Raw genomic sequence first — 245,821 nt, 5'->3', positions numbered from 1 at the left:
ACTATTCATCTCTACATTCATCTCTGCATACATCTCTATTCAATGCAGAGAAGATTGCTGCTTCAGTCCATCCCCATTTCTCTGTGAGTGAATGAATCCACTGACCTACCCTCTACAGAGTGATAGGGGGAGTGCTATCCAACATCATACAACTTTACTGCAGCATCAGCAGGTGCAGCTGAGGCTGGGATAGTCATATGCCTTTTTTATATAGTGGTGTGCTGTTGTTGCCTTGTTATTAGATAACAGTCATTAACTGGAAGGTTGTAGAACAGAGGTTATTTGGGAGATCTGATGTCTCCCACCAGGGACTCAAGAGAGAGAAGGTTTCCTGACAGCAAAAATCTCTGTCAAAGGCTTATACAGCCAACACCGTCTTATGGTTATAAATTTCTTTTAGAGAAAAATATATTCTAAGAAGCAGGTCTTAATCCTTCAACTACTGCTACAAAGAAGGCTTAGAATAAGAATTCCTACATTATAACACTTTGGAAATGTATGTGCTAGCAGTGATAAAAAAAAAAAAGATATGTGGAAAACAAATCTGTTTTAGTTGTGTGCATCAGACATTACTTCTGATTTGTTTAACATGCATCTTCTGTCCAGTCCATCTGAAAAATGACCAACTTAATGAAGCCCAAAGATGGCTTTTAGATATTTTCATTATATTGTGGATGAAGGAAGGACTGTGGAGCGGTGAGCATCAGACAATAGAAACATTGATATGTCTTGATTTATTGTAAAGCAGCCATATGGCAAAGTTTTTTGTTTCTGAATAGACAGCAGAATTCTTTCAGAAGTTGCCACACAAGAAATCCCTAAGGAATCCTTACAAAAAAGACAGGTGGCCATGAGCCATCCCACCACACATGTTGCTGTCAGAATGGAAATACAACCATAACAGAGCTACAGCTCTCTGTCCCACAGTAGCAATCAACTCCTGCCTGCCACATCTGGCATTGCTTTCTTCAGGAAGCAACTGCTCTTTCTGCTGTACATTCCATCTCTCTGGTTTGGCTTGGCTCCAGGGCAAAGAGGAATTTGTGGAAGTTGGCAGCACCTTCAGCTGTAATCACTGAGTACCTTCCTCATCTTTAGGCAATGGATTTTGTCATCTCCTCCTTTCCTGTTGTCATCATTTCTGGATAGTGAGAATTTCAGTCATCTTGTGGATAGAACATTTTCCTGTTTATGAAACAAGCTAAACCTGATTTAAATATTAACATTTATTTGGCTGCAAAAATAAGCTTGCCACACCCAATGACCTGTGCGCTATCCCACCCACAGACAGAAGCCTCACCCAAAATATAATTCATGTTCATTGTCCTTCACTGTCAGTGTAGACAGTCTTGTTCGATCAATAGAGAATTTGACAGTCAAAGGCAGGGCCCTCAGTAAAATTCTTTGGCTTCCAAATGGGCGGGTCTAGGGGAGACACTCTGCTTGATCTCTGTTATGATGACACACTGGCAGATAGGTGCTCTGTAAGGCACAATGGGTCTGGACCTAAATGTTTCTGAGATCAAAATCAGTGAGTAAATTGCTGGTGCATTTTACTGAGTCATGACAGGATACAGGAAAATTACATTAATTAGACCACAGATTGCCACCCACAGATTGCATGTCCCTGCTAAGGTCAGGCTTCATGTCAGAAAAGGAGTAGTGCAAAAGTGCATTGATAGACAGGCAGGGCCTGAAAGACCTTGAGGCCTGACAGATGCAGATGAGAGAAAGAAAGGGTTTTTGTCTCTATGCTATAAGCAGACAATGGAGGATCTCCAAAGTGTATCTTGCTACTCAGGGCCCTGAACCAGATGATAACACTTGGTGTTACTAAAAATCATCATTTGAACAGGCAGAGGCAGCACCCTTTGACATTACCTTGAGCTGGCACACCTTTCATCCCGCCTTCACAGAATCATGGAACAGTCTGGACTGGAAAGGACCTTAAAGGTTATCTAGCTCCAACCCTCCTGCCATGGGCAGGGACATCTTGCACTAGACCAGGTTGCTCAAAGCCCCATACAGATTGACCTTTAACACTTCCAGGAATGGGGAGTCCCCAACTTCTCTGAGCCTTACCACCTTCACAGTAAAGAGTTTCTTCCTAATATCTAATCTCAATTAACTCTCTGTCAGTTTGAATCCATTCCCCCTTGTTGTGTCACTACATGCTCTTGTAAAAAGTCTCTCTACATCTTTGTTGTAGATTCCCTTCAGGTACTGGAATGTCACAATTAGGTCACCTCTAAGCCTTCTCTTTTCCACATGAAGCAGACTTACTAGATCTGTACTCTGTGAGCACATTTCGATTGTTTACAGACTAGATTGGTGATTGCACAGCCACTCTGGCTGTCTGACCTCCAGGTTTTGTTATTTCTTGGTACTAGATTTAGTATGGCCAAGTCAACATCTGGAAGCACACTGGAACATCCACCCTTCTCTGTGCGAACAGGCTGCAAGGACCAGGATTTAACCATGGGTCTTCTGTCCTGTACCTATCTGCAGTACCTAAATGAAAAGAAACTTTCATGTTGGCCTTCAGTAAAGGGCCTTTACCTTCATGTATTTCAAAATTGAAGAGCTGGCAGAGGGCACTTAGATGCACGCATTTCACCCATTTCACCATCTATTTGTTTCAGCCTGAGGAAGATTCAGGGTACCTGTGGGCAATAGCTGGACAATGAAACTGTGGTATTTCTTTAGTAATAACTGCAGTGAGAATAGATAAATAGATTTTATTGTTCAGTGTCGTTCACCACCCCATAACTCAATCAAAGAATCCTGACATAGAGAGATGATGAAACAGATGATGAAACAACCTTGAAGAAAAAGTTAATTTTCTGTGAAGCTTAAAATCCTTTCAGAAATTTGAGGGAATTTCCTAATTAGCCTTTTATAAATTCCTTTTATATTCCTAAAGAGTGTTTTAGGTACCATCTTTTGTCCATATGTACCTCAGAGTATGTCTCTTCATGTTTCAGGAAGGGTTTGTGATTTGTGGTGTTCCTATTTGAGGATCCCACCTTGCTGTACCTGGAAACATTGAAAATATTAAGCTGTCTAAGATGCACTATCCATCACTTGCAGATGAGAATGACCACAAGGCCCCTGTTCAGCTTCTACTCAGCACCATTAACCTGAAAACCAGACAACTCTTAATTGATTAAGAGTTCATCAGAAAAAATTAAGATTTCATTTACATGACGACGCTTTCAGTTCTGCAATGTCAAAGGGCACCAGTTGGAGTATTCCACTTATCTTTGTACTTTCTACAGCTACAGTCTGAGGCAATTAAAGAGCATGACTCAAGATCTGTCTACACAGTGCAGTGCAATGCAGAGATTTTCAGCTACCACTGATTCATCCCATAGTGGAAGTTCCTCTGACTCACAGAAGTCATTAAAAACTATAAGATTATGTACACTTCCAGAGATTAAATTTCTGTTACAGGACTTCAGATCTTTCAGTGTCTTCAAAGTCCCAGAAACTATGTTAGTTAGCTGTGAAGTTAAAATATTTTTATGTATGGGCAAACATTTCAATTACATGCATTTGTAGCTCCTAGTAAAAGGCAGCCTAAAATACCTACATATAACTGGCAGAAGTTGACAATCTTCCATTTGACTGTGTTGAGTCTTCAGGATACTTCACTTCTCCTGACTATCTTAGAAATACTCTGAGGAAACTTGGTTTCCAGAGACCATCAGCAATTCAGCAGGTAAAAGTCTTGAAATGGAGGCAGTCAGAACAAACACTTACTTCTAAGAATTTGAACCATTAAAAGTAGAACACTTCTGCTGTCTTTATTTATGAATGATATAGCCAAACTGAACAGTTTGGGAGAATCTAAGCCTCAGGTCTGGCTTTTCTGGGGCACTCCAAGCAGAACACCTGTCATTTAAAAGTACCTCTCCCAAAATCAGTCAAAAATTCTACTTGGCTTGTGTTTTAAAATTCTAGTGACTCTTCCCTTATTAAAGGCTAGTATCTTCTCTCTTTAAAAAGTAATACTAATTTGTGGGTAGAGAAGTGCATTTAACCAGAACTGTGCTTTTTTAACACCACATCTGTTCAACTTCACTACAGTTTATTCAGATTTCTGCAATTTAATTTCCTCTTCTGGCTGCATTTAGTGCATTTAGCAAGCTCTGGACCAACTCTATGTGAGTAAAGCCTCATTTACCCAGCACCAAAGTGCTGCTAAGGATTAAACAGGTAAATTATTAGGAACCAGATCTAGTATCCTGCTTCCTCTTCACTGTCAAGCTGCTGCCTCAATTCCACTGGACACAGATACATAGGAGAATACCCACAGCCTGGGCAAAGTGACAGGAACAGCAGGGCAGCTCAGGCATGTGGAAGGTGGAACAAAATTCTATGCTCTGCTCCTAGAAAGCAGAGGCCAAAACAGTGGCAGATCAAATAAATCATCTGCATGTACTGAGACAGCTGAACTGTGAGAGATTAATAAAAGCTACTGGTAATGCCATGAGGCAGCAGAGTCAGTGAGTCTCACAGTGTTGGTAACTTCAATGTATAATTACAAAGCTGATGAAATACTTCTCTTCTTAGCATGTTTTAACAAGAAAGGAACTTACTACACACAAGAAAATCATTTCACCACAAGCAAAACAGGGTTAAAAAAAGTCAAACCAAGGAAACCTCATGCCTTTATACAGCTTGTAGAATCCAAGATTAAGTAATTTCATAGTGACATAATTTAAAGTACCCAGGTTGCTTCCTTCACTGTACTGTCATTCTCTGTGTGACATTTAAGAATATTTTTGAATATTGTTTATCCAACAATATGTTTTTCAATATTCTTACCTTCTTCTACCTGCTCTCTTCCAAATTATTTCAATGTTTTCAGCAGGTTTCTTGAACCTTTACTCCAGACTAAAATAGCATGCTTCAAATGAGCAAAAATGTTTAGTTAATTATAGCTGCCACAGGTGACTCAGTATTCCCAGCCCCAAATCAAATCAGCCCTTCTGTTTATGATATTGAATTCTGCTGATTTTACATTGTGAACATCCAGTCTGTTGGAAATCTTCTTTAGCCCTGTCACCTTCCTTGAATTACAGACTGTACATTGGTAACACGAGTAGAACTGTGTGTTTCCCTTAAATGAGCATCCATGTATATTACAAGCACTACAAATCTCTGTACCACCATTCTCTAGGTTGCCTTATCTAACATATCCATAAATGTCTCATCTGAACACCCCATCAGTCATGATTTTATGGTTTCTTCTACATCATTGCTCAGACTATGAAACAGCATACACCCAGGAAATCAGCCTGAAATCCACACCCAGACTGCGATAATCCCTTGTTTATAGCTACCCACTGGGGTTTAGCAAATAATGCAGCTGGGAAAGGAACTCCTCAAGAATTAAACCATTCTCACAAAACCATTTAGCAAAGTGCATGGAATGTGGCGTTTATAGAGAATTGCATTGACTTCCAACTGTATGAGCTGCCAGGTAGAGACCACATAAAAATATTTTTACTTACAAGGTTTACTCAGGTATTCAAAGCATGTGAATGGCCACACACAAGTATCTCAGATGTCAATTCTACAGAACCAGAGCATCTCTTTGAAAACATCCTCAGACATCGCTACAGACTAAGGCATCAGCAAGTCTTTAATTAAAACACCACAGCACAATTCAACCACAGCCATCATGTGCAGCACTGGGATTATTCAAGCATTATTGTGGACAGCCCTAATGGTTGCCCCTCCTCACGCTTTTAACCTTGCTTCATTTTAGGCAGCCTTCTCAGTGTCTGATGGTCTCTGGAGTTAGTAGAGTTGACAACAATTAGCAGGAATAGCATCAAACAAGATTAGAGAAATTACTGTCTTCTGTTATTGCCCACAATTTTGGTGCCAGGGTGTCTAACTCCATGAGTTTTGCTTCAATCTAGTGCAGAGAGAGAATTATTTGTGAAATTCAGCCCTAAAGTTTGGAGGAATATGAAGAAAGGATGATGCCTAAAGATACATGCAAGTGCAGAAAAAATTTGTTTTCCAAACATTGAGGAGGTTTATCCTGAGTTTCATAGAATTCCAAGTCTGGAGTCTGCAAAATGTTCAAGAAAGCTCAAAAGTATCTGTGGCCTTGGCTACGCTTACTGAGATCAACAGGGCAAAACACACACCTGCCAGAAGATGTTCTTAAAACTCTTACTAAACTGGTCTGAAAGATGAATATGATCTTATCCAATTTCAGGAAAGGAATACAAAGCCAAAGGCTATGGTAGCTGGATATTTGACTTAACAAAAAAGCCCAAGATTTTCAGGCCTGTGCAAATCTAAATACCAACATTATAATCTAGAGGGATAACTGAAAGAATTATTTTCTCATTTTTCTCATTTTTGTCTGAAGATAATAAATCAGTTGACAGCTTTGTACAGGCATCAAGAAACGGCTTCCAATGAAGAAGTAATTCCACAGGTTCACAAACAGCAACATTTGTTGGACCCCAGCCAGTTACGTGCCAGGCCTTGCTGTCACAGTGCCCATCAAAGCTTGTTCTTTTAACACCTGGTATTCTGAAAATGAAGTTTGGACTCAAGGAAGAAATCAATGCCATCAGCTTACTCAACAACTGAATTTTCCACTTATCACCTGACAGGAGAAACGAAGCTAGAGTGACTCTGGCACAAACAGAAAATTGCTATGGCATTACTGCAGGATGCGCTGAATGTGTAATCCCCACAGGGGACTGTGTAGAAGTCCCTGTGACTGTGTAAAAGGTAAAACCTAGAGAATCTCTCCCTGTGAGGAGACAGAGGTGTAACACGCTGGACACCTGCCCACCATGGCTTCCACCCATGTACCAGCCTCTTCCTTTTCCCTGTCAGTGGGGGCACCACACCACAGCACCAGCTGGCTGCAGCACTGGCCCCTCATGCAGCAGCTCTGACCCCCGGGCACGGGGACAGGAGCCAGGCCAGGGACAGTGAAGCCCTATGTGGAATAAATAAACAGACTTTATAACTCGGGGTAGTTATGAAGTGGGTATGTACTGTCAGCGCCCGGCACAAGTGAGATAGCTCTATAAGACTTGTGCCCCGAGCTCTGATCTGAGCTACATCTTTATTTACAAAGGTGTTCTATATTCAATACATTGCACAACTTTTCTATGTGTATTCAACCCCAGCCCTGCCTGCCCTCACCTCCTGTGCTAGTTAGGTCCACGCCCCTCTGAGCATGCGTGGTTTTGCTGTGGTGGTCATGCAGGGGTCTCTTGGTGGTCTTGGGCTGAATCTCATAGTCTCCCTCATGGCTGAACCTTTGAACTCTTCCTCTCTGTGCATGTGCTTTCAGTCTCTTGGTGCTTATTTGTGTATCACTGACAGCTGGGGAGACATACGAGTGTTATTTTCCGGATTTCCTGCATCCCTGGGTACTGTTTATTTATGTAAGAAGCTTCAGAAATTTACATTTCCTTTAGCCTTGGATCCATGGTAGAGATTTCTTACTTAAAAGGTTAAAATTCAACACATAATTTTACAAGCTAAAATATAAATGTTTAATTCATTTTGTTAACTTAAGTGAATTCTAAAAACCTCTGTTTCAACAGAGCCGGGCCCAGGTTCAGGAGCCCAGCCAGGTTCAGGAGCCCAGCCAGGTTCAGGAGCCCAGCCAGGTTCAGGAGCGCAGCCCAGGTTCAGGAGCCCAGCCCAGGTTCAGGAGCCGGGCCCAGGTTCAGGAGCCGGGCCCAGGACAGGAGCCCAGCCCAGGACAGGAGCCCAGCCCAGGACAGGAGCCCAGCCCGGGCCCAGAGAGGGGAGCCTGGCCTGGGCGCAGCAGAGGCTCTGTGGGCAGCCAGGACCCAGCCTACAGCCAGGCAGGGCTCGGCTGCTGCAAGGCCAGAGAGTGGTCCCAGGCTGGGCTGCTTTCAGTTCATGTTTGGAGTCCCAAAACCAAGTCCTTGCTTCTGTTACCACCTGTAAACACCAGCTTCTCTTTCTGCATCTCTGGCACATGCCTCAGCCCTCTGGCAGGCAGAGGGAATGTCCTGAGCAAGGCCAGTTGTCCCCAGGGCTTACAGTGGTGGCTCTCAGAGTGATTGACCATCCTGTCTCCCAAAGCACATCATCTCCTACCAGAACCAGGGAAGCCTGGAAGTGCCTCAGCCACTGGGCTTAAGGAGAGAAGCCTTAGCCTTCACCACACTTTCTAATGCACAGGTTTTCATTTCCTCCATGGCTACCACAATGCAATTTGGTCACCTTGATGCCTTAAGGGCTGTAATCTGCTCGTGTGCCCACAGGCCCCATCACTGCTGATGTTTCACTTTGGTAAAACCTAGATGCTTTACAAATTGTGTGAATGCTCCAATCCCCGAGCTAACCAGGTAATTTCACTCACATTTTTCCTCTACAGACTTTCTCATTTTCTGTGAAGAGCTAAATATCCCCAGTCCCAAAATCTAGGCTGACTCACATGGGATGCAGGAGACCAAGGTACAAGAACTCACCCTGCAGAACAGACATTTGAGATAAAAGAAAGGTCAGGTTTCCTTTCCAGTCTGTGACATCTGACAAGCCCTAATCTCTTACTGTTCCACCCTGAAAACCAGGAACAAAGCAGCAGCTCTGAAATCTCAGCTTGAGGAAAAAGAAAAATCAGAAATAAGGGGAAATTCTGTGTGGTTTCACTGAGTGAAACTAACTGCAGTAATTTATTGCACCTAGTCCCTTAAGTACAGTGGTTTAGAGACCTATTTCTGTACATTAGCATGCACTGTGGGATAAAATGAAAGCTATTTTCCATAGTAAAATCTTAACTGATTTGTATGCATAATTTTGTTGTTGTTGTTGTTGTTGTTGTTGTTGTTGTTGTTGTTGTTGTTGTTGTTGTTGTTTTTTAATAAAGCTTTTCTCACAGATTATCCTCTGCTATGCTTCAATAGCAGGCCTGAAATAAAAATAACTTGCCAGGACTTGGGGGTGTCATGCACTCCATCTCTAAAAGGCTTATTAAAAACTACAAGGAAGATTTATGGGTTTGCTTTTCTTTGAAGCAGTGTATTACCAACATTACCAGTAAGCGGGGAATTACCTCTGCTTCTGTTTCCGTGCTTTACTTGGATATTTCTCTAAACTAATTCTCCCATTTAATCCTAGGCTTAAGAAATTATTTTCATAAAGTGAAAATCATGGAATGAAGTATTTTTTTTTTACAGGCAGTGTTTTGCTTAAAAACAAACAAACAAAAAAAACTCAAACAAAAAAAAAAGGCGGGGGAGAGAATAATTCTACTTTGAAAATCTGATAATATAACCCAATGGTGACTTGGAAACTCAGAGAATAGGGCACTGAAGAAAAAGCATAGTTGTGAGCTTTGTGATTATTAAGCCATCACACAATTACTTCTGAAGCCCACCACAAAATCTGGGCGCTTACAGTTTTAGCACTATGTGCTATCCAGGTAAATCTTATGTCCTCTCTTGTCTGGTTCAGCTACCAGAGAAAGGCTTGTCTGCTCTGTAATTTGTTATTCCTGACTAGAGCGCATTTATAGATACTTCTGCATGCACTGCTGAATGCAAATGTGAAGAGAAGCTCATTTCAAGATGGGTATCTACTCCTAATTATATTTTTAAATCTTCATAATGGGAATGGTCAAATACAGGAATCACAAAACAACCCAGATATGTTGTGGTCTCTCCTTCTTGACTGGGCAAGGGCCAGACCAACCTATTATAATCCTGGAGTTACTTATACTTTAAGCAGGGTGTGAACCAGGTAACTTTCAGAGCTTCCTTCTACTTTTGATAATTCTGCAATTTGTATGCATTTCCATTAGCCTTCCCAACTAGGGAACCTTGACTGATATAATTCCAGATGAATCAAGACATTGCCGTAATTTTACTCATACAATTACACACATGGGCATACTATCCTGAAATAAGGATAGACTATTCTGATACTATTGATCTGGTTTGTAAACTGTTGTATTCAATTTTGTTATGTACAACAAAAGAAAGAAGGAATATTGTGTGTGGTAGATATACCTGCTCTCAATGAGGCATTTCTGCAGGTGTCTCATAAAGAGTTGTCCAGCTCTGCATTTTAAAGCATGTAGAATTTGCTTACTTCCATAGAAGCTTCTAGATTGCTGAGATCATATATGATTTTGTTGTAAGGACATTTTATTTTATCTTCCTGAATCATGTTAATAGCTACTTATGTCTTTGCTCTTATCATAGTGATGCTTTTAAATAAATAGGTATGTAATAAATCACTGACTTGATTGCCATGGCTTTGGCATCCTTGAATTCCCATAACTATTTGTTTCCTTGGTTTGATGTTCATTTCCCAGTTCACGTCCTCCATTCAGGCTTTCTTTCAGCAGTGAGATCTATTTTGCCGACGCCTTCTATCTACTAATGCTGAAAAAACATATCTAGTGGCTTTTCTCTTGGGTCCATATCCACTGCTGTAGACACTCTTTCTCCACAGAACATTTAAAAGTTGAAAGATAATTTCTTAATCTAGATTTTAAAAGTAATTTATATGCATGTGTTCTTTTTGATAATTAACAATTCAATTTACAGGATCATGGTAGTTGATATTCTTCATCATTTATCTATATGTCTTTGATATTAAGATTCAATGGCAAACAGATGCTTAGAAGAAATGTGTAAAATTTGAATTTTGACCAGCAGAACACAAATTGAAACATTTTCTCTTGATCAAAATACAGTTACATTATCTCAAATGTCACACTTGAAGTGGACTCAATATGTTAGGAAATGCTATCCAACTGTCTTTGGTTTCTGAAAATGGAAATCACAGTCATTCACTTAAAAAAAAAAATCATTTTCTGAGGTCAACTATATGTCCTAAACTTTGTTCACACAGGTTTTTATGTGTATATGAGTCTGCAAACACACCCAGGTGTCACCTGGAGTACTAAATGCCTTGCTGATAAGGAACCTGTGTACCTCAAGAGACACAAGCTTTGTTTTCCTGCATAGCTCAAAACTCAAGTACTCTAGTGTAAATACACTCCAAAGCAAACAACAGAACCACTCTGCTCTGAACCTATTAATGACACAAGTGAGTTCCATTTCAGTTTTGTTCATTTGAAATGTTCATTTCATTTCAAGTGCAGAACAAAGTACAAGTCGCAATGCATTCCACAACCTTCATACTTTGCTAGGGTCCAGAGTGGATTTGATTTATGATCTGTGGACGGACTGTGCAACAGGTTAACTTTCCTTTTTCTCTGATTGTAGAAGTGGAAGGAGCTGCTGGATTTAAACTTTTCTTAGCTGAACTCAGTCATCTCTCAGTGTGTTTTTCTGTAGAGTGGACAGGGATCTGTGGTCTAGGTAATGGAGAGTACTGCATAACTCCAGTAGTCATAGGAAGTATAGGATTTAGATAAGAAAAGGCCATATGAATAGATTTTGATAAGTTTCTTAATGTTTAAGTAAATTATAATTTTACATCTCTAAATATTTACATAAAATCAAAATTGTATTAGACTTTTTTTTGTGAAGCAACTGTAGTAACAAGTTATAATAGCTTAATTGCACAAACTATTTTCTATTCAGAGGGCAGTCTTACAGAAGGGGCTGTAAGAAGTAACCATACCTCAGGACTGTAACTTGAGAGGCAGCAGATTTATCCAGAAGACAGGGGACCGGAGAAGTCACCCTTTGTGAAATGACAAAAAAGAGTTAAGAGGCTTGCAGGATTACTCAGTTCATGAGGAGCTGGGTTGGAAGGCAAAGGTCCCAATTCATCTGGGCTCTGTAGCAAAAATAATCAAATAGACACAGAGAGCTGTTTAGAATTATGTTCAAGTAAGTGAAAGCTTGCTGAAGCCAGAGTGCTGATGGCAGGAGAGACAATGCTCCTTCATCAGCACCAAAGGAGTCTGCAGTGGTGAGCTGAAAATCCAGACCTCAGCATTCATTAAGCCAAGGCTGAGATTGCTAATTTTAGACACAGCTGCTGTTGTAATACACCTTATATTTAAAGAATGAGCCAGGAGCCCCATTTGTTTAGATCACAATGAACTATGACCAGCACCACCAGCTTTAAAAGTAGAATACTGGAAATGAAAGTGCAATAGTGGAATCAGACCTCCATCTCTGTAGGTAACTTGGATTTACAAACCCATGGACAGAAATAAAGAGAAACACTCTGCCTCTGAAAGAAAGTGTTATTAGGGTATGGTCCCTGCTTACCACAGGTTTGTTGTGCACTTTAGATGCAATAATAAATGTAAAATGTATAAAGGTGCAGACATAAAATTACTGAACTTCAGTGAACCAGAGTTCACCAGTTGCTTAGATTATCATTGAACCAAAAAATCCCCAATCCTATATAAAGAAGGTAGTTAAAGAGATAAATATCATCTATTTCCTCCTGCCAGAGATCTACTCCCAAAACACACATTCAAAGTTGTCTTTTATATCTTACCTATTATTAAGAGACAGAATAGGAAAATTTCTGGGCTTTTATGAACTGATTTAGTAATCTTATGATTGTAAGTGTAGCCCCCCCAAAATTCAGAAGAGTTTTACCTATTACAGTCTTTCCTTTCTTCAAATATCCACTGGAATACCAGCAAATCCTCTTTTTTGTATTAATTGGGAGGAATTTTATGGTCTTTACCTCAGTATGCTAGAAATAAAATATATTGTATTTCTAAAATATAAATTATATATATTTATAAAATATAAAATACAAATAATATATGTATATATATATATAAATAAATGTAAAAGATATAATATATAAAACCCAATAAATAAATATCAATATAAAATAATTAAATATAAATTATAAATAATATCTATGCATTTCAGCTGAAAGATAAGGAAGGCCATACCAGTTACACGTTTAATTATACATTATCCATATAGTACACATTTGTAAGCACTGAATAAACTCATGAATGTTACCTTGAAAATGCATTTATTTTAGATCACAGTATTAGAACAAAATTCTCTCAGGAATTTTGGCCCTAGGCAATTGACTACAGAAAATACTGGCCAAAAAGCTGCTATCTTTTTATTTCAATTATCTCTGCATTCTTCAAACCAAAAAAAAGACAATGAAATTTGAATCTGGCACCTGTATTCTAGTAAGAATGGTACATTTCATTTCCAAAATTATTATATATTTCAGACTAGGAAAGAGATAGCTTGAATTTCAAACCAAAGTTTCAGTTTGGAGAGCCAGTAGTTAAAAAAAACCTCCGTTTGTGCTCAACAGAACGCAAACACTTTACTCATCAAGCAAACATTCAGTTATAACATTTTCTGTGACCTATCAGCCTATCACCATATATTACTCAACAGTACAAAAGCGATATTAATTACACTCCTGTATAATATGAATTTATCTGTTTATAGCTTTATGGGTGCTGATTGCTTGATTTATAACTTCTTGGTGAATGTTTCTCAGAGCAGTATCTTGAGTGTAGCTCAAACAGGAGGAGAGAGATCTCTGAAGGAATGGGACTTCTATCAGTGCCTTCCACCCACAACGTCAGGAAAGGCAGAATGGAGCCATAGGTCAGTGAGAATTCCAGAAACAGTGACAGAGGTAATACAGGCTCCAAGAACTGGCTCAGTCATTTTGAGGACAGGGAAGAAATTATTAGCTGAACAGAAACAACAGAAGGATCCTTTTACTTACACAAATTGTATCAATTAAACTGAAATTGATGCAAAAAAACCCAGTGCAGTTAAATCTGCGCAAAGCCCAATGAGATACAATTACACTGTCTGAAAACCAGATAAAGATCTTAGTTTCTATGTGTAAATTTACAGAACTTAATGTATTTTAAATTAAGGGAATCTGCACAGAATTCTGCTATTTGAGAGCAGCCATTTCATTAATTAATTTAAATTTTTTCTAGATATAGGCTCAGACAGAATAAGCCTTGAGATAGACATGCTTCAAATGCATCCCAACAAGACAATAGCATTTCATATCAGGCAGTCACCTCTCTGCTTTGTGCTGGGTAGCAGTGTAAGCAGCTTCCTGTAGGGTCACTGTGAGGCTCAACTGGCCTCAAAGTGATGCCTTAGGAGAAAGAGGTTTTCCATAATTTTCCCCATTCTTTAAGCTTTTCAAGCTGCCTAGCTTTCAACTGATTACAACACCTCAGACTGAGCATTAGGTATTCAGTGAATTGCAATTGCTATTCATCAGAGAACTCTTGCATTCAGGAAAGTGGGAGGAACCAGATTTAGGTACTTGAGGACAATTACATCTATTGGAGTAACTGTGCAGCAAAATCTGCTCTAGACAGCACTCACTAGAATGGTTGAACTGCTGAGTTTGCTTCTTTTATTATTTGATTTATCCTGCTTGGGCTTTTTTGGGGGGTGTTTTGGACTTTTTTTATTTGGTTGTTTGGGGTTTTGTTGTTGTTGTTTTCTTCATTGCACTGTCCCCTGTGTGCATATCAAGCTGTTTCTGTCTCTTGGGAAGCATAAATTCATCCTGCAAAAATTAAGAGAGTGTCTTGAAGAGACCCTTTCTGACCACCAGCCAGAAATAAAGTTGTATGCAGTATTATCTGTCATTTTGAGGGTATTGCATGTCACACCGATCATTGACAAGCCCTATTATTGGCATCTTCTGCTGCAGATTTAATGTGGGAAATGTATGAATATAAATATATAAATAGTCCCTATGATCAGCCCCAGTGTGCCTTGTCAACAGGCAGCAGGTGAGGTATTTAATGCTGTCTGCAGATGGAGTGAAATCTGCTCTCAGAATGAAACACAGCAGCACAGAGCACTAACAAGCCAGTCACAGGCAGTACCAACCAGGTGTGCATCACTCGTACCCTGAATTTAAGGCAGAAGTAAAACAAGCTATTGGTGAGATTGCCTGCAAATGCCCTTAGAAAGAATTTTAGCTTCCCTGTATTAGCAATTAAGAACAGATGTTGCTTTTCTTCCTCAGGCAGTCCAGCCCAGTATTTTTATACAAAGGGCAGTGTCTACCAGGCACTTTTCAGAGATACAAAGCATGCAATTAGAGGAGAGAAATAGTGGGCTTGCAAAGTGATCAGTTTGACTCTCAGGAATATGGGATACTGTCACATCCCACTGGAATAAAATGACAAGTAATTTCCTTGTCATCCTTTCCATATGGAGAAGAGGTTATTAATATTTGTCCCTCACTGAAAAGCCTTAATCCGTACTTCATTTCACCTTTCACAGAGTACCTGAGATGGCAGTATGTTGAAGTTATAGAAAAGTCACAGGAAAAGTCACATAGCAAGGCTGAGAGGATGTTCATGGTGCTGCAGGGCCTCACACTTGCTGTGGGTAAGGAGAGGTCAAAGAATGTGTGAATGAATGGATGGTTTTATCAGAGGGCTGCTTTCTTTCCAAGACAGACTCACATTTTGTCAGAATTATACAGAGAAGCACCAGATTCAGAGCAAACCCCTTGTCTGCAGAAGGAAAGCATGTGAGTACATGGAGGGCCCCCTGCTTAAAAATAAGAGATAATTTTCTAGGCTTCCATGAAGTCTCTGTTAGTTGCTGCCAGTCCAGAAAAAGCAGGGGGATCATTCCCACTGACACTTGGACCTTTACCGTTCTGTTCTTTTGCAGCATTTCTTGCACTGGGGTCTGCAACAAATAGCTCAAAGGCAGAGAAATTCCTACTCCACTTGGGTTTTGTGAGTGATGAGAGTCAAAGGAGTATCATAAAGTGTACAGTGCTTCCTTGCACTGCCAGGAAAGCTCACACCATGGCTCTTTTTTTTTTTTTTTAATCTAAAAGGAGGATGTTTTATCAAAAAAGAGGATTAAGCAAGACCAATATGGTATCAGTAATATTTCAGCAAGTTCCTGAATTATGCCCATGACAACTTGACTGTTGTGAGTAAATTGAAATGTTATCTGTTCTGCTGACTGCTAGTTTCAGAAAGAGAGAAAATTCAGTCAGAGTGAGAAATCTCACATAGATTAGCAGTAAAAGCTGGGCAGGAGTTTTAAAATGGAAAAAGTTGTCTTGCTATCTAGGTCAGAAAAAAAATCCCTTTAAATTTCCAGATTTAATTAATATAAAAGAGCAGCAAGAAAAAATTCCAAAATCACATCAGTTTATCTAGCAAACAGCAAAGGGTGTCAAAGAAAGTGACACAGAGGATGAGTCTTCAGTTCATAGGTGCTTTTCACAAGGCAGACAGCCCAGGGAACACGCTACGTGGTTGGACAGATTTTTATAATCGCCTCCACCCTCTTGTCAATATATTCACATGATTCACCATAGGTCATCCCATTTTTCTCCTAGCTCAGTACAGCTGGTGGATTACTATGAAAACTGAACTACACAGAAGATTTAACTTTGTCTTCTAGCATGGGAACCCCCTGGCACTTAAAATACATTTTAATTTTACTCTGTACTTCAGTGCTGAATACCACAGGGTAAGTAGCACAATACTGAATGTAGCTTAATTCAGGAAGATCAGCTGTTAATGATTAATATCTTTTCTTCACTTTTAAAATGTGGAATGTTTCTTCTCTTTTTAAATTATGAATATACAATTGAACCTTGTCATTTTTAAAAAGAAATCATATAAATTTGTGGTTACCTAATTCTGCTCTGGCTTCTGCCTGAGAGAGAAACCTTTAACACCTGGATTTCTAATGGAACATCTGAAAAGAAAAGATCTGGACAAATAGCCACAATACTTACAAAACTCTCTTGACTCTGAATACACCTACAGTAACCTTTGCTTTAGGATTTTCCTGATGTGTAACAGTTTTAAGACAGCACTGAATAGAGACTGAGTGGCTTCCCTTTCATGGCTTTCCCTTTCCCATGGAAGAAGAAGTCCAAGAAGAACAATGAAGAAAACTTTCTTACTTTGTCTGTCTTTACATATTCTTTTTCCTCCTTAGCCTAAGATCAATATCTGTTTTCCAGTTGTTTGCTGCATTTCATTGCATCATTTCACAACAAATTAATTATGATATTTTCTCCTAATCTCCCTAATTTTCTGAATGTCATTGCTTGGATTTTGAGCAGTGCAGACATTCCTTGTGCTGCATTCACTTAAGGACAGATTCTCTATACTGTGTCAAGTACAATAAGGATAATTAAGGAGGGAGCACCACAGAGTTTGGAACAGAACCCTGCCTAAAAAAATTGGGGATCATCCCTTCCCTATGCAAAACACCCAAAGAGCAGAGCCATTTACGTTCTGATCTGCGGTGGGATTTTGGTCTTGCATCAACTCATCTCTGCAAGACTTCGTAGCACACAAGGACTGTACATTGGTAACTGCTTTTGTTTTGCAGCATTTTCAGGGCAGATTAGAAGAACTGCATGAAATAAAACCTTTGTGTCATGAGAGATTTTCAGGGGCTAAAGGAAATATGTAGCCTTTCAGCAAGTAACCAAGTTACACAGAGCACTGGCTTACTGGCATTGACATGCTTTGCTTAGCAACAGTGGGGACAATAATGCCATGAACAAGTTTCTAGAAAGTCTTTGCTATTATCCTGGTGCTGTCTGAGCTGAGATATATCCATGCAACCCCTGCAGATCTCTGTGCCCAGGAGAACTCTCTTCATCTTAGTTCAGTGGGATACAGAGCAAAGGATCCTTTTTACCTTTGACTCATTCTCAGAGCTTTGCCATGAACAAGTTACAAGTAACTTCCAATATGGGAAGAGAAATTCAGACATGGGTGAAACACTGGGTCTATTCAGTTATTCAGTGAAATGCTCAGAGGTGTAAGTTGAGGCCCCAGTATTCTTACTTAAACAGTTTTTGAGTCACCAATTCCACAGGAGCTTCACTCCGTTTTTTTCTTGACAGGATCAAGCAAAGACCAAGAGGTGGCTTGAGGATATGGGATCCTGAAACAGGTAACTGCATGGCATTGGTGCTGATAAGCATCCAAGGTACACTTTGGACATGCTGGCTCCTCTTCCTCATTTTTATGTACTGTATTTCAGCTTACCTCACCAGATGTGATTTTAACAATAACTCAAGGCCATTCTGTGACTGGACTCAGCCGTGCAATGTCAACCAGGGAATGTGGATACGAACCAAGCATGACACTCCAACTGAAGGAACAGGTCCTGAGGGAGACTATCCTGATGGAAGTAAGTGCTCATTTGTGGCCTTGTTGATTCTCCTTTTCTGAAGACAGCTTGACTATCTTTATTCTTCTTTTCTTGAAAGAGAAGAGATTCATGAAGCCCTTAGAAATGTGTCTTGTTCCTTTCATACTGACACCTGTCTTCGACTTTTCATCAGATCAGACAGGAATTTATTAAACTGACTTGCACATCATAGATTGGATATCTTTATCAGTGCACAGAAGTAAAGGAAAGCAAATTGTATCACGCTTAAGGCCTCACGGAGAATATAGTAACATGGAACAGATAATTTTTCAAGAGAGGGCTTCTCGGCAAATTCCACTGATACCAGTTTATGGCAACAAATGTAATAATTACTGCACTGGCACAGGATAAAGTTCCCACCAGCTAGTTACAAAATCAAGTCTGAAATTGAAGAATATTTTTCAAAACCTTATCCTCTGATATCTGTGATTTAAAAACTGGAGTCTAACATGGTCACAGTATCAAAAAAATACTCCACAATTCCGTCTTTGTGTGTTTGAACCGCTATCCTTGCCCCAGCAGATCCATTTAGAGAGATCAGTCTGCAGTCATACAGCTTTCTGTAATTAGCCCAAGACTGAAAGGTCAGCTACTGTCAGAGTCAGTAAGCAGATTAGAACAGTATTAGTTGGGATTGTTGCTAAATAATTTTCTGCATTTTTTCTATTTTGATAACAATTAAAATTGCCTGTTGGAAGAAAAAATGAAGCCTTTTTAATTTGTATTAACATAAATAATAATGTTTTGCTTTTTGAATTGACATAGACCATATCACTTTAAATGTGATTTAGATTTTCTTGCCAACTTAAATCTATGACTGAATGTTAGATGCATTGTGTGAAGCCATACTTTACCAGACAGAAATGGTCATTAATTTATTCTTGATTCTTTTCCATAGTCAAATTGGAGAGACTAGAATTTAGCTGCACTGGGGAAAGGTAACTTTGATCTTAGCCCATGTGAAGCAAAAGATTTCAGCCCTCATAAAGCAAGATCTGATTTCATATTGAACCAATCAGACTAGAGTATTTCAAATCCTAAAGAAACACTTCAAGTTCCTGAATTTTGAAAAATTTCCTTCCTTTTCACAATGTCAAATTTAAATATTTTGAAGGAAATATCAGCATTGCTTTCTATTTCTTCTATTTAGAGACAAACCAAAATGCTGATAGTTTAGAATTTTCCTTGTGGCGAGGATTTACTCATCTCAAGACCAAAATATTTATTAAAAAAAATGTATCCCACAAAAGAACATGTGTAGAAGATTGCCTTATTTTCCTTTGGGGAAAGTAGAAACTGAATACAGATCAGCGTAGCAGTGTCTGGAAGTGCTGTCTCTTGAAAGAGTCCCACATCTTTAACTGTGATCCCAGAATAACTGTTCTTGTGAGATGAAATATATTTGCTTTGCTCTCAGGCTCACACTCTACTTTGTATAACTGCACGAGTTAACCATTGCAATGTGAAGTCCAAACACCCTTTGCTTTGCTTTTTTACACTGATAATGATGACTTAATTTCTTCCAGATTTGGAAAAAATTAAGAAGATTTGGATTGTACTTCAGTTTTAAATCATACCTAATAAGTTATCAGAAGCTTAACTATATTTTCATTTTTGTTTCACTCTGCAGAAGGTTATTTCATCTACCAAGAAGCGAGTAACCTGATCCCCTTCGACACTAACAGGCTGGAGAGCCCAGATACTGTTGTTTCTGGAAAAATATGCATAGACTTCTGGTATTACATGTTTGGATCAGAAGAGATGAATGAGCTGAGAGTGATTGTCCAAGATGGCACAGGGGAGTCTGTGGTGTGGCATCGGAAGGGAAACCAGAGTTCCTTGTGGAAATATGGTGCCATCACTCACAGTTTTCCAACACAGAGGAAGATAAAGGTAATAGATTTGCAAAATATATTTCTTTGTACAGTGTCAGCATTTGTTCTCACCTTGCAGGCTGCAAAATATTGTGCACGTAAGCTAGAAAATATAACCAAGATTTGCTTAGATTATATTTTGTAAATAGAATGGCCTCATGATTTCTGTCAACCAGAAATAAGAGGTTTCTTCTGTAAGAGAAGAAACCACCAGTCTCCTAGTTTCACCAGTGCTGTTAGTTACGGGGTAAAATTCAGTTTACTTTTCTCTCTTTTTCCTTCCTTCCTCCTTAATTTTATCATGAAGTGAAGGACTTTAGATATCGTAATTAAATTAAGGTTTGTCTGCTGTGAATTTCAAGGTTTGAACTTTGGGATGCCACCTGTGTTGGACTCCTCTGTAGAATCCAGACCACTAATTCTCATTAATAATTTATAAGTCGGTGAAATAGAGGACAAGGTTTCTTGTAGTCCTCACCTTATTACAGGGTATATATTCCTTTAGCTGTTGTAACCTCATTTTGCTGGTTGCAATTTTTAGCAAAAAAAGCAGACAGGTTAGTTTGGAAACATGCTAAGAGAAATGATTTTGTGTTTGCCAAAACGTCTCTGATGCAGAGATCACTTTGTGTCCTGCCTAGGTAATTTTTGAGGCTGTCCGAGGACTGACAGAGTATGGGGATACAGCACTGGACAATGTGAGAGTAAGGGATGGACCCTGTGGTAAGTCTGTGTTTGCATCCAAGTCTGTGCTATTTCCTCCTCTCTGTTTAGAGCTGAACACAAATTTCCATTACTCTACTCCATATACAATATAGCAACCCCTCAGAACTTCAAAACACAAAAGAGAAATGGCAAAAACTTTACAGCTCACTTCATTTCAATGTTATGTGCTTTGCTGTAATTTCTTCCTAAATCTTCCCTCATCACCACCAACATTAAAGACAAGCTATCCTTTTCTCTGCAAATGTGACCTTTTTCACCAGGTCCAGCAAAATTTACCTTCACTTCTAAGGCTGAAGTGCATCTCTAAACCTAGACAAGGCTTTGCACATTGATCTTGGCTCCCAGATTAAATGGTCTAATTGGCATTTTATAGCAAATATCAGTTCATGCAAGCTCATTAAATACACAGTACAACCATATGTCACAAAAAGAAATAACAACGAGTCAATAACACTGAGTGGCACTACCAGCTTTGACTATGAATCAGCAGTTTGAGCTAGATCTCTGACCCTGTAACAGATCAGCCAAGACTAGTACAAGCTGTGCATGGCTAGGATCCATTTTTACTGACAAGCATGAAATACCTACAGAATGTGAATTGACCAAGAAATTTGCTGAAAAACTTACAGAAAGTTTCATTAGGTCTCAATAGGTGTTGTTCTCTGTGAAATACTACTAAGGTAATGACCTAACGTGTTTCAAATTTACAATACCTGTGACAAAGATTTCCTTTCAGGTCCACATTCTCTGATCATATGATTTTATTTAAAATTCCATGAAAAATACTTGGGGCCTTTTTTGTTTGAGGGCTAGGGAGAGCCAGTTCTTCATTTTCCCAGTTGTATTAGCACGTAATTCAGCCACTGGATGGTGCACAAAGGTACAAGAACTTCTCTGTTCATCTCACTCGTACACGTGCCAGCACTCGCTGACAGTAGGTCCTTCATGTGTCTTAGCACACACCAGAGGGAGTCACACACCCAATTGTAATTACACTTCCAGCTCCCGAGAGGAATCCGAGATCAGTTACTGTGATCTAACAGTCAGATAAGCTTTCCTAAGAGCTAAAGCCACCCCCAACCCCCCACACATCCCCAATTTTAAACACAGGCCATTCTGTTTGCTCCACTGGAGAAATTCTAACTTCATGCTGGTGAGGTGTAAGTGAAAATTCCTGCATGATGGTGTGTAAACAGTGTTCACCCTGTAATGTCAAACTCATTGTATTGCTTTCTCTTTTCCACTAACAGAGGCTGTCCCTACACCTGTACCACCAACACCTACACCAACAGAACCTACACCACTTCCAGTGACAGGTAATTTTAGCCAATCACGTATACTACTGAATTAGTTGTAGGACACTTAGATTTTTTACTAGCAGTACTGCTTCTTTGCTTTAGTTAATTAATGGTTGCTTTATGCCATACAAATCAGCCTTTTCTGTTTCAGTTATTCCAGGTGTAATCTACAAAATGAGGGTGATTGTGCAATGGGAGGATACAAGAAGATGGGCTTTTGGGATGGGTCTGTATGTTAATGACAGCATATTCCTTTTTCCTGTCTCCAGAAGCTATTTGCAGTATACATGGGGATCCCCACTACAACACCTTTGACAAGCAGCGTCATGACTTCATGGGCACCTGCACCTACACCCTCTCCAAGCTGTGTGAGAGCAACAGCTCCCTGCCCTACTTCAATGTGGAAGCGGCCAACGAGCACAGGGGAGGCAACACCCGTGTGTCCTATGTCCAGTACGTGGATATTGATGTCTATGGCTACAGGATCAACCTTGGTCAAAAAAGAGCTGTTAAGGTAAGGTTGGAGCCCAGTCTATCCTTCATAACCCATAGCATGAATGAAGATGTTGTACAGTGACTACAAATTTCCAGCATCTATACAATAATTTTTAGAGGGCAGTCATATATTTAGGAGCAGGAGTACTGTGGAATTCCTAAACTTGGGAATTTCAAAACTGAAAGCATAGGCTAGAATTCTGTGCTGTGTTGTTGAAAGGTGAGCTAAGAGCTGGCAATCCAGGTGGGGTTGGTGGGCTAGACTACCTTTCTAACCTGCCTCCCCCCCATGCTCAAGTTTGTCATGTAACAGGGAGCAAAGAGGCTCTGAATTACCTAAATTCATGCTGGTAGTCATTTCCCAGTCCTGTGTGGTAGTTTATAATGCTGAACACTTCTCCCTGATTTCTACTTATTCCACTTCACTATTAACTTGACTTAACATCTGGCTTTTGCCATAAAGCAGGGTCAGGTGGCAGTCCTAGAGTGACAATCTCATGACTTTCCTTACACCAATTGTACACTTGGCCTGCTATTGCATCCTAGGACTTCTTTCTGGATCCTTTCCATAAAGGGCCAAGATAGTAGAAACGGTTGAGCCAAATCCCCTGCATATCAGCAGGTCACAATGCTTCATGATTACTCTGATAAGAAAATACAACAGAGGTTTAAAGGAAGCAAAGGATTAAATGTACACTGAAACCTTTCCCATGTGACCTTAGAGACATAGAGAAGTTATATGTCCTCATTTATCCAACAGCCTCTCTCTTTACCTTATCCCTCTATTTACTGGTTTTATTATAAAAAAGAATAGGTCTGTAGGCAGTTGCTGCAGACAGATCACACTTAGTCTTGGACTTTTGCCAGCTATATCTGGCTCACCAAGACCACACTAGTAAATTATGTTGTAGCCATGCTGTTATGCCCTCAAGCCTTAGATAATGCTGCCATATACACACATGTATCAGCACAGGGTGAGATCTTACTGCTCGCTGTGTCAGTATAGGGATCTAAGAGGGTCATCATTAAAAATGGTCAAGTGCTTACAATACTTGCCCTCCTCTGTGCCTGCAGGTCAATGGAGTCAGCCAGGTGGTCCCTGTCACTTTGGACCCAGGTGTCAGTATTTCCCTCAGTGGGCAGTATGTTGTGGTTACTACTGACTTCGGGCTGCAAGTCAAGTTTGATGGAAACCACAGAGCAGAAATCACTCTTCCCAGCACCTATATGTCTAAAGTCTGTGGAATATGTGGAAATTATAACGGGCAAAAAGCAGATGACTTTCTCAACCCAGATGGAGAGATGGAAGCAAACTCAACCAGCCTTGGCAACAGCTGGCAGGTTTACAACGACTCCAGGTAGGACTCCTGCCAGGATATCAGGTCTTACCTGTTGGCTATGCAATGACCAGTGTTTTAAGCAACTCTTCTTTGGAGACCAAAAATGTCTCACATGTGGGATAAAATCTGTCCTTGTCAGTGTTCTTACTTTATGCATCTGGGTAAGGCTTCACAGAAAATTTGACTGTGCTTAAAAAGAGAAAATTTCTAAGACTCTTAGAACTGTTTAGGCTGGAAAAGACCTATAATGTCATTGAGTCCAAAGGCTACCCAGCACTGCTGTATCCATCAAAAAACCATGTCCCCAGATGCCACACATAGGCATCTTCTCAGTTCCTCCTGGGATGGTGACTTCACCATTTCCCTGGGCAGCCTGTTCCAATGCTCAACAACCCTTTTGGAGAAGAAATTTTTCCTAATACTGAATCTAAACCTCCCCTGGTGCAGCTTGAGGCCACTTCCTCTCACCCTGTCACCTGGAAAAGAGATTGTCCCCCATTTCACTATAACCTCCTTTCAGGGAGCTGCAGAGTGATGAGGTGTCCCCTGAGTCTTTCCTCTCCCAAGGCCTAACAACCTCAATTTCCTCAGCCACTCCTCATAAAACTCGTGCTCCAAACCCTTCACCAGCTCCACTGCCCTTCTCTGGATACAGCCCAGCACCTCAAGGTCTTTCTGTTAGTGAGAGGCCCAGAAAGGATTGCAGGAATCAAGGTGTGGCCTCAACAGTGCCAAGGACAGGGGAGTGATCCCTCCTTCTTCCCCATTCAAATCTTACTCCACATATGGTTTGTGCCCAAAGAGATTCCAGCTGGGGTGGGGAGCAGAGGAGTGTTTTTCTTCCCTCACATCATGATGATTCCTCAGGAAAAGCTCAGGCTTTTGCTGGGCTCAGGCAGCCATGTAGCCTCACCATGAGGAAGGTCTTTGTCCCTATTGTTCAGGGCTGTATCCTGCCAGGTGCTGGGCACTGCTCACACAGCACGAATATCTTCACATCACATACCCCTAGAGGGACCCCTGGGCCTGAGTTTTAGGGTTACTTACACCCTAAAAAACCTTATGAGGTTTTCAGGAATAGCAGCCAATTAAATAAGAAAAATGTCTATTTTGTAATGTCTCCATAAATGGTCTCTTCAGGGACCCTGATGCAACCCAGGGCACAAAGCTGCAAACAAACAACAGTCCCATAAAATAGAGACTGCCTTTCTTGTTTGCTTTGCCTTGCTGATAGGAGAGAAAGGCCATGGGGCTTTTTTTGTCCCCTGGTGCTGTTTAACCAGACACAAAGAGTATGTTAAATACAAGCACAGGCCAGACAGGGAGAATGATCTGTGAGTTTTAGCATTGACTTGGCTAAATTCCTTTTGTAGATTTAAATGTACATTTTAGTATTTGAATAAAACTGAAGATGCCCACTAAGATTTCAATAATTATTTTAGTATATGAATGCTAATACTTGAAGACATTGTTTCAACTCTTCTGAGATACTTGACTTGTTATTAATTATTTCACGGTATTTTATTTAATGACAGTAGGATTTGAATTTTGAATGCTTTCACTTTCTAATTCCCCTTCCATGTAAACAGCCTGATTTACCAGAAAGCAAAAAATAAATACCTGGGTTTCATCCAGGCCTCAGGATGATAATCTTTAAGATTGAGGTTGAGATCCTATTAAAATCTGAATTCCTATCCTAAGAGGGATTGGAAATACATCATGTTTAGTCTGGGGAGAGACTGGTAGTTTTGGCAGATGTGATTTCAAAAGCATTTCAGGTGCTAGTGAATCCACAGTTGATCCATTAATTTTTCCACATCTTTTTACATTTTTTTTCTTCATTAGGTGCTCACCAGATGATGGCCATACTCCAAACTGCACTGATGGTGAAAAACACATGATCCAAAGCAATGCATACTGTGGTCTGATCACAGATCCAAGTGGTCCATTTCAGAACTGCCATGCAGTGGTCGATCCACGGAGCTATTTTGAAGATTGCCAGTATGATCTCTGTGAACTTCACTTGAGCAATGCAGCCCTCTGTGAAAACCTGCAGGCTTATGCAGATGTGTGCCAAACTGCCGGAGTCCAGCTGGCACCATGGAGAAATGCAAGCTTTTGCCGTATGTACCAAAGATTATTCAAGAAATTACCACTTGCAAGGAGGGTTTAATGAGGATTTCCTGATGACATAGCCTTACAACCCTCTTTTGAATTCATGTAACACTGAGAATCTTGAGTGATCAGGCTAAAGATTTCAAGGTTATATGTAGTTTGATTCCTTTGGGAAGATACTAGTGAAAATAGTTCAGTCACTTTGAATGAAAGGAAAAATTCCATCTAATCCATCTTAAAATTGAATTAGAGACCTTTCCTTTGAATTCCTCTCTGCAAAGAGAGCAAGATGAAGGAGGAATTCTTCTGACTATCTGAGCAGGAGATCTGGGATAAAGGGAGGACAGTGTTGTAAACACGGTCAGTGGCACAGACTCCTATATGTATAAGAGAGTAGGGAGTGCTGACCATTCTTCCCAATTGGATGTGGAGGAAATCATCGCATGTCCTGTACAGGCATAGTCATTCATGGTTTCAGATAGGAGAGAAGCCAGCACTGTCAGGCAGCCTGGAATTAAAGGCTAGGACTGAAGTCAAATGTCTGTGAAATGTATATTTTAACAATGCTACTGAATGCGGAGAACACAGGTAGAGTAGGGAAGAGATGGATGAGACAGAAACACACAGAGGTACAAGACAAAATGTGTCAAGTACTGAAGTAATAGATAGATGTCTGTGCTAGGGAGTAAATAGGAATAATGATTTTTCTTCTTTGAGTATTGGTAAAGAGTAAATAAAGAACATTTCCCAAGCATTCAGGTATATATTATTGGAAATAAAATCCATATTCTTTTTAGCACAGAATTTAAATAGAAATTTAATGTTTGAAATGCCTGAACAGATCTGTTCCCGCTAGAAACAATAAAAGGTACGGGAAATAGTAATTCAGTGACCCATGTGCCTTCTCCACTGAAGGAGATGGGGAGACTAAAAAGCTTGTCTGAAAATATTGGAATTACTGAAGCCTAATTTCTTTTCTGACTTTTGTTTCTCATTTAACTTCAATCTGCATCTGACACATTTTCTAGGCTGGGGACATTACTGAGGCTTTCTCTCCTAGAGGTTCCTAGAGGTTATAGGGTTTCTAAGCAGGAGTGAGCTGTCTCTGCATCTGCTGAAAAAGCTCACAGGATCCCTCCTCCTTGCCTTGTGCCTATTTCCTTCAATGAATCTGTATATATTTTTGTCCTCTGCCAACCTCACCAACTTATTTCCTGTAGAGCATCTGGGTCAACTTAAGTGGGAGGATGGGCAGAGAAATGTACAGGGTCATTGTATTATTTCTGTCTCCTTAGAAAAGTAGGCTAGAGTGAGAAAATATGCCATTAAAAATTTTCCTATATCACATAAACATCTGGAAGCTGAAAGAAGATTGCTCAGGAAGCTCCAGTTCTCAGATATTCTTATTAGTATATGACAGTGTTTAAACCATCTAATTGCAAAGGGTAGTGATATGTCATGCATATAAGAAAATATAAAAATAGAACACAGTGTGTCTACATCCTGATTATCTATCAAACCTTAAAGACCTCAGGAAAGAGAGAAAATAAGGCTTAAGACATTAAAACATGTCTGGAATTACATATCAGAACTACAGACTAAATATAGCATGTCTAGTACAAATACCTAACATGACATTGATATCCTCTGTCCAATGCAAGAATTCAAGAAATCATCCTCGTGTCGTAGGAAATGCTTTCCCTGAGTGAAAGTTTAGACAGACAAACCTCAAAATAAATTCAAGAGCAGTAAGAAAACAAAGGCATGCATGAAAAGCTGCTAAATCCAAGATGTTCACAATCATTTAAAAAGAAACCAGAATACGACATTAAACAAACCGCAATACTTGAGTAATTTAAAAATATTAATATATATCTGTATCTTTTCTTACACAGCACTGGCCTGTGCAGCCAACAGCCACTACGAGCCCTGTGCTGCAGCCTGCCCTGCCACCTGTGTTGACCCAAAAGCTCCCTACAACTGCAGCCTGCCGTGCGTGGAGGGCTGCGTGTGCGACAGCAGGTTCCTGCTCTACCATGACCGCTGCGTGCCCAGCCAGCAGTGCGGCTGCTGGCACAACGGGCAGCACTACCCCGTGGGCTCAGAGTTCTGGACAGACGACACCTGCTCCTCCAAGTGCACGTGTCCCGCACGGGGAAGCCAAGTGCAGTGCTTCAATGCCTCCTGCCCTGCGGGCCAGTACTGCGGGGTGCAGAACGGGAAACCCGTGTGCCTTGAACACTCCTACGGCATCTGCCATGTGCACGGGGACCCCCACTACAAAACCTTTGACAAGGTGACGCACAACTTCATGGGCAACTGCACCTACACCCTGGCCAAAGTGTGCTCCAACACCACCTCCCTGCCCTACTTCAACGTGGAGGCCAAGAACGAGCACCGTGGCAACACCCGAGTGTCCTACGTGCGCGAAGTGGTGGTTGAGGCGTATGGAGAGCGCGTTGTCATCCTCAAGCAGCAGAAGAGCCACGTGCTGGTAGGCAGTGGGGCTGGCTCAAGTGGGGTGAGGCTGCAAGGCAGGGCTGCCTGCTGCTGGCAGGGCCTGTCGTGTTAAAAGTTCCAGGATGGGTCGGTTCCCCTGAAGGCAGCAGGTGGCTTTTTTTCCCTTTTGGGAGGGGCTGGAGGAGGAAGAGTCAAATGGGGAACATGAGCCATGATGAACCCAGTGCAGAACCCAGCACACAGCTCTGCGAGCCCCAGGGCTGTTGGGGTGTGAAGACACATCCCAGGCAGCTGTTTGCCGTGCTCGGGCTGGCAGCTGCTTTCCCTGGGCAGGAGCAGCCAGGGAGGCTGGGGCAGGCCCAGGGCCCACGGCGGTGTGTGTGCCGTAGGTGAACAACGTGCGCCAGACATTGCCGGTGAGCGCAGCAGGAGGGGCCATCACGGTGAGCAAGAGTGGTCGCTACATCGTCCTGGAGACAGACTTCAGCCTCACAGTGTCCTACGACGCTGACCACTCGGTGGAGGTGAAGGTGCCCACCACCTACTTCAACCTGACCTGTGGCATGTGTGGCAACTTCAACAACCGCAGAGACGACGAATACATGATGCCCAACGGGCAGCAAGCCGCAGACTCCAATGCGCTGGGGGAGAGCTGGCAGGTCCCAGACAGTGACCCCTCCTGCGGTGTCCCCGGCCCCTCCCCACCCTGCAGTGCAGAAGAGGAGAAGCTCTACCGCTCCGACCAGTTCTGTGGCATCCTGACCACCAGGCCAAGCTCTTTTGAGAGCTGCCACGGCGTGATCAACCCCCAGGACTACTTTGACACCTGCTTGTATGACCTGTGTGCCCTGAATGGTGGCCAGGAGTTCCTGTGTGCTGCTCTGGAGGCCTATGCTGACGCGTGCCAGGCAGCGGGTGTGACTCTTCTTCCCTGGAGGAATGCTACCTTCTGCCGTGAGTACCTGCCTTGGCATTGCCAGAAAGGGAAACGGGCCACACCCTGTGCTCTGAACCTCTGGCCAAACTGTGTCTTAGGTCTTTCCCTTCCCACAAGGCTGTCCATGGCTGGAGTCTTGCTGGTCCTAATTTTCCCCTTCCCATTGCAGCCCTGCAGTGTCCTCCCAACAGCTACTATGACCCCTGTATGACCGGCTGTCCTGCAACCTGTGTTGACCAACAAGCCCCACAGAACTGCTCCAAGCCTTGTGTGGAGGGCTGTGCATGTAACTCTGGCTTCCTCCTGAGTGGAGACACCTGTGTGCCTGAGGCCAACTGCGGCTGCCTCTTTGAGGGCAACTACTATACTGTGAGTGAAAACCCCGCCCTGGTTTGCAGACCCCTGCCAGCCCACTCCTCTGCCTGTCCTTTCCTGCCTCATACACTGAGGTTTGCTGTTCCCCTGCCTGCAGGAAGGCGAATCCTCTGTGAATGAGGACTGCACTCGCCAGTGCCGGTGTGAAGCCAAAGGCCAGATGGTTTGCACTGCCTTGTCCTGCGGCGAGGACGAGGTCTGCAAGATCCAGGATGGCCAGAGGGGCTGTTACCCAGCCAGCACTGCCGTCTGCCACATCTACGGTGACCCACATTACAGCACCTTTGATGGGAAGCTCCACCACTTCCAGGGCTCCTGCAACTACACTGTGGTGACGGGCTGTGACAACTCCTCCCTCGGGTTCAGTGTCACCACCCGCAACAAACATCGTGGCAGCCAGAGCTGGACAGCTCTGGACTCTGTGGCACTGTCCCTCGAAGGCCTCCACATTGCACTGCGCAAGCACAAGGCAGTCTACGTAAGCCTCTCATTTTTGTACCTGGGAACAACAGACACACCTGACACTCTTAAAATACCCCTCTGTGCCCCGGGAGAGCTTGCTATTCCCTGAGCCTGCTGCATGCCCAGAGAACAGCATGGCAGAGCTCTGAGTGGGGCCATATATGGCTGCTCATGCAGACACGGATTCTTGGTGACTTTCCTGAGCTTTCAGTGTGCCATTGGTACAGTTGCTGCTGCCCTCGTTGGCCTGGGCAAGGTTTTCATGCCAGCAGTGCTTCTGGCTCACAGGCACTACCCCAGTGAGCAGCAGTGACCTCTCAGTGGAGGGCACCTCTTAGTGCTTCTGTCTCCCTCTGTTCCCCTTCTCCAGATCAACGGTGCCCTGGTCTCCCTGCCTGCTTCTCCTGCCCCCGGAGTGACCATTTCCCTGAGCGGCTCCTACGTGCAGGTTTCCACCAAGCTGGGCCTGCAGCTGCAGTTCAATGGGGACCATGAGCTCCTAGTGAAGGTGTCTGAGAAGTACAAGGGCAAACTCTGTGGGCTCTGTGGGACCTACACTGGGAGCCAGCAGGATGACTTCATGCGACCCGATGGGGTGGTTGTACCTGACTTCAATGACTTTGGAAGCAGCTGGATGGTGCCGGATGATGAGTGGCCGTGAGTCCCTGTTCCACTGTGCACATGAAGGACAGAAGGGAGTGTTGGAGAGGAGAACTATGCAGGACATCAGGAGGGAGGGCTGGTGATGGCAGGCATGGAGCAAGGGAGGAAAGGCAGGTTCCTGGCCCCTGGGAGAGCAGGCTGAGTTTGGGCAGGATGCTTTTCCTAAGCTGCTTGGATTGCAACTGCATCAGTCGGTTGTTTCTGCCCACCTGAAACCAGGCAGGGCAATGGTGCCTGTGGGCCATGTGTTGCACCCTTTCAAGTGACAGGCATGGTGCCTGTCTTAGTGAGGGATCTGGACTGCAGAAGCTGAGATTCTGGCTGGGGAGGAGGTCAGGAAATGCAGTGGCTGCTGTCAGCAGGCTGCAGGGAACTCAGGGCTGTTTGTCTGCTTTGTAGGTGTGACCCAGCCATCAGCCCACCTGCATCCTGCTCCCCTGCTGAAGAGGAGGCAGCTAACCAGCAGTGTTCAATCCTCACAAACCTCAGTGGCCCCTTCCAGCCATGCCATGCAGTTCTGCCACCCAAGACATACTTTGAGAGCTGTGTCTATGACCAGTGTGCCACGGGTGGCAGCACGGAGCAGCTCTGCAATGACCTGGGGGCCTATGCTACAGCCTGTGCTGAGGCAGGCGTTGCTCTGGGAGACTGGAGTGCTGGCACTGTCTGTGGTAAGCCTTCTATTAACCACCTTTGATTTCCTTGAATCTCAGAGACAAGGAATGGGGCAGTTCTGGGGGCAGTACACAGGGCAGAGATTTCCCCATTTATCACATAACTAGCCACTCTGGGAGACCAGCCCTTTCATGAAGAGACTCTTCCTTCACTTCATTTGCATTTGTGTGGAGATGTATTGGGAATTGTGCAACATCCCCATTTGCTAACAAATCTCCATTTTCTAGCATACCTCCCCCCCTTCTGTTTCACTCTTTTTCATTCACCAGCTCCCCCAACCTCGCCCCCCTTGCCAGGCACTACAACACTGCCTCCACACACAACAACATCACCGTCACCTGGGACAAGCACAGGTACTTTTGTTTCCCATCTGAGTTTTTTAGTGGCTGCGCTAAGCTCTTTCCCTTGGCTGGCCACCCTTGCTTGTCCATGGGCATGCCATGGATGTACCTGAGCCCTGCTGGACATGGGGAAAAGGAGGTCCCACCCTCACCTACATCCTCTGCTTTCCTTTCTGCACCATGTTCAGCTCCACCAACAGACTGCAATTTTGCCTGCACATTTGACAAGGACTTCTGTGGCTGGGTCCAGGAAGATTACAGCAGCATTGACTGGATAAGGAACAAAGGCCCAACGCCCACACCAAATACTGGCCCATCCTCTGACCACACAACTGGAGGTAAGAACAGCAGTCAGGACACAGGCAGAGGGGTGTCCCCACAAAGATGGCAACAAATTTCTAACAGTGAACGCAGACCACATCTTTGCTGGCCTTCCTCCAGAGCACTTTGTCCCGTGTCCCCGAGGGCTAGAGGATTGCTTTGGGAGGATTTCCAGCCCTGGCAATCACTTTGTGCTCCCGCCAGAGCAGGCAAGGACCTACCATGCAGGGGAGAATGTCATGCACAGCTTGACGACCTGTCGGTCTCTGGGGAAGACAAATGACTCTGTGACTCTGATACAAGATCCTGGCTTTTCCAGAAGGCAAAGATGAGGGCTCTCCAAATTTGCAGAGCCATGTGAAGACTGTGACAGTACTATGGAGGTGTTGCCATGTCCCAGTCCAAAGCATACATCTGCCATGGCCCTGAGAGCACATTCATAGAGGCACTCGGGCCTGGGGAGGGTTGTAGCTTGTGAAGGAACTGTGTTTGCTCTCCCCTCCTTTTGGCTGCCTGAAGCTGCAGTCCTGGGGTGCTGCCAGGCCTGTGCTTGGATTGTCCTTGGCTGCTTTGTGTAGCTCTGATGCATCTGTGACAATGTGGCTCATGCTTTGTTTCAGATGGCTACTACATCTTCCTGCAAGGGGGAAATGATACTCTCCCTGGTTTTGTGGCTCACCTGGTCAGTCCAGTGTGCAGCTGGGAAGGAACACTCTGCTTCCGCTTCTGGTACCACATGTATGGAACTGCTCAAACAATGGCCCTGCGGGTGTACGTGCTGAAGGATGATGAGCCAGTGATGGTCTGGAAAGAAGTTGGGAACCATGGAGACAGGTGGCACTTGGGAGAGGTCACAGTACACACCACTGGAAACATACAGGTAAAGCCACAGGCTATCACTGTAACCTTAAAGGGAACATGCTTTCTAGTGGCTCTTCACACATGCAGCTGGAGCTAATGCTGGATCCATTCCTTCCCTTAGATTTTGCTGGAGGGAGAATGGGGTGAAGATGTGCGGAGCAACATAGCATTGGATGATGTCTCCGTTGCAAAGGGATCCTGTGCAGGTACAAAGCTTGGCTTAGGGAAGGACAGCTTGAGACATGTCACTGACTGAGATGCAGGCTGTGCTAGCAGCAGGAGCACAGCTTGTCTTTTGTCCCTGATGCACCTTGTGCTCGAGTCTTCTCTCCTCTGGGAGACTGGGGCACTGGCATTGCCTGCAGTCACTGTTTTAGTTCACATGTTACAGGCCCACGGGCAAGACATTGACCACAGGTGCAAAGTGCCTTATCTGCTGCTGCCACCCAGCTAAGCTGGTGGCAGAGCCATGCAGTGGGACAGCTCTGCCTGAGATGACACTCTTCAATCCCTGTCCTGGCTATGCCTGGTCACTGTGTTGGGTACTTCAGAAGGGGAAGGGAACCAGCTGTCTGCAACAAAACTCCCCTGTTGGTGCACATCTCCTCTAACTCTCTCTTGTGCTAGGTCCATCGACACCAACACCCACGGTCCCCTTGCCAGGTACCACAACACAGCCTGTAATCACCACCTCACCAACAAGCCCCACTCCGAGCCCAGGTACTGCTATGTCTACTACTGCTCCTTAAAAGTGTTCGTTTTGTTTCCTGTATGTCCATCACCATGGGGCATGTTTGTCTCTTCCTTCATTTCACCTGTGCTTGTGGAAGAGTTTTTGGTATGGAGTCACTGTTCTGTCTCTGTCCTGGACATCTTAAGCCTTTTCTGATCATGGTTTTTTGGCGGTTTCTGATGAGTGGATGAGTTGCCTAGAAGAAAATTCCCCTGTTGGTGCACATCTCTTCTAGCTTGCTCTTGTGCAAGGTCCTTTGACACCAACACCCATGAGAGCTATGCCAGGTACCACAATGCAGCCTGTACTCACCACCTCACCAGCCAGATCCACACCCAGCTCAAGTAGTGCCACCTCCCATCCCCTTCTGGTTCTGCTTGTTGAAACTTTTTGATTTGTGTCCTCCAAGGCCCATTACATGGGAGGTAGTGTGCGTACTGAAGGGTGATGTGTCTCCTCCTATCTCCCAGCTCTGCTGCTGGAAGTGGCATTTTTGCAGAGCTATAACAAAGCCATCCCTGCCCTGGGTCTCTCAGGTCTGTGTGTCAGCTTTTACAGGAAGGCTGGATTAGCTGCTTACAATGGAGGCCCATGTTGACACTTACCCCTTCTTCCTCTGTGTCTCCATAGGTCCACTTCCTACTACACCCTCTACTCCGCTGCCGAACACTACAACTCAGGCAACACCAAGACCACCACCAACAGCACCTGGGATGACCTCAGGTACTGCTATTATTAGATTTCTGCATCCTCTTCAAAATCCATACTGGGAAGGATCATGGTGCATTTATGTTTAAGGACTGTTACTTGATTTATTTCAGTCTCCCTCAATAATAAGACATGCACTGAAACCTCTTCCATTTCTTAGGGTTTGTGTGGGATAACTGTGCTTCTAGCAATAGTTATGTTTGGGTAGCTTTGAAATGTATGTCTCTAAAAAGTCATACTATCGTGATATAGATTGTAATAATTGTTTGTCCTTAAAGCCAATAGACTAATCGTGGACTAGATACTGTTTGAACAATGTGAGCTGGGGAGAAGAGGCAGCAGGAGGTGCTCAACTGAAAGTTTCCTCTGGTCTTTCCACTGTCAGGCACCTGTGTGGTGGAAGGAGACCCTCACTACCACACATTTGACAAGCAGTTACACCATTTCATGGGCACCTGCACCTACACCCTCTCCAAGCTGTGTGAGAGCAACAGCTCCCTGCCCTACTTCAATGTGGAAGCGGCCAACGAGCACAGGGGAGGCAACACCCGTGTGTCCTATGTCCGATACGTGGATGTCGATGTGGCTGACCAGCGGATAAGGCTGGGACAGGGTGGAGCGGTGACGGTGAGCTTGAGGGGGAGATGCTGTGGGGCTGTGTGAGTGGAGAGAACTGTGCCAAATGGGCCGCTCCAATCCTGTCTGGGTTCCTGTCCTTCCAGGTCAATGGAGTGGAAGAGATCCTGCCTTGCAGTCCATCCGCAGGCGTGCAGGTCTTGTCCAGCGGGTTCTACACCATGGTCATGACGGACTTTGGCTTGAGAGTCAAGTTTGATGGGAAGCATCGGGTGGAGGTGACACTTCCAAGCACCTTTGGGCAGAAGGTGTGTGGCATGTGTGGGAACTACAACGGGATAGCAGCAGATGACTTCCAGAACCCAGAAGGAGCAATGGAGCCAGACTCTACCAGCCTGGGCAACAGTTGGGAAGTGTCCAACAACAGCAGGTGGGTATGGCCACCAGTAGCCCTAGGAACACACTGGGCAAGGGAAGGAGGAGGAGGAGGCACCAGGAGAAGTCCACAAATGACCATGGGGCCCTCCTGCCTGTGTTTCCACAGCTGCTCAGCCGGACCTCTGCCCACCCCAGCCTGCAATGAGAGTGACAAGCAACTCATCGGCAGCAGCCACTTCTGTGGGCTCCTCACTGACAGCAGTGGCCCGTTTCAGCTGTGCCACGCTGTGCTGAGCCCCAGCAGCTACTTTGACACCTGCTTCTATGACCTGTGTGAGCTGCGGCTGGACCGTGAGACCCTGTGCAAGAGCTTGCAGTCCTATGCAGATGCCTGCCAGTCACTCGGTGTCCAGATACCTGTGTGGAGGAATGCAACCTTCTGCCGTAAGTCCAGACATGGCACCTGGGGCCAGTACTCTCAGGAAAACACAGGACAGGATTGGAAGAGTGAGCTGGGTATGAATAGGAACTATTCTCCCTATTGGCTGTAGGGATATATAGGTAGATATCAGTATTAGAGGCAGCATTTTCTCTTCCATTTTGATTCAGTAGGAAAGAGAATACAAGTAGACCCAGAGACAGTAGAGGAAATAGAGATTGTACTAAAAAGGGGATATTCAGCAGAAAGGTGTATTCTGTTCTACAAGTAACTTGCTGGGTCCTCTGTCTTGGCAGCGATCACTTGTCCAGCCAACAGCCACTACGAGCCCTGTGCTGCAGCCTGCCCTGCCACCTGTGTTGACCCAAAAGCTCCCTACAACTGCAGCCTGCCGTGCGTGGAGGGCTGCGTGTGCGACAGCGGGTTCCTGCTCTACCATGACCGCTGCGTGCCCAGCCAGCAGTGCGGCTGCTGGCACAACGGGCAGCACTACCCCGTGGGCTCAGAGTTCTGGACAGACGACACCTGCTCCTCCAAGTGCACGTGTCCCGCACGGGGAAGCCAAGTGCAGTGCTTCAATGCCTCCTGCCCTGCGGGCCAGTACTGCGGGGTGCAGAACGGGAAACCCGTGTGCCTTGAACACTCCTACGGCATCTGCCACGTGCACGGGGACCCCCACTACAAAACCTTTGACAAGGTGACGCACAACTTCATGGGCAACTGCACCTACACCCTGGCCAAAGTGTGCTCCAACACCACCTCCCTGCCCTACTTCAACGTGGAGGCCAAGAACGAGCACCGTGGCAACACCCGAGTGTCCTACGTGCGCGAAGTGGTGGTTGAGGCGTATGGAGAGCGCGTTGTCATCCTCAAGCAGCAGAAGAGCCACGTGCTGGTAGGCAGTGGGGCTGGCTCAAGTGGGGTGAGGCTGCAAGGCAGGGCTGCCTGCTGCTGGCAGGGCCTGTCGTGTTAAAAGTTCCAGGATGGGTCGGTTCGCCTGAAGGCAGCAGGTGGCTTTTTTTCCCTTTTGGGAGGGGCTGGAGGAGGAAGAGTCAAATGGGGAACATGAGCCATGATGAACCCAGTGCAGAACCCAGCACACAGCTCTGCGAGCCCCAGGGCTGTTGGGGTGTGAAGACACATCCCAGGCAGCTGTTTGCCGTGCCCGGGCTGGCAGCTGCTTTCCCTGGGCAGGAGCAGCCAGGGAGGCTGGGGCAGGCCCAGGGCCCACGGCGGTGTGTGTGCCGTAGGTGAACAACGTGCGCCAGACATTGCCGGTGAGCGCAGCAGGAGGGGCCATCACGGTGAGCAAGAGTGGTCGCTACATCGTCCTGGAGACAGACTTCAGCCTCACAGTGTCCTACGACGCTGACCACTCGGTGGAGGTGAAGGTGCCCACCACCTACTTCAACCTGACCTGTGGCATGTGTGGCAACTTCAACAACCGCAGAGACGACGAATACATGATGCCCAATGGGCAGCAAGCCGCAGACTCCAATGCGCTGGGGGAGAGCTGGCAGGTCCCAGACAGTGACCCCTCCTGCGGTGTCCCCGGCCCCTCCCCACCCTGCAGTGCAGAAGAGGAGAAGCTCTACCGCTCCGACCAGTTCTGTGGCATCCTGACCACCAGGCTGAGCTCTTTTGAGAGCTGCCACGGCGTGATCAACCCCCAGGACTACTTTGACACCTGCTTGTATGACCTGTGTGCCCTGAATGGTGGCCAGGAGTTCCTGTGTGCTGCTCTGGAGGCCTATGCTGACGCGTGCCAGGCAGCGGGTGTGACTCTTCTTCCCTGGAGGAATGCTACCTTCTGCCGTGAGTACCTGCCTTGGCATTGCCAGAAGGGGAAACGGGCCACACCCTGTGCTCTGAACCTCTGGCCAAAGTGTGTCTTAGGTCTTTCCCTTCCCACAAGCTGTCCATGGCTGGAGTCTTGCTGGTCCTAATTTTCCCCTTCCCATTGCAGCCCTGCAGTGTCCTCCCAACAGCTACTATGACCCCTGTATGACCGGCTGTCCTGCAACCTGTGTTGACCAACAAGCCCCACAGAACTGCTCCAAGCCTTGTGTGGAGGGCTGTGCATGTAACTCTGGCTTCCTCCTGAGTGGAGACACCTGTGTGCCTGAGGCCAACTGCGGCTGCCTCTTTGAGGGCAACTACTATACTGTGAGTGAAAACCCCGCCCTGGTTTGCAGACCCCTGCCAGCCCACTCCTCTGCCTGTCCTTTCCTGCCTCATACACTGAGGTTTGCTGTTCCCCTGCCTGCAGGAAGGCGAATCCTCCGTGAATGAGGACTGCACTCGCCAGTGCCGGTGTGAAGCCAAAGGCCAGATGGTTTGCTCTGCCTTGTCCTGCGGCGAGGACGAGGTCTGCAAGATCCAGGATGGCCAGAGGGGCTGTTACCCAGCCAGCACTGCCGTCTGCCACATCTACGGTGACCCACATTACAGCACCTTTGATGGGAAGCTCCACCACTTCCAGGGCTCCTGCAACTACACTGTGGTGACGGGCTGTGACAACTCCTCCCTCGGGTTCAGTGTCACCACCCGCAACAAACATCGTGGCAGCCAGAGCTGGACAGCTCTGGACTCTGTGGCACTGTCCCTCGAAGGCCTCCACATTGCACTGCGCAAGCACAAGGCAGTCTACGTAAGCCTCTCATTTTTGTACCTGGGAACAACAGACACACCTGACACTCTTAAAATACCCCTCTGTGCCCCGGGAGAGCTTGCTATTCCCTGAGCCTGCTGCATGCCCAGAGAACAGCATGGCAGAGCTCTGAGTGGGGCCATATATGGCTGCTCATGCAGACACGGATTCTTGGTGACTTTCCTGAGCTTTCAGTGTGCCATTGGTACAGTTGCTGCTGCCCTCGTTGGCCTGGGCAAGGTTTTCATGCCAGCAGTGCTTCTGGCTCACAGGCACTACCCCAGTGAGCAGCAGTGACCTCTCAGTGGAGGGCACCTCTTAGTGCTTCTGTCTCCCTCTGTTCCCCTTCTCCAGATCAACGGTGCCCTGGTCTCCCTGCCTGCTTCTCCTGCCCCCGGAGTGACCATTTCCCTGAGCGGCTCCTACGTGCAGGTTTCCACCAAGCTGGGCCTGCAGCTGCAGTTCAATGGGGACCATGAGCTCCTAGTGAAGGTGTCTGAGAAGTACAAGGGCAAACTCTGTGGGCTCTGTGGGACCTACACTGGGAGCCAGCAGGATGACTTCATGCGACCCGATGGGGTGGTTGTACCCGACTTCAACGACTTTGGAAGCAGCTGGATGGTGCCGGATGATGAGTGGCCGTGAGTCCCTGTTCCACAGTGCACATGAAGGACAGAGGGGAGTGTTGGAAAGGAGAACCATGCAGGACATCAGGAGGGAGGGCTGGTGATGGCAGGCATGGAGCAAGGGAGGAAAGGCAGGTTCCTGGCCCCTGGGAGAGCAGGCTGAGTTTGGGCAGGATGCTTTTCCTAAGCTGCTTGGATTGCAACTGCATCAGTCGGTTGTTTCTGCCCACCTGAAACCAAGCAGGGCAATGGTGCCTGTGGGCCATGTGTTGCACCCTTTCAAGTGACAGGCATGGTGCCTGTCTTAGTGAGGGATCTGGACTGCAGAAGCTGAGATTCTGGCTGGGGAGGAGGTCAGGAAATGCAGTGGCTGCTGTCAGCAGGCTGCAGGGAACTCAGGGCTGTTTGTCTGCTTTGTAGGTGTGACCCAGCCATCAGCCCACCTGCATCCTGCTCCCCTGCTGAAGAGGAGGCAGCTAACCAGCAGTGTTCAATCCTCACAAACCTCAGTGGCCCCTTCCAGCCATGCCATGCAGTTCTGCCACCCAAGACATACTTTGAGAGCTGTGTCTATGACCAGTGTGCCACGGGTGGCAGCACGGAGCAGCTCTGCAATGACCTGGAGGCCTATGCTACAGCCTGTGCTGAGGCAGGCGTTGCTCTGGGAGACTGGAGTGCTGGCACTGTCTGTGGTAAGCCTTCTATTAACCACCTCTGATTTCCTTGAATCTCAGAGACAAGGAATGGGGCAGTTCTGGGGGCAGTACACGGGGCAGAGATTTCCCCATTTATCACATAACTAGCCACTCTGGGAGACCAGCCCTTTCATGAAGAGACTCTTCCTTCACTTCATTTGCAATTGTGTGGAGATGTATTGGGAATTGTGCAACATCCCCATTTGCTAACAAATCTCCATTTTCTAACATACCTCCCCCCCTTCTGTTTCACTCTTTTTCATTCACCAGCTCCCCCAACCTCGCCCCCCTTGCCAGGCACTACAACACTGCCTCCACACACAACAACATCACCGTCACCTGGGACAAGCACAGGTACTTTTGTTTCCCATCTGAGTTTTTTAGTGGCTGCGCTAAGCTCTTTCCCTTGGCTGGCCACCCTTGCTTGTCCATGGGCATGCCATGGATGTACCTGAGCCCTGCTGGACATGGGGAAAAGGAGGTCCCACCCTCACCTACATCCTCTGCTTTCCTTTCTGCACCATGTTCAGCTCCACCAACAGACTGCAATTTTGCCTGCACATTTGACAAGGACTTCTGTGGCTGGGTCCAGGAAGATTACAGCAGCATTGACTGGATAAGGAACAAAGGCCCAACGCCCACACCAAATACTGGCCCATCCTCTGACCACACAACTGGAGGTAAGAACAGCAGTCAGGACACAGGCAGAGGGGTGTCCCCACAAAGATGGCAACAAATTTCTAACAGTGAACGCAGACCACATCTTTGCTGGCCTTCCTCCAGGGCACTTTGTCCCATGTCCCCAAGGGCTAGAGGATTGCTTTGGGAGGATTTCCAGCCCTGGCAATCACTTTGTGCTCCCGCCAGAGCAGGCAAGGACCTACCATGCAGGGGAGAATGTCATGCACAGCTTGACGACCTGTCGGTCTCTGGGGAAGACAAATGACTCTGTGACTCTGTTACAAGATCCTGGCTTTTCCAGAAGGCAAAGATGAGGGCTCTCCAAATTTGCAGAGCCATGTGAAGACTGTGACAGTACTATGGAGGTGTTGCCATGTCCCAGTCCAAAGCATACATCTGCCATGGCCCTGAGAGCACATTCATAGAGGCACTCGGGCCTGGGGAGGGTTGTAGCTTGTGAAGGAACTGTGATTGCTCTCCCCTCCTTTTGGCTGCCTGAAGCTGCAGTCCTGGGGTGCTGCCAGGCCTGTGCTTGGGTTGTCCTTGGCTGCTTTGTGTAGCTCTGATGCATCTGTGACAATGTGGCTCATGCTTTGTTTCAGATGGCTACTACATCTTCCTGCAAGGGGGAAATGATACTCTCCCTGGTTTTGTGGCTCACCTGGTCAGTCCAGTGTGCAGCTGGGAAGGAACACTCTGCTTCCGCTTCTGGTACCACATGTATGGAACTGCTCAAACAATGGCCCTGCGGGTGTACGTGCTGAAGGATGATGAGCCAGTGATGGTCTGGAAAGAAGTTGGGAACCATGGAGACAGGTGGCACTTGGGAGAGGTCACAGTACACACCACTGGAAACATACAGGTAAAGCCACAGGCTATCACTGTAACCTTAAAGGGAACATGCTTTCTAGTGGCTCTTCACACATGCAGCTGGAGCTAATGCTGGATCCATTCCTTCCCTTAGATTTTGCTGGAGGGAGAATGGGGTGAAGATGTGCGGAGCAACATAGCATTGGATGATGTCTCCGTTGCAAAGGGATCCTGTGCAGGTACAAGGCTTGGCTTAGGGAAGGACAGCTTGAGACATGTCACTGACTGAGATGCAGGCTGTGCTAGCAGCAGGAGCACAGCTTGTCTTTTGTCCCTGATGCACCTTGTGCTCGAGTCTTCTCTCCTCTGGGAGACTGGGGCACTGGCATTGCCTGCAGTCACTGTTTTAGTTCACATGTTACAGGCCCACGGGCAAGACATTGACCACAGGTGCAAAGTGCCTTATCTGCTGCTGCCACCCAGCTAAGCTGGTGGCAGAGCCATGCAGTGGGACAGCTCTGCCTGAGATGACACTCTTCAATCCCTGTCCTGGCTATGCCTGGTCACTGTGCTGGGTACTTCAGAAGGGGAAGGGAACCAGCTGTCTGCAACAAAACTCCCCTGTTGGTGCACATCTCCTCTAACTCTCTCTTGTGCTAGGTCCATCGACACCAACACCCACGGTCCCCTTGCCAGGTACCACAACACAGCCTGTAATCACCACCTCACCAACAAGCCCCACTCCGAGCCCAGGTACTGCTATGTCTACTACTGCTCCTTAAAAGTGTTCCTTTTGTTTCCTGTATGTCCATCACCATGGGGCATGTTTGTCTCTTCCTTCATTTCACCTGTGCTTGTGGAAGAGTTTTTGGTATGGAGTCACTGTTCTGTCTCTGTCCTGGACATCTTAAGCCTTTTCTGATCATGGTTTTTTGGCGGTTTCTGATGAGTGGATGAGTTGCCTAGAAGAAAATTCCCCTGTTGGTGCACATCTCTTCTAGCTTGCTCTTGTGCAAGGTCCTTTGACACCAACACCCATGAGAGCTATGCCAGGTACCACAATGCAGCCTGTACTCACCACCTCACCAGCCAGATCCACACCCAGCTCAAGTAGTGCCACCTCCCATCCCCTTCTGGTTCTGCTTGTTGAAACTTTTTGGTTTGTGTCCTCCAAGGCCCATTACATGGGAGGTAGTGTGCGTACTGAAGGGTGATGTGTCTCCTCCTATCTCCCAGCTCTGCTGCTGGTAGTGGCATTTTTGCAGAGCTATAACAAAGCCATCCCTGCCCTGGGTCTCTCAGGTCTGTGTGTCAGCTTTTACAGGAAGGCTGGATTAGCTGCTTACAATGGAGGCCCATGTTGACACTTACCCCTTCTTCCTCTGTGTCTCCATAGGTCCACTTCCTACTGCACCCTCTACTCCGCTGCCGAACACTACAACTCAGGCAACACCAAGACCACCACCAACAGCACCTGGGATGACCTCAGGTACTGCTATTATTAGATTTCTGCATCCTCTTCAAAATCCATACTGGGAAGGATCATGGTGCATTTATGTTTAAGGACTGTTACTTGATTTATTTCAGTCTCCCTCAATAATAAGACATGCACTGAAACCTCTTCCATTTCTTAGGGTTTGTGTGGGATAACTGTGCTTCTAGCAATAGTTATGTTTGGGTAGCTTTGAAATGTATGTCTCTAAAAAGTCATACTATCGTGATATAGATTATAATAATTTTTTGTCCTTAAAGCCAATAGACTAATTGTGGACTAGATACTGTTTGAACAATGTGAGCTGGGGAGAAGAGGCAGCAGGAGGTGCTCAACTGAAAGTTTCCTCTGGTCTTTCCACTGTCAGGCACCTGTGTGGTGGAAGGAGACCCTCACTACCACACATTTGACAAGCAGTTACACCATTTCATGGGCACCTGCACCTACACCCTCTCCAAGCTGTGTGAGAGCAACAGCTCCCTGCCCTACTTCAATGTGGAAGCGGCCAACGAGCACAGGGGAGGCAACACCCGTGTGTCCTATGTCCGATACGTGGATGTCGATGTGGCTGACCAGCGGATAAGGCTGAGACAGGGTGGAGCGGTGACGGTGAGCTTGAGGGGGAGATGCTGTGGGGCTGTGTGAGTGGAGAGAACTGTGCCAAATGGGCCGCTCCAATCCTGTCTGGGTTCCTGTCCTTCCAGGTCAATGGAGTGGAAGAGATCCTGCCTTGCAGTCCATCCGCAGGCGTGCAGGTCTTGTCCAGCGGGTTCTACACCATGGTCATGACAGACTTCGGCTTGAGAGTCAAGTTTGATGGGAAGCATCGGGTGGAGGTGACACTTCCAAGCACCTTTGGGCAGAAGGTGTGTGGCATGTGTGGGAACTACAACGGGATAGCAGCAGATGACTTCCAGAACCCAGAAGGAGCAATGGAGCCAGACTCTACCACCCTGGGCAACAGTTGGGAAGTGTCCAACAACAGCAGGTGGGTATGGCCACCAGTAGCCCTAGGGACACACTGGGCAAGGGAAGGAGGAGGAGGAGGCACCAGGAGAAGTCCACAAATGACCATGGGGCCCTCCTGCCTGTGTTTCCACAGCTGCTCAGCCGGACCTCTGCCCACCCCAGCCTGCAATGAGAGTGACAAGCAACTCATCGGCAGCAGCCACTTCTGTGGGCTCCTCACTGACAGCAGTGGCCCGTTTCAGCTGTGCCACGCTGTGCTGAGCCCCAGCAGCTACTTTGACACCTGCTTCTATGACCTGTGTGAGCTGCGGCTGGACCGTGAGACCCTGTGCAAGAGCTTGCAGTCCTATGCAGATGCCTGCCAGTCACTCGGTGTCCAGATACCTGTGTGGAGGAATGCAACCTTCTGCCGTAAGTCCAGACATGGCACCTGGGGCCAGTACTCTCAGGAAAACACAGGACAGGATTGGAAGAGTGAGCTGGGTATGAATAGGAACTATTCTCCCTATTGGCTGTAGGGATATATAGGTAGATATCAGTATTAGAGGCAGCATTTTCTCTTCCATTTTGATTCAGTAGGAAAGAGAATACAAGTAGACCCAGAGACAGTAGAGGAAATAGAGATTGTACTAAAAAGGGGATATTCAGCAGAAAGGTGTATTCTGTTCTACAAGTAACTTGCTGGGTCCTCTGTCTTGGCAGCGATCACTTGTCCAGCCAACAGCCACTACGAGCCCTGTGCTGCAGCCTGCCCTGCCACCTGTGTTGACCCAAAAGCTCCCTACAACTGCAGCCTGCCGTGCGTGGAGGGCTGCGTGTGCGACAGCGGGTTCCTGCTCTACCATGACCGCTGCGTGCCCAGCCAGCAGTGCGGCTGCTGGCACAACGGGCAGCACTACCCCGTGGGCTCAGAGTTCTGGACAGACGACACCTGCTCCTCCAAGTGCACGTGTCCCGCACGGGGAAGCCAAGTGCAGTGCTTCAATGCCTCCTGCCCTGCGGGCCAGTACTGCGGGGTGCAGAACGGGAAACCCGTGTGCCTTGAACACTCCTACGGCATCTGCCACGTGCACGGGGACCCCCACTACAAAACCTTTGACAAGGTGACGCACAACTTCATGGGCAACTGCACCTACACCCTGGCCAAAGTGTGCTCCAACACCACCTCCCTGCCCTACTTCAACGTGGAGGCCAAGAACGAGCACCGTGGCAACACCCGAGTGTCCTACGTGCGCGAAGTGGTGGTTGAGGCGTATGGAGAGCGCGTTGTCATCCTCAAGCAGCAGAAGAGCCACGTGCTGGTAGGCAGTGGGGCTGGCTCAAGTGGGGTGAGGCTGCAAGGCAGGGCTGCCTGCTGCTGGCAGGGCCTGTCGTGTTAAAAGTTCCAGGATGGGTCGGTTCGCCTGAAGGCAGCAGGTGGCTTTTTTTCCCTTTTGGGAGGGGCTGGAGGAGGAAGAGTCAAATGGGGAACATGAGCCATGATGAACCCAGTGCAGAACCCAGCACACAGCTCTGCGAGCCCCAGGGCTGTTGGGGTGTGAAGACACATCCCAGGCAGCTGTTTGCCGTGCCCGGGCTGGCAGCTGCTTTCCCTGGGCAGGAGCAGCCAGGGAGGCTGGGGCAGGCCCAGGGCCCACGGCGGTGTGTGTGCCGTAGGTGAACAACGTGCGCCAGACATTGCCGGTGAGCGCAGCAGGAGGGGCCATCACGGTGAGCAAGAGTGGTCGCTACATCGTCCTGGAGACAGACTTCAGCCTCACAGTGTCCTACGACGCTGACCACTCGGTGGAGGTGAAGGTGCCCACCACCTACTTCAACCTGACCTGTGGCATGTGTGGCAACTTCAACAACCGCAGAGACGACGAATACATGATGCCCAATGGGCAGCAAGCCGCAGACTCCAATGCGCTGGGGGAGAGCTGGCAGGTCCCAGACAGTGACCCCTCCTGCGGTGTCCCCGGCCCCTCCCCACCCTGCAGTGCAGAAGAGGAGAAGCTCTACCGCTCCGACCAGTTCTGTGGCATCCTGACCACCAGGCTGAGCTCTTTTGAGAGCTGCCACGGCGTGATCAACCCCCAGGACTACTTTGACACCTGCTTGTATGACCTGTGTGCCCTGAATGGTGGCCAGGAGTTCCTGTGTGCTGCTCTGGAGGCCTATGCTGACGCGTGCCAGGCAGCGGGTGTGACTCTTCTTCCCTGGAGGAATGCTACCTTCTGCCGTGAGTACCTGCCTTGGCATTGCCAGAAGGGGAAACGGGCCACACCCTGTGCTCTGAACCTCTGGCCAAAGTGTGTCTTAGGTCTTTCCCTTCCCACAAGGCTGTCCATGGCTGGAGTCTTGCTGGTCCTAATTTTCCCCTTCCCATTGCAGCCCTGCAGTGTCCTCCCAACAGCTACTATGACCCCTGTATGACCGGCTGTCCTGCAACCTGTGTTGACCAACAAGCCCCACAGAACTGCTCCAAGCCTTGTGTGGAGGGCTGTGCATGTAACTCTGGCTTCCTCCTGAGTGGAGACACCTGTGTGCCTGAGGCCAACTGCGGCTGCCTCTTTGAGGGCAACTACTATACTGTGAGTGAAAACCCCGCCCTGGTTTGCAGACCCCTGCCAGCCCACTCCTCTGCCTGTCCTTTCCTGCCTCATACACTGAGGTTTGCTGTTCCCCTGCCTGCAGGAAGGCGAATCCTCCGTGAATGAGGACTGCACTCGCCAGTGCCGGTGTGAAGCCAAAGGCCAGATGGTTTGCTCTGCCTTGTCCTGCGGCGAGGATGAGGTCTGCAAGATCCAGGATGGCCAGAGGGGCTGTTACCCAGCCAGCACTGCCGTCTGCCACATCTACGGTGACCCACATTACAGCACCTTTGATGGGAAGCTCCACCACTTCCAGGGCTCCTGCAACTACACTGTGGTGACGGGCTGTGACAACTCCTCCCTCGGGTTCAGTGTCACCACCCGCAACAAACATCGTGGCAGCCAGAGCTGGACAGCTCTGGACTCTGTGGCACTGTCCCTCGAAGGCCTCCACATTGCACTACGCAAGCACAAGGCAGTCTACGTAAGCCTCTCATTTTTGTACCTGGGAACAACAGACACACCTGACACTCTTAAAATACCCCTCTGTGCCCCAGGAGAGCTTGCTATTCCCTGAGCCTGCTGCATGCCCAGAGAACAGCATGGCAGAGCTCTGAGTGGGGCCATATATGGCTGCTCATGCAGACACGGATTCTTGGTGACTTTCCTGAGCTTTCAGTGTGCCATTGGTACAGTTGCTGCTGCCCTCGTTGGCCTGGGCAAGGTTTTCATGCCAGCAGTGCTTCTGGCTCACAGGCACTACCCCAGTGAGCAGCAGTGACCTCTCAGTGGAGGGCACCTCTTAGTGCTTCTGTCTCCCTCTGTTCCCCTTCTCCAGATCAACGGTGCCCTGGTCTCCCTGCCTGCTTCTCCTGCCCCCGGAGTGACCATTTCCCTGAGCGGCTCCTACGTGCAGGTTTCCACCAAGCTGGGCCTGCAGCTGCAGTTCAATGGGGACCATGAGCTCCTAGTGAAGGTGTCTGAGAAGTACAAGGGCAAACTCTGTGGGCTCTGTGGGACCTACACTGGGAGCCAGCAGGATGACTTCATGCGACCCGATGGGGTGGTTGTACCCGACTTCAACGACTTTGGAAGCAGCTGGATGGTGCCGGATGATGAGTGGCCGTGAGTCCCTGTTCCACTGTGCACATGAAGGACAGAAGGGAGTGTTGGAGAGGAGAACCATGCAGGACATCAGGAGGGAGGGCTGGTGATGGCAGGCATGGAGCAAGGGAGGAAAGGCAGGTTCCTGGCCCCTGGGAGAGCAGGCTGAGTTTGGGCAGGATGCTTTTCCTAAGCTGCTTGGATTGCAACTGCATCAGTCAGTTGTTTCTGCCCACCTGAAACCAAGCAGGGCAATGGTGCCTGTGGGCCATGTGTTGCACCCTTTCAAGTGACAGGCATGGTGCCTGTCTTAGTGAGGGATCTGGACTGCAGAAGCTGAGATTCTGGCTGGGGAGAAGGTCAGGAAATGCAGTGGCTGCTGTCAGCAGGCTGCAGGGAACTCAGGGCTGTTTGTCTGCTTTGTAGGTGTGACCCAGCCATCAGCCCACCTGCATCCTGCTCCCCTGCTGAAGAGGAGGCAGCTAACCAGCAGTGTTCAATCCTCACAAACCTCAGTGGCCCCTTCCAGCCATGCCATGCAGTTCTGCCACCCAAGACATACTTTGAGAGCTGTGTCTATGACCAGTGTGCCACGGGTGGCAGCACGGAGCAGCTCTGCAATGACCTGGAGGCCTATGCTACAGCCTGTGCTGAGGCAGGCGTTGCTCTGGGAGACTGGAGTGCTGGCACTGTCTGTGGTAAGCCTTCTATTAACCACCTCTGATTTCCTTGAATCTCAGAGACAAGGAATGGGGCAGTTCTGGGGGCAGTACACGGGGCAGAGATTTCCCCATTTATCACGTAACTAGCCACTCTGGGAGACCAGCCCTTTCATGAAGAAACTCTTCCTTCACTTCATTTGCAATTGTGTGGAGATGTATTGGGAATTGTGCAGCTTCCTTATTTAGGAACAAATCTCCATTACCTTCCTTCACTTCTGATGATGTCTCCCTTGCAAAGGGATCCTGTGCAGGTACAAGGCTTGGCTTAGGGAAGGACAGCTTGAGACATGTCACTGACTGAGATGCAGGCTGTGCTAGCAGCAGGAGCACAGCTTGTCTTTTGTCCCTGATGCACCTTGTGCTCGAGTCTTCTCTCCTCTGGGAGACTGGGGCACTGGCATTGCCTGCAGTCACTGTTTTAGTTCACATGTTACAGGCCCACGGGCAAGACATTGACCACAGGTGCAAAGTGCCTTATCTGCTGCTGTCACCCAGCTAAGCTGGTGGCAGAGCCATGGAGTGGGACAGCTCTGCCTGAGATGACACTCTTCAATCCCTGTCCTGGCTATGCCTGGTCACTGTGTTGGGTACTTCAGAAGGGGAAGGGAACCAGCTGTCTGCAACAAAACTCCCCTGTTGGTGCACATCTCCTCTAACTCTCTCTTGTGCTAGGTCCATCGACACCAACACCCACGGTCCCCTTGCCAGGTACTACAACACAGCCTGTAATCACCACCTCACCAACAAGCCCCACTCCAAGCCCAGGTACTGCTATGTTTCATCCCTACCTCCTATTGCTCCTTAAAAGTCTTTGTTTTGTTTCCTGTATGTCCATCACCATGGGGCATGTTTGTCTCTTCCTTCATTTCACTTGTGCTTGTGGAAGAGTTTTTGGTATGGAGTCACTGTTCTGTCTCTGTCCTGGACATCTTAAGCCTTTTCTGATCATGCTTTTTGGCTGTTTCTGGTGAATTGCCTAGAAGAAAATTCCCCTGTTGGTGCACATCTCTTCTAGCTCTCTCTTGTGTTAGATCCATCGATACCATGACAGCTATGCCAGGTACCACAATTTAGACTCTGCTCACGAATCAGATTTTGTGAAAGCTATACCCAATTTAAGTTACAGAAATTACATGAGTACCAAACTCCAGACAGCTGATAATGCATCCGTCTATTCTGGCTAATCTGCCCTGTACATTTTCTGATTTAATTTTTCCTGTTTAGCCAGAAAATGTCTTTCAGATATAGCCACTAAAAACTCACTGCTCCAGTTTATGTAACCATGTCTTAATAATGCCTTTTACCCAACTTTTCTTCATCAACCTCTGGCATAGATTTCTGATACACCAGAGTAGATTCCTTGTGAGTCCAAAGATAGAAGTCTGGGTTGGCCTTTGGAGTCTATTGACTGATGTCATCACTGTTACATCTAATCCACAAATACAACATAAAACAAACAAACTGGGAACCAAGCCGTTGAAAAATCTGGTGAAGACTGAGAGAGACTTTTTCTTTCTTCTCAGGTCGTGCTTCCTGCAGTGCCTCTGGGGACCCACATTACAACACTTTTGATCACAAAGTCCATAATTTCATGGGAAATTGCACTTACACCCTGTCCAAAGTGTGCAATGCCTCTGAGAGTCTTCCATACTTTAATGTATCCACAACAAATGAGCACAGAGGAGCCAACACCAAAGTCTCTTATGTGAAGTCAGTGCACGTGGAAGTCTATGACAATCAGATTTCTCTGCTGAAAAACAAGAAAGTTAATGTAAGAAAAATACATATTTAAAAAACATATATATAAATTTTAACTGACATGTAGATAATTATCATCTCTGTAGAGTGTATAACAAAACTTTATCTTTTTATTCATTATATCTACCTCATTTAAAGAGCTCTCCAAAAAACTTGCTCAGATGTTCTTTAATCAGTTCCAGTTCCCCTATGCACAAGATCCTATCTTTCAGTAATCTGTATTAGCTGCTGGTAGTTGTAGGAGTCCTAACAGCCATACACTTACTTTCACAACTTGCTGTTCAGGTGAACGGTCACAGAATGAACTTGCCTGTATTTATTGAAAAGAAGATCAGTATTCAAAGCAGTGGTGGATATGTTCTCTTGGAAACTGACTTTGGACTGTGGGTGAGATATGATGGAAATCACTATGCAGAAGTCTCCGTGCCCTCTAATTACAGTGGTCTGCTCTGTGGCCTTTGTGGTAAGTGGTAGCTGGTGATTAGTTAAATTTTTTTTCTTAGCATGTAAAAATTACAAGAGTAATTTGTCTTGTGAGTTTCTCATTGTTCTTTGGTTTGGATCATCTAGAGTTTTCTAGTTCAATTATCTCTTCATGGGTTTTTTACACTTTCAATTCAGGAAACTTGCCTAAGAATATAATGGTGCAAATAGCACTGCTTAATTTTTAGTCCAATGTTCTATATATAGGATGCAAGAAAATGAGTAGGTTTTTTTTAGAGAAGTTTTTTTCTTGGATGTAATCTAGTTACAAAGCAACTTACAGACTTCCTGCTTGAAATGTCTGAGCAGCAGCTCTTATCAGTAATCAAAACACAATTCTGCTCTTATTTTGCTCAGTACAGATTGATGTTACATATATATTCTCCCTATCTTATTTAAATTTATTTTACAACCTGAAACCTAGGTTATTTCTACAGGTTTGAACTTCATGTGTCCCATAAATCTCTTTTTATCCTCACAGGTAATTATAATGGTGATCCAAATGATGACAATATCAAGTCAAATGGTAACATTGCAAGTGATTCCACTGATCTTGGAGAAAGCTGGCTGGTGCCTGAGAATAACACCATGTATGTAAAATCATTTCATCATGTGGCATTTGCTGAACAAACTCCACTCCTAAAATCAAATATCCATCTACTCACTGGCTTTTTACCCAGTACCATTCTACATCTTCCAGCTGCCCATTAGAAGTAGGGAGCTGGACTTTCACATAAACCAGTGAATGATAAGAGAGCTTGTGTTCCTTTAAGTCTCCTTTTCCAAAGCAGGAACTGTTTGTTGAGTGCGAGGGGGGATGGTACATCAGTCCAGTTCCCTGACTGGAAACCATAACTGTTTGGATTCCATAGCTCTTTTTTTTTCAGCTAAGAATAAGCCTTTGAATCCCACAGAAGGGATCAAAAAATGAGCCCATTCAGTGAGAGGGCTGACATCAGCTTTTCAAAGAAGCTGGATAAAGTCTTGTGACAGAAATAAAATGCACTCTTTTGTGTATGGTTGTCATTTATTAATTTTTCACTGAAAATCTGATAGTAAGAGATGTGAAACACGTGTTTGGCTTGCTTGCTTTCCCCAGATGCTCCAGTGGTGGGAAAGAAGAGCAATGTGATCCTGTGTTGGAGAGTGAAGCAAAGAAAGCATGTGGCATGATCACAGACCCAACAGGTAGAGCCATGTGATGGAGCATGGTCTAGCTTGTTTTGTCCCTTCTCTATAGTCTCTTTTTCTGAGCTTATGCTGGAAGCATATGAAGCCTCTGGTGTGAATGCCAATGTAAAACTCATAGGTGCCTGGCTAGAATATACCATCTGTTCAGACAATGCCAATGTGTCCGTGAATTTTATCTGAGAACCAGAGCTGCTCTTTGGGTTATAGTGACTTGCACTCTGCTTGCTAAAAGTTGTTCAGATGAACTGTCAGTGTGTGTATTACAGACAGCTTATCTGAAATTCTGTACATGCTCTTTGCAGTTGTCTAGAATTAGTGGTTTTCCTAGGCAGCAATGCTTAATTTATGTGTTATGTTGTATCAATTACGCAAAAAGAAGAAAACCTGATCCAGGGAGCCCATTCTCATACTGTGCATTGTGTATCCATTTCAAGTAGTAGATTAACTTACTTCACACAGCCTGGAACACCCACAATGCATTTGCTGTGACAGAAAATACATGGTGGTCAGTCTTAATAGTCCAGTGGGTTGTTTCTATCCTTCTATATGTCTTCCTTGATTTACACAGGAATCTTCAAGGACTGCCACAGCAAGGTGCCTCCACAGAATTTCTTTGAAAACTGTGTTTATGACCTGTGTTTCACTGGGGGACAGGCAACATCCTTATGCTATGGACTGCAGGCCTATGCTGAGTCGTGTGTCAATGCTGGGATATGCATAGAGTGGAGGAATTCAACTCTTTGCCGTGAGTGTTTTGATATAAATATCTATTCTGAATTTTAACTTCACTGTCCTCTATCTTCTCCATGCATGTTCTTTCCTTTTATGTAATGTTCTGAGTCTAGAGCCTACTTCAGATTCAGAACCATTCCAGGATTTGTATAAACCACTAATTTTGAGAACATTAGAATATGCGCAGGTTAAATTCTTAAAGTTTTGTAATATTTATAATTTGCTATTAATTTCTTGGAAAAGTCTGATTGCATTCAACTGTGTCTTTTGTGAGCTTCTACATTGGAGAAATAAGTTCCTTTCCTTCAGTGAAAATCTTCTATCCTCAGTGTAAGTGGAGCTGGTAGTCCTCCATAACACATGCTTATCAATGGCCTTTGGTTAAAGAAATGAGAGACCTTGAAAAGCAGGTGTTTCTAGGAAGTGCTTTATTTCTCTCTAAAGCAAAGAAACTGAGTACTGTCATGTCTTGATTAATTCCCTTCAGAATGATCTTATGGCAAATTTAGTATAATGAACTGCTATTTCTTAGAATAAAGCTTTCAAGGGAAACCACTGGTGCTGATTCTAAGCAACACTGGACAGCTTTCTGCTTGTCAAATATGCAATCATAGAATCATAAAAGGTTTGGGTTGGGAAGGACATTAAATATCACCTAGTTCCAACCCTCCTGCCATGGGCAGAGATGCCCTCCATTAAAAGAGCTTTCTCAAAGCCCCGTCCAACCTGGTCTTGAATAATTCCAGGAAGGGGGCATCCCCAACTTCTCTGGGCAGCATTTTCTAAAGGACATTCAAGTCCATAGACCACACACCTGGAGAGAAAAAAACAAATCCTCTAAAGGTCAGCCATACTTAAATAAACCGTAATTGTTCTGTATGATTTTTTGTCTTACACTGATTTTTATTATACCAGTTACCACTGGATTACCTTCTGCAGATCTGCACCTTTTTTATTTTTCTTCTTTTCTTTTTTTGATGTGATCAACAATTAACTCTGCATTTAAACTAAACCATTAAAAAATGGATAGTTTCTAGGAGCTGGTCAATTTGGAAAAAGAATTATTGTGATAAAGCACCCAGTAAGTCAGCCCTGAGAGGACAGAGCACAGAGAATTTTTATATAAAAAGAAGATAGAAGAAGAAATTAATGTTTAACCCTCCAAATCAGATTAAAGCTGCAAACATTCAGACTCCATAGTCTGAAGCTGTGGCCTAGGACCTAAATATCTATGGCTTCATTATAGTAATAGAGAAAACTCACTAACATTATAAAGATTGACTCTCAAGTGCTCTCTTCATCAGTGATTCAAATAAAAATGCAATTAAAGTCCTGACCAAGGGAAGGAAATCTGGCTAGATGACTGGAGATATCAGCTGTAATTCTCTGACAGGACTAAGAGATCCTGTTGTAGGGACAGAAATAAATGAGAATCATGTGTAGTGATTTATAACAGAATCCAGCCAAACCCATGTTTTTCTGTGGTTTTTTAGACAACAGAAATGGACAAATACTTCAGGATTTCTGTAAAATATAATGTTATCCCTTGGGAGCATGTTTTGAGCAATAGAAGCCCAGTTGTACCATGAGCAGGAGGGGTGTGAAAGTATATTGTTCTAAAGGAGTGTCAGCAAAAGACAGAATGTGATTTTTAGTTCTACTTTGGAATATATATCAGATGCTCAAATAGTAACTGCAGTAATGGGGACATATCAGCTGGTATGGCAAAAGATTCTTCTATTCCCATAACTGAGTCACTTTATGCCTTTAAATCAGCAGAAAAAGGTTTGTACACAGCACTCTCCTGTCAGACTTTCCAACAGCCATTTTGCATATTTTCAGGAGCAAACATTGAAATCTATTGGATTTCATCCTTTTGTATATAATTTTCAAATTAAATTTAGGGGATGTTTTCTGGAAACTACTTATTTACAAATAAATATTGGCATGAACCTGAGATGCCTCTCTGAAAGTTTGCCTATATAATAATGATCAGGATGAGGTTGCTATACTAATGCAACTGCTTTGGCCAACTGAGTCCATGGTGAAATCCATTATGAATCTATTATGATTTTGCCCTTTTGAGTGATATTTTTTTTCTCTTTATTTAGCAATGCCCTGTCCTGGAGGCAGCATCTACAAGAGCTGTGGTACTAGGTGTCCCTCTACCTGTTTGAACATCTCAGCAGTTGATTCCTGCAGTTCTTTGCCAGTAGAAGGTTGCTTTTGTAAGGAAGGCTATGTTTTGAGTGGAGACAAATGTGTGCCAGAAAGCAACTGTGGTTGTGTTGATGAAAAAAAACAGTATCACCAGGTAAGTTACATCAGGTATTTAAAGAAAAAAAGGAAAAAGCCAAAAACAGGAGGTCTCATTCTTTACCACTGTGAGGGAAAAACCATGTTAATAACACTACACAATTTACACCATTAATAATTTCAAAATAGACTTTGCCAGCTTTCTTGGTCCATAAGATGCATGGCTACAATTGCCCAAATGACTATATATAATGAACATTCAAATACTAATCATTTGATTGTCCTTTATGGTTTTATCTTCCTGTTTATCTTACAATATATACTTTGACACTCTTTTTTTCCCATGTAGCTGAATGAAAGCTGGTTCACCCATTACCCCTGCACTGAGCGCTGCACCTGCATGGCAAATAACACCATCGAGTGCAAATCCTGGGAGTGTGGAGTCCAAGAGGAGTGCAGGATTCAGGATGGTGTGCTGGGCTGTCATTCCAATGGTGAGTCCTGCCTGCAAACCTCCCCAATGTCAATTCCATCATTAGATCCTCTTCTTCTTCTAGCTTTATTATAAATATCTTTTCATAAGGGATAGTAAAGAAGTCCCAGCTGACTGCTGCCAGTGTTAATGATGTTCTGTCTTGCAAGCTCAGATGGCCTCTTGTTTTAGTGGATATCAGCAAAAACTGATGCTGCCCAAAAGTTTGCAGGGTTGCTTGGATTCTATTTGTCCTGATAATGAAAATTCAAATCCCACATCACCAGTGCTTCAAGCTTTAAATTTGGTTGCATTTCTGTGAAAATTGTATTTCTGTGGGCCTGTGTAATGACATGTGCATTATGTATTGATGTATACAGATGCAATTCCATTTACTTTATATTTAAAGCTATATTTATACAGTTAATTGTGTATTTTAATATAGACAAGTAGAAAAGCTTTGTATTACTCTCACCATACTATAAATCATAGCTACAACAGCATATAGAAGTGAACAGAAGTTCATTTGCTGCCAAGTCATCCTTTTGTATACAATTTGCAAATTAAATTTAGAGGATGTTTTCTGGAAACTTCTTATTTACAAATAAATATTGGCATGAACCTGAGATGCCTCTCTGAAAGTTTGCCTATATAATAATGATCAGGATGAGGTTGCTATACTAATGCAAACTGCTTTGGCCAACTGAGTCCATGGTGAAATCCAGCACAAAATTCTTACATAATTTTTTTTGCCTTCAGGTCAAGCAATATGTCAAGTGGTAGGAGATCCCCATTATTTCACTTTTGATGGAATGAAGTACACTTTTGTGGGAACCTGCACCTACACTTTGGTTGAGGTTGTCAACACTGCCACCAATGTCATTCCGATAACCATACTTGGCAAGAATGAAGACAGAGGACTAAGAGGGGCCACGTACCTGAAGGAAGTCTACATTGATGTGTATGGTGTACGGATCACCCTTCAGAAAAACCAAGGGATCATGGTAGGTGGTGGTGCTCCTTTTTCTGGCAAGAAGTATCTTAAAATTAGCTCACTTAGAGTAGCTGTAGGAAAAAGGATCTTAACGTTTCCTAAGGAACATTTATGAATATGCTTAACACTTGTGGGCACCCCCATTAAGTGGATGTCATGAGGAAATATAATTTTTCACTAGTTCCCAAGGCTTCTGGTTTAGGTTTCCTGATACATTGTCCTTATCTTAGAGTTTAAACCCAGGTCCTCCAGAGTGGGGAACTGTTGCCTGAATTAAAATATGAAGCTCCCCACTTCAACAGTTTTTATCAACCCAGTCACCTATAGAGAGCAAGGCATAATGTATCAGCCTAGAAAAACATGGGGAGCCGTGGCAGGGAGTCTGCCCCAAGGGTGAGAAAGAGTTTGCTCTCAACCAGGGATCTTTCCAGCTCCCTGTTAAAGGCACAGCATACAAGTTCTGCTCAGTCCTTCTCAGCTAAAAGGTTGATTCCTGCCACCCATAGTTGGAATGGTGGAAATGTAAAGAGCTAAAATTGTCACAGAGAAATCTTCAGCACTGCTAGGAATATAGACTGTGAGCTTTCATAGGATAATGTCCATACTGACAAATGACACATCTCTCCAGTTGAACAATGAGAGAGTCTACACTCCAGTGCAGAACCGACTGCAAGGCATGTCCATTGGAAATGTTGGCAGATTTATAGTAGTGGAAACTGACTTCGGTGTGATAGTGAAATATGATGGCGATCACCATCTGGAAATCACCCTCCCACGCTCTTATTTCTCACAGGTAAGATTTAATATAGAAACATCTGGAGCTGTTTCAAAACTGCTGGTTTGTGCATTTACTTCTAGTTCTTTTTATTCCTGTGCTTTGCTGTTGCATCTTTCTTTGTAGCTGTATTGTACCAAATGTAAATTTTTTCCTTTCTGTTTCTTTCTATTCACAACAGTTTCTTTGTGTTCCAAGGGGGTAGTTAAAGAAAATTAACTGTCTAGAGGAATACTTCCAACTTAGAGAAATAAACAGCTTGAAGCCCTAGGGAATCACAGATTTACTGTAATTTCTGTTTTGTTTCTCCATGGATGCAGTCAGAATGTCTAAAATGTCTGGTACAGGATTGGTTGGTGGTGGTGATTTACTCACATTATTTCACAGGCAATGCATAAGAAGTTATTGGGGAAGTTGATGCTAAGAAGTCATGCTTAGAATATGATTCTTTTCCATCTGCAGGTGCATGGCATGTGTGGCAATTTCAATGGTAATCGTGAAGATGATCTGTCCTTGACCAATGGTACAGTTGTCACTGCCCCAGAGTTTGGAAATAGCTGGGAAGTGGAGATAGACAGTGATAAGGGGTAAATATTAAATAATTTTCATACCTCCCACCTTGCTTTAGGACCACAGTGAATTGTTTTCAATTATTTTTAATGTCTGCTACTTTGTAACATATAAACACTATATACCAGATTGAATTTGTAGCTCAAAAAACAGCCATCTCCACAGGAAACCACTGCACAGGCCAGAGGAAAATCACAGCTGTTTTATCAATCTACATACACACTTGGAGAATGAGTCTTTGAGGTAGTCCTCAGTGTGGACTCTTTATTTCACTCTGGTAACACCCAGAGCAAGATGATGGTGATAGAAAATGGTGAGGGCCAGCTGCTCTCTGGCTGACAGGGAGCCATATGTGACAACACAGCTGAAAAAACTGTGGGTTCACTGGTGAGGCAGGGTCCATCCCACTCCACCTGAGCAAGACAAGTAGGGAAGGAAGCTTCCCCACAGATGGAAGCTAAAGTCAGCCTGGCTCAGTTCAGGTCACCACACAGAAATTTGCAGTGATGAGGCAGATCCAAGGTCAAGCTGTGAAGTCAATCCTTAGTCAGGGTCAAGTTCAATGGAAGTAACAGGTGTCAGACACAGCATGGTGGTTGTGTCTACTTCTGCTCATTCTCTCATCCATTGACAGAAGGAAGTCATAGTCTCCAGCCTCTTCTACTTTTCAGCAGAAAGAAACTTTTCCATTTCAGTCTGTCTTAGAGCAGCTTGTGTCTGTGCTTTCTTGCAGTTGTTTGCCAGACTTAAGAGAAGATGATGATCCTCCTTGTACTGCTGAGAATAAACAAATCATTGAAAGACAGTGCAATGTTCTAAAATCAGACAAATTCAAAGTGTGCCATAGTCTAGTCAACCCTGATGACTTCATAGAGATCTGCATCTATGATATGTGCCAGTATGATGGTATGAAGTCAGCTCTCTGCGACATAGTTCAAGTCTATGTGGACACCTGCAAGAATCATGGAATCACCATTAAATGGAGGAATAGCACATTCTGTCGTAAGTACACAAGCAAGTGAAAAAAAATGAAAACTGAATGACTGATAGCATGAAAAAAATAGCACAATTAATTGAACAAGTTAAAGAAAATGAAATCTAAATTATCACAAAATGCAATTCTACTATGACGATTCCATTGCTTCACTGAACTGTGTTCAGGTTCAGATAAACCCAGAGATAACTCAGAACTAGACAAGTTATGGATATTAATGTGGAGTTAAAATGGCATTGGTAGCCAGATGAGATATTGTAGTGAGCTTAAAATGGAGAAATAATATAACCAGGAGACTAAAAGAGGGATACTGTGTTAGGACACAGGACTCAATGCCACTTACTGTGATTTGAACAAAAACTGTCAATTTGCCCAATTATTTATTATGGACCCTGTTCTCAGATTAATTTTCAGGGTATAGACTTTACTCCACCCATTCAATAAAGCTACAAACACATTATATAAAAACTAGTAAAGATAATGTAGAGGGGTTTTATCTGTGGGACCTTTTTAACAATTTAGTATTGTGGGATTATCAAATGATGTTGTGGAGGAAAAAACAGCTAGTTAAAAAGCAAGTCAGATGAATGTTTAATAGATCCATCAGAAATTCCTGGTTACCTCCTTGCCATGAGTGTAGGAAAATACTGAACTAACAAACCTTTTCTCATGTTACACTTATTCTTGACCTGTCCCCTTATGCATGTCTAGTCATTGTCAGAAATAGGTTTGAAGCTAGATGAATCTGCAGTCTGACCAATGCATGTATGCTGCTCTTGCATCTCTGTAGTTAAGCCAAATTTACATCTGGTTTGTGTCAATGGAAGGTTGAAGATTTTAAGGAATTTGCTTTTAAGAGTCTCATTTCTCACAGTGCCCAAAGAGGCATTTGCAGCTGAACTGGAATACTGAATCTGGATAATCTAGTCCCAGGTGGTTCAGTCATACCCTGTAATAAAACTGAATAAGCAGTTCCAGAGAGCATTCTTTGTTCTATTTTCTGTTGTTTTGTTGCTGGTGGTTTTTTTTAATAAAATATAAAAATAAAAACCAGCTGATGGTCAAAATCAGCTACTAAAAGACAATTCTGTACTACCATTCCACAGGCCAAGGTGTAGCTTTCAGTGTTTGCAGTGCACTTTGTAAATGTATTTAATAACGCTGGCTCTGTTCTCCCACACAGCACTGCCCTGCCCACCCCGGAGCCACTACAAAGACTGTGTCTCTGCCTGCCCATCCACATGCAGTGACATTTTTGCCTCTTCCCTTTGTGAGAAGACAGATGAGTGCACAGAGGGCTGTGAATGTGATGATAATTATGTGCTCAGCAATGGCAACTGTGTGCCTCTCAGCAGTTGTGGCTGCAGGGATGATGACAACAATTACTACAGTGTAAGTAGATTAAGGAGCAAATCTCTGACTTCAAAACTTGTAGAAAATTGATCTCCTGCCCATCTTTGTATGAAAGAGAGAGAGAGATCAAAGACTTCAGGATCTACCTCTTAAATACCTTTCATCTGATTAGCAAAAGCTGCTACCTTGGGTATTAGGAGATACAGAAGCTTGTTTGGTACTTGGCACCTGAGGCCAAAACTGAGCCCTATTGTAAAACAGTTAGTTGATCAGAATTATTCAGGCAATCTGTCCTAGTCCAGTTTTGTGTTCAAATTCTTATGTTGAAGACAGTAAACAAATGGACTGAGATCCCCTGTCACAGGCTCTTGGCGAGACTACAATTAATCGAGGAGTTGTGGAATTGCCAACTGGACAAGGTTGCACCCATTGCTTTTGAACTTTCATTGCACTGCACAGCTGAGCACCTTGATAACATATTATTAACACAACTTGTGTCCAGGCTGGAGAGACATGGATAACTCCACACTGCACCAAAAGATGCCAGTGCCAGAAGAATGGTGTCATCAGTTGCAAGAGCTACAGCTGTGATTCTAGAGAAACCTGCGTGAACAAAGATGGAAAACACAAGTGCAATCCAACAGGTATGTGCAAGCAGGTCTTCACTTGGGTTCACTTGAGGGCTCCAGAAGGAGGGAGGATATTGGTGTACATACTTTGTTTCATGGCAATTCCATTAACTGGGAAAGAAGGAAATTCTGACTGTTTTGTTGACAACATGTTATTGAATACAAGGTTCCTATTCCATGAAGAGAATCTCTAGAGGGAAATGGATACCTGGATATAATTTACTTATATCTATAAATTTGACAGTTCAGTCTGACCTGTTGGACTAAAATTTCTTTTTAAAAAATTCCACTTCATCTACTGAACACAAAATTCAGCTTGTGAATCCCATCACAATGGCCCTGTTTTTTCCACTGCATGTTGATTTGAGAACAGAAAAAAAAAAATCAAATCAAAAACCAGTAAGCAAAACTAGAACAAAGATATGGACAGACATATGATAGGCCAGTCAGAGGACTTTGGTGCTTTTCATTCAACATTTGTGTTGGTTAGGCAAAATTAATCCCATATTTTCTAGGTAGGTTGGGTTGACTAGGAGAGAGGTTGTTGCATAGTGTCCCTACACTTTAGTTTTGAAGAATAGCATAGCATCAGTCCCACTGTAGTGAGAATCAATACAAAAGCATAAGGCAAATTCAGTGTCCCCCTGATATATTTTGGAAAAATGTCTGAACAGAGGCACCCCAGCAGTTTTAAGGATATGTAATGTAATAGGCCTTCCTATGCCTTGCTCCTGTCATAACACTTTACTCTGTGCTCAGCTTCAAAGAGAATACATAGATGATAGTCACTGTATCTGATTGTTAGGTCTGGTAAACCAAATGATCAGTTTAGTAACCTCAGCAGAAATCAGTGACAGCACTAAGTCAGCCAAATTTAAACACTGCTTTTCAATTTTGTAATACATGGCAGAGGTTATGAAAACAACATCTCTTATTAGGCCAGTTCAAGCTGTGCTTGTGTCAGAGTCATTCCTCTGCAGAGGGCCAATGTGCACAACTTAGTCTCAATAATAAACCCTAATGTTCTGCTTTAGCTCAGTTGGCTCACAGTAGTCCTCAGCAGAAGAATGAGTTTCTCTGTCCATCTCTCCATTTGAGTATCTATTCAGTAGAGTGAAGCCTGAGCACCCATTTTTACTTTCAGACCTGCATGCTAGCAGCAATCATTTTTATCTAACAGTTTGGACCAATCCAGGCATGGTGTCTGGCAGATGCACATTTAGACTGGAGAGTAATGAAGCTTTTCCCTTGCAGGTTTTGGGAAATGTCAGATCATGGGCGACCCACACTACATCACCTTTGATGGGTTGGTGCACCACTTCCAAGGGAAATACACATATATTCTGGCTCAGAGCATCCCTGACCTACCTGACACTCTGACACAGTTCAGCATTGAAGGCATGAACTATCCATTACGTGGAATTCGACGCATTACTTACCTGAAAGAGATGCTCATCAATGTTTACAACCACACAGTGCGATTCAGGCAGAACAAGCAGGTTCTGGTAAGTCCCTTCCACACTGCAGAGCACAAGGAAGGTGCTTACTCCCTTGGAAGTGTTTACTCCCTTGGAGTAAAACACTTTTGAATAATGGACTTTTCTTTTTTAAAAAATTAAAGTATTAAAGTGAACTGTATTATTACAACAATGCTGTGAGGTAACCACAAATGAGATTTTCAGTTGTGTGGAGTCTTTTTTCTCCATAGCTATAAAAGATACAATCCTACATCAAACAAAAAAATCAATAGATATAATTTTAGCAATGAAATACCAAATATCCCAAGGCTTACAATAAAGCCACACCAATTTTTATCAATGGTAAGGAAAGATTTGTTTTATGTTAGGATAATTTAATTTCCTTCCTCGTTATTAGTGTGTAAGAGCATACATAGCTGTTATATTGCATTTTTAGCTCAATAATAGAAATTTATTTGGATGATATGAAAGTACTGTGTTCAGATCACTTTCTTCAATACATGATTTTGTTAACTTAAAAAAAATAAATGCTGTTGAATTATCTGATGTGTTTATCATAAAACCAGAAAGTATTGTATTGTAGCATTGACCTGTACAGAAACCAGATTTTAATTTAGCCTATATATAAGGAAGTTTTTTTTCATTCCTTGTTAGTTGGATGGTGTGAGAGTGAGGCTCCCCATTCGACCTCATGAAGGTATTCATATATATCAGAGGACAACAAGAATTTACCTGGAGACGGATTTTGGCTTATATCTGAGCTTTGATGGCAATCAAAATGCAGGTAAGTGATGCTATAAAACTTTACAGAAATATTTTTGCACAGCCCCCAAAAATGTTCTCATTCCAGAGAAGGTCTAAACCCAAAGAAAAATTTGAAATCTTCACCCTTTGCTCTTATGGTCCTTTGTGATATAAAATATCAGAAATTATCCAGAAAATACCAGAAACAAGTGTTTCCCAGGAACCAGAAAAAAAAAAACCATAAAACTGGCATTTCTCTATCTGGATCCCACTGAAATTAGGAGAAATGAGATATAGTCAGACTGTTATATTCTTTTTAAATATTAAGAAAGGTCTGAGTGATAAAAGCAAATAACTTTAAATTGTTAATTGGGATGATGGGGCAAAATGAGGATCTGCCCCTTTGCCAGCTGAACCTAGTCACAGGAGCTGTAGGACTGAGATCAAGCTCTATGCTGTGAGTGTATCATTTTGCATGCTTCCTCTCAAGCCTACTCCAGATAATCCCATTCTTTAGTGTTTGTCAGGACAGTCACGTATACAGGAGTCACTCATGTCAGCTGGACACATGGTGCCTCCTCTGCTCAAAGCACAGCTACTCCTGATTTACAGCAGCATATAGTGTTGTATTTCTGAGTGTATGGTGAAAGTGCCAGGCTATGTATTTATATGGCCATCTTTCCAAACCCTGAAATTCCAAGTACAGAAAGCAAATGTCTGTCAAGAGAAATTCCATTTCTCTGTGATTAAGTGGATTGTAAGTGAAGAGCAAAAAGTGGGTGATGGGTTCTGTTTATTGTAAAGCAGTGTGCACTAAGAGCACCCAGGCAGTTATATCATGTTATATAAAAACTTGTGAAAAATCACTTTTTTCATAATCCACAATCCAGAGCACAGAAACTGTGAATACATGTATGAACAGGTATATTCAGAGCTGTCTCTTATGCTACATATTAAGCCTATGTCATATTACCACCTGCAATCTGAATCACGACATGTGGCACTTGACATTGATTTCTACCTGTTCCATACACTCAGTGGCAACAATTTCTGTGTAACAGCTTTTTTTCCCCTTCTGATTTTGCCTAGACATAAAGCTGGCTACCACCTACAGAAGCAGAGTGGAAGGCTTGTGTGGTGACTTTGATGGGAGATACAGAAATGACTTCAAAAATCCAGACGGTGTTTGGGTGAGAAATGTGAATGTATTTGGTGAAAGCTGGAAAGTTCCTCTGAAAAGAAGCTCTCGTCTCAGGTACTTGATTTTCTATTTAATATCCACAGCAAGCACAGCCACTAGAAGTGAGTGAATTAAGTCATAGTTAACCTCTGGGAATTACTACACTGTCTCATTTCTCTTATCTTTCTTCTTCCCTTTGCTTGTGTGTATGGACCTTTCCTGCTCATCACTAAAGGGAACTCTCCGTGCCTTTCTATCTGGCCAAAAAAGGCCTGAACTGTCAGTGCCATGACTCCAGTTCAGTATCCCTCTTTGGAGTCACAGCCATTACAACTGCTAGGGCACAGGGGTGAATAACGTCTTTGCCAAGCTCATTGTTCAAAGATAAATACATGTGCTAGATGGGCCTGAGTGAGCGCAAATCCTGATTCAGTGTCAGTCTTTCCTCTGGAACATGAAGGTAGCTTTGAAATCCATCAGCATAAATTCACAGTTCCTCCCATAAAAGGTTCTTGAAGGGTCTCATTTTTTTGCTTTCATGGCTATCTATTTTGTTTTTTGATGGTACACAAAAAGTAAAAATGTTCTTTTCACTGTACATGACCATAATATTTGTGGTCAGGAAAATTCTGTGCTAGTTAGTCCATACACAACATTGAAAAAGGCTTTTCTTGTTTCCTTGATGTTTCCTTCCTTCCTGCCTTCCTGCCTTCCTGTTACTTTGAAAGCCCTTTGGAAATTGCTTAGCCACTAACACATAGCTTTTTCAGAAAGTAAATGGAACTGTATTAGCTGTCTGGATATATTTTGGCTGCAAAACTTTGCCTGCCAGAATAGCAGAAAGCCATATACAGGGCAGTGTTGAGAATAAAGGGGCTCTGGAGTCTGTGTCCATCGGAATATTCTGGCATTTCAGGCATGCAGCGAGTTGTTCAGTGAAAGTGAACATATATCCAAGAAACAGAACTTTATTCCAGCTGCATCCCTCATTCAACTATTATTGAATAGATTGGATGGAGGAGGCAATGTATAAGGCATGTATCTTGCAGAATTTCCAAGGAGAAAACTACAGATATATCCTGTTTATTTTAAATATCCATAAATCTCTGAGATGGTAGGAAGTACTCCAGTACATCTTTGATTTGCTGAATCTCTTTCCCATTAAGGATAAAACATGAAAGATGAATAAGCTTACATTTACACCACAAGGCAGAAGTATTCTTGCAGTGTTGCTCAGAGCATAGTACCATGAATGCTGGATGTACACAGAACACTGATGATTTCATAATGACTTCATTTACAGACGAGATGTCAACTCAGAAAATGACTCTGAGGAGGAGCCAGATCCAGGGCTTTTCCAAGGTTGCAACGAAAATCAACTGGAGCAGCAAAACACAACTTCAAGGTGTCAAATCCTGACTGACTTGACTGGTCCTTTTGCCAAGTGTCATTCTGCAGTCAAACCAGATTTCTATTTCACGTAAGTGTCTACTGCAGACAGTTGTTCTCCCCATTTGCAAAATCATTTTGGCAATAGTTTCTGAAAAGAACTATCTTCAGTCATCTGGAGTCTCCAGGCTATTAATAGGAGCTGAAGATGGTAAGTGTCTTTGTAGAAGTGGACCCAGTGATTCCATTATTGATATATTTACATCCCTTTATTTATTTTAAAATAGTTGTGATTATCTTTCTTTCATCTATTCAGTGTTTTACTTCTCTACTAGTTCTACAAAGCAGCTTTCCTGTTTTCCCACACAGATAAAGCAGCAGAGTTAAGCATTATCCCTGTAGCCTGGAATTTCCAGTGTGCATACAGTTCTCATCCACATTCAGTGAGACTTTAGAACCTGGGTCTATTGGGTAGATCTAGCTTCATAAAATTTGTATCATGCCATATACAAAGGCTGAAGCTCTCAGTGACACTTCTTGAATTTTTCATGGAGAAGTACAAAAACCAGATTAGTGAAGATTAACTAAACTGTTATCTGCAAGAGAGTTCCCTCTTCTGGGTTTCACTGTTGCTCTGCCTCCTACATATACAATTCCAACATACCTAATTCTGAGCTATATTCATCCCCACGTTCATCTTCCATGCTTCATCCATCATCAGTCACAAATTTGCCAAGTAGCTGCCAGTTTTCTTTAGTTACAAGTTGTGCCTAATATTGAAAGACAGATAATGGCAATCCTGAATTCCCTCTTATCTGGGAGAAGAATGTTACAGTACTTTAAGCCAAATAAAGTGGACCACTATCCTGATTCTTAACATGAGCCTACTTTTCTCTTCACTCTAGAATTTGGTTGGGCAGCCTGCTCTACCTGCTTAGTGGTTGCCCTGAATTTTCTGAGGTGCTGCATATTTGCATATTCCATTAATCTTGGATCTCAATGCCTCTGAAAATCAGGCCATGAATACTCAAATGATGAGCAAAACTGAGAAGTAGCACTGGCAGACAAACACGGGATAAAACAGAATTCTGTGTCGACATTCAAGGCAGTTGGACATGGGGAGGGTACCCATGTATTGAAAGAGACATGTAATTCAAGCTGTAAGACTTAGCAGGACTAAAAAGTGCTACATAAGCAAGATGAATCCTCAAACAGAAGCAGAGGGCAAAGAAGACGTTACTGTGTTAAGTCAGGTAACTGTTTATTACTTGGTCCAAGGAAGACTTAGATTGTATATGAGGAAAACTTTCAGTTTAGGGCCATAGTTTAGTGGTGGGCCTGGTAGAGTTAGGTTAAAGTTTGGGCTTGATGATCTTGGAGGCCTTTTCCAGCTTTAATGATGCTATGATCCTATATGGACACCTCACACAGCACCAGCAACTGCATAACAAATGATCTGATCTTCCCAATCATGTCCTTGGGGTGTCTTGTACTCCTCTGTTTCCCATCAGCCAGATAGTTTTGCTGGAAAACAAAACTAACTCAGAGTCAGTCAGAAAAGCAGATGAAAACAACCAATAAAAAATGTACTGGGAATTAATGTGTTCTCATGTTGCACACAGGAGCTGCCTGTTTGATATGTGTGTGGAAGGAGATGAGATCTTGTGCCGCAGCCTGGAGGAATATGTGCTGGATTGTCAGCAGCTAGGAGTCAGCATGGATGGCTGGAGGCAACAGACAGACTGTGGTAAGCACAGGAAGAAACAGGAAATAGGGATTCTACCTACAGGACTCTTAAAATCTGAAGTTTAAGCCTTTTCCTATATCAAATCTTCTCAGGGAATAAAAACATGTTGATTCACACTTCATTCACTCTTCACAGTTAAGCACACTTTTTTTTCTGGCCTCTCTTCTGTGTCCTATGCTCACTTTTCCATTTAAACCCCAGCTTTGAGAGATACTTAGGAAATCAGAGCTGTCAACTTCATGTCATCAGAAGTTTTGTGAGGGAAACAATGTCCCCATTCCCAATGGGACAAAAAGTTTAAATTTTGAAGACCTTTACAAGCTACAAATCTGAAGGCAAAATATTTCATTTCAAACTCTCTTTTAATCTACAAAATATTCTAATTATCTTTTTTGCCTGTGAGATTTCAAGATTAAAAAAAATTCAACTGAAAACTCGAAACTTTTCAGACTAAAAAAAATGCTGGAGTAAGACTAATAATAATCTCAAACATATTTTTCCTCATTTTTTTTTTAAGTTTGGAGATTCATCAAACCGTGTTTTCCCTGTGTCTGCTATGGTTAGATGGCTTTGTATTTTTGGTGAAACACAGTTCTCAAAGTTGTGGAACAGCCCTGTCACTTGAAGGGATGGCAACCCTGAACATGTGAGAAGTTGTTTTGAGATCAATGTATACCAGGAACAAGAGCACAGTATACAAATAGCTCTGATGATGCATTTCCTGACTTTGGAGTGCTTTACTTACAACTTCAGAACTATTATATATGTATGCACATCTGTGTGTATATTTATTATATTGCCTCCTACACAATGGATCAGAAAGGGAATTCTGTAAGGAAGTAACACGCAGCAGCCTGCTATAACTGTACTCCTTATTTTTGCAGGTATATCATGTCCTGCCAACAGCAAGTACAGCTCATGCATGTCTGCATGCCCAGCATCCTGCAACGACCTGACCAGCCCTTCTGAGTGTGAATCACCCTGTGTGGAAGGCTGTGAATGTCTCCCTGGTTATGTTCTTAGTGGCTTTGACTGTGTGCCTTACAAACAGTGTGGCTGCACATACCTTAACAAATACTATGAGGTATGGTCTCTCTGTGGGTTAGACAGCTCCCACAGCACTAAACAGTATTTTCTCTTGTTAGTTATTTTGACCATCTCCTCATAATTCTCAGCATGTAATTTTGCAGTAGAAACATTAGAAACAAAGAGCAATTGTTTAATAAAATTCTGGTTTCTGGAGAAAGGGAAGAGAGGTCAAGATATCTTGGTCTCCCTCTGAAACTCTGAAATGACAGATAGCATTTCCACATTGCCTTGGAGGTATTATGTGATTCATCTGCCACTCCTCCCAAGCAATAGTTGCCCAGTTTTGGTCACACATGTACCCTGCCTGGGGCTAGGATCTCCTGCCCCAAACTCTTATTTTGCTTTCTTTTTTTGGGCCATCCTCGATTTTCAAAGAGCTGCATTAATAAGCCATTTCCTTTGGTTTTTTTACAAACTACTTCAAAAAAACCCAATCTGCCCTCCTGCCATTCATCAGGAAACATTGGAGAGAGAACAATGAGGGTTCCTGTGCTACATTCATGTTTTTTTCTGGCTGATTTTAATTAACCTTTTTTAACATCTAACTCCTGTTCTTCCAGATTGGAGAAATATTCACCACTGACGACTGCTCTCAGAAATGCCAGTGCACAGAAAGCTCCACTGTTTTCTGCTTTGATGAAGTGTGTGGGTCTGGTGAAATCTGTGGCATTTCAAACTACAGTCGTGGATGCTACAGGAGTGAGTCAACCGCTATCACATTGTCTTTGATGCTATGAAGTCTTGACTAACTTTAAAGGGCATTATTGGGTTAGGGATAGTTGCAAGAGTGTACAGAAGAAAACCATGCAAGGGATCTTGTTCTGATGTTTCACTGGAGAAACAGTGTTTCTTTCTCTTATTCATGTTGTCAGATATAAGAAACATGATAAAATACAGGGGATGGGCAGCATTAGGAGTCAGCGTAATCTAAGCAAGCACAGTTCTATTCAGGGGTGAATTATCTGAGAGTCAAATGTTTCTCCTTTTTTCCCAGGTGGCCCATGTATGCCAGATCCTTGTAAGAATGATGGCATTTGCTCTGAAGCTTCCAACAGCACCTCCCTCTACTTCTGTGAATGTTCAGAACTCTACACAGGACAAAACTGTGAGGCTGAAAAAATAGGTAATAATAGTATTCTGTATTTCCCTGTCTGCATTAACACATCACATCATTTTCAAAAACACATCATTTTCAAAAATGTTGTTACAGAGAAGACTGGCCTTGCTCTTCATTTTCATGATGTAGGTTAGCAACCCAGTGGGTGAGAGCCTGTGCTCATCCAAGCAGAGAGAAGGGTCAGAGGTCCTGGAGAGGTACCAGAAATCAGCATAGCAGAGAGCACACAGGACCTGGTCTGGCATCACTCCAGAAAGCTACAGAGAACACAGAAAAACCAAACAGACAGACAAGGGTGGAGAAAAAACATTTCTGTTCACAGCATGGTTAGCTTTCAGTGACAGCGCTCTTGTGTTTTCTTCAGCTGAAGACCCTGACATAGAGGATTCGGACCACACAGTTGCCATTGTCATCGGAGTTGTGGCAGGTGTAGCTGTTATTGTCATTCTCATCTCCTCTACAGTGTACCTGTTCAGGTAAGGCTTTTCCCAGCTTTGCTACATTCAGCAAAGACACCTCTTTTAACACCTGTAAACCTCAAAACTCTCATCAGTCACATACCTGCAAAAGCAGAAAGGAGCCATAGCATTGTGGATCTCTTCTGAGGAATGTGAGGGAAAACTTAACTTTTTTTATCAGGAATTAACACATTCCATCTCTTTTACACAAGGCATTTGCATCACTTTTTATAAAACTCTAGCTTCTCCAAAACCCAGTTCCAGTCATGCTCACTTCATCTCTCACTATAAATAAGAATTGAAATTAAAATAGGTTGTTCTTTTCTTTTTTCTCCCCCCCCCCCGCCCCCCATTTTACAGAAGGAAGAGAAAGATGGATACAGTTACAATAACGAGGGATTCTTCTTTGCAATGGTCCAGGGATAAATTGGATGCTAGAGAACGTGAACAAGATTATGGCTGCATCGTGAACAGTGCATTTGATCAAAATGAATGCCCAAATACACATGCATAGTTAACAATATTATTCCTATTGATTTGTCATACTTTTTACTCTTGTATTTTAATCATATTTCTAATGTTTTGAGAAGAAATTATAATAAATTTATCATTGCATTTGTTGAAAATCTTTGTCATTGTTCATTTAAAATATCTTTCAGATATCACACTGTAGACCCAAACTGAAATATGTTCTAACTGACCAAAGAGACTTTGTTGTCTTCAAAGAATGTTTGAAAAGCATGAATTTCAGACAGACCTTGATGGCACAAGTGTGCTGCACAACATCACATACACACATTTGAGAGACGTACAAACCATAGACTGATGTGGTCAGAATTCAAACTGAAAGAGAGTAGGTTAAGGTTAGATATCTGAAGGTAGGTTTAGGTTAGATCTTAGAAAGAAATTCCTTACTATGAGGGTGGTGAGGCATTGGAATAAGTTATCCAGAGAAGTTGTGGATGCCCTGTCCCTGAAAGAGTTCAGGGCCAGACTGGATGGAGCTTCAAGCAATCTGGTCTAACGAAAGGTGTCCCTGCCCATGGCAGAGGATTGGAACTGGATGATTTTTAGGTTCCTTCCAGCCCAAACATTCTGTGATTCTACGAACTAGTTACAGCATCCCAGGCAGGATGAGACCTGATCTGTCTTCATGAGATTTTACCCAAATCCTTCCATGAGGAGGGGATTAGTTGACTGACATGGACACAGTTTTTTACCCCTCTTCTGGAAAGGCATGTCCAGCTGGGGAGAGAAAGAAACAAGACACTGAGCTCACCTGAGGACAGATGTAATAAAAAGGATGACCTCCATTATCCTCTTAGAGTGGAGGGGACAAGAAGTAGGCTTGTCATCAGTCCCCAGCCTGTGGGGGCTAAGTAAGAGCAGAATTTAACAAAAACTTTCTGAAGAATGAGATCATATCATAAACTCTCCTTAGGGGTCTTTGCAAACTCAGAAGCTGCCACACTGATGCACGTGAGTGGAGCTCTGCATCAACTCAGCCCCAGACCCTACTGAGGAATCCCCTACATCAGGAGACCAAAGGTATTCGCAGCAATGCCTACTTACATGCTGTGTGAGAGACCCACCCCATGACAGACCACTCACAAAGCTCAGGGACTGAAGCACTGCCTGAGTCTTGTCCAAGCCCAGAACGGATTAGCAGGGCTATGAGTGAAGCTTTGACATGTAAAGCACCATGAAAATATTTCTGGTGCTTTTCCAGTTTGTTGCGGGTTACTTTCTGATTGTTGAGGAAAACATATACTGCAGGTAGCTCAGTGTACAACTGCACTGTAAGATGCAGATTGAGCTCTGGGTGGTAAGGCCTGACTGAACTGGTGCCAACCCTTTAAGTAACAAAGGCCAGGGGGACCTGTGACACAAGCACATGTACAGACACTCAGAGATATCAGGAGCTGAGGACCCCAGACTGTGAAGGTACAAAATCTACAAGGTTTCTTTTGTTTGGGATTCCTCCTTGGAGGCATCCAGCTCAAGCTCTTGGGTTTTTTGGGTTTTTTTTGTTGTTGCACCATGATTAATTTATTTTAAGGATCCAGATGTTTGAAACTCTGCTATGGCAAACATGGGACCACGCAGGTGAGAAGCCTTTGAATGTGTGAGTGTGAGGTGTATAGGGAGTCAAGAGAGGCACCTCAGAGGGACTCTGACAGGGCTTCAGTCCCAGGTCAAGTGCAGCAAGTGTGACTGCCAGAGTGGGTCCTGGATGGTCAAACAGGAGGGTTTTCTTAACAGGGCTTGCTGTTTTTTCTGATGTAATGCTTGTTATTATTTTATTACCTTTTTTCCTTTCCCTTGTTCCCATAAACTCATGTGTACTGTTAGCCAGAGAAGTATTTGCAGTCTCTGTGGTGAGTTAGGTTATTCTGGTCCATTCAAGAGCACACCAGCTATCCATACACACAGGCTACATCTATTTTGGAAAGGCTATGAATAGAAAGAGCCTTTCAACCTCATTACACAATGAAAATGAATCAGTGAGAGAGACCTACTCGTGCACAAATGAACTGTCAACTTTATGCTGGAATTTCACTGTGTTTATAATACATCTCTGCTGCCTGTTCAGTAGCAGTTTCTATTGAACTCTCGTGCCTGCCCAGCGTGATTCAGTGACTGCCGAGCAGTGCTGATCACACTCACCTCCTTTTGCATTGGGTGGGAGCACAGGCCACTCCCACCCCTGCAGGATCCCAGCTCAGGCTCCCCTAAGCAACAGGACCCTGCTGTGCCGAGGTAAAGCAGATATCTGGGTTTCCATGTATATGTTTGGGGTTTTTTCCATACCACAAGAATTGCCTTGTTGATTAAATTTCCACTGCAAAGCTTTGCAAATAGTTCAGATTTAAAGGAGGGGATGATAAAGAAAGCAGAACTGCTGTTCAGTGCTCTTCTGAATTAATAATTAATGTCACTAGAAGACAGAAAGATGGCAAATCTTCCACTGCTCTCATCTTCTCTATCAACCAGCTTTCTCCCTAGACTTCTGAAATGCAAGGCTTTAAATACCACTTAGTTCAACTTACCCAGAGGACACTTTTCTCATTAGTTTTAGCACACTGTGCCAACACCAGTAAATGAAAAGGCTGTACGGGCTCAGCTGCGCTTATCTCTTGGACTAGGACCCTTGCTGGGCACAATCATGAAATTCCTCTGCTGTCCCAAAGGAAATGCCCAGGCCACGTTATAAAAACACATCCTAAAAATCCCTTTGCCCTAAAATTATTTCACGCAGAGCTCCACCTCCTTTGTGTCTCATAATGGCGAAGAAGTAGAACGGCAGCACCCCATTTTTCTCTCGAAAGCTTTGCTGGTGAGGGATGCTCACTCCCCGCTCGGCCGAGCGGGACCGGAGCCACTTCGCGGCTGGAGGGGCTCGAGGAGCTGCGGGTGTTTTCGGGAAAGTGGCAATTACAGGTCCCCCTCGGGAACAGGATCGCATTTTCTACTAAACCCGCGGTTTTGGCAACAATTCCGGGAGCAGAGCGTTCGGATTGGGAGAGGCGGTGGGAGGGAGAAGGCGGGGGCGGTGGGATGGGACGGGACGGGATGGAAGAGGAGACGGACGGGCGGCACTGAGTCAGCGTCGACCGGGAGCCCGACAGGATCGACGCAAGCGCCATCTTCATCCTATTTATAGCGGGAGCAGCGGGCCGGGAGCCCGACCGCAGCAACAGGGGAAGAGGCGCGGAGGTGAGCGGAGCTCGGGGGATGCGAGCGGGCGTTTGCAGCAGGATGCGGCCCCTCCAGGCTGCCGGCGGCGGGCGCGGCTCTGCCGGGCGGCCGGAGGTGCCCCCGAGCCCGGGCACGGCTCGGCCCCGCGGGCACCCCCGGGCAGCCGCGGCCCGGCACCGGAGCGGGCCCGGCCCGGCCCCAGCGGAGCCCCGAGCGGAGCGCGGCCGGGAGGGGAGCGCGGGCACCGTGGGCGGGCGGGGGCAGCCGGGGCCGGCGGCGGCAGCCCGGGGGTGCCCGCGGGGCCGAGCCGTGCCCGGGCTCCGGGGCACCTCCGGCCGCCCGGCGGATGCGCTGCTGCGAGCGGGGCCGGGCGCTGCCTCGCCGCCGCTGCGGCAGCCGCTGCCCTCGGGCCGCCGCTGACACCTCCGTGCCCGCGCTCCCGGCAGCTGCCCCTGCACGGCCCTCGCCTCCCGCTGCGCTCTGCCCTGCGCTGAGCCAGCCCGGCTGCAGCCGCACGCCCTGACTGCACGACCCCCAGATGGCAGAAGGCAAGTGCCACCCCCAGCCTGGGGACCTGATCGAGATCCACCGGACAGGTTACCAGCACTGGGCCCTGTACATAGGGGATGGATATGTCATCAACGTCACACCTGTAGGTAAGACTTGTGCTGCCTGGCAAGGTGCAGAGTGGGTGTTGGGATGCCCCAGGATCCCTGTCTCCTTTCATATCCTGCTGCTAGTAGACCCTGTGTATGTAGATGACCTTTCCAGGAGCAGAAGAAACCCATCGGAGGTCGTGGAGAGGCCAGAGAAGTTCTGCCTGACTGCCTTATGTCCTCCCTGACTTCTCCAGATGAAGGAGCCCCATCTCTGTCAGTGAGCACCACATCAATATTCACCAGAAAGGCAAAGGTGAAGAAGCAGCTCCTGAAGGAGGTGGTGGGAAATGATAAATGGCGTGTCAACAACAAGTACGACCGCTCCCGCACTCCTCGCCCCTTGGAGGAGATCATCCGGTGTGCTGAGCAATGGATTGACAGGGAGGTGCCATATGATGTGCTTTATGAGAACTGTGAACACTTTGTGACAGAGCTTCGCTATGGAGAAGGAGTCTCTGAGCAGGTGAGAGCCACGGGGTGAGCCCCTGGGTGCCTCCCAGGGCTCCTCCTGCTGCTCGCTGTGAGCCGCGGCGCTGGGACACAGCCTGCAGCCTGCATGGGGCCAGCCGAGTGCCAGGCTGGGCTGCAAAGCAGCGCTGCCTCCCCAGAGCCCCTGCCCCTGGAGGGTCACTGTGCTGTGTCTGCAGCCTGGCAGTGCCCTCTTAGTGAGTGCCACCTCCTCGGGGTACAAACCTGGCTGTGGCCCCTTCTGCTCATGGGGCACAGCAGCCTCTCACTGATTTGTTTACCCTGAGTATCCCTGCCGTATCTTTATTATCATGCTGGGAGAGCATAAGTGCTCCTCATGTTTCCAGCCTGTGTTTTACTTTCCTTTTGTAGGTCAGAAAAGCAGTTATTGGTGCTATAGCAGCAGTAGGAGGTATCGTTCTTGCTGGTCTTGCCACCGCTGTTGTGAAGGGCTTGTCTGGGGACTCATCCAGCAAAGAGAGAAAGCACTACTAATGGGCTGTCAGAAAGAGCTCAGAACAAGGCAGAGGAATCTCCTGGACACAGTGGTCACTGTCAACTTTTGCTACACCTGCCATCAAGGCTTCCTAGCAACTGTGCCACCCTTGCTATAAACATTAATAATATAACAGTAAAGAATTAATTTTTACTTAAATAAAATATTAGAAATCTAAATTTTAATTGCCCCAAAATCTTCTTTTATCTAACTTTGCATTCAAGTTCAAGTGTTCGGCCTTGCTTTTCCCTGCTATTTCATTAATAAACAAAATGTCAAGATCAGCACCATTTACTGACCTCCAGCAGCACTAGCCTGGTTCCATATCTCCTTTTATTTCATTGCCCGTGGTGATTTTTGTGGTAGTCTGGGCACATTTGCACTGGTGTAGGCTTTTCGTCCATTTTCGTCAATTGGTTCCAGTGGGCTGTTTCTGTATTTCTGTGATTTTAACCTCAACATTCCAAAAAAAGTAGAAAAATTTACTGCTGAGGGTTTTCCAGCCAAGACTTTATGTAGGTGGGAAAGCCCTGGCTGCACTGTCTGCAAAGGAGCAGGCAGGGCATGTGCACTGTCTTCGGGTCTGTACTTGTGCTGCTTAGTCAGAGAAACTCCTGGGAGGTTGGGAGGTCAGAGGGAAGGTCAGGTCTTATAAGCTGTATCCTTCAGAGTTTTACAGGAATGCTCTAGTTTTGGCGTGATGGTGTTTTGCTTGTTTTTCCCTGCCTACAAAGTGTTTCCAAATGTGCTGAGCCATACCATTTCCTTGTCACAAAGCTGATGTGTGCACTGTCTTGGAAGAAAACTGTTGAGACTAAGTGTGCTTTATTGTCCATTACCTGGAGTGTCTGTCTTCAGTGCTTGGAACCAGGTTACCTGCAGCCCACCTGTGAGACACAGAATCCTGTGCTGCTTTTCTTGCAGGCACCTGCCTGGACTGCAGAGACAGAACAGCTGTCTGTGAGAGGCTGGTTGGTTTTGTCTGCTCTGAACAGATTGTCCAAGTTTAACCCCAGCCAGCAACAAAGCACCAGGCAGCCACTCACTCAATCACTCCCCTGCCAGCCCCATCAGGGACAGAATCGGAAGAGTAAAACACTTGTGGCTTGAGAAGAAGTTGGTTTAATAGGTACACCAAAAGCTTTGCATGCAAGCAAAGCAAAACAAGAAATCAAACTGTTTTTTTTAAGCAGCAGTTTTTCAATGTTTGAAATAACCAAGCCAGAGTTTCCAGTTGTACTTTGTACCTTTGTTATTACATATGAAGAAAGTTTTTTATTTTAACACAGGAAAACACATAATCAAACTGAAAGTGAAACTCCTTTCTGGATTCCTGGAAATGGAATTGAAACTTCTTTTATGGCTAAGCTATTGAGGTTATACAGAACTTCTGAACTTTCCTGCACTCAGGGCGTTCTCTCTGCACACCCTGACAAGGGATCACCATGTGAGGGCAGCAGATCGACCTCTCACGTCTCTACTTCATCCTGGAATACAAGAGAGCTGGCATTATTTTATCTAGGGAATTGTCTTCTTGTTCTTGAAAGCTGCAACATTTCACAGAATGCAGAAATTTACATTTGTACTGTGCTTCATTTTCCAGTCAGGGTGATGTTGCTCATTATGGGATGCCTGTCCATGGAGCCTGGTGGGTGCATTGACAGGATTTGGTGGAACACTGCCCAAAACCATAAAGTGAGAGTGTGAGGAGGAGCAGCAAATCCATCGCTTGCCACATTCTTCTCTTCTGAGCCTTTCTAGGAAATGCTGGCGAGGCCTGAGACCTGCTTGAGTTGCCATGGAGAGGGTCTCGGTTGTTCTTTTCCCAAAGCTGAGAGAACTCTCAATGCCTGTGCAGTGGGGCACACCCAGCACAGGCACAGGGTGTCCCTAAAAAGAATAGCATTTGCAGGACATTAAACAAACTGAATCTAGTTCACATCAGATGATGAAAACCTGGGCTGATTCAATACAAGACAGGGAAGCCCTAGCATTGTGCAGCCCTGAGCCTGGCTCAAGGGCCTCACCTGGTCCTCTTCACTCAGTTTGTAGGTGGGGCAATGTAAATCTAATCCATCAAGCTGTTGCTGAAAAGTTTTTTGCATTTACACGAGGCGGTTTGCACTGGCTATTTACATCTTCTGATGGGTTCAGAACTGGTTGACTGGTATGCAAGCCAGACTATAAACATGACCCAGAGTTCTTTTGCAACACGATATCCTGCCATATGTATAGGAGCAGTGTCAGCGTTGTTGCCTGCATGGAACAGAAGGACCCCTTGAGGGCAGGGGCATCTGGCAAAGAGGGGGAGGCCCAGCTTCCAAGGCGGCAGAATCGGATTTTTCACCCAACGGTGGTTTTGGCAACAACTTTGAGAGCAAAACCATCCTGGAGTAGGCGGTAGGTGTGCCTCGATGGGCTGGCTCCGGGGCAAAGTCGGCAGTGGGCACGGAGGGTTACACCCAGCGCTTCCTGCTCCCCATTTATAGCGGGTAGAGAAGACTTTGAGACCGCCCACGGCAGCAGCGGGACAGGCGCGGAGGTGAGCGGAGCTCGGGGGATGCGAGCGGGCGTTTGCAGCAGGATGCGGCCCCTCCAGGCTGCCGGCGGCGGGCGCGGCTCTGCCGGGCGGCCGGAGGTGCCCCCGAGCCCGGGCACGGCTCGGCCCCGCGGGCACCCCCGGGCAGCCGCGGCCCGGCACCGGAGCGGGCCCGGCCCGGCCCCAGCGGAGCCCCGAGCGGAGCGCGGCCGGGAGGGGAGCGCGGGCACCGTGGGCGGGCGGGGGCAGCCGGGGCCGGCGGCGGCAGCCCGGGGGTGCCCGCGGGGCCGAGCCGTGCCCGGGCTCCGGGGCACCTCCGGCCGCCCGGCGGATGCGCTGCTGCGAGCGGGGCCGGGCGCTGCCTCGCCGCCGCTGCGGCAGCCGCTGCCCTCGGGGCCGCCGCTGACACCTCCGTGCCCGCGCTCCCGGCAGCTGCCCCTGCACGGCCCTCGCCTCCCGCTGCGCTCTGCCCTGCGCTGAGCCAGCCCGGCTGCAGCCGCACGCCCTGACTGCACGATCCCCAGATGGGACAGGACAATTGCAAACCCCAGCCCGGAGACCTGATCGAGATCGACCGGCCACTTTACCAGCACTGGGCGCTCTACCTGGGGGATGGATATGTCATCCACGTGACAGGTAAGGCTTGTGCCGCCTGGCACGGTGCAGAGTGGGTGTTGGGATGCCCCAGGAGCCCTGTCTCCCTCCATGGGCCCCTGTGTGTGAGGCTGTCTTTTCCCGAAGGAGTCAGAAACCCATCTGAGGTCCTGGAGGGGCCAGAGAGGGTCTACCTTCCTGCATTATCTCCTCCTTGGCTTCCCCAGATGAAGGAGCCACATCCCTTATGCTTAGCAGCTCTTCAATACGTGCCACAACGGCCAAGGTGAAGAAGCAGCTCCTGAAGGAGGTGGTGGGAAATGATAAGTGGCGTGTCAACAACAAGTATGACCGCTCCCGCACTCCTTTCCCTGTGCGGAAGATCATCCAGCGTGCGGAGCAATGGATTGACAGGGAGGTGCCATATGATGTGCTTTATGAGAACTGTGAACACTTTGTGACAATGCTTCGCTATGGAAAAGGAGTCTCAGAGCAGGTGAGAGCCACGGGGTGAGCCCCTGGGTGCCTCCCAGGGCTCCTGCTGCTCGCTGTGAGCCGCGGCGCTGGGACACAGCCTGCAGCCTGCATGGGGCCAGCCGAGTGCCAGGCTGGGCTGCAAAGCAGCGCTGCCTCCCCAGAGCCCCTGCCCCTGGAGGGTCACTGTGCTGTGTCTGCAGCCTGGCAGTGCCCTCTTAGTGAGTGCCACCTCCTCGGGGTACAAACCTGGCTGTGGCCCCTTCTGCTCATGGGGCACTGCAACCTGTCACTGATTTATTTACTCTCATTATCTCTGCGTTTTCTATATTATCATCTATGGGGTTGTAAATATAAGTTCTCCTCATGTTTCTAGCCTGTGTTTTGCTTTCCCTTTTATAGGCCACAAAAGCAGTTGCTGGCGGTGCTACAGCAGCTGCAGGAACTTTCGTTCTTGCTGCTGCTGCTCTTGTTGCGATGGCATTCTCTGAGAGCGCATCCAGGAGGTAGTGCCACTGAGGGGCTGTGAGGCAGAGCTCAGAGCACGTCCGGCAGTGTCCCTGGCCACAGCGGTCATAGGCCAGGTTTTGCTTCACATGCCATCAAGGCTTCCTAGCAACTGTGCCACCCTTGCTGTAAACATTAAATAATCCCTAATAAAATGTCTGCAATATGAAATCATATTGCCCTAAAATCCTCTTGTATCTCAATATAGTTTTGTGAGCAAGTTCAGCAGTCCAGCCTTGCATCTCCCTGCCTTCCCATGGAGACAAAAGTCAGTGTTTTACAGGCATGCTCTAATTTTGACATGATGGTGGTTTACTCACTTTTTTCCTGCCTGCAAAGTGTACTTTTCTCAGTCTCTTCTGACTCTCTTTGGGAGCAGCAGAACCACCAGTGTGGGGAGGTCTGACAGGAAAACCCAGTAGATCTTTCTTTATCAGCTGTTTGCTCCCCTGTGCCATCGAAATTTCTCCCATCACCCTCTAAGTACAGCAATTGCTGGCATTGGACCTGAACAAGTATGCCAGGTGATTTTTATGGTCCCTTCCAATGCCAACCCATTCTAGGATTCTACTCTTTGAGCTGCCAAGAAACCACTGAAGCTTAAAGAATCGCAAGGGCAACCAGGAACCTTTGACCCTTGGAGCTGTGACCATTCTCTCTTCAGTGACCAAATGTTGATTCCAAAGCATTCATAGTCCCAGCACCAGATCAATTCTTCCCCCAGCCAGCAGGAAGGCAAAGCCAGGGTTCCTGCATGCTGGGGTGTGGGATGTAAAGAATGAGCTGTGCAGTACCAATGCTTCATCTCCCAATGTACTGAGCCTCACCATTTCCTTGTCACAAAGCTGATGTGTGCATTGTCTTGGAAGAAAACTGTTCAGGCTAAGTGTGCTTTATTGTCCATTACCTGGAGTATCAGACTTAAGATTTTGGAACCAGGTTACCTGCAGCCCACCTGCGAGACACAGAATCCTGTGCTGCTTTTGTTACAGGCAACTGCCTGGACTGCAGGGACAGGTGAGAGCAGAACAGCTGTCTGTGAGAGACTGGCTGGTTTTGTCTGAACTGGTTGTCCCTGTTTAACCCCAGCCAGCAACAAAGCACCAGGCAGCCACTTGCCCATTCCCTGCCAGTCCCATCAGGGAGGGAATCAGAAGAGTTGAAGTGAAAAACCTGTGGCTTGAGAAAGGTTGGTTTACTAGGTAAACCAAAAACTTTGCAAGCTAGCAGAGAAAAACAAAGAATTAATTAATTGTTTTTTAAAACATCAAATTTTCTATATTTTAAATGATCAAACCAAGAATTCCTGTTGGTTTTCTGCTGCCCTTTGTTATTTCATCCCAAAACATTTTTTAGCTTTAATACAGGAAATCATGATGTAATCAAATTGAAACTGAAACTCCTTCATGGATTCTTGGAAATGAAGGGTTTTATAGGAATCTCAGCCATGTGAATCTGGTTCATATCAGAGGATGAAAATGTGTGCTGAAGGCCCAGCATTGTGCAGCCCCGAGCCTGGCTGTAGGTTCCCACCTCATTCTCTTTCATGTGATTGCAGGTGGGTTAACATAAAACTAACCCATGCTTTTTGCTGCATAGTCCAGTGCATTTCTACAGGGCCATTTGAAATCTCCCTGCCATCTGTGGTACTGACTGTTTGACTGGTACCCAAGGCAAGTTTTAATCAGCAACCAGGGGTGGTTGTTCTGCCAGGTAATGTCGCGTGGAATGACAGGGTTAGTGCTGTTGCCCATCACTGGACAGGTGGACCAGATGGGGACAGATGCCCACTGCAATGAGGCGGCAGTTCAGCTTCCTCGGGTCAACAAGATGAGATTTTTCAATCAACAGGTGGTCTTGGCACCACGACTGGAAGCAGAGCCTTCTATGGAGCGGGGATCAAGTGTGACAGGAGGGGCCGGCTCCGGAGGGGTGCTGGCAGTGAGCCCGGCAGAATTCACGCAATTTCCTCTGCCGTGAGCTTTATAACGGGAGCAGCGGGCCAGAAGAGCCCACGGCAGCAGCGGGACAGGCGCGGAGGTGAGCGGAGCTCGGGGGATGCGAGCGGGCGTTTGCAGCAGGATGCGGCCCCTCCAGGCTGCCGGCGGCGGGCGCGGCTCTGCCGGGCGGCCGGGGGTGCCCCCGAGCCCGGGCACGGCTCGGCCCCGCGGGCACCCCCGGGCAGCCGCGGCCCGGCACCGGAGCGGGCCCGGCCCGGCCCCAGCGGAGCCCCGAGCGGAGCGCGGCCGGGAGGGGAGCGCGGGCACCGTGGGCGGGCGGGGGCAGCCGGGGCCGGCGGCGGCAGCCCGGGGGTGCCCGCGGGGCCGAGCCGTGCCCGGGCTCCGGGGCACCTCCGGCCGCCCGGCGGATGCGCTGCTGCGAGCGGGGCCGGGCGCTGCCTCGCCGCCGCTGCGGCAGCCGCTGCCCTCGGGGCCGCCGCTGACACCTCCGTGCCCGCGCTCCCGGCAGCTGCCCCTGCACGGCCCTCGCCTCCCGCTGCGCTCTGCCCTGCGCTGAGCCAGCCCGGCTGCAGCCGCACGCCCTGACTCCACCATCCCCAGATGGGACAGGACAATTGCAAACCCCAGCCCGGAGACCTGATCGAGATCGACCGGCCACTTTACCAGCACTGGGCGCTCTACCTGGGGGATGGATATGTCATCCACGTGACAGGTAAGGCTTGTGCCGCCTGGCACGGTGCAGAGTGGGTGTTGGGATGCCCCAGGAGCCCTGTCTCCCTCCATGGGCCCCTGTGTGTGAGGCTGTCTTTTCCCGAAGGAGTCAGAAACCCATCTGAGGTCCTGGAGGGGCCAGAGAGGGTCTACCTTCCTGCATTATCTCCTCCTTGGCTTCCCCAGATGAAGGAGCCACATCCCTTATGCTTAGCAGCTCTTCAATACGTGCCACAACGGCCAAGGTGAAGAAGCAGCTCCTGAAGGAGGTGGTGGGAAATGATAAGTGGCGTGTCAACAACAAGTATGACCGCTCCCGCACTCCTTTCCCTGTGCGGAAGATCATCCAGCGTGCGGAGCAATGGATTGACAGGGAGGTGCCATATAATGTGCTTTACGAGAACTGCGAACACTTTGTGACAATGCTTCGCTATGGAGAAGGAGTCTCAGAGCAGGTGAGAGCCACGGGGTGAGCCCCTGGGTGCCTCCCAGGGCTCCTCCTGCTGCTCGCTGTGAGCCGCGGCGCTGGGACACAGCCTGCAGCCTGCATGGGGCCAGCCGAGTGCCAGGCTGGGCTGCAAAGCAGCGCTGCCTCCCCAGAGCCCCTGCCCCTGGAGGGTCACTGTGCTGTGTCTGCAGCCTGGCAGTGCCCTCTTAGTGAGTGCCACCTCCTCGGGGTACAAACCTGGCTGTGGCCCCTTCTGCTCATGGGATGGGGCACACGCCTCTCACTGGTTTAATTACTCTCATTATCTCTGCGTTTTCTATATTATCTTGCTGCGGGTAGGGGGGTGGGGGGTTGGGGGGGCGGGGTGGGGGGCGAGGCGTAAATAGAAGTGCTCCTCATGTTTCCAGCCTGTTTTTTGCTTTCACTTTTATAGGTCAGAAATGCAGCTGTTGGCGGTGCAGCAGGTATATTATTAAATGCCCTTCTTGGTGCTGCTACTGTTATTGGCCTTGCACTGTCTGAGAGGAGATGATGGTCTCTCAGGAAGAGCTCAGAGCAAGGCAGAGTGAGCTCCTGGAAACAGCAGTCAGCTTTTGCTACACCTGCCATCAAGGCTTCCTAGCAACTGTGCCACCCTTGCTGTAAACATTCAGAAGCCTTAATAAAATGTCTGAAATCCACACTCATATTTCCCTGAAATTCTCTTTTATCTATTTGACTGTAGCTTTGTTTGCTGGTTTAAAATTTTAGCCTTGTTTCTGCCTGCCATCCCAGTAAGGAATAACAAGTCAAGATTGTCACCATTCAAGGTGATCCCCAGCAGCTCTAGCCTGCTTGGAACATGAGCTTTTATTTTATTGTGTGTGGTGGTTTTTGTGGTAGTCTGGGAGAAACTGCAAGCAGGTTATCTATTCCTTCCCCATCCCACACACCTCCCCTGGAGTGGTTTGCTGAGCACGGGTGCAGGCTTTTCTGCCTGTTTTAACCAGCTAGCTCCTGGAGGCTCTTTCTGTGTACCATTGAACTAAAAAGAGCTGCTGAGAGTTTGCTGTGTTTTCCAGCTGTGTCCTGGTGAGTGTGTGTGTGTGTGTGTGGTACAAAAGCCAGAAGGCTTCCAAGGAAGGCGGGAACCTCCTCAGAAGAGAAATAAGACCCCTTGTTTCAAATGATTATGACTTCGAAAGTACGGGTCTTTGCGGCAGAACTGAGGAAAAAGGAATCAGAGTTCTTCAGCAGAACATGCACAGCCCAGAGCGGCCAAGAGCAGAATCCACGGAGCGCCGCTGTGCCGCCCTGCAGGGGCCGGGCCGGGGGAGCCGCGGGGAAAGCGCGGAGCTGCACCGACACCGGCACACCGCGGGGATAGGCACAGCACCGACACCGGCACACCGCGGGGACAGGCACAGCACCGACACCGGCACACCGCGGGGATAGGCACAGCACCGACACCGGCACACCGCGGGGACAGGCACAGCACCGACACCGGCACACCGCGGGGATAGGCACAGCACCGACACCGGCACACCGCGGGGACAGGCACAGCACCGACACCGGCACCGGCACACCGCGGCGATAGGCACAGCACCGACACCGGCACACCGCGGCGATAGGCACAGCACCGACACCGGCACACCGCGGGGACAGGCACAGCACCGACACCGGCACACCGCGGGGATAGGCACAGCACCGACACCGGCACACCGCGGGGATAGGCACAGCACCGACACCGGCACACCGCGGGGCCAGAACACAGCACCGACACCGGCACACCGCGGGGATAGGCACAGCACCGACACCGGCACACCGCGGGGCCGGAACACAGCACCGACACCGGCACACCGCGGGGATAGGCACAGCACCGACACCGGCACACCGCGGGGACAGGCACAGCACCGACACCGACACACAACGGGGCAGGCACATGGCGCACCACCACCCGCGGCGCCCTGCCACGTCTCCGGCTCCGCATCCCCCGAGCGCAGGAGAGCGTCACCAGCTACAAAACTGCCAAACCCCCCCCCACCCCATTCCACTCCCCAAACCACTCCGCTGATGTTCCGAGCTATCAGCCAATTCCGTTATGGGATTTATTCACCCGCCATCCAACTCCGCGCAGTCGCCCTCTCCTACTCCCACCGTCTTCACCATGACAATGGGAAAAATTCACCTCGAAGCCTAAACCCGTAAGAGTGGGAAAGCCTTGGGTGCCGGGTGTGCAAAAGGACAGGCAGGGAATGTGCCACGTCTTGAAACCCTCGGCAGCTTGTGCTGCCTAAAGTGAGCATCTCCTGGGAGCTGGGGAGTTAGGAAGGAAGGGCAGGTTTTACAGGCTGTATCCTTCCGTGTATTACAGGGTCATTCTCATTTTGGTGCGATGGTGTTTTGCTCCGTTTTTACCTGCCGACAAAATGTTGCTTTCCCTGGCTTTTCTAGCTCTCTTTGGCAGCAGCAGACCCCTAGCGTGGGGAGGTCTGACAGGAAAACCCCAGATGTCTTTTTGTGTCTTAGCTTTCTTCCACTGTGCCATCAAAATTTCCCACTTCACCCTGTTTGTGCAGTGATTGTTGGCCTTGAACCTGAACAAGACTGCTAGGTGATTCTTATGATCCCTACCAACTCTGAAACCATTCTCAGATTCTGCTCTTTGAGCTGCCAAAAAACGGACTAGTTTAAAGAATTACAAAGGCATCCAGGAACCTTTGACCCTTAGAGCTGTGACCACTCTCTCTTCAATGATCAAATGTTGATTCCAAAGTGTTCATAAGCATTCTAAAGCACCAGATCAATCTTCCCCCAGCCAGCAGGAAGGCAAAGCCAGGGTTCCTGCATGCTGGGGTGTGGGATGTAAAGAATGAGCTGTGCAGTACCAATGCTTCATCTCCCAATGTACTGAGCCTCACCATTTCCTTGTCACAAAGCTGATGTGTGCATTGTCTTGGAAGAAAACTGTTCAGGCTAAGTGTGCTTTATTGTCCATTACCTGGAGCATCAGACTTAAGATTCTGGAACCAGGTAACCCGCAGCTCACCTGTGAGACACAGAATCCTGTGCTGCTTTTGTTACAGGCAACTGCCTGGACTGCAGGGACAGGTGAGAGCAGAACAGCTGTCTGTGAGAGACTGGCTGGTTTTGTCTGAACTGGTTGTCCCTGTTTAACCCCAGCCAGCAACAAAGCACCAGGCAGCCACTTGCCCATTCCCTGCCAGTCCCATCAGGGAGGGAATCAGAAGAGTTGAAGTGAAAAACCTGTGGCTTGAGAAAGGTTGGTTTACTAGGTAAACCAAAAACTTTGCAAGCTAGCAGAGAAAAACAAAGAATTAATTAATTGTTTTTTAAAACATCAAATTTTCTATATTTTAAATGATCAAGCCAAGAATTCCTGTTGGTTTTCTGCTGCCCTTTGTTATTTCATTCCAAAAAGCTTTTTAGTTTTAATACAGGAAACCATGATCTAATCAAGGTGAAGCTGAAACTCCTTCTTGGATTCTTTGAAATGGAATCAAAACTTTTTTCACAGCTAAACCAGTTAGGTGGTTTTACAGTTGGCAATGAGTACAGTCAAGGTTGGTCTTTTCCCAAAAGCTGAGAAATATATCCATGTATGTGCTCTGAGGCACAGCCAGGACGGGCACAGCCTCTCCCTAAATGGAGGGGCTTTTGTAGGGATTTCAGCCATGTGAATCTGGTTCACATCAGCGGATGAAAACTTGGGCTGAAGCCCCAGCATTGTTCAGCCCCGAGCCTGACTGTAGGGTCTCACCTCACTCTCTTTTGTGTGTTTGCAGGTGGGTTAACATAAAACTAACCCATGCTTTTTGCTGCATAGTCTTGTGCATTTCTACAGGGCCATTTGAAATCCCTCTGCAGCATCCTCTGCCATTTGTGGTACCGACTGTTTGACTGGTACCTGTTATAGGACATATTATACTATTGGCTTTTCACAAATGTTAAAATGGATTTTGTATGTGTAATGTTAAAGTAACTTTGTTATAAAGATATAGTTTTTATTTCTGTTGTTAATTAAGCTTAGACATAGTAGAGAAATAGCTATGTGTGTGTTAAAATGCCTGCTTGGATGGGATAACATCCAATTAACACAGGATGAGGACAGCTACTACAGATATGCCAACTATCATCACTCACCGTCTGCAGAGAGTGTAGACCACAGGAAGTGATAAAGAGAACAAGCCAAAACCACAGTCAAGAAAAACACATGATATAAAAAGGCGGACCTGAGGAGGGGCCATGTAAAATAGTTCCTGGAAAATGTAAACTAGTTATGGATATGCATAAGGCTCTATGAATATGCAACGGCCTGATGTAAGGTATTTAAGGAGTATCCCCGACGGTAAAAGTGTGGTCTTGGTTGAGTGCCGGCCATTATAACCTTTGCTCTATGGTCCTTGTGTCCTACTGTCCTTTATTAAACTTTTTAAATTTTCACAGGAGAGTGAAGGTGTTTTTCACAGTACCCAAGGCAAGTTTTAATCAGCAGCCAGGGGTGGTGTTTTTCTGCCAGGTAATGTCGCGTGGAATGACAGGGTTAATGCTGTTGCCCATCACTGGACAGGTGGACCAGATGGGGACAGATGCCCACTGCAATGAGGTGGCAGTTCAGCTTCCTCGGGTACAAGATGAGATTTTCCAATCAACAGGTGATCTTGGCACCACGACTGGAAGCGGAGCCTTCTTCGGAGTGGGTGCGGAGTGTGATAGGAGGGGCCGGCTCCGGAGGGGTGCTGGCAGTGAGCCCGGCAGAATTCACGCAATTTCCTCTGCCGTGAGCTTTATAACGGGAGCAGCGGGCCGGAAGAGCCCACGGCAGCAGCGGGACAGGCGCGGAGGTGAGCGGAGCTCGGGGGATGCGAGCGGGCGTTTGCAGCAGGATGCGGCCCCTCCAGGCTGCCGGCGGCGGGCGCGGCTCTGCCGGGCGGCCGGAGGTGCCCCCGAGCCCGGGCACGGCTCGGCCCCGCGGGCACCCCCGGGCAGCCGCGGCCCGGCACCGGAGCGGGCCCGGCCCGGCCCCAGCGGAGCCCCGAGCGGAGCGCGGCCGGGAGGGGAGCGCGGGCACCGTGGGCGGGCGGGGGCAGCCGGGGCCGGCGGCGGCAGCCCGGGGGTGCCCGCGGGGCCGAGCCGTGCCCGGGCTCCGGGGCACCTCCGGCCGCCCGGCGGATGCGCTGCTGCGAGCGGGGCCGGGCGCTGCCTCGCCGCCGCTGCGGCAGCCGCTGCCCTCGGGGCCGCCGCTGACACCTCCGTGCCCGCGCTCCCGGCAGCTGCCCCTGCACGGCCCTCGCCTCCCGCTGCGCTCTGCCCTGCGCTGAGCCAGCCCGGCTGCAGCCGCACGCCCTGACTGCACGATCCCCAGATGGGACAGGACAATTGCAAACCCCAGCCCGGAGACCTGATCGAGATCGACCGGCGACGGCATCAGCACTGGGCGCTTTACCTGGGGGATGGATATGTCATCAACTTAACACCTGTAGGTAAGAGTATTGCAGACTGCAAGGTGCAGGGTGCTCCTGGCGCCCTGTCTCCCTCCATGAGCTGGTGGTGAACCCTATGTGTGGAGATGACCTTTCCAGGAGCAAAGGAAGCCCCTCTGAGGTCTTGGACGGGGCAGAGAGGGTCTGCTTTCTGCTGTATCTCCTCCCTGCCATATACAGGTAAACAGGACCTAAAGCTGGGAGTCCAGAATGCGCCAATATTCATCAGAAAGGTGAAGAAGCAGCGCCTGAAGGAAGTAGTGCAAAAAAATAAATGGCGTGTCAATAACGAGTCTGATCAGGCCCACACACCTCTCTCAGTGAAGAAGATCATTCAGTGTGCTGAGCATTATATTGACAAGGAGTTGACATATCGTGAGTTTGGTAGCAACTGTGAGCACTTCGTGAAAAATCTCCGCTATGGTGGCCAGGTGAGAGCCACGGGGTGAGCCCCTGGGTGCCTCCCAGGGCTCCTCCTGCTGCTCGCTGTGAGCCGCGGCGCTGGGACACAGCCTGCAGCCTGCATGGGGCCAGCCGAGTGCCAGGCTGGGCTGCAAAGCAGCGCTGCCTCCCCAGAGCCCCTGCCCCTGGAGGGTCACTGTGCTGTGTCTGCAGCCTGGCAGTGCCCTCTTAGTGAGTGCCACCTCCTCGGGGTACAAACCCGGCTGTTGCCCCTTCTGCTCATGGGGCACATGTCTCTTAATTATCCTGATTATCCCTGCATATTCTCCATTACCATACCTGGGGCTAAATTAAAGTGCTCTTCATGTTTCCAGCCTGTGTTTTGCTTTCCCTTTACCTGCAAAGATAGCAATTGTTTGCATGTTGGCAATATTGTCTGTGCTGTCGCCTTCAATGTGTGGGTGGGCTTGCTGGGACTGAAATCCAGAGAGAAAGAGAGCATTGATGGGCCATCAGGAAAAGCTCAGAGAAAGGCTTTGGAGGGAAATCCCAGGGATTCCTTGGCTGCACAGGGTCTCTGCCCTGCTTTTGCTACCCTTACAGAAATAATTAAATGAAAGCTTTAATAAAATATACATAGTCTCATAATGCCTAGAATCTTCTTCTATATGAATACAGGGTTGTGTGCAAGTTCAGCATTGTGGCCTTTGCTTACCCCTGCTGTCCTGTTAAGAAATGCCAAGTCAAGAAATACCAAGTCAAGCATATCATCGATTCAAGGTGATCCCCAGCAGCACTGGCCTGTTTGTCACATCTGCTTTTACTTTTTGTCTGTGATTATTTTTGTGGTAGTCTGCAAGCACTTGGAAGCAAATTTTCATTTCCTTGCCCTGCTACCTCCCATCTACTGCTTTGCTGAGGACTGGTGCAAGCTTTTTACCCTCATCCTTGTTTTATCAGCTACATCCTATTGGCTCTTTCTGTGGAAAAACTGATTTTAACCTTAACTTTCTCACCAAGTAAACTAAAATTATTGCTGAGTGTTTACTGTGTGTTTTCCAGCTGAGGGCTTTTGTAGCAAGTGAATTGCACATTCTTGATGTGACAGAAGATGAAGAGTACCCCAGCCCTGGGGACCTGATCGAGATCAAAAGGGGATTTTACGAACAATGGGCCCTCTATGTGGGGGATGGATATGTCATCCACGTGACTGATACAGGTAAGGCTGGTGTAGCCTGGCAGGGTGCAGGGGGTGTTGGGGTGCTCCAGGAGCCCTATGTCCCTCCATGGGCTGCTGGAAGACCCTGTGTGTGTAGATGAGCTTTCCAGGAGCAGTCCAAAAGCCATCTGAGGTTTTGGGGGGCCAGAGAAGTTCTGCCTGCCTGCCTTATCTTCTCTTTGCTTTCCCCAGATGAAGAAGCCCCATCCCTGTCAGCCAGCAGTGAGTCAATGCACACTGGAAAGGCCAGGGTTACAAAGGAGCTCCTGGAAAAGGTGGCTGTAAATGATGACTGGGTTGTCAACAACAACTATGACCGATACCGGGCTCCTCTGCCCGTGGAGGAGATCATCTGGCGTGCTGAGGGCTGCATTGGCAAAGAGCTGCCATGTGATGTGCTCAGCAGAGGTTCTGAGGATTTTGTGACACAGCTCCGCTATGGTGGCCAGGTGAGAGCCACAGGGTGAGCCCCTGGGTGCCTCCCAGGGCTCCTCCTGCTGCTCGCTGTGAGCCGCGGCGCTGGGACACAGCCTGCAGCCTGCATGGGGCCAGCCGAGTGCCAGGCTGGGCTGCAAAGCAGCGCTGCCTCCCCAGAGCCCCTGCCCCTGGAGGGTCACTGTGCTGTGTCTGCAGCCTGGCAGTGCCCTCTTAGTGAGTGCCACCTCCTCGGGTTACAAACCTGGCTGTGGCCCCTTCTGCTCATGGGGCACAGCAGCTTCTCACTGATTTGTTTGCCCTGAGTATCCCTGCCTTATCTTTATTATCATGCTGGGAGAGGATAAGTGCTCCTCATGTTTCCTATTGGCTCTTTCTGTGGAAAAACTGATTTTAACCTTAACTTTCTCACTAAGTAAACTAAAATTCTCACTGAGGGTTTACCATGTGTTTTCCAGTTGAAGGCTTTTGTACATGGAGAAATATACATTCTTAATATGACAGAAGACATGGATTACCCCAACCCTGGGGACCTGATCGAGATCAAGAGACCGGGGTACCAGCACTGGGCCCTCTACTTGGGGAAAGGATATGTCATCCATGTGACTGATACAGGTAAGGCTGGTGCAGCCTGGCAGGATGCAGAATGGATGCTGGGGTGCTCCAGGAGCCCTATGTCCCTCCATGGGCTGCTGGAGGACCCTGTGTGTGTAGATGAGCTTTCCAGGAGCAGTTCAAAAGCCATCTGAGGTTTGCGGGGGGGGGCAGAGAAGGTCTGCCAGCCTCCCTTATCTTCTTCCTGCCTTCCTTAGAAGAAGAAGCCCCACCCCTGTCAGCCAGCAGTAGGATAATACTCTCTAGAAAGGCCATGGTGAAGAAGCAGCTCCTGAAGAAAGTGGTGGAAAATGATAAATGGCGTGTCAATAACAAGTATGACTGTCACCGCATTCCTTTCCCAATGGAGGAGATCATCCGGCGTGCTCAGCGCCAGATCAATACGGAGGTGCCGTATCGTTTGTTCCTCAAGAACTGTGAACACTTTGTGACAATGCTTCGCTATGGAGAAGGAGTCTCAGAGCAGGTGAGAGCCACGGGGTGAGCCCCTGGGTGCCTCCCAGGGCTCCTCCTGCTGCTCGCTGTGAGCCGCGGCGCTGGGACACAGCCTGCAGCCTGCATGGGGCCAGCCGAGTGCCAGGCTGGGCTGCAAAGCAGCGCTGCCTCCCCAGAGCCCCTGCCCCTGGAGGGTCACTGTGCTGTGTCTGCAGCCTGGCAGTGCCCTCTTAGTGAGTGCCACCTCCTCAGGGTACAAACCTGGCTGTGGCCCCTTCTGCTCATGGCGCATATCTGACCCGGATTCAATTACCCTGATTATCTTTGCCTGTTCTCAGTTATCATGTCTGGGGGTAAATATGAGTGCTTATAATGTCTCTAACCTGTGTTTTACTTTCCCTTTACAGGGCAAGAAAGCACTTCAAAATTTCAATTCAATTTCTTCTTTAGTGTCAGCTGGGCTAGGAGGTGCAAGTCTTGTTGCTGTGGCCAGCATTCCTGTCGTTGGTCTTCCTCTTATGGCCTGTGTTCCTTTTGTGGCTGCTGCTGGTGGTGGTTTTCTTGCCAGTATTGGTTTTGCTTCCAGCAATATTGCTCATTCCTTCAAATCTGCCAAATTTGAAAAGGCAGGGAGAGATATACTAGAACAGAGTTGCTGTTAGGAAGAGCTCAAGCAAAGCATGGAGTCCCTGATCACTCTTCAGCTTTTGTCACAAGTATAATGGAGACTTACTAGCAACTGCTGTGATAATTAATTCAAAGACTTATTAAAATGTAAAAATCCAAACTCATCTTGCCTAAAAATATCTTATCTGTTTGAGGATAGCTTTTTGTGCAAGTAATTTCTCCTTAACTATCCTTCGCCACCTGCCTAAGACACTGACTTCTTTCTCAAGTTTTTTTTCCCCCAAGTCTCCCAAAGTCCCATTTTACAGTAAGCTCTCTTTCTGGGCCTTCACCAGCCAGCTAGGCAGCACTCAGACCATTCTATCTCCCTTTCTTCTTTTGGAAGACATGAAGTTGTATTATGGGGCTTTTCCCCAGCTCTCAGGGTCCCTACAGTCAATCTACACCCTGACTGTAATTATAGCTTTTCAGAACCTTTTCAACTTGGAGCCCTGTATGGTCTTTCTCCCCTACTGAGGGATACCAATAAAGATAAAAACCTATGGTGAGAACCATGTACTGATAAACAGTGGAGATGCAACAATGACCCAAAACACCAGAATGGTACCAACAAACTGAATCAGGCCCTAAATGGTCAGTTGTTCAGAGCAAAGCAGAAGCTTGACCTTCCCTGCTCAAAACAGAAAACACAAATCCTACTTACAGCTACAGTATTGTGGGTTTAGTGCTGCAGATGGTTTCTGTGTTTAGGATCTATGTTTAGGGTCTCTCAGAATACTAGAAAACAGTTCAAATTCCATAGACAAATATTTTTGCCTTAAGGTATTGCAGAGCAAATTAACTACCCTTCATCTGCAGCAGTTTGTTTCTTTTGTTTTATTCTGCAGCTAGAATTTTAATACCCAGATTAAGCTGCTGTTGTTTTTACATTACTAATTTGCTCAACAGTTCTGGGAATCAAGCACATTTCTACACAAGCAGGAAATTATCTTCACATGTATTTTGTTAAAAGGCATTTTTCTGGCTGCTTCATGACTGTCTGCAGCACCTGGATTTAAAGATTATTAAGTAAGGGCAGGCAAATCTATTCTGTGCTCACCATTATATTTTGTCCTTTCACATGATTCCACTTCTGTACCTGATTGAGAAATATTAGCTACCACGCACAAAGTTCTCCTTACATCACAAAAAATACTCCCAGAACTGAAATTTGAGGGTCAAACCCAATTCAAACCCTCATTCTTCTAAATAGTTTTACAGTTCCTGAGGAATTAAGCTTGGTTTATCAAGCACCTTTGAGACCTTTGCACTCCTGCTCACAACTCCATAGACCTCAGAGCAGGCAGCAGTACCCTGTGAGCAAACTCACCAGATCAGCTTCAGCAGACACTGGAGGCTGGGGACTTTGAGGTGAAAGATGAGGTAACAGACACCTCCTGTTCTAACATTGATATCACTGCATGGACCACTTTCAAAACCTGAAATCCATGGCAGTCACAAGGTGGAAAAATATCCTTCCCACCTCATAATTAATAAATTGTTTTTTCAGAAAGGTGTCATGTCTTGTTTATGCTTAAAATGCAATATCTGTAATTAGTGAGAATTGGGGGAGAAAGCTTTCCTTTGGGGGACCTGGAGGAGTATCTTTGGGCTCAGACCTCCAGACTATGCCAGGTTGTTTTCAGCTCTGTTAGGTTGCTGGACAGCACCAGCAGCTGTGCAGGAGTTGCTGGAGCTGGGACTATTTGTAAATGTGGGGGTCTGCCTTGGCGTTTTTCTCTCAGCCTCGTTTGGTGCTGCCTTCTGTGTGTGCTGGAGAGGGGCAGTGGCTCTGCCTGGGTGAGGGGTGCCTGCAAGGGAGCTGGCAGAGAAGCAGCTGCAAAGGGTGCAAGGGGGGATTGCTTGTGGAGAAAGAGAGGGTGGGAAAGATCAGCCTGGAGCAGCACTAGATGGGACAATTACACTTCATTGATTTGGTTCCAGAATTAAAAAAAAAAAAAGGAACATTACTTGAGTTCTGAAACCCTTCAACAATGCTGGACTTCTGGCCAGGAGACATCCTGCCAAAGGTAGGCCCATTCACCACTAACTGCAAGAAAAAGCAGTGGGCTGCCTTGGCAGTATTTGTGCTTCCACTGCTCCACTGAGGCAGGATTAGACCTCCATGGTGGGTCCCTGACACTTGTGAAATGTCCTAATCCCAATTCTCAAACCTTGACACTGTTTTGCTCCCCTGAGGGTTTAGCTCTGAGTATTTATCCTGCTGTTTTCTGCCTCAGCTGTTCTGTCAGAGGTGCTGAGAAGCCAGTGATCACCACGTGCTCTGCAGCAGCCTTTGGAGCAGCCAGGCATTGTAAGGGTTTCCCAAGTGCAGAACAGATGGCTGATGACAGCAGCAATAACACTGAGGCCTGAGGTTTCTTCTACCTGAAACTCTGGCTAGAGGGTTTAAAATCAGAGAATCTGTCCCAGCACCAGCTGTTTTATGGACTGAGTGGTAGGATTTGAAGATCTCTGCTGCTAGAGGTGGTTATTTCACATTTCTGATGGCCCTGCTGAGCAAGGCCATTGCTGGCTGTAGAATTGGCACATGGTCATGGGGTTGATGTTTTTAATTAGACTGGAATTGAGGAGGTGACCATGGAGTGACTCCGTTATGCAGCTGCTCACAGCACCACTGCCACCCCTGGCATCTGAGGTGTTACAGGATGCTGAAAGCAAGATGTTCAGGTTAAACCTGAGGCAGAGTGGGACCTTGCCTGGACTTGTCAAAATGTGATGTTACAGCTGCTGACAGAAAAACACTTTCTCCCAACAGAACACCACTGACATAAAATAAAATAGAGGGACAAGTAAGTGCATTGTTTTCTCTGAACCTACTTTGGCAGCAAGCTGTAGAAGTGCTTGACAATTATCTGAGAGGACCTTCCATTCACTGCAAAATGGTTTCAGGCTTCTTCTTCCAAGGTGATCTTTACCTCACTATGAGCAGGTACTTACTAGAAATAAGACAACATTTAGTTTCAGACTGAGGTTATAACATGCCATTTCACTTCTACCTTGTCAGCCTCCCTCCAGGAAGCCAGGAACACAGCCTTCTGAAACATCCCTTTGTAAAACTTTCACCTGGCAATTCTTGATTCTTTACACATTTTCCCACATACCAGCCTGCTGTTAGCCACAGGCTGCTAGTTCAGACCCTGAAATTTGGTCCAGCAAATTGTCACCCAGACAAGCATGTATAACTGCATTAGTTCTGCACATGTCAGGCATAACTGAGGTAGCCAATGCATCTGCAAAGCCTTGCCAGTTATTAATGTAATAATGTTCTGAGGAAACAATTTATTAATGATTTCTCCCCAATGGATGCACAGTCCTTACCACACTTCCATATACCCTGGGGTAGATATGAAATAACCTCTAGGTTTCCTCTGTTCCTCAAAGCTACTTCTGAATCCCCAGCAAGGAGACAGTTATTAGTCATTAAAAGCATTAAGTTACCTCTGGCACTCAAAAGCAACCATCCCTGGCTGTGCTTACATAGGGAGCAGCTGTTTGCTTTGCATTTTTCTGCTAATCACCAGGCAATGGAAGCTGGAATGGAACCCTCCAGTTTGCCTGCTTCAATGAGCCTGACTTTGCTCCCTGTTAATAGTAAATCACATGACTGAAACAATTGCTTTAATGCTTATATGTTAATGTAATAATTCTTCTAAATACTAAATTTTCAATTTTCTGATAATTCCTGTGATTCTGAAAGCAAAGAGTTTCTTTTAACTCTGCAGTGTTTTTCTGCATATACTTTCTACTACACACTGCAATCACGGCTTTATGGTGTAGTACCTAATGATTAATTAAGCTGGAATCAATAGAGAGACAATCTAGACAGGATAAGAGGAGATACTTAGAAACCTAAATAAGTAGAACATAATGTTGAAGACATATTTCTTCCTGCTGTTAGCTTGTTTGGAGGCTTGTGTCATTAGCTCTTATGTGGTTCTAAACTAGATCTTTCTATTGTCTGTTAAAATTGTTTTCACAGAATCACAGAATTGTTATGCTTGGAAGGGACTCTAGAGATCATCCAGTCCAACGCCCCTGCCAGGCAGCATTACCTGGAGCAGGGCACACAGGAATCATCCATGTGGGTTGTGAACATCTCCAGAGAGGGAGAACTCCATGACCTCCCTGGGCAGCTCTTCCAGTGCTCTGCTGCCCTCAATAGAAAGAAGCTCTCCCTCATATTGAGGTGAAGCTGTCTGTGTTTTAGTTTATGGCCACTGCTCCTCCACTGGAAAAAGCATGGCACCTTCCTCTTGACACCCACCTGTGGGAAGATGGATTGGGAGAGAGTAGAGGTAGTGCTGAAGGTGATCTTGCCCCTGAGGAGTTGCATCTGTACTAATTACCCAAGAGTAGAAACAGCCTTGTCCTTCACAGGTCACAGCTGTGTCCAACAAGGATGGTCCAGTAAGGATGGGTGCTATAAAAGAGTGGATGGGGGGCTGGGAGGAGAGCTGGCTGTGCTGTGTGGGGTAGGGTCAGATGGGTGTGCTAGGGACAGGAAGGGACAGGAAGGAGTCAGCTGGCTGCGTGGAGAGAAGAGACAAGGAGTCAGTGCCAGGAGGAGCTGCCTGTGAGAACTCTCAGAGAGAAGGTATGAGAGCTTTACAGTAGAAAGATAAACTGACAGTGACAGTTCCCATCCACTATCAACTGATGCTGGCACCCACCTGTGAGATATTTATATTGATTAATGAGATTTTCTCTCACTTTTCCCCAGACTATGCAGGTCCAGCTCCCACAATTTCTCCTCATAAGAGAGATGCTCCAGACCCCAAATTATCTTTGTGGTCTTTGCAGTACTCTCAGGTGTCTCCTTGTCTTTCTTGCACTGAGGAGCTCTTTGCAGGTCAGTGACACCTAAAATAACAGACCACAGAGGCACAGATCATTGGTTCTGTGTTTGCTTGGGATTGTTTTGAGGTATTCAGTGAATCACTAGAGTTTCAAATTTGCAGACAAATTTGAGTACAAGCCTATAATATTCTTGATAGACAAAAAAGAAAAGCCTGTGCTTATTTGCAGCAAGAGGACAGAAGCCTCGGATCGAGTATTAATATCAATTATCCTTAATAACAGTAATTTCCGTGTCCACAATGAGCTTTGCACTGCTAAGATTTAAAGCCTTTACAAGTCAGTAACTCAATGCTGAATTTAAGGCAATAAGTTATAAAAAAATTTAAGAACTTGTGCAGCACAACATATTTGATGTGACATATTCAATTACCATGATCCTATATCTGCTCTGGATATTTTGACATATCAGTATTAGTTATGCATTAAATCTTCAGCAGATGCAAGTCAGCAAAGAGATATACAGCAGCTGAACTTCAGACTGTGCATCTCTCTAGTTGTTGGGCTCTGTGCATCTTTAACTTACAAGCAATGAACACTTGTTTGTAGCATTAACTAATGGCATTTAATAAGCCTGATGCTTGTTTGCAGGAGGACTCTCATGCAGTTGCAGTGGGGTCAATGGAAATAGTTTTAGGATATCAGCTCCAACATAAGCTTGATTAAAGTTTTGATTTAGGTCAAAAATGCTATGATGTTGCTCTTTTTGTATGAGTAAAGAAATTCTACATGAGTGTTTTGTCTGCAATGGCTGGACAATATTTATGGTGGTACTTTCATGTATATGTTGTACTGTTCCTCCCTGATCTTCTGTAAAACAATGGCTATTCTCCACAGCTCAGAAGAAAATGGGAATTGAGGCAGGATTGCTATTTCTTCCACAGGAGCCTAGAAGAGGTCAGGAAAGTGAGATATTACCTGGGTCATTAATTACCCAAACCAATTCCATCCTGAACTTTTTGTCTTTCTTGATAAAGTGAATTATTAATAACAGGCAACTGTTTTGTTTTTGACAAATTCACATCCTCTGTCTTCTGGCTATGTAATCAGACCACTGAATTCAAGTTTATGAACCATTGTCTCAGCAACTGTCATCTCGGCATACTTCTCAGGTATATTGTTGTTTTTCTTCATATTTCAATTGTTTTCCAGCATTTGTCCCAGCCTTTCTCTTAATAAACACACATTAGTGCAATATTTCTGAATCTACAATCCTGGAAAACTGGAAACTGAAATTTGAGGAGTTACAGTGACATTGTCATGAGAACAGAGCAACCTTTGAAAAAAGACTTATTTCATTGTTGCCATGGCATTGTCTTCCTGCTATTGCTACAGGAAATCCTGCTCTTTCTGCTTGGAAGAAGCTGGTTGGTTCTACAGTTGTAGCTTTCAGAACACAGAGCTTCCCTAGGGCCTTTGAAGATGAAGTCCATCATGGGATCTGATCATCTTTCAGCAAGCAGCAAACATGCTCTCCCTCTCCTGCCTTAGACTCCAGTGTTTCCAAATCAAATTAAGAGAACAAATGCAGGCAGCCCTGAGTCACTCAAAACCCTTTCAGATCCAGGGGATTTCCCTGAATCTCCTTATCCAAAACAACCAGTGGATGACAGGTCTCCATGCCTCCACATACAGTTCCCCAGGCAGACGATGGAAAACTAGGGATTTTCTGAAACTTGAACATTGAAAGCATATTGCTAGTGGCACTGCTTTTAAGAGGGCCAAATAATACTCAATGATTAATTCTCATGAGTTCAGATTGATGGGAAAGCACTCTGATGGGCTGGGATAGGAGTCCGATTTAACAATTGCTGTTTGAGCAGAAACAGCCCTGCTGGAGAGGAAACAGCTCACAGCAAGGATCTCAAAATATCCTGGTGATGTGCTCTTGGAGAAGTGTTGTGAGGCTGCAGGTGGAAAGGGAGTGCATCTGCTTGGGCTGGTGCTGCTCACTCACAGGCTGGACAAGCACTGTTAGCCTGCTCCCAGTGATCCTGGGAGCAATTGGAAAGCCGTGAGGAGCCCCGGCTTCACTTCCAGCTGCAGATTTTACATCTGCATAGCCACAGGCACCTTGTGCCTCCCACCCTGGTGCTAAAAATGGCTAAGTTGGTTAGACCCTTTTAACACCATGCCTCAGTCTCTTTCTGTGAAAGAAATTTCTTTGTTGCTTTCTTTTCTCTTTCAGCCCAGCCTTGAGGTTTATTCCCTCCTGGGCATGCAGTTCAGACTGAAGACATGCAAGGCTGGGCTGGGTGAAGACACTGTCATTTTCATTACTGAAGTTAATTCCCCCCTAAGAAGCTGCTGGCTGACGAGGTATGACCACAACACAGCCCATCACCATTTAGACTGGCCTGTTAAGGAGAACTTTAAATAGATATATTTATTTTTGATCACCACTAGCATCCCGTGTTGCTAGCACAAGCACAGTGAAATGAATCTGGAAGCAATCAACTCTATTAAAAACCACAATGAATACAGGTTGTGCCTCTGGGCCATCAAAGCCTCTTCTGTTTCCAGTACATTATACCTTGTTCTCAGCCTGATCATAATTGGCTTATTAATTAATTAATACTTCAGAGACACTGTGAAGCTGGTAAACATCGCATAAAACCAACAAATATTTATATCTTATTAAACATAAAATAGGATATTTTGTAAGTAGAATTAAATTCCTTTACTGCCTCACAGTTTGGAGCTTAGCTGACAGCTAGTCTTAGAATACATTTAAAAGTGTGAGCATTTAGGAAATAATAATTATGCAAGTAGACTGATGAGATCCATGCACACAGCAGTAGCTCCTCCTCGTGTTCTTGGCAAGAGGTTACCAGCACATTCCGAGATGGATGCATCTGCAAGAAGAGCTTTACATTGTGATACCATACAGAGGATGGTTTTAATTACATGAATTTATTCTGACACATGGATCCAGTTTTGTTCTGCTGCTTATGTGAGACACTGCCTGCAAGGGTACCTTGGTGAAAACCACTCTGGCACTGCTTGGGCTGCCTGCCCTTTGGTGGGCTGGGAGCCTGTTCAGTATGCACCTCCTCAGTGGGGCCTCCCTGGAGCACTGGAGGAGGCCCAAGAAGAGATTGTGCTATGTGCCTGCAATCTGGTCTCACTGGAGGAGTATTTTATTGGTTGACACTTATTAATTTAATCTCATTAATTTACATCAGATAGTAATTTCCTCTCTGCTTTCTTAATAAGTATTGGGAATGTGATTATTCTCCTCTTGCAATAAATTTCTTCTTTCATTCATTATGGAACAATTATCTCTGGGATGTTGAAGTATCTGGTGTACTAATAACTACTAATGATCCTGGGAGTTGATATATGGTGTATGATTTGTCCTGGCCACTGGAAAAGATTAACACTTTGAGTTTGGCATCACGTGTACTGGAGTGCTGAAGTCTGTGACTATATTTTGCAATACTAATTACATAATACAATGTTTAATATAATCAACTTCCATGTTTATATGGTTGTTCCTTTATGATTTCAATGGTCTTTAGGCTTGGAATTGAGATGTAGCCTGCCAGGATTTAGGGAAGTCCCTAAAGACATGGGACCTTTGCAGCTCTGATCTGTGGTCTCATGGATTTTGCAGAAGGTAAGTAATATTTGACAAGCACCAAAATCAGCAAGACTTAATTTCAACAGAAGGAGCATTACCCTAACATTTACAAGATGAAAGGTTTATTGACTAGATTAAGAATATTTATTAACTGTGCTGAGAATGACATAATTGAACAGCCCTGTGAACATTCTCCTAATGCCCTCAGGGTAATTAAAAGCACTCAGGCTGCTGCTGAGTTTTGTTTGCCTTGAATTAGCAGCCTCCTTTGTGGCTACACCTGCCACAGCAGTGCCCATGTGTCTTCCTCAGAGGGAAGGAGCCAAGTAGGAAGCAGGGACACCAATTGCACTCTGCCTCCCCAAAAACACCTGGGTGTCTCTTTTGAGAAAAAGGTTGACAAGGAAGGAGTGAAAATGACAAGGTAGTTAACTGTAGAGATCCAGAACCACTCCAGGCTGGGACATGGCAGAGAGAAGAGCAGCTCCTTTCCTTTCTTGCCTCCTCCCACCCATGGTACAATAGGTTCTGTACATTAGGTATGAAGAGATTGGGTCACATTTTGTCCATGAACCAACTTTAGGCTTTGCAGTGTCTGGATGTTTAGGGCTAACGTTGGCCTCTCTGCTTTGTGTGCTTGAGCTGAACTGCTGCAACAGCAGAATCCAAAAGCTAAAAAATACTTATTCTGTCAAGTAACTCCATTTACTTATGTATACATTTTCACTTTCTACTCCTAAGAGTATACAATTGCTTTTTTTTTTTTTTTTTTTTTTAATGTGGATAAGAAAGTCATATTATGTTGGAACCCAGGACATACCTCTGGCTGCCCTGGCTGTCTCAAGACCCTGGAAGTCAAAAACACCTGTGGCTTTGATTTTAGCCTGTGGAAAAAAACTCCCAGCTTTGTATGAAGAATTACAAGCCACAAGGATTTGAGTAGTGGGTAGTTGAATTAACACAGGGTGAAAAAGTAGAATTTTGGGGTTTTTATAATGAGGTTCAAGGGGACAAGACAGAGGGATTTAGGCATGCCTTAGCCTTCTTCTCCTTCTTCTTGTCCTCCATGTCTTGCTGTGATGGTAACACTTTTCTGTTGGCTTAAGGTAGAGACGCTGTCTAACAAATGATAGATATTGACACATATTGTAAACATACAGGTAGTTTTTAGTATAAAATGTAAACATCACCCTAGAGTGCAGACAGAATGCCATGGATGACTTGCTAGACAGAGCTCAGCAGGTCAGAGAAAGAATGTTATCAATAAGAGAAAATAATCTTGAGAAGCCAACCCTACACATTCCAACTTCTTCTTTGGCTATGCAGGCTGGGAAACAAGGACTTTTACATTCTTGGGGTCACCTCAACACCTGGACTGCAAGAATATTACATGATGACAGTATCCAAAAGCTTAAGACAGCTGTCAATTATTCAAGCCACAGTTTTTCTCCCTCCTGCTGCAAACTACACTAATAAATAGTAAATAATTTGCTGTCAGAACAGATAGAGACGCATCCTTTCAGAGAACCTTAGCATTTCTATCTCCAGTGCTGCATCTGAGAACATCCCTTCATTCACAGTGCAGCTTCCATCAATCAGGACAGCATCACAGGGGAGACAGAACCTTTCTCTACCTAAAAGAAATGTGTCTCCAGGGACTAAGTAACAAGATTCCTGTAGACCAATACAGGTGCACAAGTTTTGGGCAGTTAAAGTAAGTCTCAAGACATACACAGGCAGTATCAGTAATCTTCTCCACTGTATTATTTTAAACCAGTGCTTCTTAGAAATAATATTGGCTGAAAAACAACAGCTCAAAGATCAGCCCTTTAAACCTCTCTCTCCAAGTGAGCATGAATGAGGAACTGAGGCCAAGAAAGAAAGCACATACCTGGATGGGAGCCAGGTATGTGTCTAGACTTCTTAAAAACCACTTGCAAACTGTTTGACAAGATTGTGTAATCAGCCTATAGCAGAGCCATGAAGCAGGTCTTGGAAGGCCAGAATTGTTATCTAGTTGTTTATTTGTGAAATTAAATTTCCAAGCTGTTCTAGACTCTTAACACAATTTACTGGTTTCAACTATATAATGACAGATGCTGCAGATGCATCATTACTGCATCACACAGGCTGCGTCCATACTTCTCATTGCCCTGCCCACCTCACCTCCCTCTGCCCCATTCCTCCTTTGCTGTGCAATTCCAGATGCATTTCAACATGTTAGCTCATTATACAGGCTGCTGAGGAAAATAAGATGCAGGTGACTCACTCCTCTCTTGGTGCAGATGGTAACCTGAACTTTGTTTTGCTCCTCAGTGAGGTGGTGCATCTTGGGAGGATGCTGTGCATGGGAAAGTGACTGCAGCAAGACACCAGTAGTCAACAAAAAACAGGAAGTAACAGTTCTGTGCTAACAGCGCAGAAACTGAACTCAGAGTTACCCAGGGAGGTTTCACATCACTGATTAAAAGACAGGATGCTAGTTCATTAACATAGAACATGCTGTGGGGACATGGATCCAATTTTCTGGTTGATTCCAGTTCATGCCCCTGTATCTCCCTTGGCAGTTCCTGCTTCATGCCAGAGTCAGGCCCCTTAAATATAGCCTGGCTGTCTGCAGTCCCTTAGTAGAAGGTTCATTTGTGCTCAATAGTTGCAGAATATCAACAGAATGGCCAAGTTGTCAAGATTATCATTACAAAACTGCCATTGCAAGAATAAATACAGAAATTCTAATTTAGTTTGGTGTCTGAGCTTTGCCAGTTATTGCAATCTAATTCACGCAACTGGATCTCCTGAGATAATGATGAAGTTGTCACTTCAAGTCCATTAGACAGAATGCTTTATCTTGATTTAAAAATTGCAATTGCAAAATTATGGATACCGGTACTCTAAGTACAAAGGTACACTGGCACCTCTGAACACTTGTTCAGTGTGGGAGTGCTGCTCATCCTACAGATACTGAAGATGCAAAACTGTGATGTGCAGCCAACACACCTGTGCTGGTAAAAGCCCCAGCTTTTCACATGGACTTTGCCAAAATCAGTGAGAGGCAGAAATAAAATTTCTTCTGGGCAGCACTCCACAGACAGCACTTCAGCTTCTCAAGGCTGAATCTTGTCCTTGCCCCATAATTCAGCTCAAGAACAACAATTTCAACAGTGAATTTGGAGGCAACATAAGCTGTGCCTGGCTCTAAGCAGCATGTGATCTTAACAAACAGGTCAGTGCACCTCAGAGCTGCCACTCCTTCACTCCCTCCACCACCTCTAATCACACCTCACCATTCTCAGGAACTTCAATTCTCAGTGCTGACTTCTAAGCCTTATGTCTTCCTAAAGATTAATAAAACATTTGTCAGGAGCCCCCTTGCCTGGCTGGTGATGCTGTGCCTGGGGCACCCCAGGACAGGGCTGTTCCTCCTGGCTGCTGGGGAGCAGCTTATCAGCTTACACATGTGTGTAACTAGAAGATGTTGGCAGACAAATCTCTTTGGCAGCAACTATTTTGGAAACCGAAAGCCAGACTTTGTCATGACTGTAAGTCATGTGATTTCCCAGCAGAGCCATCTAGCAGAGGTGGCATTTCTGATGTCATGTAAGTGCTACTCAGGAGACAGTACCTAAACAATGGGGAGGGAGAAAACTGAGTTAGTATAAAATAAAACTTTGATGTTTTATGATTTAAGAAAGTCACTGTGAATATGAAATTTACTTGGAAAAATCCAAAATCTAATGGACTGTAAGGTCAGCAGTAATCAGCCTTAGACTACTGCTAAAATGATGGTTTGATTTCCTTGTGCTTCCATACTTTTAGCTACTTTACATTCTGTCAGCCTTATAGCAACATCTCTCACTTTTATGTTTTATGTTAAAAGAGGCCACAAGCCCCACAGATATCTGAGAGCATAATTTTGGTTATTGTGGTACCTAACTAACAACAAAAGGTTTAGATGACATTTTTTGAAGATTTACTCACCACTTGGATCCTCTGAAGTAGTGACAAACTATTCTGTAGAGCTAGTGGAACTAAAATAGCCATTGAAAGTGTTTTCTGCATAAAGATTGGAACTTAAATGAATTATTCATCTGACAAATTTATCATCTGACAAATCTGGTCCTTCATTGAAAATGTAATGCATTATTTGACATTCACTAGAACAAAAAGTCAGACACTAAATCAGGGTGCCAGTCTTTGGACACTGAAGTTGTATCTGGACTGAATTACCACAACTTATGAGGACCAGTCTGCCTCCAGGCACTACCATTAGTGTTTCAAACATGACGTTTCATCCTTGGATGGAAGTGCAAAATTCAAATTTAACAAACTTTTCAGAGTGCCACACTGGAGTTCTCTTCAAAACCTCTCTCTAGTGGGCACTGAAAGATTGGCAACATCAAATCTAACCAATTTCAAGAGCCCTGGAACTTTTCATGAATTTTGTAGGGTTTCAAACATACTTCAGTAAAAGTTCAGGCACATACTAGTTTAGAGTCCCAGCCTTCATAGGTGTCTCCCATTTTAAGACACTCATGTAGCATCTGCAGCCCAGTAAAGTGAACACAGATGGCATGACAGTATCCTGTATGCAAAAACACATGCCTGGCATTTCTATATGCAAGCTCAGCAAGTAATTATCCATAACTGTTCCCCCTCTTATCCACAAGATGTGTTTGTTTTGTCCTTTGTAGAGGAAGATCTGTCCTCCTCTGTGTCCTTATTTATGCAGGAAAAAAACATCCTGTGTCTGTATCGTACGAGAAAATGAAGGTATGAGGTGAAAAAAGCAAATAAAAATAGCAATTTTGCAAATATTTCCCTCTATTCTAAAACACACTTGTGCTTTACTCTGCTGTTGAGGCCACAGGCAAGCCCAGCAGCAGCATTTCTCTGGTGATTTGTAGTCTCTGGACTACTAAACCAAGGCTGTTAAAGAGGAGCGAGTGTGCCTCAGCTGGACTAAAATAAAGATCATTAGCAAGAGCCTCCATGAAAGGGCAGTTATGGTTTGGCTGTGGTTCCAGCAGCTGTAAAAAGCACGAGCACTCCAAGTCTGTGTTGCTGCTCAGACAGGAGACAAGATGGCCCTGTCCACAGGAAAAGTTCTGTCAGGAATAAGGGCCAGCAGCAGAAGAGGACATCAGTCTTTTACAGTACTGCTCTCCAAGAAGGGACACAGTCATCATATGGGAAATATTTAGCTGTTACAAGTATACAGCACCTCCTTAGCTTCCTATCATTCCTATCATGTGTGCTAATAGCCAAAAAGGTTCACCAGCTTTCCACCATGGATTATGTCTATGAAGTATTAGCCACTCCATCCCAAAGCATCCAGTGAAATCTGTATAATTGTCCCCTCAAGTGCTGGCCTGACTCACTGCCCTCTGAAAAGGAGCAGAGGTTATTACAGTGCTTAGAGCGGCAGAGGTTAAACATTACCTAGCATCTGAATTCTGCTCTCTTGCAGGTAAGGCTGTATTTCTGCAGCAGGCAAGCAGTTCTTTATCTCCTCAATGCAACAATTACTACAGGTTTATCAAGACTTGATATTTTTATAGTGTCAGTGATACCTAAACATAAATCACACGCCTGGTCTGCAATGCTACTGTTGCTGTCACTGTATTACATGCAGCAACACATTAGTTTTGTCAGAGAGTTCATAATAGCACAGCAAATTTTGTCTTCAGAAAAATGTTATTTTACCTAAAAGACAGCATGTCAGGAGTAACTCCGCTAAACCTGCTCTTTGGTGCCCCAGGCTGTAAGGAATGCAGAGAGCATCCAGCCTTCGCCTTCCAGTGGCTTTTGCTGTAAACTGGGAACCCATGAAAATTTTTGAGACATTTCTAGGAATTAATATGAAATATTTCTAGTTTGTGTCAAGTTGTGTGGCTTTGTGACAGGCATTTACCATTAGGAAAACTACTGTAGGCAGGAAGGTATTTAATCCATTTGCTTATGTCAAACTTGTCAAAAACAGATTATAAAATTGCTTTGAGTCAAATACATTTTTTTTCAAGTTCAACCAAATCTTGTTTGGTTAAGTTTGTTGTTTTTTTTTTTTATTATTTTCTTTTTATTCTTAGCTATTATGTCTTTATTTTCTTAGTTATTTTTAGGTTCAAGCTAGATTATTTTCAGACTCTGCTCTGATGCAGATATGTTGACTTAAAACAATTTATGATTTCTTTGATTTGCTGTTTCCCAAGCTGATTTTTAAATCTAAAAACCAAACAAATTTTTCCCATTATTCCCAACTTGCTGTTTCCTGGCTTTTTGTGGCATCACATGAGTGCTTTAGCACACAGTGGTGGGAAAATACAGTTTCCAGTAATAAAGTGCTTCTCAGCCCCACCCAGTAAAAACATTGTTTTCCACAGCTGGGGCTAATCTAACTATGAAGTCAACTAAGAAGGCACAGCTCCCCGGCACTGCTCATCCACAGAAGGAAGTGTTCCTCTTGGTCCAAAGCCCTTCTGATTGACTATCTTGTTGTTTTATCCAGCTGGGGACCAAAATTGCAAAATGCAGAGAGGACAAAGGCAGATTAACATCAGAGATTAACATCTCAGGGCTAAGAGAGTATGTGAAGGTAGAAGCTGCTTTTTTTTTTTTAAGTAGGTAACTCTTGCAAGAATGTGCCGTGTTGTTGCATTTATGTATGGCAAATACAGCACAGCAAAGTGAATAATTCTTCATCAAAGGTTAACAGATGAGGGATTTGAGCTGATGATTGAATTGTATCTACAATTATGGAAAAACCATAGACTAAACCTCAGATGGTTCAACTTAAGAGCATGTCACAAAATTTTTAAAAATTATTTTGAGACCTATCTGGCTCCACATCTTTTATTTCAAGCCCTAGGTCCTTGAGGTTAATAATCCCTTCAATGTTTGCTTCTTTTGGCACTGGTAAAACTGATGCCAGGAGGCAGCCCAATTGTGCAGAACCTGCCCTGGTAAAGCAAGATCACACCACAAGGGACAGCATGTCCTTGAAGGATGAGATCATAACTTGTAATTCATACATTCTACTCTACATTTTTAATGGATATCCTGAAAAAACACCTCCTGCTCCCCCCCCCCCCCCACAAAAAAAAAAAAAAACTTAAATAATGAAATAACTCTGCTCTGCAGGTCAACAATTTTTTTACCCATAAAATGCAAATATCACTTGCTAAAAACTAGAAGGGCAAACTGATTTCCTGGTAGCAGTGAGCTAGCAAGAGAGTGCTTCTTGTTCCCATCATAGGAAAAGCACAATGGTGCTGGGAGTGGACACTTTCAGAAAGGTTTGGCTGTTTGCAGCTCCTTTTAGCTCTGGAAGCCAAGTATTGCCAGAATCGTTAAAACCAAAAAAAAAAAAAAAATAAAATAAAAATAAAAAAAGCAAGACACTGAGTAGCAGTATCTGAAACTCCACAAGAAGGAATCCCAGGAATGCCTGCATTCAGCAGCCTCTATCAGAAGTTCTACTTGTTTTTTCAAAGTGGATCTGCCCAGAGGAGTGCTGCTATTGCAATTAGCTACTTTTCATCTGGAGCATCTCCCACCCTTAGGGACCGCATAATGCAGTTCAACAGAGGGACACAGCAATAGCAATAGTGTGTTTCAACCACAAATACTTTACCAATATTCAGCAAGGTGTTCAATTTATAGCTGGCAGCCATTTGTATAAGGGCAAGGGGACAGAGGAAACATCATCTTGGCTTTATGTCACTGCAGCAGATTTATGCTTCCAGTAAATTTAGATGCAAACAAGAGCTGGTTACTCCTAGAATGGGAGAGTCAGCCCTTCCTCTTTTTAAGTCACTGAGTCCTTTTAAGATCAAATGCAACTGTCCTGGACATGTGACCACAGCAGCTTCCTTCAGAGCGAGTCCTCACTGCTGTCAAATGTTGGATTGCTATGGCCTCCCATATTTCCTTCTACTGTTACTGCCACAGAATCTGAAAAGAAGGTTTCATTCAGAGGTGGCCAGGCTGAGTCCTGCTCCAACACCTGCTGCAGCCTCTTGTAGTGGCTCTTTGAGCGATACCGGAATGTCTTTTTCAGAAGCAGCCACAGGGGTCTGTTCTCAATGACAGCTTCCTGTAAAGCAAAAAGAGGGTTTAAGAGGACCTGGACAGCCTTTTACTCTTCATCCAGAGTAAAAAGAGGAGACCCAGATCTCCCATCTGCTCTGCTCATCCATGTCCCTTAAACACTTTTACTGACCACATTTCAAAGCAGCTCCTCCAGAGTTCTCCACCAGAGAACTGTGACCAGTTCCTCCTAAGAGTCTTCAGGATCTGAGCAGAAAACACCACAGACTGCCCATATTTTTCTAGCCTGGGGCAGGGCCTGGTAGGTCCCACTCACCAGAGGAAAGAAAAGGTAGCCAGACCTTGCATTCCCTTATCATTCAGATGGAGTGCTTTAAGAAAAGGGAGCAAGGGTGAGGTAGCAGCTAGATAGTCCCAAATTGGGCTGAGGAGGAGGGAGAAAGAGCAAGACTAGACCATTTTTCCTCTCCAATTAGTGCTGACCAGCACATCCAATGATGCATACCTCGACAAGGAAGGACACAGCCAATGTGACTGCAAGCATTCCCACCATGGAGATTCGCCATGTGGTAGGGGTGCAAACAAGCTGGGGAAAAAGCAGGAGAAGCATTGCAAAACATTGCCAAGTTCACCATGTCCCTGAGTGCCACACTACAATTCTTTTAAATACTTCCAGGGATGATGACTCAACCACTTCCCTGAGCAGTCTGTTCCAGTCTGTAACCCTTTCACTTAAAACTTTTTCTCAATCTCCAGTCCAAACTTTCCTTGGCACAACTTGAGACCATTTCTTCTCTATCACTTGTTACATGGGAGAGAAAAAGTGGCTATAACCTCCTGTCAGGTAACTATCTCCTCTGAGCCTCCTTTTCCTGAGACTAAACAAACACAACTCACTCAGGAACTCCTTACATGACTTGTGCTCCAGGTCTTCAGCAGCTTCATGTCATAAAAAGCCAGACCCCCAAACGGGCTTACCCTGCTGATGAGCTAATACTGCTATTTGTCTTGAGGAATTACTGATAAAGATGCTATTAAATCTATGATGCAGTAGAAAAAAACAGAGAAAACCATTCTTTAGAACTGCAAGAGGAAATCTAACTGCCTTTTAAATTTCTAATCTTAAAAAATAGTTCAAGCTAAGTATTTCAGCCCCAAATCCAATTCCAGCTTCCCAGAGATGGGACTGGCTTTCTGGCTGTAGCTGAACTGTTTTTGGAGATGCCAGCTCAGATTGGCAGTTTCTCCAGGGCTAGGCAATTGCAGAGGATTTTATTGCTTCCTTTTCTCTTCTCGGCAATTCCTGCAAGATTCCCTCCAGTCTGCTCGGGCTGGGAATTTTGCAGTTCAGCCCAAAAGCATTTTATCCCCTTGCAGCTGCAGTGCTGAAAAATGTTCTGGGCCACCACCGTCCACAACAGGACGATGACTTGCTTTAAAGTGCCACCTCGTGGCAGGTTCTCTGACTGGGTCTGCCTGCTGAGCCGGGCTCTGCAGTTAGTTACAGGCAGCAGTGGTAAGTGGGCTCTTTGACATTTAAAATCGAGACTCGGACTTGATTTTAAATTACTATATTTGACTATCTTTCTTTTTGCAAATTCCATTAATCCCATGTCTAAACCGACTTACTAACTGACATGCAAGCATACAGGACTGGAAGCTGCACTGTGTTCAGCACTTGTGACTCAAAGCCACTGCCCTGTTTGCAAATGTACAGAAAAAATAGCTGTGAGGTGCTTTTCTTGTTTTGTTCCTGTGATTCTTACAGCAAGACTGTGAGAGTGTCACAGCAGAGGAGGTTAACATCTTCCAGCCTCAATGTAGTAATTTTCAGCTCCACTGACAACCCCATCCTTCAGCTGATGTAGATCCTATCCTTCCCTCACATTTCCCTTGGGATGGATTTGCACAAGACAACTCCCAGCTTGCATTCTGCCAGACTACCTAAGTCAAGCCTTATTGGTATTTATTAATCAAGGATCAAGACAGATCCTCTCTTGCCATGGCAGCCCCACTAGTCTTTCCCTACAATTGTTCTAAACCCAAATCCTGCTTTGGGAAACTGCAGGCTCTCTAAAATTTAAATGGGAAGCTTCAAAATATTGGGGACTGGAACTAAAAGCTGCTCTGAGTGCCAACTGGCAGATTTTGACAAGAGGACTTTTGTTCAGAGTAGCACAGCTTGAGAAACACAAGAACATGGTGCTTTATTTTAAACTTGCAGAGCCCAGCCCTGTTCTGCTCGTGGCTTCACAAGCCACAAACATACCACACATAAGCTTAGTGATGTTATCTTCTGTTGCTTGGACAATGTGCTGAAACAATCAAAATTACATGTGTAGCTGTCCCGCTGAATGCACAGATATTAGTTTGGAGTCACTATATTTCCAGAAGTTTCTACAATCCCATCATCTAAAATCTACCTCTTTAAATATGATTTGTCTTTAGAGGTGCCATGTCTCCCTGCAAAAGTCTGTGCCTCTTCTTAAAACAATCCCAGTGTGCTTATAATGGACTGGCAGTAGGAAGAAAATCCCCTTTGGAACAATACTCACATCCATCTTGGAGTAGAGATCATCAATGTCAGCAAACACCAAGAAGAGGCAAATGCCCAGCTGCACTGTGAGCACCAACATGAATACATCTGAAGGGATAAGAGCAAAGAAAGAAACCCACAGCTTTACGAGCAATCTCAGATGTTTGCCTTTACTATAGAAGACTGCAATATTTTTCTGTTACACAGTCATCAAAAGAATACATGAGATAGAAAGGAATTTTCAGCAAAAGAAAAATGAACAGAATAAAACTCCACCTTTACTCAATCAAGTGGCTATACATGAATGTGGGGCAAGAACTGTAGCCACAGATTTAAAACACCAAATGGGTATTTTGAACATTTGATTTGACCTTTACATCTGAGAAACTTCATAGCCTTCCAGTGAGTTCTCTCTCTGATCACAGTATATCCTGTGACTCAGAAAAACAGCCAGGATATAGTCTTGATTTTGCTAACGTGGTTAGGAATGCTGCCTTCAACTTCAGTGATGTCAAGACTTTGCTCTTGATCAGGATGTAGAGAGTCAAAGTAATGGAGAACCTATTGCCTTCTCCATCTGTAGGTAAATGTTCCAGTGATGTAAATTAATTTTCTCTTCAGCTGGCATGCACTGAACGTCATCCTCCACCCACTCGTTTGTGTTTTGCCTTGTTCTGGGAGACTGATGACCCATTTTTCTGCTCTCTACAAGGATCGTTCCCTCCTCACTATTACTATACTGAAACATCAAAGCCATGAAACCTGCAGCATTATTGTAACTCTTCAATAAATTAAAAAAAAAAAAAAAAAAAAAAAACAACAGAAAAAAAGAGCTGAAGAGAGCTCTGTCTAAGAGCATGCTGCAGAATTTGTCCCAAACAGAAAAAGAACAGCTCTTCCAACTCACTGTATCTTCTGGAACTGTCACAAACATATGTGCTCATCTTCCCTTCACATGACAGTCTTTCTCCTGATTTTTTGGCTGCCATAATTTCGGTCAAGTTTAATTTTTACCTATTAAACTGACCTCCCTATATAAGTTGACTTATATATCATTCCTTCTCTCCCCATACTTACAGTTGGTGTAGATGGGTTGCCTGAAAGGCTTTCCCTTGGAAAACACTAGTGCTACAATGAGGCAATTGATGGTACTAAGCAACCACACTGTGGTGTTTTCATAGCTCTTGAAGCCATTGTCTATTTGCTCATGGGCTCCATCTGTCACCCCATGGAGCCCCAGGCTGGAGGATGAATTCCTCTCATGGTTGTTCGCTGACAGACAGGCACTGAAAAAGAGTGTCACACTGCTCAGGGAATGACCATTGTCCTGGTTATTTCCCCCAGCTTCCACTGCTAACTATCAGAAATCCTCCCTCACAGCCCTGATATTGGTAATGCCTTCGATCTCACCACTGGTTGAGCTCGATGAACTTATTACAGCTTGAGCTCAAACCTTGTCTCTCCTGCAACCAAATCCTCCTCTCTGTGCTCAGCAGAAGCATTCTCACCACATGAACTGTGTGTCAAGGTTGCTGGAGAGCTTAGGGACCTCAGACAACACTGGTTAAAGTGTTTGCACCCTGTGGGTAGCACAGGATCTGCTGCAGCTGCTCATCAGACCTGCGGTTCAGCTGACAAATAGTTTCATGCAGACCTGCCCCACTAGGTCAACCCTGTGGCATCCAGAGTCCCAGAAAGGGGTCCTACCTGTGTATATTGGTCTTGGAATACCAAGGCTGCTCCTGGACCACCACAAAGCCGAAGATCTGCATGCTGAGGCTGAAGAGGATGTTAAGCACCACAGAGAGCAGCAATGGGGGTGAGATGAGCTGGCTTGGAGGCCTGTAGGGGACCAGCTTTGGATAGGCACGTGTGAAACTCACTGAAATATGCACAGATGTGTTTACTAGTGTATCCAAAATACAAGCAGTGATGCTGTGTAATACTGACTGTATCAATGGCACTTTTGCAGTCTGTAATATTCTTCATAAAACATACAAAGATTGTAACAAGTACAAAACACAGACTTGTTTTCTTACAAAATCATATTGACACAGAAGAGGTTAACTAATGTCATCTATCATGAGGTATTTTTGAAAAAAAAAATCCTGGCTTTTTATTTTATTTGGCTACTGTCAGGTCAAGATTATGAACATATGCTCTTCTGTTCTCTTTCTGTCACTTGTCAGCTGTGTGTTGGGATTCTTTGCTGCCTGTGTTCTGTTCATCTTCCTGAACTAAACACCTAACCAGGTTATTTGAGCTGGAGAAGGACAGCATTACCTGACACAACAGGTGTTCCTCTGTTCTTAGGGTTAACAAAATTATCCAGACTTTGAGTAAAAGAGTTATGCACAAAGCTTTGATGCAATTCCAGATAAACTACTTACAGCAATGTAGCTTTTGGCACCCAGTGTTGTTGTGGCTTTTAAGGCTTGATTTCATCAAAGTCTTTCCCTGTTGCCTGTGTTCCAGCAAGGGTGGAACATACCAGGATGTGGTTTTGGTATATACTTTTCCTGGCCCTGTCCTTGCCATTCATGCTTCTAAAACTCTCCCTGCACTTATTCTGTCTCAATAACATTCTCTTTCTCTTTCTGCCTCAGCACTGGTTTCCCCTCTTACTCTTGGCTTACAGCTCCCTGCTCTGTAGTGTCTGACATCTGTCATTTCTTTCTTCTCTATTTTCACCTCTCTTTTCTTTCAGAGCTCTGGTTTACAGCTTCAAATGTGAGCTGGACTCATAAAAGCTAATCTCTACTTTTTCATTTGGGTGTGGAGTCAGGTGTCTTCTTAATCTGCCTTCCTAAGTCAACAGGAAAGTGCATGAATAGACTTTGCACTGCACTTGCTGTGGGTTTACTCCTTGGTTCTAAAGATGGCATCCCCCAGTTAGCAACAAGCTACATGCTCAGCAAATGCACCACTAAGTACTTCCCATCTTTAGGGCTTTTTTCTAACAAGACCCCTCTTCTACTAATCCAAACATCCTGTATTCTACATAGAGGATGTTTAGTCTGCAGAAAGCTTGGCCTCCATTTTCTTTCTCTATGTACAATTATGTACTTCCAAGGAGGAGAAAAATATTTGAGATCATTCTCTCATTAATACATAGGATGACTAAGGGGCTTACTTGTCACACCAATTACAGTGGTAATAGCCAAATCTTGGAACAAAAACTGGTAATTCCCAAAGGCATTTAGTTGCTGAAAAGAGGAAAACAAAGAAGAAAATCACAAATCAGACATTTGCCATGGACATGTTTCTATCATCTCCAGAAAGCTGTATTATATCCATGGAGCTACTGTCTTTGTTCTGAAATGCTGCTCTGCAGATAAGGAGACCACACACTTTACCACCCTGCCAATAGGTTCCTCACCATTTGGCCTGTGGTGAATATTCTCATTTTGCACATTGTTTAGACTAACTACACTTTTAGTTCACTCCAGGCAACAAAAATAAGAATATTTGAATAGACTGCTTTCTCACTGCTGGGTTATTTCTGAGCACAAAGCCCTCCTCTCCATCTGGGAGAAAGCCATGAAAAAGTGGTTTAAGGCACTCCAGGGGATTTGCTTACTGTCAAGCTAATTCATGCTTTAAATGCTGAATAAATTGTAACAGCATATGCTTACAGCAGATTCTTCCTTTTCACAGACATATGCCCTCATCCAAAGCACCATTCAGTATCTCAGATTTCTTTCTGCCTGGCTTGGATCTTGAGCCCTCTGGCTGAAGTTAATGGGAAGAATCTTGCCAGTTTTCTGCTGAGGGTACAGGAGGACCATATGATCACACCACAGAAGTTTGCAGCTCAGGTAAAGGTAAATCTCCATCTCCCAGTTTCATGTGGTTTTTATGTCCTATTTCTCCTACAAGGAAATAGTAGCTTATCCAGTTCCAGCCAATGTGTTCCCAATACATACCCAGTAAAGCAGGAGAACACCAAGGTACTGAATTATGCTGTACAGTGCCATGTACTTGAACATGCAGAAGGAAGTGACAAGAGCAGCACGGCCTTCCCTGTGTGAAGGCACAAATAAAGGACAGCAATTAGGTGGTGGGGCTGTCCTGGTGCCAGTTTTCTCAAAAGGCTCTTGAAAACAAGGCATGTGTCACAAGCAGAGAGGCCTCTAACAGTATCTTGCTGGGAGGTGAAATAAATAAAATCTGACCTAAATGAAAGTAAAGTCATCACTTGCAGATATCTTGTTCCATTAAATAGGCTTGATTCCAGTCACCTGTAGACTGCCATTTACCTCAGCAATTTTTTCTGCTGACACTAATAGTGTAGGTAACACTCCATATGAGGAAAAACTTGCAAAGCCAAGCATCTGATCACTTAGCTCAGAACTAACAAGTCCTCTCCTCCTACAGTGAACATGCAATATCCAATCAGGATAATGCTCTCACCCTGGCTACTCAAACACTCCAGTAAGCAAAATCAGGATCCTGGCATAATAGATACCATATTTTAGTAGCATAATGTATCAGAGGTAGGACCTAAAATTTGTGTACAGGTTGGCTGATGGACATTTGATTCATCTTTATGGAGCATTGTTCATTTTGTTCTTTCTTTTGCATTTAAAATACTTTTGATGACAGAAACATCAATAGTAAATACCCTCCTCTTGTGATAATTAATGTCTCTTACAGACATTTCAGATAGGGACTAAGCAAATGGCAATTTCAAGGTGAAAGACATTTATTTTTCTCTAGATATTCATATTGTGACTCGGTGGGAACACACAAGCCTAATGTTTGAGAGGAGTGGGAACTTTCTTCTTTATGAAATAGGAAGTAAAACCCATGCTTACCTGATTAGCTCTGGAACACAGGCTATGCTGGGCGTTCGGGATGTGAAAGGTGAAGCCACAGACGCCTCCTGCTCCGACAGTGATATCCCTGCATGTGCCACTTTCAAAGCCTGAAAGTCACATTCCTCCTCAGTGCTCACCAGAAGACACAGAGACTTACATGTCAGCCAAGCAGTGACTCCTTATTACAGGATGTGTTCTGTGGCAGCAGTGCCTCTTCACTCCCTGGGTGTGTTCCACCCTGAGGGTTCCTCCAGTGAGATGCCAAGTCCAGGGAAAGAATGGGGATGAGAGCATGGGAAAGTTCATTTTCCACAGACTCCACATCCATCCACTACCTGTGTAAGACAGGTTTGGCTCTGCCTCCTTTTTTAGTACTTGCTTGTTCCCACACTTCATGCAGCTAGTCTAGGTTCTCTGCTTGCTCCCCCCAGGAGAATCTTCTGGTGTTTTTTGCAAGGAAAATGAACCTTGCAAAAGACTGACTGGCTCTTTAGTCTTTGAGATCACAAACTGCAAAAATCTCTGCCTAGGACAGCTCTTGCATGGAAAGGACCACACAGTGGGATCAGGTCTAAATCAATCCTGGTGATAGTACAGCTGCTCTATGAATAAGTGGCACACTCCCATCTCCAACATGTGCTCAGTTTGGAATATTCTACTGGCATTGCATTATTTTCTCATTTTTAAAATATACTGTAAAAACATTTCACTTACCCCACAGTCATTGGCTCCATCTCCACACATGCCCACAAAGTAACTTAAAAATAAAGTGATAAGGCAAATGAGGAATCAGACACTGCTCCATGCACGTAATTTATACAAGTCATACAAGATTTTGTTAAAAGCCTTTCTAGAAAGTTAATGCCTGTCTGGCCAGACAGCAGTTGAGGTGCTCACAACTGCACACAACCAGGTTGATAATCTGAAATGGCTTAAAGTTCACCTAGCTCTAGAACAAGGCCTGGGAGCTAATTAGCTAAAATAAGGGTGAGGATCTTCAAAAGGCTTGGGAAAGAGCTGAACAACAGGCAACAAGATGCTTATGACTCAGAAATATCTCTATATCTATATCACTGTGACTGTGAACAATCCAGACTGCCCTGCCACATTTTATAACCCATCACACTGTAGATGTACAGAGCCAGCAGTAGCACTGTAAAATGGCAGCAAGCTCAGAAAAGCTGCAGTTCTGGGAGAGATTCTTAAAAGTCTTGGGGAGACAAATGTCAATCCTCGAGGCCCAGAGAGAAGTAAAGATGAAGGATGATAGGAACAAAAAAAAGCCAGGACCATTGAAATATTTGATCTTTGTCAGGTTGCCAAACCAGAACTTAGTTGAGTGTCTCTTTTTTAACAGACTTTTGGAATTTAATTGGCAGCTTGCAGATGTGTGAAGGTTTTGGTTTTGTGAGTTTCACAAAACTCTATGCTAGACAAAAGCTAGCTCTTACTGGACTCTTTTCAAGCCTGGAAATTCAACAAACAATTTCAAAATCATTAGGAACTTACTCCAGCTTTTGAAACTCTTCTACAAGGCTGGATTTCTGACTAGGAGACATTCTAGCAAAAACTGTTCCATTCAGCAAGAGCTATAAGGAGAAAAATAGGAAATTGTTTTTAAAACACTTGAAGTAAGTGACTTCAGTAATAATCTGAATTTAAATCACCAAATATCACACTTATAAACAACTGATTCTAGATTCTGAAGCAGGAAAGGCTGATGATCAAAGATAAAGTGGATCTTCATAAATATTTTGAAAAAGTAACAATGACAATAAGGGCAAGAGGCCTGGTATGCCATTTGAGTTACCTGATGAACACAGATTGCCAGGCAGTTATAAGAAGAGAATCCATGAGAGTATCCTGTCCATGGAACAGACAACCTATGCTGAATTGCACCATGTAGAATATCACATTTTCTCCTGTTCTCCAAAACAGGTCAGTGCTGTACAAGGGGTAGGGATATGGGCACAAATGTTTTAAATCATGTCCTCATACCTTAAGACATGCCTGCTCCTCTAATGTGCAGAGAAAATTACAGGTATTTTCAGATCCTTCCCCATATAATAATATCAGAGATTCATTCAGCCCATAAGTATTTCAGTGTTATAATTGTTCCCAAAGATGTCCTGATACAGGTCTCTTCAGCTAATTGGACTGGGACAATTATATCTCCTGAATGGCAAGGCTACTCCAGTTACATAATCCAGATCTTACCTTTGGAAGTAAGTGCCTGAAATGCTGTGCTACAATTTGGTAAGATTTTCCATTCATGGCAAAATGATACTGGCCTGATCCCAATGCCAGCCTGATTCCTGGCTCAGTCTGATTGTCATCCTCCTATAAAATGAGACAGAATGAGTGCTGTGCCCAGGCCCTCGAAAGCTACTCTGCGTTTGCACAGACACTACTACAGACAAAGTAAAGGACATACCATGAAGAGGGTGTTTTGAAGGCTCTGGGAGACTTGGATTCAAGCCCCCTTGCCTTTGCTTGGATTTGTAAAGGGATTGAGGCATATAATGTTAGTAACTTAAGTGTTAACTGGGTGTTCGTTGCATGGATTGTTGCATTTGGTAGAATTCATACAACAGTACCAATCTGGTGGGCTGCACTGGAAATGAGAGGGACTAAAGACAGCATATGTGCACCACATCTAAGGAAGTCTTTGTGCAGTGAAACACAAGGCACAAGTTGCTCAGTCTGAGGAACCACTGCAGATATTCCACACCATCTGCCTGACTCTGTGCTTCACAGAGAAGGGTCAGCACCTTCAGACTAATTCTTCAGGGAGAAAGTAACTGGTCTTTTTCCCCAGCTTCTCTGTGGAGAAGCTTCATTAAATAAATTTCTTAGCCTGGCTTAGCTATGATTCACTGTGTATATGCAACTTCTCAACAGTGGGTCTGTGTTTTAATTCTGCAGGTATGGGAAAGTGCTAACACTCTACCTGCTTGAACAGGGCTGGTTCATTCAATGCAGCTCCACAGGTTTTAAGTCCACATCTACACCATCAAATCTTGTAGGAAAAGCAAGCATTTTAACTGGCATCAGCTAAGCATGAGGGCTAGAGACAAATCTTTCTGGGATTTCTGCAAATCTGGTCTCAAACCCAGCTAAGCAGTTAGCAAAAATGTGTTCCCAGGATAAAATGCTAGGAAGTAAGCTCTAGGGGAGCACATTTTTATAAAGATCCCCTCTTCATAAACACTCTTCTAGCACATATTCTGGCGGTGATTGGCAGTTCTCTGTTATACTACCATAATCCCACTCCTTGTTTAAAGCATTCCATCTTAGTTGGTTTTCCTGCTGCACAAAACCTGCTTCTGATATGCTCACCAGGCTTCTGTAGTCTTCAATTTTGTTTTCTTCTAGGGATTTCCAGGTTATAGATGCTGAAAAAGATCCAGGTTCTTTGTTTGCTTCCACAAGAATCACTCTGTGTGTTGGAGCTATCATGGCAGCATTTTTGGCAACTGTTATAGCTGTCTGAATGTTGTCCCCTAAAAAAATTAAAGGAAGTGTTATTTAAACTTTTCTGCAGTGAGGAATTTTTTATTCATTAGCCTGAATTCTGAGTTTTCAAATATATCCAGAAGAATTATTAAAATTTCAGTGTCTGTGCATAAGAAAGTTTTTGATAAAAATTAAAACTTTGCAGATAAGGTGTGTCTCAATCAATAAACATATTTTCATTTGGAAAATAAACATTTTGACCTGGACATAAATTATGTTTATGTTCAGCTTGAAGAAATCTATATGGGGAATATGGTTCTAGGTTATTTGTTTCAAACAAAAAACAGTGAGGGTTTCAGTGCTAAGTTGCTGCTGGTATCCTTGATTATCATTGATTGGCTATGGTGTATGTAGGCAGAAAGAGGTGAGGCCCAAGTCTTTGGACAATGGAAAAACTTGGGGTTATTTTATCCAAACCCTGGTTTGGATTTGGATAGAATAGCCCTTCAAGAAAAAATTTCAAAAAAGAAAAGGATAAAAAAGGATAAAAAATAAAGGACAGACAGGCACTGGTAGGCATGAGTTACAGATGTTTAAAGGTTTGGAGATTTGTCCTGAGCACGCATGCCCCATTTCTGCTCATTTCAGGAGGCCCTATAAAATAGGGAGCTTCCATTACAAGCTTCTATTAGAATCAGACATGGCCTGGTGAAGTTGCCAGGAACAACATGGTTCACTTTATGTCATTATTAAAACACAGATGTTTCTTGGATTAAATAACCATGCCTTCCTACCAGTGGTGTTGACAAGAGCAGACTTTTCACTTAAACATTGGTGGACTCCCTGTCTGCGCCAGTGACCACAAAAATAAGAAATAATCCACCATTTTTAGATACCTGTGACCATAACACTCCTGATGCGGGCAGCAGTGAGCTCTTCCAGAACAGGCTTTGTCTCCCTCTTTAATCGATTCTCCATTATCAGCAGACCCAGAAATGTCAGATCAGATTCCACCTCCTCCCTAACAGTCAAAAAGAGACGAACAGATTTAATAATTTATTTTACCTTTATCACCATTGGATTTGGTGATAGCCAGTTATAGCTATCAACCATCCCACCTAACTCAAAAGAATTAAAATAATTTGTCTATTTTCTGCAGTCCCAGGTTGTCTGTCTTTTGTGATGCTATTTCAATACCAGCAGTGCCAGGACCCTGAATTTTCTGCAGGACTCCCAAACTGTGGTGGTCTGATTTGGAAAGTCCCTGCACACTAGACCTTCTCATTTGAGCACTGCACAACAAATAAACACACCTTAGTTATTGTGTCTGCTCCTCTTGACAGTTGAACCTAAGCAAACAGCCTGTGGCAATTTGGAAATTGTTCCCCCATTTCTTCCAATTCTGTTTTCCCCTACATTTTTCTTTTCACCTGTGCTATTGCTTTTTTGCAATTGAACATATGCAGTTGAGAACAGAACTGAGTAGATACCCTACCCCTGAGTCATGAACTAGAGGTCTCTAAGGGACAGATTCTCTGAAGAATATGAAAATAAGAAAAGCTTTCAAACACTCATTTTAGACACCAAGGAGATGCCAAACACTTGCATGGCAGTCAGAGTAGCTGAGTCAGGTGGTGCCTGAATGTTTGACCAGCAGCTTTCTCCTTTCTCTTGGCAGCATAAACATCACACATGCTGTAACTGCATACACAACTGCAAAATCTGGGCCATTTCACACACATTTGCTCATTGGGTTGGATAGGCTTGTTATGACACCACTCACAAGAGTGAAATAACCACTTGCACTCCGCCTCAGCATCATTGGCCCTTCCAGCAAAGCAAAAAACCCTGTGAAAAAGCAAGTGACCCTCACCTGATTTAGGACCTACAGCTAGTAAAGAGAGAGGAGAGCAGATCCTCGGTAACTGCAGATATTTCAGAAGTGCTGTTTCTGGAGTATCACATACAAAAGCAAAAGAGTTTTAGGAAAAAAACTATATGAATTCATGTGTAAAGGGCTCTTTTGTGAGGCTCAGTTTTTACAAAACTAAAACCACAAGCATAATAGAAGAGTTTGCTGACTTCCTTAGTAACTAAACAGAGCTAAAGCTAGAAAGCTAAATGATTGAACTAACAGAACAGCAGAAGATAGTTTGCTCTTGGTTTTATGGTTCTCAGAATCCTAACCCTAGGCATAACTCTAACCCTAGGCAGTGCAGTAAAAGCAACCTTGGGCTAAGAGTGCTTCAAAGGAGAAAGCTGAGGAGAAAACCATATTTTTCCAGTTCTGTCTTCCTGTTGGCATGCCTTTGGTAGCTGCAGTGTGCCTGGACCTCTGGGCTTTGTGGTTTTCAGAACCCTAACCCTAGGCATAACCCTAACCCTAGGCACAGCAGTAAAAGCAACCTTGGGCTAAGGCTGGTTCCAAGGAGAAAGCTGTGGAGGAAACCATCTTTTGGCAGTTCTGTGTTCCCCTTGGCATGCCTTTTGCTGCCTTTGACTGGGCTGGAGAACAGTAATGGGAGTCATCTGCTGCCTTTGCTTAATGGAAGAGTGTGGATAATAAAAAATTTTGAAAAGACTTCTCTTCAACTGAAAGCATGGGTAAATCTGCAAGGAGAGTAGTGTAAATGATGGAATGAACAGGGGGCATGTGCTAGTCTTCAAAGTGTAATAGGAATATGCTTCCTCTGTAAATCCAGAGTTGAAAAAGTTAAGAAATGTGCAAGGATTCTGTGCATGTGCCATAGGACTGCCCTCTATCTAGTCCCAGACCTACATCCAGATTTAAATCAGATTCCCACTGGCCTGAATCCAACAAAACTCTGTACTATGACTCTGCTCTTGGCAGGGGTGATGTGGTGATGGTGCTTTGTGAGGCACCCTTGGCCCAGGCTGAACATGGCCAGGAGCAGAGTTTTTATGGCTTACCTTGTTAGAGCAGCAGGAAGCTTCCCTGCCTGCAGAGATTTACAGGCCAGGCCAATGACACGAAAGCCCTGTGCTGTGTAGAGTAGGAGCTTGCTTTCAAAGTTGGATGGGACTGTGCAAAAGAGGAAAACACAGTTTATCACAGCATTTAACTGCTTTCTAATTAAAGGAACTCTTGGAGCACGGAAGGTTTATGTCCCAGAGGACTTTTACACCTGAAGTCTACTTATAGGCCAAGCACATCAAAGAAAGGAGCTTTTGTTCAAGCAAAGAAAATCTTGTTCAATAACAAAATCTTTGCCTCTCCTTTATAATTTTGAATTTTGGTTCTAAATTGCAAAGATGTACCTTCTTCCAGCGTGTCATGAACGATATGTGCTTCTCTAAGATGCCCTCCCAAGGTTTGGAGGAAGAAACCCAACTTTTCTGAGGGAGGTGGACCTGTAGACAACTTTTCCAAATATCTATTCTGCCAGAGACTGTACATCATGTATAGGAGTTGGTAGTTACTTTTATCTCTTATCTCTCTCAAAATCCTTCTTTGTTGAGAAGGGCTATGTGAGAGCTTAGCCTTAGACTTGGAATACAACAGAGACACTTCTCAGGCTTTAGTATAAAGTCTTAGACATAAATCTCATTTTGGCCTTCTATCTCATTGCCCCATCCAAAGTCACTTATACATGTATGTTTCTAGGATGCATTTATAAATGTTTGTTACCTGTTTCTGCTCTACACAGCATGGCTACTGTTTCAGGAGCCCCTTTTATGAAGGCCTGTGGGTCCCCACCAATTTCCTGGGCAATGACAGACATTCTTTGCAAGGCTGAAGAAAATGGGAACTGATGTAAAATGGTAATTCCTTCCACAGGAGCCTAGGAGAAAAGCAAGTGGATTACATACTGTAGCAAGGATTTTAAACTCAGACTGAAGGATTTTAGGTCTGTCCTTTGGGCCATAGTAAGAAGCTAACCATGTATAATGGGCTAATTTGTTACCCTTAGACAAAAATTACTGGTACATAAAGATGAGATTAAATTTGTGCAGAAATCTTTAGCTTAAGCAATAGGAAAAGTTCATTGACAATTTTATCAGACTACAAAATGTAACTTACTGAAAGTTCTGTTTCTTTTAATATGACTCTGTTAGGTCTCACACTGGTCTTGCAAAGGGAAAATGGCTGTGAGAAAGCATCTTACCAGAGTATGTCACCAGTAAGGGTCTGACATCAGCCACCAGACTCCACCGCACTCCCCACTCAGCTGAGCTCAGACTGAGTCTCAAGCCATGAGGACAGGCACATCCCTGAGCTGGACAATCTCTAACCCAGCATCCCCCTGTTTCTCGTGCAAGCAGCAAGCTCCCCCAGGCGTCTGGAATCAGACAGAGCAAGGCAATCGCTCTGCAGGCAGTACAGGAAGGACAAAGTGGGGAAGAGTTCTCCTGGACAAGGACACCCAAGCTTTCCTATACTGAAAGGTAACCCTCACACCAACTGTCTAACTTGACTGTGGATGTGAATCTTGAGAGTAACTTACAGTGGTGGCTTTAAGTCCAGGTCTAACAACAGTGGCATGTGTGGGTCCTCGACCTTCATTCTGGTGTCCGCTGGAATCATCTATCACCTGTGTATTGAAAGACAAAAATATTTCAGATTGAAACATCAGTACAGCTGAAAGGAACCTCAAGGATCTATTTAGAGCTTTTCCTTGCCTCTAAACAAGGTATCTTGTTCATTCCTGGGAGGGGTCTGTCTGATGTCAAACTAAACACTTCCAATCACGGAAAATCCACTGCCTCTCTTAGCAACCAAGTAGAAAGCCTCAGCAGGTTCACTAAGAAACTGCTGTACCCTTGAACAGCAAATAGACTATGTCCTCTCATTGACAATAAATCCTTTATTAATTACAGCAAAATTAAATAAAGAAACATCTTTAGATATAACATAGACTCAATGAGAAAATGATACACAAGAATTTGTATTAATGTAGAAAGCTCTGCTCTTGAAGTATTCCACAAATCATCTGGATTTTTTTATCATCACAACATGATTTTGAGGAACAAAAATATTTTTGGTGTCAAAATAAATCCAAGTTATTTAACAGAATTCCTGAGATTTCATAACTTTGATAGGTGTCTGGCTAAACCTGAGATGGCAAGGTTATTTACCCACTGTTTGCATAACAGCAAATCACAGTTTTACCCAGTTAGTGGCCTCAAACATTTTCACATCCAGTGGGTCTCCTTGGATCTTGCCCTCCCAAACAATTAATGAGTGACAAACTGCCAGTGCTTTGAACACTGGGCTCCAAGGCAGGCCGTGGTCTGCAGGGAAACGGTAAATATCCTGAAAGCTAAAGCAAAAGAGAACATAAAAGTTACTTTCAGAGAACACCAAACAACATAAGACTAGCAGAAAAAAAATCCTAAACTGGGGGCAGTTAAAATTCCATCCTGAGCCCAGACCACACAGATGGGGACTTGCCCCCATGAACTACTTTTCATACACCTATAAAGGCTGGGATGCACATGCTCAAACCAGGTATGTTATGCCTAGTTAGGGAATCCAATGGGATGGAGAGAGGAACAGATTATTATAAAATATCTTCCTTGAGGCTTGTGCAAAGATTCTTTGAGTTCTGAAGCCGATGTAAGTTTGAGCAACTCTGTGTATTCACACTTCTGGAAATGTAAATGGGCAAAATCAAGGCCACTGAAAGAGCAGAGCATCAATCTTGAGGGTAACAGCAACTTTCTATCATAAAGGTTTGGGGTTACACTGCAGCTTTGAGATCTAACCCAGACTGTCTACTGAACACTGCCCAAACATGCTGTGCCAAATGCTGGCAACAGTGGCTGTATCTTTGCATGTGGAGCAGGACCCCTGGGATAAGGCAAACAATTAATTTTCCAGGGGAAATGGAAGTAAAACTTAAAATCTAAACATGGGAAACTTCAAACTTAACTGCTTAACTGTTCAACAATGACTGTCCTTCAGACTTGGTCCTTTGTCTAGTAGAAGAATTCAATCACTAACCAAATTTAGATGCCATTGGTGTGTCAAGGAGCCTTACCAGCTTCTTTCAGAGGGCAGCAAGCCCCAAAGATCCAGGCCATCTTCTGTTAAGGTGCCAGTCTAAGTTAAAATGTACACTTAAATTAACTTCCCACATGAGAGCTCCAATAGGAATAAAAAACAATACATACTTTAAGAAGTTACTGTCCAGAAAATACCAGCACAGAGCAGAGCAAAAGGACTACCAGACAATTCCTAGATTCCAAGAAAAACAAGAAATTGCCACAGCTTCGTTCAGACAACAAGAACTCAAGTACAGAGCACTGGTCATTTTGTTTCTAAAATACAATGGAAATGCTCAATCAAACCCCTGCCTCCCACTCCCAGCATGGCTCCATTACCAATGAGGGCATAACCACCACAGAGCCATTACTTTGTCAAAGCAGACAAGGTTCAGCTGTCCACACATGTTGATCCTCTGTGGGCTGATGCAAAAGATGCCCTTTTTCTTCAACCTCTGCTGGGTATAAATGACTCCAGTTGTCAAGGCAGCTGGCAGAGCTGGTGGGACAGCAATAGTGATAACATCCAAAGCCTTCTTCACCACTTCTCCTGTCTCCTCCTGACATAACAACAAGGACAGTTATCAGGAAGAGAGTGGCAAGGAGCACTGCTTACACAGAGCCCTCTTCATTCCCCTTCTCCTCCACTGCAGGTGCTCCAGGCTGTTCTGTTTTCTGCTCGTGGTTCAACACATATTCATCTCCATAAGAAATTAATAGGCTTGATTTAACGAGAGGCTTTAAAGCCTCATCACTGCTTCAGAGCAGCCTCCAGGCCTTCATCCATTCTCCATGCAAACAAACCCACCGGGTTCACAGCCTCCTCCAAAACACATGTGTTCAGACATGCCAGCTAGATCATTACCTCAGTCAAACCCATTTTCCCATGACACAGCACACAGGAATCTGCTGTTTATATGGGCATTCATCCAAATGCCTACAGGCACAGTTCTGAACTCCATGTTAAGGTGACAGGTGAGACATATGGAATGGTGATGAAAAAGAGGGCAGAACATACGAGCTAATGATTTCTTCTGACCTTATGTTCTAGGAGTTGTGAAAGAATTGCTTTTACTTGCAGGAAAAGACATTGAGTAACAGTTACTTTTGTAAAAGCAATCTATAATTTGGAATCTTAGAGGTCAGTGTAAAACTGACTGCCAGGATGCTGAATGTAGACACCATTATTCTGGGCAGTTGATATGAATGCTAAATAATTGAATGCTTTTAAACTGGGGTCCCAGGACTGAGACACTGTAAACTAAAGCAAATTTGCATTTCAGAAGTACTTGCAAACCCTCATGGAGATCTATTATCACTGTTTCTGAACTTGGGACTTTGACCACAAATTATCCTGGATTTAATGTACTGAATTTCTGTCATGTTCTGGTTCTCCCTACATTCATATTTTCTCAGACCACAGAACACACCAGCTTGATCATATTTTGTATCTATTTTATGTTAGAATGAAGTACTTATTACCCTTTAGATAAACCCTAATAGAAGAGAAAGCATTTAGTACATTCCATGATTCAATCTTAAAATTTGACAAGACAATTACAGAAGTTGAGATAGCATCAGCATGTATTTACATATTACAATGGGGGAGTTAAAAAAAAAAAAAAAGAAAAGACTGCAAAGCAAACACAATAATATGTTCTTAAATACACTTTCTTTGATATCATAAGGGGCAATAATATTCTGAGCTAATTGTAGATTATTCTCCAGGGGAAAAATTATTCAAAAGCTGAATTACAGAATCAACCTTGCAACTAGTGACTTGGACTTTACACTGGCAGATAATTATCATGGCATGAAATGATTTCTTGAAAGCTTCTGAAAAAGTTCTAAATCAATTAGGATTTAAAATTTGCAGAACTACTGTTTACAGTGCATAACTGTTCTCACATTGACTTTGATGCATGAGAATGAGTGAACTGTCTTAAAAGGGTTTCGAGTGAACCATTTCTCCTGCATTGAGTAACTCACCCCGTTAAGTGCAAATACACACACTGTGTAGATCATTCCAATGGCTGCAAATGCTACGAGGCACATCAGGAACCGGAGGGCATCTCTGTACAGCTTGAAGTTCATGGGTTTAGGGTAGAGAATGGACCTCACCAGATCTCCCTTGGCTGTGTTGAAACCTGGAAAGACAAATTAAAAGCATTCCAAGGGGAAAATATTTTTTTAAAATCTCTGCAAAGAATGGAGGGCTTCAAAATTATTCATATTTTCTGCAACTTATGAAGGAAGGCCCAGGTGTTTCATTTTAGTGTATGTGACCTTATCTGCAGAATATAGAAAAGAGGTTTTTTTGTCTTAGGGTGAACGATTTTTTCAATATCTTAGAAACAAAGAAAAATTCCTCTTTGTAATTACATGCTGATAGTTTTTGTAGAAGTTTTGTCAAGCAAAAAGAAGCAATGCATAATAACTTAGCCCAGCCCAGAATCATGATTCTCCATCTGTCTGTTGTAAATATGGATTAGTGCCTTTAACTGAATGTGATTTGATACTTTGTCAGAATGTTCCACTGAAAAAATCATGGAAGGAAAAGTGAACTCAAGTGTTGACTGACCAGTCCGCAGTACCACAGCTTTCACTACTCCTGTGTCATCTGCCTTGGTCTGGATGACCTCTGTTCCACACAAGAGGACATGTTTTCTGTAATCCTCTGCACAGTACACTCTCCAGGGCTGGAAATTATCAGCTCGGGGTAGGTGGATCTTTGTTACAGGAATACTTTCTCCTAGGGAAGATTAGCTCAGATGAGGAAAAGTGCAGTACACTTAATAACAGCCTGCTGACTTTCAAATAAGTACCTAGACATCTAGGTGGTAAGTTAATGCCACCACCAGTATTAGTGGTGGTATTAGAGAATACCATCTAGAGAAACCAGTTTACAGAATTTTTACTTTTATATTTTGACACCTGCAGAGTGAATAGAGCTTAAAGCCTAGCAAACAAACAGACTGCCAAAGAGTTTTCCTTTGCATCAGTACAGCAGCTTCATGTAAGTCTGAGAACTGAAAGCGGTCCAAGGACTCCAAACCCTGACTGTAGATGTAGAGACTTGAAAAGAGGCCTGAACTGGTGTTGCATGACTGCCTTTGAATGGCCACAAATTGTTTACCTAATTTCAACCTCACGTGCAGGTCACTACACAATCCCTCAAGCAGATGGGAACATGATATCCCCTATTCTCCCTCTAGTAAAAAGGAGAGCCTTTAGCTCAATTCTTGACAGGTGACAAATACCCTATTTATGTCAAAGCAAACACTAAGGTGAAGAAGAAATATTTTGTGACAGCTGAAGTTTTCTAAATGAAATGTGTTTCTGGAATTTCTCATTTATATGAAATTTCAGAACTGTCAGCTTCAGTTTGATTCAGTCCAAGACCATATTTAAAGACAAGAAATAGAAGTGTGTCCTCCTCCGACACCAAAAATCCTGCTTTCCAGTGACCTCTCCCACCCAGTGTGTCCTCCACTGCTATCACAGGATTGGGAGTGTCTGGAGGGCTGGACAGACACTCCACCTTTGGAGATGTTGCAGCGGTGAGATATCCAGTGAGTGACAGGAACTCCTGCAGCCAGAGTGGACTATGGGCTCTGTGTAGGAACAATTTTGCTTCATATCCATTTTCTTCTCCTGTCCTGCTCACTCTGCTTCACTGTCTACTCTTTCCCTTCTAACCAGATCACCTCCTCCTAAATCCTGTACCACATGAAGGTAGGAAAGGATAAATTGCCCTTCCTAAAGTTCATATTATCTGTTTAGACAATTAACAACAATTCAATCTCTATTATATTGAACCAAAAGTATCCCCTGCTCGGCCAGCTCTGGACTGTCTCACAGAAAGAAATGCACATGATATCTCCATCTGTCCTGTGTCACTGGCTGAAGCCATAGGACAATGATGGTGTTCATGTGGCAAACCTGGGAGGGATGAGCTGTACCTGTCAGCATGCTTTCATTTACAGTGCACTGCCCACTGACCAGGATGGCATCACAAGGCAAAAGGGATTTGCCCTCTTTCAAAATCAGCATATCTCCAGGAACAAGATGGTGTGATTCCAGCTCTTGGAAACCTGAAAATAACAAGTGAAAATGCAAATTTGTGTTTCATATATTTCTATGTAGCAAGAGGGGAAAATAATACAAGGAGCTAATTGCTGAATAGAATTCCATATAATGGTTGATAAACAAAGGACCACAGTAGGACCTATGTATACAACCTCCGATATTTAAGAAAAGCCTAGGCATCAGTTCCAATTGTAGAATTCCCCCTTATCTAGCCAGGATCCCAACCAATGGTTACTATACCATTGCATTGACCTAACTGAAGAACCTTGGATCTAAATTTCTTCATTTGACTTCATCTCTTTGGACTGTGCTCTAGATACCTTGACAATGAACAGACTTTGCATGGAGCAATTATGTGGACTCACAGCCATTTAATGGGTATGTTGTTGGCTATGTCAGCACTGCTTTAAGAAAAATTACTTAGTTTTCCTGACAATTTTCAACTAAGGCTGCACTCAATTATTAATATGTTTGATATGCTACAACATATTTCTAAGTCAAATTAACTCTATGTGCAGAAGTGAGTTAACTGAGCTGAGAAACAGAAGATGAAAACCACTTTAGAATAAATCTATTAGTATACATGCTTTATATAAATTGCTATAGGACCAAAGCATATTGAAAAAAAGAAGCATAGAGGAGTCACCTTCCTTATTTCTGCAGACAGTGACCATGACGTTGTTATGAGACTCAACCAGTCTGTGCAGTTTAATGGATTGCTATAAATTAAAGAAGAACACACAAAAGTGTTGCATCTTACTTACATTATGCAATTTGTCCACTAACAATTATTTCCTTTTGTTATTTGTGGTTATGAGAGCCTTCAGAAACTGGGCTCCGGCTCTACCAGGAACTATACAGCCACACAGAGAAAGAAATTCCCCACCCTAATTACGGAGAGCATAACAAAATGTTACCAAGTGAAGCAATGGAATGGGGAAGGGAGGATGTGGGTAAGGTACCAGAAATTATAATGACTAGGAGGCCAGGCCATTGCACCTGCTAGTACACAATGTCAGAGGACTAAACCTCTGAGTAAGTCTTGTAGCACTGTGTGCATGTTGTAACATGCTGGCCTGTCCCAGACATTAAAAAGTAAATCTGCCTTGTGGAAAGTGTGAGGTGTCTCACCTTTCTAAGATCATATATGGTCAAAAATATTGAGAGGAGAGACATGAATATGATGGCACTGGCATACTCCATGTAATCTTCAGCAAACCACAGACACACACTGAACAGCTGGAACACGTAAAATGGATTTAGGACCTGTTTGGAGAGACAGCAGTAGTAAAGAGCTGGCCACATTTAAATGGCCCCAATATACTTAAGACAGTCCAACCTGTTAGAAAAGGTCTGGAATAAGAGACATTAAATATTGTGACTTCTGACCCCCTTTGTAATTTTCTTAGTAGTCACTTTAATCAGATTGGACCATCTTCATCTGACAGATGGGACAAATAATATGGGCCAACAGGATATTATTTCAGATATGAATGACTCAGCCCAATCCATGTTTTGTTTGCTTCTAACAAGAAATGTAACAAAGGTGAGAGAAGAGCAGATTGTGCTGTGAGCATGTAGTTCACATACCATAAGCACACTGCCACAAACACTCTGTTTAGGCCACATATAGGCTGTTCCTGTCTGAAAGAGATATTGGTGCTTTGTGTAGTGCTGTGCCCAAAATCATGAGCCCATTGGAGCACTCTGCAGCCATAGGCATGTACCAGGTACTGCCGATCACTTAACCTCTGTTGATTAAGAGACAGCCCTTATCTGGAAGATTTGACCTCCAGTGCAGCTCAAAAACCTTCAATGGTCCTAATAATGCAAATAGAATGATTTCCCAGGACAGAGATACATAGAAATACCAAGCTGACACACAGATGAAGATGGTATGAAGATGGAGGATAGGGAAAAAGGGAGACTGAAGGAATTTTTGATGATTTCACAGAACAGCTTTCAACAGGATTTGAAAAAGAAATGTGCTGGAAGAATGAGTAGTGGGAAATTAAATCAGATATAGAATCAATTATATGTACACATGGCCTCCCAAGCAGCTTAGAATAAAAGCAACATAAATGCTTAACCTCTTTGATGAGTAGTTTCCAAATAGGGATCACTGGAACATCAATAGTGTTTGGCCCACATATAACTCTCCTGTACAGGATAAAGATAACATCACTCACAGATAAAATAGTGACAATGTCACTTGCTCAAGAAAATACAGATTTCAGTAGTCATGAGAGCTTCTTTTGATTCCAGTTTAAAGGCTGGGAGGATATTTTTTCAAGAAAAAATTTAATGTCCCTACAGTGCTTATGTCAGAAAAGATGGCTGTACCAGCAACACTTACTTATGCAGACAAGAGGTGGAACACAACCTATTAGGCAAATGTTTCCATCATACAAGAATTACTTTGAGAGACCATAAACAAAGGAATTCTGCATCTAAAACTAAATGATCCAAACCCAAATAACTTTACAAAAAGTTAAGAATTATTGGAATGTAAGATTTGATATGAGCTAATGTCAGAAGCTGAATTTTCAGTATTCAATCAACTGAAGACTACTTCTCTATCTAGGAGTTTCATAAATACATGTTCTGTAACTTGCTTAATGATACAGTAGTTCATGAGAATAAGTTCATTGACTAGAATGAGTCAATTTGGAGCTCCAGTGAAGAAGCAAACACACAACTTATCTGCACTCTTCCACAGAGACTTTCTCCTACTCCAAATAAAAACTGCTTAGTTACAGGACATATTTCCTGAATAAGAGCAATAACAGTGGTGAATATTGAGACACTTCAAAAAAATTGACAAAGAATAAATATTCTCTAGTCCTTTTCATTCAATATTTACATGTGTGGCTGTTTCATCTAAAATTATGTGCATATTAATAAATATACAAAAAACTCATGGGAAGTGCACCAACAGAAGGAATTTACATCTCTTTGAAATCAATATGTTTAGTGTTCATGTTTTAAAATGAGTACCTGACATTCTGTTCATTGCAGGTGAGACCAGAACCAAATTTATCATGTATATCTGAGCAGTTGTAGTTGTCTTCTAGGACTCTAAAACAGAAAGGGAGTGTGTTCCTTAGGATATTATTCACAAAGACACTTGACTTCTTCAGAGGCTTGTGCAACCAGTGCAGTGAACTCACCCAATTTTCTGGAACTGTTTTGCATAGACATTCCAGACATAGCGGATTTTTTGTACTTGGATAGTTTTCACCTGTAAAACAAGACAGCAACACAGCAAACAAAAATACTCTGAGACTTGTTCACAGAGTTCATCTAGGCATCCTCACTGGGGTCAAATACAGATAAAGGAAGTTTTGTGGGGGCAAAGAGGGAAAGAAGACAGGATTGCATACAATGACACCCTAGTTGAATTATAGATGGGGATCCCCAGTTCGGTGCGGGTTCCAGTAAACTTTACAGATCTTTAGGTCAAGCAAGTACAAAGCAGTGCTCTTTCTGAAAAAAGGAATAATCTTCACTCTGATCTCACAGAATGAATGTAAGAGATCACTGATGTCATGGTGGATGCACAGGCAGCTGAAAAAGACTGTCTTCAGCCAAGAGCTCCCTTGTCTTCTGTCTGGCTTTGGTGAAAGCAGGGGGCTTTGGGCCATTTCCAAGCATGGTGCTGAGTCCTTCAACTAAACAGATGTGCCAATAGACAAGAAAGGCCATCCCAGGATACTGAGTCACTGCTAATGCTGAGCCCTTGTAGAGCAGTTACCCATCAGGAACACATGCTGTCATTTATAGCTTGCAAGAGGAGTCTGTCCTGTCCTGCACAACAATAACAAAGCCTATTAGAGATAATGGCACTTCCTATCAGCTGGCAGAGGGCAGGGCTATACACCTGTACACATGAGTGATAAAGAAATCAGCTCTAGGGAACTCTCCCTGCCCAGTGCAATAAGCATTATTATAGGCCAATGAAATCCAGACTCAGCTCATCCACTGTCTCAAAATGGAGCTATAACAACAGTCATTAACTTGACAAGAGGTCTGAAGTTAGGATTTCATGCAATAGGAACTGAAATATCTTATCTGCAATGCTAAAAACTGGAGTGGGAAGCAAGGGACTCAGTGCCCTGTCAGGTCCTTGGACAGCTCTTGGGCACTACACAGAACTCTGTGCACTTAGGTAGCTTAAATGGCAAAAACACTTTATGATTGACTTACAAGTAGAGGCTTTTGAATTGCTAGGGAAGGATTAAACTGTTCTCTCTTTGATGCTTTGAAATCTGATCTTTTCTATCTAGATGTTTTGATTGATATGAAAGTGGTGTTCAAAGGGCCTATTATTTGAGGCTATATTTGGCTTTTTTATGTTACTAATTTGATCCTCAAAAGAATGTTACAGATCTGTCTCCACTTTCTTCATATTGTGCCAGTTGATTAAAATAGTTGGCACTACACCTTCTTATCTACATTAATATATGTCCACAGTAGAAATAACAACAGCTTTGCTCAGCTGAAGTTAGCTTTATATTGAAAATATTTACTAAAAATTCTTGTAGATATAAAAATAAACTTTAGTAAGTTAGAAATTTATTTCCTGAAAGGAAAAATAACTCTTCTGGATTCCTCAGTGCAGTACTCTAGTATCTATAATCAAGAGCCAGATATTAGCAAATGTATAATTTTGCATTCCTATTGCTCATACAAACGTAATATGTAATGCTAAGCAAGACACATAGCTGAGCTGTCTGGTACATGTTTTAGACATGGAATAATTACATTTACTCAGCTCATGAGGGACATTGAGATCTGCTTGGGTCAATCCATCATCTACCTTCTCCACAGTGTCTCACTGGGATCTCAAATCTATGGGACTGGCAGAGACCAGGATACATTTTTGCAAGAAAAGTTAACAGTGACTCATGTTAACCTGACTCTAGCAAAAGCTCTTTAAAGTAGAAATTGGTGCATACAAAGGCAAAGAAGCAAAATGTGTTGATGTGATGATGATTGATATTTCTGGAAATACTGATGTAGCTCAGGTACTTTTCCATTCTATTCCCTATCAGATGCATTCATCCCTGTTTTCATGTTACTGGGGAAGTTGCAATCAGTTCTGCACAGTCTCCTTTCAGACACACAGTCACCCCTAAATTCCCTGATTCCTGTGCCAGGAATGTTTTTTTTTTATTTGGAACTCTGATTCTCGACTGCCAATCCCAGTCTCCTGAAGCTCTCCTACTTACGACATAGGTTTTCTCTCAGAAATAGTGAGAATTCTCATTTCATAACCCTCCTCAGAATAAGAGAGGATTTTTACAGAGGCAAATACAGTTGAGTACAGTTCTCTTCTTTTTCTACAGCTGTAGAAAAAGAACTGTATTCCTCAAGCTTCAAGATTCTCAGCTACATATATTTCACAGCTCACTTTTACTCCATGAAGCATGGCTGAGATTTGCCATCAGCTCCCAGATGCTGCAGAGAATACTTTACTTACTAGCAAACTTGGCTTCATTATGGTTTTACTGAAGATTGAGTCTTCCTCAGTGGCTGGATAGTCTGATCTGCTTTTGATAAATGCAGACACAGAGATCCATGTCACAGTCTTACGAGAATAAGTCCGAAAATCATCCTAAGTGGGTATAGAAGAGAAATGTCACAATTTGCCCCAAACACAGACCAAATTCACTTTCACTTGGATGATTACAGTATGATTACAGTATTACAATTATTACAGTAGCCTTTCTAGAGGACTACTCTGGCTTTTTTTAAGGATTAGCCAACAAAATCCTCCCAACACTTGTGATTTACAGAAAAATCATTAGAATAAGAACAGAACCACTGTCCTGTCAAAATGTGAGTACTGCAAATATTTCAGTGACCACAGGTCTGATGTTTGGCTGATTAGGATGGAATGTGAACACCCAGGTCAAGATCTAAGACAGGCAAACAGCACAGGACAATCTGAGATGCAGTGACCGTGCTGTAAAGGGAAGATCAAAAGGAACACAATGCTGTGCTGCAAAATGGATATTTAGTGCCAGCATCTTACTCACTCCTGAGTTAACACTTCATTGGAAGAAGTGAAGAAGTGTCAACACTTATGGCACCTTAGACAAGCTTTCACCACAGAGTTCATGACCTTCCCAATTTTGATAAAGCAAGCTGAGCATTAGAACTGCCTGATAACAAGGGTTGGTAGTACAGTCTGAGAGATTAGAGCGGTTACTGTAGTGAGTAGCCCCATGCTAAGTTTCAGTCCCAAACACTGAACTACATGCATTAAAGCCAACTATGAGACTGACTTACATTCTGTGTGAGAAGTTTTGCAGTTAGGAAACTTTAATAGGAAAAGGGAAGAGTAAAAAAGATTTCTGTACCAAATATGAGTCCTTTGAAATAATTTAATTATTAAAAGAAGAACTTTAATGATGTTTATATATCTTATTTGCCTGCTTTTCTTCTTAAACTGGTCTTTTGAGTAGAATAACTTTATTTTCTGATATTTATCTTTAATTTAAATTTCAGAATTAGTAGACATTGGGATGCAGATTGAGATGGGAACCAGTGAATAACACAGGTGCTCATCATTTGAACTAAACTGAATCAAAATTCAATAACAAAAGTGAGTTAATAGGCTCTTATATTGCAAATGCAGAGATAATGATGACTTAAGAATTAAGGTTTTATGTGAAGCAAAAGATAATTCCAAGGATCAAGCTGATGAGATTACTTGTATCCTCATTAGCGGTAGCCGTCACATTTGAGAACTGATATAATCATAATGTAGCCAAAACAAAACAAAACAAAACTGTCATTTTAACACAAATAATCATGAAGGAAATCTTAAATTTTCAAACAGAGCCCATTCGAGAAAGCTTCTTGATAACAAGAATGTACAATATAATTCAATTCCTGTTTAATTACACAAAGGATCATTTAAAAACTCATTTATTTGAAAAGTGCTTGACATGGCACATCTTTTTAAAATTGCACACAAGAATAGGTAATTAAAAATGCAAATTGAATTGAATATTAAGAAGGGATATTAAGCATAATATGATGTTTTTAATAAAAGAAGAAACATACCCTCAGACTATTAGGATGCAGATTGTTTCATTATAAAGTATTCAACAGGCAGATCTGTGCTTTTCAAAACCTGGGATTTTAACTGCATACTGCTCTGCTCATTTAGGAAGGCAACTCAAACACAGAGGCAGTAAGTGATCCATTTTGTAATTGCAAACATTGAAAATGCCATTGTTCAGGAATCTTTGAAGCAGAACAAATCAAATTTCTGGAAGTAAACCAACTCTGCCAGTTCCTGGAGTATTCAGGCTCAGCTGGGATTCAGATCCAAGTCTCAGTTTACCTCTTTAGTGTTGCAGTAACTTCCATGAAATAAAACCAAGGGTTTGCACATGTTGCAGTGCTTCAGCACAGTCCTCAGCAGGGAGAGAAGGGAGAGACCTGCATCAGGAAACTACTAGCCAAATGTGCCAGCTCTGAAAGCATTAATTTACTGCAGGATTGCAAGCTTATTGGACATGGGGAAATGGAAACATAGAGCCAAGAAAACAAGCAGTGTAGGCTTGGCCTCTTCTTTTTACTGATCCCTCATGACACACTTGGACACTGCTGGGGACACTGCTAGACAAATTTTTAATTTGGCCCAGTAGATAAATTTTGCCAGAAAGGGACATCTTCACCAGAACAGCCAAGTGAGGAAAATGGGATCTGCTGGATACTGCCAAATAAACAGATGCCTTGGGATCTGGAGCACAAGGCTACAATGTAGAAAGCACAGGGATGGTAGAAGGGAGGAGGAAGGACTGAGAACAAACAACAGTCTTGAAACGACAGATATCAGAGGTTTTATCAGCCCAGTGTCTTTCACCTTGTCTGATCAGCTGTTACACTCCATTCCCATCATCATCATCCACATAATTTGTGGGATATTTTGAAGGTCTTTAGATCAACAACAGTATACATAAGATATTATTGAAGGAAACCAGCAATGTAAGATTTCAGCTAACTGGATACTTTACAGTTAGCTCACCTTCCAAATAGCCACTTACTAGGGACTAATTAAAAGATTAACGCAGACACTACCGTTGTTCTAAGCAGAACAATATCCGCTTCTTCCAAGCTGCATCGGATGCAATTCATCCACACATGCCACTCTGGCTTCCAGTAAAACAGCAGCCTCAGAGCCCCACAGGACAAGATGTATCCAGCAATGCACAAGGCCCTTCGGCAGCCTTGAGTTTTGTAGCCAAATATGTCCTGTACAGCAAAAAGAAGACAAAAATCATTATTATTTCTCCTAAAGAAATGCCTGGAATACTATACCTTCCTGTCACTCACTGCTCTCCCATAGCTACTGTTAGGTATGGTACTGTGAGAAACAAGCCACAAAACTTGTATTTGGTTACTTTAAGTGTCCTAAGCGTGATTACCAAAAATTTGCATCTTCAAGAGAACTTTTCATCCACCTTCACAAAATCCTGATTGCTGTAGCCTGACCACCATTTTTATGTAGTTGTGAAACTTGGCATGAAACATTGTTTTGTTTGTGCATGAGCAGGAATGATAATAAAATATACAGGTTCAAACTTTTATTCCAAGTCAGGAATTCAGATTTGACCATCAGCTTTTTTAAGGGTCAGACAGCTGAAGAGCTTAAGTACATCTGCACCAGGGGATGGTGAGTGATCAGTGCAGAGCTGCTGCCATAGAAGGACTGCTCCCCTGCTCTAGTAGTGATCTGCAGTAATGCACCTACACTTCAGAGACTCAGCCAGTGTCTCTGCTTGATGCTGAATGACACTGTGTGACCGCACCAGCTGGAGCTGCTGTGCACAACCTGGCACAGACACAGCTTTTGTAACTGTTACCCTCTTCTATGACAGCTCCAGTATCCGGATTTTGGAGCTTGCTGATATGCCATTGGCCTAACATCTAATGACAACAACAACAACAACAGTAATAATAATAATAACAACTGTTAGGAGGAACATCTAATAAACATTTGCAGAATGCTTTACATAAAGGCCAAAGGAAGCTACTTATTTTAGTTGTATGAGTATGTATTATTATTCCATTTTTAAAGCTGGGGAAATTGTTACAGTGAGGCAAGGTGACTTTTCCAAAACATGTCTGTCAGCATTACATTTTAAGAGCTGCAGGTCTTGGTACCGTGGCCAAATTTCCTCTCAGTACTGCTAGCAGGGACTCAGTAAATGTGAAACAAAATTTATAAAGTGCATTTATAGAAAGATGCAGCCTAAGCTAAGAGGGGAGATTCCATGGCTACAATTACATCTGGTGGCCAGGAGAATTAAGGTTAAGGTTCCTCAATTCTTCTTCTGAGTATGTTTGCAGCAACTGTGCAATCTGCTTCTGAGGATCAGATATCTGTAGCTGCAGATATTGCAAGATCCATTTATAAGGTGAGAAGAAAAGGCAATGTAATTGTAAGGATGACTAATGCATAATTCCTGATTCTGTGCTGGTGTCTTTGCTTGTTATATGAAATGCAGGCCCTGCCCAGTGGTTCCACACGCTGCCTCGGCACACCTGCTTTGTGGCATTCCCCAAAAGACAGACTCTGTCATCCTAGGCAATCTCCAAGAGGTTTCTAAGGGGAAGAAGTTGGCAACTGTGAGGAAAAAGCATGGTAAACAACACAGGAGAGTGGCCTGCACTGCACAGAACCTGGTTATACCACCTGTGAGATGCACACAAAGCATTTCCAAAGGCTTCTATAATTTCTGAGCAGACCAAGATAGCAACTCTGCAGCAGATAGAAGGAAGCCCATGGAGGACAGCAGACTTGCTAGGAGATAGTTGGTGTAGCAGTCATGTGCAATTAATATTAACATGCTCCTATAACAAGGTAAAGGTCTTCATTCAACTCTCTCTAGCTGTAACATGACCAAAAAGGTTAAAGAAATAGTGTCAGCACAAGCATATAGAATAATACATAGGACAATGTGAACTTACTCTTCACAGCAAATGCTTACTAGCAGGATCCAGATTGCTTAGTAGCTTGGATCCAGATTTCACCTGTCAGCAAGGCAAAGGATCTCCCAAGGAGACAGAGACACCTAAGGGAAGAACTCTTAAAAGAACACGCCTTTGGACTTCCTTCAGTATATGGCTGGACCTGGAATAACTGGAATAGTATTTTTAAATTGGGATGGGAATGAATATCAGGGTGGGGAAGAACAGGATTGCTGCCATATGCATCTAGCTTCTGTCTGTGAATCACTCCTTTAATTTTCAGTTTTTGTGTCTTACACCCAATGTCTGAGAAGTCAGTAAGGCTGTACTAATAGAATTAAGAGAGAGGGTGGATGCTCTGCATATGATTGGTAGTCATTTGGGATCATCATCTGTTGGCAGTGTTCTTCACTGAAATGTTCAATGGTTTACCAAGTCTGATACAACAACATAACCACAAAACTAGAGAAAACTCTGTATTTCTCTGTATTTTTGCCTAGGAAACCATTCACCAATATATGAAAGTATGTATCTGAGTCCCCTTGTGCCAGCATATGTTTTAAGGCCTTTTTTCCAGAGTAGTTTAAACTCAAAAAGTGATTTGAATCCACAGACTCTAAGACACTCCCCAGAACCAAGCATGCATCAGTATTTCTCATCTTGAAATACAGAAGAGAGGCAAACAAGGAAAAGAGCTCATCTTGAAAGAAAAGACCATGCTTTTTAAGATATCCATTATGCTGGGTGCTGGATCTTGCTGCTTCTCACAAGGGACTTTCCTGAGACAGACATAGAAACAGATAGATAGAGGGATACCACTGAGCTGTTCTGATCCTTCAAGGCCATGATTTGCCATACGAACAGAGGTGTTGGTTCAGATTTGTTGGTTCATGTCTTGATGAGTGTGACATTTCTGAATACAGCTGTTTAGGAGTTCTACAACGAGTAAGCTGGGAAAGAATAAACATTAGATGGTAACTGATGCATCTGGATGTCAATGAAGGAATCTAATGCTAAAGCAAATAATTTGCCATGTTTTGGAAATGTCTGGAGTAGATCACCTGGGCCACATCACTGAGAAGTAAAGCTAGGCAGGGAAATAGACTGAGTTCCAAATTTGACTTGTGCCAAAGTCCCCTGAGCCAGAACCTTTCAAGCTTAACTTCAGTACAGAATGTTCTGTTAGGCTAAGGAGTTTTTTTTTTTCTGGCCCTGTGCTTTCAGCTGGAAGGATTATAGCAATGAATGCTGCATTCATAAAAAAATTAATACATTAATAACTCCTTGTTGAAGCAGAAACTTCTCACTCATCAGATAAGTCAAAATGGAATTCTTTAGAAGAATTCTTAAAACTACTATCTTCCACAGAAAGGTGAATATTAGACCCATTACAGAGGTATCCACAATGTGCATGAAGAAGGGAGGAACAAGCACATGCATGGTGCAGGTTTGTTTAGCCACATGAACGACTTATAGTAATTGGGCTTTAGAAATTCTTGATTCACTCGGCCTCTGCTAAAAGGATCTCTAAGCAAATGCATGTCTACTATGGCAAACAATACTTTCAAGGCTGGCAGAAATCCTGGTGAGAGGATGCAGTGAGGACATGTCTGTCAGGTTAGTTTTATGTTGTTAAGAAAATAACTTTTGCCGTGTTTCATTTCATTGTGCTGGTGCAGACATCAGAAGAGGATCTGATGAATACAGATTTGTACCTTGACAACTTTTCTAATGCATAAACAAGTTTTTAGAGTTAAATGAGTGCATTTGGCATATAAAACAGTTCACAGCCAAAATTCTGGGTTCTTGAGTGCATCAAACCAGAAGATGGTGGAAAATAAAATGAACATTAGCTGTCTGTAAGACTCCTCATTGAAGGTAACAGCATCTACAGAATAAGCTGGTATACAGTGTTCATTTCATCTCTATAGAATATTTTAAAATAAATTGTAGTGTATAGTAAAATTTTGTCTCCTCATCTGTTAACATCCCTTTTCTCTTGAAACTCACAGCAGTAGAGGAGTGATTGTAACAAAATGGTTTGCCTTGTGAGTGAAGGGTCTGAGAAGGGGCCAGGATTATTGGACAGAAAAAGCTGCCAGACCTGCTCAGATGGCAAACAAGGTTCTTAGCTGCTTTTACAATCACACAAAGCCAACATTCAAGGACTTACCACTCTAGTGTCCAGCAAGTCTTTCTTACTTAAGTTTAGAATAAAAATTGCCTCTAACTGCCAGGTCATCTGCACAGCAGAATTTAAATGCAAATGTCAAACAAATTCAAGCACCTTTTTCTTTGGTGAAAACAAAGCCTGTAGCTACCACCAGGGAATCTAAGCAGTGGCTGTGAATGGTCATATTTCCGGCAACCTCAACATCAGGTACACTATTATGAACAACCTGTTGCTATAACAACAGATAATAGGATTAGACTTGAAAGACTGGCTAAGTTTCACAAGCTATTTAATAACTGAATCTCATTCTTACCAACCAGAACCTGTTTCATCAGAGGTTTGTTCTTGTTCTCTCCAAAACCAATAGCAACATTCACTACTGTTCCATTAGCAACAAGATTGTACCTTTTAGATTTTATTTCAAATTTTAAAGTTACATCTTTCAAATTCAAAGTATATAAAATTCCTGTATCAGATTCCCTTCAGAATTGTGGCATGTCAAAGGAGGCAAACAGCTGCCAAGATGCAGTGGTAAACTGGGGTGCACCAGCTGACTGACTGCAGTTTTCCCATTCCTTCAGCCACAAGCAATGGGAGAACACATGTTTAAGACAGGCTGCTGACAAATCCTTCCCAAAGCAGCAGCCTGTCAAAGTCTATCACAATATTCTGCATTTCAAGACATAAACTTCACACTTTAAGTTTTGTGCAAAGGGAATGATTATTCTCAAGCTCTGCAGAGACGACCATCAAATTGACAGAGAGCATAAAACTGTGGTTGTCCTTCCTCTTCATATTTCACAGTAAATGTAGTTCTCAAAATCTTCAAGCAGATTTTTCTGGAGGGAATTATACTATTAGCCCTCTCTGAGGCAAACTGCTGTGTCCAGAGTTGTCTCACACTACTAAGATCTTTCTGGTACTACAAATGGTTATGGAGAGAGAGTTTATCTCATGCTCTGAATGTGCTTTGCTAAGTTATAGTTGCATAGCAGAAGAGTGAACTTTCATTCAAGCAAATATTCTGCAGAAATTGTAAAGTAATCCCAAAGACACACACAAGAATATACAGGTTAGATTTCTTGAGTCAGAATGATTACTCTTAAATCTAGGACTATCTAGCACTCAGCTATACCAAGAAATGAAAATACAGAAGAAAGCTTCAAAACATTTCTTCTTATTAGGGTTCCCCAGCTTTCCTCAGCAAAAAAGACAGCTGGTTCAACACAGGGAAGCATTGCACATCCAGAGTTCAAGTGAATTACTTACATGCTTTCAAATTACTTGAACTATTCCACTCTGGAAGAACTGGCACTTGCACAGCATCAGCTGTTATACTATTAGACCAAGAGATCTGATCTTGTTTGGAAAGTCAAGAACTGCTTGTTAATACTTTAGTTCAAGCAGATTAAACTGACTGTTGAAAACAACATCAAAAAATATTTTTCATGGCTTTGAATTTTAAAAAGTAATTCTCTTTACTTCATGTATTCTTCTTCACTCCTCTACTTAAAGAGAGCCTTCTTCTCTTTCTTCACAACTCTCATTTACATACTACTTTATTTTTTCCTTTCACACAAATACACACATTAGCTGTTCTCTTTTTTCTATACACATTGATTTTTTTATCATCCTCTTACAGTACCTCATACATCCTCAGGGATATCTTCTCTATCTCATACTTTTTTTCTCTCTTACATGTATGTAACAAACATGCACACATTCCTGACTAATTTAGCATAATTTGGCTACAGTTTTAATTGCATTTTCTACTCAAGTGCTTGACAAATCTTTTTTCTTCAATTCCATTTGGAAACCCCGGGTGAATGAGCACTGATCCTACTCACTGCAGGCATGGAGAGCATGGCAACTACCAGACACTCTGGATTCACAGACATTCTCTCTGACTCAACACTGGGCGCACACAGCAGCTGTGCATGGAAAACCTCAGATTCACAGATCCCTGAGCACCAGATTCAGAACACATGGGCTCAGTATGACACTGGTGAGAAACAAAAACATCCTTGGGAAATCTGGCTCCATACAACCACAGCTTGGGTGTCCAGCTGGAAGTGCACAGCTGGAAGTGAACATTCAGGGTACAATAGTGTGACTGTACTCAGCACCAGACAATCCACTTAAACCTAATCAGCTCCAGCTCAATTCTGGCATTGCTAGAGACAGCACCAACAGTGGTGAGAGCACAACAGAGTGTTTATAGTCCTAGAAGGACAGGGCAGGGTGGAGCAGAGGCACAAACCCAGCAGCTGTTTGGAGCTGGGGAGCAGTGGCACATCAGCACCAGGGCTAGAGCCAGGAGCGGGGTGCTGCCAGCAGGTTTAGTAACTGGCTGGCAGAGCCAGTCGGGTTCTGCATTGCACGGAGCTAATTAGTCCCCACCCGCGGAGCCAGTGCCTTGTGCTTCCTGCACTGCTCAGTTCATGCTGCTGGGTGACTCTCTACTGCATTCCCCAGGTTTGCATTACGCAAAATGTGGCATCTCCCCTTCCCTGGATGGCTGAGAGAGCTGTCTGAAAATCTGCATTTTTCTTTGCAAGATAACAGGTATCCACGTTTGCACATGACACAGTCTCTTTCACTAGAACAGGAAGAAAATCTCTCAGTGAGGAGATTTTTAAGACATTTCCAGGATTTCTGAGCGTGAACAGTTGTGTCAACTTGTGACTGTGTTTCAATAGCTTTGCTATTTAAATCCTGCAGCCACTCACAGCAGTGCTCCAGTGGCTCTGCAGCACAGGAATTTTGAGAAGCACTGCATTTACCAGATATACCTAAGAACTGTTGTTGTACAGCTGCATGGTGGATCTGATATCTCCAGCAGAATCTATTAGAGGGATAGAATCCATGTAAATAGCTGCCTCATAACACACAGTAATGCCAAAGCAGCTCAGAAGCACTGCATTCACTTCATTCATGTACTGGCATTACTATTTAAGAGCATTGCCATGCAGGAGACCGGAGATTTTGTGTAAACATAGGACTTATTTCCAGATGTTACAAAATGCATGCAAACACAATTCTCCCTGGGAAACTCTGGAAAGAAATATAGTATTTCAGTATTTAGGAATCCCAGCTTCTGAGATAGTGCTTGCAGTTCAACAGACTGCATTTATCAGTAATTTATGCAAACGTAGCAGGTATTTTTATGCATTGGAGAAAGCCAAGGTTTCCAGTTCTCTAACTGGAGCTGATCCTGAAGACCCAGCTGTCAAATGGTTGGGGATGCCAGTTTGGCTCATCCCTCAAGCTCATATTAAACTATCTCCATCTAATATCACATGAATAATCTGTTCAGCCATCATCCCTTGTTGGAGGGAATAAGCAGTTAAATCCAATGGACACACCAACCTTATTTTCTTTCTGCTTAAAAAAATATTATATCCCTTTCTGTTATGTTTCTGCCAAGGAAACACTCCAACTAGCAATAACTCAATTTCAGTCTGTAGCATTTTATTGTAGAACACGTGCTATCTTCTGCTTCAAGCTAAGAAAGTTCTAGACAGAGATACAACTCACCATCTCATTCTCTTCTCCCTGGTTAAGCTGTGCATAATGGTTCTTGGCAGGATTTTCCCCCATGAAATGACCCTCTGGAGACTTTCTACAGCACCCTCAGGACAGGTCTTCAGCATAGTGTGCTTGAACTTCTATATTGAGGAAGTGCTCTAAGTACACACCTTCCTTACCATTCTGATGATGTTTGAAGTAGGGAGCTCCTCCCTCTCTGGGGTTAGCAGGTAACACTTTATCCCTCCTCCCTCCATTCTTTTGTTGGAGTTTTGCAATTGTGAGGGCTCATACATAATTCAGTCAAAAATGCAAGAAAGAAAGAGTTCAATCTTACAAGTGTTTTCCACAATGTGACTCCAGAGCATAACTCTGGTAGGTGCAAGCAAGCACTATTGGCACAAAACTTTTAGGGGAGGGCAAGAGGGGAGTATTTTTCTTCAAGAGATTATGGAATCACTGGAGACCAGGAGTGTGTCCAAATAAGAAACACAATAGCCACTGCTGTTGTCAACATTCTTAGCAACCAGTCTGAGCTAAGTGTCCAGCAGAGATCTCCACATATGCTGTAGAAAAAATCAAGCATTGGCACTGTAACAAGGGGCCCCAGTTTGTGCAGGTGGATTTATACAATGATTGTGTGTCAGGATTCAGCCAGGTAGGAACTGTAACCAGGATTTTTATTCATTATTGAGAATATCCGCATAGAATGTCTTCTGACCTCACCATACAGCTTTGAGAAATATTACTGAGGTAATTTATGCACTCCAGGGGAAAACTGGAGTTTCCCACTGATGTCAGTAAGCTGGATGTCTCTGACCTTTAAATCAGAGCCAAAAGGAAGCTGGCAGGAAAACAACACTGAGAGTTTTGCCACCTCTTTTTTGCATTTGCTGATCAGTCTTGTGATTCTTTCCCATTCCACTACCATTTCCTTGTACTTTGCTACTTTTTAAGAAGTTACACAAGAAATATTTTAGGAGTGAGGTCAGGAAAGGCAAACTTGTTCTTCCAGCAAGTATGTTAAGAAAACTAAAACAAACTTCTAGGGTGACTGAAACAGATCAAGAGGTATCAAGTTAGTTCCTATTCCTCAGCATTTTGCTGCCACAAGGCATGGACTTGTACAAGTCCATATCTCAAGTGACAGGAAAGACCACTTCCTATCCTCAAGTGGGCAGGCTCAGAGAAACTGAAACGGAGAAATGCAGGAAACAGAGAAGAGAAAATGAAGGAATTAAGTCACTTAATGCAAAAATATGTGCACCCATGCCCATTACAGGGATAGATGTGTTTGAAAATGCTGGTGATAAGCACTGGAGGCAAGTTGTTCTGCCTTGACACCTACCACACCCCGAAAAGGAGCCCAGACCAGAGGCTGACCTGACAAGGATATATCTGTACCAAGCTGTGTAAGGGTGAATTATTGCACAAGATCAAGGGGGAAGAAGGTTCTCTCCAGACCCAACTTCAGTGCTACCCTCTCCTTCCTCTCATTGCAACTTGCTCTGAGCCTCTCATCTTGCCATTTTATTCTTCTGAGACCAAGAAAAATGAACTCAAATTATTATATGAGAGTCACAGTATAAACTAAAACTAAAAAGGACCATATTAAATTCCATTTCTGGTAAACCTGATTACACAGGGAAATGAGCATTGCTATCTAGAAGTTGTAACAGACATTAAAGAACTGCAAAGGTGCCTTTTCTTAGGCAAGCTGATGATTTTGAGAAATGACTCATTATTTTGGGAGGTGCTAGGGGTGAAAAACAGGACAGTCACACATGCTTTTTCTGCCTGGTCAGCTTTTGCTGCTTTCCCAAACACCACCCTTGCTCTAGTGTGTAAGTACACTAGTGTCTGTAGCACACTGGGGTGCAGCAGGGGTCCTTGGATGCTCTGGCACAGAGAAGAGAGATGCAGAGCCCCCACCAAAAGCAGCGTCTCCAGGGAAGAATAAAGGCTCATACAATCTTTTTAATATTCATAGTTTTATTCCAGCTCACAGGTGTTCTGCACTCCTAGAGGACACCCTTGTAGAAGTATTTATACCTTCACAACTGAAAACAAAGAAAAAACAGGTTAAAGGTGCAAAACATTCATCACTTCCATAGTGTGACAAGAAAATAGTGACATTTGTTAATTTTCTTAAGCATGTTCACCATCACCTGGAGAAAAAGCAGCCCAAATTGGAACCTTTAGGAGTATGATGCTCTCTACTGTTTGGAGTAAGAATTACATAGTATATATTCATAAAAAGTTATTTGTTATTATGTCCTATGGAGTGTCATAATTCATATTTTTAAATTGAAACTTGCCTTTAAAAAATCATACATAAATTACAAAAATAACTGGTCAAGCTAAAATATAAAAGCAATGTAGGATTTAAAATATAGTCCCTTAAACTTATAATTAAATAGTCACAAAGTAGGCAAGCAAGAGACAAAAACACATGCCTTACCTCAACCCAACTTTTATCCCAGTCCTGAAAATACACTAATGTATTATGTCATCCTTATACAATTTATTTTGCTTTGGAAAATCTCACAGTATAAACAGAAACCTGACCTCTAAAGCACCCCAAATCTCATTTTCTGTTTCTCAGCATATGACACCCAGTTCTGGCCACATTACAGAAAGGAAGCTGTGAATCAACGGGTGACATTCCACAGGAGAGCACAGAGAAGAATGACAAAGGAGTCACAAAATATGGTAGAGGTGCTTAATGTTGTTCTATCTAAGGAAAAGGAGACTGAGAAGAGTCATGGCAACAGCCTTTGAACATGTAACTGGAGAATGCAATATTATCCATGTCCACTGTAGACATGTTGCAAGAAAGATTCAGATCAGGCACAAAGGAAAACTTCCTATTAAAGTCAGCAAGCACTGGCATTGTCAGGTGAACACTCCAATGTCTGTGGTCTTTAGGGACAGGTGTGGCATGCACTGCTCAGAATTGACCTAACCAGAGGTGTGAGCGCAGATGGACTGAGGTGAGGAACTCTTCTGGTGTCACCTCTGCCTCCTGCTTCACTGTGGCCAGAAAAACACCCCAACAACTCACAGAAGCCCAGTGGGAAACACTTGGCCTCATGTTTTCCAGCTTTCGAGGCAGCGCTGCCACCCATGTCATGCACTTCTCAGGCACAACAACAGCTGGGGGCTCATCAGGATTTTATCTGTAACAGCAGGGAAGCCCTGGTACCACCATCCGGGCTGGGATGCCGAGAGGAGCCGGGGCACAGGGGCGAGGCCCCGAGACGATCACGGGGATGTGGGCAGGATCCAGAGCCCCAGCGTGAGGGAACCATGATCCAAGTGTGATGGATCCACGATCCATGAGTGAGGGATCCCTGATCCAAGTGTGAGGGATCCATTATCCATGCATGAGGGATCCCTGATCCAGGTGTGATGGATCCATGACCCATGCGTGAGGGATCCCTGATCCATGTGTGAGGGATCCATGATTGGAGTGTGAGGGATCCCTGCTCTATGTGTGAGAGATCCCTGATCCAAGTATGAGGGATCCCTGACCCACACGTGAGGGATCCCTGATCCAAGTATGAGGGATCCCTGCTCTATGTGTGAGGGATCCCTGCTCTATGTGTGCGGGATCCCTGATCCAAGTATGAGGGATCCCTGCTCTATGTGTGCGGGATCCCTGATCCAAGTATGAGGGATCCCTGCTCTATGTGTGCGGGATCCCTGATCCAAGTATGAGGGATCCCTGCTCTATGTGTGAGGGATCCCTGATCCCCGCACCGTTCCAGCACTCCCGGCCCGCCAGCCCCCGCGGTGCTCCCTCTAAACCCTCCGTGCTTCTCCGCAGCCGAGCCCGGAACCCTCGCGCGGCGTGCGCGGTTTCCGGCGGGCGGGCCGCGCGGACCGCGGTGCCGGAAGCGCTGCCGCTGCCCTTGCCCTCGGGGCTGTCGCTGCGGCGGCTCCCGGCCGCTCCCGCTCCCTCCCGGCCCTCGCCATGTGGCGGACGCGGGCGGCGGCGGCTTGGTAAGCGGGACGGGCCCCGGCGGGCTGCAGGCGGAGCAGCACAGCCGGTTGGGTGCGAGGTGCGGCTGTGAGCGGCGCAGGGCTGGGCCTGAGGCTGCTGCAGGTGGCAACCTGGCAGCCCCGGGCTGGGCAGTTTCCCACCTTCCAGCTCCCCTGGGACCTGGGGGAGGCCCTGCATGTAGGAGGGGGCTGCTTCTCCCGCGTTCTCGCTCTGGGGAGCTCAGGCCGCTTTCGTGTTCAGGCGTTGTCCCTCCCAGCATCTGCCTTGCGTCCCGCTTGTTTTCCACCCGTTCGACTATGGCATTCCCGGCTGGCGCAGTGGCAGTGACTGGTGGATAATAGCACGATGTTCCTCGGAGAATTTCATAGTCATGAAATGGTGTGGGTTGGAAAGGGAACGTGAAGATCATCTAGTTCCAGCTCGTATTTGGGAGCAGCAGTGGGAAAATAAGCGTTGTCTAGTGCTGAGTGAGAAAGAAAATGCCACCGTGCTGTTTGTTGGGTTACGTTTGCTTTGTAGTCACAGGCTTAGCGGGCCACTTTTTTGTGTTCTGCAAGACAGTTATAACCTCAGTGCAGTGTTGCAGGTTGCAGGCCTGTGAATCAGGCAGAGCCACTTGTGTCTGGAAGGATGGTTTTATTGTTAAAGCCAGCCTTGCAGAAGCTTGAAATTTGGAGCTCATTCAGTGCTTCATTTAATAGCATTGTTCTGCCATACTTTTCAGTCTGGCTGTACTTTTCATTGAAGAGCTCAAGGTGGTTTTTTGGTTATCAAGAGACTTAGCAGGAGGAGGAGGGAGGAAATAGAAAATGGAAGTGTGGGTGTGATAGAGGAGTAGTGGGGGTTTTAATAAACCACAAGGTTTTGCATGTGCAAGTAAAGCAGTTGAGTTTGAAATATGCAATAACACTCAAAAGGAAGTTGTGAATTAAGGTTTTGCCAGACTACTAATGGAATTCAATTTTCCCTTCAGTTTAAACACACAAACAATGCTATAAAACACAATGTGTTCCAAAAGAAAAATCACAGAGAAGAAAATTAAATAATATTACACAAAATGCTTTTAGGCCAGGTGAAGAAGAATAATGAGGAGTGACTGCAGTAGTATGTGCTACCACATGGTCTCTGCTGAAAATAATAAATATATGAAATGGTAATGACTGCAAAACAAAATAATGAACAGCTCAGGGATTGGCATGCTTCATACAGGCTTGTCACACCCTGATTTAAAAATCTGGCTTCAAAACTGGGAAATTAAACATTTCAAGTGTGGAGACACTTTTGTATTGGTTCTATTTGTAGCTAATTTCTGAGCCTTTTGTAATTTCATGTCCAAGAGGAGAAATGCTTTACTGGTTTAGGAATTGTTCTGTTCCTGCTTGTTAATCTCTTTCTAGGTTCTAGGATTCATATTGCCAAAGCCTAGCCTTGCCGAGATAGTTTAGTGTAGCAGCAAAGGGGGTCCCTCACAGCCATAGTGACTTAGGAACGAGGATTTGCAGAGCAGTCCCTGGAGTTCCTTTACTGAGCTTTGCATTGCACTAAAGCAAATTTCTAAACTTCGATCATTTTGGCAAAATTGGTCTTTAAGAGAGAAAAATGTCTGAATTCTGCTTTTTAATTTATCTTCCAAAAGCTCAATTTCTGGATTAGAAGTCCTTTTTATAACAAAGTCTTTCACGTCTTTGGACGTTAAGAATGTGCCTGTTGTCTCTAGTACATTGAAAATCTTGAGGCAAATAACTGTATAGATCATAAAGCATGTTATTAGAAAATGCTGTAATATTTTTCACTAAGTATGGTTCACTTTTTTGTGTTAAAATCTGTTCGTTTTAAGTGGTTTAGGATTATGGGATTAGTAATTTGCCATTTCAGTGATATGAATCACTTTCTCTTTTTTTATTTGTTCCATTTGGAAGTAAATGCACTTGATAATATTGAAAACACAGAAAAAAAGCATTAAAGGACAAGGTTTCTTTTCAATTTTTAAAATTTCAAGCTTGTAATTTCACACATGTTGTATTCACTAAATGATTTATTATTAACCATTCTGATATGATGGTACATCCAAAAAATTACAGAAGAAATTACTTTTTTTAGAGCAGTTGTCTTTTCCCTATACTAACATAATTACCTCAAACCGTTGCAGTGTGCAGATAGTGTAATCAAAAGTACACAGGTTTTATTCCAGTCATGTGTTTGCATAACATAGGCAGGATTGATTAGGCTCCTGTGTTTTAAAATGTGCTTTTTATGGCTGAGTTCTGCTTTCAGAGTCAAATCTTCCAGACTTTTCCCTCTTAAATCTGAATTCCTTCATGAAAGAATCAATGCACATGATGCAGCCACCTCGAGAGCTAATCTTGTCTATGCATGACCCAAAACAAAATCACAGTCTTGTAATCCTAAAACCATAGCAAGTGAAAGGAGCTGAAAGATGTCATTAAGCACATGCTTAGCCTAAATAGGACAAATGTATTCTACAAAGAATTTTTTCCTGTAGAATGGGTTTTTTAGAGTTTGGAAATCATCTACTAACTTAATGTTCTCTAAAAGTTCATTTAGAGAATAAGACAGGCCAACTGTTAAGTTTTCTTCTATGTTGGAAGTCTTCTGTGGACTCTTAGCCCAAACAATGCTTTACCACACATGTTGCTTTACTGCCTTATTGCAGTGTGAATGTAATCAATAACAGACTTCAGAATTTGTGGTTAAGGTTTTGTCTCTGTAATCACTGGAAATACTATACCCATTAACAATGTTTGTAGCTTTTTAGATTCCTCATAAGCATAGCAGTAGTGGCTGGAAAATGTGGATTCAAGGTGATGTAATAAGATTATCTGTAACCAGCTGAAATATAATTTGGATTGCTTCTGAAGAGGTGTTTGAGTTAATGATGTGTTGAAGAAATCAGTTAAAGGTTTAATTTTTTTCTTTTAGTGTCATCTGCCGGAGTCTAGCAAATAGCAGCTATGGAATAAAGAGAAAATCACCACTTCAAAACCTGCATCTGGTTTCCCGAAGTATACATCATCCCTACTATCCAAGTTCAAAGTTCCAGAGACCTCCTTTAAGGATATCCGTTCAGCAGTTCTCTTCTCTGAATCGTCTTCCCCTTCACAAAACAAAACTTTTAAACCTAACACATGGATACCAGTTCCACAGGAACTTTTGGCTGGCCAGATTAGCCTCTAGGCTTCTCAAAGTTCGCTATCTCATCTTAGGATCTGCAGTAGGAGGTGGCTACACAGCTAAGAAGGTATTTATCTCTGGAAGCTACTTTATGCATTTTGTCTTTGTTATTGCATACTTCAGAACAGATGTTCTAGTTATAGCCACAAAAATAGGGGATGCCATTGCTTGATTAACTGATAATAATGAAGATGAGTGAATATGGAAAACATTGTTTAGGAAACAGGTGTAGATTTTAAAAGATCAAAGTACTACGCATATCTAAAGATGGTGGGTTAGTATGTTTTATGTGTAGGTAGTAGTTCTCATACACTTCTCTATGTACATTTCTTTTTTGATGTCTACCATGATTTTTTTCCTTTCTCTGTTAGACATATGAGCAGTGGAAGGACATGATGCCAGATCTCGAGGATTATAAGTGGATTGTTCCTGACTTCATTTGGGAGCTTGATGAACTTGTTGACTTCGGTATCACAAAGCCATGATGTTACTCTGTCTAAGGACTGGCATGTGTTAAACATAGGAGTATAGGTCCTCAGGGCCTCACTCCAGGAGTAGCTTTTCAGATATAATTTGAGTGGACTTTTATTTTTGGAGTTTGATGTGTGTTTCACCAAAGCACTTGTAGCAGTGTTTTTGTAAGAAGAAATTAAGCTCTGTTTAATGTGGATATTCCCTAATACATCCTTTCATTTGAGAATGTGCTTGGTCCTTTCATAAAGCCATATGTTCCCTTTAGTAAAAGGAGAGTTGCAGTCTGATCAAGGGGACTCACACAGGTTTTGATAGTATTATGCAGAAAGTGTTTACTTTCTATATGCATAACTTACAAATGAAGATATAAATAGATAGTAAAAAATATGTGTGGGCAAAATATCAGCTGACAATGCAGAATAGTGAACCTGCCTATCCACAAAATTATCTTGAAGATAACAGAAGAAAAGAAACTGAAAATTAGACACTTGCTTTCCTGAGTCTTCAGGTTGCAGTAGAGGCTTTTGTGTATTTTTAGATGAAAGACAGAAATCTGAAAATAAAGCACTGACTTATATTTTATATGCAGGTAGAAATGTGGTGATCTTATTTTAAAAAAAAATCATCTCTATGAAGATTTTACTGCATAGAATGGTTAGGATTGGGAGGGACCTTACAGATATTTAGTTCCAGACTTGATGCCATGTGTGAGAATTGCATAGATATTTGCAGAGATTGAAAACTGATACAAGTTTTTCTTGTTCTTACTGCAAGTGGACACTGGATTTTTATAGTACTTTAAAGCTAATGCTTTTTACTTTTAAGGATCACAAAATTGGCTTGTTTATGAAATTGAAAACGAAGCTTTTCTTAAAAAGATTAAAGACATGAGCATAGTTAGAGTTTCATGTAATTTTAAAACATCCTCTACAAAGTATGTAAAAGAATAATGAATGAAATATGGTAAAATGCAGCAATGAGTTTTCGGCAATTATAAAGTACCTGAGGCAGCCTGAACTTATCAGGAGGTTCAAAGTCTAAAAAAGCAAGTGGTTTTTCAGATCTGATAGTCTTTCCCAACAGTTATGGGGGGGAGGTGCACATGGAAAGAAACTTCTTCATACTTGTTTAAAAAAATTTTTAAAAGCCATATCCTGAAACAGTTGCTAGGTTTTATAGCCTAAGCCTTTTTTTTCCCACAAAAATAATAGGAAAAAGCCCAACTCACTAACTGTTGCACTGTTTTCCTAGAAAAACTTCTCAAAGCCCTCCCTGATGCAGATGACCTTGCCAAACTTCTGCCTGACTTTGACAAGATTGGAGAGAGCCTCACTTCACTGAAAGGATTTCTTTCTCCTGGTGAGAACAAATTTTCAGCTAAGTTTTAATTTCAAAAGCTGAACCTATTTGATGATGAGGGTGTATGTATGTCCTTAGACACTAAAACAAAGCAGATCCTGAAAGTGTTTGTGTTTGCATTGAATATCTTTTCTGAAAGAGTTGTGGACACAGGTATGTGTAATGTATTTTTAAGTGAGAATTCTAGTAGCAGGTGCAGAGAACTATAATGTGAAATTGAATAAAAAACTAGAATTCTTGTACAACTCTAAACTAACTTGAAAGCTCAACTCTTCAGTGAGTCAGAGAAGCTGGAGGTGTCCAGCTAGAAATTGGTGAGAGTGTCACTGGACAGTAACAATACCACAGCTGTTACAGGAGAAAAGAGTTGGATTATTAAGAGCGAAGGTTCTTAATGTTGCAAACATGTGAAATAGGAGATTTGTAACAAAGGTATTCTTCTGGATTGAATGATATTTTCCATCTGGTCATGCACCCAGGAAAAAATTTGCTTGGAGATTTAGGTTAGGTGGGGCAGTGTTTCAAAGGAGCAGGTGAATTCTGAATCCTTCAGAAAAGGCATGGGGATGGTTTGTCTATTCAGTGTATCCAGGCAGCAGCCGACTTAATGGTTTTCAGGTTTTAGCAGACTAAATGAGGTATTTCTATCGTTGGGTTTTTTAAAATTGAGAACAATTAGATTTGATCATCATTTCTGACTTGGTAATGAACACAGCTCAAAACTTCATTCATTCTTATAATAAACTGCAAGATTATTTGTATTATATACCTTAGTAATTATCAAACCTCATAAATCTGTACTCATGAAAGATTCTGAGAAGGGTTAGATCATTGTTCTAAGTGTGTTTGAAAATATTTTCATACCAGTGTGTGTAAGAATATGTTTTTGTTTCTTTGAAATACTGTCAATAGCAGAACTAATTTATTAATCTTACAAACACAGCAAGAATCTAAGTAGGGGCCAAGTTCAGCAGAGTGGCAAGTAGATTACAATCTCCTATGTATTTTGACTGTTTAAAATTTTAACAGTTTAAAATTGTGTTGTTATTGACTGATAATGAGATCTCGCCTATTACTTATTATCATACTCACACTGGCATAGTGGCCATTTATGATTGTGTGGTCCTCCAAATGAAACAAGAATCCCTCATCTTTTTTTGCATTTTGTTTTGTGTTTATAATTTTTATTTCCCCTCTTCTGCTGGTTTTTCACAGGTTACAATTTGGTTAGTGAAGTCATAGGAGCTTCTGATCTACTTCTGTTGTTAGGTGTGTAAAAGCCCTTTTTCGTGCCCTTAACCTGCTTTTTACAGCAAACTGTTAAAACACTATATACTAAGAGGAGTGAATATCAATATAAATACAGCTATTTACAGCAACTTAATATGGATTTATAAATACCTTCCAACTATTTGAAAAATACTTCATGGAATCACAGAATATGCTGAGTTGGACGGGACTCGTGAGGAAAATTGAGTCAAACTCCTGTCGCTTTTCAAGGATATCCTAAAAGTCCCATCATGTGCCTGAGACAGATGTCCAAAAGCTTGTTGAGCTCTGCCAGGCTTGGTGCTTCCTTGGGGAGCCTGTTCTAGTGCCCAGCCACCCTCTGGGTGAAGAACCTTTTCCTGGCCTAGGTCCTCCCCTGTGAAAATGAAGAGATGAATGGTTGATATATCTCTGCCACAGTCCTTAGCAGATGCTTTTTATTTCAGACTTACAGAAGCTTCTTTTGAAAACCTGTCGTTACAATAGGAAAGATTTTTTTTCTCATTACAGTAACATCAACGGATTTTGTATTATCCTTCTGTCTTTCTCAAAAAACTAATTCTACAATATTTTGAGAACTTCTAATAGTCTAACTGAAGCTCCCTGCTTCCTTGTGATATAATTAATCTGAGTCATAAACTAGAAATAAAATTTTCAGATTAGTTTTAAACTGGTTTTCTTCAATTTAAGATCATTTTTTTTATAGGAACTTCAAAGATAATTGAATTACTAACTCATAGGGGTTGAAGCTTTAATTTTCTAGTAACTCTAGTTTGAGAATTTTTAAGTGCTTTTTGCATCTGATTATTAGTTTCTGCAATTGTGTCGTAGGTTCTCCAGGAGAAACAGCATTCCGGGCTACTGACCAGGGATATGACAATGACAAACAGTTCAAGAAGGTAATTACTCACTTGCAAACCTGAAAATGTCTCTATAAACAGGTATTTACTGTTTGAAAGTGCATCAGTAGCCCATTGCAGAAGTTCATTTGAAACAGCTTGAAAAGAATTTATTGTTGAAAATTAGTTCAGTATGCATTACTGCTTTTTGTGTATAAAAGTATTGCAGGGATAATAAACATTTTGGTGTAAGGAAATACAAGGCAGACATGAAAATGTTTGTGGCATTATTAAGAAAATTGGTCCATAATAAGAATGTGATTTTAGGTGTTGTATGTGCATTTGCAATTTTTCAGGGCATGGTCCCCATGGCACTTGAGTTTATGACTTGTTACTGAAGTTGGTTTAGGTGTTTATATTTATTTTTAAGCCTTTCTGCTTGCAACCTCATTTCTGTTGACATTTTCACAGTTGTTATTCTTACTTAAGAATTTCTGTCTTAAAGAATTTCCATTTCTTAAAGTAGTCTGTTTTATACATTATTTAAATGAAGCATCATATTTTTGTTACTGTGTTCCAGAAAATAATATTACTGTATTTTGAGAACTTAGTTTTAGCACTTTTTTCCTTGAAGTCATGAAGGTGAAGTTTTTTTTTTGTTTTCATGAACATTTCTGTTAAATTCCTAAGTTGTCATATTGCTCATTCTTTAAAGGCTTTTTATTTTTCTTGTGGCTATTTTAAAAAATTGTTTCACAAAAATGGAAGGAAAACAATATATATCATGGAATTTGTAAGTTATCATATAGTTATTTTTTTAACTGAAACTTTCTGAACAATAACTGGGGCTTTTCCATAAACATCTTTTCTGTATATGCAGGCATGTATACATTTATTCTACATTAATTCTGCATGGTAACATAGTGAAACATGTACAAAGCTCAGATCCTAGAACCATTTTCCCCCCTGGAGAACAGTGACAGATTTTTACATGAGAATTAACCTAGCTTTTTATTTCCCCATTGTCTGTAAACTGTCTATATTTTTCTCCAGAGTGATTGCTTAGCACAGGTTTCACTGTATAAAACAAAGAACACCTTACTGGTGATTTGTGAAAAAGTGGCCATCTTAGTTTATTGTCTCTGATAATTGAAATAACTGACACTTCTGTTTAATACTAGTAATATCATTAAAACTTGTTATGACCCTGTGGCTGTTTTGGATGCAGTAATATCTGCATTTTAACTTTGACTGTAGTGTGGAAAATTCACCAGCTTAAATTAATATCATTAAGAAAAATTTTTGTCTGGTCTAATCATTTTATCTGATAAGAAACTGTTAATTTGCTGATTAATATGATCAGTTTAGACAGAATATTTAGACAGAATACCTAACAGAGCATAATCACCAAGTTTGTTGGCAGGCAAAATTGTTACTTTCAAGACAATTTATAAGATGGCCTTTTTGCATTCAGTGCTTACCATTCTATGCCAACCAATGCTAGTTTAAGAACTGTGATTGTGTGGGTTCATAAAGTGATTGTATGGGTGCTATATGATATTAAATGTGCCTGATGATCTGGTTTTATTTGTTTCATTGTGAAGAGATTAGTAACTGATAAATCTAGAAATTATCTGTTTGGAGGAATTTTCTGAAGAATTGTTACAGGATGTGATCCTCAGGTCTCTAAAAGCTTCTAGTAGAATGAGTGAGAAACCAGTGTGTATAGTTCTGTGCTATTTAAGGTTCTTATTTTTTAATGTTAGTTTATTTTTTCATCTGACACAGTGAATTACAAACTAAAATATAAAGGAAATAATAATGCGATTATTGATTGATAGATACAAAGAAGATAATGTTACAGAGAAGTCTTTTAAATGACATAATTTTTTATTTGAATATTTTATTAAATGGTGTGACTGTAGTTGAAAATCATTCTTGTCATACTTTATTGTGGAATAGGAGTCACATGTACCAGATGTCTTTGAAAGGAATTGCTAATTAAATAATTACATTTGATGACTGCAAACTTCTGTTACATTTCCTATTTAAATGCTGAAAAGCCTTCATGGCAGATTCTGTTCAGTGTTTTTTCTTGTGTTTTTGGACCCGTAGCATAGTGTTTAAAGGGAATGTGTTGGGTCATACTGAGGGTTTCCTTGTCTGCAATGTATTATTATTGTTCTTCTAATACTAAATGTAGTCATGAGGCTTCCTCTCCTTGCTGCTGTGTAGGAATGAAATCTTTAGCCTGAGTTCCTGGCTCAGTTTTAGTGCATTTGCTAGTCTGGCATTAGAGGCATTTATTAAATCTGAAAGTGGTTCAGTAAAATGCAAGATTTTTCTATGCTTCAAATTATACAAATCACTGTTTAACAAATGTTTATATTTGGTAATTTGATTGTGTCTCTCCATTTATCCATTCTCGTGTTGTTTACCTTTATGTGTACATGCCTGTGTGTGTATTTCATGCAACAAATGTATACCTTGATGATGGATGTCTTGAATTCTTATGCCAAAGTTCTGTTTCAAAGTTTGTTTTGATTCTTGAAGTTCATTTTTGAAACATTTAATTTCACTGAACATTTTATTAGAAGATATAATATTTTTTTTGAAGAGCTTTATTTAAGTAGTTCATTAATATTCCTCTCTGCATTCTCTGAAATAAACAGTTCATAAACTTCCAGTAGAGGCTGGCAGAGTATTTCTCAACCAATTTTGAAAGACAGCTCACCATTGTAGGACTGTTTGGTGTGGAGGGAGAAGAAAACTAAGCTTTGTGGAGATGCTGAATGAGTGAAAGAATAAGCATCAAGTGTTAGGAATTTTTGGAATGATCAGGAAGGGTTATGACAGCATGAATTTAAATTGCAGTGTGTTACAAAAGTGGAGAGTGAGGTTTTTCTTTTTTTTATGCTCAAGAAACTTTTTTCTTCTGCTAGTTTGAGAAAGTTAAATAGCAGGCAAGAATCATTTTTATGTATGTTGCTAGGAATAAAAACAAAGCAAAAACCCCTGAAGAACTTTTACTGATAAAGCTGAACTGAACAGCTTGATAATATTTTAAAGCTGGGATAGATATAGATGGAATTTTTTAAATATTTAGATGCTTAGTTAAATTTGACTATAACTGTATGATGTAGTTAAATGTTGGTTGCTTTTTTCTACCTGGATTAGCAAAATGCATGGTTCTGCTGGCTCTATCCACTCCAGCTAGCAAGAGATCTTGCTAATGAAATTTCACTTGCATTTGAACTGACCCATTCACACCTGTTTTTCATCTGTCTTGTTATGCCTTTTGGTTTAACTTTGTTCTCCTTACACCCCAAATTTTTCCTCTCCTTTTTATTATAAACTCACGGCAGGGCCTGCTTGGGGAGCTCATTCTGTTACAACAGCAAATCCAGCAGCACGAAGAGGAAGCACGCAGAGCCGCTGGCTTCTCTTCCCAGCAGAAGCGAAAGGTGATGCCTTAAGGGACGATATGTTCTGCATTCACTCTAATCCAATACTTCAGCTTTCTGCATTTGAGCTAGAAAAATCTAACTGATTAAATCGTGGACACAAGTAATTGGCCAACTTCACTACAGATGTGTAGTCCTGTTTCAGTTTAACCAGGTTGCATTTAAAGCATGACGTTAAAAGCAAAAGAGGTACTTTGTGTTGCTTTGAAATTGTATTATCTCTGCCTTTATAAAAACTGTTATTTTAAGTTCATACATTAAAAATGCATTTAAGGAAAGTACATGAATTAATGTTAAACCTGTTTACTGTTGCTTGTTTCTGGTAGCTCTGTCTTGTAAGAGTGTAGTTATTTACAGGGAATGTATCTCTGGGAGCTTCTTCTCTCCCCTGCTTTATACTGTTGCCAATCTGAAAATGACAGCAGCTCCTTGGTAATAATTTTGCACAGACAATTGAATACTGCTGATAATAACAGTATCTACTGTGTATTCATCAGTGGTAGTCCCTTGTCCGTTTTCCATCTTAAAGCAGAATTTTTACTGGATTGTTGCACTTGTTGAACGTCTGTACTTCTCTTTACTTAATTAATTTAAGCTCTGATCATTTTGTTAATTAGTATATGGCTGATTGGAAATCGCTTGTAGATTAGGATATTTAAGTTGTCTGATCTGTTGCAGTCTGTAATTCTTGACCACATTGCTTTGTGTTGGCTGCTTTTGTGCCTCCTTAAAAGCTTTCTGATTAGTCATATTTGTCAGCAGCTTTGGATTTGAGCCCTGAATACAGAACTTGATCTTCTCTACATCTGAAGATAAATCCCACAGAAAGAGGAATGCACTAAATATGAATTAAACTTTTAGACATATTTGCATAGCTGTAATTGTCATGCTTTTTAGTCCATCAACAGAGGAAAATCAGTGTTCTCTGAAAGTGTAGTAGTACTTCAATGTTTTATTTTCTTGCCATATTATTTTATATGGTTTAGAGTTCCAATCTCCCTTGTCAGATTATATACAGTTTGAGCGAGCTGGAGTATGAAATAATAGGTTGGAGTAATAATAAAATGTATGAACTTGTAAAAATTGCTAGAAAAACAACATAATATTTGATATATGAAAATTTATCAGCCTAATAAACACATTCAGGAAGAAAAATGAGCTTGATATTACAATTGTTTATGATTGAGATTCTACTTTTTTAGTACTTTGTTGCAACTAATTCCACAATTCCCAAGCTGTGAGGAAACTGCAAGGGCTGTCTTTGTAAATGTTATCCTGTCCTCCATGGCAGGTACTCTGTGTCTTCAGAGGATTGAAGGTCTACCTTCCTTTGCACATAGAAAGTTTTCACTTTTTCAATGTGCTGTTTGGCATACATGCCTTGAGACAAAGAATGAGTCTTGTTTGTCACACTTTTATATTTGAATTAATTTGAAAAAGATGGTAAACTATTTTCTTTAATACCTTGATATGAAGATATGGGTCCAAGAAGCCAATTATTGGTCCAAATTCTCTTTTGGAAGAACAAATTATGACTGTTATTGAAATAAGTAATTGCAGGCCTTTCTGACGTCATAAACTAAACCTTTTTATTTTTTAACTGAGTTGGATTGCTTGCATGTCTATAAGAAAACATAATATTTTTATTTCTGTTCTTGAAAGTTTTGTTGCCCAATTTACTTGCTTATTTTTCCATTTTAATTTATTTAGTCTGTTTAAATCTACTGCAGTTGTAAATTGAGTAACAGTACAAACCATCTCACAATCAGGAGAAGGTACTAAAACCAAAAATTTAATCCTCTCTTGATTTTTTTGGGGGGCAGCCTGTTAAGTATTTAACAGTAAAATTGTTTACAACTGCACTGTGCATGGCTGCTTGAATGCATTTTGTCCAGGCCTTCTTATTTTCATTTAAATTATTGGAAATTGTTGTAGTTCTGCACATAATCAGTTTAAAATTATTTGCAGTGAACAGATATCTGTGTTCAAGGGCCCTTGATTAAAAATAAGTCTCCAGTATTCTTTTCTTATGATTCTTTATGGTGGCAATGGGGAAAGAGGGAGTAACCTTGAGTTACAAACCATATTGAATTGGATTAAGCAAATACCCATGTGCCTATATAAACATACTTTAATAGTTGATTTTTTGGTTTGTGGGGGAATAGAAATCAGTCTTATGTGACTGTTAATACTCCAAATTGATGTATTAGCTTTAGCTTTTATTGGCAACTTAAAAATTTCTAGCAATATTATGGACCATGTATACAAAATACTGTACGTACTAACATTGAAATCACACCTGCACCAAGCACTGAGGCAAAGACATCATTCTAGAGCTGTTTGTTGGTTTTGACATAACTTACCTAAAGTCCTTGTTAGAATTAATCATCTAGTGTTAGATAATTCTTTGCTTCAGATCTTGCAGTGCGAGGCTGTGCAATATTTTGGCTTTCTGTGTTGAACAGAAGCATCAGCCCACACAGACACTGCCCATGGTTGGAGGTGTCTGTAGGGAAGCACTTCAGAGGTGCATCATGGCCCCACAAGTCCTTTGAGAACAGCAGAGAGCAAGAAAATGTTACCTCCTTTGAAAGTCTGCAGCACATGGAAACACTTTGTTTTCCTTTTCTTTCCTAAATTTTCTTGCTTCTTTTGGCTTTCCACATAATTCTCTTTGCCTCCTGTTTTTATTTTTGCCCTTATATCTCTGAGCTGTTGGAGGTGTGTGTATATGTAAATATTTATTTACATATAGCAGCTTGTTGCAGCATGCCTCTGTTCAACTAACCCTGTTTCTGATGTACTTTTGCTACCACTGAACTAACAGCAATGAAAAATTAATTTACAGCATTTTGTCTTTGATCTTTATGAAAGAAAATAATGGCAATAAGATGGAAGTGTCAGCTTGGATTTCTTTCTGTAAAGTCTAGACATAATTCTTGAGGCTTAACAGCTAAATGGTATTGACCACTATGAATAATTGTGGATTAGATTCTTGTAGTCTGTAACAACTGTTGTAAAGTTTTAGTAATGGAATTAATTTATGTCTAAATAACAGCTGTCCTCTGCATATTAGATAATAGTCTCTTCCTCATTTGAAGCCAACTTGAGTTGTAAATGTTACATGGACTTTATCACATGAACATCATTTAAATATTGACACAGTAATTGTTTAGGTGATCATTTTTTTCTAAATTGGATATTTCATCAGTCATCAGATTTTATTGTTTGTAAATATTTACATCATAAGAATCTGTATTCCATCATTAATGCTTTTGGTCTTTGTGTTATTAAAAGGGGATTGTTTAAAACATCTTTTAAGATGTTTACTGCATCTTGATGAACACATTTTAGGAACATTTGGCTTAGAATGTTTCTTAGTGCTTGATCTTATTACATTAATTCCTTGAATCTCAAAATCTCTTGTACTATAATATCCTAATTTTTCCAGTTTTAATGTAATTTAAATAATTTTGAAATAACCCTTCAAGATTGTCCTGCCTATCTAAAATATGTGATGTTGTGTAGCACATTTGTAATTCTGACAAACAAACATGTTATTGAATATTCATAAATAGTGGCTACTCACCTGAAAGTATTTTCTGTAGCAAGCAGGCATTCAGTGATTTTGTCACTTTAAGATGGTGTTAATTCAGAAAGAGGATATACAAGATCCTGAAGGTTTGACCACTAAAACTGCATTTAGTTCAGTGGCCAGAAATCTCAGCACCATATGAAGCTGCTTTTCCTTAAGCCCACTTTCCCAGTATTAAGTCTTGAAGGGTTAATTTTTACATTTGCATGTACTGAAATTCAGACAATTCTTTGATGTAAAGCTCCTGTTGCAGATGGGGCTTTCCATCAGCTTTAAATTTCAAATGCTAATTGAAGAATTTTACTTGCTGTAAAACGCATGTCTAGTCACTTTTCTTAGGTGGAATGAAGCTTTCAGTTTCTAATTTGGTTACTTACAGTGCTTAAACTAAACAAGTGATGGTAGCCATGATTATTTTTTTTGTAGGTTTCTGACAAAGAGAAGATTGATCAACTTCAGGAAGAGCTACTACGCACTCAGGTGACTTTTCTGAGTTATTGATGCCTTAAGTAGTGATTTATGTGCAGCAGACTCAGATTTACTAGACAAAAGCAAACCTGAAGTATATGTGGTAAAAATGCAGTGCTTTTTTCAATCTCTGAACATATCAATGCAAAGTCCCCTCTGTTGGCACAGACCAAAGGTCAGTCTAGTCTGTTCTTCTCTGACAATGACTTACAGAATGCAAGACCTCATTCCAACCAAGTTCTAATCTCGCCTTGATTAGCAAGACAGAACTAGTTATTTGTAAGCTCGATTTTTTCAGGGATGATGCACATCAGTTGTATTTGTTAATGTTTTGGTTTTCTTGCTCACATTAATGTACAATTCAACTTTTGTCTGCAGGCTTCTAAATTGATTGGCTCTTGGCTCAGCTACATTGTTTTATAAGGGCTTTCCTAAACTCATTATATATTTGCTAATTTTGAGTGTATTTATTACTTACCTTTTTTTAATAACTTATTGAAATTTGTTGGTTTTTTTAAAGTACACTCAGGCCAAATACTTTTCCACATTGTAGAAAAACATTTTCAGAGTAGATATCAAAACTATACACATCTTTACTCTTCAGAGTACTACTGAAATCTCCTAAATAGGGCTAAGCTGGTACAGTTGTCTCAATCTGAGGTTTTATGCTGAAGAAAGGGTCTAAATGAGGCTTGCACATTTACATTCAAGCTTCATTTTGATTGAATGGCTGGTTCCCACTGACACTGATTTCTGTCTGGTTCCATATTTGTAGCTTCTTTGGAAATTATGCTTAAGATGCTTTAATATTGATATTTGTGTCCTGAGGTTTGAATAGTGTGATCTTATAAAAACTTCTGAAGCAAAAGGGTTGCATTGCAAATAAAAAGTAATTCTAACACTCTTCTCTTGGTGACCTTGTATTCTTAATAACTAGTGATCATGAAGGTTTCTGTATTTTTGAAAGATCTGCCTGAAAGATTGTAAGTTTTTCATAGGTAAAACTTTGCTCATATGAATCTCCTATGTCCATAATTACACAAATATGTTTGTACTACTTTTTATAGCTCAAATACCAAAGAATGCTTGAGCGATTAGAGAAGGAGAACAAAGAATTGAGAAAATTGGTACTGCAAAGAGATGACAAGGGAATTCATCAGAGGAAGTTAAAGGTATGTGTTACAAAACCACATTGAAATATAATTATATCATATTTTCCATTATGCTATTCTAAATAGCATTTGTTAATTCATAGATAAACTTCTAACATTTGTTTTAAGATACCTGTGTTAATTTTTTGAGTCATTAGGACTTTTATACATCCTTTATTTTTTAACTATGTAACTTTTGGAAGTGGTTTCAACTGAAAACCACAAAGGAATTACCATGTCTAACTAAATAACTTACCTAAGTGATTGGGAAATGTGGCTTGTTTTTTTCATGTAGCTTAATTGTATTTTCAGATAATCTTGCTCTTTTTGCACACACAGTCTGATACCTTTGTGCATTGGGTCCCATTGAGTTTGGTAGGAGTAAATTATGGGGTCAGGGAACATAATTTAATGACTGTATAAATCCAGTGAGACCAGCTTTTGTTTTTGTCTGCCAACATCCTGAGCATTTTTAAAATATATGTTTTCTGCTTCTCTGTGTCATTTGTTAACCAATATGGATCATACTCTTTCACTCTTTCCTCTGGGATCTGAAAGATGAATCTTACTTGTGCATAATAAGGTTGATAACTCTGTATCCTTGTTAATGTTTATTGTTCATAAACTAAGTAAGTCTAGATTTTTAATAGAAGAAACTCAATTTAGCTTAACTTGAAAGCTGCAAAGTTTGCACTCAGTTGTTCTCTTTTGTACATAGGAGCTCTCATTTTCCTCCTTCATCCATAGGAGTCAAGTAGTGACTTTACTGTGTATTGTATTTCATAGAACAAAGATCTGTGCTGCAGTGTAGATAGCTGTGGTTTCAGACCATCAGGAGAAAGTAAAAACATTTTTACACCAATTTACAGAAGTAGTAGTCTGAAACGTTTGTTCTCTTATTTGGCTGTTTTCTCTCTGTGCTTCTTTTTGTAGAAGTCATTGATTGATATGTATTCTGAAGTACTTGACATCCTGTCTGATTATGATGCCAGTTATAACACTCAAGATCACCTACCTCGAGTAAGTAGATAACAAGTGCAATGATTTTTACTGAAACACCAGTATTATATTCCAGAATAATCCAGAGTTAATGCTAGGCTATTTTCTTGTAACTCCACCTTTTTGCTTAAGACATGTCTTCATTTTAAAAGCAGTAAGATAATTTTGAATATAACCAATTTAACCAGTCTAAGCCTCTTTTGGCTCTTGGATAAACCTTGTCTAGATTCAGTTATTGCTGCTGTGCTCAGCTTTTTATTTTAAATGGTTTCAGTCTGTGCACCCCATCCTCCTCAGCTTTGCAAAATGGTTTTTGTTCCCACTGTGTGTGAGTGGAGCTGAGCAAGTAAGGTGCCCTATCCATCTCCCCACAGCATGCTGCTGTTGGGGGGAATTTGGGAAGGAGTTACCCTGTCCACTGGTGTAGGAGAGAGCCAGGAATGCTTCCAGGCTTTCACAACCACCTGTAGCATTGGTAGCTTCTATAGGAAGCCACCAAGATGGAGAAACTCGGGATTCAGTTATTTCCAGGCAGAAGCTGCATCTACCAGATGAATCATGTTTTGCCTGCTGAAAGGATTTTCTACAAGAAAAGAAGAGCTGCCTGCCACAAGAGCAACAAGCCCTCCCTTTCTTTTTTCATTAGATACCCTGGCAGGGTGCTTTGTGGGCTGTACTGTACTGTACTGCACAAGTCAGGTTTTTTTTGCTTGACTGCAAGTTAGTACTTCTTCAAAGATTCCATCTGTAAACCAATGCATTTATTATCAAGCAGAATACAGCTGGTGTTGATACAGATGTATGTCTTCCTAGTCAGCTTTTGCCTAAACTTCCAAAATATCCTTCCAAAAGCCAATGGCTTTTTAAACTTTCACTTAAGGTGGTGGTGGTTGGAGACCAAAGTGCAGGAAAAACCAGCGTGTTAGAAATGATCGCCCAGGCCCGCATATTCCCTCGAGGGTCTGGGGAGATGATGACACGATCCCCTGTCAAGGTAAGAAACATCCTCACCTCTGAATCAGCATTTGCTGTATTGTTCTCCCTCTGGTTATGACATTGGTTGAGGCATGCATGTAGGTTTATAAAATGGCCTATGAGCAAGGCAGTTGTTTCAGCCAATGGCAGAAGCTCTGCAGGTCTGTATGTGATCTGTGTGTACTGTCTTATTAGCAGCAGTACCATTTAGTAATTTTGTGCTAAATCAGCATTACATATAATTGTGTTTCTACAGAGGAGAGTGTACATGGGCCATGTACTTCCCATGTTTCTCTGTGTTAGATTTGCTATACCTTCTCATTAAAGATTTTAACATTTAGGTGACCCTTAGTGAAGGTCCCCACCATGTGGCTTTGTTCAAAGACAGCTCCCGGGAGTTTGATCTGACCAAAGAGGAGGATGTAAGTATAATAAAGTGACTGGAAGTTAATGAGACTTCTAGTAATTCTGTGAATAATGTTGTGTCTCTGTGATCTCTAAGCCCCTGTTTAATTAGAGTGAAGGATGTTTAGTGGGCAAGGCATTGTATTAGTTATTAAATTATCTCTTTGGCCATCACTGAAGTGGATAAAATGTTGAGTGCTCCTTGTGCCAAGACACTTTTTGAAGCACGAAGAGATCTGCAGGTAATCTGTTATTTAGTGCCCTCCCCATTTACCAGACTTACTAAACATGCATTTGACATATTAGTTATAAACCGAGATCTTAATCTCTAACTAAAAGTGTTTTTCTGTGTAGGTAATTTTTCTTCTATCATAGTTATAAAGAGTTTTTTGTTTGTTATTTTGCTTTTCTTGTAACAGCTTGCAGCTTTGAGAAATGAAATAGAAATCAGAATGAGAAATAGTGTGAAAGAAGGGTGCACTGTTAGCACTGAGGTAAGACTTTTCAAATATTTCATGGTAAATATCTGTATATGTATATGTTTTGGAAGTATTCTTCAGCTGGGGGACTGTGATGAATCCAATCTGCATATACTTTGTATTTTTGCAGTAAACAAAGTATATATGGACTGTTAAAATCAGTTTATACAACAATACTGCATTTATACTTGCATTAAAAGTTGTACTTCCTATTTAAAATGACAGATTGTTGCTGAATAAAATGTGTGTAAATATGTGTTCATATAGTTTCATATATTCTGTTTGCCTATGTAACTATATTCAAAGTAGATGGTGTATAGACTTCTAATTTCAGTTTTATTTCACAGACCATCTCCTTAAGTGTGAAAGGTCCTGGTTTGCAGAGAATGGTACTGGTTGATTTACCTGGAGTCATTAGTGTGAGTATGCAATAATTTAAAAAATGAAGACACATAAATGAGGTAGTGTTACTGATGAGAACATTAGCTGCTGGGGTTTCTTTAACATGTTTTTTTTCTTTGTTTTTCTTTAAATATTTATCTCCATATGCATATTCAAGACTGTTACATCAGGTATGGCTCCAGATACAAAGGAAACTATCTTTAGCATCAGCAAGGCCTACATGCAGAATCCTAATGCCATCATCCTCTGTATTCAAGGTACTAACAGTCTAAAAAATTATTAATTTATATTTTTAATCATGGTTCTTATGCTACTCTGAACTCTGTTCTCCTTGCAGCATGGCAGGGTGGTAGATATTTTCCACATGCTTTAATGGTATTTTTCCTTTTGTGATAATTTGTATAATGTAAAAAAGAGCATGCTGTGAAATGTCTGTTTATAAATTAAGGCAATCTGTGCAAAATTTGTGGCAAAAGCAACTTTTTGCTAAGAGTTTTTTTAGCATTAAAGAGAAATTGTGGTGCTAATAAAATTCAAATTTTCCACAGAAGTGCTTTTGGAGGTAGCATAATATAATGTTGAATATTTTGAGTAAGCTGGTACTTGTTGAAAACTTAGCAAACGACAATGAACTGCTTTGTTTTGATTCTGAGAACAAAGCAATTTTTCCACTGTGTGTATCCAAAAATGGGACATAACTCTACTTTTACTGGGTTAAATTTGTAATGTGAAACTTACTTGATGATGGCTACTGTGTTTTCAGTACTTTTAGATTGCATAGTCCCTAAAGAAACTTTGTATTTATTTTAGATGGGTCAGTAGATGCAGAGCGCAGTATTGTCACAGACTTAGTCAGCCAGATGGATCCCCAAGGAAAAAGGACAATATTTGTGTTGACAAAGGTTGATCTTGCAGAGAAGAATGTGGCTAGTCCAAACAGGGTGAGTTGAAACTCTTTCTCTCATGTTATGCTGGCTGAAGTCACACATGGTAAAATACTTGAGATGCTGACAGAGATATTGGACCTCACCTGCGTGTTCTAGATAGTTTTGAGTGATTATTTCTCTATTCAGTATGATGATTTTTTGGTGGTTGTTTTAATCTCTCTCAGGCCTTGCTTTTAGTGATCAGCTATGGAACTTCAGTCTCAGCTTGCTATAATACTGATTCCCTTCATGAAGGTGACCTGAGCAAGTTCCATTTCCCAAAAAGGCTAAGGATATTCCAATATAGGCATTTTGGTTGTGTTTTGTGTTCTGCTGTGTTTTGCCTTACTAGATTTATGCCTTTAGTTTTTTCATTTCTTTTGTTTTCAATCTCAGTAAAACTCATAGTCTCATGACAACCTGCTTCCTGCTGTAGTCTATGCACAGCTATGATTAGATCTGGCCTTAAAGCTGTGCTGAAGGAGAGAATGTCTCTGTGCAAAGTTAATGATTTTTTTTAATCCTTTATTTTCCTAGATCCAGCAAATCATTGAAGGCAAACTGTTCCCCATGAAAGCTTTGGGTTATTTTGCAGTTGTTACTGGAAAAGGTAAAGAGAGCTCTAGCTCTGATTGTTTTGTCCTTGGTAACCCAGAAAGCTGTCTAAATGGAACTGTTGCAGCACTCGTTTCTTTCTGCAGGAAACAGCAGTGAAAGCATTGAATCTATTAAAGAATATGAAGAGGAATTTTTTCAAAATTCAAAGCTTTTAAAGTATGTTGCTATTTTGTTATTTTTATTAAAATGTGCCTGTGTTGGTAAATGCTAGCATCAGTTTTTCTTGTGGAATTTAAAAGGATTGCAATGTGGAAGCACTAGTTGAGATTTAATATGCTTAAATTAAGTACCATGTTGAGGTGACCAATTTATCCTGGTTTCCTAATGCTTGCTGTAAGTCAGTGGAGACAGATGGGCATCTTCACGCAGCAGCTGATTCCACTGCAGTTCTGGGCCACTCTTCCCAGGTTTGTGTCTCTCTCCATCAGCTCTACAAGAACTGTTTCAGCCTGTCTAAGCACTTAGAGCTGAGAGAAGTGAATCCAGCCCAAAAGTGAGTGTTAGTGCCTCTAAGCGTCAGTTGTCTTGGTGTGACCATATTGTATTCAAAGGGTTAGTTTGTATTCTGAGGGAAGCTAACTGAGTGGAGTTTTGATTTCATAGGCTGGTATTCCTCAGGAAAGTACAGTACATAATCTTTGGGACTGTAGTACCTGCACTGCAACCTGTAGAATAAAAACTTACTTAGGGTGGCTTTTTTGTTCCTGTGTTTTGTTTTGGGACTATTTCCCCTTGTTTTAGTGATGATCTACACTAAATATTTTAGAGGAAGAGACTGGAATTTGTGTTAGGTACACAGTTACATGTAATTTTCTGCTCTGAGAAGCAAAGCTTTATTCTAGAGAGGAGAAAATGGGGACCTGAAAGCATAGGTAAACAGAGAACTTCCTCTCGCTGTCTTACTTTGCAGGACAAGTATGCTGAAAGCACATCAAGTAACAACCAAGAACTTAAGTCTTGCTGTCTCAGACTGCTTTTGGAAAATGGTGAGAGAGTCTGTGGAGCAGCAAGCAGATGCTTTTAAAGGTAAACATGTTTTGAAAAAAAAAGGGAAATAGCAACCTGTATTAGACAGTTATTTCTCCCATTTGTATCTGTTTTGCCTCCATGCTTGGGCAATTGTTTCATATGTTTGATATGATCAACATTTTCCAGTAATGGTTAATTGCCCCAGGTAATTTCTAGACAAAAACTAAAAATAATGTAATTTATGTTGCAAAGTACTACTTGCTCTAAAAACCAAAGGAGTAAAAAAGTATGAAGAATAAAAATCAAGTTGGGGGTTTTTTGTGGGCAAAACACAGTTCTTCCACTGGATTAAAATGTTTAGAATGGCTTCCTATATAAAGGTACCATCTGGTCAGCCAGGGCAGAGCTGGAAGTTGAATGACTCCACTGTGCTTTTTTAATGCATGAATTCTGCAATTTGTAGACAGAGTATCTTGGCATAGACAGAAAAAAATTCTGCTTATTTGCACACACACTTAAAGTTCTTGTAGAGTTTTTCATAACCAGCATTTTTGGCAATTTTAAGACCTGCTGAACTTCTAAGGTAGTTATGAAGTGCTTATGGACAATTAAAAAAACAAGGCCCTGTTTCTGATTTTTGCAGCCACACGTTTCAATCTTGAGACAGAATGGAAGAACAATTACCCGCGGTTGCGAGAGCTTGACAGGGTAAATTACACTACTGCTATTACTGTGTGCTACAAAGGGTTGAAAACTATGAATTAAAATTTATGCCTTTTAATTTCATTTATGAAGACTTCTTAAAGTTAACCTAAAGTACTGACATTTCAAAATGTTAGGACAGTGTAAATTATTATAGGGGAAGGAAATACTGTTCTTCAAAATTGTGATGTTCAGCACTTAAGTCTTTCACTCTTCTAGTATACGGTTACCTGACCTAGCTTGCCTCCAGGGACAGGTCAGTGTTTCTTTGTGATCATGACAGAACTGGCAAAGAGAAGTTACATTCCCTGGTCTACCAGACAGAATAACAAAACAATTGGGATCTCATTTTGTAATTCTTTTATAGAGATCCTGAATATTGAAATGCCATGCCTGGACAAAGGCATGCAAGAGATGGAGGGGAAGATGTACGGTAAACCAGGGTAGCTGGTGATATGCACACACATTGTTCAGAACATGACCAGGAGGTATCATTTGATGCTTAAAGGCCTTAAAGAAAAATTTTGGGATTTTTTTCCTTTTTGTATGGAGACATGATCAAACTACACTTAATCTTATTATTTCCTTTTGCACAGAATGAACTGTTTGAGAAAGCAAAGAATGAGATTCTTGATGAAGTCATAAGTTTGACTCAGGTCACACCAAAGCACTGGTACAGTAATTTTTTCTAATTTCTTTTTTTTTTTTTTTTGCATAATTTACTAGGAGAAGTTTGCCTTTAAAATGCACTTCTAGTAAACAACATTCTCAATTATAAGTAAGAAACTGTTATTCTTGAACAATGTATTGTGTTCTTGTGATCTGTAGTCTTGTTTTCTGTGTTCCTAACAAATTGAATGCACACCTATTAGTCACTTGTGTACTGGAAATCATCGCATGTGTTCTAACTCTCATTTTAGGGAGGAGATGCTTGAGAAAACTTTATGGGAAAGGGTATCTACTCATGTGATTGAGAACATATACCTGCCAGCAGCACAGACTGCAAACTCAGGGACGTTTAACACCACTGTGGACATCAAACTGAAGCAGTGGACTGACAAGCAACTGCCTAATAAAGCAGTAGAGGTGAGAATTTAGTTATTTAAATTAAAAAATCAAATTAAAACTTAATTAAAATTTGAAATGAAAGTATAATTCCAGCGAAGTAAGGTGGTGTTTGAATGGCTGACTGTAGTTCTTTTAACGAGCCTACATGTCAGAAAAGGCTGGCAAGATCTTGATGTCCCAGAAGCTTCAGAGCAAAAACATTGTATTTTGCTCTTCTGGTGAATTTTGCCTATTAAAGAAAAAACCCAAACCTATTTTTACAATGTTAAAAAAAACCCTCAAGTATGTATATTCACATTTAATAGATTTATGCAAGTTTAACAGAATTCTGCTTGATACAACACAAAGTTTAGTGTTGCTTTTATTAGTAGTGGATAAAGCAGCAAAGGAAAAGTCAGTGATTTATGCTTGCATGGTTTTTTTGGAAAGTCTTCAGATTTTCATACTAATAAATGTGCCTTTATCAGCTGGTGCATTGTGTAATAGCCCATATCAGGAGAAACTGTTTGCTAACTTTACAGGTGGCATGGGAGACTTTACAAGAAGAATTTTCCCGTTTCATGACAGAAAAAAAAGGAAAAGAGCATGATGATATCTTTGATAAACTGAAGCAAGCTGTCAAAGAAGAAACTATTAAGCGACATAAATGGAATGAAAGAGCAGAAGATAGCCTGGTATAATGTAGTGGGGTTTTTTTTGCTTTGAAATGTTTTTATTAGAGTTGAATAATCAGTATTTTTGCATTCTTTCACTGTAATCATAAAATTATTGTTGTGTCCATCTCACATTTTCTATATTATGTTTTAATTCAGTGTTTCTCATTTCATTATTAACTTTTATTAGTTATTGCCCTAAATAGTATCTAATAAAACTGTTTTAGTTGGTTCATGAACATCCTTCATAACCCACTGGCTGCATAAGGGTGAGAGTTGCTTGGCATCAGCTTATTTGTTCTGTTCAGCGTACCCTATAAAATAACATAATTTCATTTCCATCTTTATAGATTCTGTAATCCAGAGATATTTCATATATTTTGCTTCATTTTTTCCATTATTTATGCAGGCTGTAGAAAAGAGAGGCACACAAAAATAATTTTGGCAGTGCTTTGAAAGATACCTCTTGAATATCTTGTTTGTGCCCAATATAATCTGTTTTAGCAGACATTAAAAAATGAAAAGAATACTAAAAATGGGTTATGAACTGAATACTGAATAAATGCTTTACTGTGTGCTAAGGTGACATTGTGTATTGCAGCGGGTGATCCAGCACAATGCTTTAGAAGATCGCTCAATATCTGACAAGCAGCAGTGGGATGCAGCCATTCATTTCATGGAAGAGACGCTCCAAAGTCGGCTCAAAGACAGTGAGTGGTGTCATGTATTCCACTCTTCTTCCTTTTTAATCTGAGCCAGTCTTGGTAGCTCGCTTCACTGAAGGGCAGCCTTCATATCAGCCCAACTGACACAGTGGTGACTGCTTGCAGTGGTACTGATACTGATAGAAAATTTAGCAAGATACAGCCTCAAAAGCTCTCATGCTCTTGCTCTTAAAATGAGGCAACTGAATGAGAAGCAGTAGAGATCTATAGAGTCAAAAAATGGTCTAAATTCACATGTAGAACAGGATAAATTCAGGGAAAATAGTTGGTCTATGGTTTCTAACATGATCAGTTTTGATGCAAGTTGCAGCCAATGTAAGATTTTTTTTAAATGCATGACTTGGAACCAGGAGTGTTGTCTCAGTAGAGGGTTGTTGTGTTTTTTATGTACTTCTTAAAGTATCTACTAGTTGGAAGTACTTTTTAAATTTTAGTAAAATATGTCAACCCTTGCTTGAAGTAAAATATACCTGACTTAACTAAGTGTGATATATTTTATGTTCTTCAACATAAAATGTTCATTCTTGCTCACGTACTTAATTTTGGAAGTATAAATTTGTCTGATTGCATGTATTTTGTTTGATAGTTAGTTTCATAACTCCTTTTTCAGCTGAATCTGTTATTGAAGATATGGTGGGTCCAGGCTGGAAAAAAAGATGGTTGTACTGGGTAAGCCGCACCAAAGAACAGGTAAAAGAAAAAAAATAATAAAAAATTTAAATTATTACTTTATAAATTTTCAAAACTACCAATTCTCTTTACACTATCTAGATGACTACAAAAAAAAACTCACTTGTCATTGTTTTAAATAGTATGGAGAATTTAGTATACTTTTTCCATGCTCCATCTACAGAGTAACTTGTGAACTGTTTTCCATTTTTCATCTGAATTACATCTTTGCTGTTATGTCATTGACCTGTGTATTGAAGTTCTTGCAATAGAAACAAATCAATGAAAGGAGTGGAAACTGGGCTATTCTCTTCTATACTTTTCATGCCTGCCTTCTAAACAGAAGTCACATGCAGTTTTCTGTCATGCTGTATTTGGATTTAATTAACATGTGATAGCATTATCACTTGCATTGTAATCACAGTTGTATCTTCTGATTGGCCATATTCATCATAACATTTGCTCATAACTTTTGGAAATTTCCTTTGAATTTTAATTGCACCTTTTTTCGATGCCCAGAGATGATGGCTTTTTATATCAGTTTCTCAGACTGATTCATACTTTAAAGAAGTAAGCAGAATTTAAAAGGATAGAGTAGGAAGTAATTGTTTCAGAGAAAGAAGTTTTACAGTCACCTATCTGCAGCCAGCTATTGGAGCAAGGTAGTGACTTAGGCTTCTATTAGTTGACTTTTATGAATGGCAGCTTAAAGGTATCAGCTCATGGAGAGTTCCTGCTAACTAATAGTCAAAATTTACAATTTTAATGAGTGTCCCAAGTGGTATATGAATATGAAACCTGCTAGCAGATATTCATGTAGGGGAAAGGGGGTAACACCTATGATTTTTTTTTCACCCTTCTGTTCTTGTTCTGCATTTCTGTGTATAATGAAAAGGGAAAAAAATTGAATTGACAGTGAATTATCCATTAAAATGCTATATTTGATGTGTCTTTGCATAAATTCCTTTTGAAGTAACTTAAAAGTAATAGTTAATAGTGTCAGAGGTTTTTTTTCTGCCCTGGCTTACTAAGCCAATAGAGTGTTTATTGAGGAGGTGCTGATGATCTCTGAGTCACTAGTAATAAATTCCAACTAATCATTCCTATCCTAGAATATTCGTAATGAAACAAAACATGAACTTGAGAAATTAATCAAGTGCAATGAAGATCATCCAGCTTATCTGGCAAATGATGAAGTGACGACTGTCAGAAAGAATCTGGAAGCAAGAGGAGTAGCAGTGGATCCATGTCTGGTGAGATGCAGAATTATAACGGGACACATGGAAGCCCCCTGTGAACATCCTGAATATTTTCTAGATGCCAAAGAAAATACTTCATCTGAATACTGAGTTTGTAATGCAGATGTTTCCAAACAAGTCACTAAGTGACTGCTTGCACGCAATTCACACACTTCTGTTGGCTAGCAGACAAATGCTTTGGAATCTCTCCCTTTAGACTGGAATCAGAATCTGCTGAGCAGATTTTCTTGCCTACATTGTAACAAAGCTGGTTAGAAAGTATTGTTTAGGTGTAATCAAGGCCTTTGTGAGCATGTTACAGTGAAAACATACTGTGTATCTTAAAGCTTTCAGTGTGGTTGTATGTGAGGTTGGCAGGTCATTGGTACAAGGAAGAGAGTGAAAATTTTTTTTAAATACTTAGAAGAAGGCAGGATTTTTAGAGTTTTCCAAGCGATTGTATTGTACATCTGAAATGTTCTGGGAAATTCTATATTTCATTGCAGTGAAAGGCCTCTAAGGGTAATTAGACCTCTCATCTAATTAAATGTGAGATTTTAAATAAATGGAAATTCAGACATTAATAAGTAATAGATGTAGATTTTCTATAGCAGTGATTTATTTTCTGCAATAACTTTGGCTACCTTTGCACCATTAATAAATGCACTTCTTCTAGGAAGAAGAGTTGTTTTAATATCTGCTACTCCTTTCCTATGCAGCACATACCATTTTTTATAAAGGACATAGTAATGATCCACGTCCTCTGCATGAGGAGGCTGAGTGCAAATTGAGGTTTTTTCTAGCTAAGCAACTGATTTTCTTAATTATATTTTATGAGTTTTCCAGAGAGGCTTCTTGATACACATGTTTAATTTTGAAGAATTAAAACATAATAAGCCTAATCAAGAAAAGTTATAAATGTTTGTTTATGTAAGACCCATTAAATATTTCTCTAAGCTTTAATCTGATTTAATTGGTAAATTAATGGGTACAACTCAAAAATGTGTTCTCAGTGTTAATGTAAAGAATGTTTGCTAGTATATAATTTTAACGTATTTTGGCCACAAACAGTATTTTTAAGCATTGAGTTATGTTCATTGAAGATTAGGTTTTTAAATTGACAAGTCATCTGTAGTGTTTGCCAAGTGTAACTAGCACATTAATCACATTCCAGTTGCCAACAAATTGCTGAGAAATATTTAGATGTCTGCTACATGATAGGAACAGTGGAATTTGGAGTTACATTTTAAAATTAAATGCAATCATTAATCTAAGCACGATAGTGAGTTTATGTATTTATTTATTTTGTCTAATTTAAATACTCTTTTCCTAGATTAAAGACACATGGCACCAAATTTATAGAAGATACTTCCTGAAGTCCGCTTTGAGTCACTGCAATCTATGTCGAAGAGGCTTCTATTATTATCAGAGGCATTTTGTGGACTCAGAGGTAAATTGAAGAACAGATGTTCTTCATCAACACTGGTGTTTTGCCTTAATATTTCTATTTCAGTTGAAAAAAGAATCTAAAAATACTTCAAAGCAGGCTGACCAGATAGCTGGTGTTCTCAGCCATGTTTTACGTGAAGCTTGTAATGGATAAAATTATATCCTGGTGGTAATTATGTAAAATGACCACTAGGTATCAGCCATGACCTAAACATTTGTTTCTAATAGATGTGTATTGCAAATGCAGTGAAAACCAGTAATGTGCAGCTATTGATATGTTTTTGATAGCCATTTCTCCTGTTTTCCCATTCATAGTTGTTTGCTTCACTTATACAAAAAAATTTTAGAAAACATTCCTGTGGATTTACAGGAAAACTATGGTCAGTAAATGTTTATAGTTAATGCTTCAAATCATGTGTGATCAGTGGGAAAAAAATGGACAGCTATGAAGTTTCCAAACATGTCTTTATAAATAACTTTTCCAGTTTTGTGAACCCAAGCTTGTGCAATAAATGACTGTATACATCAAATAACTCAAAGAATACACTATTTTCTTAACATTACATTTTAAATGAAAGAAAAATTGCTGGAAAGGTAGAGCTCCTCACTTTTTCTCTTAATAAGCCATGAAGCCAGAAATATTTGTTACTTTAGAAATACGTTTACCTGTAAGAGATAAGAGAGAAGGAGGTAACAATATGGAGAGCGGCCTCATCATGACGCTTAAACTCCTAATCACGTTCCTGTCTTTTTTAAGGTGCCCTAATATGAATTTAATGCTCCCTCCTGCCGTCCTTGCAGGTGTAGAAACTTTCTATTCTTGTTAACAAATACAACCCTTGGCTTAGGTCTGTCTTCAGAAGCATTTGTCATGCAGGGAGGCACAGCCTGGAGCTCAGCTGTTGTTTCTCAGTATATTTTCTACCAGCAGTGGTGTTCCAATGAGCATTAGGTTACACTCCCCAGCCTGCATAAAGTATGTGCAAATTGCTTTTCCATGGTTTCCCATCATACAGCTCTTTCTGTTGAAAATAGCAGATGTGAAAGTGATGCAGTGCATTAAATAAGGCTGACGCAATTATGATGTGAAGTATTTTTGATGTATTTGCTTGCTACCTACCCCAGTAATTTTGTGGAATTTTTGTGCAAGGTCTGGATATATACACATGAGGTTACAGTTTCTGCTAAAAGTGTCAAGAGATTCTTGTGTGTGTAGGATTCTCTCTGGACATCAGAGGTCTGACAGCACAAGTTCTGTCATTTCAGCTTGAATGTAATGACATCGTCCTCTTCTGGCGAATACAGCGAATGCTGGCCATTACAGCAAATACACTGAGGCAGCAGCTCACTAACACTGAAGGTAAGGCTCAGTCAGTGGAAGGGCATGAAACAAAAAATTGTCTCCTAAAAAAATCATCCCATAATAATTTTGCTTACAGGGGAGATATACCCTTTGAAATTTAAAAACCTTTCTCAAAGAATTTCCAGTTTTAATGGCCCAAAGAAGGGGCTTCTGTGTTCAGAAGTTTGCTTTTTTTCCTATCAGAGTAATAAGTATGGTAATGTGTATTGTATCTACAACAGACCTTCCAGTAATTCTGTCCTCAGGTCATTGGAGTTGCAAAAGTGTTGCCGCTCAACTTTATTTACTTGCTTTGATATTTTGTTTTTTTACAGTAAGGCGCTTGGAGAAGAATGTAAAGGAAGTGCTTGAAGATTTTGCTGAAGACAATGAAAAGAAAGTGATGCTCCTAACTGGCAAGAGAGTCCAGCTTGCAGAGGATCTCAGTAAGTACCCACTCTACAGTGTTTTGGAATGAGCTTGAAATGAAGCAAATTCTAACATTGTCCTTGAAAATATTGAATGTGTGAATATTTTCACAGACTGAAAACATGAACAGCACATGAACAATGCGCTGGCATTTATTTAATATCATGCAGATTTTTTCTTAAATACGGTCAGATCTTACTGATTCTAAGGTGGAAATGGGTAGTATAGTGTGATAATATAATTTACACTAGATGTAACTTCACTTACATAAATATATTGAAAAAATGGAGTTAAAACAGAGTAATGTGTAAAGGGAGATTCCCCTTCCAGAGAGATTACAGGAGTTTAATGCTCTGGGTCACTCAAAACGGGCTCAAAAGCCATTAGGGTTTTATGATTAATATAATAAAATTTTAAACAGTGAAAATTTTTAAGGTAACAGTCCAGGTTGAGGTTGTCTCCTGTTGTCTGCCTGCACATCCAGTAAGGTTTAGACTGACTTTTATGCGATAGACCTCGTCTTGCACACATACCATTGGTTTTTAGCAGAATTCTTCCATTCTGTGAGACTTCCACTTAAACCCCAGCTGAGCACCTGGTCTGGGAGGGGAAAAAACAAAAGGGAAAAAAAAAAAAGGGAAAAAAGGGAAAAAGGGGAAAAAAAAAAACAAACAAAAAACGTAGTGATAAATGAAGTTCCTGTAGTTACATAAATACCTGCATGTTCACATCACAGGTGACCATTCTTCTTAGACCTCTATCATGTGTCTGATGTAGAAACTAATTGTTGTCTGAAAATGTAACTTGGAATATTTAATTCAGAATAAATTAATATTGTGATCAGTGTTTTTTCTTTCAATTAGCAAAGTCATTAGGAAAGTTCTTATATCCAGAGTTCAGTGGGACAGAGAAGCCTGCAATAGCTATTGTTACCTAAGTATGAATCATATTTTTCATTTTTTACATCCAAAATGTAATATAAAGTAAATGTTTTGCGTAAAATAAACTCAAAATCTAGGTATTTTTAATAGTGCTGGTTTGGCTACACTGAAAATACTGTCTTACTTGGAGGTAACAATACCTCCAAGAAATTCCAGTGAATTGTGTTTGTTTTCTTTTAGAAAATTTAATATTTTGGAATTGTGAATAGGAGTTTTGGTGATCTAGGGCAAATTGCCTAGATTTTCTTGACTGATCTCTGAAACAGGAGCTATGACTGCATAATTTTCATGATAGGTACATAATTTTTTTCCAAACACCCTGTGTTGCTTTTGAAATCCTGTATCAACCTTTATGTAAACAGTCTTTTAGAGTAGGTGGAACATGTTTTACAGCATAAGAGGTTCTCCTCCTCTCTAAATATGTTGAGGTAAAACGAGTGGTAGCTGCATAGTAGGATGTAGACTTTTATTGAGGAAGTTCTCTTTTTCAAGCAGTGCTGCATGCTTTATTGCTTTGATGCTGGATGCTGAATTTTTTGGGCTTTTTTCCTGTACAAACGCTGGTATAGAGTGAACCTTGGTGGTTTTGATTTATCCTCAAGTATTCTGCGTTTTAAAACAAATTTTAAAAACCCTAACATGTCCATGATGTTTAAATTAACATGTCTTTATTTTGCACTGAAATTGACTTAGAATTTTTGTATTGTCAACTTAGCTTTTCCCCAGCCTCAGTAATAAGCTCCCATTTCAAAGCAGTGGCAGCTGAGGTCATTATTTTGTAAACTAAGACTAGACCTGTAGGAGCAGCCTGTGTGTGTTCATAACCTGTGGTGTCAGTGCACTGGTATAAATTCTTGAAGTGTGTAGTTTGCATTTCATAAATTACTGTGTAGCAAAAACATGTCACTGCACTGCATTTCTTTAAATGCAGGAGGTCATAGATCCCCCACACATTATTCTAAAGAAATAATTGTTACTCGGTACAAAACAATGTATGATGATGTGTTCTGCTTTATTGTACCTCTGGGAAGATTTTAAAAATACCATTGCTTAGCTCTGTACTCAGATCAGCTGTGTTCTTTCTGCATGCTTTTTATTGCTAAGTGATTTTTATGGGAACATGACTGAAAAAGGGGGTTTCTTTGCCTTTTCCTTGGTGAATAGAATGCTTTTCTATGGTACAGACTTTTTTTTTATATCCCTGAGACAGATTTTGATAGCATAGGGCATTGAACTCTCAGATGGCTGTAATTTCCTTCTTGTAGCACTTAGTAAAGTTCAGAACTTTCCTAAAGGAAAAAATCCTGACTCTTGAGACACACATTCATAAAGTATTGGTATTTTAATTAGGAAGGGAAGTGATCTCCTGAATCATGAAGTCCAGTCTCTATTCCATGCAGCTGTGTTTATATAACCCAGCTGATTCGAATATCTTGAGCTCTGTCTTGAAATCAGTTATTTGTTGGGGCTCACTATTGACACTGAAAACATGTTCCAGGATGTCATTCTTCTGGTGGTTACAAATAGACTTCTAATTTCCAGTCTAAATTTGTAAATATGGAGCTGGGATTCACTTCCTGATTAGAAACTCTACTTGCAAATGTAAATTATTTATATACCTGAGGTTGGGATGATTCCTCTTGATGCTGGTTATATGGGAACACTGTCACACTTCTGTTATATCAGTCTTTTAGTGGTGAAGCACTGAAAGTGTTTTATTGTTTATTCAGGATACTGGTTACTGGATGTTACTAACATGGGTGACTGAGTCTGATGATGAGAACTCACATAGGACTCAAAACTTACTTGAACAGGTTTTGTTGTTTGTGTTCTACAGCCTTGAATGGTACTTTAATCCTATAAAAGAATATTCCTTGTATGACATTTATGCCCTGAGTCTTGCTACTTCTCACTGTTCATGTCGCAAGTTTTATTCTAGGTATTTTAAAGAGTGTAAACAGATCTTTGAAACAAATTAATTTTTTAATGTACTGAGGTTTGCTTTTTCTTAAAAAATAACTTTAAATGTAACATAGATGTATTCCTTAATTTAAGTATTGTCATGATAATTGTACCAGTGAATGGTTACTAAGTTTATGGAAATAAAGAAGCCCTAGGATTACAGTCCTTTGGGAATAAAGGATCATAAGGTGCAAAAAGGGGCAGAGGACAATATGAATAGCTGAATTGTGAAAATTTAGTTCAAAAATGTCATAAAATGCAATCACTCTATAAGAATGCTTGTACTGAAAGATACACCTGTGGTTGATATATCCCAGAGTCCTGACCCTGGCAGTGAGCAGGCGTGGGAACAGCATAACCATACAGTAGTACTTGCTTGTTGTGCTCTCACAGCAGCCCACAATCTGTGGTTCCAAGATTTCCTAATCCTGAGGTAATATCTTTGTGATTAATAGGCATTCATGGAGTTTTTTTTTTTTCCTCCTGTGAATTTCTCTAATTGCTTTTTGAACTCATGTAAACTTTGGCATCTGCAACATCCTGTGGCAATTAGTTCCAGGGTTCAACTACACATTGTGAGAAAAAGTACTTCCTTTTGTTTGTTTCTGAGCCACCTGCCAGTTTCATTTGGTTCTCCTTAGTTCTTGCACTGTGAAAAACATTCAGTAATCTTTCTCTTTTCTTTTTTTTGCCATTCATGACTTCACAGACATGTATGCTACCTGCACTTGATGTTCTTTTTTTCTGACTTGAAAAGTTCTTACGGAGTAGCTGCTCTTTGCGTGGACATTGTTTCCTGGTTTCAATCAGCCTTGCCACTCTTTTCCTCTTTCTTAGTTCCACTAAACCCTTTCTGAGGTGAAAGAGCAAACCTTGCACAAATTATTTGCAATGTATCTATGTTATGGATTTATATACCTGTATTATGATGCTTTCTGAGTTTTACTCTGTTTTTTTTTACAGTAATTCCTTTTATTCTGCTTCCTCTTTTGCCTATTACTGAACAGTGAGGTGATGGTGCAGTGGTCTATCTGCTACAACTGCCAAGTTCTTGTGTGAAAAGTAACAGCCATGATACTTTTCTTGTCATGTTTTAAAACTGTAGATGCAGTTTTATGCAGATGAGATATGTTTATATTTTATTATGAGGATTCAGAAACAATAGTAATTTGCTATCAGTCTCTTACATGTCTAACTGGATACTTTAGGCTTATTCAGTAGTTGATGGGAGCCTGTTTTAATGCAGTTGTTCACAACTCCCTCACAGCTTTGGGGCGTTCTATTTATTGAAGTTCTTCACCAAAGTTGTCTGTCATTTGGGGAACACAGCCCTGATTTGGATAGCTTCACCAGAAATAGGAGGAATTACATTTACTTTCCAGTTGGCACCTGCATCTTGATTGTGCTCATTGCTGAGGGACAGAAGACTTTGATTTGAAATTTATATTTCACACAACTAAGTATTTGCTTAGCTATATCAGTATCTTAAATATGCTATGTTCCATAAGAAGTAAAATGGGATAGAAGGACCTAAAAGTACAATGGTAAACATTAATATTTTAAAAGGAGAATTTCACAGAAAAGCCTCTTGGCAAGACTGCCCTGTTTGCATTGCAGGCTTTAAGGCACAGCTTTCGTCTGGAGGGAAAATCTAATGGTGGCAAGTCAGTCCCTTCAAATTACTGCAGGTGTTACACACAAGTGTGTGCACCTCTACACAAATCTTTTCCACTTGCTCTTTTTTTTAGATATTAATTACCCTTTATTTCTACAGTACCTTTGAAAATGGATGAGTCAATATATATTTTTTAATTTTATCAGTGAACATTTGCAAGTTCATACTGTTTTCTCCTGTAATTGTGTTTAACTTTCCAAAGTGAATGATATCCAACATTTGTGCAGACTGCCTCTGGAGTTATTGAAGGTTATAAATGCTACATGTATTTTAAAATGGCGGCTTGGTTGGTTGTTTATGAAAGACAATTATTTGAAGTCACACCTTCCCTAGAACTGTATCTTTTTAGTTATGTTCTTCACTATTGGGCGATACCTTTTTTAAAGGAAAATAATACATAAGTGAAATACATACATGAATAATGTATTTTCTGCTGTTTTATTTTTAACACAAATGACAGACTAGTAATTTCAGCAGAAATACCTGATAGCATGTGGATAAATCATACCCTTCTGTAGACTATTTATAACATGGTGTGAAAAATGCTAATTACTTGGTTTTTAAAATTTTAAAAGTTTAATAATAATAAAATGGTTATAAAAATAGTAATATGATTAGAGTAATAAAATTTAGAGTTAGGACAATTACAAGGCAATAAAAAGTAAAGAATTACGGACATCTGGATGCTCTTGGACACTAAGTCACGAAAAGGAATAATCTTAAAAGCAATAGCCTATTGCATATTCATATATCTCATACATGATGCATAAATTCCTTGCAAATTAAGAACTTTTCTGGTTTTTGTCAACTTCTTCTCCTTAATCCTGGTGGTTCTGTCAAGATGGAGAGAAGGTGGAAGAATGTTTGTCTTTCCTGATAAGGAGGCAGTAGCTCTTCATGGGCCCCAAGTTACTGTCATCTCCGTGTGAAGAGCTTTTTGATTATCTCATCTCTTGCTTGAGCTAGTAAAATAATCCTACATCACAGATTTCTATTTCAACATTATGTTGTAACTTAAAACTATATTTAACACGCTACTTAAGAGAATTAGTACAGCACAACTTTCTAACTTTACGCATATGGTATTCATTGTAACATTTGCGAAAAGCCAATCGTAAAATATGTGTTTTTCACAATGGCAATTGTTGAAAATGTTGAGTTCCCAGTATAACACTTCGGAGAAATACCTCACTGGTGGCCGGCTCTCTGTTCTGGACGTGCCGTTTCTCCGCACGGGGGCCGGACATCGGGGTGAGCCCCGGCGGTGCCGGTGCCGAGCGCGCGGTGGCGCCCCGCGGCCGCGGCGGGGGCGCGGGGCTGCTCCCGGGGCTGCTCCCGGGGCTCCTCCCGGGGCTGCTCGGCTCCTCCCGGGGCCGCTCCCGGGGCTGCTCCCGGGGCTGCTCCCGGGGCTCCTCCCGGGGCTGCTCCCGGGGCTGCTCCCGGGGCTCCTCCCGGGGCTGCTCCCGGGGCTGCTCCCGGGGCTGCTCCCGGGGCTGCTCGGCTCCTCCCGGGGCTCCTCCCGGGGCTGCTCCCGGGGCTCCTCCCGGGGCTGCTCGGCTCCTCCCGGGGCTCCTCCCGGGGCTCCTCCCGGGGCTCCTCCCGGGGCTCCTCCCGGGGCTGCTCCCGGGGCTGCTCCCGGGGTTCCTCCCGGGGCTCCTCCCGGGGCTCCTCCCGGGGCTCCTCCCGGGGCTCCTCCCGGGGCTCCTCCCGGGGCTGCTCCCGGGGCTGCTCCCGGGGCTCCTCCCGGGGCTCTCCCCGCCGCCGGCAGGAAGATGCGCTTGCCTCTCCTTGTCCCTCTTGTTCTCCGCTCTCCCTGCGGCGTTTTCTGGTATGTTTGTATGACATGTAATTTATGAAGATTGTAAAGGACATTCATTTTTTTTCTCAGCTGCACATTTCTGGTTAACAACTGCATGGAAAGTACTAGTTTAGTAAGCTTTATTAAGAAAAGACTGTTAGGAATTGGATCCTATAATCATTTCAGAAAGGAAGTGGATCTTCCAGTGTCTTATCCTGAAGCTAAGTGCCATCTCTGCCTATTGCAGTAGCACCTAAAGCATGCTAGGTGGTGCACATAGATGTTGAATGCCTCAGGTGAATCCAAGCTTCAGGCAGGCAGCAGGAACTTTGCCATTCACTTCACTAGAGTTGAAATCTCACAGACCCAAAAGAAAGACATATGTCTTATCTTCATTTATTTCTCATCCTTTTAATCCTTTTGGACAGCAAAACTATGAATGTTGCAAAGCCACAGGATAAACAATACATAGTACATACAAAGCATCTTTCCTAGGTCAGCATTCCATTCATCCAATATCCTGTGTCCTCTCAAGCTGGAAAAGAAAACCCAGCTCTTCACCAAATTATAAGTAAAACCATGTGCACAGGAGAGTCATTGGCAGGAGGTGGGAATGCCTGTGGAAACTTGATTCTGAAATTGCTAGGAATTAATGTGAATGGATCAGCCTCCAAGTTCATTTGTCAGTAATGCTGACACCTGTACAGGTGTCATGGGCTAGCTGAGACTTTGTTCTGCACAAAAGCTTTTTGAAACATTTGAGGAGTAAGCCCTCACATGAAGAAAATACACCTTAGGGCCATTTGTTTTAGTTCTGTCATAAGTTTGTAAGCTATGAAATGTAATAGTTTGCAGAACTTAATTATTTTCTTGTAAAGACTAAAACATATAAAAACTAAGCAAACCAGAGTTACAGTGAAATACTTTCAAGTTTTATATCTAAAGTCATTGCTTTTCAGTCACAGCATTAAATTTTTTATTTACTTTTTCTCTTTTGAGTGTAAGCCATTTGCCAGCTTGGAGCATGAATGATTTAATATCATATAGTCATATAATAAACTTGCCATTTTAATGGAGGTAGAAAGCTACAGTTGGCATTTCCATATGCAAGTTGCTGACTCAGGACCTGAAGTTCCTGTGATTTGGCTAAGCTAAGTGGGTACTGTTGTGACTGTTCTGTGTAACAAACTGGTTTTAATCCAAGTGAGTCCCCTTTTTGTTACGCATTTATTCAAAGTTGGGGGTAAAGTCCGTGAAGAGTACTTTGCATATAATTACTTGCTCCATGGTTTTCTTTCTTTTTTTCTTTCATTGCTGTTAGCTGTAGAACAAAAATGTTGTGTGAAAGTAATCCTATACTATGGTCATTACTGTAGCCTAATTAAATTTCAGTTCCTTAGATGACTGCCAGTCGTGTTTTGATTTGACCTCTATCCTTTATGACATTGTTGATTACATGTGCTCCTTAAAATCAGGCTTTGACTTGGCTTTCTAAAGCCTTTACTTCCATTTGCTCTTCTATTATGAGCTTTAACTCTTTTTTAAAAAGGTCACAGTGTTTCATAGGGGCAAAACTCAGATGTAGGAGGAAAGATCTCTCAAATAAGCAGATCATAGGTAATTTTCCTGTAGAAACTAGTGGCAGAGAGAATAGCTCAAAAAACAGTAGTTAGTAGTTCTTAAATCAGAACCAGTGTGGTTTTCAGTGTTTACAAGATACAGAAAAAAGGTATCACTTTCAAGATATTTGAAGGTTGTGCCCAAATGTCACACCTGTTGCCCAAAGACAGAGGAAAGCATCTTAGGAAATGCAAATGGAGAGTAATTTTATTAGAATCTGATTAATTAGGGTTATTTTTTGCTCTTATTTCTTCCACAGTGCCTAAGTATTGGAGTTTTAGAAGATACTTAAGTAAAAGTATGGTTACTTTGTAGTTGTAAGACAATTCCAGAGGTGTCAGCAGTCTTGCTTTGATCTCATTCTCCTTTCACCTGGCCATAGCAGCAAGGAACACTCATCTTGTCCTGGGCTGGCAGAACATTACACCAGGAAGAAGGTGTGAACTTCTACCCAGAGAGATGCACAGCAGCTGTTTCCCTTTGGAAATTACCAAACAGATCTCCAGCTTCTGCTAAGCATGTGCAGGGTAGCTGCTGGCTACACAGTCCCCTGCCAGCAGCTTCCCTGAGGACATTAGTATGGCCTGTGTCTTATCAGGGGCTGCTTGTCATTTAGAGCACATTCATTTCTGCCCTGATCTCAATCAGTCACAAAGTGTGGGCTGTCTGTTTCTTAATGAGTTCAAGCTTGTGCTGGTGTCACCAGTGTGCTGGTGGCAGCATGACTCCTGTGCTCCCTTTGAGCTCTGTAGAGGTCCTGGTGCTCCATGATGCAAGAACTTGGGGGACAGTGTGTTTGGAATCAAGTCTATATGGTCGTGTCTTTGATTTCCCCTAATTTTGAACCCAAGCAATATCTCACAGTAGATTTGCAAACTTCTTGTTAGAATGCAAATTAATAATTTTTGCATGACTATCATGTTTTTAATTCCCTGTAGATAATTAAAGAAATCAACCCAAGCAAGTGTACTTTGATGTGAAAGACACTGGTTAAATGTTCAAATTCTTTTTTTTCTCTTGAGTTTTGAGGCAGCAGCATGAAACTAATGAATTAAAACCAGAAGAATGTGTAGGATGGTCTGTGTGTCAAAGTGCAGATAAGGTAGTTCCTGCTTTGTGTCATGGCAGAAAGTGCTTTAGAAAGCTGCATCTTCTCACAGAGGGAAGTAATGCTCAAGGGAGAACATACATCACTTGCAGATATCCTGTGATGGAGTGATGGTTTACTTAACTTAAGAATCCCAGATGACCAAAGCCTGTCTGCTGTGATTTCTTAGTTATTGATGAAGAGTTAGGCACCAATGTCCAGGTCCTAAAACGGATCCTTACAAAGTTCACCACATTTGTCACTGACTAAAAGAAGTCTATCACTTAAAGTTGACATTGAAAAATAGTGATAAACTGCTACATGAATAATGACATATTTAATGCCTATTAATCTTTCTCTAGACCCATGTCTCTTGTACTTGAGGGTCATTGTGGTGTTGTCTGCTGAATTTATTTTTTTTTCCTAAAATTTTCTGAATGATGCAAGGATCAAAACATCTAATTGGATGCTATTTTCTCTTTAGTACTGGTTCCTTGTAAGGGTACTTATTAATCAAAATTTAAGTACTTATCATGGAGAGATTTACTTATCACAGAGAGATTTAGTATTGGTATAAATTACAGGCTTGTAAATGGACCAGTATATGCTTTTGTTCTAAAGTAGTATGAAGCTCTGGAATATAACATTCCCATTTGCAAAAGCTGGAGAGGTCAGTGTCATGTATGTTGCACATTGTCAATTGTAGTAGACTCCACTTTGCCCATAGGAATGATAGCAAAGGAAAAATAGTAGAACCATTTGGATATGGTGACATAAATTTCTGACTGTTAAACATTATTGTTACAATCTAAAATTTCATCTAATCATTTCATTTTCTGTCATATTTAGGGACACTTTAAATAGTCCTGATGGCATATTGCTTCGTTATCAAACTAATTACTGAGTATGCTTTCTTCTGGGTGGAGAAATACCCAAAAATATATCAGTTATTTTCAATGTTAAAGTCTTTACAGTTTTATAGCCTTAAGGATACAGTAGTCTTTACGTAAGTAGTTTATCTTCATCACTGTGTATATCCTTTCTGCATAAGGAAAAGTTTATCTTTGTCACATCACTGGATGAATCGTTGGGTAGTATTTCTGATTTGCCTCTATGCCTTTCACTATTGCACATAAAATTATGAGCATCACCATGTTCTGATTCGTTCTTGTTTAGCAGTTTTGATTTGGAAGTTCAGTTTTCATGTATCTGTAAGTCTGATACAAAGTATGAGATCGTTTTATAAGGCTGCCTTGTCATTCTGCTACTGTGCTCTTTCTAGCTGCCCAGTAAGGAACACAGCTAAGTTCTGTTGAAAGACTGAGTTATTAGAGCAGTTTTAATTAAAACATCTGAGATGGAGACAGAGGACTGAAAGATGCCCAAGTCCTCCTTGATATTGCAGACCTTGTAACTCTCATAAGCTTGCAACTTAATACAGGGTAATAATCACTGGTACATTAGGCTAACCTCAATGACAGTGTAGAAATAGTTTGTGACCTCACATCACAGTTTGGTAATACTGTTTCCTTCTGTACACAAGCAGGATTTCCATGAGCATGAATAGCTCATGGAAATGTCTGTTGTATAAAGTCAGTAGTCTACATAATTGTCAGTTTTGCTTTAGCCCCATAGCTTGATTCTGAAATGCTCTGTCAGAGACAGGATTTCATGCTTACCAGCCTGAGGAGCCCCAGGGATTGCTCCAAGAAGCTCAGCCAGCTTCTGTTCTATTCCACCATAGAGGGGGCAAACTTGTGGCCAAAACTGTTTTGTTAAACTGAGAGCTCTCACCAGTGAATCTGGAGCAGCTATAGATCAAGACATGGATTAGTAACCTACTATTTAAACAGCACAAAACACAGTTCCCATTTCTGGGGCTGAAGATCATTGTTAGTAATGCTAAAATATTGTTGCAGTGCTCAGTAGCTTGCAAAAATAGCTGAAGTGTTTTCAGACAAGCTGCTTCTGCTGCTGCCTGGCTATCTTTAGTGTGAAATAAAGGTAATACTGTTTCATACAGGCAGCTATGAAGGGATTAATAATTCATATGATAGTAATACTTGCAAGGAAGTAACTTCAGTGATGGCAGCTGTGACTTGGGTTTTTTTTCTGTCTAAGATTTTTTTTTTCTTAATTTTATTGTGTTTCTACATCAGGCTAAATATACAACTTGGAGTCATCTGTTCCTGTTTAAGAGGTGGATTTGCCTACAACAGAGAAAACAAAACTGTATCTTCATAGGAAACAGGCGCCTTGATGTTTTCTCCTGTTATGCCCATGAAAAAGGAGATCAAACTGGATGCTAATTCAAATGTCCTGATAGATTACAACACATATAAAAAACATAACATTAAAGGACAGCTACTACAATGTAGCATCAGTGGCATCTTCATTCAGGCTAACTACTAGTAACTAATGACCATGCCAGCTACATTCTGCAAGCTTGCATTTTAAAGGCTGTATATTCTTAATGATTCATGGATTTACTATATGAACTATTATAAATTCCATTTAAACTTTTCAGGATTCTGCAGTGCTTTTATTACAGTAATGAGCTAATTGTTTAAGAATCATTCACATGATTCATCCTCCTGCTCAACCTTTTTTTAAAAAAAACTTTTAGCTGCTGTAACTCTCTTGACAAACAGTATTTATAGCAGCTTGACAGCAGGATGAAGAACAGCGTTTGTCTTTGTAACAGCTTAAAGAAAAGACCTTTCCAGCACCCAGCCATGCAGTTACAATCTTGACCTCTTTCTTTTGCTGGGAACATACATACAGCATACAAGCAGCACCTCCCATGTGTTTTCTTGACCCTTTGACTGTCCATTCACTTCCCATCTGTTTTGCAGCCTTAAAGGAATAGAGGGGGCCCTCTACTTATAAATCTGTCTTTGCAGCTGACAAATTATGTTCTGTCTCTTTAAGGGCAGCCTGGGTGGTTTTGCCTTTTTTTGCCTTCTCCCCCTCCTTAAAACTTTAGCTTTCCTCTCAGTCTTATCCAGAGGAAAATATGGTATGTGAACAAGAGGAAACTGGCAAAAAATGTGATAGGTAGTTTAAAAGGATTTTCTAAAATTCAGCAGGACATAACCTTGCAGCGATCAGGGAATTCTGGCAGTTTGCACAAAGCATGAGTAAGCATGTTGCTGCAGGTAACTGGCTGGGAAATCTTCCTTCTGAGGCATTATTTGGAGTGCCTGGGAGAGTGCTATCTCATACCATTTTAACAAGAACTAAAACTTTCGCGTGGCCCTTAGAAAATCAAGGAATGTGGCACAAAAGGCTGAACTCCAAAGAGATGATTCCCCAACCTCCCCCACCCCCCTTTTCTCCACCTGACTGTTCATAGGGGCTTATACAACCATGGAGTTTGTGTCTTAGATAGCCGTATGGTAAAAATCAGCTTTCAGTAGAAAACTTTGGATTGACATCTCTAGTTTTAATGGTGTGTGTCTGGGCATTGTGATGACTTCTGACTGACAGGGCTTTCCTTTTTACTAGAGGAAAGATGATGCATTCACAGCAGTAAATTCTGAATATCTGCCTCTGTGGTTAACTAACCATAACATAGAAGTAGCACAGCAAGAAGTGAGAATGTTTATAGGCAAGGAAGAGATTAAGGAAGGAAGGATGATAAAATAAAAAAAAGGAAGGGGAGAACTTAAGTCTAAACACAGTCCAGAGCAAAAGGAGTAACAACCATGAGCTTTCAAATATCAAAGCCATGTAAATGTGAGTTGGAGATAGAAGTCACTCTAATATAGAACAGGAGGGTTTATAATAAGATATTAACACATTTTTGTGGTCATTTCGTACTGTAGGTCTCATCAAAGTACAAAATAAAGATAGATTTGTGTCCAGAAAGATTTCAGAATTTGTTTTGCTGCTGCAATTGAAATTTGATATCATATGTGCACATTTGTAATTGGGAGGGGAAAGCTTTTTGATTTGCCGAAAGTACTCATGTACTCTGGCACAGACAGATATGAACATCTTTAAAACTCTCTGCTAAAATCACTGGTTTGTTACAGGTGAATAGGTATATAAATGTCTCAAAATAAATTTATCTTGAGAACTATAAGACAGATTTTGTGGACAGAGGCCACATCTCTTAGTAAGCCAATTAACACAGCTGGAAAATACAAGAAACCTTTTCTTGCCTCTAGGAGTGTGTTTGAAATAAATCAGTAATATACTTTGCTTTTGTAATTTGTGTTTATTATTTGGGATTGGCCTTACCTCAGGAGATGTGCTTGGTAACTTGCTTCAGCTGCTTCATTTTAGCACTGTTTATTGCTAGCTAGTTAAGCTTGGGTATCTCAGGCAGCAATCAGAAAGCAAACTTTCCTTGTAAGACTGAATATTTCACAGGGGGTTCCCTTCTGGCCAAGTTAAGATAGCAGGAAAAGCAAACTCTTATCTGTGCCTGCATCTTTCTGTGTTCACAGTGTATTCCAAATCCTCATTACAGTTCAATTAGTCTGGTTTTCAGCCTTTTAGATCTGGGATCACAGGACTAATGAAAAGAAAATGAGCGGGTAGCAATATCATTTCATATGGAGATAAGGAGAGACTGAGCATGAATGAGGATCTCAAGACATCTGAATAAAGAATTTCCTCATTCTGTCAGTGAAGTTTTATGGGATATGGAGGGAGGATTATGGGAATATTCATGACCAGATCAAGAGGCATAATGAGTTGATGTATGAACCAGCTTATCTTTTAGGTAAACATGGGGTAAATGGGAAATAGAATAACCATTCATTGCTTCTAGGCCTGTGAATTTTACTGTTCTAAGATGGAAACAAGGGTTTAGTTACAGTTATTCTTCATTGATTTAATTTGATTTTTGATCAGTGTTTAACAGGTGCTGGAAGAATTGCTTATTTGTAACTTCAGGTCTGCATTAGAGCTAGCAAAGAGCACATCGTCTTTCTAGAATCCAGTGCAAGCAATACGTGTATTAAAACTTACACAGTACCTTGTAATAAGTGTAGCACTTTTGTTAAAGTCCCTTTTGTGACATGGGAGTATTGTATGAAAGTGCTTGGGTAGTTCAACCAGTTACAGAAGTAATTTGCTAGCAAGCTGAACGCTTTTAATCTGTGGTTTACTTATCCTTGGAAAAACACAGTATCACAAAACGTAAAGGAACAGGTCACTTTTTGTCTACCCCTAAATTTACTTCTCCAATAAGTATTCTTACCTGAAACCCAGAAGCTTTTCTGTGTTTGGCATGCTGATAAATTTTCCTCAAAACAGTGATTGTAATTTACAAGTAGAAACTACTGATAGCTTAATTTCAGTGTCAGTCAAAATCCTACAAATGTGGGTACAGAGCTTGTGCATCTCACTTTCCCTAAAGTTGGGTAACATCTGATTCTTGAATTGTGAGAATGAATAGCTGTTCCACATACAAAGTCACATGGTGCTGATGAAACTGTGGACAGTCACCCCAGAACTGCAGGGCCTGCACGTGCACTCCTCTATTAGAATTCTATCCAAGCACTTACATTTACTAGTTCAGTAAGATGAGTGTTGTGTAAATGCATAACTCTGCCCTCAGCCTATTTCAAAAGTGAACCAATTCAGCAGACTGCTTCTCTGAGCTACAGAAAGGACTTGCAGGAGAGTGTTACAGGTTCCCTGGGATCTGCTGCTGCAAAAGGCTTTACCATGGCTAAAAATACAGGGCATAGCATGAATAATTGCAGCTATTTGGCACTCATTGTAGCTGCTCTTTTTTAAGAATAGCCAGCATATTATTTCAAAGTATTAAATTACCTCAAGACCTCATAATTATTACAGTTAAGTAATCATTTCAATTCAGTCCAAGTATAAAAACTAATAAAGTGCTCATAGTATGCAGTCAATTTTAGTATATGTGTTCTCTGAGTAAACACAGCTGATTCAGTATATTCTGGTGGAATACATATTTGCTATCCTGTTGTTTTAATATGCCTTAATCAGAAAATTAGAATAGATTTGTTGGCACAAAGCTTTTTTTTAAGGGTGAAATAATAATTACAGGTTTTTGCTGATGCTATTAATTTTCAGAGCTGGAATATTTCATTAGCAAGAGGTTAAGAAAGGAAAATACTTGCATTTAATACTGTTAAATCTGTCTGCTTTCACTGGGTCTAATGGCTTGATCAATACAAAGAACACACTTGGGAAAACATGTTGCAATTGGGGAAAAAATGTGCCACAGAAAACTACTGAAAGCACAACATAAAGAGATCTTCTGAGTGGTGAGAGCTCATTCCCAGTTATCATGGGCAACTGCTATTCATTTTGGAGAGCAGGGTCCAGGATTAATATTTCTAAACCCAGAATCATTATAGAATAATTTGGGTTGGAAGAGACAGTAAAGATCATCTGTTCCAATTTCCCTACCATGGTCAGGGGCACCTTCCAGGTTGGTCAAAGCATCATGCAGCATAGAGTGGTCAAAAAATGTTATTTCTATCCGAAATAGTAAAACATTATTTCAAAGGCTGATTTTGTAAACATTCATAGAGCAACAGTATTGAAAGCTGAGCTAAGTAGTTCCCTGAATTAATGCCATAGAAATCATATTTTCTATACACTAGAGGTTTATATACTGGAATGCAATGCAAATTCTTTTTTTCATTTGAAAAGATAGTTGTGAAAACACTTTGAATGTGCTCAGTAAGGAGAAGTGATCATGGGACCACCTTTTTTTTTTCATTTATGGCTTTCAAAGATTCTGCTGAACTGAATCAGAATTTTTTTTTAACTTGGTGAAAATCAGCTACTGCTGTTTCTTAATTTCCAAAGTACAGCTTTTGCCCTCACACTGACTCTAATCTTCACTTAGTATCATTATAATTTAATAACTTAAAAGAAAAAAAAATCAGCTGAAATTCAATAAGCTTCTTTGGTGTTTTCTCTAGGACTTGAGTGTGATTCAGCTTCACTGTACTTCTGTTTGTAGATAAGCAGCACTGGGGAGGGCACGCTGAAGTGTTGAAAGTGTCAGTGGCTTACCCTTCGTCACCTAAGAGTTGCAAGATAAAGAGAGAAGCTTGAGTTTCTTCATACTCATGCAGGCTATTTTCCATACTTTATTTCAAATGCTCACTAAAATTTTCTAATTCTGTTAGAGCAGGACTGCAGGGGTTTGTTGAGTTGTTATTATTACTATTCTTCTGGTATGGATTTTATGTTTATGTTTGGATTTAATGTTTTATGTTTATGTTTTGTTTGTGGGGCTGTCATTTTGTTAGATCAGACTTTCAGTTCCAGTACCTACATTAGTGTTTGACCTCTTTGGAGGTCATTTTTTCTGCTTACGCTTACATATCACATTTAAAGCTGATTGTTTTATTTGTCTTTTTGTTTTGCTGTTACTTCAGCTCAGCAAAGTTGATAACATATGGTATTGATAAAGAGAAGAAAACTTTTTTTTTTTTTTTAAAGCTCAAACCCTGTATCTCTGACAAGGGAACATATGGCTTTAATCCAATTGTATTTTTAGCTTGGAAAAAAAATATTTGTCTGTGTTTATGCTCATCTAACTTATTTTTGTCTGTCCTATTGCTTTCCCCATTCCTTCATATTTCTGAAGTTTGTGTTTTTCATGCCTATTATTGCACACAGAAGGACCTTCAAATGAGGATGTGGTGAGAGAGAAGCAGGAAATCTCACAGGCTTTGAATTCCAACTGCGCTCTAAATCTTGCTTCATAAGCAATTTAATTAATCAAATAGGTTGTATGATGACAAGTGTTGTATGGAATTGAGAAAAGAGTGGAAAAATGCCTAAACCCCTGGATTTTTTGGATTCTATTTTGCCTTCTCATTCTAACTATTTGTTGTTGTGGTCAAGTCTTGTTTTGGTCGGCAAATAACCTCCCAGATTTAGTTTTTGTATAAAATTAGATTCTGCCCACATCCATCTGGTTACTACTGAAATGCAAGAAAATAAAATGCAAATTTTAAACATTCTTAACATCATGTGTGCCCTTTGGAGGAGGTGTCTTGAATACTGACGTGTAGTTTCCTGAAATTCTCTTTGGTGAACGGGCATGAGCTTTCAACTTTATTTAGAATGATTAATGGTGTTTGTTACACTTGCTGTGGAGAATGAGGACATTTGGTTAAAGAAGAAAGGGGCTAGTTGGCATTATTTAAAACCTAACAGTTTCCTGCATGTAACAAGTGTACAGTAGTTCTGCTGTGCATGATCTGATGGAAATTTCAGGTTTTTGAAATACATTTCTAGTACTGGATTCCTTCAGGAAATTTTTGAATTATTAAATTAGCAGGATAATAATAAAATATATCTTTAGGAGTTGTTTGAACAGGACAGGCTTTCCTTTTTTCTGATGCAGAAAAATGTTGTAAACCTCTGTAACTGAAAAACAAAATGCTTAGGATGATACTGATGACAGCATTAATTTTTGTTTGTGTTTGAATGTTTTCGTTCATGGCTTTGTGTGGGTGGTTTTTTTTTTTTGTTTTGGTACCTGTCCTCGAGTACTTAATAGTAATAGGTATTTGAACAGGGGTCTTTTTATTTCCACCAGAAAAAGTTCGGGAAATTCAGGAGAAGCTTGAAGCCTTCATAGAAGCCCTCCATCAAGAAAAGTAGATTGTTCAAGCAGGTAATCATGTTTTGATCATAAAGAGATTGCTACAGTTATCTCATTGCTCTATACAAAATTATCCATCTCATTTAAATGCATGTTTTCATACAGACTTCATGAAAATTCCTATTTGTTTTATTCCATTCTCTGGCTGCTTCTGCTTCTTGCTTCTAATCTGCAGAACTATACTTGCTGCTTTTACACTACAAGCAGACATGAAACTTAATAACAATACAATTACTGACCAGTTATTTAAGTATTGTGAATCACTGTAGGCTATTTGATTACTCTCAGTTCAATATTTTTATTTGTATTATGAGAAGAAAGCATAACTAGCTGGAATCAAAATTAATAGAACACTTTTCTATGGAAGCATTTTGGTTCTTTTGTTTTTCTTAAAGAAAAGCAAAAATATTTTCATGCAGATAAATTCCAAATCTAATTTCTCTTATGGATTTCTCTCAAATCTGTAAGACCAAGTGCTGTCATGCATTTGTATATATTTTAAATTAATTGTCATTCTGTTTCAACAGCAACTTTACACAAGAATGCAGCTTCTCCAGGATACCTTGCACAAAGACTGAATTGAAATGGCTTTTGTGTCCCATTCTCTTTCCTGTCTTTTGGGGAGCATCCTGAAATGTTGAATGAGAAAGAAAATAATGTCTCATGGGATTGAGAAGTTCAGTTAAAATCCACCTGCTCGTTTAATTTTTGAAGCCACATGCACAGAAGAATCTGATTTGTGTATTAATGAGATAGCTTGGGAGCTTGATGAAGTTGTAAATTTAAGGAACTTTTTTCCTGAAAGGGAAAAAAAGCTTGTTATTTTTAATATGTGTCTTGTATGGTATAGCTGGATCAGATTCATAAAATGATTTTATCTGTTGTCATTTTCTTGCCTGCGGATGATGCTGGGAGTTTGACATAACATTTTAGTATTTGTATGTACATTAAAATGCCCTTCTAAGTAATGCCATTTGTATCAGTTATGCTCTGTGCTGAAGCATTTGCTGATCACTGTGGTACAGATTTAAAAGCATTGTATTGACATCCTGAGAGGAAGTGGTGGATTTTGTTAAACTCCTAAACTATTGAGAGATGTCAGCCAAGCAATTCTTGTAGTTCTTTCACCTGAAAGCACAGACTGCTATTCAGTGACACCTTAAAAGGTTTAGGCTCAGGAAGTAATGTCAGCAGCTGGTCCTTTTACCTGTTCTTTCCTGATATATGTTGTTACTCTTGAATGTCAGCCGATTACATTTCATTTCTGGGATTGCACAGACTCAGATTTCCTTGTTAACTCCTCCCTTCACCATAGGTACAGAGTAACCTGACGGAATAGGTGTGAAATGTAAAAAGAATGTACAATTCCAACTTCTCCAACTTCCTAACTAAAAAACAAAGGAAAACTTTCATTAATGCAATTTTTACTAATAGCTACTGTAAGACCAAAATCAATTCTATAAAAATGTTATGCACAAGGTCCTTCCACACCCACTTGATGTCTATCATTCAGTAAAATTAGTAAGGCACTGAAAACTGCCTTGCTGTTTTGCCATAGAAATGTTACTTCTGACAAATTTAAGCATGATAAAAGCTCTCTATCATAGGTGCCTGGTGGGTAATCACCACCACATTTCTCTGCCCACGCTTTGCCACAAATGATCTGGATTCACTTCTGAATACTAGTGTTGAAGAAGGTGTTCAGCCTGAAACAGTTTGTGTTGCAGTTGTCTGATTATGTACATTGGAAAACAGACATGGATTTATTTTCCCTTTTGAAAAGGCAATTGATTTTGATTCTACATTTCATGTAGAAATGAAAAGAGAGGAATCTGAATGTTTTCCAACAGATACTGTTTTGGTTTGCTCTGAGAGGAAACAATACAAAGTTTGGAAAGATGTTCCCCAAATGTTTGGACATAAAATATTCAGCTATGTGGACAAAAAGCTAACATGGAGCTTAAAATTATATTGAAAGGTTAAATATTTCAAGGTGATCTGAGTGTTTGGAGATCTTCTGTTTAAAATTAATTCCTGAAAATGAGTGTTTAAGAACCGAAAAGTGAAAAAAATGGCTTTTGTCATGACCATCCTCTGAAGGTAACTTCAGAAATGTAAGTTTGCACAATTTTGAAGGCAGACACCTTTGTGTATAGTAAGTGAAATAAGTCTGTACTTTGTAAAAAAAAACCAAACCAAACAAAGAAACAAACAAAAACTTTTGCATTTACCTAGAGATCACTGTTTGAAACTTCTCTTTAATGTAAATGTTGCAAAATATCCAGTGGCCCAACATTCATTTCTTTTAGTGTGATGTTCCTGTGGGTTAAGTTCCAACTTCTCTGTGCTACTCATCTAAGATTTAGCATGATGTATTCCATGGAAACTAGGTATTTATTGAATAAAAATGTAACTGAAGGAATAATAAAATGTGGGTTTTGAACACGGTGCTATTGCACCTAAGAAGTCACTTTTACCTTCTTTTTCTTGTTTGTTAAGTTGTGAACAAGTGTACATTAATGTTATCAGTATATGTTAATGATAGCAAAATGCCTGATTCAGAAGAGCTGGGTCAGCACCAGGTCAGCAGTGACTGTACCAACTGTTATCTTTATTATATAAATTAATGTACCATTTATGTAATACATGTAGACAAAGATCTTATATCAAGCAGCATGAGAAGGATTTGCTGAATATTACAACAGTTTTGAGACAGAAAACACAATTATTTGACATGCCTAAAATTCATGTGGTACTAAAGAGTATGTTATTCCAAACTACTTTGCACAAGTTCACGATACTTTCTGTATTTTGTAGGCTACCTTCAGATTCTGGATACAGCCATTTATTGTAAGGAGCAAGACTAGTCTGAAATTTCTGTATCTTTGTAAGTTTAGGGAGGAGAATCACCAAATGTAAACATTGTTGTTCCACAAATGTCTATTTCATTTCCAAAGCATGTTCATTGCTATCATGTAGATATGCCAAGTTATTTCTACTTTTTATAAAAATGAACTGTTTATGAGCCAAGGTTTAAATACTAATGGTCAACAGGTATTCTGACACTTTTTCATAAAAAACATATAAATGATGTCTTTTCAAATGTCAGGAATTACTCCTTCTCAGTGGTTATGAGTAAACTCATCCTAAGTTATCAGACTATGAGAGAAATTAAAATTTTGGAAATGTTTAAAAGCGTAAAAACCAAACACAGAGTATGAATATGTCAGTGAAGTTCTTGGTTATTTCACACACACTGGTGTGCTCTTTCACCAGCAAAGCCACATGAATCTGGTTCTTTGCTGAGTATATTTTTGAACATAAGCTGAGTTATGATGTAGTTCCAAGGCTAAGGTTTTTGTGGATTTTCATGTATCTTAATGTAGCTTAGTAATTCTTAACAATTGCATTTAAAAATATGCAAGAGATTTCATCATTTGAAATATCCAAATACGGGAATTTCTAAAACTGACCCAGGACCCTTTGAGTCAGCTAGAGCTCTTTGTTCTCAGTGGGATTTGGTACTGGAGAGGTCTGTGGGATGTTCTTGTGTCAGGGAAGATACTGCCATAAGAACTCTCTGTAAATACCTCTGTGTTCTTGCAGAGTTGCAGCTGAGATGTTTTTTGACTGTTTGGAATGTGTTTCTGGGTCCTGTGGTGGTTTAGGGAAATCTTCCAGCAATGCTTCCTTGCACAGATGAGATGTACAGAGGCAGTTTACTCAGATTCTGGGAGTACCCTTACAAGAACCTAACATTAATGGCTATCTGAAAAAACTTACCATCTGAGTGAATTACCATATCCAAGGAACCTTTTTCTTTTTAAATGTCAGTTTAAAGTTCTTGAATCCGTTCTATTGTCTATCCGTTCTAATCTATCTGTTCTATTTTTTAATTAATCCAGTAATCCATCTTCCCTTGCAGTAATCTTCATAGACCATAATAAATCACTCGCTAGTTTTTATTCAGTAAGATAAATTAAATGCATTATAAAACCCTTGCAAGATAGGTAACTCCTAAAGCTGTAGTTTCACAAGTGCTATGAGTTCTAGATGGCTGTTATCACAGAGTTTGCACAGCATATGGCTGTTGCCAGGAATTTTTAGTTTAAAGTACTATATAGAAAGTGAAGAAGCTGAAATGGTACAGAGATTGTAATAGTTGTTTATACTGTGGTGCTAGAATGGAAAAGCCATGCATATTTCTGTGTGTACAAATCTTGCTTGCATCTGCCATCACCTCAGTGCTTTAACACATCAGAAGGTGAAATTATCCAGGCTGTTCTGTAAGAAGTACTGAAAGTCAGAGACATTATTTTAGTTTTGACTAATAATGACTGAGGAAGTAGTTCTGAAAGTACTGATGAAACAGTCCTAGAGCCAACCACAAATAGTTCTAGAAACATTTCTGAAATTCACTCAAGTTTCTTGGGATTGGGTTTAGGTGCTGTTCCAGTGCCAATTCCAGAAATATTTCTAGTCCTGTTTGTTGAAAAGCAGATCATTGCACATATCTGCAAGTGGTTATGTGTTTGTGTTGCAGAATACTGATAGAAGAGTGTTCATTTGCTGCTCTTGGAAGTCTGTAAGCTCCAAGAGGACTTCCAGAGCAGTGGTGGTTTCCCAGTATGACCTTAATACAGCTTTCTAAAGTATCCTTGATAGTGACAACCAGCAAAGTGAGCTTTGCTCAGGTTTTTCACCCAAAGGACAGCAACAAACTTTTTGAAGGTCAGTCAATGTGGTGCAATAACACCTTGTCTTATACCATTACTAGTATAGGAGATGTGAAGTTTGAAATAAAAGGGTCTTTTTTAGTAAGTTTTAGAATAGAAGCTTGTTTGTTACATTCTCAATATCATTTCAGAGACCTTTTGAGGAGCCAGCTTACTTACTGGACAGGACTGACAGCTGCCACATCCTTGGAACTGCAAAGGACAAGCATGTTTGTGCTGTATTACTGCCAACCTTACAATTTGGAAGTGACGGAAGCTCTACCTTGGACTGAATATGCACATTCATATTTCAGAAAGGATCATCTCTTCCAGACTGCTGGAAAACAGTAAATTGCACAACAAAAGTCTCTCTAGATCTAGATATTATTTCACTACAGAAATCATATCTGAAAATTATTTTCACTTCTGTTTCAAGCAACTGTCCTCTCTCTGCCAGCCTCATGAAATAAATATTAAGGTAATGGTATGCCCCCTATATTTAGGAACATTGGAAGCAGTGTTTGCCTCATGTCCACAAGCCAATTGCCTGCAGCTTTTGATGTTTAGAGATGGAACATTCATTGCAGCCTTCTTTACAATGAGTCTGTTCTGGTTCATGTGAAAATCAACATCCTTTTTTGTGTTGCTGCCTGACAGGATGCTACAATACTATTAGCATTTGCAAAGGGTTTGCTCCATCTAATAGCGCAACCCCCAGATCACAGGCTGCTCAGTTTGTGTTTCTCTATTATGTGAAAGACACAAAGAAGCTGAAGGCTGGCAAAGGCCTGTCAAATCTTGTAATGTAGCAAGCGACCCCAGAGCTTCATTCTGCTTTATATCATTCCTTGTTCCCCATCCCACCCCTTTCCTTGAATGGGCTCTGAGGTAGGTAAATGAATTCACTGGTATGGTAGGCGGATGATTCCTTTCTGACCCTGTTCCTGTACCATTTGTTTCCAGGCTTGTTGGAGGGAGAAGGACATATCTGAACCTTTTGTTTCAAATAATTTTCTCGCAGGTTGGGGAGTTAATGCAGAGCTTGTCTGAGCTCACCCGAGTGGAAAGTGCTCTGGGTACAAGTCTTGACACGCTTGGTCCCTTGGAATTGCCAGATTAAAGGAGAAGGCAGTGAATTGGAATTCTTTCACATTTGGCATTGCTTAAACACCTGGACATCTTTTTTTCCCCCAGTATGCACGTGTTTATATCTTCTGTCATGCCTTGGAACATCTGTCTTAAGAGCAGTCAAGAGGCAAACAAAGAATGACCTTTGAACAGCCCAGTGTTATGTGTTTTAGCTGGGCAGGAGGTGAGGCTGAGGCAAAAGCTGACTACAGCACACACCAAGCACCAGTGGCTTTCAAAGGAGTATTTTGGACTGATGTTTGAAATTGGCACAGCACTTCCTGAAAGCATCAGGTTTGCTTTGGGGATTGATCTTGGAACATGTCTTTGATGGTAAGGAAGGAAAAGCCTTCCTGCATGCCAGGACTGAACCTTGGGAGCAATGAGACTTTTTACACCAGAGTTGTCTGAGCTCTGCATCCAGAGTCATAAATTTGCCCTCTGCACTGTCAGTGCCATGAGGTTTGGAGGACTGTTCTTACCTCCTGAGTAATGGTCTCAAAGGGACCCACAAGGATCATTGAAGTACAACCTCTGGCCTTGCAAAAATACTGCTCTGTCCAAGTCTTCATTGTACACGGTAAGTTTGCTGTGCCTGAAGTGTCCAGTTCAAGTCTCCACAGCCCAGCACAGAGCTGCTGAGAGGCCTGTTTATCATTGGAGCCCATCACTGTCGTGCAGGTATCCTTTACTAAAGGCTCCACAAGCCAAAACAGACATTGAGACAAATCTGTAAGAACATCAGGCCTCAGAGTTAATACAAAAGACACAGGCATAAAGGGGATGAATGAGGATGGTCATACCCCATGTTGCCTTAAAAAATGTAGATACTAATGATTTTCTGTAGGTAGACTGTAGTTTGAAAGTGCAAGCATAAGGGATGTTACCTATCACATCGATGCCTATGCATATTAATGTATTTTCTGCATACAGTTATAGACTGATAATAATGACATGTTATGGAGTAAGTAGTATTACATTTGAAAAGCAAACTTTCACATCCTGCACAGATTTGTGATATCCCCAAAACAAACTCTGCTCATGCTTCATTTGTGATTCCTCTGAGCTGTGTTCATATATCTCAGGGGGATGAGTTCATCAAACAGTTGTAATCTCAAACCCACCTAAACTGAAAGTTATTTGCATATGCAAACTATTTAGTAATTTGGGACTAATTATGGACTAATTTTTTTATCCAAATGGATAAAAGCTTTGCTGCCCCACTTCCTGGATTTCTTGCTAAAACACTTCATGCTTTCACAAGATTCCAGTATTGCAGATGTATAGCTTTGTGTAGGCCTTCCTTACTATCTCACAAGCAAGACCAGCAGGAATATTATCTGTATAAGGCCCTTCAAGAATACATACAAATAACTGAATTTTTGTAAATCTTCCAACAATAACTAGGAAGACAATGTTATTCCTTTTGTTCTTATTGTAACTCTGCTCTCACCAATTGTCAGAAGATTAGTTTTTACCTGGAAGTTCTAATCAATTAGATCTTTTTAAAAGAAAGCATTTTTTAAGCTATTAAATATTTTTTTTATGACCCAAGACTCGTTACCACTGGAAACTATTGGTATAATGAGAATAAGAGCTTTCCTTTTAAAAAATCCTTTTTTCCCTCCCGTCAGTTTATACAAAGTCCCATCAGCTGGAGGAAATAATATATCCCTTGTCAGAAAAAGAAAATAATTTTCCACTTCCTAGTGTCTGAAAATTGGAATTCCATAAAGCTTATGGAAGTAGAGCTAGCCATAGGTTATCTGGTGAGGTTCATATCTGGACTCTACTTGGTTGGATGTTTTTGCACACCCTGTTTGCTTTCCCTGACAGCACAACTTCCTTCCTTGTCCTTCTCTGCCCTATGGGCATGAAAATTATGTCCTCACCAGGTGACATTTTCTGGCCTGTGAGGTGCTGAACATCAGATCAGATGCTTGCAATAATCTGTCTTGAAAATACATGGTAAAATTTCTCTACTACTGCTCATGTCCCTTTTCAGTTTTATTTTTGCTGTCTTGGCTTTAGCTACAGGCATGTATCACATTTTATAAATATACGTGTATCTCAACATTTATATTACATATGCATAATTATGCAAGAAAAAAACATGCTGACTGCCTCATGACTGCCTCAGAAATCGTAACTTGCTGACTGATCTCTGCCTAGCCCAAAGCAGAATTTATCTAATCCAGTCTGAAAGACAAATGCCACTAGTAGATGAGTAACAAAGAAACACTGGAGAGTGGTTCATGGCAAGAGGTTATTTTAATGTGGAAACAAGGGAATATTATAGCACTTGCTGAAGCTTAGAGCAGCTCCCAGATCCTCACTGAAATCAAGCTCTGTGATGAAAAGGCCTGTAGCCTGTTGGGCCAAGAGATGGGGATTATGAGAATATTCATGACTCCTGAGAATCAGCAGGTGAGACCTAATGCACACTATTGCCCCTCACCCCTTTCCCCAGCTCATCCTTTTGGTAAACAGTACATAAAGGCTGAGTTCCCAGAGTGACTGAACTCAGTTCCTGATCCTTTTTTTTTTTTTTCCTTTTTTTTTTCACCTCCATTCTTTATAAAAAAGATTGCAGTGGTTTTGCCACTTGTCCCAAGCAGAAGCACGGAATCTCCTTTTCATTTCTAAAAAGCAACTGTGTGGCCAAACCAGAAGTCTTGTGACATTACTTAAGAAAGCAGAATGGTATCTTAGCATCCAAGGCCTCTTTTAAAACTTAGTGAAAAGCCTTTCTGAGAGCTTGGATAAGCTGGAGAGGAATCTCTGTGACATATGTGCATTGTCTTAGAAAAGCATGGGTTGGAGCCAACAGTGGGCCTCTGCCTTTAATATACTGGGTATTTGTCATGCTTGTTTTGGTGTGTTTGCAGTCAGTAAACACCCTGTGTGCAGAGTCCGTGCAGTTGGAAGAAGCTGCAGCGTGCCATTGCTGCAGGACACTGTTCCAGGCCAGTGAGGGGCAGGGGATGCTCTGTGAAAGGGAGATTACTTGGGCAAGATGGGCAAAAGTATTTTGCCAGCTTTTCTCCAATGCAGCACATAGGGCATATTCTATAGCAGATCACATCAATCAAGGTTTTGTAAAATTGTCTCACTCTGATGTAGGTGAAGAGGGATTCTCCCAAATGCTGATCCTGTGCTGATTCTGACAGCTTTTACCTGTAGGCATGAAGTTGCGTGTTCAGCCTGGTGGGGTAGAGATGATTGTCAGGTCTTTAGCTGAAGTCTAAGTGTTGTCATCCCTTTGAAGCCTGAAACAATGCCTGCAGTAAACAGAGGAGACCATGCTAGAGCTTTGCTCCAACTAAGTGTTGTTGCTTGCTTTTTCTCTGCAGGAATGTGTCAGCCCATTCTGCTGGATTGTGACTCTCTTGTACATAGACTACAGCTATAGATCAGTCATTTGGCAGTGGGAGGTGTTGCAGTGAATTGCAACAGGACATTTAGACTGCTGTCAGCCTCAGGCCTGTGCCGCTTTTCCAAGACTGGGTGAAACTGGAGTACTAATCCTCCCTATATGTGCCCTGATATATGACAAGGGCAGGCACTTTTCCTGGCCCATCAGCCTTCCCAGCAGAGATAGGTAGTCAGCTCAAGCCTTTCTGGCTGTGCTGAGGCAGGTGATTGCAGAATTATGGTTTGGTAAAAATGTGCCCTCATGCCAACATTTGTTGTAGCCTAATGCTTGCAGGACATCTGTCCATGAAGCCAGAGTGATTATTCTGCATTAAGGCAAAGGTAACATCTTTCTAAAGGTTTTTAGCCTTTCCAGGAAGGATGGTTACTTCATTTTAAATTCCTCTTGGAATTTCAGTCTGCAGGAGCTGTAGCTCCTGGCTCTGACAAAACTGCTCTTACAAAGTTGCTTTCAAAGTGTCTTAGCATAAGGCTGTTTGTTGTATCTTTATGACAGCATCCAAACAATTCTTCAACAGTTCTTTCTGTTAATCTGAATGTAACTAATAGCACTTAATTCTGGAATTTGGTCCCCAACAATTGAAACTAAACTGCTGTCTGCTCAATATAGTTTTTCTAGTAACTGATGCATCTAGGTCAACAAACTGACAGGCATTGCTCATTTTACTGCTTGGCAAATATTGAACTAAAGTCTTCAGCACTGTAACACTGTTGACAATTGCAGGATAAAAGCATTGTCCTCCTTTGTTACCATGAAGTGCATCTTCACGTCTGATTCTGGCATAACACACTTGGTAAACAACAAGGGATGTTGTGCTCTGGAGTCCCAAGTGTTTGCTCTGACAATATAAACTTACTGCCTGCTCTCTAAAACCAAACATCTATCTCTGCCATGGTTACTTCAAACTGATATTGAAACAATCCACTCTCTTCCTGAAAACACTGGAGGGTGACAGCATGACTGCTGTTGAAGGAGCTCCTTTCTCTTTTTGAAAGCTATCTGTACCACCCTTCTTTATTATGTGCAGGTCTACATTGAGGAGCCCAGACTAGGCTTCAAGGGTCTGAAAAATAATTCTTGACAGAAAAAAATCACTCTGGATTGGTACCGTTAAGACTAATCCCACTGAAAAGGAAATGCTATGTTGCAAGTCCACTGTCAATTCTTTCTTTTCCAGGAGAGCATGTTAGGAGATACAAAAGAGTAATGAGCCAAAATGCAGCTGAAAAAATTCTATCACAAACATCCCGTTACCTGAGCTGAGCACTGCTCGTTGCCTCTTCCTTCTCCTTTCCAAAACTAAACCCCCTCATGACTACTGTGAAGGTCCAGGGCCATTTGTGTCCCAGCATCCACAGCATCAATCCAAGTCCTGTCCCTTCTGCTTTGTGTGATCCAGTGGGACGTGCCCCATAACTATGGTGTCATTCACAATGGTTTTCTTCCCTGCTATCTTTAGTCTTTTTTCACTACAGCTTTGTTATTTGTTTCATATTTAGGTCAAGGGTTAAGATTAAAACAGATCTTCCCTTCCTTTGCTTCACATCTTCACTTTGCATGTAAAGTGCATGGAATCTTTATTTAGACCAGCTTGCAAGCTATACTGGTAACCTATATCACAATCTGTTGGGAAAGTGTGTAGCTGCACACCTGTAGTTACAATATTACATATGAAACATTAGTCCAAACAGTGACTGGAGGTGAATCTGCAAGAAAGAGCATTTACAGCCATTTGCATCCTGCTGCCCTAGACTGGTGCCCACCAGCTTGGAGGATTGGTCCCCTCCACAGAAATATCAAAAAATTAATCCACAGCTTTTTGTATCCTTGATGGAGACACAGATAGTGACAGCATATGCTGTTTGTTTCCTTTATGGGTTGAACTACTGGTGCTTCCTTTTCCTTTCTGCCTCAGAAAAAAACCAACAGCTTTGCCTTTGAGGTTAATACAGTCACATGTTAAAAAGAAATGTAAGGCCCTAGAAAAAGAAAGAGGCCAGCATGGATTTCAATACCAGGTGCTGAGACAGGACAAGTCCTGTGACCATTTTGCATTTCAGACTCGTCTTGGGTCACTCAGAGCTGAAGGGAATGAGAGATGGGATTGTGATTGTGTTCCCAGCAAAAAGGGAGAGACAAAGCTGCACGCTTCAGGAAAATGCCATCGTAATTCTTCCCATATTAGTTCAGAGGTTCGTTGATCATGAGGCTGGAAGCTTTTGTGGCTGATGTCAAGTGACTGCTCTTGGGTATGATTCACCTATTGTCTATAAGACTCCTTTAACCAAAAAGCAGCTGGTGAAGCCTCTATTTCCCTTAAACAAAACTGTCTTGAACTTTCAGGGGAGAACAAGGCCTTCACTGTGCTGCCTTGACTGAAATCCCAGCCAGGAGGGAGAAGTCAGACCTGTTTCTTGCTTTTGCAAAAGCAAGTACTTTTTTTTTTTTTCCCCAGCAATAGCTGTGAAGTAGACAAAGAAAGCAGCCATCAGCCTTATGAGAGAGATGAGCCTGACCATCCCATTAAGCTGCAGTATTTTTGTGTCACCTGCAAGTGTGGATGGCAGAAGTGGCTGCTGTTGTGGCTGAGCCAGCCAAAGCTTGATACAGCAGAAACTGATTTCCCAGCTGCTACCCAGGTCTGGTGTCTGAGTTTTTCACATGTTTAAAGCTCATTTTTATACAATACGTTCAGCTCATGTGATTTTTCCTTTTAGATGGCATTAATCTACATGCACTCTATGCTAGGAATGGCACAACTAACTTGCAGAGCCTGTCTTCCCTTCTGAAGGAAGCAGCCCCCCGAAAGGCTCAGGCAGAGCTGTGGGCTGTTTGGGTGAAGGAAGCAGAGGGGGAAAGGTACTTCAGTAAAGACAGTAGTGAGTTCATGTGGGAAGGGGAATGGCAGCCTTCTGATGAATAAGTTGGATTCTGTGTGAGGCAGCATCTTCCAGCTTCCCTCCCAGCAGGAGCTCATCAGGCCAAATACAGCTGGCAGCAGCTCTCCACCCTGCTGAGACTGTGGAGTTGGACTTACAATATGGTAACAAACTCCCATTCCTCTACAGATGGACAGCTGGTTCTGTATTAAACAAAGGCAAGAACATTTTATATTTCCATTTAAAATAGTTGTCTGTTTATTTCCCAGGTTTGATTGTGCCTGCCTTGAAAACTGCATATACGTGTTTGACAACCTGGGAGTTCCCTATGGACTGTGTCAGTTCATTAACTCTGCTCCTTCAGAAACTGTTGTCTTCAAATGCATTCTTCAAAATTATCCAAAACAGTGTCTTAACCCCAAAAAGGAAATTTTTTAGTTAAGAACATATTTGAAAACTAGACTTCTAATAAATCTGAAATCCAGTTCCTAAGTAAAGAAGCTCCAGAGTTTTTCAGCCTTTTTACTCTATATTCAACAGCAACAAAGAAATCAACCAACCAGCAGAAGAAATTTTATTGTGAACACTTACATGTTGGTAGTGGTTCTTTCAACCACTGATAATCAGAATTTGTAATGGGAAAGACCCAAGTAGTCTTTAAGTAGCCTCCATCAACTCCACCTCAGAAAAAGTGGAAATATGCATTAAGCCATATTCAGAGTGTATAGTAAGCATTGAGCTTGGAACTTTTGGCTGCACTGATTTTTACCTGCACAGTTGATATTAGGATGAAAATAATCCCTGAATAAGAGCTAGAAATCCCTGAATAAGACCTTTTATCCCTCAAAATGTTCATTCATGTATGGTAGGAGAGTTTTCCCAGAATTTGTCAGGTTCACTGGGCCTGATAATTTTAGAATAAATGCTAATGTGAAAATTGCATTCTGGTTTAAGGAAATACTCACTTGAACAAAGGCTTCACTGTGCCCTGAACTATATCCTGGAGTTTACTAACACCTGATCCTAAACATTATCAGAAGCACTACTCAAACTCAGCAAACTACAACTCCATTCCAACATTTGGGAGCTGCCTTGGGCAGACAAACCTGCAGAGAGAAGAGAATGGGCAGGGTATGCCACACTGCACACTCACACAGGGCTATTCCAGGCTCAACAAAGCCCTGGAAGAAACTATTGTGTTTTAATTGTGCAAACCCACGTGGCTGATGAGAAGTACAAGGGTGCCTTTTCTTCTTGTTAGAATTCTGAAACCAGTGCTTTGCTACGGCCTTTTTCCCTGGAAATGTCTCATGGTTGAAATATGCTGTGCCTGAAATCCCGTTTCTAAGTCCTTCTGGAAGTAGCTTTCCTGTACATAGGGCTTAATTTGTAGTCAAGATACAAAAGGATTGCCTTGAAACCACATCAGGTTAGATGACAGAGGACTGATAGGTTGTGCAAAGTCTAAGTCAAAACCTTTTGGGAGAACTATGCCATAAATTCCCAAGAGTTCATGTGTATCCTTTTGTTTTCAGGAATTGTGCCAGTATTCCAGTTTTCATGTCCCCCAGAATGCCATTCCTGTTAGTTATGTTTGCTCGGTCATCGCTGGGATAGTGATATGAACTTTGTTTGCAATTACTCTAATGAGGAACAAAGGCAGAATTACCTCAGAAAAGTTTGTCCTGGCCAAACACCCCCACACAAAATTGAGGGCTTTAGGTGATAATGAAGACAACAGGATTAAGGAGTAAGAGGTATAACATTTCAGGTAAATATTTTTAAGGTAACACTATTTCATTTATAATAAGCTGAAAACAGACCTGTTAGGTCCAAGATACAGAAGTAAGGTGAGTTTCCTTGGTTTAAAGGAGATTCTGAGGTATAATGGACACCAGTGATCATCTGGTCTCCTTCTGTCAACATTAGTTGTTTGATATTGCTTGGGTGGGGGTTCCACTGACTTAAATGAAGTTTTTCCTGCTTTTTGTTTCCACTTACACTGGAAATCAAAGGAGTTCAGCAATCCTTGACATGAAATATTTGAGCCAGACCCACCATTTGTGCTTTTTCTTGCTTGATTTTTTGTTTTTACAAGGCGATTTTCCAGTGCAAGGTAAATATCTTATAAAGAAAAATATTTCTACATCAGAGATTTTTTCCTTATTTTCCTATAACAGATTGTCTTGGGGAATTTGAAGATGTCAGGGAGTGAATAAAAATCCATTACCTGCTTATAAGCAGCTTTTTAGAAGTGTTTGTATTCATACTCCTTGGTATTTCTAGGTGGTAGAAATGGGTCAGAATGGATCACTGTGATCATCTGCACCAAACTTCTGCTGGGCTAAGGGAGACTTGCAATAAAGAAGCATCAAGGGCTAAAGTAACAATCCTCTGTGATGGATCCTGTCACCAGATAAATTTGCTAGGCTTATTACAGTCATTGGTAAACAGCACCACCTTATTTTGTCTAAGCTTATGCTGTAGTTTCAAGCACTGATATTTCATTCTGCCTTTTATCTGATGCATTAAGAGTTGTCTTGAATTGGATGTGTTACCACAGAGTGTTAATTATGACTGGATGCTGAACTTGGAGGTTATTTATTCTGTTCCCTACTAGCCTAAGCAAAGGTATTGAACGTGGGTTTCCAAGCAGATTCTCCCAGCTTCAACCAGAATGTTTTTCAGTGCTCGGAGTGTTCTGTGCCTGTAGAAATTGGTACCCTGCTTTGCTGATGGAATCTAAGAGTGGCTGAATGAGCCAAACATGCAAAACCAGTTCAGCAATCCTGGCTGCTGTACCTCCACTACCTGACCCCAGGCCCAAGGCCCTGGTCTGGAGCTGGATCATGGTTTTCTGTCTGTGTGGCCCTATCTGGCTGGTTGCCATCCCTTGTGGGACAGGCCTTGCAGCGAGCATTCCCAAAGGTTGATGAGGTCTTCAGTGAAGTCAAAAAATCCTTCTTGGAGCTAATGATCCCCAAAGTCCCACCCTGGTCATCTGGGGGTGACTGGCAGTTCTGTCCCTTTCATCTTTGACTTTTTTTAATCCAACTTGTGGGATCTGGCAGAACTTTAGATCACTTTGCTTTTAATTTGGCATTAGCCCACTTGAAGTAGGAAAGTTTATGCCTGGAAACAGTTGGTTGAGATCTGAAAGGAGAAAATATTAATTCCAGGCATAGAGAGCTTTTAAAAGAGCAGGAATTTCATGGAAATAAAACAGTCTAGTCTATTAAGTTCCTCTCATGGACTTTTATGAGGACAATTATTAATATTGCTGAAAATTATACTCATGAAACGTGTTAATGGGAATTGTGCTTGCTGCTGCCAGAAAAAAACTGCAACCTTTACAGCTCATTTGGAGACAGAAATATTCTGCAAAGTAGCCTACGGGGTGCAAAGGTTCGCGTGGTGCCGGCTTAGACTAACTTAACATACGCCCTCTGTAGCCCTGGTATTGTCCAAACCCTAATGCCCATAATAAAAGAGAGGAAAATTGGACCCCAAGTGGCAAGGATTGTAAGCCCTTGGAATTCTCCTAATCAGAGATATTCAGCTATTTTTAGTTCATAATGTTTAGTCAAATAGCAACAATGATTTTTCTTCTTTTTTTCAACTCAGCTGCACGGTGTGTTGGAGGGGGTCTCGATGGCCTGTGACCTTGCCTTTATCTGTCAGTCTGTCACCACTGGTCTTCAAAGTGCAGCTTAAAGGATCTGAGGCTTCTGTGTGGCCTTGATGTGATCTGCTTTCCTGGTAAAGTTTTTCATTAGCGGGTGCTTTTTTAAGCTGGTTGGAACTTGCTTTGCTTGCTCTGTGGGATGTTACTGGCTTGGGGGCTCTCCTGACCCCCACAACCAGGTTTAATAACCCTGCATGGCCTGTATTTGCAAGCATTGTGTGCATGGTGGATGCTGCTTCTGCACAGTGGATGCTGCTTCCTGCCTCATTCATCAGGCTTATTCTTTTCTCTTCCTGCCTCTGAAATCTCCATCAAAGACTCTCAAAAGAAGAAATATTTTTTGAAGTACAGTTGGTTAGATACAGTGACTGAGCAGCAAGCTTACCCATCTGCACAGTGCTTACCCACCTGCTAAGGGTACTGCCCTTCCATCCAGCCCAGATCCTTTCTGCTGCTGTGTCAGCCATGCATTTCTTTTCCTCTGAGTCTTAGGGAGAGAAGGTACCTAACAAAAGAGCAGTCCTGCTGCATCAGACCACTGGTCTGGGTAGTCCAGTTTCCTGTCTCCAACTTTAGCCAGCAGCACATGCCCAGGGCAGAGTGAAAAACAGGACAAGTGTGCATGATTTTCGTGGTTAGGAGCCTTTTGAGCCAGAGCTCTTGTCTATGTATTCAATATAACTTAACAAAGGACAAAAAGTATTCTGGGGACATGTGGTTCATGTGTGTGATCCCTGCATTTGGGTGGCTTTTTGTGGACACCTGGATGCAATTATTGAAAATGCTAAAAGACCTGTCTCAGTCACCAAAGGAAAATTATTTATACATCCATGGCTGGAGCAAAGGTGTTGGGTGTCCCCGTGCAAAATGAGTGGAAGGGCTGAGTGTGAAAAAGCTTTGCCATGGCTGTGGCTGGCTCTGAGTGACACTGACCTGTCACTGCCATGGCAGGGGGGCCTGACTGGTTCCTCTCAGAGGAACAGTGTGTTCTTTGTTCTTGCAAAGATGCTTTCTCAGGGCAGCACAGCCAGTCCTGTGTGTTTTGCCCATCCATAAACAGGTGGGACAGCAGCACTGATCAGCTGGTGCCCTTACTCAGCAGGTTCTGCAGACATTTGACTTCTGCTTCTTTGCTTAGACTGTATTTGGTCTCAGCCAAGTGGGGACCCATGGACACTTCTGAAGTCCAGACTGGTTACTGGGCACTGTGTGGGGAGATGCAGCCCCTGCCTGTGAAGGCTGGGCCCCCTTTACTGCAGAGCTGGCCATCGACATGCAGCAGCTCTTTCCCCCCAGATCCAGCAGAAGGGTCTGACAAACACTGAATCCAAGAGATGGGAAGAATGATTCCTCCAAAATGTTTGGTTTGCTTTAATGCAGTCTGTAAGGGGCAGGCCAGAGCAATTACCAGCATGCACAAGATGCCTGCTATGTTGCTTGGAGTGTTTTTCTTTACTACGTGTCAATAAATACCTAGAGCCATTTTTCAGAGTTTGCCAATGGCTATAATTGAAAAGGCATGAATTGCCCTCAAGAGATTCCCCACTGCTCTGCATTATTATCTGCTGGATGGCAGCTCTATAGGCCATGTATCATTTTTTTCAAATAACCAGTTAATTACTAAATAAAACAACCTAGCTTTCAAGCTGATTAGCCTAGATTAATGACCAGCAGCATGTTTCACTCTCCTGAACAATTTATCATGGAAAAGAACTATGTCTTTAATGATTTAGGTACCTGGTCTATTGAGGCCTGCTCCAATCTGTACAGCCTCCAATTTGATTTAATTGCTCTTCTTAGTTTGTGACCTGGAAAAAACCAAGTGACAGCTCCCATTAGTGAAGCCCAGCTTGCAACTTGCTTACAGTGTTACAAAGGCTCACTGGGTGTCTTTCTCTGCTGACTTCATTAAGAAGATATATAGAGGTCAAGTGTCACTTTGGCACAGAACAAGTACTATGCCGTTTATCAGCTGAAACAGGTTGAATCAACCTGTGTATTTTATTTAAGTTTATATTCATTCTTTTTCCCCTCTTACTCTTTTAAAAAGATGTTTTTAGAAGCTCCTTGTTTTGTTTAAGCTAAGATTGAATTTACAGACTGGCCTTAAAGGCATTAATTGCAGTTCATTTATTGTTACTTTGGCACGGAAACTTTGGCATTGCACTCCTCTACAGTTATTCAATAAAAGATCTTTTGTTATAAGGGCTTATTCAGGGCCCTTGAGTTTGCTTCCTAATTAATATTAGACTTCCTCGCAGTTGTGCTCTGGAGTACAAATGCTCACTTCCCAAGGATGTTGCTGCAAAAGCACATTGAATGTGTCTTTAAGTGCATCCTGAATTACTGACTTATTATTGGGCAAATCTCCGAAGTCTTCACTTAGCCAAAACTCCCACTTAAGACAATGGGCCCATGGGAGTTGTCTCGTCATTAACTGAGCTCCAGCAGTTGTCTGGCACTCAGTGAACGGAGTCATGGTCACTGCCCCTGAGAGTTTACCATCTACACTAGAGACAAAGACTCCACAAGGCTGAGAAGATAATGAGGCAGCATGAGCTGGAGCTGGGCTCCCAGAGCTGGCATTGCACTTTGCACTCAAGGTGTTTGTGAAGGGCAGAGGAGCCACTGCTAACACCACTGGCCACTGATGTGCTGTGAAAGGTAGATTTCAGTGTGAGCTATGGCTAACCTGCTCTTTCCTTGTGCTTTTCAGCAGAGAGGCCAAAACAGATGAAGTCCCTTCTATGTCCTCTCTTTCTAAGGAGATTTGTGGCCCTCTCGGACTCGGAGCTGCTGTCTGCTGAAAGGGGTTGCTTTGCACTGTCCTGTTCCAGGATTTTCCAGTCTGAGGGAAAGTTACTGTCTGGCTGACCTTTTCTAAGATTCTAAATCCCTGAGGTTCAGTTGCCTGGTGGCAAGGTCAGAACAAGACCATCAAACACTTGGATAAATGTGTGTGTGGTGCCAGCCAGTCCCTAACTGCAGGTCCCTGATCCTGGCTGTGCAAGTCCCTGGGCAGTGATCTGGAGAACCTGGTCACCGTGTCAGTAACACTGGGTCAAGTGGCAGGAACACATCCTGCCCTTAACGGGCTCACTCTGTGCTGGTTACACATGAGGCCAAGGAGAGAAATCCACAGAAAGAAGATGCACTGGTGGGCTGTTGAGGTGGAGAAGGGTTTGGAGAGAGCAGGAGCTGTGGATTGTGCCTAAGCAATCTATAGCAAGGTGGGGGAGTGTTAAGTCTTTTCACAGATAAATTATTACCTTACTGGGAGGGGTAAGCAGGTTCACACAGCAGCCACAAAACTCAACTCCCTTTTTTTTTCTATCAGGAGCAAGGCAGGTTTAAGAGGGAATGGCTGTGACTTCCTGACATATTCACAGGGATCTCAGACAACCCCAAAATTTTTGTTGCTTCCTTTCCGCAGATAACTGTTACTGCTAATCCTTTTTGCAAGAAACCATTGTCTCAGGGTAAGGTTGATGGGCTTGACTGGTACCAGAATGAACATTATTAACAGTGTCTCAAACCTATGTTGAATGCACTGTAAAGATTACTGCCAAGCCTGCTAGAAAGCTCTAAATGTCCAGAGACCTTTTGATGTACCTTCAATACAAGCCTTATTGCTGCCTAGGTGCCCTCAGTGCTGTCCTGCATGAACACTGAACTCTCATTTTACCATTGCTGGACAGAAGACTCCTGTCTCTACAAAAAAATCTTTGCAAAGAAATGCAAAATTAATTTCATTTCATATAGTCCTTGCTAGTATTCTTGACAAAAAATACAGTACTAGGTACTAAGAACTCCAAGGGAAGACCAGGGTCTGTGTAGCAGAATAATTCCCTGCAGTCAGCCTTGGAGCTGCTTTTGTGCCATGCATAGGCGCATGCATCTATTTCCCTATCCTGTGGCTGGATTACTCTAAGCATGGAATCCAATATAGTTGAGCAATTCAGGGTTACTGGTTTATTTGCCAAGGTTGTACAGGAATCATCAAACAAAAGTTTCCAAGTTTTCACCAATTTTCATTCCTGCAGATAGACACCCCTATGTTCTTATGGTGTGACCCAGCATAGATCTGTTCCTGCAGCAAGTCCTTGTGGGCACAGGAACCCTTAAAGCACTCCTCATTGCACAGGCTTGTGCAGCAGGGCTGGGGACCTGGACAAGAGCTGCTGGTGGCATTCACAGAGCACAGCAGCTTGTGGCTGTGTCAGATCTGGGTCTGTCTTAATCACTTTGCAAGGGTCAGGAAGCTCCATCCCCCTGACCCCTTCCTTCACCCAGTCCCCCCTGCTGCCTGAGCCATTTGATCAGAGCATGACCCCAGCTGTGAGTGAATGTGGGCAGGTGTAAAGCCCCTTCCTAATCCCCTGCCCATGCACCTGGTACACTTTGAACGTGTGCCTCAGATCTTCATTTCGGGACATAAGAACTGCTTCTCCTCTGAGCAAGCCACTGTCTTACACACGCTTTTTGGGTTTTCCTAAAGCAGCCTAAAAATCTCCTAATCCTCCCTTTCTGCTGCGTATTTCCTGCTGGCTGCACTTCTGAGCCCTCGTGCACATTTTTGTCACTAGAAAAGGTGGGTGTTTGCAGTGAACGTAGCTGCTGCCAGCTGACAGAAGGGGCGTGTGACAGAGCCAGTGCTGCTCCCCGCTGCTGTGTCTGCACAGCTGCGTGTGAGGATCCCCACAAGGGATGCACGAGGGCAACAGGTCACCTCTGCTGGCTGCAGCATCTATCAGTGCCAAGCAGAACAAACCTCTCAAGGGAGACAGAGGAGACCTCTCCCATTTCAAACCCTCTCCTGTTACTAATGGGGACAGGTCACAGCCACGGGAATAAGGCACGAGGCATTGATTCATTGAGCTTTTTCTTGTAATGCTGTAGATCTTCATTAATGCTCCCAGTTGTGCTTTCTGCTGTTCCCAGTGGGGCCACTTAATGGCATAAAGAGCTTAACAAGGAGAAGCTGTGGTCACAGCTGAGGAGAAGGGTCTGGGTTACTGCTGCCAAGGGTTGTGCTGTTTATCACATGCAGCATCAGCCTCTACATTTTTCTTACCGTTGGGACTGAGAGAATCACTTTGCAGAGAAGGTTATTCAGTAAATCTGGCAGGACAGAAACAAGAGACCAAGAAGGGAGCCTCTCTTGCGACAGTACTGGTTTCTGAAAGCTTTTGGCAGGTATTGGAGAGGGCTGTTTCCTGTCATAAACTGTGATTGTGTATTGGCCATGGATATGAGATTTTATGAGCCATGCAGTGGGGTTTTCTACTGCTGTGTTTTCTTACCTGTACCATTATCTCTCTTTGGGGAATGCCAGGGCTCCAGGCAGGAAACTTCACAGAATCTGCTGAGCTGGAAGGGACCACAACGATCATCAAGTCCAACTCCTGTCCCTGCTCAGCACCTTCCCCAAGAGTCACACCATGTGCCCGAGAGCATCGCCCAAACACTTCTGGAGCTCTGCCAGGCTGGTCCTGTGACCCCTTCCCACCCTCTGGGGGCAAAACCTTTTCCTGACATCCAACCCAAACCTCTCCTGACACAGCTTCAGGCCACTCCCTCAGCGCTGTCCTGGTCAGCACAGGGAGGAGATCAGTGCCTGCCCCTCCTCTTCCCCTCGGGTGGAGGCTGGAAGTGCAGAGGTCTCCCCTCAGCTCCTCCAGGCTGAACAGACCAAGTGCCCTCAGCTGCTGCTCACACGGTTTCCCCTCAAGGTCCTTCACCATTCACAGCTCTCCTTTGGACACTCTCTAATAGCTGAGTGTCTTTCTTGCATTGTGGTGCCCAAAACTGCCCCAGCACTCAAGGTGAGGCTGCCCTAGGTCAGAGCAGAGCAGGAGAATCCCCTCCCCTGCCTGGCTGTGAAGCTGTGCCTGAGGCACCCCAGGGCACAGCTGTCCCTCCTGGCTGCCAGGGCACTGCTGCCTGACATTCAACTTTCCATCAGCCAGGTCCCTTTCTGAGGCACTGCTCTCTAGGCTCTCATTCCCCAGTCTGTCTGTGCACCCAGGCTGTGCCATGCAGAACCCATCACCTTCCCCTGCTGAACTCCATATGGTTGGTGATTTCCCAGCCCTCTGGTTTGTTGAGGTCTCTCTGCAGGGTTCCCTGCCTTTGAGGGGGAGTCAGTAACTCCTCCCAGTTTTGTATTGTCTGTGAGCTTGTTCAATATCCCTTCCAGTGCTGTGTCCAAGTCATTTATGAAGATGTTGAAAAGCACATCAGCTTGCTGATGCTGGGCCACTGCTGTGGAACTGGGAAAGCCCAGAGCTCTGGGAAGGAGGAGCAAGGAGAGGGAGGAATCTGGTGTATCTGTGAGAGAAAGCAGCCACAGAGAAGGGAAGGCACCTCTGCATGATGTTCCTGTTGAAATCATCAGGTGCAAATATACTGCAATTTATCTTTTCTACTTGTTGAAGCCATATCAAAGTACATATTATTGGCAAGCATATTTGAAATGTAACTGTACAAATGTAGACTTCCCCTTATTTATCTCAGCTGCCTTAGCTCCTGCCTTCCCAGCACTTAATGCATTTGCAAGCATTAATCTTTCCAGTGGTATTTCAGCTGAACAAGTTTACTTTGCAGCTGGAGTTTGGACAAGCAGGTTAGACTAAAGTAAGTTATGATAGTTCCAGATCTACAAGTCTTTAATGGGAGAAAGTTGTGTGAAGCCACAGCTCAGCTGGGCACATCAGGGTCTTTCCTCCAGCTGTCCACCCAAAGCCCCCACTGGCAGAGCTTGTTGTGCCTTTGCCATTATTTGGGATACCTTCACTAAGATATTGGTGTGCAGGAGGACAAATCTGCAGCCAGGGTAGCCATGGGGTGCTGAGAACTTCTTAAACCCAGCTACAAGCCCAGTTTTCATCTTGGTGTGAATTGATGCTCAATATTTATTGCAGAGCAGGTGTTAATGGAAGGTCACCTAAGGCTTCTCTGCAGCATAATTGTGGGGCTATTTCAAGCTTTCTCATTCGGTTTTAATGCAGATCAATGCAATAAATTGTCAAGAATCATGAAGTAATAGTCTCTGCAATGCTGCTGGATCACCTGCCTTCCAAACTGCTTTCCAAAACTGCTTCTTGCATATCAAATTTAGAAATTCACCACCTGAGACCCAAGCTTCCATGCATTTGGAATGCTTTGCAGCATGGAAAGCATTGCCACAAGCTAAAGACTGGATCATGCTACAAGCATGAAAAGCATGCAGATGGAGCTGCTGCTGGCTCTGCAGTGGATAACCCTGCGTGGGCTGATTTTCCCCAAATGTTCTTCCTGCTTGTTCACATTAGTCACCCAGTCTCTGCTCTCAGCCTCAAATCTCTGTGTGCACAAACTGGGGCATTGTGCTCATCCAGTCTGGGGCACAACTAAATTCTCATTCATTTCTACCTACCCCACATAGAGCAGGCCTATCTGTGTGATTTGAGTTAAAGGATCTTTGGCAAGATTGGCTTTAATATCCTCTGCAGGATCAAGCTCTCATTTCACTGAGTCCCACTTTCCTCTGCCAGTCATGCTCTCTAACAGCTTTCTTTGCTTTCTCACCTTTCTTTTATCTACAGTTTAAAGGCACTTCATTTAATTTCAAGAACTTTTTTTAATGAGAAGTTGGTGATTATAAATTTGATGAAAACTGGAACTCTGACCTATGCTTTTCATCAGGCGTGACATCAGATAACTTTTGTACCCTGGGATTTGCTGTTAGTGTCACCAGAAAAGCTCTCCCCACAGCAGCGGGCTGGTGATTTACATCGTTGACAGGCATTTCACACCATCCCTCTGCTGCATCCCTTCTGTGCTGGGCATCCCCTGGTTGCACTCTTCCACTCAGGTTGCTGTGCTCTTGTTGCTCAAGTAAGTTTTATTGCAAGGAACAAAAGTAAGTCGAAGGGGAATTGTTTTTTAAAATCAAGACTAACCCCTAGACTTGGTGGTGTGCCTAAAAAGGGATTCCCTTTGCTGGGGAAACCATAACTTTTCCGGGTTGGTGTTGCTATAGAGATGGTGTCCGATCTCTCTCTGTTAATATTGCCCCTTTGGAAGGGCCCTGAATAGGCACTGAGGTAGGTAAATTTATGCAGTGACACCGAGCGGGTGATTTTATTCTGACAAATTCCTGCAACGTTTGTTTCCAGGCTTGTCTGAGGGCTGGGACGCAGTGTTGGGCTTTTTGTCCCACGTGCTGCCCTCACGGGGACGGAGTTAATGGAAGCCTTGTTCAGAGCCGCTGGGGCAGAAATTTTTTTGCTGAGAGAGACAAAAGCTGAACGGGCCACCTCAGAGGTTGCTTTGGGAAGGCCGTGTCTTGTGGGCTCTCAAAGGAAACAGGAGATAACACTTGGCCCAGGAGACTCATGGAGTATTTGCAAGCGCCCTCCTCTCTGCCCCTCTGCCTTGTGCTTCCACATCTGCCTCCTGCAGCATCTTTTCTGGGGTGGCAGGGAGGGGGCTTCTCCAGAAAACACTAATTAGAGTTGTTTTTTCACAGCCTAGCAAGTGAATAATTACCAGCATTGTGAGGCACGGCCCAAAGATGCTGTTGGAGTGGGATGGCTGTGATGGGGCCAGCAGCAGAAAGCAGCAACAGGAAAGGGCACAGCATGGCTGTACCTGACTGTGGACCTGTGCAGGCTGGTCCCTGCACAACAGGGCTGTTTGGGTCCCCATTCCTCCTCAGTTGTCTTCGTACCAGCCAATACAACAGGGAGTTGAGCTGGGACTGAAAAAGCACCAAAGCTGTGTGCCAGCAGCTCTCAATGGTTTGGTTTGAGGATCTGGCTGTTTGAGTATTTTCTGGGTACTCAGGAGATCTCCAGCTCCTGGAATCACTTGGTTATGGCAGACCATCAGCTGCACTTCGTGTAAATAATTTCATGGATCCAGGAAACATTGCACACCATGAAAGCTCTGAGGTGAGCCCTGAAGGTAGCCTGGGATCACATCATGCAGTGACAGGATCTCCACCAAGCTCCTCCCAAGCAGACCAAGCTCAAGACCCAGATTCAGCATCATGTCACCCTGGGGCTGGGGCCACAGTAATAGCAAGGGGCATCAGAGCATCTGAATAATCCTCAAGGACAGTGGCAAGTTGTTCTGGTGCAGCAGACCTCCGAGAGAGGACTGGGTAAAGCACTTAAGTCTAAAGTCAGGCTGGCAGTGCTCCATGGCTCCTGCTGTGCTCTCTGGGGATAGCAACATTTCAGAAAAAGGGAAATGCATTCAGCAGAAAGTTATCAAAGAGCACAGGATCTTTAGAACTAAGCAAATCTTTATCATTAAAGTATGGCCTTTCGATTCTACCAATTTATAAGGGAGGAAACAATTTCTAATGAGTAAGTTATTGAATTTAGTCTGTTTCTGCTATTTAAGTGTCCTAGTTTTTCAGATGTACTTTGTAATTTTTTTGGCATTATTGTATGGTCTGCCTGGAAGGGACAGTGTTTTGTGGTGAGTGGAATGTGAAATAACTGTTTTTCCTAAGTTCTGCTCTTTAGTCATAGAGACGATCATACCCCTATTCCTCTTACTGAAACTGAGCATCTCTTGTAGTACAAATAACCAGGTCAATCAAATTGGATGTTGGCATTTTTAATGCAATATATTTGAGTATTACATCAGTTGCAATATTTATGCAGATATTATTAATCCAAGGCAGCCCATGGGCTCTGATCAATAGGCTCCAGAGTGCTTGGTGTTTTGGTTTTTTTGTTTCGGTGTTTTTTTGGAGGGGGGGGGTGTTTTGGGTTTTTTTATTAGTTTGGTTTTGTTTTGCTTTCTAAGAATAAGGGGTTTTTTTTTTCGTCATCCTTTTCTCCCATGCAAAGCTGCCATTTCAGAGCTGCTTTTTTACAGAGAGAGGTACTAGCCCTTCAGAAAGATGAGCACAAAACTAGTTGCATTCACATGGAAAATCAGGGTTAACTCCATAGGACAGCGAGGATGCTTAGACATTGGCTGGAGCCAATGCTACAAGATGCTTTTAGGCCTGTCAGGAAGAACAGCACTAGGCATAAAGCAGGGCTCTCATTAGGATGCCTGTGTGTGGAGCAAGCAAGACCCTTCCTATTGCTGATATAAATTTCACAGGAGCAAGCTGAAAAACAGTGCAGGGGGATGTCTGCCTGTATATTTGCAGTGGGTGCTGATGCAGAGAGGGAACAAAGGCCTCTCAAGTGTCAGCTAATCTGTCCCGTGGGCTGCACGTCCCCTGGGCCAGCGCTTTGGCAAACCAGACACTTGTGTCTGAGCTGGGCTGTGCATCCACGTGAGCTGGGCCACTGAGCTCACGGACGTGGCTCACGTGCAGAGGCTGCTGCAGAACAGAGACCCTAATCCCAGGAGTTCTGTGGGGGTTACCGAGGACTTTCCCCATGTTATGTGCCCCTTGTAGTGGCCAAGCAGGGTTTCTGCTACCCTGAGCCCGGCCAAGAGGAGACAGGACTGTTGTTGTTTTGCTCCTTTTGTTTTAATAAAGAGGTTCATTCTCTCCAAACACACATGGGCACCTGCCATTTGCCCTCCTGGCACTGGTGGCCCACAGAGGACTCCCTGTTTCTGCTTGCTCAGGGTAGGATGCCTTTGTAATGCAAACTGAGAAGGGTTACAGCTCCAAGCCCGGATCATTCACAACCACATAGCTAAGCAAGAAACCACTCTCAGGAGCACACAGCAGCATTTGCAGCTCCTGTAAATACTCCTCAAAGCCACACAACACTCTTATGAAGAAAGTCTGGCTGCATGTCTTGGGGATACTGTGCTTTAGGGATGATACACACCATTCTACAGCCTCAAAGGTTAAAAAAAAAAAAAAGGCTTCTAATATAATACTGCCATTTAAGAGAAATCAGAACTGAAAAGCAGCTGTCAAACTTTAATTTCCTGGCTAATGAATGACCATGAATCCATTCTTTAATGATTCTTGACCCTAGAAACAAAATGTATTAGCACTTTCAGATTTTGCACAGTAGTGCTAAATGGGGCATGTAATGTACTAATTTAGTGCCTCTTTAGCATAATCACAACCTACGTGCACAGCTACATTTCCTTGCCAGGCAGCTTTCACAAGACCTGCAAAGAACTTACGTAGGATGTTTCACCCTATTATTCATTTCACTGATGCTTAAGAATCAATATATGTGGGTTTTTTTCCCCTATCCTGTCTTTCTCCACAAAAAAAAAGCATAAAATCATCCATTGATCTTCATGGGGTGATTAAGATGCCAAGAAATCTGTACTTTTCTCTACCTGCAATGAGGCAAGACACCTGGTTTTACTGTGTTTATCTTGCGAATCTAAAAGCCCAGAAAAATGCTGCCTTTGGATATAAATCCTATTTTCCTGGAGAAATACAGGGTAAACGGAAAATGACCAAACACTATATACAAAAAAGTAAAACAATAACTAAAATTTATTTTAAGAAATAAATTAAAAAGTAAAATTTTCAGGTTTATAATCCTAAAAATATACTTCTAGCAATAGCTTACCCTGGTTGTCCTATTCAGAAAGAAAGAAGTCTGAGAAGTGAAAGAACTCAGCTTGATGTGACTGCCAGCTTCATTTTTTTTGGCTTCCCTTTGGTCACTGTTTATGACCACTCTCACAGTAAATATATATTTTCTTCTGTTTAAGTAGAACCTGTGTTTCAGTTTGTGCCATTGCCTATTGTCCTTTCTCTGGGCATTACTGAGAAGAGCCTGGCTCTGGCATCTTTCCACCCTCCCTGCAGATATTTATACACATTGATAAATCTCTTTTTCAGGCTGAACAGTTCCAAACTGTTCAGCCTGAAACAGGCTCTGACCACATAAGTTCAAATGAACCAGACAGCACTCTTGGCCATGAAAGAGCAACTTGAGTGCTTCTTTGCACTGTTCTAGCCTGGGGTTTGCTCTCCTCTGTCATCTCCTCACTGTAAAGTATTGCAATGGATGAGCCCTTTGGAGGAAACATTTCTGATGCACTTTCAGGGGATGTGATCCAGATGGAAGCACAAACATCCTGAAGATGTTATTGTTACACCACAACAGGATCCTTATAACTTGCCTGATCCTACCTGGTTTATACAGATGCATGAGGGCATCCACAAAGGCTTTGTTACAAGATCAGACCCATCTTCAAAATGCAGTTAAGCCACTTGTTATTTATTATATTAACATTTACTTGGTCTAAATAATATTGAGGCCACTGCACGGAGTTCAGCATATCTGTGTGGTCTGTAGCCTGCAGAGCCCTGTGTGTGCTTGTGCTCCTACATGGGTTTTGTCATGAAATCAATCCTTCCTAAAGCTCGTTATCCCTCTGTGTGCAGGAGCCCTGCCAGGTCTGGCCTGGCAGTACTGCCTGCAGCGGATCAATACAGAGGGACAGAGGCAGCTGAGGGACAGAGTGCACAAACAAACACTCCTGGCACTGCAAACAGGCTGCCTGTGCTTACAGCAGAAGGTGTGAAGCTCCACACCTCCTTCCGCTCCTTGAGCATCTCGGGGCTGCTGGAGGTGTTCAGACAATTAGCGTGCCCAGTACCTTTCTGAATGTTTTTATTTCCATGTGTAGGCTGCACTTTAAAGAGAAAAACCTGGATCTATGCCACACTCTTTCCAGAAATTCAGGAAAAGGAAATGGGATTGTTAAATAAAATAGCATTGATCTGGGAGTTCCTAAGGGCAGGCTGTGCAGTCTGGCAGCGCTGCCTCGGCTGTGAGCAGAGCTGCCCACGCAGAGAGGCTCAGACTGTGGGGAGCACCGTGCAGGGCTGGGGCTGCTCTGGCAGCTGGCATGGCAAGGGTAAGGTCTGCTCTGAGCTGTGCTTGAGAGAGCCCAGACAACAGCCCAGATCGCTCTGTGGCCTTGCATTTCTGCTCTGTGACTGACTGCTTCAGCAACAGGGCAGAGTTTGAGACTGCCTGTGTGAAAAGCTTTCCTCTGGTGAAAAAGAGTCCTGCTGCCTCTCAGAGAAGACTCTGACTTCAAGAGAGGGTCAGCTGCACTGAAGGCACAGCACTGCCCAGTGTTTGATTGATATTCATTCTCAGGGCTGTGTGAGTTGCCCCAGCTGTGGCTGTCACTCCTTAGCCTGTAATTCCCACAGATATTCACAATGAGCTCTTTGGAGGCAGGTGTGTTTGTGGCATTTGAAGGAAGCAGTGCAATTTTTTTAGGAGAGATTTCCTTTTCATCATTACTACCATTCCCAAACAGCAGAAATACACCATGTAATTGCTACATCTGAAACTTCTGAGCTGCTACATTAACAAGGAGTTAACAGGAACCAGAGGCTGCAATTGTTGCAGCTGTTTTTAATAACACTTACGGAGAAATTGCATCTTTCCAGAGATAATTCACAAAGAATAAAATTTCCAAAAGTTGACCAGATAGCAATTTTTAATCTCCAGTAACAATTAATGCTAAGACTTGGCTACACAAAAATGTATAGACCATAAGGAGGGGGTTTTGTTTATGATAGATGCTAAAAAATAGTATTAAAATAATAATTAATTAGTGCTGCCTTCTGATGTGCACAAAAATTACAGCTGACCATTGCTGTGGACATGGAACCCAGCCACTCCTTGCTGGTGTCTGTTCTGTTCTGAATGGGGTCAAATCTGCCAGCTCCAGTTAAGAACCTGTTTTCATATATTAATTTTAAAGGTGATAGCTGTATCATCATATCATCTGCAAGCCTTGAAATGTGTCTGAGCCTGAGGACTCTGCAGGACACACAGATGCCTGTTCAGCAGGGCTGGGCTTCTGTTAGTGGGTGAGTAGGGAATGTAAGCACCCTGCTATATCTGGGAATGAGGTGGGAGACTGCAGCCTGGCTTCACAGAGCCCAGAACCTTGTGCTTGACTGATGCCCAGAGGGCTCTGCTGTTGCCTGGGAGCTGGTGGGATGCATGCTGCCCCTCGAGAGGATGGGGGAAAGTTGTGCTGCGGGCTGGATTGTCAGATGTGTCTTTTGGGGCCACAGCCTGCAGAGCCCATACTGGGGGTCTCTGGGCCAAGACTATAAGAAAATCACAAGTCACTGGGCCACTCCTAGCAGTACTTTGCAGCCCTGATAGTACTTGGTGTGTGCCCAGATTGGGAATATTACCAGAGCAGTTGGTGTTGGAACACACTGGTAAATCATGTCGAGAAAAGCAATGTGTGCCTCAGCAGCTCTTCCCTGATCTGGGCAGTGAGGGCTGGACTCTGCTCTCAGCACAGATGCCTTGGTGCCACTGCATGTACTGAGCCGTCAGCCACAGCAGAGCTGCACTCAGAATCACAGAATCACAGGACAATAAGGTTGGGAGACGCCTCTAAGATCATCATGTCCAACCTATGCCCTAACACCTCAACTTGACTATAGCACCAAGAGCCATGTCCAGTCTATTTTTAAACACATCCAGAGACAGTGATTCTACCACCTCCCTGGGAAGACAGCTCCAGTACTTTATTACTCTTTTGGTGAAAAACTTATAAAAGAAAAAGCAGATTCCATTGCACGTGTACTATTTAGTTGGGAAACCCGGATGTGATTTCCATGGGCTGTTTCAGACTCATCCCTAACTATTCTGGAAGGCATCCTGGGATGCGCTGAGATGCCCTGGCTGCTGCGGCCAGCAGGTGAGAGAGCTGCGAGAGCTGCAGCCGCTCTTGCCCCGCGTGGGTGAAGGGGCCCGGGCGGCGCGGTCCTCCCGTGCTCCCGGCGGCTCCCATGCGTTCGTGCGACAACAGAGGGCACCAGCAGCCCTTGCTATCGCGGCTGTGCCTGCCGGACCCGCGGGGAAGGAGCCTGCGGAGCGAGGGCAGCTCCTCGTTCGGGGCAGGCGCTGCCCCGCGGCCGGCGCCGCTGGGGATGGGGCGGGCTGGCACCCAGAGGGCACCGTCAGCCTTTGGGGATCCTCACTCTGCTCCTCCTGCCTGCCGGGGCCCGCCCCTGTCAGCTGCGCCCCGACAGGAGTGACTGAAATGAGGAATGTGAGGTTAATCTGCAGTGGAATGGTGCGGGTCAGAGGCTGGGCCCGAGGCTCCCTGCGCGCTGCGGGTCAGGCTCGCTGAGAGCGGCGTGAGCTCTGCCCAGCGCAGCCCGCAGGGACAGCCCCGGGCCGGCTCCGGGCTGCTGCCAGCACGGCCGGAGCCCCGAGCAGCCCGGCTCCGAGCTCCCCAGCGAGCCCGAGTGCTGCGGATGGGCGGCCAGCAGCCCCAGAGCGGCTCCTCTCAGCCCTGTGCCCTGGCGGCAGTCGAGGCACACCCGGCTCCGTGCGGTGGGATGCGGCTGCTCCCTGTCCGCTCAGCCCTGACCCGCAGATCTCCCTCCTTCCGCTGCTTTTATCCCTGCCGCAGGCGGGCTCATGCCCACGGAGGGATGGCGAGAAGGTGAAACGTTCCTCACTTTCCTGAAGCACAGCTAAGCAGGTGAGCAGCAGTCACTTTTAGTGATAACCCACTGCTTTTGATCATTGTAGCACACGACAAAATAATCAAGGAGCAGAGCAACAAAACACAAGCACAAGTCCATCTGTTGAACGGCCCCTTTAGCAGAACATCCTGATTCACTGCTGCTGTGAAAATAAAAAGAGGCAGTGATTTTATTCCTGCTTTCTTCCATGCAGCACATGGACAGAGTTCATCTCTGCTCTGGTTTGTGGGACACTTTCTTTGTTTCATCTAAATTTACATGAGGAAGATGAAGGGAGAAAAAACAATGGAAGGGAAAGGGCTTCAAGCAAAGAAGCAACTTATCACACAGCATGAAAATGCCACCCAACTTGTGACATTAACTACTTTCAAGAGTAAGAGTTCTTGTGCAGGTAAACCATAACCTGGAGTTTGTACCAGGGCCTCATCCTTGTCAATCCTACAAATTTATATATCTTGCCCATTGCAGCAGGATTATGTCCATACCAGAAGATCTACTCACACGAGCACAGGACATTGGATGCTCTATTTATTTACAGCCTAGAAACATAAAGATTCAAAGTTTCTTCCACTGCCAGGGGCATGTGAAAGTTTTGAGCACATGCTACAGAGATAAGTAGAGACATATGCTTTATGCCAGGCCAAAATGTTTTTATAAAGAGTTTCTGGCCTTGTCTGGTAAAATATTTTATAACTTTTCTGCCAGCAGCCAAAAGGCAGTCAAACATTTAAAAGCAGTAATAAAAGTTACTCTGTGAGTCAGAGTCCTACAGAAATCCTGCTAGTGAATTTCCCCATGGTAGCCTGCAGGACTAGCAAGAAAAAAATCCCCCAGAACTTTGCTGGTATGAAGTATTTTTTAACAAGTCCTTGGAAGTGGCATGGAATGTCCCTGCAAAGGCCCTGAAACCAGATCCCAGGCTATGTGAAGCCTAAAAAGCAATTCTAGTATTTTTTTCTTAAATTATTATAGTCTCAAATCTGATTTTACTCCTAGGGAATCACAGAGAGGCCAGCTTCAGTGTGACCTTTAAGTGGCATCTCAGTTGTGTATAGAAGACTGCACAAGTGTGTATTCCTTTCACCTGGAATGCAGCATACTCGGATGTCCATGCCACAGATGGAGCAAAACGCTGCCCTGCCATGTGCACGGCCTGGGCTCAACTCTCTGCTCTCCCTTCCTGCCGAGCTCTGCTCTTGTAGCACTAATGAAGTGCCTCTTCTTTCCCTTTCAAAGTCCTCAGGTGATCTTGTTCTGCTTGGAAACTGCAATAAGACCTTGGGCTTTTTTGGAAGAGAATCTCACTAAGATCCAAGGCCACAAAAGCTTCTCTGCTAATTCGTCCTGCTGCTAAAGCCCTGTCAGTAACCAGTGTGCTCAGTTTTGGCTCTGCTGTGGGCAGCAGTGCTGGGGGCAGGGGCCAGGCAGGCACAGGTGTGTCACAGGTGTGTCACAGGTGTGTCACAGCAGCTGGCTCTGACCCCAGCTCCATGGGCTGGCAGATGCAGACATTCACATTCTTGATCTCTCGGCTGGCAGATGACACTAACAGAGAGGGGAGTGGTGCTCCTGGCACCTGCCTGGCAGGATGTGTGCATGGGCTAGTTGGTCACTGACTTTCTTTGTCTTACAAACTACTTCCACATGGCAGTCCAGGTCTGGTTTGGATGCTCTTCCCTGGAGCATCTGGGAGCTGAGCTGATCTGGGAGCTCTGCATGGTGTGAATCCCCCTTATTGTCCTTGGACCTTGCCCCCATTTTTTTTTTTTTTTTTACCTCTTCCAGTCAAAAATCTCCCAAGAGCTAATTATGTTTCTTTGGTTATTCCTCTGCTTTTGACACTAAAATGAGAAGAAGAATGTCATTTCCCCACCACAGAACACCAGGAAATATTTTACTTCAGCTTGATGGTAAGAAGTGAAGCAATTGGTGGGACAGATGAGCCTTTCTTGGAGCTGTTTTGCAGATCCCCCACAAATATGTTATGACAGCATCAGCACAGCATGGGATACCTCAGCAGAAAGGCTTTGAGCTAAGCAGGATTGGGCTCACACAGATGTGGGATGTCGCCATGCCTGCCAGGCTGCTCAGTCTGTCAGCACAAATCCTAGCCTGGATGTCCTAATTCCCTGTCCTGTGCTCTGGCCATGATCCCCTCCTTCTCTTGTACAGGAAAGCCTTGCACAACCTGCCTGGTCCCCCTTCCCCAGTTCCACTGCTCTTTTGTGTGAACATGTGAGCTTCAAAACAGCCTATGTGCAGGATGAAGGCAGTTGCTCTCTAACTGTGTGTGAGGGCAGGACTTCTCCCTGGGAATGGAGATGGATTCTGAGCCTACAGAGAGGGCCTGTGCACCACAGCACGGGTGCTACAGCTGAGCTGCTCTCCAAAGGAGCTGGGGAAAAGCTGGGGCTTTATCACCCAGGGCAGGAGACAGCCTCTCCTTCCTCCTGGCCTTGTCTTGGGCAGAGAGCCCAGCTCCCATAGCCTGCCTGGTGAGCAGCCTTCTTCCCACGGTGTCTGACCTCCAAAAATGTGCCCATGGCAAGCTGCTTTGAGCACGTGGCAGGGAGAAGAGACAGTAAAGAGGTGTCTGGTTACCCACTTCAGCTACCTCCTTCCCCTCCTCTCTGGGGAGGGAGGTTCTGCACTCCTGGGTTTCAGGAGAGATTCAAGGAGAGTTTGGCAGTGCAGATTTATGACAAGCCTCTTACAACTCATTGCAGATTTGGATAACACTTGGGGAAAATGCTGTCACCAACTGCATGCTTCTCTCCTTGGAAACCCACTGTTTTTCTGTGCTCAGCTTGCTGCCACGATTCAGTACTGCCAGTGGCTGGGAGAGTAGCTGGGTGTCCAGAGCCAGCCCTTGCTGGCAGCGTGGGGATGCCTGCACACAGCCTGGCTCAGAGTGACTCCCTCAAGGATGGCTGCCATCTCCCAAGGGACCACAGCCCTTTAGGGTCAGCATGGGTTTGCTGGTCATGGCTGTCACAGTCAGCAGAGCCCAATAGGAAAGCACAATCTACCACCCTCAGATCTATTGAGCAATTCAGGGTGTTTATCTCACAGTGATAGTGTAGCCCTGGGCTGTCTCTGAGGTCCTTGCTGGTGCAATGGCTGCCTGTTGCATCAGAACCAACAGAGCAATGGGGTCACGCTTCCCGGAGGAGGCAAGTGCTGATCCAAGCTGTAAAGATTGTATTTATCTGTTTGCATTTGCATTTTCAGCTGCAGGATGAATGCAGGATCCCAGGGTGGGCAGAGGGGATTTAGGTTAAGCAGGACTTCCAGATCAGCTCCAAGTTTGTCACCTTCTGCTTAAAATCTGCAATGGGCACTGGTGACCCCTGCAGTTGCTTCTGGATTTACATGTATTTCTCCTGGTGAATCATTAAAGCATACCCTAGCAGGGGCAGCATGAGGCAAAGCTGGGAATTTTGGCAAGAAAAATAACTGTTTGTTTGTCAGAAGTTTGTCTGGGAGAAGCTGAAGTGGTCATAAACAGTGGAGCAAGTTGGAACTGTGCAGCACTGAGAAGACAGTAGGCATCCCACATGCCAGATCTCATTCTCTTACCCTCAGCACCCAACCTGAGACCACCAGCAGGAGCAGCTGGTGGCACAGATGGCTGCACAGTTGCATTGGTCACCTCTTGCTGATGGGATGTACAGATGCTGCTGTTTCTTGTGTAGTGGGCAATTCATGTTCCACAGCAGCCTGCAGGGTTGTGGTGATTCATAGGGAACAGGAAAACCTAGCTTTATCTTCAGGGAGAAAAGTGCTGAACTGCAGGTTTCAGAGCCTTTAGTTTGGTTGAATTACAGGTTCAAATCCTGAGGTTCAAACAAGGTCTTTCTTCCTCTGAGACAAATGCAGTGTCATGCAGTAAATCACCATGATTCTCTTTGTTAGCTGCTGTGTTACTTTAAAAATGGCATCGTGGCATATTTCAGCTTTCTGCAAAATAAATAACTGCATCATTTATCAAAAAGCTTTGCTTTCAGAAAGGTTGCCACTCTTTTAAGGCATCACAGATTCCTGGGAGCAAAAGAGATAAAATAAACATAAGATGCCTCTTTTCTTTTCTTACTCCATTCCATTTGACATTTCACTTTTTTTGCTTATTTGAAAAAGCCCTGATGAGGAGTGATCCTTGGCCATGGCATGACCCAGCAGACTTGGTGGAGTGTGACAAGTGAGGGCCATGTGCTGCCTGACTGGCACCTTTGCTGCACCCTTGCTGCCTGCAGCTCCCTTGCTGCCTGCCATTACCCTCACGCAGGAGGAGGTGTGAGATTGTTCTCCTCCCCATGGCAGCAAACATCACCCACCAAACCCATCCCCAGGGCTCTTGCAGTGGAAGACACAGCTCCTGGAACACCAGCAAAATCATAGGATCAGGACTCAGGGCAGTGAACAAGCAGCATATTCTGCCTCCACAGCTGAGATGACACATCTGGAGCATGGATACTTGCTGGAGCATGAGGTTCAGTGCTCCTTTCTCACAGAGCCACTGCAGAGCAGCGTGCTCAGCTCTGCTGTGTGTGGTGGTTGTGCAACACAGGTATGCTGCCCCAACAAGGCACCTGTCAAATGCAAACACTGTCACAGCTGAATTCCACTTCAAAATTTCTACAGGGAGAGCTATGTAAAAAAAAAAAAAATAAAATAAAAAAAAAAATTATTTCCAGCAAGGTAGAGAAACACTTTTGAAATTTTGTATTTATCTTCTTTTAAAGCAATCTCCAGTTTTCACCTATTTCACACACTCATCTTTGTCTAGGACAGGATATAACACACCAGATGAGATGTCAAAAAGCAGCCCCTGTATTCAGCATGCTCAACAATAATTTGTTTTATAGTGTGAGCAACACTATCTTGTTTTGTGTTTGACATAGCAAACATTACTAGTGTCCAGCCAGCACCTCACTAACTTTTTAAAAACAGAAGTATTGCAAGCAGCTCTTTGTGCCATCTATGGGATGCCCTCAGTGCTTTCCAAATGCCTGGGAGTCCTAAGTACCAGGCAGGAATTGGCATCCTCTGTTTACACGTGGGAAAACAGAACTAAAAGAGTTTATGTCTCCTGTTTCCAAACACAGTCACTAGCTTTGGGTCTCTGTCTTCTTGGTGCCAAACTGTGAGAGCTTTTAATTTCTGGCATGTGTGCAGAACAAAGAGCAACTGTTCGCTGGTTTAACTGGTTTGACTTGTACACAGCTCCGTTGAAAAGGTACCTTCATGTGAAGTCTGTGTCGTGCAGTGAAGAAGCAGATGTTCCCTCCATCCCCATTGCATCCATCAGGTCTGGATTTTACAAGTGCCCCAGTCGAGGCCAACAGTGTTTGCAGTGTCCAGTGCTGCTGAGAGCTAGGCCAGGTGTTAGATCAAATGTCTGGAGCTGTGTGTAGCATTTTTTCAGATGTGCTTCTCAGTGATTTTTTTCCAGACAGATGCGGGAAGTCTGTGGTAGAGCTGGGAACAGAGCCTGTTCCTGTGCTGTGAGAGGCTGTGCCCCTGACAAGACACAGGCACGGCCCTACAAAGTAAATGTTGTGATTTCATGGCTGGAGTTGAATGGCACCCGACAGTTGCACCAGGGGAATTTTTTTCTCCCAGTCTCCAGATCCACAGGCATTCACTATGCAGCTAAAGCCTCAGAAAACTCTGAAATTCAACAGAAGGCTTTTGGTGCTTAATTTTGGGTCAGTTTTACTCATGTCTCTGTGTGCAGTTACAGGATAACCTTAAGGGACAATAACCAGGCAGGAAGGCTCAGAGAGCTGGTGAGATAGAGGGGAAAAGGACCATGGGGCTGAGTTTAATAGTGGCTTGCACGGAAAGTATTTTACCCCAGGAGGTGTCTGTTGACTCTAATAGCATGTAGCTAAAGCTGCTTCCTGTGCTGGATGATGGAGTCAGGACTGGGCTTGTGGATGGATGACAGAAGCTGTGGCTCTGCTTGCTTGGTTGAGCTGTCTGGAAGAATCACATATTTCTTTCCTCTTTAATCATTAATTGAGCTTATCTGTGACAGGAGAGCCTGTCATATTCTGTGCCTGAGCATGGTGTCCTCTGCTGGTGCCAGCTGCATGGCAACCTGAGGGCACTGCTGGCCCTGCCAAGCCTGGCAATGCCTCCCTGGCTCATCCACAGCTGGGCCAGGCTTGTAAGGGGTGGCCACCCCGTGGGGGTGTCGGCTGCCTGTGCAGCTCCCTGCTGCTCTGTCTCTTCAGTGTTTGGAAGAGAACACCTCCATAGATTTTCCTGCCCACCTGCTTCCATGAGTTCACATTGAAAGCCTGCTTTCTCAAGAAATTCTCATTTATTTAAGATATGTTGTTTCCATAGGTTGTGCCTGTTCTTAAGGATAGTACCCATGGATAAGGGCAGAGAAGACACAAAGCCAGCATTTGACAGCAGAATGGTCCTCAAGCACTGAGATGGCTTGGGCAGGTGAGCTTTCTAAAAAGAAAACACATCCCTCAAGCACCCCTCTGCCAGTATAGGTCAGGAATGGTGGCTTTTCTTGCATAAAATTTCAGTCAGGCTCATCTTTCTTTCTGTTTCTGATTTAGCAAATGCTAAATATTAAGCTGTGATTAGGCAAAAAGTAGTAAGAGAAACTTCAGCTAAAAAGCAGGACTTACCCTTTTAACTTAAATGGGAAACTGGGAAAAATTTTCAGCAAAGATGCTTCCATGAAAAAAGGTCATTGAAGAGCATTCTGGCTGAAAGCATTTCAGCCATCTGCCATAAGAAGGTAAAAACTCCTCAGACCCTTCCCACTGGGAAAATTCAGCATTTTTTGTAGTAAAAGGTGAATCTTTCAACTGTGGTTGAAGTATCTTTTTTTTTTTTTTTTTTTAATGTATATCATCATCACTAAAACATCTGAAATAAAGGAGTTTGTGGAAAATGCCAGCTGATACAGGGCAGGGAAGAATCGTGGGCTGGCAAGAACCTGGAATTGGTGACCTAATCAGCCATTTCCCTCTCTAATTGCTATGATTCTACAGCTTAAATAATTACACAACGTGTATTTTAGTTGGAACAAGATACTATTATTAAGTAAAGTGCATAATAATTGTGTTTCAGAAGGTGAAATGAACGTCTATCACCAGGCACTTCAATCCGTCATTGTACTTTGCCAAATTACTGAAATTGCACTACATTCCATACTAAAATTACTTGTAATAAAGTGATTGCTGAGCTGACACTCACAAAAAGATGTCTAGTACCCACATTTGTTTTCCTAATTGACAATTTTAGGCTTTGATCTAGGGAGGGAGATCCTCCTTGCAGTTTATAGGAATGGAGGGCATGTGGCTCCTGCAGAGGCACAGGCTGTTGCAATGGAAGGCTCCTGCCTGCATGAAGTACCTCTGATTTCCTACAGCTTTTAAGCCTTTGGTTAGGTCACCGTATAAATCCATTTCACCTACATGTATAAAAATATTAGGCTTTGATACAAGCCTTTCTCATAATGCTGTACCACTTGATTATATTGCTCTGCAGTTTCTTCCCTCGCTATTCATTAGTTAATGAATAGCACACTGGGGTAAGTGACTTGACCAAGAATACACAGCACAGAGACACATCCCTTGTCTGGGATCTCTGATGGCACTCTGGGAGATGCCCATGATTTTTGTTGTTTCTTTTTCCTGCAGTCTCTCCACCCTGCAGGATTTTAGTTGGCAAAATGCAAAACTTTTTGTTTCAGATTCAGAACTCTTTGTTTCAGCTCCTGGATATAACCTTTAGATTAGGCCCACCTAGAAGAGCATTACTTTTTTATTTTAGATAGTAGTCCAAAGATGTAAATAAACTGCATAATTAACTGATGCTGAGCAATATTCAGTTAGTCTTTTAGATTTTAGCTTGTGTATGCAGTCACATGAGAAAATACAGAGAATTCTTCTACTCAGGCTAAGCAACATCCTTTTGTAAAGGTGTATAACTACTTTTTCATGAGACCGAGTGAACAGCTGAGGAAATTTTGCTTTCTGAAGCCCAGAATCCTCTTTACTTTCTCAGGGGTTTTCCCAGCCTAGCTCAGGATGGATCCTTAAGAAATTTAATTGTAATGTGTTAGAATTTTTCTTTGGAAGAGAAACACATACTCCATCCAGAAGACACTGAATTTAAGATCCTGCTGGATGTTTTCATGGTCTCAGGCAAAGGGATGAAACCCTTCTTCATGGCAAGTGGCATAATCTGTAGGGTTTACTGACTCTCTAAGTGAAATAGCAAATGCTCTCATAGATATTTTTCAGCTTTTTCTTTATATAAAAGGAGATGTGAATGTCTCCTCCATCAGCAGTCACTATATAACGTACATACTTTAAGGTCTATTAAAAAAGTTTCAATAAGCTAAGCTAAGGAATTCTGATGGGATGGAATTAAAGCAGTCATTTTTTTTCTTCCAAAATAAATATGCTAGTTAATCTGAAAAAGTGAAGAGTGCCAAATATTCATCCGATGTGCTAAAGTGACTCATGGCAAAGGTAGACAGTTTTATAGTGCAATTTCTTTACTTGTGTTGGAAATGGATATCTTCCAAGTGGCACTTACGAAACAATTAGCTCTTCGGGGATAATCAGATTTGTATGAAAATGTAAAGATAAGTGATTTAACTGTGATCTCAGCTGGAAAGTGACTGAGGGTAGTGGGCCACACTCCGCAGTAGAAATCCCCTTTCTTTTACTAAATGGCACTTTTGCTGAAATGTGCTGGACTCAAGCAAGTAAGGGCTCCCTTGACTTTTATTGCTAGGATGACACACGAATGATCTGCATCATTAGAGATCTTTGCTGATGGCTGAACTGCTTTGCATACAAATGAGACCTAACCTGAACAGCTGCTCAGCTGGTGGGTGTGAAGGATTTACAGTTCCAGAGCAGGTCTCTGCTCACTACCAGTCTCTGAGGGAGCTCCACTCCAGACTGATGGAAAACACATAATGTTTCATACTTGCATCCCTGGAGATTGGGCAAGTGCAGAGGCTGGCAGTTCAAATGGCCAAAAAGCCTTTCTTGAAGCCTTTTAATATTTTCAGGTGAAAATGTTCATTTTTCAGTCTTGCCCCGTCCCTTGAAATTATCATGCATGGTGGAAAAGCAAGGTGGAGATGGAATAGTCCTGACAGCATGACAAAGGCTCCTCCTTGCATCTTCAGGTGTTGCCTGTGGCTTCTCCACAGAGCTTTTCTGCTACTCCCACAACCTGATCATCTCCAAATTGCCTAAGGTCGGGGCAGGCCGTGGAGAACTGTCTGTAACAGCCCTTGGGTTTTCTTTCATTGAGGTATTTGTCCTAGAGCTCCTGTTCGCTGGACCTCTGTTGTTGGCCGTGAGTTTCTCCTTAAAATGTTCTCTCTCAGCTCTGCATTTGCAAATGCACTTTGTGGAGAAAGTGGCAGAAAATGAGATTATGGCTTCCTGACCTCAGCCTCAACTGAGCTGTATGGGAAGACCCTTTAGGAAACTGTTTCTGTGTTATTTTCAGTCTAGTTTCCAAATCCCCAGAAGCCTGGCAAAGACAAGTAAGCAGCCAAGCCTTGAGTAATATCTGCCTGAACTCTTCCTAAAGATTCTCCTGTCTGGAGAATGGAGCAAACCACATTGTCAGGGACATCATTAATGATATGTCAGGGGTAAGAGCAGCTCTCAGCTCCAGGAGATCCAGAGAGCTTGGACACAGGATTTTTGGCCAAAGCACCCGGGAAGGGGTATATCTCTAGAGCAGAGGTGATGGTGACCTCAAATTCAAGGACTAGTAAATACCTGTATCCTGTTTAATGTCAGAGGTATTGCTGCCAGTGGTAGGATTCAGAAAAAATATATTTAGAGGGTTTCTGATAAAGCATTTGAAGATTCAGGTGTACAAACTTGTGAAAGTGTTTGGCCTCCTGGTGATGTTCACACATGGACACAAAACATCTTAGTCTTGAAAGGATGCTTTTACACTGCTTATTCCTCCTGAAGCTGTGAGAACAGAGACTGAGCACTGTGACCTCATGGCTATGCAATAAATCTTTGATGATACAAAGGCACCTGGCAACTCTGCAAGGGGTGTTAAGTGTAGAGGTAGTGATGGCAAAATCCTTCAGATGCTGCTTATTGTGGAGGCAGAACTCAGCCTGTTATAAACACATCCTCCTTCCCTGAGTGTGGTTGGGTTTATCTCCAGGTTAAGCGAGTGTTGAGATCCCATATGGAAGTGGAAGCTGTTCGGTTTTAAGAGCTTTGTTTACTTATATAAGGCCTAACAAACATGGTTGTTAAGGCCCCCTAGGAGGTCTTTCTTATGAAGCTGGGAGCTATTGGATTAGGCAAATGAGAGCCAGAGATTTGCCTAATAGCTTGACAGGCCATGAGGGATTAGAGCTTGTGGGCTGGTGTAAACTTGTGGAACAGAGATGCTGTGGCATGGGTCTCTTCTTAGCCATGGATAAATGCCTTGTCAATGTGGGTTAATCTTGTTTGCCTTGTCTTCCATAATGCTGCATTGCAGGACACAACCTCTGTCAATTTAATCACTGTAAGAATGGAATTGTAGGCTTTTGTTTCATGTACTCAACTCCTCCCTAATGCAGCACTTTCAGCATCACAGGGGTCAGTGATTAACAACAATTTTCAACTCACTTTGGTTCAAACTCCTGAAATTGTTGTTCCTTTGGGACCAAAGGTTCTGTTGTCACTGGCTGAATGCAGATCCATCTGGGGAGACTCCACTGCTGCCCACTGATTGTGAATCCATCTCTCCTCACCCCTTTCTCAATCACTGGTCTGCCATGTCTCTCCCTACCAAGATAACCAAGAACTCCTTCTCCTGAGCTGAGATTCTCCCTTATCATTACACTGTGCTCAAGGCAGCAGGCCAGCCCTGGAATGGCAATTTGTGGAGCTTGGAAGAGACTCTCATAGAACACCTATCCCTCACTGGCATGCTCTGGCACCTTTCATTTGATTGAAAGTGAGACTCAGTGGTGACTTCCTCATAGGTGAGTGGATGGTTCACAGTGGGACTGAAGTGCCAAGTGTTAAGGGAGACTAAAGAAAGTGGACATGGGACCCCACTGCTCCCAGATCCCTTTACCTTGGTAGGGTAGAGGGCTGTGAGTGTGCATGGTTTATGGAGCATCATGGCTTTTACAGCTCCTCTCACTTCTGATCCTGACCAACCTAGACAAGAGCAGCCACCTCTGCTGGGCTAGATTTGCTCCCAGGGCACAGGCCATGTTTGTCTCATTACAGTCTAGAGTCCATCCAATCCAGCTCACACTTTTTAGATGTCTTCACATTTCTTTACTCCCTACTTTCCCTTGTCCTCCCTACAATACAGCAAGAGCCCAGCAGTGCTGGATCCAACTCAGGAGCTGGGGTCCAAACACCTGCAGCCGCTGTGGACACACAGCTCTGAGTTTTGCTTGATGAATGCTTGTCAGATCTAAGGAAGCCAGGAAAATTCACTACAGGCATCCCCGAGTCTGGAGGCAGCCTCCCCCACAGCCCATTAGCATCTGCAAGACACTGGAGGGGACAGTGCAGGTGGGAGGAAGAGCTCAGGCCAGGCCCTTTTGGTCCACAATGGGTGGCATTTTGCTCAGTTGTGCAAATTGCTTGTGCAATCTGGGGGGCCATAAACCCAAACCGCTCCTTTGAAAGCCCAGCCCAGCCCCTCCTCAGCCCTGTGGCCAGGCCGTGGCAGAGCTGCAGGCAGCGGGGCAGATGGGGACAGGTGTCAGTGATGCTGCAGTACCAGGTGACAGCTTCCCATGGCACTGCCAGGGGAGAGGCTGCCTTGTGTGCATGCAGCAGTGGCAGTCACTGGGCTCAATCACTGCAGAGAGATTGCTGTGAAAAAGTGCCTCAGGTCTTGTCCCTGACACCTTCACTGGCCCAGCAGAGAGCAGATGCAGATGCCAAAAGAGTTGTGATACAGACCTTGCAGGCTGGTCTTTACTGACACGTCTCCAAGGCAGCATCCTTTCCTGAGGGGATGGAAGGGGCTGCAGGGCAGCGAGGTGGTGTGGGGGCAGCAGCCAGACCCCTGTCAGTTGTACACAGCGTGGTTGGCTGTGCCACCCACAGGCACTGGGCCCATTTTTTGTCCCAACACATGAAATGCTATCCATCTCCCATCCACTTCTCCATGTATTCCTTACCTAACACGGAGTGGGAAGTTTTAGATTGCCATGTGAGCTCTTAGGAGGGGGTGTGTAATGGGGAATTTCTCCTCTGTTCCACAGAGCTCTTGCCACCCTCACTCTGCTCCTTCCACACCCAACCCTGGGCAAGATTGAAGCTGTGAACCAAAAGCTGGCCAGCACAGAGCCCAAAACACACCAGGACGACCATGATACAATCTCAGAAGAGTCTGTGCCAGTTTATAAATTGTCTGTAGAGTGGGACCTGGCAGAAGGAAGCACAGCCAGCCTTCATGGAGACGACACATGTTTGGGACTGAAGCAGTGAGTTCACTCTGCACATGCCTTCACTGCCTGCACTGCTTTGTCCTCCAACTTAGTCATGGCTGGCCCAGGCAAGTGGCTGGGAGCACAAGGCTGTGCTGGTTGATATTAGTTCTGCTTGAGGCTGAGAGGCTGCATCTGGTTTGGATCTCCCTGACTGCTGCTGTGCTCCAGCTGCAGATTGAGATATGAGCTAGGAGAGCCCAGAGCTGCACCCTGCCACAGCCTGGCTCAGTACAGCTCTGGAGGTGCAGAGTGGTCTAATGTGCTTTATTACTGCTCTTTATTATCAGGCTTCATTAATGAATTCCACTAATGTGCAAAACCCTGCATGACAAAGCAGCCCTTGATCTTCTTCCACGCCCTTGCTTCCAACCCCTGTAAGGCTTCCTGCTGCAGCTGAGGAGTTCCACTTGGGACAGGCAGCAGAACTCAGCAGGTGCTAAAAAGTGTATAATCCTGAAGTGAGCTAACAGCCTGGGAGCTTCCTCTCCCAGGGTCTCACTGCTGGAGGACACCTGGGTTTTCATCAGGCCAGGAGCTATCTTGCATTTTGGTCTGGAGCTTGTTTAAATCACATTCCTTGGCAGTGGCTCCTGCTTTGCGAGGCACTCCCAGGAGATTCCTGGGTTGGGACGAAGAAGGCAGTTGCTATTTAATGAATGGAGCTCTGCATATCACCATGGTCCTGCAGCCATCATTCCTCAAACACAAAGGCTCTGCCACCCTTCCTTCCCGAGGCATGGGATCCTCATGGAGCAGAGCTGTGAGCTTTTGTAATAAACTGCCCCTGCAGGGAAGAGGAGAAGGAAGGAGAGGGCTCTGACTGCCCTCAGCCCTGGGCAACTATCACAATGAGACGTGATTGTTTTTTCATTCTGAGTGCTAAGCTATACAAACAGAATAAAATATCATGCAGAGGACTGCTTACATATTGCCTGTGACTTTTGTATATCTTAATTTAAGTGTTTACAAATTATAGTCCTTCTGCCTAGCCAGCAGCTATTGAGCTCCCAGAAGGAAGTTCTTTGGCCACTTCTGTCTGTACTGTCCAAATGTCTGTAGATGAAATACCCTGGGAAGAGAACCAGTCACATTGTCCATCACTGCATACAGTGGGCTCTTACCTCTCGCTGTGCCTTTGGGGACTTTGTTCTCCTATTCCTTTCCTTTAACTGGCTCTGTCTTTACTCATTGGAGGCCTTGTACTTAGACAAGATCCAAATTTTGCATAATAAAAGGGGGCTCCGTAATAGCTGGCAGTGCATCCTGCTGTTCCCTGTCTCCTGTTGTTGAAGATTAAACAAATGTAAAATTAGGAGCTGAATCTCTCTGCATTTGGGGGTGCTTGTCCATAGGAGGACATAGGAGATGAGAGATTAAGATGTGACCTTTTCCCAGGAAAAGCAATTTGAGAGATCAAGAAATTATGATCCTTAACAAACCTTTCTCCAAATAATTTTGCTTTAAATGCTTTAAATCCCACTGGCCATGGACATTTTTGCTCACAGCTTTCTTTTCTTCTCTTGACTGCACACTCCAGTGAGATCCTTTACCAGAAATGCTTTTGAATGCTTCTTCCCCACCTACTCTTTTGGACCCCTAAGGGAGATAAATAAACAGAAGGGAAGGTTTGCTGCAAGCAGAAAAGAAGTCAACAATTTCCCTTCACAACAGGAGGCTTCACACAACTCAGCATCTGCAGGCCTTAGTGCTGTACTGCCCTGAGTAACTCATGTTCCTGGGTGTGTTTTCCAGGCAGAACCAAGTCCCAACCCATACCAATGCACACTAATATCTTCTTGGCATGCCCTACTCCATCTCTTTAGAACTCACAATTGCTTGGCTTCATCTTAGGGTGGTAATCACATAAAAAAGCTAGAAAAAGTAATCACATAAAAAGGTAGAAAGTGAGTTTAATTTGTCTGCCGGCCAAGCAGCGGACTCCTTTCGGCGAATGGTCAGAACTTGTGTTTAAAAGCTCATTGCAAAAAGCAGTATCCATGGCTGATTGAGGTCTCAGTGTTGGGAAACCTTGAGATCTGTAAGTGGAGAAGGAGCCCCATTAATTCCTGTCTAGACTGGCTTCTGAGCCCAGGTTCCAGAGATGAAAGGACACTTTATTAAGACAGGACATAAATCCACCCTGCCAACAAGTCCGCACTCCTCTGGATTATTTACACCTCTCTCCCTCCCTCTGGTCATTGCCTGTCCCTACATAATCTACATTAAAGTCCTGACAGGATTAAACCAACATGTCTTACACTTTAAATATCAGGCTCTGTGTACTTTCGTTTCCACCATGTCACAAAAAAAGACATCATGTTTTTACAGATAGACTGAAAATAAAAAGTAGGTGTCTAATGAAAGGAGCTTGATGTTATGACTGAGAGATAAAATGTGCTCTTGGGAGATTTTATTGTGAATGTGGCCTTTGCTGCACCTACAGCTCCTCTCCTTGGTGTGTCTGGTGCTGTGTGTCACTAAGGGCCAGCCAGGGGCTGTATGAACGGAGCCATCTGGGCTCTGAGCATCACCTTTTGGATGAGGGTGACTGCCTGGGGTCAGGCTGCATCCCCTGTCCTATGCAGGACTGTCCTCCCTCGCAGTGCTGTGCTCAGCTGCCAGGGCTGGGGACTGAGGGGTTGCAGAGGGCATGGGAAGTTTAGGGTGAAGGCTCTGAGGACATGCTTTTTCATTCAGAGATTTTACTAATTTCCATTGCTCTTGAGGCTTTACTCCTTTATTTTCTGACATTGGAAAGCTCCTATAGTTGTCTGCAGGTTTTTTGGTGTTTATGGAAGAGCTGCAGCACTATATGAGAGCAGTAGATCCTGTCTCATGTTTGCATGAGCTTCTCCACCTTCCCTTGCAGCCAGGCAATGGGGAGAAAGAGTGCTTATGGAAAAGAGCCTCAAAAGGACTTCGGCACAAATATATTTTTAGGCTGAAAATGTAAAATGTTCACTCACTGTATGAATATCTCTGCAATCCCTGGCTCATTTCTGCTGTAGGTCCTGTTCAGTCATAGGGCTGAGGGGTGCAGTGAGTACATTAGTGAGATGGGTGCTTTACACAGAAATAAAGCCAGGCAAACTGCTTACAGCTACAGGCAGCAACATTTCTGGGTGATGTGGAAATACTGCAGCCTGCAAGGAGACATCCAGGCAGTACTGCAGGACTGGAGTTGGTGCTTCCCAGGCACACCTGTGTCCTCAGCAGCGGGGCAGATCCAACCTTTGGCAGAGTGACTAATACTTGGGATTCGTTTGTTTGAAAGAACAGATGAGTTCATGAGCACACTCTGATGCAGGACTGCCTTCCTGAGGCAGGCCTTGTGCGTTGGCAGTGCTGCTGGGTACGTCCCCAGTGATAAGAGCCCGTGATGACAGAGCTGTGCAGCTCCCAGGGCCGTGGGACTCCCAGACGTGCTGCGGATTTCAGCACGCAGCAGCCATGGCAGCCTAAGGAAATGACAAGTGCTGTTCAAAGGACACTCTGGACTTTTGTGCCACCAGACAGAGCTCTCCTTAGTGTCATGGTCTGCTTGGATCTGTGTTTGAACTGACTGCAGTACTTGCAATCCTTTTGTATGCATTTTGTCTTTCCTTTTTATCAAATGAGCTTACTGGCATGGTCAATTTGAAGTCATTAGCAAATGTTTATCTAAAGTGAATTTGAAACCTATAAAAAAGACCATTTGAAGTATTTCCAAGATTTTCATTCATTTGGCCAAAGAAATCATGACACCTGGTTTACATGTCTAATCCAACATACCCAGACTACTCCAATTTTGAATATCAAATGTCTGCATTGAGCTTAAAGACTGCTTCCTAAACAGGGCTCCACACTAGAGAAATAATTCTAATAGGTAAACAAAAATAAATTAATAGCTGTTCACTTACTTGAAGAAAAAAATCATTGAACATATTATTCAGCAGCTTTCTTATTTATTTCTTTCAGCAGCATTAAAGATCAGTGTCAATCTCCCTGTTAAACACCCAGCTTTGGCTCTCCATGTGCTCCAGCAGTGGACAGTGCAAATACCTTGAGTTTTGCACTTTTTGACTTTACTGTTGAGTTCATTGTTAGATAGTTGGGACCTCAATGAACAATTGTTCCTAAACAGTTTCTGTCCTTTCCTTTCTAGCAGTGCTTTCTGAGCTGGAAGACCACAGTAATAATCTCCACATCCTTTCTGCCCACACTGAAACATTTCCTGTGCCTTGTCATGTTTTTCATTCCCAGGTTTGTATCAGGATGAGCAGAGGGCTCCAGAGCTGCAGGATGCAATTGAGCACAAGGCTGAATAAGACAAGAGCCTCATTGAGCCCGTCCCCCCCAGAGCCTGCCGGGCTGCAGCCACCATCCTCTGCATGGGGAGAGCACGTGGCAGCTGCTGGGTGCAGGGATGGGCCCTGCTGCACTTGTGTGCAGGATGGAGCTGGAGCAATGGGCTTTTGTGTAGCAGAAACAGACCACAGAGTCCCCGAATTGCTTCCCACTGGCTTTCCCTCAGTTCATTGGATTCAGTAGCTCAGTGGGTAGAATCAGCCAGAAGCCATCTGTTAGTCTGGCCTGGGAGAGGAGGCTAAAGGACGTAGTGTGGGGAGAAAAATCTCTAGAAATAGCAAATTTTTTGCCATTTTATGAAATATATTTTCACATTGCTGCTAGTCTAAACTCACTGGGAATTCTAGCAAGAACAGGCTCTGTTTCATGTTATCCTCTTGCTTTTCCAGCTTTTTATACAGAGATCCTTGCTAAAAAATTGAAAGCCAGTATATATGTGTAAGGACTAAGTCACCACATACCTACATGACTTTAACCTGACTAACAGTCTCACAGATCTGTGCTGCAGACAGTGCTGTGATGGCCACGTGTGTGAAAATACTGGGTAACTTGAAACTGGCAACTGCTTCTAGTGGGCTTGTCACTGTGGCCCAGAGCACCCAAAATGCAAGGCAGTGATGGGACAGATGGCCCAGGAGGACCTTTATCTGTCCCTGATGATATCTGACCCAGAATTTTACAGCATCAACTGTTCCTGCATCTCCACATAGTCCTGCAGCCAGCTTCACTGCAGACATGCTCTGTGTAACACTCTGGAGCTCTGTTCCCCAGCATGAAGAACAGAGATTCTACTTCTTAAACACTCAAAACCATCATCACATAAGGGTAGCAGATAGATTAGTGTGGATCACAAGCATTAACAGCTTCCCCCAAACTTCCATCCACTGGATGTTCCACCATTTTGGTTGGTTTGGGATTTTTTTTTTTCGTATACCTAGAATCACTTCTTGCCTGCAGCACACAGCTCTTCAGCTCCTTACAAACCCAGACAAGTCCTTGAGTGTCTCAGTTCTTCCACAGATGGAAAAATGGCAGGTGCTTCCTATGAGAAGTTGTGAAATAATTTTTAATTTTTAGAAGTTGTAAATTTTAATAGTAAATGGATAAAAACATAATATTTTCCCAAGAAACAAAAAAGTGTTTTATGACCAACCATCCTTTATCAGATAATTCTGCTGAAGTAAGAACTCCTTCCAGCTGGCATGTGTCCCATCTTTCATTTCCTCCAGGAAGTGAGAAGAGAGAAGGAAATGGCTGGGAACCTCCAGGAACATGCTGATATGGAAAATCCCACCACTTCTGTACTTCAGAGATGCTGCAATCACGTCTTCTGAAACAGTGTTAAGTAAGAGCTGGGGAGAATTTTCCACAAGATACAGAATTCTTGTAAACTTTTGCTATCTGGCCACGTAGGGGGACATTTTTCTCTTCTGTTTAACTTGCCTGTTGTTTCCTTCTTCTGGCATTTATTAATCAGACTGGTTAACCATTTAGTCCAGCCTAAAAACAGGTCCCATTACAAATCCTGTTCTCTGTGGTGGACTCAGAAAAGGCTCTGGCTAAACAAACTCACTTC

The 245,821-nt window shown here is 42.9% G+C and overlaps 7 protein-coding genes across 22 annotated transcripts; 6 read left to right on the top strand and 1 right to left on the bottom strand.

Moving 5' to 3' along the window:
• The first annotated feature begins 8,856 nt into the window (after positions 1–8,856).
• On the top strand, positions 8,857–73,120 carry LOC144246822 (IgGFc-binding protein). Its single transcript, XM_085587787.1, has 68 exons — positions 8,857–16,439; positions 17,839–17,888; positions 17,979–18,128; positions 19,780–20,042; positions 20,665–20,746; positions 22,000–22,065; positions 22,317–22,561; positions 23,617–23,900; positions 25,728–26,005; positions 27,893–28,491; positions 28,847–29,411; positions 29,564–29,763; positions 29,867–30,247; positions 30,602–30,888; positions 31,294–31,565; positions 31,839–31,922; positions 32,099–32,248; positions 32,852–33,111; positions 33,214–33,298; positions 33,720–33,812; positions 34,456–34,548; positions 34,919–35,160; positions 35,256–35,539; positions 35,654–35,931; positions 36,223–36,821; positions 37,177–37,741; positions 37,893–38,092; positions 38,196–38,576; positions 38,931–39,217; positions 39,623–39,894; positions 40,168–40,251; positions 40,428–40,577; positions 41,181–41,440; positions 41,543–41,627; positions 42,049–42,141; positions 42,785–42,877; positions 43,248–43,489; positions 43,585–44,260; positions 44,552–45,150; positions 45,506–46,070; positions 46,223–46,422; positions 46,526–46,906; positions 47,261–47,547; positions 47,953–48,224; positions 48,921–49,013; positions 49,772–50,019; positions 50,292–50,469; positions 50,971–51,079; positions 51,589–51,677; positions 52,249–52,425; positions 54,524–54,726; positions 55,018–55,162; positions 55,900–56,144; positions 56,763–56,927; positions 57,372–57,496; positions 58,213–58,481; positions 59,657–59,865; positions 60,329–60,470; positions 61,710–61,960; positions 62,588–62,717; positions 63,767–63,932; positions 65,161–65,337; positions 66,869–66,993; positions 67,878–68,077; positions 68,643–68,781; positions 69,077–69,205; positions 69,564–69,675; positions 70,018–73,120. The coding sequence occupies exons 1-68, from the start codon at positions 16,372–16,374 to the stop codon at positions 70,169–70,171; spliced, it is 15,630 nt and encodes a 5,209-aa protein (XP_085443913.1). The 5' UTR covers positions 8,857–16,371; the 3' UTR covers positions 70,172–73,120.
• Positions 73,121–73,258: 138 nt separating this feature from the next.
• Positions 73,259–75,158, top strand: PLAAT1 (phospholipase A and acyltransferase 1). Of its 5 annotated transcripts, none has more exons than XM_085587778.1 (4): positions 73,259–73,374; positions 73,895–74,012; positions 74,210–74,478; positions 74,856–75,158. In XM_085587778.1, the coding sequence occupies exons 2-4, from the start codon at positions 73,895–73,897 to the stop codon at positions 74,976–74,978; spliced, it is 510 nt and encodes a 169-aa protein (XP_085443904.1). In that variant the 5' UTR covers positions 73,259–73,374; the 3' UTR covers positions 74,979–75,158. The 5 variants fall into 5 exon arrangements, with proteins under 5 accessions (XP_085443904.1, XP_085443907.1, XP_077641809.1 ...); XM_085587781.1 differs by having other exon boundaries at positions 74,128–74,478; XM_077785683.2 differs by having other exon boundaries at positions 73,803–74,012.
• Positions 75,159–75,430: 272 nt separating this feature from the next.
• Positions 75,431–79,267, top strand: LOC144246807 (phospholipase A and acyltransferase 1-like). Its single transcript, XM_085587783.1, has 4 exons — positions 75,431–77,521; positions 77,951–78,154; positions 78,340–78,608; positions 78,989–79,267. The coding sequence occupies exons 2-4, from the start codon at positions 78,043–78,045 to the stop codon at positions 79,094–79,096; spliced, it is 489 nt and encodes a 162-aa protein (XP_085443909.1). The 5' UTR covers positions 75,431–77,521; positions 77,951–78,042; the 3' UTR covers positions 79,097–79,267.
• A 1,737-nt stretch (positions 79,268–81,004) lies between these two features.
• On the top strand, positions 81,005–82,893 carry LOC146766649 (phospholipase A and acyltransferase 1-like). Of its 2 annotated transcripts, none has more exons than XM_085587784.1 (4): positions 81,005–81,133; positions 81,563–81,766; positions 81,952–82,220; positions 82,647–82,893. In XM_085587784.1, the coding sequence occupies exons 2-4, from the start codon at positions 81,655–81,657 to the stop codon at positions 82,743–82,745; spliced, it is 480 nt and encodes a 159-aa protein (XP_085443910.1). In that variant the 5' UTR covers positions 81,005–81,133; positions 81,563–81,654; the 3' UTR covers positions 82,746–82,893. The 2 variants fall into 2 exon arrangements, with proteins under 2 accessions (XP_085443910.1, XP_085443911.1); XM_085587785.1 differs by having other exon boundaries at positions 81,055–81,133; positions 81,655–81,766.
• Positions 82,894–83,033: 140 nt separating this feature from the next.
• On the top strand, positions 83,034–92,981 carry LOC144246805 (uncharacterized). 4 transcript variants are annotated; one of them, XM_085587777.1, is made up of 9 exons: positions 83,034–86,732; positions 86,869–87,057; positions 87,487–87,696; positions 87,877–88,127; positions 89,161–89,317; positions 89,510–89,766; positions 90,211–90,367; positions 90,568–90,833; positions 91,210–92,981. In XM_085587777.1, exons 3-9 carry the CDS (start codon positions 87,579–87,581, stop codon positions 91,462–91,464), a joined length of 1,461 nt encoding a protein of 486 aa, XP_085443903.1. In that variant the 5' UTR covers positions 83,034–86,732; positions 86,869–87,057; positions 87,487–87,578; the 3' UTR covers positions 91,465–92,981. The 4 variants fall into 4 exon arrangements, with proteins under 4 accessions (XP_085443903.1, XP_085443902.1, XP_085443901.1 ...); XM_085587776.1 differs by having other exon boundaries at positions 83,800–86,732; positions 87,579–87,696; positions 90,565–90,833; XM_085587775.1 differs by having other exon boundaries at positions 83,803–86,732; positions 90,565–90,833.
• A 6,155-nt stretch (positions 92,982–99,136) lies between these two features.
• On the bottom strand, positions 99,137–144,789 carry ATP13A4 (ATPase 13A4). 2 transcript variants are annotated; one of them, XM_021536808.3, is made up of 30 exons: positions 144,583–144,789; positions 136,980–137,153; positions 134,365–134,499; positions 132,053–132,123; positions 131,880–131,960; positions 130,973–131,042; positions 130,014–130,148; positions 129,529–129,601; positions 128,756–128,887; positions 127,375–127,545; positions 126,783–126,940; positions 125,165–125,353; positions 124,790–124,851; positions 123,919–124,069; positions 123,254–123,340; positions 122,437–122,590; positions 121,719–121,830; positions 119,684–119,808; positions 118,671–118,834; positions 117,549–117,671; positions 116,841–116,920; positions 116,046–116,088; positions 115,329–115,438; positions 114,438–114,534; positions 113,645–113,717; positions 112,219–112,393; positions 111,589–111,797; positions 110,531–110,619; positions 108,481–108,561; positions 99,137–108,021 (listed from the first exon to the last, which is right to left on the bottom strand). In XM_021536808.3, the coding sequence occupies exons 1-30, from the start codon at positions 144,643–144,645 to the stop codon at positions 107,800–107,802; spliced, it is 3,609 nt and encodes a 1,202-aa protein (XP_021392483.3). In that variant the 5' UTR covers positions 144,646–144,789; the 3' UTR covers positions 99,137–107,799. The 2 variants fall into 2 exon arrangements, with proteins under 2 accessions (XP_021392483.3, XP_085443899.1); XM_085587773.1 differs by lacking the exon at positions 144,583–144,789 and having other exon boundaries at positions 136,946–137,066.
• Positions 144,790–148,462: 3,673 nt separating this feature from the next.
• Positions 148,463–198,614, top strand: OPA1 (OPA1 mitochondrial dynamin like GTPase). Of its 7 annotated transcripts, none has more exons than XM_085587770.1 (31): positions 148,463–148,578; positions 151,520–151,838; positions 152,143–152,239; positions 153,497–153,604; positions 154,820–154,873; positions 155,705–155,772; positions 159,078–159,176; positions 163,198–163,251; positions 164,307–164,411; positions 165,324–165,410; positions 166,270–166,383; positions 166,706–166,786; positions 167,189–167,263; positions 167,596–167,667; positions 167,808–167,907; positions 168,461–168,591; positions 169,114–169,186; positions 169,278–169,350; positions 170,105–170,220; positions 170,807–170,871; positions 171,462–171,538; positions 171,786–171,951; positions 172,455–172,607; positions 173,188–173,296; positions 173,922–173,980; positions 175,093–175,233; positions 176,552–176,668; positions 177,934–178,027; positions 178,345–178,455; positions 196,079–196,156; positions 196,672–198,614. In XM_085587770.1, exons 1-30 carry the CDS (start codon positions 148,550–148,552, stop codon positions 196,141–196,143), a joined length of 3,012 nt encoding a protein of 1,003 aa, XP_085443896.1. In that variant the 5' UTR covers positions 148,463–148,549; the 3' UTR covers positions 196,144–196,156; positions 196,672–198,614. The 7 variants fall into 7 exon arrangements, with proteins under 7 accessions (XP_085443896.1, XP_021392535.2, XP_021392536.2 ...); XM_021536860.4 differs by having other exon boundaries at positions 173,922–174,001; XM_021536861.4 differs by lacking the exon at positions 154,820–154,873 and having other exon boundaries at positions 173,922–174,001.
• The last annotated feature ends 47,207 nt before the right edge of the window (positions 198,615–245,821 follow it).

Source organism: Lonchura striata, chromosome 9, assembly GCF_050655825.1.
Source record: "Lonchura striata isolate lonStrDom1 chromosome 9, ASM5065582v1, whole genome shotgun sequence".
NCBI classification, from domain to species: Eukaryota; Metazoa; Chordata; class Aves; order Passeriformes; family Estrildidae; genus Lonchura; species Lonchura striata.
This window is presented reverse-complemented; position numbering and strand designations above follow the sequence as displayed.

Bases quoted from the DNA above. Each gene is read 5' to 3' on its own strand.
- LOC144246822 (XM_085587787.1), top strand. From the start codon at position 16,372: ATGGGAACCCCCTGGCACTTAAAATACATTTTAATTTTACTCTGTACT. The intron at 20,043-20,664 runs GTAATAGATTTG...TGTCCTGCCTAG, and splicing joins CAACACAGAGGAAGATAAAG to GTAATTTTTGAGGCTGTCCG. The intron at 62,718-63,766 runs GTAAGTGATGCT...GATTTTGCCTAG, and splicing joins TGATGGCAATCAAAATGCAG to ACATAAAGCTGGCTACCACC.
- PLAAT1 (XM_085587778.1), top strand. From the start codon at position 73,895: ATGGCAGAAGGCAAGTGCCACCCCCAGCCTGGGGACCTGATCGAGATC. The intron at 74,013-74,209 runs GTAAGACTTGTG...TGACTTCTCCAG, and splicing joins CATCAACGTCACACCTGTAG to ATGAAGGAGCCCCATCTCTG. The intron at 74,479-74,855 runs GTGAGAGCCACG...TTCCTTTTGTAG, and splicing joins GAGAAGGAGTCTCTGAGCAG to GTCAGAAAAGCAGTTATTGG.
- LOC144246807 (XM_085587783.1), top strand. From the start codon at position 78,043: ATGGGACAGGACAATTGCAAACCCCAGCCCGGAGACCTGATCGAGATC. The intron at 78,155-78,339 runs GTAAGGCTTGTG...TGGCTTCCCCAG, and splicing joins ATATGTCATCCACGTGACAG to ATGAAGGAGCCACATCCCTT. The intron at 78,609-78,988 runs GTGAGAGCCACG...TCCCTTTTATAG, and splicing joins GAAAAGGAGTCTCAGAGCAG to GCCACAAAAGCAGTTGCTGG.
- LOC146766649 (XM_085587784.1), top strand. From the start codon at position 81,655: ATGGGACAGGACAATTGCAAACCCCAGCCCGGAGACCTGATCGAGATC. The intron at 81,767-81,951 runs GTAAGGCTTGTG...TGGCTTCCCCAG, and splicing joins ATATGTCATCCACGTGACAG to ATGAAGGAGCCACATCCCTT. The intron at 82,221-82,646 runs GTGAGAGCCACG...TCACTTTTATAG, and splicing joins GAGAAGGAGTCTCAGAGCAG to GTCAGAAATGCAGCTGTTGG.
- LOC144246805 (XM_085587776.1), top strand. From the start codon at position 87,579: ATGGGACAGGACAATTGCAAACCCCAGCCCGGAGACCTGATCGAGATC. The intron at 87,697-87,876 runs GTAAGAGTATTG...TGCCATATACAG, and splicing joins CATCAACTTAACACCTGTAG to GTAAACAGGACCTAAAGCTG. The intron at 89,767-90,210 runs GTGAGAGCCACA...TGTGTTTTCCAG, and splicing joins AGCTCCGCTATGGTGGCCAG to TTGAAGGCTTTTGTACATGG.
- ATP13A4 (XM_021536808.3), bottom strand. From the start codon at position 144,645: ATGGGGGAAAATCCTGCCAAGAACCATTATGCACAGCTTAACCAGGGA. The intron at 125,354-126,782 runs GTGAGTTACTCA...TTGTTATGTCAG, and splicing joins GTGTATTTGCACTTAACGGG to GAGGAGACAGGAGAAGTGGT. The intron at 119,809-121,718 runs GTAAGCCATAAA...TTTGACTGTTAG, and splicing joins CTTCCTGCTGCTCTAACAAG to GGAGGAGGTGGAATCTGATC.
- OPA1 (XM_021536860.4), top strand. From the start codon at position 148,550: ATGTGGCGGACGCGGGCGGCGGCGGCTTG. The intron at 155,773-159,077 runs GTAATTACTCAC...AACTCACGGCAG, and splicing joins ATGACAAACAGTTCAAGAAG to GGCCTGCTTGGGGAGCTCAT. The intron at 170,221-170,806 runs GTAAACATGTTT...TGATTTTTGCAG, and splicing joins GCAAGCAGATGCTTTTAAAG to CCACACGTTTCAATCTTGAG.